This window comes from Urocitellus parryii, chromosome 3 (assembly GCF_045843805.1).
Source record: "Urocitellus parryii isolate mUroPar1 chromosome 3, mUroPar1.hap1, whole genome shotgun sequence".
Lineage (NCBI taxonomy): Eukaryota > Metazoa > Chordata > Mammalia > Rodentia > Sciuridae > Urocitellus > Urocitellus parryii.
Genome location: NC_135533.1, coordinates 512,766 through 799,614, shown reverse-complemented (window position 1 = coordinate 799,614; position 286,849 = coordinate 512,766). Strand labels below are relative to the sequence as shown.

The window sequence follows — 286,849 nt, the reverse complement described above, 5'->3', positions numbered from 1 at the left end:
AGAGAGAGAGAGAGAGACACGCCAGGGAGTGGACTTTTATTGGGGAACAAAAAATTCTGGGGAAAATCCCATCCAATGAAGGTTAAGGGGGGCAGCATCCCCAGGTCGGGGGCGACCAATGGGTCTTGGGGGCAGTGGCCAGACAGGCCTCTGCACGGACAAGCCCTGGACCTGGAGAAGGTGGGGAAAGCGCTGACACAGCCTTGTCCAAGCGCCTCTCGCCCAGCCAGGGAGGTGACCCAGATCACGTGGGAGGACGGCCTCCCACAGGCCTCACCCCATCTGCCAAGTTCTGCTTTAGCTGCCGATACTTCGGGGTCATGTCCAGACAATCTTGTGTTTTCTGCTAGTAGTTTCATTGGGGTCTTAAGTGGTTTAAGTCTTCAATCCGTTTGGAGTGGATTTCTGCCTACGGCGAGAGGCAGGGGCCATTTCTTTCTTCTGGTTTTCCCAGCATCAGGGATGGAAGGGACTTTTCCTTTCTCCAGTGTATGTTCTTGCTGCCTTTGTAAAAAAAAAAAAAAAAAGAAAGAAAGAAAGAAAAAAGAAAAAATCAGCTGGTTGTAGATACACAGATTTGCTTCCGGATTCTCTATCTTGTTCCGTTGGTCTCTGCCGGTTTTGTTTTGTTTTGGGGGGTGGACGGTACCAGGGATCGAACTCAGGGGCACTCGATCACTGAGCACATCCCCAGCCCTGTTTGGTATTTTATTTAGAGACAGGGTCTCACTGACTTGCTTAGCGCCTCTCTTTGGCTGAGCCCGACTTTGAACTTGCAATCCTCCTGCCTCAACCCCCCGAGCTGCTGGGGTGACAGGCGTGCGCCACTGCACCCGGCTCTGGGACTGTTTCTATGCCAACATCTGCAGTCTGGGCTGCTGTCACTTTGTGAAATGTCTCACGACCTGGTGTTCAGGATTTTGTTCAGTATTGCTTTGGCCATCTGGGGTCTCCTCTGCCCCCACGTGAGCTCCAGGAGTATGCTCCGATTTTCACGAAGATCGCCATGGGTATGCTGTAGGTCACATGAAGCTAGCTAGCTTGGGGTGGGGGCATTTTAACAATGTCAGTCCTAACCCCTACACACAGGAGCCTCGTCCATTTCTGCCATCAATGTCCTGCAATCTTCACTGAACCTCATTTAATTCCTTGGTTAACTTTATTCTTGGGAAACTTTTTGCAGCTTTTGTGAATACATTGTTTTCTTGATTTCTTTCTCAGCGTCTCCATTGTTGGTGCAGGGAAGAGCTGCTGTTTCACGTGGACGTTGAGCCCGCCATCTCACCGACTTCATGTCAGTGAAGCCGTCTCTGCCCAGGACCCACCTCCTCCTCTCCTACTTGGATGCCTCTGGGTCCCTCTTTGTTTACTTTCCTTGTCTTTCTCTGGATCTTCAGGGAGATGATCCGGCTGTGCCTGCCCGTCTGACTGGGCACACGCCCCTTAGGCCACACATGATGGTTTAGGTTGTTCTTTTAATCGCAGATGATGCCGAACCTCGTCAAAAGCCCCTTGTGCGTCTACTGAGCTGTGTTTTGTGGTCACTTGGCATGGCTGGTGCGGAGCCGTCCCGGGGATGACACGAGTGTGTGTGTGGTCACTGTTCTGTGCTGCTGGACGGGTGTGCTGGTGTTTTGTGGAGTTTCTGATCTGTGTTCCTCGGGGAAGAAAGGCCACTTCCACAGCCCAGGAGTCAGAGAGACCGCACTGCGCCTGAGCTGGGCGAGCACAGAGCCACCGCCTGGGGCACTCTCTCGCTTCTTCCCGCTCGGCTTTCCACACTCGGCACATTGGGGGTGACACCCTGCCGCTGGCCAGTGCTGCAGGCTTGTGCCCCGGGCTGCTCTCAGGAGGAGGTGGGCCCCAAGGAGGGGGCTCTGGGGAGGCAGTGGGTCCCTGGGCCCTGCCCTTGAAAGGGTACGGGGTGCGGGTCTCCTCTCTCTCTGCTTCCTGGCCATCATGAGTGGAAGGCTTTGTTCCAGCACATTCCCGCCATGATGTCCTGTGCCACCAGGGGCCCGAAGCCACTGGGCCAAGGACCATGGACTGAAACCTCTGAATCATGACGCAGAATAAACCCTTCCTCCTTTAAGTGGCTTTTCTCAGGTGTTCGTCAAAGGCACAGGAAGCTAACCCTTGCTGACCTCGGCCCTGGCCGTCGGCAGACTGCGTCCAGGAGGGCAGTAAGGCTCACTGCCAAGCAGCAGGACAGCCTTGGTGATGCTCTGAAGACCGTCAGCACTTCCAGCACTCGAGGCTGTCTGTAGGAGGAGGCCGACTGCAGGAGGAGGCCGTCTGCGGGAGGAGGCTGTCTGAGGGAGGAGCTGTCTGCGGGAGGAGGCCGTCTGCAGGAGGAGGCCATCTGTAGGAGGAGGCGTCTGCGGGAGGAGGCCGTCTGCAGGAGGAGGCGTCTGCAGGAGGAGCTGCCGGACGCAGCCACCTCTACCCATGAGTGTCCAGCCCACTCTGGCACTCAGCTCCCTCCAAGTGCAGACCAGGTCCTCAGAGGCCCCAGGCCCAGCCAGTCCCTGGGAAAGAGCTGAATGCTGCCCATGTGGTGGGCACTGGAGCTTTGGATTCCGTTCTCTCTCCCAGCCCCAGGCCTTGGAGAACCAGACAACACAACGTGCCTCCAGAGACGTCCCACCTGTGCCTGCCCCTAGGATGTCCCTGGGCCCCTCCCCCACTCACTGCTGCTGCATGGCTGCCCAGGTGCACCAGGGATCTGGTGTGACTCAATGCCCCAGCTGCACAGTCCCCAGGCTGGTCCCCTGGAGAGGTCAAGCCTGACCGAGCACAGCACGCAGCCCTGAGCTCCACAGCCTCTGGCCACACTCCTGTGGTCCTTGGAGGCGCAGCTCACAGAGCACAGAGCTGAGCACCAGCACAGGGCCCTGCCACGCCTCACGGCTGTCCCCAGGCTGGGACGCCACCAGGTCCCACGAGCAGGCTCTCTGAAGTGGCAGGTTCTGCTCTTAGCCTGGTAACACTCATGTCCAACTCTTGTCAGCCCAGCAAACAGGTGGCCCTGGCGTCCCCAGAACAGAGGAGCTGTCGCCACAGCGGGAAAGGCCGGGCTCCTGCAGCGCAGCCCACAGATGAACCAGCCAGTGCCTAAGCCTCGGCTCGGCCCCTGGGCCCCACATCAGCACCCGCCACTGCTCCACACACAGGTCCCTGTCCTCACCAACCCAAGACAACCTCAGCATGGTGGCCACTCCCTGGATGACCCCACACAAGCAGACACACAGACACACATGACAGAGACACAAAGATACGCAAAGAGACAGAGACACAAGTAGACACACAGGCCGAGCCCTGGCTCCGCCACTGTGGGACCACAGGTGGCTACTCAGCCTCTCTGGGCCGTCTCTCCTCACACAGCACACTGCTGTCGGGCGCCTAGAGGACACTGCCTTCGGAGCCCTTGAACAGCAGGCTGGAAGGAGGGTCTGAGCCTGCCCCTACCCAGCAGGTTGGTGTGGCTCTGCTGGCCCTGGGGACTGGTCCCACTGCGCAATTCTGGCCTGACTGGGGGCTGCTGTTCCAGCCGAGGCCAAGGCCTGGGGCTTGAAGCACGTGTCTTGGCTCTGCCTCTGGCCGTCAGGGTCCAGCCTCGGCTCTCTCCATAAGGATGAGGTGGGCAGGCGCGAGCCCTCTCCCACCATATCCAGAAGCAGGGGCTCCTGAGGAGGGAGGAGAGTGCCGACAGCACCCGAGGGCAAGCTGGGCCAGGTCTGCACCCAGGCCTGGGTGCCGATGGGTCCCCAGGACTCTGCTGAGGCTAGGCACCTCCACGGCCCCAGGACCAGCTACCTCCGGGCCCGCAGTTAGGCACTCAGGCAGGCCGCCCTCCCTGCAGCGTGTGACCACGGCCAGCAGGACCCGGGGACATGCCTCCAGGCAGTCACAAAATCGACTGGGTCACCCACCGCACCTGAGCTCTTGGGGGACAGGTGCCTGAATCTGCCTCCACAACACAAGTCGAGAGTGACAGCCATCGACACAGGGCTCTGTGCTCCAGGGAGCACAGCACCAGGGTGAGCACCACAGGTGCCCAAGGGACCTGGAGGCCCTCAGAATCCAGGGCAGACAGGACTCAGGACAGGACACCCCAGTTAGGGATGCCGGGAGGTGGGGCTGCTTCCATCACTCCAGAGCCAGGTGTGCCCCCAATGAAGAGTCGGCACCATGGGGACACACTGCAGCCCTGTCCTATGCACAGCCGCCTCGGGGACCAACAGGCCCAGGGCTGAAAGAAGCTGGCCCTGTGCCCAGAGCCTGGAGCGGGGCTCGGCCTGCTGCTGTCCACCCTGGCCAGCCCGCCACACCAGACGCTGCTGCCACAGAGCACAAGGGGACCTGAGCCTCCCTCATGTGGGGAAGACACAGGCCTCACACCTCCCTGGCTGGCCCCGGGCCAGGAGGCCTCTGCTCTAACCAGGAGACAAGGCCACCAGGGAGCAGCACCCCCCCTCTGCACCACCTCCCTCCTGGGACGGAGGCGGCTGCTCCTGGGCCACAGGTGGCCTCTGGGAGCCAAGCGGACGTTTAAATGTGCCAGCACCCCCTGGGGAAGGCACGGAAGGCACGGGGCTCCTGTCATTCAGGCAGCGAGTTCTAGAAGAGCAGCTGCATCCTGTTGGGTACCTTTGAGGCCCAGGTGGCTGCAGAGTGACAGTGGCACAGCAGTCAGAGCAGGGCCTGGGCTGGGCAGCGCAGACCCGGGTCCTGGGGCAGGCTCCATGGCTGCTCTGGGCCCTACACCCGGGACACAGAGTAAAACTGTGGACTACCCAGATGGGGCCCTTTGAAGGTGTGAGCAAGCTGACAGGACCGCAGCTGGCCCCACCACTCTGCCAGCCACCGTCCCTGGCCCAGGCAGGCACCTGGCCTCCGGGGGCTGGCCGAAGACCCCAGACCCGAGGGACGCCCTCCTTCCACAGGCCACTGGGGAACCAGCCAGGCCCCCACTGAGTGACCCTGCCACCCGCAGGGCTCACCAAGAAGGGCCTCTGGCACCACCAAGCGTCCAGCTACGGAGACGGTTGGCCCAGCCAACAGCACAGCCAGGCCCTGGTCCCCAGGGCATCCACCTGACGGAGCTGCCTGGGGGAGACAGCTGGGTGGGTCCTTCTCCAAAGAACCTATTCCCCTTCCTGGACCACAAGCGGCCCCTCAAGACCACCCTGCAGGCACCTGGGCTCCTCTACCTCAACCCTCTGCCAAACACATCCCTACAAAGAATAAGGACCCGTCCGGCCGAGACCCTGGCCCAGCAGGGTGGGTGGGTGGGTCCCACTGTGTCCCCCTTCTTTCTTGAGCCTTGTGCCCTCCAGAGCCACCTGGGTGGTGGGCACATGGATCTTCCTTCCTATGCCTGCACGAGACCCCACACAGCAGGGCCACTCCCACACGGGTGCTCCTGGCAGCCGGGGACGGGATGCTGTGCGCACCTGGGCACCAGGCCCTGTTCCCAGGCCTCAGGGTTTACCCACAGGTGGGCACCAGTAACTCTTCACCTCAAGTGATTCCAGGTCAGGGGTGTTCGGCCAAGAAGAGGACAAAAGAGGCATTCTCACAGAGCTCGGTGGGTCACTAACGCTTCCTGTGCAGAGACCTGAGCCAGAGGGCAGAGGCTGATGATCTCGGGAACCCGCATTCAGATGTGTGGGGGGCAAGATGACCAGGAGGAGGGCGCCCACCTCCTCAGGCTCGATGCTACACCAGAGATTGCACACCTGGCTCACTAGTTCCTTGGGTCACCCAGGACATGCCCCCTACACGGCCTGACCTCAGGACTCTCTGGGGGAACCTCAGGTAACGCTGGACATGCCTGAGCTCAGGGCTCTCTAGGGGAAGCCTCAGGTCACCAGGACACACCCCCTACCCTGCCTGAGCTCAGGACTCTCTAGGGGAACCCTCAGGTCACCAGGACACACTCCTACCCTGCCTGAGCTCAGGGCTCTCTAGGGGAACCCTCAGGTCACCAGGACACACCACCTACCCTGCCTGAGCTCAGGGCTCTCTAGGGGAAGCCTCAGGTCACCAGGACACACCCCCTACACGGCCTGACCTCAGGACTCTCTGGGGAACCTTCAGGTCACCAGGACACACCCCCTACCCTGCCTGAGCTCAGGGCTCTCTAGGGGAACCTCAGGTCACCAGGACACACCCCCTACCCTGCCTGAGCTCAGGGCTCTCTAGGGGAACCTCAGGTCACCAGGACACACCCCTACCCTGCCTGAGCTCAGGGCTCTCTAGGGGAACCCTCAGGTCACCAGGACACACCCCTACCCTGCCTGAGCTCAGGGCTCTCTAGGGGAACCTCAGGTCACCAGGACACACCCCCTACCCTGCCTGAGCTCAGGGCTCTCTAGGGGAACCTCAGGTCACCAGGACACACCCCCTACCCTGCCTGAACTCAGGGCTCTCTAGGGGAACCTCAGGTCACCAGGACACACCACCTACCCTGCCTGAGCTCAGGGCTCTCTAGGGGAACCCTCAGGTCACCAGGACACACCCCTACCCTGCCTGAGCTCAGGGCTCTCTAGGGGAACCCTCAGGTCACCAGGACACACCCCTACCCTGCCTGAGCTCAGGGCTCTCTAGGGGAACCCTCAGGTCACCAGGACACACCCCCTACCCTGCCTGAGCTCAGGGCTCTCTAGGGGAACCCTCAGGTCACCAGGACACACCCCTACCCTGCCTGAGCTCAGGGCTCTCTAGGGGAACCCTCAGGTCACCAGGACATACCCCCTACCCTGCCTGAGCTCAGGGCTCTCTAGGGGAACCCTCAGGTCACCAGGACACACCCCCTACCCTGCCTGAGCTCAGGACTCTCTAGGGGAAGCCTCAGGTCACCAGGACACACCCCTACCCTGCCTGAGCTCAGGGCTCTCTAGGGGAACCCTCAGGTCACCAGGACACACCCCTACCCTGCCTGAGCTCAGGGCTCTCTAGGGGAACCTCAGGTCACCAGGACACACCCCCTACCCTGCCTGAGCTCAGGGCTCTCTAGGGGAACCTCAGGTCACCAGGACACACCCCCTACCCTGCCTGAGCTCAGGGCTCTCTAGGGGAACCCTCAGGTCACCAGGACACACCCCCTACCCTGCCTGAGCTCAGGACTCTCTAGGGGAACCCTCAGGTCACCAGGACACACCCCCTACCCTGCCTGAGCTCAGGGCTCTCTAGGGGAAGCCTCAGGTCACCAGGACACACCCCTACCCTGCCTGAGCTCAGGGCTCTCTAGGGGAACCCTCAGGTCACCAGGACACACCCCCTACCCTGCCTGAGCTCAGGGCTCTCTAGGGGAACCCTCAGGTCACCAGGACACACCCCTACCCTGCCTGAGCTCAGGGCTCTCTAGGGGAACCCTCAGGTCACCAGGACACACCCCTACCCTGCCTGAGCTCAGGGCTCTCTAGGGGAACCCTCAGGTCACCAGGACACACCCCTACCCTGCCTGAGCTCAGGGCTCTCTAGGGGAAGCCTCAGGTCACCAGGACACACCCCTACCCTGCCTGAGCTCAGGACTCTCTAGGGGAAGCCTCAGGTCACCAGGACACACCCCTACCCTGCCTGAGCTCAGGGCTCTCTAGGGGAACCCTCAGGTCACCAGGACACACCCCTACCCTGCCTGAGCTCAGGGCTCTCTAGGGGAACCCTCAGGTCACCAGGACACACCCCTACCCTGCCTGAGCTCAGGGCTCTCTAGGGGAACCCTCAGGTCACCAGGACACACCCCTACCCTGTCTGAGCTCAGGGCTCTCTAGGGGAACCCTCAGGTCACCAGGACACACCACCTACCCTGCCTGAGCTCAGGGCTCTCTACGGGAAGCCTCAGGTCACCAGGACACACCACCTACCCTGCCTGAGCTCAGGGCTCTCTAGGGGAACCCTCAGGTCACCAGGACACACCCCCTACCCTGCCTGAGCTCAGGACTCTCTAGGGGAACCCTCAGGTCACCAGGACACACCCCTACCCTGCCTGAGTTCAGGGCTCTCTAGGGGAACCCTCAGGTCACCAGGACACACCCCTACCCTGCCTGAGCTCAGGACTCTCTAGGGGAACCCTCAAGTCACCAGGACACACCCCTACCCTGCCTGAGCTCAGGGCTCTCTAGGGGAACCCTCAGGTCACCAGGACACACCCCTACCCTGCCTGAGCTCAGGACTCTCTAGGGGAACCCTCAGGTCACCAGGACACAACCCCTACCCTGCCTGAGCTCAGGGCTCTCTAGGGGAACCCTCAGGTCACCAGGACACACCCCTACCCTGCCTGAGCTCAGGGCTCTCTAGGGGAGACCCTCAGGTCACCAGGACACACCCCCTACCCTGCCTGAGCTCAGGGCTCTCTAGGGGAAGCCTCAGGTCACCAGGACACACCCCCTACCCTGCCTGAGCTCAGGGCTCTCTAGGGGAACCCTCAGGTCACCAGGACACACCCCTACCCTGCCTGAGCTCAGGGCTCTCTAGGGGAAGCCTCAGGTCACCAGGACACACCCCTACCCTGCCTGAGCTCAGGGCTCTCTAGGGGAACCCTCAGGTCACCAGGACACACCCCTACCCTGCCTGAGCTCAGGGCTCTCTAGGGGAACCCTCAGGTCACCAGGACACACCCCTACCCTGCCTGAGCTCAGGGCTCTCTAGGGGAACCCTCAGGTCACCAGGACACACCCCTACCCTGCCTGAGCTCAGGGCTCTCTAGGGGAACCCTCAGGTCACCAGGACACACCCCTACCCTGCCTGAGCTCAGGGTTCTCTAGGGGAACCCTCAGGTCACCAGGACACACCCCTACCCTGCCTGAGCTCAGGGCTCTCTAGGGGAGACCCTCAGGTCACCAGGACACACCCCTACCCTGCCTGAGCTCAGGGCTCTCTAGGGGAACCCTCAGGTCACCAGGACACACCCCCTACCCTGCCTGAGCTCAGGGCTCTCTAGGGGAACCCTCAGGTCACCAGGACACACCCCTACCCTGCCTGAGCTCAGGACTCTCTAGGGGAAGCCTCAGGTCACCAGGACACACCCCTACCCTGCCTGAGCTCAGGGCTCTCTAGGGGAACCCTCAGGTCACCAGGACACACCCCCTACCCTGCCTGAGCTCAGGGCTCTCTAGGGGAAGCCTCAGGTCACCAGGACACACCCCTACCCTGCCTGAGCTCAGGGCTCTCTAGGGGAACCTCAGGTCACCAGGACACACCCCCTACCCTGCCTGAGCTCAGGGCTCTCTAGGGGAACCTCAGGTCACCAGGACACACCCCTACCCTGCCTGAGCTCAGGGCTCTCTAGGGGAACCCTCAGGTCACCAGGACACACCACCTACCCTGCCTGAGCTCAGGGCTCTCTAGGGGAACCCTCAGGTCACCAGGACACACCACCTACCCTGCCTGAGCTCAGGGCTCTCTAGGGGAACCTCAGGTCACCAGGACACACCCCTACCCTGCCTGAGCTCAGGGCTCTCTAGGGGAACCCTCAGGTCACCAGGACACACCCCCTACCCTGCCTGAGCTCAGGGCTCTCTAGGGGAACCCTCAGGTCACCAGGACACACCCCTACCCTGCCTGAGCTCAGGGCTCTCTAGGGGAACCCTCAGGTCACCAGGACACACCCCCTACCCTGCCTGAGCTCAGGGCTCTCTAGGGGAACCCTCAGGTCACCAGGACACACCCCCTACCCTGCCTGAGCTCAGGGCTCTCTAGGGGAACCTCAGGTCACCAGGACACACCCCTACCCTGCCTGAGCTCAGGGCTCTCTAGGGGAACCCTCAGGTCACCAGGACACACCCCCTACCCTGCCTGAGCTCAGGGCTCTCTAGGGGAACCCTCAGGTCACCAGGACACACCCCTACCCTGCCTGAGCTCAGGGCTCTCTAGGGGAACCCTCAGGTCACCAGGACACACCCCCTACCCTGCCTGAGCTCAGGGCTCTCTAGGGGAACCCTCAGGTCACCAGGACACACCCCCTACCCTGCCTGAGCTCAGGGCTCTCTAGGGGAACCCTCAGGTCACCAGGACACACCCCTACCCTGCCTGAGCTCAGGGCTCTCTAGGGGAACCCTCAGGTCACCAGGACACACCCCTACCCTGCCTGAGCTCAGGGCTCTCTAGGGGAACCCTCAGGTCACCAGGACACACCCCCTACCCTGCCTGAGCTCAGGGCTCTCTAGGGGAACCCTCAGGTCACCAGGACACACCCCCTACCCTGCCTGAGCTCAGGGCTCTCTAGGGGAACCCTCAGGTCACCAGGACACACCCCCTACCCTGCCTGAGCTCAGGGCTCTCTAGGGGAACCCTCAGGTCATCAGGACACACCCCCTACCCTGCCTGAGCTCAGGGCTCTCTAGGGGAAGCCTCAGGTCACCAGGACACACCCCCTACCCTGCCTGAGCTCAGGGCTCTCTAGGGGAAGCCTCAGGTCACCAGGACACACCCCCTACACGGCCTGAGCTCAGGGCTCTCTAGGGGAGACCCTCTCAGAGTGGAAATCAAACTTGCAATTGCTCCTGAAGTGTATCTGACCTGCCAAGTAAGTGAGGGGCAGCTTTGGGCACCCCCTGCTGGGCGAAGCCTGGCACTAGGTGCCTGGGGGTCGTGCTGTGCTCTGTGTGTGTCTGGGCAGATGCCTAATTCTCCTCTGAAGCTCGTCCTGTCAAGAAGGCTCAGGACCCACACAGTGAATCCCTGGGCGCACAGCAGGTGTCTGCTAGCACAGTGAAGGGCGGGGCTGGGAACAGGAGTGCTGGTTCCTATCTCACCAAAGTCCAAAACCCTGCAAACTGTCGGCATCTCTGAAACCCAGAAGCTTGAGCACATCAGGGATCAGGATGACCAGGGATCAGGCTGGACCCTTCTCTAGTCGCAGAAGCCAGGACATTTCAGGCTAACAACGCTGATTAATGATCTGGGTACTTTCAAAATGAGAAATTGGGGACCCTGTGGCCATAGAGAAGCCAGTGGTCCCAGAGCCCAGGGACAAGGACCTGCCTGGGAGGCAGGCCCGTCGGTCCTGGGGGCAGTGCTGCTCTGCTGGGTCAGGACCCCAGCAGCTGCCCCTCTTCTCCCTGAATGCAGGTTGCATCTTAAGAAAAGACCAAATGGTCTTCCACCGGCCAGGTGGGGTGACGTCTCCTCCTTCTCTCCAAGCCACCTGGAGCTTCTCTGGCTGCAGGTCAGCTCCAGCCATGATTCAGGTCTGGCTATTAAGCATGGCCCCAGCCGGCACTCTGGCAGCCCTGGGGCCTGGTCAGGAATGCAGAAGTCGGTCTGCGCTGCCTCCGAAACCAGGCTGCCACAGCAGGGCTGGGTGACGACACACTGAGCAACAGGGATCCCCAGGCAAGCAGGATCCTCCACAGAGGCAGTGGCCCTGGGGGGCACCAGGCAGACCCTGACTAGGGCCACGCTCACCTGAACCCCAACATTCAGGTGGAGCTGCAGGTCCTCCTCCTACCAGGCAAGTGGACCACCACCACGTCCCGATTCCCAGAGGAGGGACATGTGTCCTGGAGAACGGAGGCCACCAAGGGAAGGCTCAGCTCAGAAACGCAGACTGCTGGCTCCTACCACACTGTCCACTCAGGCTTCTTCTTACCACTTATATACAAGAAATCTGTGTGACTCTCATTAAGTCACATCCCTTTGGCTCAAGGGTCTCATGCTCTTTGAAGGGCTGATGTGAAGCAGACTCCAAATGGGTGATGACCATTAATCATTCTCATCATGACAACATAATTCGGCCTGCATGCTAGTCGGATGTGACTATGTTTATTTTGTTTGTTTATTTGTTTACTTATTAGTACTGGGAATTGAACCCAAGGGCACTTTACCATCCAGCTGCATGCTCAGTCCTCTATATTATTGTGAGACACGGTCTGGCTATGTAAATGAGGCTGGCCTTGAACTTGTGACCTTCCTGCCTCAGCCTCCCAATTCACTGGGATTACAGGCATGCACCACCACACACAGCTGATGCGACCATTTTAAAATATGCTCATATAAAAATATAAGTGATCTTACTATTCAAAACATGATAGTAATAATGCTTTTGCAAAAATCTCAGTCAATTCATCTGAAACTTAAATTCTCTAAAGTACTATTATTTTGTAATATTTTTTTAATTGTAGAGGGATACAATATCTTTATTTCATTTGTTTTTATGTGGTGCTGAGAAGCAAACCCAATGCCTCCTACATGCGAGGCAAGCGCTCCACCACTGAGCCTCAATCCCAGCCCAGTAATATTATTTTTAATAACAGCATTTCCTCCCGACTGGCCACCAACCCCCACATTCCCTGGGAAACCTGGAGATTCCAGGAGTAATGGATCATAGTCACTAAAACCAGGACTTCCCCAGCACCCAGGTCGTCTTTCCAAGGCTTGGTGGGCCTCCCCAGAAGCTCAGGTAATCCTCTCCAAGGAAGGAGGCACTGGGTGTGCAGCTCGTGGTATAAATTCAGAGACTGAAGGCGAAGTCCTTCACTGTGTTGGATTTCTAATATAAGTGCACACTGCGAAGATCATGTGACCGGAGTGAGCAGCCCCTCTGCGGGTCACACTGCCCCACATAGCTCCTTCACTGAATTCTGCTTGTGACATTCGCCCACACTCCCCACATCTTCAGAAATGACCTAAGTCTCACTGGCTGGAGTCCTTTTCCATTCGGTGAAAAATCCCAGTTCTCGTCACCTTAATTCCTAATTTCACATCGGCTATTTCATGAACCAAGCACCAGACAGATGATGAAGTGGTGGGGGATCTAGGAGGTGGGGATGCAGTGAGAAGATGGTGGGAGTCACAGAGGGAACAGGAGGCTGCTGGGAGGTGAGGGAGCTAGGTGAGCATGCTGGGATGTGAATGAGCTAGGAGGTGAGCATGCTGGGAGGTGAAGGAGCTAGGAGGTGAGCAAGCTGGGAGGTGAGGGAGCTAGGAGGTGAGCATGCTGGGAGGAAAAGGAGCTAGGAGGTGAGCATGCTGGGAGGTGAAGGAGCTAGGAAGTCAGGACACAGATGCCAGGGTGAGTGAGGATGCAAGGTGCACTGGGAAGATGCAGGGGGGTGAGCATGCTGGGGGGTGAGCATACAGGGGATGAGGATGCTGGGAGGTGAGCATGCTGGGGGTGAGGATGCTGGGAGGTGAGGATGCGGGGAGAGGATGCTGGGAGGTGAGGATGCAGGGAGGTGAGGATGCTGGGAGGTGAGCATGCTGGGAGGTGAGGATGCAGGGAGGTGAGGATGCAGGGGAGAGGATTCTAGGAGGTGAGATAATGCTGGGAGGTGAACATCCTGGGAGGTGAGATGTTGACAGCCACAGCCTAGTCGGAATGGCCCTGGCTATACCTCTACCTCTTTTAAACAATTTTGCTCATCATTTGGCATTACTCACATAACAGGAATTCCATACAATCCACAGGGACAAGGCATAGTTGAAAGAGCTCATCAAACTATTAAAATGTACTTATTAAAGAAAAAGAGGGAATTGGGAAGGGGTATATATTCCCCAAAGATAAACTTAAAATAACCCTTTTTACTCTAAACTTTTAAAATTTGGATTCATCAGGGCTTAGTGCTGCAGAAAGGCATATGTGTCCAAAAAATGTACATAAGCCCAAGGTAATTTGGAAGGATATTTTAACAGGACAATGGAAAGGTCCTGACCCAGTGATTGCCTGGAGTCGGGGGTCTGTTTGTGTGTTTCCACAGGGAGAACAGCAACTGATTTGGATTCCAGAGAGACTAACTAAAGTGATTTCTACAGACCAAAAAGAAGATGACTTGGCTCAAATCCATAACAGCTGATATCCTTACATCTGCGACAGTGGTTCTCCCACACCTGGAGGCTAATGAATAAGGAACACCATTAAAGCCTATTTCAAATGTAAAAAACCTTGGGGCTTGCTTGTGGGAATACCTTCAGACCCATATGCAAGTTACAGGAAGAAGAATGGGATATCAAAAGAAGACTCAAACCCAGGTGGTAACCAGGATGCCTTTTTCAATATCTATTTTATTATTGCCTTTCCCACATCATAAAGTTCTATTTTATTTTTTGAGCTCATACAGACCTGGGTTAATGTTTTGCTGATCAGTTCTATTTTTTGACTGTGGAGTTTTTAAACATTGCAATGGAGATTTCACCTGTGAAAAGCTACAAGGCCTTTACTATTATGTGTTGTATGTTATGTGTGCACACTTGTGTTTTGTGTTGAATGTCTGTATGTGCGTATGTCCATAGATCATATATGAGGAGCGCTCATGAAAAAATTGATGCAAATTTTTTTTATTATTCACGTGATTTAAATGGTTTAATTTAAATTGGGTAAACAGCTGTTGAGGATTGTTTTAATATGTGAACAAAAAAGGAGGTTAACAGATCTGTTTGTTTACTTTCACCTTTCCTTTTCATTATATCTAATTCTATTCAGGATACTAAATTGTTTAGAAAATTGCCTTCTTTTAATGCCTGCTGGAATGTTACATAATTTTTTTTTAGCCATCATTGCCAGAATTCCTATCTTCATCCCAGTGCCGGTGAAGACAAAGATAAAACCAAACTACAGCTTCTGCGATAGCTATCACAACAAACTGTATAAACTGATGCATCAATGAATAATAACTCAACAAGTGATGCTCAATCAAGGAGTCGATTTACTTTGGGAGGAAATGGACATATTGACAGATTCCTCTGCTTTGAACTGCCTGCAGAACTTGCCTGGACTCTGTATCACTTGTATGCATTGTGAACTATCTGTTGGTGCAGCGAATTGTGGTAGTGCTGGAGTGTCTTTGCTGATGGTGTCATCGGTGGTACAATTTTTCCAAAGGAGCCGTCAATTGGCTTGGTGTCATGGCATTTTGTATCCTCCTCCCTTCTGCTTGTGATGGTCGTTCAGCTAAAATTTGGGGCCAACAGAGGTGAGGCAAAGAACCTCACCCCCCCACACTGGTGCAAAGGCCAAATTTGGGGGCCAACAGAGGTGAGGCAAAGAACCTCACCCCCCGACTTGTGCAAAGGCCTATCCACAGGTGTGGCTGTATGCTGGACCGGTAGTCAATGACGGGTAAGATCCAATTACAATGGTACCAACCTAAGACAGGAGGCTGACGCCCTGAGGTCAGCTCATCCGAAGACGGGTAAGGACCATATGTAGTATTGGACAACCTAAGGCAGGCACAGTCCCTAAGCCACATGCTTGGTGTTTAATTAAACAGAAGGGGGGAGATGCTGAGAGCCACAAGCCAGTCAGAATGGCCCCTGGCATTTTGCCAGAAGGAGTGGTTGAGAGGTGACCCCAGCAAGCCATTAAGATGATGGTAATTAAGTTAATCTGTGTATAATTGCTGACTGGATGATGCTGGATTGAAACAGGCTGTGTATTCAGTTGTGTATGGACCCCTGCTGTCGGGCAATAGGGTGGCTCCAGAATAGGGCGATACTTTTGAGTTCCCATTGAGTTCCGGTTGAGTGGGATTCAAGGAGTTCCTGTTTGAACCTACAAGTGCCTGTGGGCCGCTGCGGCAGTGAGAGCCTGCTGGGAGTGATACTGGGGACCAGGAGGTGGAGGGAGGGTGTTGAGAGGCTGCCACGCTTCTCCAGGGAGGCCAGGATCCACCGCTGCAGCACTAACTGTCCTTTTGGAGCTGAATCAGGGTCTCCTCAGTGCTCAGTGTGTCCCTAGTCCTCTTATCTTTTCTTTTTGAGTCTTGCTAAGTTGCTGAGGGTCTCACTCACCTGCCAAGGCTGGGCCTGAACTAGCGATCCTCCTGTGTGCCACCACGCCACCCCACAGTGCCTCTCAACCCCAAGTCTGCTCAGACCCTACTCCCTTACGTCACCTGGGGTTTGAGAATCTCAACTTGGGCCTATTTCAGACAAGGCAGGGAGTTTCAGGGGGTCTCGTGGAAGCAGACACTTGCCCCTGAGAGCTCCCAGAGCTCCCAGTGTTGTCGGTGGGCACCTCGGCAATGCTCCCATGGACCCCAGCCCCTCTGCCTCGTCCACCTGGGCAGCGTGAGGCCGGTCCACCTGCACACTGGCTGACGCCAGTCACCGAGCAGCCTCCAGTCACACGGAAGGTTGACCGCTGTTCTGGGCTGCCGTGAAGTCCCACCCCACACAGACAAAGCCCAGCCCCTCGCCAACCTCATCGCAGCTCCATCCATCCACAGGCTGAGCAGGTTCTGGTGTCAGGCCCCCAGGTGATGTGCAAGTCCTTCCCTTTGGAAGCCAGGTCAGACCTGCAGATCCCTCCCCAAACCAGCCTTTTCCGGACACATCCTAGAAGCCAGGCGGTGTCTAGGACACTGCACTTGAAACAGGCCAGCCCGGGGGGACAGGCTGCCTGGGACAGGATGGAGAGCTCCCTCTTCCCCTCCCGCACACTTCCAGGAGGATGAGGAGTCGTGAAGCCAGCCCCTCTGGCCTCTGGCCTCTGGGCCTCAGCTCCACGAGCCCATCTTAAGTTTCTTACGAAAGTGATTATTCTTTCACTCCTCACTTTGAAGTCTGAAATGAGAATTCACTTCTTTGGAGTTTGTATCAGCACATTTTTAAAAGGTGGTGGAGTCGGGAGCAGTGGCATGCGCCTGTAGTCCCAGCGACTCCAGAGACTGATTCGGGAGAATCTCTCTGGGCCCAGGAGTTCCCGATGGCACCAGAGTGATACCCAGTCTCACAGAAGAGTCAGTGGGAGCCTACAGCATTTCCAGGAGTTTCCACCAGCACACAGAGGAGGAATCCATTCCTGCAGCAGGGAGGGCTAGACCTTTCAAAAACCATCCGCCCACGACCACACTCCTCAGCAGGCACCAGGTAAGACCTCAGAGACTCGCAGCCCGGCCCCAGGGCCAAGGGCATTTTAAAGTTTGATTGACATTTGACTGGGGGGTCTGGCTAAGTTGCTGTGGTCTCTCTTCTTGCTGTTGGGCTGGCGTGAACTTGTGCTCCTCCTGCCTCCGCCAGAGGAAGGCCGCAGCAGAGGTACCTGCAGGTTCTGACTCCTCAGGGAGACAGTGGACAGGAGCAACTGCCCGCAGCCCTGTGAGCACACCCTGTGGAGCTGCAGAAGGTGCTGCCGGCACACAGAGCCCTTCTGGGACCTGCACCCGACAGGAGCCACCCTGGCCCCACCCTGGGTCATCCACTGGGGAAGAGAGGAGATCCTGAAGGTGGCAGCATGTTCCAGAACCACCTGCACCTCAGGCTTCCTACCTGAAACGGGGAGCAGGGGAGCAGGGCTGGGAGCTGCCCTGCCTGGGGGAGCAGGCACCCGGCTGATCTGTCCCTCCAGGGCCGCCTCAGTCTGCCTGGCAGCTACAAGCTCACCCAGAGGAGGTGTGTCCTGTGTTTCCTGGACACAGACGGCATTTCGGGGGGTCAGGGAGAAACAGCTGGTGACACCCTCCTAGCCACCTCTCTGGATGAGTTGGCACCAAGCAACCACCACCCGTGGAGGGGCATCGCCCCTGCTTCCTGGCATTTGGCAGCAAAGACAAACAGAGCCCAACCTCAAAGTCCAGCTCTGAGACCCGTGAGTCACCACTTATCAAGGCGGCCAGGGAGCTTAGGGGCCTCGCCCTGTTCACTTCCCGCCCAGCCCAGACGTCTCAAGCTGCCTTGGCAGAGTGGTCAGGAGAGAAAAAGTGCCCTTCCTTGAGCACACTGTGCCCACACTGTTTCCAGGCAGCAGGAAACTGGGCTATTTTCTGTTTCTCGAGTGTTCTGGCCTTCTGTCAACCAAGATTAGAAAAAATAGTCCAGCTGGGTCTACATTTATGAAGGTCACTTTAGAGTAACATGGGAACAGCTGCCAGGCGCTCTCCTGTGGAGCCGAGGGCCATGTGCCACCAGTTCCGCTGTTTGCTTTCTCTGGGAAACAGAACGTCTTGTCAGAGAAGATAAGGGAGGCCCGGTCGGCTGAGGCACACTGGCCGGCACCTCCTGCTGCATCCCACGACACCCTCTCTGCTCACTTCTTAAGTTCTTCTCTGCCCTCCACACACAGAGGCCCCTCAAACCAGTGCTGTCTGCTCACACACAGGCAGGTCTCGAGTGCCCCCAAAGTCAGGGAGTTATTTTTAGTTTGGGCCACACTGAGTTATAAGCGCCTTTTCTTTAGGAATTTGAAATTCCAAGCAGATGCTCCACAGGCAGTGGTAGCGGACCCTCATAACAAGACCCTGCATCACCACACTCTGGCCCAGCCCCCTGGTCGCTCCACATTCCTTTCTTTCAAAACTGCAGAGAAAAGTGGATGAATGACGGCATTCACCAATTAGGTGACAATACCCCATGAACACAGAACAGAATGGCCCAGAGAGCAGAGCCATCGTCACACTAAACAGTCCACAACCACAGTCGTGCTGGACGCCTGCCCTCCATCCACCTTCCCCTGTTCTTCACACGGAGCAGGGGACCCAGAAATCCTGCACACGCGTGACCACAGAAGTCCCTGGTAGGTGTGCTGGCAGGGAGCCCAGGCCACATGGAGGAAAACCGGAAGAGCCTGGTGCAGTGGTAGCACCCGCCTCCTCAGGGCACCAGGGAATGAGGACTTGGACAAGCAGGTTGGAACGGCTCCCTGTGGAAGAGGACGGGCCGACAGAGCGCACAGCGAGGCTCAGCACACAAGGAAGCCACTCACAGCCTCTTCTCACTCCTCCTGTCCCTTCCCAGGCTGACACAATTCCCTGCCACCTCTGGACACAGGAAACAGCCATTCCCCCGGCCCCGCTCAGGGCATCTGGCTTCCAGGCTGAGCCCAGGCTGAGCTCTTCTCCACACACCCCAGTCCTGCCCAGAAGCACCAGGCCCAGGGCCAAGGGAGCCCAGGACCACAGGCAGAGGGCAAGGCTGCAGGCCGGGGGAGGGGCAGGCTGCTCATGGCCACGCCAGCACACAGCCCAGAGCTCCGACCCCAGCAGGCAGAGACACTGCTGTGGGAGGAAGGAACCTGTGGTTTAAAAATAAACAATCACAAAGCCAGCAGCTCTGCTCTTGCCTGCTCTGCTCTCAAGCTCTGCGTGGGCTCACTGGTGAATGGAAAGCATGTGTGGACACAGGGAGGACAAAACAAAGGGCCACAGAACAGGCACTGTCCTCCCAGCCAGGTGCCTCGGGAGGCTGAAAGCTGACTCTCCAGGAACATCTTCATGCAGGCTGCTCTGTCTCTGCAAAAGAAATCTGTGTTTCTCTAGGGAAAGGGGTAGGATCTTCATATGCCTGTCCCTTCAACTCGGAGGCCACCTGATTAGGATCACAGACCAGCTCCATGAAATGCAGGATGGCCCTTTATATCCAGGGAGAATCTGGACAAGAGGAAGTCCTGAAGTCCCAGAGAAAGGTGGCGGTGGGGTGTCAGGGGAGCAGAGGAACCCCAGGATGTGAGTGCACGAAGAGAGGACAGTCCTGCCTGGCACAGCAGTGCGGCCTTGGCAAGCTGCACCAGGTCATGAAAAAGGGGTGACCAGGGGCTGGGGTTGTGGCTCAGCATAGAGCATTGGCCTAACATGTGCAAGGCCACTGGGTTCGATCCTCAGCACGACATAAAAATAAATAAATTAAATAAAGTTTAAACTGGGGGGGGGGGTCATGCCACAGCCCCCACTGTCCAGCCCTGACTCATCAGTTCAGTCTCACAGACCTTAACCATCAGAGAGGCTGCAAAACAGCAGGCGTAGGCCAGGAAGGTGAAGCAATTAGGGGTCCTCTGAGGCCAGAAGGTGGGGTGGGTGGGGAACAGTACCCCAGGGTGCTGCTCACAGCCTTTCTGAAGGCAGCACTCTGTAGGGTGGCTCAAGGCACTGAGGATAAACGCAGATGGGGCTCCTGGTCCCTCAGGAGCTCCTCCACTGTGCAAAGAAGAGCCCCTGGCTCAGGCCAGGGCTTCCACACAGGAGCAATGGTCCCAGTCTTGGTGGCATCTGCCTCAGTTCTCCCCTTCAGGGCTGTCGGATGCGACAGAGCAGAGGTGGGCTCTCCAGCCGCCTGTCCTGGAGCTTCAACCTGAGGCCAGGTCTTCACAGCTAAAGAGGCCACAGGGACGTGGCTGGCCGGGTTTAAGGCTGCCGTGTAATCTTCAACTGTGTCATTATTTGGAACATGAGGTTGGCGTGACCATGACCAACCAAGGTCCGGACAGCAGAGAAAAACACACAGCAGTGGCTACCTTTTGCGGGTGGATGTGCTCCGCCATGTCTGGAGAGGCATCCCAAGAATCCTGCAGCACCCGAGCAGGTGCTGAGGGTCAGCCCTGGGGGAGGGAGGCAGAAGCCTACTGCCAGAGCTGTTTCCAATTATGGGGAATATGGTGGCTGCATCTGAGCCCTGGAGAGCTTGGAACAATCCTGAGGAAGTCCGGGCCCTTCTATTGTCCCACATAAAGATTGTCCCAACATCAGTCACACCACCCCAAGCTGGAGGAAAGGGAAATGTCCCCACAGCACCCAGTATTTCCAGGTGAGCTCTAGTCCTGCTGATCCCACTGTGCTTGCCCACGACCACACTGGGGCCCTGGGCAGCCGTCCAGCACAGCTGGCCACTTTCCCTCCGCCTGGGCTTGGTCTCTGGCTCTCTGCTCCCCTCAGCCACTTCCTCCTTCTGGGTTGTGGTTGGATATGATGGTCTGACAATTACAAGGGAAAAGAGGTCTGTGCAGGACAGCCCTGGCTTATCCTGTGAGGGTGGCCTTCCTGGGACTCAGTAGGATGGGCCCGGGTCAGGTGGTCCTGGATCTCCCTGACCTGCCACTGACAGCCACCAGCATGTGGAGACTGGCAGCTGGGCAAGCATGAAGTGAGACAGCCATCAACCCCGTCCAGTAAGAGGCAACCCCAGCGAGGAGGCCTGGGACAGAGACCGAATGTGAGGGACTGGAACCTACTAGCCCTCAGGACTCTGCCGTGGTGAACAGGAGCCTCCTAACTGTGAAGGAGGCCAACTGGTCATGATGTGAGACCAGAAAAGGCCGGGGGACAAGGGAGCTGCGGCTAGTGGCCAGCCCGTGCCCTGGGAGACCCCTGCCACTTCAGGCTGCGGTTTTTGTGTGCCTGGGCTTGGATGGCTGGAGCAGTCCTGGAGAGCAGGTGGGCCCAGAGTGGGAAGAAGGAGCGGGGGTCCCCAGGGAGCTCAGAGGGGGGCGGGGCTGGGCTCCGACCCCTCTCGGCAGGACTTGTGACTGCGCACTCGCCTCCAACACGAACGGACGCGGACGCGACTGTTGTAATCCACTAGTGTAGTAATTCCGGCCTCAAGGCCGCCTGCAAACATGGGCTTTACCGCAAATCTCCTTAACAAGATCCCCGGGAGGGAGGCGCCCTGAGGGAAGGACTTGGGTCCGCCCTCGCCCCCTGTCGCCTTCCCTGCTCCTTCCGCGTGTCAGGGAAGGAAAATGTCCCTGGGATCTCAGCGCGCTGACGGAAGATTCGCGTGGAAGGCGGAACGGCGCGGTGGCTGGAGAGGCCAGGGGCACCGCGAAGGCCCGCCGCGCAGGCCCGCGTCCACGCGGCACGGGGCCCTGCTGGCAGCACGCGCGGCGCGGGCGACGGAGGCGCGGACGGCGGGGGTGCCCACGCCCGCAGCCGAGCGCGCGGGCCAGCGGGCGTCCTCACGGGCCTCGCGGGGCGGACCGCGTGGCGGGGCCGCGGGGAGGAGGTCCCGAGGCCGCCGGAGCAGGAAACTGAGGCCGGGGCGCGAGACCCGCATCGCGGGTGAGGACAGGGACGCGCACGGCCAGCCACCGCGCTCGCGGCCCTGGGCCCGGGGGACGCGCGCAGGCGGCCGGCGACTCCCGCACCTCGTCGCGCCCGGGCCCCGCTCTCCGTGGGCTCCGCCCCGCCCCCCCAGGCGCCCCTGCCCACTACCCCTCCCCCACTCACCGAGGCGCCCCGGGAGCTGCCGGCCGCGGGGGACGGGCGCGGGGGCGGCGGGCAGGGTGCGCAGCAGCAGCAGCAGCAGCAGCAGCGGGAGCGGCGGCCCCATCCCCGCAGCCAGTCGGGCGCTTAGTCCATGGCAGCGCGGAAGCGGGACCGAGCGAGGCGGCGACCGAGCCAGGCGGCGCCCGCTCCTCTCTCCGCGCTCCTGCGGCGGCGCGGGCCGCGCTTCAGCACCGGACAGCGCCGCCGGCCCCGCCCCGGCCCCGCCCACGCCCGCCGGCCCCGCCCACGCCGGCCAGGACACGCCCCCGACCCCCGAGCTCGGTGGGCGCCTGCTGACGGTCTGGGGCCCCGCCAGGCGCTCTGGCTGTCCCCCGCCCCGGCGCCTGGAGCCCCCGGAGGCTGGACCAGGCCGTCGCCTCCTCCCCGCCTGCAGCGTCGGGCCCGCACCCTCTGCCAGGCCCTTGCCCCCCAATCCCGGCTTGTTCTGCCTACCCGGCCAGTCCCTGCGGACTCTCACTCACCGCCCCGGTGCTCCCTCATCGTACCCCAACCCAACTTCTACCAGGCACCCTGCCCTGTGGCCTCTGTTCCCACCTGCGGCGATCCCCGCCCCTCGCCGGCCTGTGGTGTCGGGGGTCACTCTACCCAGTTCACAGATGCGGTGGCGCAGGGGGTGGGGTTGAGAAACTGATGTCCTACTTTTAATTTAGTTTGGTTTAAGTTTTACTGGCGAAGTTAACTGTGGCTGCGTCCAGGGTCTGCAAGCTTAGACCCAATGAGGGCCTCACCTAAAGGCAGACCGTGACCACGGAACTGCACTCACACAGAGGAAAACGGCGCGAAGGTTCTGGGATGCAGGTGGGGCTCCAGGATGGGATCCTCAAGAGCGTGCCCAGGGTGGCCATGGTGAGTGCCCTGAGCCCCCCTGTCCTCCACAGCCCTGCCCACCACTGGGACCTGGTACACCTCCTTCTCGGGAGATATCTACCTTCGAAAAGACCCAAGACAGGTGGGTCTCAGGGGGTGGCGCTTCGGGCATCCTAAGAGGGCCGGGGGAGTGTTAGGGTGAGGGACCATGCGTGTGCACACATGGGCAGGATGGGGGGCACCGACCTCACATTCTACCCCAGGGCCATCCCCTTCCCCACCCAGTCCCTGAGTCCCTGAGGGGCACCCTCAACTTCCCGGTCTGGCTGCTGAATACTGCCAGATTCTCCTCCCTGTAGGCTCTTGCCGGCGTCCAGGGACAGCAGGGAGTGACATCTCAGCCCTTCCCAGGGACAGCCTAGATCTGGAGGGGCCTGCTGACCCTGGGGTCACCTCCTTGATGGCCACACCCTCCCTTCTCAAACAGCCCTCATCTCCCTGCTCCAAGTCTTTGGTTCCTCCTCCTCTGTCTCCCTCAGACCCTGTGCCCAGTGTGGGGGCCGCCTTCACACCCAGGCCTCAGGGCCACCTCCCCAGAGCGAGCCCCTGCCCCAGACACAGTGCTGAGTCCTGCCCTGTGGCTGCACTGGTGATCACCATGGTGCACCGACCTCACTGACTGGGAGGCTCGGTCAGCGTGGCTTGGGCTAGAGGCTTCCCCTCCTACTGTCTTCAGTAGCTGGGCTGCGTCAGCACAGTTCTGTCACCCCATGGCCAGTGAGACCCCTGGAGAAGACCATCAGTGAGGCGACTCGGCCACAGACTGAGAAAGGCTGGATGGTCTCACCTCAGCTGGGCTAGAGTACACAGCCCCTGTGGGCAGAGGCCTCACCCCAAAAATGGGCTCAGGGCTTCAAGAGGCCCATGGGGACAGTGTCGGGGAGGCTGGGTAGAGAGGCCCCATCAGATGCCTGGGGTGGGCGGATAGGTCCCTGAGGTCCTGAGAGCCATCTCATAAAGTGGGTGGCAGGCACAGTAGGAAAAGAGATCCGCAGGTGGGAGCAGAAGATGAGGTGCTGCACGGCATGATGCAGAGGAGCCTGTGGAGAGGACAGATGCATTTTATGGCTGAAGAACCCTCCATCAGCTGCCTCTGGGGCAGAGGAAGGGGCCAAGCCCTCCACAGAAGCACAGCTTCCACAGGACCAACGCCCCTCAGCACCTGTGGGAACTCAGCAGGTCTCCTCTGTTGGCATTTACAGGGGTCACTCCAGCCTACCTCCTGGAGGACTGTTCATGGGGCCAGGGTGCCTCTGGTGCCGGAGCCCCAGCCCTGTCTCTTATTTGCAAGGTCCAGGCTCCTATCGTTTGCCCCGTCATCGTTTGACTGCCTAGTAGTTCCCTGCACACGGTCCTGTCTCATGCGAGGGGCCCTGAATTTCAGCACTCCAACTATTCAAGAAAGTATTGGAGGAAAAACACCCCAAGAAACAGGAAAGGGAAAAGCCAGAGGCACAGGAGGGATCACAAAAATGATCCGTGTCAAAAGCACAGGAGGAAACAGAAGTGAGAAGCAGGTCACCTGTACTGCCCACCCTGCCTCTTCACGGCACCCGGCCCTGCTCAGGTGTGCATCCACACAGGGGTACGAACGTGCGCGACTGCTGTTCACAGGTGTATTTACAGGTGTGTGTCTCTGATGTGTGCAGCATCGAACCCGTCCTTGTTCCTGGAGCCTTTGAGACCAGGAGGCCTCTAGCGTGCGTGCTTGGGCTTTGTGCCTCCTGCTTCTAAGATGATCTAACCCTTCTTGGCACCCATGCAGACACCCAGGTCGTGTCCCACAGCATGCCAGCTCTCCAACACACCCCCATCTTGGTCCCCGGCCGAGGAGTCCCATGCTGGGGTCCTGTCTCTGTCCTGCTGAACTCTTGGCCAGTCTGAGGGTTTTCCTGCACTCAGTAGTGCCCTGGGTTACATCAGAGTCTGCCAGAACAACTAGGATGTTTCCTGAAGACCAGGAGGTATTCAAGATGGGGCTCAGAGCCTCTGCCTTCCATCTAACAAAATACAAAAATAGTGCCCTGCAGAGGACTGCGGAGACGGAGTGGAAGCCCTGGTGCCGAGGAGACTCAGTCCACACCACCGAATCCCAGCTGCACGTCGGGTCCTGCCTCACCAGACAGCTCCGCTGAAGGGCGACTTCTCCAGGTGGAAGACCAGGGCCTGTCCTCAGCTGGAAATGCTCATGGCAACAGCTTGGCAAGCTGGGCAGCTCTGGACAAGGAGTGTCCACATGCTGTTTGTAAGCAAAGATGGACATGTGCTAATGAATGTGCTGTTACTCATTTCAGATGGACATTTTGGCCCTCACTAAATGACAAAATAGTTCTGGTCCAGTGTGATGAAGTTTGGACTAAGATTTAACAGTTAAAACTATGAGTCACCTGGTGGGGAGTGGGCATCAGCCTCTAGAGGGGCAGGAGCCAGCCATTCTGACCCTGCCAGAGAACTGCTGCTGAGCTCAAGAGCTGCCAGGAAGGCCCCGCCACCCTGAGGTCCTGTCCCGTGGTGGACTTTGCCTCCCCTCCCTACTGTGTAGACGACCCTGCTCAGAGTAGCACTGCCTCCAGAGAGGGATCCCAAGGTGGGGAGGAGGAGGGTGCACCCCCCAATGCTGCGCCTAGATCCCAAAGCTCTGACAATTGGGCTTGCTGTGTCCCACTCAGAACTCCGAGTTAGTAGCCTTTTGCCCGTCAGCAGACAGTGAGAAGCAGAGTCAGGAATCTGGATTGTCCATCTTGAGTGGTAGTGGTGATGGTGGCAGTAACGGACATGATGGAAATAAATGGTGGTGGAGGTAGAGACTGGTGGAGGTGGAAGTGGCCTAGAGGTAGTGATGGTGGAGGGAGGATGAGGTAGAAATGGTTTGGTAGAGGTGGTAGTAGGGGTACAAGTGCTGTTGGTGATGGCAGTAGTGAAGGTGTAAGTGTTGGTGTTATTGGTAGAATAGGTATTGGTGGTGGAGTTCCTAGTGCTGTTGGTATTGGTGGTGGTGGTGGATGCCACAGTCTGGCTGGGCACAATTCACCAGCCACTTATCAAGCAGAAACGAACTTTATTTTTAGAACACACACACGTGGCACCACACAACTCCTCAGGAATTCCCTCAGAACCCAACTGCCACCACCGGCTTCCCACAAGCCTCTCAACCCCCCACTCCTCCTGCTCTTGAGGCCGATTGGCTGGGTCGCATGGGCGGAGCCAAAAGAGTCCCCCAATGAGCAGCTCCGTGGTCTGAAAGGGCGGGGAAACAGCCCAATGAGCATCACCGCAGAGGAGCCAATCAGCTGGCAGCTGGAAGTTTGCTGGGGCCACGGTGAGCCAATCAGCTGGAAGTTTGCTGGGGTCACTTCTGCTGTGGCTCTCAACAGGTGGAGGTGAAATGTTTGTGGTGGTGCAGGTGTTGGTGATGGAGGTGGAATGTTGTTGTTGTTGGTGGTGGTGGTGGTGGTGCAGCTATTGGTGGTGAAGGTGTTGGTGAAGGAGGTGGAATGGTGGTGGTGGTGGTGCAGGTGGTGGTGGTGGAGGTGGTGCAGGTATTGGTGATGAAGATGAAATGTTGGTGGTGGTGCAGGTGTTGGTCATGGAGGTGTAATGGTGGAGGTGGAATGGTGGAGGTGGAATGGTGGAGGTGGAATGGTGGTGGTGGTGGTGGTGCAGGTGGTGGTGGTGGTGGTGCAGGTGGTGGTGGTGGTGCAGGTGGTGGTGGTGGAGGTGGTGCAGGTATTGGTGATGAAGATGAAATGTTGTTGGTGGTGGTGCAGGTGTTGGTCATGGAGGTGTAATGGTGGAGGTGTAATGGTGGAGGTGTAATGGTGGAGGTGGAATGGTGGAGGTGGAATGGTGGAGGTGGAATGGTGGTGGTGGTGGTGGTGGTGCAGGTGGTGGTGGTGGTGGTGCAGGTGGTGGTGGTGCAGGTGGTGGTGGTGGTGCAGGTGGTGATGGTGGAGGTGGTGCAGGTATTGGTGATGAAGATGAAATGTTGTTGTTGGTGGTGCAGGTGTTGGTCATGGAGGTGGAATGGTGGAGGTGGAATGGTGGAGGTGGAATGGTGGAGGTGGAATGGTGGTGGTGGTGGTGGTGCAGGTGGTGGTGGTGGTGGTGCAGGTGGTGGTGGTGGTGCAGGTGGTGGTGGTGGAGGTGGTGCAGGTATTGGTGATGAAGATGAAATGTTGTTGTTGGTGGTGCAGGTGTTGGTCATGGAGGTGTAATGGTGGAGGTGTAATGGTGGAGGTGGAATGGTGGAGGTGGAATGGTGGAGGTGGAATGGTGGTGGTGGTGGTGGTGCAGGTGGTGGTGGTGGTGGTGCAGGTGGTGATGGTGGAGGTGGTGCAGGTATTGGTGATGAAGATGAAATGTTGTTGGTGGTGGTGCAGGTGTTGGTCATGGAGGTGTAATGGTGGAGGTGTAATGGTGGAGGTGTAATGGTGGAGGTGGAATGGTGGAGGTGGAATGGTGGTGGTGGTGGTGGTGCAGGTGGTGGTGGTGGTGCAGGTGGTGATGGTGGAGGTGGTGCAGGTATTGGTGATGAAGATGAAATGTTGTTGTTGGTGGTGCAGGTGTTGGTCATGGAGGTGGAATGGTGGAGGTGGAATGGTGGTGGTGGTGGTGGTGCAGGTGGTGGTGGTGGTGGTGCAGGTGGTGGTGGTGGAGGTGGAATGTTGGTGGAGTGGTGCAGGTGTTGGTCATGGGTTCCTTGGCCTCCATAAGGTCCTTGGTGCCAGAGGCCTTTCTGTCACCAATGCGGAGAAGGCTGGAGACTGTGCGAGAGGATGGGCCTCCGTGAGTGGTGGTGAGAATCCCTCCCAAGCTTGGAGCACTGTCTGGGTGGCGAGGCAGTGGCTCTGTGCCCCCTGCAGAGGAGGAGCCCAGGCCGGGAGACTTACACCGTCGTCTTCCAGGGTCCTCAGCGGCACGTGTGGAATCTGTCCAAACACCAGTCTCACTCCAGCAGTGTCACACCAAGCGTCTGCCCTCCCCCAATTCGCCCTTCCTTGACTCTGCTAGACACCTCCAGCCTGGCACGCCTGGCATGGCGGGGGCCTGAAATCCTTCCACTCCGGAGGCTGAGCCCAGAGGGGCTGAGCCCACGAGTTCCAGGCCAGCTGAAGCAACACGAGGAGACTGCACCCCGTAGACCAGGAGGACAACTGCAAAAGCTCCTGCTGACGCCCTGCTGGCAGGCCCAGCTCCGCCAGCGCCCAGGCCACACCAAGAGGTTTGGCTCCTCACGTCTGCTGAGGGAAATGTCAAGTGAGAGAAGCCCCAAGGCCACCTGGTAGTGTGACCTGCCTACACCCTCCTTGGCCCCAGGCCACACTCTCCTACAGATTGGTCAGGAATCTGCTGCCAAAAGGTCTTCACATTCTGAATGAGCAAGTGATCAGCCCTCAATCTGACTAAGCTACAGAGTCTGGGAGCCCTCACCACCAGCCAACGACCAGGCCAGCCTGCTGCCTCCTAGACCCCAGGGCAACCTGGGCTAGAGGGAGGATCTGGCCTGCCAAGTACCAAGCTTTCCTCCAGACCTGGGCCACCAGCTTGCTGCCCAGGCTCTGCTCAGCTACGTGCAGCCTGATTGGTGACCGGGGTACCAGCTCCTATCTCTTTGGCCACTTTCAGTTAGTTACTGCTAGTGTTGTGGCAGGGATTTCAGAACAAGACTTTCCACACACAAAGGGGGGGGGGCTTCCTTGTGCTTCCTTCCTGCAGTGAGAGAGGCTGGTGCACAAGTCACCTTCAGCACAAGTGTCAGGAAGGACCCAGCAAGGCAAAGTTGAGCCCAGTGGAGAGACCAGCATCTCTCTGCCCCTGTGGAACAGAGCCTGGACACACCGTAGCAGGCCCTGTGGGCTCAGATGACAGGCACTGCAGGGCCAAGCCAGCAGGGGTTTGCATCTGCCACAGACCCCAGGAACTCACCACTGGTTGGGAGAATCAGGGAACTTTGGGATGGAATAGAGAAAATTCCAAATCCCGTTTGAAGGTCACGCTATTCTCTGTTTTCACTTTAAAACACAGACACCCTCCTCAAGCCATTCTGGCGCCCAGGGGTCTGTCAGTGATCAGCAGTCGGTCGGTCGGTGTGTGCTACACAGCTACTGGGCAGAGGAGGCCTAGAGCCCCCTGAAAGGGCGGAGCGGGGCTGGCTGTGCCTCCTCGACAGGGCCTGGGCGTAAGATGAGCTTCACAGATCCCAGTGGCTCTTCACAGACTCCAGGGTCACAGAAACATTCTCAGGAGACTGGGGTCGTAAAAGGCCACAGTACAAACTTGAAGAGGTGCCCAGAGCCTGAAGATGGAAAAGCTTGAGTTTTTACCCCCCTGGACCCAGGTCCATCAGACACGCATTTGTTCATAATGATTCCCAAAAAAGCATTCTAACATTTAAAGGCTGCTGGGCACCAACTCAGCCTTCCAGGAACTGTGAATCGCAAGGACAGGCAGAGGCAGTGGGGTCCCAAGAGGGCAGGCCGGGGCAGCAGGCTGGGGCCTGTAACACAGCCAGACGCAGCAGCCCCCGGAGGGTGTGCGGGGCAACCTGAAGCCTAACCTGCCCAGGTTGTCAGTTCACAAGGAATCAGCAGACCAGCGGACGTCAATCACAGGCCCACATGGGAGTAAGCCAAATGTAGAAGGAGCACAATGCTACAAGAGGAAAACCAGGGGCTTCAGCCATTCATGCAGGAGGGGAGAAGTGCTACCTGTCAAGAGGGTGTCAGGACACAGGAGTCCAGATGAAGCAAGCCAATCACAGAAATGCATTTTGAGACAGGGAAATTTTAACAGACCGGCGTTAGATATTAAGAAACGTACCCTCTAACACAAGTTTGAAAATAAACGTATCAACTCACAGAATCAAATTTGATAGAATTATTTTAGCTTTATGTTTTTAAGAATTTGTTTCCACTCACGCATCATCATTACACATACTCGTGGGTCCTTCTGCCAGCCTGTGGGACTCCTGGCAGAAGCCGCTCTGTCTCCCCTGGCACCTCCTTTCTGCCTCTGCCCTGGCCCACTCACTCTGGGTCCTGGCTGCTGTCATCGTGGCTGGTTAAGGACCAGTGCTCTGTGCGCAGACCCAGGGGCAGGTGCCATGGGGCAGTCGCCTGGACAGTTCGGGAAGCGGCTCGCCCTCCTCCCTCCGTCCCTCAGCTGTCCTGTTTTCTAAAACACCCTGGTCTATGAGAGAAGGGGAGCCTGGGGCTGCTGCACTCTTCTCTGCACTTCCCTGTAGGTTTAAAAATCAAAGTTGCTTTATACAAAAAGCACTGAAACGGAGGGGACTGTTCCCAGGAACGAAGGGTGATTCTCGGGAGGTCAAGGGCTGATTGAGTCTTAACTCTCAGAAATCCCTCCGCTGCTCGCTGCAGAAACCAGACGACAGCACAAGTGTCTGAGGCCAGCGCCATGCCAGGCCGAGGTGGGCGGAGGTCTGTGGCCTCCAGCATGGCTCCCTGCCCAGCAGAGGGACACCCAGGGGCAGGCAGGTGTGCAGGCCCCATCTGAAGGGCTTTCCTAGACGTTCTTTGACTCAGATCTCAGAGGCCTTGCCCGCCTGGGTAGAGGGAGGCTGGACCTGCAGAGGGTTCTGGTCTACACATTACCAACCCAAACAAAACTAGGAGAGGAAACGAAGGCTCTCTCAATTATGAAACTGTCCCTCTGACCCACACGGAACCCACGTGGAGCAGCCTTCGGGGGCGACAAGCCAAGCTGCCATCCTGTGCGTCAAGGGAGATGAAGACTGGCCACTGGATGTGAGGTCAGAATTTACCCGGGAGCCAGGACCTCAAGGTCGAAGCAGAGGCACAGTGGGGTCGGGTGAGGAGCGCAGACCCCAGCCCGGGGGGTGGTGTGACTCCACCTGTGTGGAGCTCAGCACCCGTGCAGGGCTGTGCTCCGAAGCACGCAGCACCCACACGGGGAAGAGCACCCAGAGACAAGCAGTCACCCTGAGGAGCAGCCACAGGACACCGCAGGCCCGAGGCTGTGGCAAGAGTGCGAGCCTCATGGCTCCACTCACCTGACCCACAGACAGGACACAGGGGTCAGTCACCTGACCAAGGAGAAGGGGGTGGGAGGGGAGCAGGGCCTGGGAGTTCTGAGAGGGTGGGTGGGACGCCTGAGTCCCGTGGCAGAGGAAGGTTTATGGTGGGGCGGCCTCTGGCTCTGGCCTGGGCGGCCAGCACAAACAACTCACCTCATCCCAAGCCAGACAGAGGAAGAGGTAGGGGCTGGGGTCCCAGGCCCTTGCAAAAGCACGTGCCAATGACCTAAGGACCTCCCGCTGGGCCCCACCTTTTGAGGATTCTGCCTCTGCTGAGTGCACACCTGTGATCCCAGTGACTTGGGAGGCTGAGTCAGGAGGATCACAAGTTTGAGGCTAGCCTCTGCAACTTAGTGAGACTCAGTTGCAAAAATAAAAGATTAAAGGGGTTAGGGATGCAGCTTCGTGGTAGAGCACCCTGGGCTCAATCTATAGTAACCCCTCAGAAGACGACTCCACCCCCCCAACAGTTCCTCCCTGGGTCCACTCAAGACTCGAGCCACCGCGGCCTCGGCTGCATGGTGGGATGACATCAGGACGTATCCGCACACAGGGTTGATCAAGCCCCTATCCTGATGGGCTGGACCAGTGGCCTCCTGAGTGTGAGGTCCAGTAGTCAGCCCACAGCAGGCGGGTGGTGTGGTGTTCCTCGGGTTCCTCTGCAGGGGCGGAGGTGAGCTGAGGAGCCGGGTGTGCTGCTGTCCCTTCCACTCCTCCTTGAGTGTGCTGCTGTGCCAGACTTACGCCTGGTGGGCCCAGGGGAGTGTCGGAGGCCTCTACAGTGACCCTGGTCTCCACAGTCCCTGGAACCCAGATGGTGCTTCACACACTCATGGAGACCAGAATGTCAACGTCAGCTCAGACCCTGGCTCAAGTCTCAAGACTTGGTGCCACCTCTCCCAGTGCCCAGTGATGTGTGGACACGGAGGGGACATGCACTCTTACTTCCCTGGAGGACCAGGCCTTTGGTCACTGACAGCCTCAGGTCTATCTGGGTAAAGGACTATGAACTTTTTGGGGCCACTTTCCTAAGCCCACTGACAATCTGCCCTTGACTTCCTCTAATGACCCCCACTGACCCATCCTTGTTGCCCATCTACTCTGGACACCATGTTCCATGGCTGTCTGTGGGAATTCCCCTGGCTGCCCCTCTGATCAGGCCATTATTATGGCCAGGGCATCCACCTCTGGAGCTCCCTCACCACCACTTGGTCCTGCAATCCATGGCCATCAGAGCCCAGCTCAGTGAGGGTCTCCCGTTGCCAGCCAGGTCTGGGGTCTCAGTGGAGCCCAGCCCAGGGCACACCTGGTCAATGTGGTGATTCGTCTTCAGAGACACGGCTCTCCCCAGGCTCCAGAGAGCTGGCCAGGTGGTGTGTCCTGCAGCTGAGCACCTGGTCACGGATGCGCACTTAGAAGCAGGTTCCCCTCCCACCTCTGTGGCTCACATCTGTGCCTACAGCTTCGCTTGGTTAAATGTTGAAATCAAAGTACTTAGAACATGTGTGAAGTGAAGTCAAGGCTCAGAGGTCTCCTTCTCGCTTAGGACAGAGTTTTTTTTAAAAAAAAACTTTAGTTGTGGATGGACACAATACTTTTATTTATGTACTTATTTACTTATTTATTGACTTTATTTATTTTTATGTGGTGCTAAGGATTGAACCCAGGGCCCCCACGTGTGAGGTGAGCACTCTACCGCTGAGCCACAACCCGGTGCCCCTCACATGTAGGCAGGCGCTCTGCCACTGAGCCACAGCCACTGAGCCACAACCCAGTGCCCCTCACATGTAGGCAGGCGCTCTGCCGCTGAGCCACCACCCAGTGCCCCTCACATGTAGGCAGGCGCTCTGCCGCTGAGCCACCACCCAGTGCCCCTCACATGTAGGCAGGCGCTCTACCACTGACCCACAACCCAGTGCCCCTCACATGTAGGCAGGCGCTCTACCACTGAGCCACAACCCAGTGCCCCTCACATGTAGGCAGGCGCTCTACCACTGACCCACAACCCAGTGCCCCTCACATGTAGGCAGGCGCTCTACCACTGAGCCACAACCCAGTGCCCCTCACATGTAGGCAGGCGCTCTACCACTGAGCCACAACCCAGTGCCCCTCACATGTAGGCAGGCGCTCTACCACTGAGCCACAACCCAGTGCCCCTCACATGTAGGCAGGCGCTCTACCACTGAGCCACAACCCAGTGCCCCTCACATGTAGGCCGGCGCTCTACCACTGACCCACAACCCAGTGCCCCTCACATGTAGGCAGGCGCTCTACCACTGAGCCACAACCCAGTGCCCCTCACATGTAGGCAGGCGCTCTACCACTGAGCCACAACCCAGTGCCCCTCACATGTAGGCAGGCGCTCTGCCGCTGAGCCACAACCCAGTGCCCCTCACATTTAGGCAGGTGCTCTACCGCTGAGCCACAACCCAGTGCCCCTCACATGTAGGCAGGCGCTCTACCACTGAGCCACAACCCAGTGCCCCTCACATGTAGGCAGGCGCTCTACCACTGAGCCACAACCCAGTGCCCCTCACATGTAGGCAGGCGCTCTACCACTGAGCCACAACCCAGTGCCCCTCACATGTAGGCAGGCGCTCTACCACTGAGCCACAACCCAGTGCCCCTCACATGTAGGCCGGCGCTCTACCACTGACCCACAACCCAGTGCCCCTCACATGTAGGCAGGCGCTCTACCACTGAGCCACAACCCAGTGCCCCTCACATGTAGGCAGGCGCTCTACCACTGAGCCACAACCCAGTGCCCCTCACATGTAGGCAGGCGCTCTGCCACTGAGCCACAACCCAGTGCCCCTCACATGTAGGCAGGCGCTCTGCCGCTGAGCCATCACCCAGTGCCCCTCACATGTAGGCAGGCGCTCTGCCGCTGAGCCACCACCCAGTGCCCCTCACATGTAGGCAGGCGCTCTACCACTGACCCACAACCCAGTGCCCCTCACATGTAGGCAGGCGCTCTACCACTGAGCCACAACCCAGTGCCCCTCACATGTAGGCAGGCGCTCTACCACTGACCCACAACCCAGTGCCCCTCACATGTAGGCAGGCGCTCTACCACTGAGCCACAACCCAGTGCCCCTCACATGTAGGCAGGCGCTCTACCACTGAGCCACAACCCAGTGCCCCTCACATGTAGGCAGGCGCTCTGCCGCTGAGCCACAACCCAGTGCCCCTCACATTTAGGCAGGTGCTCTACCACTGAGCCACAACCCAGTGCCCCTCACATGTAGGCAGGTGCTCTACCACTGAGCCACAACCCAGTGCCCCTCACATGTAGGCAGGCGCTCTACCACTGAGCCACAACCCAGTGCCCCTCACATGTAGGCAGGCGCTCTACCACTGAGCCACAACCCAGTGCCCCTCACATGTAGGCAGGCGCTCTACCACTGAGCCACAACCCAGTGCCCCTCACATGTAGGCCGGCGCTCTACCACTGACCCACAACCCAGTGCCCCTCACATGTAGGCAGGCGCTCTACCACTGAGCCACAACCCAGTGCCCCTCACATGTAGGCAGGCGCTCTACCACTGAGCCACAACCCAGTGCCCCTCACATGTAGGCAGGCGCTCTGCCACTGAGCCACAACCCAGTGCCCCTCACATGTAGGCAGGCGCTCTGCCGCTGAGCCATCACCCAGTGCCCCTCACATGTAGGCAGGCGCTCTGCCGCTGAGCCACCACCCAGTGCCCCTCACATGTAGGCAGGCGCTCTACCACTGACCCACAACCCAGTGCCCCTCACATGTAGGCAGGCGCTCTACCACTGAGCCACAACCCAGTGCCCCTCACATGTAGGCAGGCGCTCTACCACTGACCCACAACCCAGTGCCCCTCACATGTAGGCAGGTGCTCTACCACTGAGCCACAACCCAGTGCCCCTCACATGTAGGCAGGCGCTCTGCCGCTGAGCCACCACCCAGTGCCCCTCACATGTAGGCAGGCGCTCTACCACTGAGCCACAACCCAGTGCCCCTCACATGTAGGCAGGCGCTCTACCACTGAGCCACAACCCAGTGCCCCTCACATGTAGGCAGGCGCTCTACCACTGAGCCACAACCCAGTGCCCCTCACATGTAGGCGCTCTACCACTGAGCCACAACCCAGTGCCCCTCACATGTAGGCAGGTGCTCTGCCGCTGAGCCACCACCCAGTGCCCCTCACATGTAGGCAGGCGCTCTGCCACTGAGCCACAACCCAGTGCCCCTCACATGTAGGCAGGCGCTCTGCCGCTGAGCCACCACCCAGTGCCCCTCACATGTAGGCAGGCGCTCTACCGCTGAGCCACCACCCAGTGCCCCTCACATGTAGGCAGGCGCTCTACCACTGAGCCACAACCCAGTGCCCCTCACATGTAGGCAGGTGCTCTGCCGCTGAGCCACCACCCAGTGCCCCTCACATGTAGGCAGGCGCTCTGCCGCTGAGCCACAACCCAGTGCCCCTCACATGTAGGCAGGCGCTCTACCACTGAGCCACCACCCAGTGCCCCTCACATGTAGGCAGGCGCTCTGCCACTGAGCCACAACCCAGTGCCCCTCACATGTAGGCAGGTGCTCTGCCGCTGAGCCACCACCCAGTGCCCCTCACATGTAGGCAGGCGCTCTGCCGCTGAGCCACAACCCAGTGCCCCTCACATGTAGGCGCTCTACCACTGAGCCACCACCCAGTGCCCCTCACATGTAGGCAGGCGCTCTACCACTGAGCCACAACCCAGTGCCCCTCACATGTAGGCAGGCGCTCTGCCGCTGAGCCACCACCCAGTGCCCCTCACATGTAGGCAGGCGCTCTACCACTGAGCCACCACCCAGTGCCCCTCACATGTAGGCAGGCGCTCTACCACTGAGCCACCACCCAGTGCCCCTCACATGTAGGCAGGCGCTCTACCACTGAGCCACAACCCAGTGCCCCTCACATGTAGGCAGGCGCTCTACCACTGACCCACAACCCAGTGCCCCTCACATGTAGGCAGGTGCTCTGCCGCTGAGCCACCACCCAGTGCCCCTCACATGTAGGCAGGCGCTCTGCCGCTGAGCCATCACCCAGTGCCCCTCACATGTAGGCAGGCGCTCTGCCGCTGAGCCACCACCCAGTGCCCCTCACATGTAGGCAGGCGCTCTGCCGCTGAGCCACCACCCAGTGCCCCTCACATGTAGGCAGGCGCTCTACCGCTGAGCCACAACCCAGTGCCCCTCACATGTAGGCAGGCGCTCTACCACTGAGCCACAACCCAGTGCCCCTCACATGTAGGCAGGCGCTCTACCACTGACCCACAACCCAGTGCCCCTCACATGTAGGCAGGCGCTCTACCACTGAGCCACAACCCAGTGCCCCTCACATGTAGGCAGGCGCTCTACCACTGAGCCACAACCCAGTGCCCCTCACATGTAGGCAGGCGCTCTGCCGCTGAGCCACCACCCGGTGCCCCTCACATGAAGGCAGGCGCTCTACCACTGAGCCACAACCCAGTGCCCCTCACATGTAGGCAGGCGCTCTACCACTGAGCCACAACCCAGTGCCCCTCACATGTAGGCAGGCGCTCTACCACTGAGCCACAACCCAGTGCCCCTCACATGTAGGCAGGTGCTCTACCACTGAGCCACCACCCGGTGCCCCTCACATGTAGGCAGGCGCTCTGCCACTGAGCCACAACCCAGTGCCCCTCACATGTAGGCAGGCGCTCTACCACTGAGCCACAACCCAGTGCCCCTCACATGTAGGCAGGCGCTCTACCACTGAGCCACAACCCAGTGCCCCTCACATGTAGGCAGGCGCTCTACCACTGAGCCACAACCCAGTGCCCCTCACATGTAGGCAGGCGCTCTACCACTGAGCCACAACCCAGTGCCCCTCACATGTAGGCAGGCGCTCTACCACTGAGCCACAACCCAGTGCCCCTCACATGTAGGCAGGCGCTCTACCACTGAGCCACAACCCAGTGCCCCTCACATGTAGGCAGGCGCTCTACCACTGAGCCACAACCCAGTGCCCCTCACATGTAGGCAGGTGCTCTACCACTGAGCCACAACCCAGTGCCCCTCACATGTAGGCAGGCGCTCTACCACTGAGCCACAACCCAGTGCCCCTCACATGTAGGCAGGCGCTCTGCCACTGAGCCACAACCCAGTGCCCCTCACATGTAGGCAGGCGCTCTACCACTGAGCCACAACCCAGTGCCCCTCACATGTAGGCAGGCGCTCTACCACTGAGCCACAACCCAGTGCCCCTCACATGTAGGCAGGCGCTCTACCACTGAGCCACAACCCAGTGCCCCTCACATGTAGGCAGGCGCTCTACCACTGAGCCACAACCCAGTGCCCCTCACATGTAGGCAGGCGCTCTACCACTGAGCCACAACCCAGTGCCCCTCACATGTAGGCAGGCGCTCTACCACTGAGCCACAACCCAGTGCCCCTCACATGTAGGCAGGCGCTCTGCCGCTGAGCCACCACCCAGTGCCCCTCACATGTAGGCAGGCGCTCTACCACTGAGCCACAACCCAGTGCCCCTCACATGTAGGCAGGTGCTCTACCACTGAGCCACAACCCAGTGCCCCTCACATGTAGGCAGGCGCTCTGCCACTGAGCCACAACCCAGTGCCCCTCACATGTAGGCCGGCGCTCTACCACTGAGCCACCACCCAGTGCCCCTCACATGTAGGCAGGCGCTCTGCCACTGAGCCACAACCCAGTGCCCCTCACATGTAGGCAGGCGCTCTACCACTGAGCCACCACCCAGTGCCCCTCACATGTAGGCAGGCGCTCTACCACTGAGCCACCACCCAGTGCCCCTCACATGTAGGCAGGCGCTCTACCACTGAGCCACAACCCAGTGCCCCTCACATGTAGGCAGGCGCTCTGCCGCTGAGCCACAACCCGGTGCCCCTCACATGTAGGCAGGCGCTCTACCACTGAGCCACAACCCAGTGCCCCTCACATGTAGGCCGGCGCTCTACCACTGAGCCACCACCCAGTGCCCCTCACATGTAGGCAGGCGCTCTACCACTGAGCCACAACCCAGTGCCCCTCACATGTAGGCAGGCGCTCTACCACTGAGCCACAACCCAGTGCCCCTCACATGTAGGCAGGCGCTCTGCCGCTGAGCCACAACCCGGTGCCCCTCACATGTAGGCAGGCGCTCTACCACTGAGCCACAACCCAGTGCCCCTCACATGTAGGCAGGCGCTCTACCACTGAGCCACAACCCGGTGCCCCTCACATGTAGGCAGGCGCTCTACCACTGAGCCACAACCCAGTGCCCCTCACATGTAGGCTGGCGCTCTACCACTGAGCCACAACCCAGTGCCCCTCACATGTAGGCAGGCGCTCTACCACTGAGCCACAACCCAGTGCCCCTCACATGTAGGCCGGCGCTCTACCACTGAGCCACAACCCAGTGCCCCTCACATGTAGGCAGGCGCTCTACCACTGAGCCACAACCCAGTGCCCCTCACATGTAGGCAGGCGCTCTACCACTGAGCCACAACCCAGTGCCCCTCACATGTAGGCAGGTGCTCTACCACTGACCCACAACCCAGTGCCCCTCACATGTAGGCAGGCGCTCTGCCACTGAGCCACAACCCAGTGCCCCTCACATGTAGGCAGGCGCTCTGCCGCTGAGCCACCACCCAGTGCCCCTCACATGTAGGCAGGCGCTCTACCACTGAGCCACCACCCAGTGCCCCTCACATGTAGGCAGGCGCTCTACCACTGAGCCACAACCCAGTGCCCCTCACATGTAGGCAGGCGCTCTACCACTGAGCCACCACCCAGTGCCCCTCACATGTAGGCAGGCGCTCTGCCGCTGAGCCACCACCCAGTGCCCCTCACATGTAGGCAGGCGCTCTACCACTGAGCCACAACCCAGTGCCCCTCACATGTAGGCAGGCGCTCTACCACTGAGCCACCACCCAGTGCCCCTCACATGTAGGCAGGTGCTCTACCACTGAGCCACAACCCAGTGCCCCTCACATGTAGGCAGGCGCTCTGCCGCTGAGCCACAACCCAGTGCCCCTCACATGTAGGCAGGCGCTCTACCACTGAGCCACCACCCAGTGCCCCTCACATGTAGGCAGGCGCTCTGCCGCTGAGCCACCACCCAGTGCCCCTCACATGTAGGCAGGCGCTCTACCACTGAGCCACCACCCAGTGCCCCTCACATGTAGGCAGGCGCTCTGCCGCTGAGCCACCACCCAGTGCCCCTCACATGTAGGCAGGCGCTCTGCCGCTGAGCCACAACCCGGTGCCCCTCACATGTAGGCAGGCGCTCTGCCAGCCTTGGGACAGATTTCTGTCAGTGCCTTTGCAAAGCGTACCCTACCCATCGCCCCATGACAGTGTGCTGGGTTGGGTCTGCCTTGTGTCACCAACACAGTATTGTCATGTGTGTGCACAAGTAGGGTTCCCGTCTTCTCCTTCTCTGTGGCTGACAGGGGACCGCACTCGGGTGACAGAGCAGGGACACAGGCTCACTAAGCTCTGGGCCCTGGGGCTGGGGAATCAGTCTGGCACTGGCATCTGCTTGGCCTCTGAGGCTGGAGCTGTGTGGTCACCTGCGCTGGGCATCCATGGTCAGCCAGAGCCAGGGAGCTGCTGGTCTTTCTTGCTCCCCTCATGGACCAGCAGCGTGGCCACGGGCCAGCCCCAGGGTCTGCTCAGCCCCACCTGGTTGTTGTGTGAGTCCGGGGAGCGGAGCACGTTTCCCACACGGAGCTCTGGGCACCTGAGGACCACGTGGTACGATCATACTGCTGCTCTAGGACCCGCTTGTCCTAAAAGCCACGCCCCTGGAAAGACTCCAACCCAGAGCTGACTCTGGTCACAGGCACAGGCTGTCTGGCCCACTGGGCTCCGGAAGGGAGTGAGCTTCCCCATGGCTTCTGCAAACACTGCCACCCTGAGCACCCCGTTCTCGGCGCCCTGTGCCTGTTGGTAAGAACTCCTCTAGGGCAGATACGTAGGGAGAGTTTATGAAGGATTGAGGCCCAGTGAAACCTGAACTATGTTTTTTTTTCACAAAATTATATGATTTAACCCATAGAAATTAAACCAAGATAAAACAAAATCCTGAGTGCTCTGAAATTTTTACCTAAGATTTAAGCCTGTTTAGCCTCTTCCCACAAGGAAAGCACCGCCTCAGGCCACTCAGCCAAGCATCAGGAGATCAAAGGGTCTCATGAAATCCCTTGAAAGCTCGGGAGGCAAAGACAGAACCCTTCTCAAATTATTTCCTGAGGCTATTCTTTTTTTTAAGCTTTTTTTTCTTCTTCCTTTTTTATACCTTTATTTTATTCATTTATTTGTATGTGGTGTCTCAGCTGAGCCACATGAGGCTATTCTTCATGCAGAATCAGACAAGGGAAACACAGGAAACAAAGGTACACACGGTCTTCCATGAACAGATGCAAACACCTGAAGAATCACAACCCAATTCACTAATTTATAGAAAAGATTACCCTTCATCATTAAGGTGTTTTTTTATTATGCATTTTTTAGTTGTAGTTGGACATAATATGTTTATTTTATTTATTTTTATGTGGTTCTGAAGATCGAACCCAGGGCCTCGTACACGCTAGGTGGGTGCTCTACTGCTGAGCCATAACCCAAGGCCCTTTAAGTTGGTTTTATCTCAGGAAAATAAGGATCTCTTTAGTAACCGAGAATAATTATATTGATAAAGTAAAAAATGATTATCATGCCTCCATATGTAAGCAACTGGCTCAATAAAACTTGCAGTCGTGTGTGTTAGGGCTCTTATACAGCCAGGAGAGGGCTCTAACCCAACAGCACAGCGCACACAGACTTGGCAATGTGAAACCTTCCCTGAGATGAAGAGCACCCATAATCCCACGGGAGGCTGAGGCCAGCCTGAGCAACCAAGTGAGACCCTGTCTCAAAATAAAAAGGACTGGAGATGTGGCTCAGTGATAGAGCACCCCTGGGTTTGATCCTCAGTAAATGCCCCCCACCCAGAGGGACAATCACACCGCCACACTTCTATTAAAAGCCACTCACATGGATTAACTAAGTTCTTAACCAATGCAAGAAGACAAAAAGGCAAAAAATGTTGCTTTCAGAATTTTTTACTTAAAACTGACATTTATATGTCGATAGGTACCCAGACAACCCAAGTCCAGGGACAGAATATTCTTAGTGAAGGTTACATGGGCAGCATCATACCACAGACCTGAAATCGGGTGTGTCCCTTCTCACTGCAGTGGGGCCCAGAGGGTCCCAATCAAGTCCTGAAGAAGGTGGATGTTGTGGCTTAGATATGAAGTGTCCCACAAGAGGTCATGTGTGAGACCAGGCAGGAACAGACAGAGGTGAAGCGACTAGATTGTGAGGGTTATGACCTAATCAGCAGGTTAATCACTGATAGGGAAACACTGGGCGGTAGCTACAGGCAGGTAAGGTGTGATTGGAGGAAGAAGGAGTGAGGTCTATGCCATCCCTGGTTAGCAGACTCTTTCTGCTCCCTAGCTGCCACGTCTTGAGTCAACTTCCTCCACCACACCTTTCTGCCATGATGTTGTGTGGAGTGCCAATCACTTGGCTCTGAAGCCATGAGCCAAAATAAACTGTTCCTCCTCTCCATTATCTTCCTAGGTCTTTTGGTCACAGTGATTCAAAAGCTGACTAAAATACAAAAGGAGTGAGGTGGCTCAGCAGTAGAGCACTCACCTAGCACATGCAAGGCTCTGGGTTCAATCCTCAACACCACATAAAAATAAATAAACAAAATAAAGGTAAATATTTTAAAAAATACAAAAGGGTACTAAGAAGTGGGGTCATCACTATTATGGTCACTGCTGTTCTGACCACGTGGTTCAGAAGCCTTTGGAGTTGGTTTGTGGAAGGAAGAAGTTTGAAGAGTTCAGAGACTGCAAACTGGAACAGCTTTAGAATGTTGTCTGTGAAGCTTAGTGGGAGATTCCAGTGGGAGACCAGAAGACCAGAATGCCAGTAGGACTGTGGACAGTACAGACTGGGCTCCTGAGGTTTCAGAGAAGGAGGGCTCTATTGGAAGTAATACTAGAAGCCATTTCATGCATGTTCTGGCAAAGAAATTGTCTACGTTTTGCAGATGCCCTGAGAATTTGTGAAGCTGAATTTAAAGGTGAGGGACTAATTAATCTGGCAAAGGAAATCCCAAGGCAGCACAGCATTCATGTGGTGGAATAAGTATCACAGGCAGCTTTTAACCAGGTTTACTGTGATAATCAGGAGGAGAAAGCAGAGCAGAAATATTTGAAAAACTTGCAGGTTGGCCAGAAAAGTACAAGTAAAACTGGGACTAAGGAAGTTGTGGATGTTAAGAGGTCAGTCACTAAAGATTTGGCAAGACCACACCTGTCTTAGGATCAAGGGTGTAAAGTAAAAATTCCCTTGAAAAGAAACCAGTGGTGCACCCTGTTTGAATGGGGGGGGGGTGCTAGGAAATTGTTTCATAGCTAAGAGCTACGGAGTCAGCTGCCCCCGGATTAAACCTCTGAAACCATGAGCCAAAATAAACTTGTCTACATTGTTCTTGTCACATCTTTTGATCAATGAAAAACCTGACTAAAGCAGTGGTGCCACAGACACCTGACAAGTGTGGAGGGGGCACCCACACTGCCTCCATGTATGCGCACCCCTCAATCTGCAGGAGGTGGCACAGCAGTGAGGACAGCCCACCCTCCAGTACAGGAGATCTAAGACATCACATCTGGGAGGGTGATGTCAGGAGATGCAGACAGGGTCCTCACCATCTGCCCTATAAACCCACGAGGGGCCCCAGCTCACAGACGACCCACAGGGAGCCCAGCCACAGCTCTGCTGAGCAGGAGGTCCAGTCTCAGGGACAGCAGGGTGGTTTGGCAAATGCTTTTTTTCCACCCCAGCAGAATAGAGGGGTTGGAACAGGGACAACAGCATTCCACCACAGTCTCACCTCAGGCTTGCTGGCCCCCATCTGCTCCATTGCAACTCAGCCCTTTCTGTCTCCTACCTTTGGCATCATGACTTTGACAACCAGGAGTGGCCATCTTGAAGAGCTGAGATCATGATCTGGGGTTCATCCTGTCGGTGAGAATTTTAGGGGTGCTGAGGTCTGTGTAAGACCTGGACATTGTCCCCAGGGAAAGGACGCCTCTTGCGACACTTCCAGGAAAACCACCCCTGGCTGGCACGGGTTCTGGAAGCAGACCATCCTTCACACAGGCCCATGAAAGGCTGCCCACCTGAGCAGGACCAGAGCAGGCAATGCTTGCAGATGGGCCAGGACACTGGGCCCCAAGAGCAACATCAGAGGGACTGGGGGGCAGGGGCAGGACTCAGATATCCAGGGCACAGGGTGAGGCCACAGCATGGGATGGCCACCCATGGGCTACAGGATCCGATGGAGATGGATGGGCCATAGCTTTTGATAGCTGCCTTCAGGCTGTGGACCCTGTTATAGCCTCTAGTCAGCTGGGACTAGGTAAAAATACAGATGCTTGTCCACAGTACCAGGGACCAGTTGTGCCCCCCAGGTCACAAGTGGAGTCCTCACCTTCTAGACCTCCTGGAAACGGGGTCCTTTACCCAAGTAACCTGGTTAAAGTGAGGCCATCGGGGTGGTCCTGATCCAGAACAGCTGGAGTCCTGGTGCATGATTTAGACCCAGAGAGGGAGAATGTCTGCAAGGAGGGAGACCAAGACTGGTTGATGCTTCCACAAGCCCAGGACACCAGGAACTCCCGGCTTCCGGGAGCTGGGGGAGGCCAGACCGTCTCCCTCTCAGCCCTGTCAACTCCTTGATCCTGGACTGCCAGCCTGCAGGGCTATGAGACAACAGCTCTGCTGTCTGCCACGCCAGTCGGCGGCTCCTACTCACAGCAGCCTTGGGAAACTGAGGCGTCAGGTAGGGGTGGGAGTGGGAGACTCCTCCCCTCCAGTCCTGGTTCTGCACCACAGGGCATCGGGAACACTCCCAAGGTGGCTGTGGGGCATTTGTACCTGTGCAGCTGGAGCAACGGTCATCTGTCCTCATCACCGGCCACCAAGATACAAAAGACCTGGGGGAGAAGGGAGAGAGGATGCGGAACCAGCAGATGAGGCTGTGGGATGCAGGAGCTCATCCCTGTTGGGTGAGGCTGGGGCACCGGGGTGGTGGTCAGGGTGCAAGCTGGTGTACTGGTCTCCTTCCTCTCCCACACAGAGCCAGCTCTACTGCGCTTTCATGTCCACTTGGGTCTGGTACCTTGTCCCAAGGCTGAGGCAACGGTGGCTGCAGGCCAGCGGAGGGTCAACCCTGCCCCAGGGAGGCATGCTGGCAGCAGGGCTCCGGAGCTACTGGGGCTCCAGCACTCCTCTCCCCTCTCCTGCCCTCACCTGCTGGCTCCCTGCTCCCTCAGCACCCCACTCACCACCACCACCCACCTTCCTGCCAGCACAGGAACCTGCTGCTCCCTGGCCTGTCCCTCATTGCTGCCTGCCCATGCCACACCACAAACGCGCACGTGAGCACACAGACATACATGTGTCCTCACTGGTGGTGGGGAGGAGTCCCTGACTGCAGGCCTGGGAGGCAGGGTCTGAGCTGCCGCTTCCCTCCTGTGGCCAGCGACCAATCTGTTAGCAGCACACCACCAGCACACGGCTCAGGAGGAAGTCTGTGTCCTTCAGGTTCAGATCCAGGGCACAGAAAGGCTGGGCTCTGAGCCCAGGCTCCAGCTGGCAGACTCCAACCTGCAGGAGCCTCCTGGCAGGAGGACACAGCACAGAGCAGCAGCTCAGGACACGGCAGCTGGGGAGCAGAAAGCTCACCCAGGACAAGATCCATGCCCTGCAGGCCACCCCAGTGGCCCACCTCCTCCAGCCACACCCCACCTGACAGCCACATCAGTGGACCACTCCTGTGATGAGGTCACAGCTCTCCTACTCTAGCCACTGCACCTTGGAACGCTCTTGGTTGGCTCACACACGACCTTTGGGGGACACCTGGTACCCAAACCCCAACAAGGACCTGGAGTGGAGGGAGCAGTGCCCCCTCTCAGAGCCTTCACCAGGACTGCTCCCCTGCGAGCCCTGCGACAGGCGGTAGAGGAGCAGACACGTCTGTGGCAGCTGCAGCACAGAAGGTCCTTCTGGATTCTGCCTGAAGGCGGAGGATGGAGCACCCGCGCTGCTGCGCCACAGCCCAGCACGACCAGCCTGCTGCTTACACCGCAAAGCCACGAGAACCACGATGGGTGAGGAAGAGGGCTGTGTCGACACCCAGGGAAGCCAACGCCACGCGTACCACAGAGAAAACAGCTCTGCCAAGGTCCTGTGGGCAGGCACTGACAGCCCCCCTGCTCTGAACGCAGCAGACAAAGAAGTTGGGCAGAAAGCCCCCGAGCATACAGGGTGCTGTCGCACCAGCTGGGGTGATGAGGAACCCACGGGCAGGCAAGGGCAGCAGGCACGCCCACCAGGCTCAGGGCCAGCCAACAGCACCCCCTCCAGAGCACCGGGTCCACTCCCCCTGCAGAAGCCCGCCCTGAGGCCAGAGGCAGTGGCACGGCTGCTCCATAGGCATGGGGAGCCCCGCCAGGACGGGGTGCAGCCTTCACTGCACTCAGGCCTCTCCAGGAACAGGAGAGGTGTCCATCTTCCAGGGAAGGAATGCTGCACAGCCCAGAGTGCTCGTGTTCTGAGAGCCTGTGTCCTGAGCATGACCTCAGCTCGCCTGCCCGGGAGTGCCTGGTCTTTCAGCACCCTAGAAAGGGGACTCGGTGCACTTAAGTTTCCTGCTGAACCAAAACATGGACGACTGGGCTGGGGTTGTAGAGTCCTTGCTCACATGTGAGGCCCTGGGTTCCATTCTCAGCACTGCGCATAAATAAATGAATAAAATAAAGGCTCATCAGGCTGGAGTTGTGGCTCATAGGTGGAGTGCTTACCTAGCACGTGTGAGGCTCTGGGTTTGATCCTCAGCACCACATATGAAAAAAGATATTGTGTCCACCTATAATTAAAAAGTAAATATAAAAAAACAAAAGTCCATCAACAACTAAAAAAATATTTTAAAAAGCTATGGGTGACTTGCTGTTGTTACAGTTATTCACGGTGTTTTGCAGAGGGCTTCTGAGAAACTGGAGGTGGAGTTGAAGGAGAGTACGGCTTGACCCGGGTGACTTTCAAGTGCCACTTAGCAGACACACCTGGTAAACCGAACCCATTCTGTGTGGCTAAAAGACCAGTGCTGTCGATGTTGTCACTGTCCTTTGCTCAAATGGGCTTCTGCTTGCTTATCAGTGGCAATTCGCTGAGGAGGGGATTGCCCACACCCCCACATTCATTCCTCCCTTTCCAGAAGAAATGACCTCCCCGTGTGGCTCCCCAGCCACCTGGCCGCACAGTGGCCTTCAAGCCCCACTGAGCTGCTGCGCGGGTGGGGGCCTTGCAGGGAGCCTGTCATGCTGGCACAGGGTCAGCGCCTAGTCCAGACAGAGTGCCCCCACTGGTCACACTGGTGGCCTGGCCCAGGGAAGGGTGGATGCCCACTCGATACGCGCCTCACTGCTGAGACCCCAGCACCCCTCCACCTCCCGCTTTCCATGAGCTGTGAGAAGACGGACCAGGGCAGCAGCCCTGAATGCCTGACAGGGCTGGTCAGCCCTTGTGCAGACCAGCAGCCATGGCCAGTTGCCCTGTGGACACCAGGATGGGCACTCTGGGGCAGTAGCCCTCCTGCCCGCTCCCTGCTGGACACTGGGGGCGTGGCCGCCACAGAGGCCGCAGCTTGGGCAGCACCACCTGCCAGCAGAAGCAGGGAAGCTCTTGGCTGCCTCTCTGGTTTTGCCCTTGGGTGCATGCCTTCCGTGAGGAAGACCCCATTTGCCAGCCCCCTCCCTGTGTGACACGCACCTGGTGGTGATGATGTTCTCCAGCCCTCCTCTCCATGTGGTATGCACCTAGTAGTGGTGACATTCTCCAGCCCTTGGGAGACTTTCTGTGTGGAGTGGGTTGTGATGGATAGAGCTCTGCTGCTGTGTTGTGAAGATGGTGTACCTTTCAGCCACACTTGTGCTCATGTTGCTTAAGCCTCATAGCTTCAGGCTGGGAATGGAGTCCAGCTGAGGACAGACCCCTGTGACTGCCCCCTGGCACCGGCTGTTTTAATCAGCCCCTCAGACCTGCCCCCCCACCTCACCTGCTTTCCCCACTGCAGCACTAGTCATTGCTGCCCTGCAGGTGCCCCAGCATCTCCTGGTCTCCTGCAGCCTTGTAGGGCTCTGGCTCCACCCCACAGCGTCAGCTAGCTGTCTGGCTGCCCGGTTAGTGATCTAGAAGTTCAGGTGCCTGTGCTCTGGCGGACTCGGTGCGCCTGCTGTTCCTTTGCCTTCTTTGAGAGGACAGTAGCTGTTGATGGCCAGTTCCCAGGTCTGCTAACTCAAAGCCTTGCCAAAAGACATGCTCTGATTCTGTGTACTGTCCTGTGTCAGCCGAGGTGGTTGGTTGGGTGACTCTGGTGTAGGCACTATGTGGGACAAGGGGAAAGTGTTGGATTCCCTCTTTATTACCAACAGTGACCACCTTTTACCTTTTACAAGCAACTAGTGAGGGGTTTTGTTTGTTCGTTTTGGTACTGGGAATTGGACTCAGGGTGCTTAACCACCGAGCCATATCCCGAGCCCTTTTTAAAAATTTTTTGAGACAGTCTCATCGAGTTGCCTTGACCTTGTGATCCTCCTGTCTCAGCCTCCCCTACCCTAAGTCATTGAGGTTAGGGTGTGCACTACCACACCCAGCCACAGTTCCTGGCCACAGGGGCTGGGTCAGGTTGGGTCCTGAGTCCTCAGGTATGCAAGCAGGCTCTGGGGCCCTGCTGTCTGCAGTGGCACGTGGCTTCAGGCTCCTCCTGCACCCCTCCTGCCCTGGCCCTCTAGTCAGCCATCCTCCCAGGACTGGGGTGTTTGAGTAGAGTGTGGCCTGGGGGTATCATGCTGGCAGTGGTCCTCGATTGTCGGCAAGGCCTGTGGGCACCCAGGACCATGTAAGGAGGTGGGAGTACACATGTAAGGAGGTGGGCTATGTGGTAATCATGTAGCACGCGTGTGTGTGCGTGTGTGTGTGTAGGGTAAATGTGAGTCTGTCTCCTTAGTGTGTGTGTGTGCATGTGTGTTCATATGTGTGTGTAGGGTAAATGTGAGTCTGTCTCCTTAGTGTGTGTGCATGCGTGTTCATATGTGTGTGTAGGGTAAATGTGAGTCTGTCTCCTTAGTGTGTGTGTGTGCATGCGTGTTCATATGTGTGTGGAGGGTAAACGTGAGTCTCTCTTTCCCATCCAGGGCTTCAGCTTCTTTAACATTAACATTCAGGGTGAATTTGGATCTGATGGACCTTTTAGGATATCAAATAAAGGTCCCAACTCACCTGTTGGTATACCTAGATAAGGCCTTATCCAATTTATGTCTCCTAATAACTTTTGAAAGTGGTTAAGTGATTTGAGTTGATCTACTCTTATTTGAATTTTTGGTGGACAGACCATGGTTGAGGATAATAGAACTCCTAAATAATTAATTGGAAAATTTAATTGTACTTTATCTATTCGTATCTCTAGATTATAATTTTTTAATAAGTTTGTAAGTGTGGCATAACATCCTAGCAATGTGTTTTTATCTTTGTGTGCTAATAATACATCGTTCACATAGTGAAATGTTTGTAGTTCAGGATTTTGATTTCTAAGTGGCTGGATTGCTTTGTTAACATAAATTTGACACATAGTTGGGCTGTTAGCCATCCTTTGAGGGAATATTTTCCATTCATATCTCTGATGGGGACCTTCATGATTCAGTGTTGGGATAGTAAATGCAAAATATGGACTATCCTCAGGATGAATTGGAATTGAAAAAAAAACAATCTTTAATATCTATAACTAAAACATACCAGGTTTTTGGCAAAGCAGACAGTTGGGGAATCCCTGATTGAGCAGGTCCCATAATAACCATCTCGTTATTAATGGCTCTTAAATCTTGCAATAATCTCCATTTACCAGATTTCTTTTTGATGACAAAAATGGGAGTATTATGGGGAGATACAGAAGGTTGTATATGTCCTTCCGCTAATTGTTGTTTGACCAGGTCATGGGCTGCTTGTATCTTTTCTTTAGTCAGGGGCCACTGAGGAACCCATACTGGTCTTTCTGATTTCCAAGTAATTTTTATTGTCTCAGTGGCCCTTTCTGAAAATCCAACCCATGCCTGTCTGTTCCTTGTTCTATTTGTACTGGTGCTGATATACCTTGTTCTTGTTCTCCTAATCTTTTTTCTTTCCTAAAACCTTGTCTAGCCATAATAGTGGGTGCATTTGGATTGATGATATTTGTTAATGTCAAACCTAATTGATCTAGGACATTTTGTCCCCATAAATTTACGGGAAGATGATCCAATACATATGGCTGGATAGTTCCTTCACATCCTTCAGGATCCTTCCAATCTAATACCATTGCACTTCTATGGGGATTAGTTGCCACTCCTAGGCCTCAAAGCGTTTGAGTGGCTTGTTGTAACGGCCAGTGTTTTGGCCATTCTTGACGAGAGATGATGCTAAGGTCTGCACCTGTATCCAGTAGCCCATTAAATTCATGTCCTTGAATATTTAGTTTAGCATGGGGCAAGAGTCTAAATTTAAAGAAAGCATAGCCCAATCTACACCTGTGGAGCCTAATCCCCTGGAACCTCTTTCTATAATACGGCTGGAAAATTTATCATGCAGGCTGGGTATTTGCCGCAGGCTGCCCGGGCCGGGTCGAGCGAGCTGGCTGAGCCCCGTTCCTGCCGCTCGCCGATCACTGCCTGCAGCACCCCTGCTGAGCGATCCCCTGCTGAGCTATCAGTGCACGCCGGCTTGCAATCTTACAGCCCGGTTGGGCACAAAAACACAAGCCAGTCAAACTGAGACAAAGTTTTATTTAGAGAGAGGCCATGTGCGTCCCCTAACAAGTGGGTCCACACGTGTGCGTTCTACCTGAGCCGGGGGGGTTTCCCCTTCCCCCGGAACACCCTCCTACCATCCTTTCCCAACCAATGGGAACTCTCCCATTACAAGAGTGACATGAGTAACCTGAGTCCTGAAAATGGGCCCAGCTGGACAGCATGAGTCCAAATACCATATGAATGTGAATTGCTGGCTGGCAGTCAATAAAATCCAAAGGTGCCTGTATCAATATTTTTGCTGTGGCTCCTAACATCTGCCCCCTACTGTTTAAATAAACAACAGGCAAATGTGGCTAGGGACCGTGCCTGTTAGGTATGTCCAATTCACATATGGTTCTTACCCGTCATGGGAAAACTGACCTTATTGCGTCAGTCTCCTGGCTTAGGTTGATACCACTGTAACCGAATCATACCCGTCACTGACTACCGGTCCAGTATATAGCCATACCTGTGTAATAGGCCTATGCACCAGTGGGGGGGTGAGGTTCTTGCCTCACCTCTGTTGGCCCCCAAATTTAACCTTGGTGCCAGTGGGGGGGTGAGGTTCTTGCCTCACCTCTGTTGGCCCCCAAAATCAGACCATCACTAGCAGAAGGGAGAAAGACGCAGAATTGCCACGACACCAAGCCAATTGACGGCTCCTTTGGAAACACTGGTGACACATCGGCTAAGATATTTAGCACTACCAGTTCGCTGTATCAACAAATAGAGCACAATGCATACAGGTGATACATAGTCCAGGCAAGTTGTGTAAGCAGTTCAAAGTGGAGGAGTCTATCAATATGTCCATTTCCTCCCAAGGTAAATTAAGTCTTTGATTGAGCAGTTCAAATTGGAGGAGTCTATCAATATGTCCATTTCCTCCCAAAGTAAATTAAGTCCTTGATTGAGCAGTCTTATTGAGTTATTTTGATTGATGTATCAATTTATACAGTTTATAGTGATAGCTATCATAAAAGTTGTAGTTTGGTCTTAGTCTTCACCGGCACTGGGATGGAGATGGGAATTATGGCCATGTTGCTAAAGAGACATTATCCTGAACAGAATTATGAAATATAATGAAAAGGAAAGGTGAAAGTAAACAAACATATCTGTTAACCACCTTTAAAAACAAAATTTAATAACAGCTGTTTACCTAAAGTAAATTAAACCATATAAGTCACGTGACTAAATTTTTTTTTTTTTTTTTTGAATACTTGTATCTATATATACATGAGCGCTCCTTATAAATGAAATATGGACATACACACATACAGACATACAACACAAAACAGCATACATAACATAGAACATATAAGACAATAGTAAATAAAGGCCTTGTAGCTATAGCTAGGTGAAATCTCCATTGCAATGTTTAAAAACTTTACAGTTAAAAAAAAATAGATAAATAAATAAATAAAACACAGTCAAAAAAATAAAACTGATCAGAAAAACACTAACCTAGGTTTGTATGAGCTTAAAAAAATAAGGTAAAATAAAATAAAATAAAATAAAACTTTATGATGTGGGAAAAATGCAAATAATAAAATAGATATTGAAAAAGGCACCATGGTAAATCACTGTCGCAGATGCAAGAATAGCCAGGCTGGAACTCTGGATATCAGCTGTTATGGATTTGAGTCAAATCATCTTCTTTTTCTGTAGAAATTGTTTTAGTTAATCTCTCTGGAATCCAAATTGGTTGCTGTTCCTCCTGTGGAAAAACACAGACAGAGCCCCGACTCCAGACTATTACTGGGTCCGGACCTTTCCATTGTCCTGTTAGAATATCTTTCCAAAGTACCTTAGGCTTATGTACATTTTTCGGATACATATGTCTTTCCGCAGCACTAAGTCCTGATGAATCCAAATTTAGAAAGTTTAGAGTAAAAAGGGTTATTTTAAGTTTATCTTTGGGGGATATATACCCCTTACTAATTCCCTCCCTTTGCTTTAATAAGTACATTTTTATAGTTTGATGAGCTCTTTCAACTATGCCTTGTCCCTGTGGGTTGTATGGGATTCCTGTTATATGAGTAATGCCAAATGATGAGCAAAATTGTTTAAAAGACTTGGAGATGTAACCAGGACCGTTATCGGTTTTTAACTGTTTAGGAACACCCACAGTGGCAAAATTTTGTAAGCAATGAGCTATAACATCTTTAGTTTTTTCTCCGGGATGAAGGGAGCCCATCAAAAATCCAGAAGAAGTATCAACTGTAACATGTAAATATTTTAATTTTCCAAATTCTGGCAAGTGTGTGACGTCCATCTGCCAAATATGGTTAGGTATCAGTCCTCTAGGATTGACTCCAAGATTAACTTGTGGCAAAAATGTCACACAATTTTGACATTGTTTTATTATATGTCTGGCTTGTTCTTTAGTTATTTTAAAACGTTTTTGTAAAGTATTAGCATTGACATGGAACCTTTTATGAAAATTTATAGCTTCTTCTATTGTGGAGAAAATATGTATGTCATGTGTAGATTTATCTGCTAGTTCATTACCCAAACTAAGGGCTCCAGGCAATCCTGTATGTGCTCTGATATGTCCTATAAAGAATGGATCCTTTCTATCCCAGATTAGACTCTGTATAGCAGAAAACAAAGAGAAAACAGTAGAGGAAGGAGAAATCCTACCAGCATCTTCAAGAGATATGATAGCATTAACTACATACTGACTATCAGAAAATAAATTAAATGTAGAATCTTTGAACATCATAAAAGCTTGCAATACTGCATTGAGCTCTACCTTTTGAGCTGATTGTTTGGGTACTAAAAATGTAAAAGTTTGATCAGGAGTAACTACTGCTGCTGTACCATTATTTGACCCATCAGTGAATATATTTGGAGCATTTATGATAGGGGTTTTTCTTGTCATTTTTGGAAAAACTACAGGATGCTTAGACCAAAAGGACAACAAAGGATTAGATGGCAAGTGATTATCAAATGCAACACTAGATTTACACATGATTATTGCCCAAGTATTTAACTCATTAGCTAACTCATCAATTTGATCCATAGTATATGGAGTAATAATTTTATTGGGAGAAATCCCAAACACTCCTTTTGCTGCTTTTATTCCTTTGAGTATTAATTGCCCTACAGCTTCAGGATATCTAGTAAGAATAGTATTAGGAGAATAAGATAAATGTATCCATAATAATGGACCTTCTTGCCAAAATACCCCTGTAGGAATATTTTTTGTCGGTAATACAATAAATAATAAAGGCAAACTTATATCAATTCTATCCAAATGCATATTTTCCATATATGTTTCAATGATTTTTAATGTCTTTCTAGCTTCAGGCGTTAACATGCGGGGTGAATTTGGATCTGATGGACCTTTTAAAATATCAAATAAAGGTCCTAATTCTCCTGTTGGTATGCCTAGATAAGGCCTTATCCAATTTATATCTCCCAATAACTTTTGAAAGTCATTAAGTGATTTGAGTTGATCTACTCGTATTTGAATTTTTGGTGGACGGACCATGGTTGAGGATAATAGAACTCCTAAATAATTAATTGGAAGATTTAATTGTACTTTATCTATTGCTATCTCTAGATTATAATTTTTTAATAAGTTTGTAAGCGTGGCATAACATTCTAGCAATGTGTTTTTATCTTTATGTGCCATTAACACATCATCCATATAGTGAAATATCTGTAGTTCAGGGTTTTGAATTCTAAGTGGCTGGATTGCTTTATCAACATAAATTTGGCACAAAGTTGGGCTGTTAGCCATCCCTTGAGGGAGTACTTTCCATTCATATCTCTGATCAGGACCTTCATGATTCAGTGCAGGGATAGTAAATGCAAAATGTGGACTATCCTCGGGGTGAATTGGAATTGAGAAGAAACAATCCTTAATATCTATAGCTAGAACATGCCACGTTTTTGGTAAAGCAGACAGTTGGGGAATCCCTGATTGAGCAGGTCCCATAATAACCACCTCATTATTAATGGCTCTTAAATCTTGTAATAATCTCCATTTACCAGATTTCTTTTTAATAACAAAAATGGGAGTATTATGGGGAGATACGGAAGGTTGTATATGTCCTTCCGCTAATTGCTGTTTGACCAGATCATGGGCTACTTGTATCTTTTCTTTAGTTAGGGGCCACTGAGGAACCCACACTGGTCTTTCTGATTTCCAAGTAATTTTGATTGTCTCAGTGGCCCTTTTTGAAAACCCAATCCATGTTTATCTATCTCTTGATCTACTTGAATTGGTGCTGTTATATCTTGTTCTTGATCTCTTAATCTCTTTTCTTTTCTAAAGCCTTGTTTTGCCCTAGTAGTGGGCGCGTTAGGATTGACGTTATTTGTTAATGTCAATCCTAATTGATCTAGGACGTCTCGTCCCCATAAATTTATGGGGAGATGGTCCAATACATAGGGCTGTATAGTTCCTTCACATCCTTCAGGATCCCTCCAATCTAATACCATTGCACTTCTATGGGGATTAGTTGCCACTCCTAGGCCTCTAAGCGTTTGGGTCGCTTGCTGTAATGGCCAATGCTTAGGCCATTCCTGGCGAGATATGATGCTGAGGTCAGCGCCTGTGTCCAGCAGTCCATTAAAATCATGCCCTTGAATATTTAATTTTAGCATAGGGCGAGAATCTAAATTTAAAGATAGCATAGCCCAATCTACACCTGTGGAGCCTAATCCCTTGGAACCTCTTTCTACATTACAACTGGAAAATTTATCATGTAGGCTTGGTATTATTAATAGCTGTGCTATTCTATCTCCTGATGAAATTACTGATATACCTCTTGGAGAACTAGCTATGATTTTTATTTCACCCTCATAATCGGGATCAATTACCCCAGGACTTATCATAAGTCCTTTAAGTGTAGAAGAACTGCGTCCTAATAATAAGCCTACTGTTCCCTGGGGAAGAGGTCCTTTTACTCCTGTGGGAATGATTTGAACTCCCATCTCTGGAGTTAATACTGCTCTGGCAGAGGCACAGATGTCCAACCCTGCGCTCCCTCTAGTCTGTCTGATGAGGGATCTGATGGATAATGCGTCCTGGGCACCACCTTGATGGTGCTGCTGGGTTCCTCCATTGCCCCGTATATTTGTGGTTTTGGGCCCCGGGGCATTGGGCCCTCCAATTCGTTTTTTGACAACGGGGCCTGATGCCTTTCTCCACGATATCGTGGGTAGACACTTGGTCTTTGTCCATTTTTTGATAACGGAATACCCTCTATGGTGGTTTGAGAATGGCATTCATTAGCCCAATGTCTCCCTCTATGGCATCGTGGGCAAATACCCGGGATTCTACTCTTTTGATACCTAGCTTTGTTAAACCCTCCTCCTATGGGGCAATTTCTTTTAAAATGCCCTTCTTGATTGCAATTATAGCATGTTTTTGGCTTGGTATTTAAAGCCTGTTTTACTTCAGCTGCCATGACTTGTCCTTGTTCATTAATGTCTCTACATAATTTAATATATGTGTTTAAATCTTCCTGTTTCCACGGTCTAATGACCTCTTTGCAGCAACGATTTGCTTGATCGTAAGCCAGCTGTTTTATAAATGGCATTGCCTGTTCTGTATTTTCAAATGTCTCAGAGGCTGCTTCAATAAGTCTAGCTACAAAGTCAGCGTAGGGCTCATTAACTCCTTGTATTATCTTAGATAGTTGACCTTGAAAATCCCCTTGTCCCTTTAAAGTTTTCCATGCCTTAATTGCATTTATAGCGACTTGAGCGTATACGCCAGGATCATATCTGAGCTGTTGCATCTGTTCTTGAAATTCTTCTTTTCCCAGTAACATTTTCAGGCCTCGTTCAGGGTAACCTGCTTCTGCATTTTGCCTAGCTGTCTCCTTGCAAAATTCCTCATTGGCAATTTTCCATAATAAATACTGTCCTCTATTTAGCACAGAATTACACACGTTAGCCCAATCTGCTGGTGTTAAGTTCCAGCCGGTAATAGATTCGACCATACTGACTGTGAAGGGAGCGGCCGGGCCGTAGGCTGCTACAGCTTCCTTTAATTGTTTTATTATTTTGAAATCTAAGGCACGGTAAACTCGTTCTTTTTCTTCTCCCTGCTCAACTACAGGGCATGCTAGTTTTTGGGGTCCCGCCTCAGGATTCCGTTCATCATCTATGGAGGCAGGTAAAGCTGTTGGTTGAACTATGCCCTCTGGTGGTGGAACGGAGTTAGTAGCAGCCTCCCTATCTGACGACCGTTTTTTCCCTGAGCTTGCCTTGTTCAAATTTTCTTCTATCTGACTAGCTTGAGAGACCTTTTGTTTTGCTTGACCTAATATGTTTTCTGCCATGGCCTGGACCTCTAACAATTTACTTAACAGTTTTTCGGTTTGTTTTTTACTAGATTCTAATCTACTATAAAGGTAACGTAACCCAATAAGATAGGATAGAAGAAAGCCAAAACAGAATGAAACAGAAACGGAGAGGAGGAAAATGATTATGTCAATTTTCTCTCTCTCAGGGCCGAATAACTTCAAACCTTGAGTCAGCCATTTATTCCAACTCGTCTGGAAAAATTGTAAGGCTAGAGAGCCTGAAATAAGAGCAGAATAAATCAAAACAGAAATACCCATTCTGTCGCCTTTCCTTAGGGGCGAGTGATATTACTCACCTTTAAGTTTTGGGCGTTCCCAGTACAGGGCCACCAAAATGCCGCAGGCTGCCCGGGCCGGGTCGAGCGAGCTGGCTGAGCCCCGTTCCTGCCGCTCACCGATCACTGCCTGCAGCACCCCTGCTGAGCGATCCCCTGCTGAGCTATCAGTGCACGCCGGCTTGCAATCTTACAGCCCGGTTGGGCACAAAAACACAAGCCAGTCAAACTGAGACAAAGTTTTATTTAGAGAGAGGCCATGTGCGTCCCCTAACAAGTGGGTCCACACGTGTGCGTTCTACCTGAGCCGGGGGGGTTTCCCCTTCCCCCGGAACACCCTCCTACCATCCTTTCCCAACCAATGGGAACTCTCCCATTACAAGAGTGACATGAGTAACCTGAGTCCTGAAAATGGGCCCAGCTGGACAGCATGAGTCCAAATACCATATGAATGTGAATTGCTGGCTGGCAGTCAATAAAATCCAAAGGTGCCTGTATCAATATTTTTGCTGTGGCTCCTAACAGGTATTATTAATAACTGTGCTATTCTATCTCTTGGTGAAATTTTGGGAAGAGGTCCTTTTACCCCTGTGGGAATGATTTGAACTCCCATCTCTGGCGGAGGCACAGATGTCCAACCCTGCGCTCCCTCTGGTTTGTCTGATGAGGGATCTGATGGACAATGTGTCCTGGGCACTACCCTGATGGTGTTGCTGGGTTCCTCCAGTGCCCTGCATATTTGTGGTCATGGGCCCCGGAGCATTGGGCCCCCCATCCATTTTTTGGCAATGGAACCCGATGCTTTTTTCCAGGATATCATGGGTAAACACCTGGTCCTTGTCCATTTTTTGATAACGGAGCACCCTCTATGGTGGTTTGAGAACAGCATTCATTAGCCCAATGTCTCCCTCTATGGCATCGTGGGCAAATACCCGGTATTTTACCCCTTTGATCATATCCAGTTTGGTTAAACCCTCCTCCTGTGGGACAACTCCTTCTAAAATGTCTTCCCCTTGACTAAGCAAACAAGATTGTACCAACGTCCGTAACAGTAATGTGCCAACTAGCAGAGTTCCTGGGCTTTCCTTTTCTATCCTTTTTAAATCTTCACCATGATGGTTCCATTGTGATAATATTTAATAACCCCTCTTTAATGAACCATGGACTACACCTTTGTATCGTCTTAACGTATGCCCTAACTGTTCTTGATTTTACTGAGATGCCTCCTTCCTCTAGCAATTTACTTAACACCCTTTCAGTTTGGTTTTTACTAATTTTTAATTCCATATTTCTGCTATAAAAATAGCGCAACCCAATAAGATAACACAAAACAAAAGCAAGACAAAACAAAAATGGAACAAATAATCATTGTATCAGTTTTTCTATTTTCTTGACATGTATATTTGTGGTCCATCTCTATCTCTTCCTCAGGGGCAAAAAACTTCAAACCTTGAGCCAACCATTTTCCCCAGTTTGCCTGAGAAAGTTCTAGGGACAGGCAGCTTGAAACAAAAGCAAAACAAATCAAAACAAGAATACATTGTTTTTTGAAATGGTCACCCATTCTCTCGCCCTGCCCTCAGGGGTGAGCAATTTCACTTACCCCCAAGCTTCAGGCATTAGGTGTCCCCCAAATGCTGCAGTCTGGCTGGGCACAAAGTAACGGAGTCGCCAGGAGGCACTTGTAGGTTCAAACAGGAACTCCTTTATTGCCTGAACTTGCATGCCACCCACAAGGCCCTTCCAAGAACACCACACACCAAGGGAACTCCCTCCCCTGGAACTTCCTCCGCCCTCCACTGGGCTCCCTAAGAACTCAATGGGGGAACTCGGAACTCTGAGAGAACTCAATGGGAATTCAAAGGGAACTCCCAGAGAACTCAATGGGAACTCAAAGGGCCCATATAAAAACTGAATACACAGCCTGTTTCAATCCAGCATCATCCAGTCACAGCAATCATACACAGCTTAACTTAGTTATCATCATCTTAATGGCTCACTGGCTTCACCTCTCAACCACTCCTTCTGGTAAAATGCCAGGCGCCATTCCGACTTGGCTGTGGCTCTCAACAACTAAAGTCTCCAAACAAAAGACAAAAATATGTGGTGAGTGCTTTATTATTCATGGTTTACAAGCTATATCATATATAAAAAAATCATTTTTAAAACAACCAGGTTGGCTGGAAAGTGTCCTTTTCCCCTCTGCACCATGAACTGTGGCACCATGAACACCTGAGTCCTTTGTATTAAACATACCCTTGTGGAGGTCTTGGGCAAACCTGGAGGACTTCTGAGGTCTCGCTCACTCCCCAAGCCCCATCGTCAATGTGAGAAACTTGGAGAAAGGCCCACGCACTGTTTCACTTTCTGAGTCCTTCTCCCTACTGGACGTGTCCAAAGAGGTGGTGGCCTGGTCATGAGTTAAGAAGCTCCCCCAAGGTCCTCATTGACGATTCGTAGAGAAATCTGAAACACAAAGACTGACTCAGCTACAGAAAAAAAAAGGCCAGATTATCCAAGTGTACATTTCCAAAGGAACACAACCAGGGCGCACCTGAGGGTGTGGCAGGGCCATCGCAAGTGCAGGTCGGGAGTCCCGCCCGGGCCAGCCCCACACGGGAGCCCTGGCAATGGTGCCTGTGTGCACCCACTCAGGTCAGCCCTCGGAAGCTTCCTCAGGACCTCCTCTCAGCCGCACCTCAGATCCACGGCACAGGGAGAAGCACACGAGGTTGTTCTGGCCCATTCTCCCCTGCTGCACAGAGGAGGCTCCGGCCCTGCTCTGCAGCGGGACAGTCCCTGCCAGCTCTGACGCCTGGAGGCCTCTGGGCACCTGGCCCTGCCTGTCCAGCCAGGGGGCGAGAACTCACTGCGCTTCCTCCCAGGCTCTGCTCCCACTCCTAAGGGCCTGTTCCCATCAAGATTCCTGCCTGAGGCTGGCACCTTGCCTCTGCTCCTACAACTGAGCATACCCCTGCAAGCAGGAGGCTCAGCCCCAGGGCTTCACCAGCTGGTACCTCCTGGACAGCTCTGCTGGGCACAGCAGCCTCCCCTTCACCCCAGATAACACCGCAGCTACACTGAACCTCCTGAGTCTGCAGACGCTGTTTCCTGATCTTGTGCCCACCGCTGAGATGATGCCCTTCTGCCTGATGCAGCCTTGAAGCCTGTCCAGCCATCTGACCAGGTGAAGCACAACGGCCACTTTGAATGTTCTCAAGGTCGTGCTATGAGCCAGGCGAGCTGTACTCTGAAGTGCTGGGCTCAGTCAGCACACCCAGGTCACACCACCTTGCAGTCACACAAGGCTGCCGTGCACACACCTGCACCCGAACCTCAAGACAGATCCAGAGAGCTCTCTGCAGAGTCTGCCTGGAGCTTAGTAAGTCTGTCCAGCCACTCAGAGGTACATGTGCTTTCTACATGGACCCACACAGATTTAGGGGAAGAAAACAGACTTGTCCAGGTCCTCTGTCCCTCAAGACCCCCTCCCTCGGCACTGGGTCCTGTGTGCCAGGCAGCACCGAGACAACTGGCCTGGACCTCATGGAGAGGGCCTCTGTAGTACGATGTGGCAGCAGCTCTGGCTGAGCTCCTGGGGCTGCTGTGGGCCTTTTGCTGGCCCACCACCAAATGAGGTGCCCCAAGTGGGGCCAGAAATGATGGGCACAGGGCCCAAGGATGCCACACACACACACAGGGCTGGGGGCACCTGCCCCTGCAGGGATGCCAGGAGCCCAGCTCCTCAGGAGCGGGAGGACCTCACAGGACCAACCACTGCCCTAGGCGGTCTTGCTTCCTCCAGGTCTCCTGCCAAGCCCTGGGCCTGGGGAGAACAGTGCTCCAGCTCTGCCCCTCCTGCCAATCTGGAGCTGGAGCTGAGACAGAAGGGGCAGAGTCATAGCCACCCAGCATCTAGACTCCAATCCTTAAAACACTGCCGTCTCCTCAGGGAGCATGAGCGCGTGAACCCTGAAGAGGAGAGACATGAGGCTGTCTTGGCAGACTGCCTACGCACCTCAGCATGGCTCCACTGGCCCACACCCATGCCAGCCACAAGGCTGGCACACTCCCTGGCCACTCAGGACGGGCAGGGCTCAGTGGAGAGGGTCCTGGGGCCAAACTGGATGCCAGGCGGATGCTGGGAGCCCCACAGCAGGCCACCCCTTTGCTCTGCTGCTGCTTGAGGACTGGGTCAGTGCACTGTGAGGACCCAAGAAGCAATGACAACTGCGGAACAAGAGGAAGAGAACTTGGGGCTTTACAGCTAAAGGGACAGCAGCAGAACCTTAGGCCACCAAGCCTAGTGGGCTGTGGATCTTCTTGTGCATAAGATGTGAGAACCGGGAGGTGAGTTCACTAGGCTCTGAGCCTGTGAAGTGCAGGACCCAGGCTCAGCATCTGTGAAGTGGCCAAGGCAGCACCCTGTGGTCACCAAGGACCCATGCACTGAGCAAAGAGCAGGATGAAGGACATCATCATCCCTCAAGAGGGGCCTGTGTGTAAGCGACAGGGGTGTGCTCTAAGGAAGCCACAGAAAGGCCCTGCCCAGGAGCACGTGGAGGAGTGCTGAGACCAGAAAGCATGACGGCTGCTCTCCTCCAGCCCTGCTCAGCCACTGCACCCCAGGCCACCCTCACTGCCCCCAGAGCAGACCCACGTGGCTCCCACTGTGCCAGCAGCACGACCTCAGTGGGAAGACTTGGGAGATCACCCAGCCTTCAGAAAGGCTCACACGGCTGTGACCTCCAAGTACAAGGTGTTGTCTTCACACTAGTGATGGTAAAATAGCTCCTTGGCACACACAAGTTCTTCCCCCTGAGGAGACGCATCCAACCTAGCTCTGCGCTGGGTGAGGCAGCGAAGGCACGGTAAGAAGCCGTTTTTATTCAGCACCCCAACCTGCCAACCAATACCAACCCCGCTGGGGGGAAAGCTGATTCCTCACTTCTGAATCGAGGCCCACTGTATAGACACCCCCTGGAACAAGGTTCCTGGAGCCTTGGAGATGGCAGCTGGCCAAGGTTCTCAGGTCCAACACTAAACCAGGTCACTCAGAAACACACTCTGAATGTGACATCTCAACTGCTTCCGCCCCTTGGATGAATGCTTTGCTTCAACCATTTTTTAGACTGATTTTCCTCAGCGCTGGCTCTGCTGGGTCGCTGCTGGCACAGGGGTGGGACCCAGCAATGCAGAGCACTGGCTCCCCGCTACTGAGAGGACTGCCCAGAGTGCGAGGCTTGGCGGGAACAGCTCACCGCACCACATGGGCAGCACACAGGCTGTCCACAGCCAGCTCTGCTCTCAGGGCCTCTAGCTCCTCAGGCCCTGCTCCTAAGAGACACTGGTGAAGGGGCAATGAGGCTTTGCAGCAGGAGCCCAAGTCCACTTCCCCTCAGCAGTAAAAACATGTGACACCCAAAACGGTGTCCTCACTAATGGCATTTTAAAATACAGATGAGTTAATACTCCTACAGCTGTAATTGTGGTCACCCTGTTGAGTTGTGTGTCTGATACACACTTTTTATGCTGCACGTGTTTTCTGATGCACAAAAGCTCCAGCCATCTCAAAATAAGGTCATTATCTTTGAGAGTTCATGCTCAGAATCAGAGCACTCTGCAGAGGGCAGAAGGTGCTGCTGTTAAATCACCCCACAGAGCAGTGTGCTGAGGCTGCACCCGCCCTGGGTGACTCCATGGTGTGTAGAATAGAGGCTCTCAGCTGCGCCTGACCCTTAGTAATCCCATGATTCACAGAACAGCAGTTCTCAGACGGCATCCGCCCTGAGTGATCCCATTTTTTAAAGCTGCTGTTTGCCTTGAACTACTACATTTTGAGTACCAGAGCCAAGTGTAACGACTCCATACCTGGTTTGTACAGTAAACAGGTAATACCTGCCCAGCACCACCATCAGGCATAACTTAATCAATAACTTTCATGTGCTGACTTATCAAACTAAATCCCGAGTACCTGGACATGTGGCCAACCAAACCTCACCAGATGCAGCCGCCTTACCTTAGGCCCATAAAAGGAAAAGCCTGCAAGACTGTCCACAGTGACACCCTGACCCTGTCACCTGGGACTAGTCATGAGTCTTGCCCAGGAAAATGGCCACAGGCATGAATCTCCCATGTCCAGTCCCACTGGGCTTCAGCAGAGAGCAGTTTTTCCTGCCCTTGAAGGTTATGCATGGCCCACTCAAGCTAACACTGCCTTCCGTGGGGACCCTCTGCCTTGACGACTCTGCAGAACTGCTTGGCTAAGACCCTCACCAGACCACCCACAGTGGCTCTGTGACTCTGCCTTCAAGCCTCTGCCTGTGCTCCTGGCTCAGCATCCTGTGACCTTTTCTTCTCTTTCTTCGTCTATGTATGCCATCGTGAGAAGTCTCCTTTGTGACTTGAGAGTTAGAGATGTTAGAAGTGAAGGCTGTAATAGAAGAACGCGTCACCTGCTGGTCACCGTCGGCCGAGCATTCGGTGAACTGCCACTGCTAGGTGGTGCAGCCTGTGACGTGATGGTTCCCAGTGAATCCCAACATTGTGGAAAGACAGACACGTTGGGGGTGGGTGTTGATGGCATCACCACAGCATGATGGTGTGTGTTCATCACACTGTCCACATAGAAACCTTGAAAACTCGGGAGTACAGAGAACAAATACTGAAAAGAAAAAAGCAAAAAAACCCAGCGAAACATCTAAAAGCATGGGACAAGCAGTGAAGGTCCTACACATGCACAACAGGAGCTCCAAAAGGAAAAGCAGATGGAAAGGAAAGTGTGAAGCAATGACAACCTAGAGTTCCCACATCAGTGCCAGACATCAGGCGCAGCCCAGGGAGCCCAGAGGCCACTGCACAGGACAAACACTAACATCACATGGGGGCAAACCATGTTCAATGTCCAAAAAGTCAGAGAAAATCCTGAAAGACAGGGAAAATACCTCCTGTACTGAGAAGCAAAGCTCAGAATTTCACCTGATAAGCACAGTTAGAGGAGGAAGCGTTTACTTCAGAGGTCTCAGTTCAGAGAGCCACCCCCATGTCCAGGGCTGAGATGAGGCAGCACATCACGGTGGGTGTGCTGGAGGAAAGAAGCTGGAGGAAGCAGAGGGGAGCTCCGCCCAACCAAGACAAAACAAATACCAAAGGCACAGACCACCTCCTCCAGCACCCCCCACCTGTCCACCGTCACCACCCAATCAATCCCTGTCAGGGGACTGATGACCGATGAGGTCAGACTCACAGCCCACTCATGCCATCACTCCTCTCAGCCCCAGGAAGGCAGCCAGCTGCCTATGGACTGAGACCTCTGAAGCTCTGAGCCCCCAGAAAAAACCTTCCTCCTCTAATTGTCAGGTCTTTTGGTCACAGCATTGAAAAAGCTGACTAAAACACAGTCTGATTTCAAAATGGGCTAAAGATCTCAACAGACACTTTATCAAAGAAGTAATTCAGAGGGCAAATAAGTGAATGAAAAGAAGTACCACACCATGAGTTCAGAGAAATACACATTAAAACAAGATACCACTTCACACCTAATAAAATGTCCCCAATCTGGAGTGCTGGCCACACCAAAGGCCAGCAAGGACGTGGAGCGGCAGGAACTGTCTTCCATGTGAACCACTGCTTATAGACCTGACCACACTCTGTGACCCAGCAACAGTCTCCCTTGGTCTGTACCCACAGGAGTAAATAGTCACACAAAACCTGCGTGCAGCTGTGTTTGTGATTCCCACACCTGGAAGTAGCCCAGCTGTCTCAGCAGGCATGGAGGACAGCCCCCTGCCCACGTGATGGGACTAAGGGTACCCAGAGGACTGGCGAGGCGTTCCTTTCTGGGTGTGATTGGAAGAGTGTATCCGGAGGACTGGAGCTCCTAAACTGGTGTGTCCAGAAGTAAGAACCATGTGCCTGACGAACAGATAGACACATCTGCTCTTTCCTCTGGGGCTGACACCTTTCTCTTGACCCAGATTCTCTGGCCTTGGCAGTTACACTGTTACCCCCTAGTTCTCAGTCCTGTGGACGGGGCCTGAGCCTTCCCTGGCTCTCCAGCTGGCACACAGCCTAGGGAGGGACTGCTGAGCCCTCGTAACGGTGGAACCAATCCCAAGATGCTGCTGTCCTCTTACACATCTAGGTATAAACTCTGCAGATTCAGAGGGAAGGAGGATCAACAGGTGGCACATACAGGAATTCAGGGCAGGGGAACCACTCTCTGTGCAGTCCTGCAGTGAAGGGTATAGGTCCTCTTACGTTTGTTCAAACTTCAGAAGGTTCAAAACCAAGAGCGAGCTCTAATGTGCACCACGGAGCTTGGGTGATACTGATGTGTCTGACAAGTGTGCCCCAGGTATGGGTTGCCAATAGTGGGAAGGTGCATTATGTTGGGGGCATGGGCATATGGAAAACCACAACACTTTCTCTTCCATCTTGCTATGGACCTCAACTTCGTTCAAAATTTTCTGGTGTTGTTGGGAATCAAATCCAGGGCCTCTGCCACAGAGCAATATCCCAGCCCTACAAAATTAAGTCTTAGAATAAAACCCATTGATTCTAACATTGCAAGAATTGTTATTAGCAGATTTACTAATAGCCAGCCCTCTGTGTCTGTGGGCTGCACATGCATACACACAAGCAATCACAGATTGAAAATATTTTTAAAACACTGGTCTTCACTGAACATGTGCACACTTTTTTCCTTGTTGTTATTCCCCAAACCATGCAGTGTGTCAACGATTCACACAGTGTTGACATGGCACGGGGCATTAGTGACCTAGAGATGATCACAGGGGCAGCAGGAGAGGCACGGATGACCCAGCAGTTTCTCCCCTTGAGTCCTGGAACAGTCCCTGAGAATACTGAGGGCATCATCTCTCCCCTTTGTTCCTGAAGTACCCATCTCTTCCCTTCCTCTGCTGTCAGTGCAGTGGGGCTTCTTTTCACTGGGGTGGAAAAGGGACTCTAGGCTGTAGACAACAGAGGTGAGGTTCTAGGGACAGGACAGTCCTGGAGACGGAAGGAGACCCAACAAAGTGAGGCTGTGTGGCTCACGGCATGCTGCCATGAGCGAGTGACTCAAAGCCACCTTGCTCCTGGCATGTGGCAGTCTGCGTGGCTTCACTGGACTGACTGCACGCAGCATCACCCACACACCTGAATATCATGGTGTTAGCCTGTGATGTGTGTTCAGAGTAGAATGTCACATAAATACCATATAAAACTGCTGACTGTCTAAGCCTTTAACAATTGAGAAAAGCAAAAAGATTTCTTAAAAATCTGAAGTGAGTTTCAAAGAAACCAGGCCTTGCTACTACATTCTGAGAATTCCCAGTTGAGCCAACAGGGTCCCATTTCACTGACAGTGATTAAAACCAGGGTCCACGGGACAGAAATGGATCTCATGACCTCCAGGCAACTCAGTTCTCAAACATATTTGTAAGGCCAATTTCTAGAAAGTGAGCATCCAGGTGATTGTGACTATGAAACATGTCATGAAAGCTACTTTGGACGTCCACTTATAAATTCAGGGTTTTTGAAAGCCTTTCTCCAAAGGGAGCAGCCGACCTGGAGTGGAGTTTGTCACCCTGGTACGTGTAAAGCAAGGACAGCCTGCTCCAGAGCCTCAGCAAGAGCAAGCAACACTGTCCTCCCAGAGGAGGGGAGCAGCTCCTCAGAGGCTCAGGAAGGGCCGTGCCACCCAGCATGGCGATTTCGGGAAGAGGCACGGTGCTCAGGAAATGCCCCGCTGCAGAGTGTGGCGAGCCAGCAAAAGCAATGTCTACCTGGACAGCTTCTGAGCTAACGCCCTTCTCTTTCCAGAGCAGAAAGTGCCAAGTGACCATTCTTCCCTGCGACACACGAAGTGCCTCCCCCTTCCTCCACAGCCTCCGGGGGGCTGCTGGTCTTGAGCACGGCGCCCACTCACCTCTCTAGGCTGTCCTCTTCCAGGGTGACCTCCATGAAGGCCTTCAGCTTCCTGTGCACAGTGGCTGCAGTCTCCTTCACTTTGGAACTTCTGTGTTTACCTGTGACAAGAACATAGTGGGAGAGGGGAGGGAGACGCAGTGTCACCACAGAGGCACAGAATGCTCTGCACATGCAGCCACTCCCATGTGCCCTTCCAGTCAACCCACCCCGGGATGCTGTTAAGGTCCAGCGTGTGCTCGTGGAAGCTAAAGCTCTCTGCCACACACCAAACAGAAGGGGCAATGGGCACATTTCAGAGCTCTCCCCCAGTTTCAGCCTGGTGCACACTCAGCACCCCAGGCTTCATCCTCACAGCTCCTTGTGGGCGCTGCCCCTCATGCTGTGCACTGAAACTCAGGGGTCCCTTAGAGAAGCTCATGGACCTTCAATGTGGCACCTCCCTGGTGTTGTGGATTTTAACTCGGGGCGGAGGGTGGGGGGAAGTTCCTCTTAGACAAGTCTTTTCTGTGCCTAATCAAGTCCAACAAAGTTAAAAAATAGTACATATTGGGCTGGGATTGTGGCTCAGCAGTAGAGAGCTCGCTTAGCAGGGGCGGGACACGGGTTCGATTCTTAGCACCACATAAAAAAATAAAGGCATTGTGCTGTGTCCATCTACAAAAATAATAAAATAAAGAAAATTCTCTCTCTTTAAAAAAAAAAAAAAAAAAGTACATATGGAGCTTCCCTAATCTGGAAGTCTATAATCTGAAAGACCCTTAAATCTAAAACTTTTTGACTCTTCCATGATAGTCTTCTAAAAGTTTCAGATTTTGAACCATTTTGAACTTTGACTTTTTTCAAATTAGAGATCCTCACCCAGGATAGTCTATGCAAATATTTAACAATCTGGAAAACTTCCAAATCCGAAAGACTGCTGGTACTTGGCATTTGGGATAAAGGTAGTCCACCTGTATTATAAATCTATAGACACACATCACATTCAGGCTCTTGGGGACAGCCTGTTTCAACAGAAGACTTCTCCACCTACAGCAAACTAAACTTAAAAAGCTCTGCCAACAGCTGAGACGCTGAAAGGTAGACCACCCCAGTGATGGTGCTGTGACTGTAGGTCACAGGCAGCTTACTGCTGCCAATTACTCTTCCATGGCTGTTTCTACTTGTTGGGATATGAAAGAGGCAGAGTACCAACATGAACATCATTAACAAATTACATTTTTCATTTCTGGGGGGAGCAGATTGGGAGACGGGCAGTCTTGTTATATTGCCTATATACTCTTACTCAAACTCTTAGTATTGAGTAATCATCCTGTGTCAGCCCCGCAAGCAGCTGAGACCACAAGCCCGTGCCACCATGCCCAGGCAGCACATCAAGAGAAATTCAATTCTAAGGCAGGAAGGAATGCTGGAAGGCACCCAATGTGCAACGTGGAAGGTGGACAGGAACTGCAGTGCAGAAGGGACCACAAGCTCCTGCACAGGCAGGCAGGCTGGCTACGAGGTCAGGCCCACCTAATGGGGAGCCAGCAAGGAGCAGAGCGCCCAAGCATACCTGCCAATGGCTCAGGCACACCCAGCAATGTTCCCGATGGAGGAGAGAAAAGGTAACTAACCCACCTTTGTTGATCACCAAAATAAGATGCAGAACAGCTGTGAGGCACACAATGCCTTCAATGTCTCCAGAAATCACACACGCCTTCAACTCGTCCAGAAATGACCTATAAAATTAACAAGCATCTCGCTTACTCGACAGGACGTGCTGATAACTACCAGAACAATAAACAGGAGGTTCATCAATAACCACACCACCTTTTGCAAGGTGGGAAACTAGCTGAGCTCTTCCCATACACTGTCAGGCATTGAAACCAGGTGTCCTTGCTGGAGAGAGCACAGCACTGGCGGGTTAAGAGAGTCTACACATGACTCAAAGCTGTTGAAAAAGGTGCTCTGGGTTTTCAGGGCATTCAGGGCACGCACCTGCCATGAGGGCCTAAGGTGTCTGCCATCTATAGAACCATTCCCTCCGCACCGCCAGTGCTCTGTGCCACCCAGACCCCAAGATTTCAGCTGTGGATTCCCCACATGGGCTGGGGAAAAGGGTCACAGCTACACATGGACAAAAGCTACCCTGACGTTTAACCCAGTAAGGTGTCTGAAAGCACGTGTGCAGGGAGCTGTACTAGACGACCTCATGTTTCCTCCTCAACTAAAGGCTACTTATGCTCGCATGACCAGACAAAGGAGGTGAACATGCGGTACAGGAGAATAGGGGTTTTCTTTATGTAAGTTTCTTATGAACATTTTTGATCACTGAAATGGGGGGAAAAAATCCATGGAAAGTTTTCGTTGCAGAAGAAAATGCACCTTTCCAAATGTAAGAGTGATGGGAAGAGCAGGAGCTGTCAGAGGAGGCACAGCCGGGCAAGCCTCAGACCCGAAGAGAGGACAGTTACCTGACCACTTCCGGAGACTTCATTACTATTCCTATCAGGCATCTTGAAAACGGAGGAAGGTCAGAAAGGCACTCTGGTATTGTGAGCTCTTCCAAATCTGAAATCTAGAAAAAGTTTCAAGTCAGTAGGTTATAAACTGAGGCTGGGGTGAGGCTTATTTTACATTTCTCTGAGCTTTCCACTACACCTGAGAAAGCACTCCAGAAACTCGAAAGAATGACTTTCAGTAACTATCAAAATGTCCACAATAAATATGAACAGTCCATTATTGTGCATCAGGGAGTCTTAGTGAGTCAGAGATAGAAAAAAAGAAAAAAGGTCTTCTGTGCTGGATGCGGTGGCACATGCCTATAATCCCAGCACTGAGAGGGAGGCTGAGGCAGGAGGATCATGAGTTCAAAGACAGGCCCGGCAATTTAGCAAGGCCCTAAACAACTTAGCACAAGATCCTGTCTCTAAATAAAACTTATAAAAAGGGCTGGGGATGTGACTCAGTGGTTAAGCCCATATGGGTTCAATCCCTTTTGTTTTGGGGTCATATGCTATGAATATTGTGGATTTATGCGAAGTCTTAACTCCCTCCTTCTCAGAGCAGATCAGGCTCTCCCCTGGCTGGCTCCATTTCCTGGTGAGTCTGTGTTGTGCCAGGCGGGGCAGGCTCTGCCTAGTCAAAGGAAAAGCATGCTCCACAGCCTGCAGGGCAGAGTCCTTCAACAGCGCCTTTACCATCAGCCACGAGGTTACACAGGTGCCTCCCTGGTGAATGAAAACCACCTGCACACAGCTCTAGGGAAGGCTGTATCCCAAACTGCTCTGCAGGGCTCGAATATTAATCTGGATGGTGAAGTCAGCCACTGTGATATGTGTAACGATACTATTTATCATTAGAATGCTTTACATCTTGAGCTGTGTTGCAAGGGCTTTTCTGATACTGTTAGACAAAAGATTGTTAATTATGGGTCAAGATTCTTAGCCCATATAGAAGTACAAATAGGACCACAGCAGGAGGGTGGAAGGGTTCTACTGGTAAGAGCACTGCTAAATCCCCAGCAGGGACCTGGCACGGGTGGCTGTGGAAGGCAGACCCTGATGACTGCACCTTGCATATGGAAACGTCTAGAGAAATGACTCAAAAGTACACAAAGAATAATGTGAAGTCAACAGAGAAGATACTAGAGTAGCAACACCTGATTCATCAAAAAAGAGCAAGAAGAGAAAATCTGAGAAAGCCATAGGGCAGATGGGACCAGAGGGAACAAATGGTGAGATGATCAGCTTAATCCCAGTGTGTGCCCAGTAAGGAAGCCCCCAAGCACAAGGGAGGGGGACAGCTGAGTGGAGCACGGCCAGTACTTTCAGCTGGGCCTGCTCAGCTGCACTGCTGGAGCCTGCAGAGCAGGCGCAGGGCCAGCTTTGCCAAGGTCAGCAGCAGGCCCACACTTGGCCTCATCTTCCTGTCACTAAGGCAGACAACCTCCCGTCCCACTGTAAGGAGGCCCTCATTCTATTTCATGCTTTAGAATTTAGGGAACACCTTAGGCAGCTGATATTCTCACAGTCACGCACTGCACAAGACCTTCCAGCCACCCAGGGACTGCACCCTGCCAATGTCCCCTCAGACTATGCCATCTGGCACACGCACGGTGGAGCTCTAGAGCGCATCCCCACTGGCAGGCAGACTCCAGGAAGTGGCACATGTGTGTGTAAACCCAACTCTCCCAGTAGGAATCCCGTCAGAGCCCACCTTTCTGGGCTGAGACCCTGCTGTTAACTCCCAAGTCCTCTTACATCACTACCCACCTCCTCGTGGTCTCTTTGTCAACTGCCACCCTGATTACATAGCTCTTCAACCAAATCGGCTAATAATTTTTGTATTAATGATAATCACCTTCTATTCATTCACAGCTACTATGAGGAAAATAAGATAGTCTGTAGGAATGAATGAATTATCAATTTATCCTATCAGAAATTCAAATTTCCTTTGCTTAGAAATTTAAAAAAAAATGATTAATAATACAGCAGGTAGAGACACAAGCTGTTCTACACAAACACAGCCCGGTCCTCCTGCATTCTGCTCACCCCCGACTATTCAGGCTTTAGGAAAGAATGTTTTTTGTTTTGTTTTGTTTTGTATTTTTATTACCGGGGATTGAACTCAGGGGCACTCGACCACTGAGCCACATCCCGAGCCCTATTTTGGATTTTATTTAGAGACAGGTTCTCACTGAGTTGCTTAAGGCCTCACTTTTTGCTGAGCCTGGCTGTGAGCTTACAATCTTCCTGCCTCAGCCTCCTGAGCCGCTGGAATTAAGAAGCATGTGTCACCCCACCTGGCTAAGAAAGAATCTTAACAGAGATGGACCCATTCGGACCTCTGAGGTGTGACCAGCAGCTGTGTTCAAGGCGAGCCAACCCATAAAGGCTGTGTTTGAAAACTCAAAACTGTGCTGCTGGTAGAAGCAGCGTTGTGGACAGTCAAGAAGACGCACCACCGTTTCAGGATCCAAATACTTTACCTTCCGCAGCCGGTGACTCATCTCAACCACAGGCGCAGCAATCAGAGTGGAGAGCACGCCGCGGTGGACAGGAGTGTCCTGGTGCCAGGACTGCACGGTGGTTATGAATGCATGAAGAGGGGTCTGGACAGAGTAAAGGAGCTGCAAGGAGAGAGAGGCTGTCCTCAGTGGAGCTGCAACCAAGGTTACCTAGGACAGGCAGACCCTGAAATGAGGATTCCCACCGTCCACCCCTGGTGCCAGCGCCAGGAAGCTTGCTTCCCTGCCGTCAGAGCCCACTGGGCTCCCTTCTGTGGCCGACTCGAGGCTCCAAGCATCACAGCAAAACAGACGTGACCAAAGCCCACTGGAAACCACCATTTGACATTCCCTCACCAAGAGCAAACGAAAACTTTTGAAGACAGACGAGTCAACAGTAGTCAGGGAAAGAGGGAGAGAGGGAGGAGGAAAGAAGAAAGAACCATAGGGAGAAACATCGATGACATTAAAATAAGACATCAACTCTAAGACAACGTGTTCTGAATGAGGCCACTCAACTAACATCAAGAGCTGACAGGAACACGAGGTCTTGGCATAAATTACTTCACACAAACAGATCACAGACACCAAGACACAAACATTTGAAATGAATTCAAGTACAAACTAGAATAGGACAAATATGGCAAACAATCTTCAGTTTTACCCATCAGCTAAGGATAGAATTGAAATCTTTAGTATTTTAAGAATGGTTAAATAGAAAAAGAATGGCTCTCCAATAACAACACGAACTTGTCCAGGAACCGGCACTGCATTATCTTTAGGAGTAAAACAAATATGGTATATGGGTTTTGTATGAGTTCCTTCCTCAATAATCCCGCATCACTTCAATTAATGCAAATTTCTTCCAGGCAAGGTGTCTACTCATTCTACACATCATCAAAAATTAGCATTTTTCAAAAGCCTATTCTAATCCCCTCAACTACAATGCCCCAATAAAAAAAAATGTGTCGGGGTGGGTGTCGTCTATTCTATCTGGATATTTCTAGCAGCAACCGTTGCTGGGAGGCTGGGGCGATCTGTTTTGCTTCCTGCTAGAGCCCTCGGTGGAGAGTGTCTGAGTGGGCCCTGCAGCACAGACGCTGGCCCAGCCCTGCAGCAGATGCATGGGTGAGGGCTGGGCCCCCAGACCTGTCGCTGGGTCTCCACAAGCCCAGCCCAGGGACCCAAGAACACCTCACCCACAGCACAGCCCACCACGAGGGTGCCAGTACCTGGAGGCCTTCTTCTGGTTGCTCCCTGAAGCTCCGTGCAATAGATTCCAGCATTTTCTGAAACACTTTCTGGACTGTATCATACAACACTGTAATGACCTCATCTGGATCTGGTTTCTGAATCCAGGAACTTCCTGTCACCTCTTTCAGAATGCCAAGAAGCAGTGAGCCATAAAAAAATCCATTCTCTGGAAAGAAAAGAAGAAGAATCAGTTACATGATACACAAGCCCGATGAAATCTCTTAACATGCATATCTGGAGGTAGATCAAAGGAGCATATAACTCCATGTTGATCAGAGTAATCTAAATGCTTAACCTAAACTAAAATAGAAAAGCTTTGTCTGATTTAGGTGTGAAACCCAATGCCCTCAGCCACTGAGCTGTGTGAACACAAGGCAACGTGGCAGTGAGGCTCCTCCCACACCCTGTGACTTCTCCCAGCTAAGAGTGAAGTCGACATTCAGCTTCAACAAGCACCCCACAGCGATGGTTCTGTGGTTAACACTCGGCAGTAGCATATTTATTCTCTTTCTTTTCCAGGTTTCTCCTCACTGGGCTGCATTAATTTGGTAAAATTTACTCCTGTGTAAACCTGATTATATTATACTATTCATCCTTGAAACCCTGAATTTTCATCTTTGTTTTGTACACTGAACTATAAAAGCAGAGCCAGCTCCTGTGAGCTTTGTGGGTGAATGGGACACACCATCCAGATGCAGGCTGGGCCTCATCTGTGTGGACACAAGGCCATGTTGTAAGGTGCTGTCCTAGAGTCCACCCTGTACTTAAAATATACCCCATTAGGAAGCATAGGAACTGTGAGGGCATGCCTGCTAGAGGTGAGCAGGAGGGTCGGACATGGCAACTGACCCGGAGGCAGCAGTCTTACTGCACTTCCATAAAGGGGTCATAGGCTTATGGGCACATCATGCTCCCAAGGCCACATGTGTGCCAACAAGCAGCTGAGGGTCAGCTGATACTTGTGTGACTTTGTGCTGGTGGTGCTAGGCCAGAAAGGGCAAAATGACCCAAGTCATGCCGTCAATTGTACACAACACTGGCGCCTGACTTGACCCACAAGGGGCAGCAGCTATACTAAGTGCTGGGCTGGGAAGCCTGGCTACCTGGCTCTCCAGGGCTTTCCATCCCCTCCAGCCCCACCCTGCAACCTCACCCAAAGACCAGAGCCTCATCATTCGGTGCATCTCACTTCCCCTTACCTTTCCACTCCCTTGCAATGACCTGCTCTAGACACCATCTCTACCTTGCTGTACCTGCGTTTCTGTGCCCAGGGAACAGTCCTAACCCTAGGCAATCTTAGACATCACCCTGTTGACCCTCAACTTCCAGTAACAAAACTTCTCCTGTGAGACCAGCAGGGAGACAAGGACGCGGGCCTGCAAGCAGCACGACAGAGCAGAGGCATGGGAAGTTCTGCCTCAGACCTCCGGATCCACCTGCGAAAGGAGATCTGGTGCCAGCTCCAGGCCTGAGGTTCACAGCTCAGCCAGGATCAGCAGCAGATGTGGATCTCTAAGCCCACAGCAGAGATCTTCAAGGAGCTGCACTCGGATGCAAAGAAGGTGCAAGGACACACTCCTCACAGCTCCTAGTGTGGAAACGCCCTCAGTGGGCCAGGTGAAGGGGCACTGTGCTCTGCAGACCACAGGCCCACAAACCAGAGGACCTGTCCTCTGACATCCCCCTCTGCCTGGGTCGTCTCTGTGATGCCGGCAAAAACATCCAGAAACTCTAATTCAGAACCCTGTTATCTTCAAGCATATGTGCCTCATAAACCTAGAACAGAAGAGCACTGATCAGGCCACCTGGCCGCCTGCAGACATGCAGGATACACAGCAAGGAAGGACATGGCAGGTGCTGGCCTGAGGCCTCTGCAGGTGACAGAGTTCTCAGCACACTGCTAGGCAGCCTGAACCTGAGCGTCTTGGCTCCGAGGGCTCTCCCAGAAGCTGATCTCTTTAGGATGCCCCTGGTCTGTAAATCAACAAGTACTTGCTCACAGGGAGGGCAGCAAGCCATAGCACCAGCCTGGCCTGAGCCCCCCTGCCCCCGCCTCAGATCCCGCTCCACCAACCTCCTTCACCTCTGCACTCAAGATAGTCTCCCACGGACCTAACCTTCCTTTTCACCTGTGATGGTGCTTTTCACCAGGAGACGTTCTCCTGTGAATCCTGCGGCTTTGGTTCCTGACTCTGCAGAGCGGCCATGCTTCTGAGGCACACACATGCGCTAGTGGGGGCACCTGGATGCCTGTGGCTGGCTTCAGCTATGTCCCAGGAAGACCCCTTCTTTGGTCCATGTCAGTGTGGAGAGTACCATAATCAACATCAACATAAATAACTTCTTAAATTACAATGGTTTCTTGACTAGGACTCTCTCAGGTTAGGAAAAGGTCCAGCCAACTCTAGACTGCAGGTCTACCAGGCTGACCTGCCAAGCAGGACTCCAGGCCCATTTGTGACAGCTGCAGGAGAATGGCTGCACAGGGCACCCCATCTGGGAACGCTGGTTACTGGAATGTGTGGGCACGAAGTTCACAGCTACGGTCAAGTCTGGACCTTATTTTGAGGAAAAAGACATCATCATGTAATGAAGCTGGAGACCAGGACTCTACTCAGCTCCTCGGGAAAAAAAGACATTATAAACACTAGAAGTAGTCCTTAGAGGAAAATTATTCGTAAATGATAAGTTTAAAAAATCAATCATTCTGACTGTTCAATCATTGAACTCAAGTACAGAACATAGAGCTTAAGAAAAAAAGCCACTGACCACAAACAATACTGGCTCTGCTTTAGGTGTGGGCTTTACCTCTGGGAATTCTGAACCAACTCGAGGGCCTGGACCACGTCCCAGCTCCAGGACCACCCAAGCACCAACTCCAGCAGCAGCAGAACGAAACAGGAGGAGACCCTCTCCTGTTGTAGGGCTGCATGACCAACGGGCTCCCCTCCAAGCGGCTGCAGTGTGCCCAATGCAGCTTGTCACAGGGAAGGGTTCTCAGCCTCACCCAGCAAGTCCAGGCCTACATAAATGTCGCCTTCAAATGCTGAGGCTTCCTGGGTCTCAACAGTTGACCCCACGGAGGCAATGGGGCTGGAGGCTGGCTGGGGCTGGGAGTAGGGTTTAGGGGTCACAGCACAAGAGTACTCTTCCTAGCCAGAGACAACAATCAGAAGGTGGAGGGACATGGCAACAACCCCAGATACCAGGCCCTCCAGGGCACATCACATGCTACCATGCTTCCCATACCATACCAAGCACATACCATGCTTCCTACCATTCTCTGACAGACTCCAAGACTCTGGTGGCCAGGACTGCAATGGCTCAGGTGGCTGCCCTCTCACCGCCTCACTGAGCACATGAAACTGAGTACCTAGCAGCAGCAAACAGGGTGCCATGTGGCCAGCTGCCATGGGCCACCTATACTACCTATCCTTGGTCCTGGGGGGCATTACACAACAACTCCCAGCTCACCCCACACCAGCAGCACAAAGCCAGATCCTAGCCACCCGGGGCTCTTCTGCCACATTCCCTACACAGGAAATAAGAAGGGGAGTAGGGATGGGTTGGGGCGCAGCAGTAGAGCGCTTGCCTAGCACGCAAGAGGCCCTGAGTTCAATCCTCAGAACCACATTAATAAAAATAAATACGTAAAATAAAGATATTGCATCCAACTACAACTAATAAATAAATAAAAATATTAAAAAAAAAAAAAAAAAAAGAAGGGTAGTCTGCCCGGCTGTGAGGCAGAAAGCAGGAGCGGCAGAGACTGGAGCAGTGTGTCTGGCACCAAAAGCACCTGTGCACGTCCTGGCTGCATCAGCCAATGAACCCTTCTTTTGGTATAAGCTGGTGGCACCTTTATTTATTGTCACTTGAAAGCCAGAATCCTAGCCCACAAAGCACAAGAGGGACGGGCAGGGGACTAGTTATGTTGCCATAAATAGTCCTTAGAGGATGGAATATACTGTGCCTGTCTGCATGATTCCAAGACTCCGCTGTAAAAGCTGTATCTGGAACTGGGGGTCTCCGAGCCCAACCAGGACGACGTCTTTACAAACAGTCAGGTAGGTCTGTAAGAGACAGATAAGGTTCACCAGCAGAGCTGTTAAAGAGGACCAACCAGGCTCGACAGAACTTCTCCTATGTGATGGACCACTTCTCATAAGCCGACCCAAAGATGTTTCTAAAGGAATCTCTGTGAGGATACATTCTCATTTCTATTGCATTAAGTAATCTAGAGACATATCCCATGCAATGTGTGAAGCTGCATTCATATTACACAGCCTGGACTCTGCACAAAGGAAAACCCCAGATACTTAAGTGCCACTGTGCACACTTACAAGGACCCAGGCCATGGTCTGCAATGACACATGAAGCAGGGAACACAGCTGTGCACAGAGCACACGGTTGGAGATGGCGCCACGTGCCCAGATGGCTCACCTGGATGATCTGCTGGTAGACAACCCTCTGAAGCTTCAGATGCTCTTCCTCTTGATCTTGAATTAAAGGCAAAACTTTGCTTTCTAGCCAAAACCCAGTGTCTTCCAGGATGGACAGATGAACTCTCCCTTCTGAGCAGAACTGTGCAACACAAAACAGCAAGGTGGGTGGTAAAGAAAGCGCCTCTGAAGGGAGCTGCTCGCACCAATGGGCTGGGGCCACGCACCTTGACCTGCAGGTGAATGCTCAGCCGGCAGTGCAGACTGAAGGCTCGCAGGGCAGCTGCTTGGCTGAAGTGAGGGGGCTTCCCACCTGGCGACCGCAGAAGTGATTCCAGATCTACCTGCAATGTCACAACCTCAGTGCCACATTCCGATTACCACGTCCCCATATCGTCCTAAGGCAAGTACCATCAGGATGCACAGGGGAACTAGAGGTACCCAGCTCTGGTGAAGCTGACCTCTGCTGTCTCTGTCCCTGAACATGAACAGCTGAGTGGGCCCGAGAAGCACACAGCTGGCCCAGCAGGACAGGTCCACAGGGTGTGCACAGAGCCCCATGTGCCCTGCCCCACCGGGTGCCTGGCTCTGCTAAACTACCACATGGGATAAGAGCAGGGACAGGTGCTATTCACTGCTACAGGAGTAGCCAAGCCAGCCAGGAGGGAGGAAACAGGTCCACGGGGCGCTGAGGACATGAGGAATTCACACACTGCCCAAGGTTCCTAGAAAAACCAAGGACTTCAAGGGAGCCAGTGTTTCCTCCAAGTCTTCCTGGGACTGGCATGCTGAGCAGGGATGACTCACCCACCAAGCCCGGGGCCCCCAAAACCTGGGCAGAAACGCAGGCTTCGAGCAGGTAGAAGGCTCTGTTAGCTCCCCTGCTGTCTCCATGTCCTTGTGGACTATCTTTCTTCATTTCTTTCAACTCAAAAAATACTACTGCACCATCAATAGGAAAACTTTACATTTTACCTGTCACGGCTACCACCATTCAAAATCACTCAGCTTTCAAGGAGAATGTTACCTTTGACATCTCAAGTGCTTTCAAAAGATGGTTAAGTTTCTTCCAGGGCATAGAGAGCAAGCACTCCCTATTCTTTGGATGGGTCAGCAAATACTCCAAGTAAACCAAGGCCAGCTCAGGTTTCGCTGGGCGTGTGTCATGGATTTGCACTTTGCGTTTGGATGCTGGATGACTCTGAAGGGGAACAGAGGCGTTAAGTGGAGAATCACAGCTCAAGCCCCTAAACAGCTGTCTGCACTGGCCTGGCTCCAGAGGCCTGACACGCACCTGGGTCTGGGGCCGCTCCCTGGGCAGCCAGTCATCGATGAGCTCCAGGATGTGCCCCGCCTGCCCCCACGAGCAGAGGCAGTCCAGCAGGGTGCAGTAGCTCCGATCTGCTGTGCCCTCCTCCTGGCTCCTCAAGGTGGAGACCACACTGCAGCTGGGAACGCCAGGTTCAGAGAGCAAGTCAGTACCCTGACCACAGTCCTCCTCTAAGTAGCTCTGTGTATTCTGGGCTCACAACACATCTCAACCCAGAAGGTCAGTGATGGCGGTGAGCTGGATCTCGAGCTCTGTACCTGAACACGAGTGTCACCACCCCAGGTGCTACAGCGCCCAGACTCCCGAGGACAGTCCTGGTACTCGCCCTCATCTCTCCAGGGCCCACCCACACAGGGAGGGGCCACAGCACGGTGGCCGACTGAAGCCAGTGACCCGGCACAGTGGTCCATACCTGAACGGAGGGACAGCAGAGGCTGGCAGGAAGGACATCAGCATAAACAAAGGGATCTTGCAGCAATCATCCTAACAGCACAGGAAGGAAAACAAACCAACAGTTGACTGACACCAGGACGTCTCAGAGGCGTGGGCCCAGGATGCCTAACGGCCCATCTCCAGAGCTGCCAGTGAGCACTGCAGCAGTCCTTCACCATACCAAGTAATCCCACTGGCCAGGAGGGAGAAGAGACCTCCTAAATCAAGTAGCCTGCAAGTGACACAGCTCCAGGACTCTGTAAATACACAGGCTCCAACTAGGCCCCGCAGGCAGGCCAGTAGCCAGAAGGGAAGAAAGTCCCTGCTGCAGTCCCGTGTTCATGCCTTAATTTTAATTCTGTAAATTTTATTTGTTCTTTTTAGTTACACATTAGAGTGCAGAAACGGATTCCACTCTTGTGGTTGTACATGACGTGGAGTCTCACTGTGGTGTGTCCATACACATACAAAGGAAAGTCATGTGAGATTCGTCCCATGGTCTTCCCCATACCCACGCTCTCCTTCACTCCCCTCTGTCTGCTGTGATGTGTTAACATAGGCTCGCTTCATGCATTTCAACATACTATGCGTACATGGAGTATAACTAATTTCTCATTAGGATCCATTTTTGTGGTTGTACACGATGTGGAGTTTCATGGCTTGTGTATTCATATAGGAACACAGAGAAGTTATGTCCCATTTATTCTACTGTTTTTCCTATACCACCCCCCACCCTTCCCTTCATTCCCCTTTATCTAATTCAAAGAACGTCTATTCCCCAGCTCCTTATTGTATGTCAGCATCTACATATCAGAGAGAATACCTGGCCTCTGTTTTTTGGGGATTGGCTTATTTCACTTAGCATAATAGTCTCCAGTTCCATTCATTTATAGGCAAAAGCCATAATTTCATTCTTCTTTATGGCTGAATAATATTCCATTATGCATATATACCACATTTTCATTATCTACTCTTCTGTTGAAGGGTACCTAGCTAGATTGGTTCCATAGTGGGTGCATCATTGTAGTATGTTGATTTAAGTCCTTTGGGTATATACTGAGGAGTGGGATAACTGAGTCAAAGGCTGGTTCCATTCCAAGTTTTCTGAGCCATCTCCATACTCCTTTCCAGAATGGTACACCAGTCTGCAGTCCCACCAGCAATGTATGAGTGAACGTTTTTCCCAACATCCTCACCAACATTCACTGTCTTTTGTATTCTTGATTGTTGCCATTCCGACTGGAGTGAGATGAAATCTTAGTGTACTTTTTTTTTTTTAATTTTTAATATTTTATTTTTTAGTTCTCGGTGGACACAACATCTTTGTTGGTATGTGGTGCTGAGGATCCAACCTGGGCCGCACGCATGCCAGGCAAGCGCGCTACCGCTTGAGCCACATCCCCAGCCCCCTTAGTGTACTTTTAATTTGCATTTTTCTAATTGCTAGAGAAATTGAAACTTTTTTTCATATATTTGTTGAATGATCATAGTTCTTCTGTGAAGTATCTATTCCTTTGCCCATTGATTGATTGAGTTATTTAGAGGTTTTTTTTTTTTGTTGTTGTTGTTTTTTGGTGTTTCTTGAGTTCTTTATATATCTTGGAGATTAATGCTCTGAAGTGCAGGTGGCAAAGATTTTCTCCCATCCTGTAGGTTCTCTTCACATTCTTGGTTTGTTTCTTTTGCTGCTTAGAAGCTTTTTAATTTGACACCATCCCAAATATGGATTCTTGATTTTTACTTCTTTTGCTTTAGGAGTCTTATTGAGGAAGTCGATTCCTAAGCCGACATGATAGAGAGCTGGGCCTACGTTTTCTTCTAGTAGGCATAGGATCTCTGGTCGAATGCCTAGGTCCTTGATCCACTTTGAGTTCCGTTTTGTGGAGGGTGAGAGATGGGGGTTCAACTTCATTCTGCTGCCTATGGATTTCCAGTTTTCCCAGCATCATTTGTTGAAGAGGCTGTCTTTTCTCAGTGTATGTTTATAGCACCTTTGTCTAGCATGAGATAACAGTGTTTGTGTGGGTTTGTCTCTGTGCCTTCTACTCTGTTCCATTGGTCTCCATGTCTGTTTTGGTGTCAATGCCATGCTGTTTTTGTTACTGTAGCTCTGTAGTATAACTTAAGTTCTGGTATTGTGATGCCTCCTGCTTTTCTCACTAAGGATTGCTTTGGCTATTCTGGACCTGTTATTTTTCCAAACAAATTTCGTGACTGCTTTTTCTATTTCTATAAAGAATGTCATTGGAATTTTAATAGGAATTGCATTGAATCTGAATACTTTTCGTAGCATGGCCATTTTGACAATATTAATTCTACCTATCCAAGAACATGGGAAGTCATTTCATCTTCTAAGGTCTTCTTCAATTTCTTTCTTTAGTGCTTTGTAGTTTTCATTGTAGAAGTCTTTTACCTCTTTTGTTAGATTGATTCCAAAGTGTTTTGGGGTTTTTTTGAGGCTATTATGAATGAAATAGTTTCCCAAATTTCTCTTTCAGATGATTCATTATTGGTATATGTGAGTGCAATTTATTAATTAGTGTCAATTTTATATCCTGCTATTGCTGGATTAATTTATGAGTTCTATAAGTTTTCCGGTAGGTTTTTAGGTCTTCTAAATATAAAATCATGTCATTGGCAAATAGGGATGGCTTGAACTCTTCTTTTCCTATTCTAATCCCTTTAATTTCTTTCTTTTGCCTAATTGCTCTGGCTAGGGTTTCAAGGACTATATTGAACAAAAGAACATGGTAGTGAAAGAGGGTATCCCTGTCTTGTTCCAGTTTTTAGAGAGAATGCTTTCAGTTTTTCTCTGTTTAGAATGATGTGGCCTTGGGTTTTAACATATATAGATGTTGGGGTATGATCCTACTACCCCTAGTTTTTCTAGTATTTCAAACATGAATATACGCTATGTTGTATATGAACATGAATATTATATACTGAACATGAATGGATGCTGTATTGTCACCAGGCACCCATCAGATCCCACAGACACACCGGAACCAGAACCAGAAGGAACAAAATTCCATGCTGTCATTTCCTTTAAAAACAATAATAGAGCTGGGCTTGTGGATTAATGGTAGGCACTCACCTAGCACGTTCGGGGCCCTGGGTTTGAGCCTCAGCACACATAAAAATAAACAAATAAAATAAAGGTATTGTGTCCAACTACAACTAAAAAATAAATGTTAAAAAAAAAAAACAGTACCAGCCAGGCATGTGGCACATGCCTGTAGTCCCAGCAGCTTGGGAGGCTGAGGCAGGAAGACCTTGAGTTCAAAGCCAGCCTCAGCAAAAAGAGAGGTGTGAAGTCACTCAGTCAGATCCTGTCTCTATAAATAGAATAAGAGAAAGGCTGGGGATGTGACTCAGTGGTCACACGCTCCTGGTTTCAATCCTCAGAACCAAAAAAAACCAAACTGATGAGCTGAGTGCAGTGGTGCACCTGTGATCCCAGATACTAGGGGGACTAGGGCAGGAGGAGTCCAAGTTCCAGGCCAGTCTCAGCAACTCAGCTAGACTCTGTTTCAAAATAAAAGTAAAAAGGACAGGGAATATAGCTCAGAAGTAGAGGACCCCTGGGTTAAGCCACAGTATAATCAATCAAAGCAATACTCATAAAAGGAAAAAAACTAACTGTACACTTGGAATCCTGAACTCTCAGAAGAGGAAGACTACTGGGAAATTCTACAAAATGAACCAGAATATCCTTAGAAAACAGTGAAGATTGCCAGGCACTCACAGCTTCGGAGCTCTGAAGCCAGTCTAAGCCTAATCAGAGCACACAACCCAACAGCAGGCAGACACTGTACCAGGCCTCCTGGGGCAGCGGCACCCAGTACTGTGGTGTGCTCGTGGACAGCAGCTTCATTAGAGCTAGCATTACTGCAACAGTAGACAGAGCAGATCTTGACTGTTCAGATCCCATTGAGAACACACCTGCAGCCAAGATCTTGGCTGGGAGAACAAGAAAATAGTGGATCCTAAAGGGACAAGAAGAACTTTTCCTGAAAATATACGTGAAACAAAAACATGAGAGAAGTTGGGTCCTGATGTGTTGTGTCTTGCCATTCAGCCACAGTGACCCACCCTCCCCTGACTCCCAGGAAGGGATATCTTCTTTTTTTGGTAGTACTGGGGATCAATCCAAGGGCCTCCCACATGTGACACTGGTTTCTCAGTGTCACATGTGGGTAACATAATTGAGTTTTTAGACAACTAAGATGACTTGCCTTTGTGGTAGGCCATCTTCATTTCAGAAGCAGAAAAGCTTAGAAACTTGATAGTCCTAGAAACAAGACTCATAAAAACTACACAGCCCCCAGTTGCACATAGTCAGCAGTAAAGCCAAGAATGACGTTTAAGCAGAAAAGGGTGGTTCATAAGACCTGGGACCTTTCTATATTTAAACTATGCTTTCTATATGATTGGGCAAAAAAATGTTTTTACCTCTTAGATATTTTAAAGTTTGGTTTTGAAATCTGAACTTTGTGCTGGGCTGGGGATGTAACTCTGTGGTAGAGCACTTGTCTAGTACGCATGAGGCTTTAGGTTTGATCCCCATTGCTTCAAGAAAGAAAAGAGGCTGTTTCTTCCTCTGGAGTTGGCTTACAATCTCCCTTGAATATGCATCTACTTTCCTAAATAAACCTCTCTTTAAGAAAAAGAAAATAGGGCTATGGATGTGGCTCAAGCGGTAGCGTGTTTGCCTGGCGTGCACAGGGCACTGGGTTCGATCCTCAGCACCACATAAAAATTATTAAATAAAGATGTCGTGTCCACTGAAAACTAAAAAAAAAAAATAAATATTAAAAAACTCACTCTCTCAAAAAAAAAAAAAAAAAAAAAAAAAAAAGAAAAGAAAAATATAAACTTTCTTCAGAGTGCCAAGAAACAAAAATTCCTTTCATCCCAACAGAAATCACACACATGAAGAGCATGGTGCTTGTAGGGGCTGGGCCGGGGGATGTCAGCCAGAGGACATGAGTTCCAGTTAGACAAGAGGAGTCAACTCAAAGGTCTACAGCAGCACCCGGGACCACAGTTCATACAATGTATTATACGGTAGTCTCAGAAAGCCCTAGTAGCAAATGTTTACATGTTTTTGCCACAAAAAGCAGCTGGTATGTGGGTAACACACATGTTAAGGCGCCAGATTCACCCACTGCACGAGGCACACATTTCCAAACACCACGTGGACACCATGAATGCCCTGGGTACGAGCGTGGCCAGGACTTACCTTAAATACCTTCAGGTACTCAGGAAGCACAGAGGCGAACTTGTTGACAGTATAGACCTTGGCCTCTTTATTGTTTTCCAGACTTTTATGGATGCTCTTCCAGAGAATCACAATGATTTCTAGTAAACCTGCCATGGATGCAACATCGTTCACCGACAGCATTTTATCCAGAACCTAAGACACAAATACTGTTATTGTGACAGCATCTGACAGCAGGTGTTACAAGCCAAGAGCACTGTCCTCAAAAGACATCTCAGATTTACAGGCCAGCTACTCTGAAATCTCAACAGAACTGGACTGTCTATTTTCGAATCTCTACTAGGGAGGTCAATTTCTTCAAATGCCACCCCCAAAATAAGTTCTCAATAAACCGCATTTAACTTCCTTTAAAGAAACAGTTTATGAGGCTGTGGCTATGGCTCAGTGGCAGGGTGCTTGCCTCCCACACGTGAGGCACTGGGTTCGATACTCAGCACCACATAAAAATAAATAAACAAAATAAAGATATTAAAAAAAAAAAAAAAAGAAACAGTTTACATGAGTTAAAACTCTTTTAAAACCAAAGGACGCTACTTGTCAACACAAACCCCGAAGCGAATGAAGGAGTGACAGGCTGTGAGCATGCCACTGGCCCTGCCTGGGCCCTACCGGATGCAGCACCACAGCCACCTTCCTAGGCGGCCCACAGTCCTAAACTGGAGGGACACGTGCTCGCCACCTCCAGCCACCAAGTCAGGGCTCCCTGGTCTACTCTGACATGAAGCTTCCTGACCTCGAACTGGTACGTGTGGGACCACACCCCTGCATGCTCACAGTGACCCACACGCACTCTGACCAATCCCCTCCGGCCACGGTACAGGCACCCTGCCTGCCGGCCCTTGTTGCCGCACACACATGGCCGCCAGCAGACACACACTGGTGAGGTCCACCAGCGATCCCTGTAGGAGGCCTGTGCAAGACAGTCTGACAATCTGTTAAGTGACCAATGCAGCAATTTCCTTGAAGGAAACTGCCTTGAGATGACAAGAAAGAGTCAGATCAGGTTTGGGTTTATTCGGCTGGTTAGTTGTTTGTTTTGTGCTGGGGACTGAACCCAGGGAGTGCTTTATTACTAAGCCACATCCCCAGCCCTTTTAATTTTTCATTTTGAGACAGGGTCTTGCTAAATTGTTGAGACTGTCTCAAACTTGCAATCCTCCCCTCACTCAGCCTTCCTGTCCTGAGATTACAGGCCTGTGCCACCATGCCCAGTCTAGTATTTTTTTTTTTTTTTTGCTAACTACATAAGGATGGGACAAGGGAAAAATTAAATTTGATTAATAACAGTACATAGAAGAGGTAAATGTGGTTTCTACACAAAATTAGAATGCTTTGAAATGCATTCCAGTCAATTTTAAAAGCAAAGAAACCACTAACGGCTTATCAGAAGAATGATACAAGTAAGATTGACAAAATTTTCATTCTGCAAGGGGAGTGAGGGGAGAGGAGGGTCTGTGGGGATGGGAAGGATGGTGGAATGAGACAGACGTTATCACCCTATATACATGTATGATTGCACTACTGGAGTGACTCTGCACCATGTACACCCAGAGGAAGGAGAAGTTGTGCTCCATTTGTGCACAATGTGTCAAATGCATTCTACTATAAAATAAATAAATTTCTACAGAAATTTCTTTCTGCATTTAACTCTCCTTTTTCCTGTTCCAACTCCGTAGAGAGGGGACAAATTTATGACCCAGAGCACTGAGGTTCGTGACAGGTAGGTACCACCAACGTAAGTCTAAAAACATAAATAGGAACATTTATTTTAAAACAAACCAAAGCAGCCCATGACCTAGCACAGCAGCCTTGCTGTTTATTTTCTGCTATCACCATCACCTCCGCTTTGAGAACATCACTTGAGAAACATGCTCAACAATAAGTTTAGCAGAGGACATCTTTGGTTTTTAGGGGACAGCAATTGGAAAGCCTTAAAAGTTCACTTCATAAATGCCTGCTCTTGACCACAGGTATTCTTGGAATAACAATTTCTAGCAGACAAACTACATGTTTTTCCCACAGGCACCATGGAATAGTTTCTAAACCCTTGTCTTTGCTGGCGACGTGGAACCTGACCTGAGGATACAACACGCACATCCTCAATGATGACCAGCTACTGGACTGGGGTAAAGAACCCCTCAGCATGGACAGAGTGAGAATCTTTTGATCACCACACTATGAGATGTGCATTCTCTTTTGCAAAAGTATCTCTATTCCTGGTGCGAGCAAGCAGGTGTCCCCTGGGGGCCATTCCTCCACACCTGGCTGCTCTTTTCCCCTCGGTGCACATCGGGGTTCTGCAGACTGAGCAGCTGGAAACCCCTGAGCTGGCACCTCCAGCTGACTCCAGAGCGCCACCTCCCTGGCAAAGCCCCAGCAAAGAGGGAGCCACAAAGGCACTTGAACTCCTCCCCGAAGCGTGAGCATGATCCCCGAGGAAGTCACCATGTGAGAATGACAGCGGCACTGATCTGTGTGCCTTCTCCCTCCACCACACTTTTATTTTCCTGGGCTTTTTTCAGCAAAGAGAAAAGGAAATGTCTGGTGGCCTGCCAGGGCACAAGGGGTGGGTATGTTGGGACAGGCTGGTGAAACAGCCTCCCCAGAGAGGAGGCAGAGCTGCACCTACCTGCCTTGCCCTTCCTTGTGGGCTCAGAGGGCAGCACCCGAGAGGGGCCCTCAGCCCAGCACCTGACCACACAGGGACACACAGGCACAGCACCTCGGTACAGGTATCTTGAAATTTCCCTCCAGGGTCAGCGCCCTAATCCAGCTGGGTACTATAATTACCTCAAATTTTACTTTAAATGTCCACAGCTCAAGAACTGGCGTGTGAGCTGCAGTAGTAAAAGTGTGCCCACTTCTGGCTGCTGCTTCCTTCTGCTAAAACAGGGCACTCTGGATTTCTAATAGCAGCTAAAAATTCCCTTTGACAAATTATACTTCCTACATAAAGCTCATACCCAGAAATCGAGCCCCAGGACATTTCTGGCAGAATCCTATGTGAATGGCTGTGTCCGACACTACCGCCCACCCAGTGTGAACTTGGGGACACCAGAATCCAGCCCATCTGAGCTATATCCAGGTGGGATCAAAACACATAGTGAGGCAAAGGACACTGGCACGAGGTGCTGCAACAGGGAAGTTTCTTCTGCTTTACACCCACCCTCACTCCACCACAAACTGCAAAGGATACCCAGAGGGTCTTTCAAACACAGCACTCGATCTTCCAAAGTAATTTGCTTATCAGTACTAAAGAAATAAATGGAAAATAAAAATATCCCTAACACAACAGCCCAGGGAGAAGACACCCGAGGCAGGAGGTTGGGGTGCCACTCACACTCACGTTCTCCTTCTCCCGCTCCTCAGGGTCCTCCTGCTGTTCCCGCAGTGCCCTCTGGACGCAGGCGTTTAAACAGTGGCGAATAACATGGATCAGCTTGGCTAAAACGTTTACAATAATCAACAATCAACATGTTTCTCCTACAAAATCAATCTTCTAATCAGAACTATAATCCCAAACAGTGAAAAGCTTTGAGACAAGTCATCACAACACACGCCAGCGTGAAGCTGCCAGAGGGGCCAGCCCTCACGTGGTGGGCAGGAGCATGGGGGGTGGGACTCCAACCTATGTTGGTGCAGGCGGTGTGTTCGTGGGCGTGCTGGTAGAACCTCCTAGCAGCCGCGTGGTTCATCTGCACCAGCGTGACGCAGCGCTCACACCAGACCTCCTCTGGCTGGTTCACGGGCAGGAAGGAGTTGAAGACGAGGCTCACCAGGCGCCGGGACACAGGCCGCGAGTCCATTTGCAGACGAACCAGAATGTGCTCCATGGGGCATATTTTCCAGAACTATGAAGAGCACAGGGGCAGAAGGAAGCATCAATCACTCCAGTGACCTTGGAAACTGCTTCAGGGAGATTTCCAGAACAAAACCAAAGAGACTAATTCTGCATTCAAGAACATTCATTTCAAATGACTGTACTAGAATCTGTGATTCCTGTGAAGAAAAGATCAGTCTACCTCTTAAGAAGACCAGTATATAAGATGCCCAAGTCCAAGGCTGTGGAGAAGGTTAGTCACCATTACCCACCACCACGGTTTTTCTACAGTAAACTCTCAAATTACAGACATAGTTTCCAATCAAGCCATTTTTAAATTTCCTAAAACCTAACCCTTTGGCCCATTAAATGTGAATAGTAAATTTTAAAAACACATTTAACAATTTGAGAGGGATGCAGTACTTCTGTCTTAGCAGCCTGGGCATGGCTCCTGAACAGCCCAGGGCTGCCTGGTTGATCCTTCAGCAAGGCTCCTCCAATACCAGAGCCCCCTTCCTCACATCCTCCACCACGCCCTCCTCTAGCCACCTCAAAAGCCAGGCAAGTACAATACTCAGAACTGACCATATAGTCCTCATACTGAAAAGCACTCGAGTCACCTTCAGAAAACACCAAGCTTCTGAGCAAGAGATCCAAGACAAGAGAGGACTATCACAGAACGGGAGGGAAACGGATCTTAAGGCAGGATGTTCAAGCCTGTCCCAGCACACTTCCTCACCTGCACACAGGGACCTGGACCAGGCTTTTCCTCAGGAGCCTGGGTCTCAGGACCATCTCCTTGGTATTTTCCACAGATCCTTCTCATCACTATTTGAGTATGTCACATTGTTCTGACATAACAGATGCACACACAAGCTCACCTGAGTTCTGTCTCCGGGCGGGGGGGGGGGGGGGGGGGGCGCGAACGACGTGGGACTGGCAGGTGCTCTAGCTCCAGCCCCCTCCAGCTGCCTAGCGTCCTCCTGCACCAGAATTGTCATCAATGCCACTACTAATTCCATGGCCATTGGACACCACCTGGTTCTGGGGAGACAGGACATGGCTCCGTGCTTCAGGCACCACTAGGAGGAGCACTCAGTCCCCTGTGGACCAGAACCTTCAGCTAACTGAGGCCACAAGCCTGCCTGAAGCACTGGGGGTCTCAGGGGAGTCAGGCTGGTACACTCAGGGTGCAGGAAACAGGGACAAGTGCCAGGCCTTGTTCCGACTACCTGGGCAACATCTCTGAAATCTGCTTCACACATGAGCCCCTTTCTGCATGTCCCAGCGTGAACTGTCCAAATGGGCAACTCTGGACAGCACCAGCAGGCCTGCATGTGTGGCTGCTACCACAGCAGATGTGTCCCAGCGGCCACTGGCCTCGGGTTCACCTGCTGTCATTTCACAGAACTCACTTTACAGAGTGGTCAAGCACAAGCCCCAGGGGCTGTTCTGTCACACTGTCACCACTACCCCATACACAGAACAGAGGTTTGTGACAGGCTCTGACCAGCATTTGCAAGCACAGGGGCCTCTCCTGACCGCCAGCTCAGCCTGGGGACAGCCCACCACAGCTAACACAGGATGGAAAGCCACACACAGAATACGCTCAGAGGGTCAGCCTGTCCATTACTGAAGTACACAACTTTTCTCCTGCCCACACTCCCACTAGCACTAGCATGAGTGCCAAAGCACAGCCTCACAGAGCTCAGCACTGAAGCCCGCACAACGCTTCCTTCCCCTACATGCAGGACCCCTGCGCCTCACACCTTCCAGGAGTATCTCATAGGCAGGCGGCTGCATGCACCAGTCCCCATGTTATACAGCTGGCCACACATTAGATACTTCAATGCTCTTCCTTTTTACTTATAAACCTTAAGTTATTTCCACACAAGTCCCACAAATGTCCCTCCTTGTCCTTTTGTGCCAAACAGCATCATTCCCCACGTGAACACACAAGTCTGAATCGCTGACCCAAGACCAACAGACCTGTCAGGTGTTTCTCAATGCCATGTCATAACAGCATAATTTAAGTGTCTGTGACCTGCTGGGAGGAGGGACAGAGTTCATGATGTCACCAAGTAACAGCTGAGTCCAAAACACCCAACGTCCTCAGCAAGGACTGAAGGGCCCAGAACTAGTAGCGGACGATGGTGCCAGCAGCATGTGCTACGGCCCAGTGCACACTTGTTACACTTGTTACAAGCCTCCCTTGGTGGAAGGAGAGGGTTCACGGTCAACCTCCCCAAGGAAGGTGTCAAGTATCTAAATATTACTCCAGATACTGCAACAAACACACCCAATGCACAATGAACAGTCACATAAGAGGTGTTTATATATCAATGTTTTCAAAGAAGAAACATACTGGCATTTCCAGAATCTTCAATGAAAATCACAAAAAGTCTTGGAACAGCTATTGGTCAAAAGCAGCAGTTACCACCTTTGTCAATACTAAAGCACCTGAAATTAAAATTGCTTTGTCTTTTTCCAGGCCCAGTGGCACACACCTCTGGAGGCCGAGGTAAGGGGATCACAAGGTTAAAGCCAGGCTCAGCAACTTAGTGAGGCCCTAAGCATTATAGCAAGACCCTGTTTCAAAATAAAAAATATTTATAAAAAGGGGTGGGCTACAGCTCAGTGGTTAAGCATCCCTTGGGTTCAATCCCCAGTACAAAACAAAAAAGCTCTTTCTTTCTTTTGGGTGGAAACAAATGCCCCTTTCTTCCCTGTGGTAACAGGAACTCAAGCTGCCCACCTTTGCAGCTCGCACAGCTTTGATCTTCAGCAGCAGCTCCACGAATGCCACTCTCACTTTCTCCGAGTTGTCATGAAGACTGTACCTGAGTGCCGGCAAAAGCTGTTCTAATAGTGGGTGGCTCAGTTTGTTATCCAGAATTATCGGCAGACACTACACAAAGGGGAAAGAGAGAGCTCAACATCAGAACATGCCAAGACAAGTTTGTTTAGGAGGACGCTCAGCTCCACCCTTACCCAATGCACGGGAAAATAAACACGTAGGGCAAATCACATTTTCCTGGAAGTGCCATCCACAAGCACTCAACGAGCTAGCATTGCTTGACAACTGGGGGCCAGCCATCACTGCTCCATGCCACAAGACTGATCTGGTGACAGAAGAGACCAGAGTACCCTCTGCCCAACCCTGTAGGACCTTAATTGGAAGATTCAGAGCAGATTGGCAAACACGGCTGTGTCTAAAGCCGGGTCTTTAACAGTCAATAAACTTTGCATCCTGACTCAATGTCCACCTGAGTAACTAGTATGCCTGTATGGCTAACCTGGACATTCAGACCCCAGGAGAAGAGGTGAGGACTCAGTATAGGTCAGAGGAGGTGCCAGCTTGGAGCCGAGGTCCCACATTCCCAAACTCATCATCTACTTCCTCCAATTATTAGGAAAAGGGACACTTCTGCAAGTTCTTGAAGTTTTATTTTAATGAGTCATGTTGTTTTAAATTTCAAGGACATGTGGTTTCTAAAGCATCACGTCTAAGCACTTGATTCACTGGGCTGCAGGGCACCTCTGGACACCACTAGAGGCTCCGTGCAGCTCTGCAGTCGTGCCTCCCTGCCTCCCACCTGTCCTAGGGGTTCCCTGTTTTCTGTCTCCATCTCGAACCCAGCACCCACACTGTCCCCCACACATGAGACCCATCTGCCCAAAGCAGTTTGCTGTAACTTGTGGGAGTTTTGTCAGAAGCCAGGATTTGCCAGACTGCGGTCAGAAGGACAGAACTGAGGTGACTGAGCCAGGGCACACTGCTTGAATCACAGCAGCAGGAGAAAGCAATCTCAGAGAAGTGCAGAGTGCAGGGGATGAGGAAGAACAGCAGGCAGGTAGGCATTTGAGCAGATGGTGCTGCCATTGCAAAGAAAAGAAGGAATGAGGGAGAGAGAGATGACCCTGCGGGGTAGCAGAGACTCAGAAAAGGTGGTCAGATTCAGTGGTGCTGGGGGTGGGTAGAGTTGCACCATTTGCCACAAAGACCTTAGGAATGAAGTGCCCTAGCTTCCAGGGCAGCACATTTGGGGATGGCTGGACCCTGAAGAAAACACCTCCTTCCAGATCTGTCAGCCTGTGCTTGTCTGAGTCTATGTGGCTGAGTCACATTCTTCAAGACCATGCCATCTAAGAGCTGTATGCTGGCCACGGTGGAACTTCCAGACACTGTCCACTGAGTGAGGCCCCTCAGACTGAAGGGCAAGCCATGTGGAAACCACATAGCCCAGCACTGGCAGCTGTAAGGAAAAGGAGGCAAGGGTTGTGACAGTGAGCAGAACAAAGGACTGTTCCGGGGTTGAAGCTGGCTGAGATCAGAGAAACAAGAGCAAAAGTAAGCTTGGCTAGAGGTGCTCCACTGGCCAAAGACCAGTGCACACTGCAGAGGGGATTTGGAAGCAGTAAGGAAAAGGAAAGTGAGGAACACTCTTCTGACAGTGAAAGGCTGGTGCCAACCACGGGCCACACAGCAGGCGGCTTGCCAAGAGGCCTGCAGGGGAAGAGGCAAGTCCTGCACCTGGTGCAACCCAGGGAAGACCTGCTTTCCTTCAGGTTTCAGCAAGTACCAGGGAGGAAGGGTGCCCAAAGCAAGGACACAAGGAAGCAACAGGCAAGCAGGTCACAGAGCAGTGCCCACAGGCACGGCAGTCTGATGCCAAGTGGGAGAGGAGACAGTCGAAGGCAGTGGAGGAAAGTGAGATCACTCAGCTCCTGAGTCAGCTCCAAGAATGTGTCATCATGGCCTGAGCCCCTGCCCCAGGCCCAATACTACATCATTGCTCTTCTGTTGTCACCAAAGTCATGGAAGCAGAGAAATCAATGACCACCATAGGATCTGACATCCATGTCAGTTTCTGCAAACCCAGGTGACTTGGTCCAGGTTGATTAGGAAATAAAATGTGCCTATGCTTGTCAAGTTTAAACTAGTGTTGGGCTGGTGACAGGTGGGTGTATAAACCATTATTCAAGTTAATCCCAATACATGCTGAGCAGATTCTGTGCAAGGCGGAGTACAATCCCTCTCTAAGGACTTCTAAATACTTATCTGTGAAGATGGCAGACTCACAAAGTGGGCAGAGGAGTAGCTTCATATGGCTCAGGGGCTAGATCAGCAGAGTACAGAAACACCAAGGCCAGGCCCAGTGAAGGGGCTCCTGGTGCCTCCAGGGTGGAGGGCACAGGGCCAGGTCACACAGCCATCAGCACAGGCCACGAGCTCTAAGCCGAGGTCCTGCTGTCCTCTCCCTTGCACCTGCAGACCCTGTTCTCAGCCACGACACAGGCATCTTCCCAAGACACTCCCCAAAGACAAAAAAGAATGAATTCAAGAGTACTGGGGAGTGCGCCCCATACAGTGAACACCAGGATCTTATTGGGCAGTCATTTTCTGTAGAAAACACTTTAGTTTCTTTATAATTGTACTTTACACATACAAAGTATCAACAGCTCTCTCTATGGAGCCCAATAATGGGTATATTTTTGTCTTTTTCCTTCTCCGTATTTTGCTACTATTCTACAATATCTAAACATCACCATATAATTTTAAAAATCTTACCTTAAAGACAGAACAACGAACATCAGCTGAGCTGGTATCAAATGCCAATTCCCCAGTTATTTTCTTCAGGAGATCGATAAGGATGGTTGGGGGCATCATTTCCCAGTACTGGGAAGTTATTTTACAAACACCAAGGATCCCTGTGGAACGGACCATCGGATAAGGATCTTCTAAAAGGCTCTGTAAGTAGGAAGGGAAAAAGGCTTAAAAATCTTAAATCAGTTCCCTTTGTGTTGACATTTGCTTTATACACTAGCATTTGGGGAATCTATAACTTAATAATAGACATTTAAAGTTATAGAAACATTGGTCACACTGTCTTCAAGGGAATTAGTTCCAGGACCACCCTCTAAGGATGCTGAAGTACAGATGCTCAACTCCCTTAAATAAAGATGCAAAACAAAAACTGATACACCTTGCCATGCACCTTACTGCTGGATTACTTGTGATGCTAAAACAACGTGTGTTGTTTAGGACACAGTGACTACAACACCTTACAGATAAAACACATTTTCTCCCAATATCTTCAACCCACACTTGGCTGATCAGATGCAGAGGCCCCACCCCAGTGGTGCTTCTGATGTGGAGCACTCAAGAACAGCTCGGAAGCATGTGCAGCTCATTTGCTCCCTGCACACAGGGCCTTGTTCACAGTGGGTCTTGAGCACCAGCTCCACCATTCAGAGCTCCACACACCATCAGATGTGGCCAGAGTTCATACAGATACTACCCATGTAGTCCACTCTCTTGAATTCCAAAATGCTATAATGCAGAGCCCAGAAAAAAACAATGCTTCAATCCACATAGGAATGGCCAAGCAAGCAGCAGGGCCAGGACTGAGGCGAAGCTGTCTGCACTTTGCTCCCCACTCTGCCTGCTGAGGTGTTCCAAACCCTTACATGTGGTCAGGAATAGGAGTGACCATCCTGTAGGGCCAAGCAGTCAAAGTACACAAAACAATGCAGCAGCACTGTGAGTGGGAAGGGGCAGCTGACACACCCCAGAGCAGGGCATCCAGTGTGTGCAGCAGAAGTGGCTCAAAGCTCTGCACCCGAGTTACCAGAGCAACTGCCAAGAGCTACCAAGCCCAGCTGTGGTCTGCCCAGCAACATCTGCCCACAGACTTCCAAAGGAACCTTTCTGAACACATGAGTGGATAAGCCGAGCACAACACGCTGAAGACTGCTTATTTCCAGGGTTCCTGCCAGATCCTAGCTGTACTACCAGTTCAACTTTCCACAGGTGAAGTTCCTCATAAATCAGAAACCAACGAAGGAGCACTCAGGAGTACCATGGGTAACATCCGGGTGGTGACTACTCTTCCCGTCATTTTGCTACTAACCAGAACAAAAAGAACATAACACATCAGGAACCTGCAAAGGTGAGGGGACCAGAACCAGCACTCTCCAGCCACGGAAGACAGGCAGCCCCTGCCAGAATGCACCTCCCTGGAAGCACAGCAGTGTCTGCATGCTTCCCCTGATTTCAGGCTGGCACACCAAGCCACCCCAAGAGATGAAGACAGAGAAGACCAACAGCTCATCAGAAGTCACAGCCAGCAAGTGGGAGGTATGCCCGTCTCCACCAGGGGACCAGGGGCACCACGTATGATGGTCACACTAAGGGGGGAAAGAAAAACGGAATGTTCCAATGGACTGACAGAAGAAAGGGACGGCAGGTCTCGGTCTCAGTTTTCAAGGAGGCCGGGAGAACGGGCCCTTCCCTGAAGCAGGGGCAGGCCCTTAGGCTCCTGCCAGCAGCAGCAGTGCCCCACATGCACAGAGCTGGAGCGCAGAGGCAGCCTGACCACATGGGATACGTACATACAGTTCTTCAAACTGTTTCTGAATTTCACTATCCATTTCCATGGTGTGGAAGTTTGGGTCTCTAACAGGAAACGCTTCAATAAACAGCAGTGCAGCATTTGATCGCACTTCTGAGTTTCTGGCCTGTAATAATAAGAGAAGAGTAGTTCAGAATCCCAGAAAAGCACACAAAGCCTTCAGTCTGATGTTCTCAAATGAATACTTCTATTACCTTAACAGAAACCTATTTACAAGTTGAAGACAATTATTGCATTGAAAATGACCAAACTGGCCTAAGGGTAGCTCAGTGGAGCTCTAGGCCCAGGAAGCTCAACATGCCTACAGGGATGAACAGACTACGCAGACCGAACTTGGTAGGACATCCTGAAATCAAGCCAAACTCGATGTCCACAGACATAAAAGATTATCTTCTTCACATCAAAGCCCATCTTATGCCAGGTGACACCAGCAAGGTTCATGGAGACTTGTGTGTCCGTGAGGATGCTCAGGAAGTCTCTGCCTCTTGCCCTGTTGTGGGCACGAGGACACGGGGGTGGAGTGGAGGATGAAGAATGGGCAGCCCACCCAGCCTCAGTGGTGTTCACACATGTCCCCAGTCTCATTCCCGACTTGCTACTTCAAAACAACTGTGTACTCAGCACTGAACTAATCTACCTTTCCAATTAAGTGCATCCAAAAAATGGTTTTGCTAAAGATTTGATCAGAAGGCTGAGAGGCGAGTTCAAGGCCAGTGTGGGCAAGTTAGTGAGACCTTGTCTCAAAATAAACAGTAAGAAAGGCTGGAGATAGGGCTCAGAGGCAGAGTACCCCTGGGCTCAATCCCCAGTGCTGCAAAAACAAGCAAGAAGAAAGAAAAGATTCTGAGAGCTAGGCACAGTGGGTGCGTGCCTGATCCCAGCCACTCAGGAGGCTGAGTAAAGAGGACTGCTGGAGCCCAGGGTAACAGATCAGGACTTCATCTTAAAAAAAGAAAGAATTTTGTTCCAAAATTCCAGAAAACACAGGTCGCAGCCTTACTCTTACCACCAAGTCCACTATGAATGATGGGTTCCAATCAGAGCCCACCCGGCCCCGCTCCACGTGCACACCTTCAGCCCCCTCCACAGGATGGGCTTGTACAGCCTGTACAGCATCTCCTCCACACCCTGCCGCGCCTTCTGACGGTGGAAGTAACTCAGCACCTGCAGGCCAGGACCAGGGAAGGGAGGAAAAAAAGGGTGCTGCTGATTTCAAGAATTCGAAAGGTGACAAGTGACTCTTTTCTTTCTGTGGACCACGTTATCAACTCTGGTATTAATGATGTGCCCACTTCACAGACTTTTAAACAGCAGTGATATATAATTCATTCCATGAAACCCAACCTCTCACAGCACAGGGTTCTGTCTCAGTAACAGCACAGCTCTGCTGTCCTCATACAACCCTCATGACAGGAACACAACTGCCAGGCACCAAACATCCACATCCCAAGGAACCCCACCAATCGACGTGTGAAAGCGTAACTGGATTCTTAAGTTTAGCCAACAATGACCTGAGGACAAAAAGGATGGGACAGATCTCAACCCTGTGTCCACAGTCCATGTGACAAGGACCTCGCTCACCTCCCGCACTCTGGCATGCACTGGAGACCTCCTGGGCAGGTGGATGCCATGGAACATGAAGTCCTGGATGCAGTCACTCTCGATGGCCTGCAACGACCAACACAGGGCCTGGCACTTGGCACATGGACAGCATGCCTCCTGTCCTCATCAGAGAAAACCTTTATTCTAAGTCCCTAATTCTGACAGTGCCTTCAGTTTCCACAAACCAAGGAGAAGGTTCAGCTGCTATCCTGCCTGACAAAGCATGGAGTCTGTGCCACACAGCAGGGCAGGCTTCTACCTACCACTCAAGGCCACTAATGACAGACTGAGGGGCGAGGGCACACAGACCTGGAGTCCCCTACCCTATGACATCGCTGACATGAATGATCTCTGCAAACCTGAGCCTCACAGAACTGAAGAGGAACTACCTCTACAGTGGAGGCCAGGACTCCAAATAGACTGAAATAAGAACTCTCGGGGCTCATGGTGAGAAGGGCTGGGCAGCAGAGGGTGTGGGAACCTCCTCAGCAGACCTCAGGTGAAGCCAAAGAGAAAAGACTGGCAACAGGAGCCCAAGACCTCAGCGGACGGTCTGGTCCATTACCCTGCATTGTGGTCCCTCCACCCATTATTCCAAGGTTTTAAGGGAGGACGAGAGGAGGCTGTGCTATCAACTGGCTTCTTCTTGGCCATCTTAAAAAATATCTCCTTCTCCGGAAGCCACCAATAGGTCTCCACATCACTGAACATGAAACAGGAACCTGTGGGACCTATGATAAAACCTGAGCCACTACACTGCTTGGGAAGCCAGCAACGCTGCAAGGCCTGAACCCAACCAGCCACAGAGCACAGGCACTCCACACCACGAGACGAGTGGCCTAGCCTCCCACAGGCCAGCGCAGACCAGGGCGCCACGTGGGGCTGGGACGCAGCTCAGTGGGAGAGCCCTTGCCTAGCATGCGTGAGGCCCTGGGTTCCAATCTAGTGCCACAAAAAAGGGAAACAACCAAGCAGAAACAGTCTTCAAGAAGTGATTTACAAGGAAACAACATGTTGGTAACTTTTTGGATCCTGACTCAAAAGATTTTAAAAGACACTTTGAGACAAGTAGAAAAATTTAATATGGTTGATTAATTTAAAAACTACCAAGAATTTATTGTTAGTTTTTTAGGTTTTTTAGGCATAAACACACTTTTTAGAGATACACATTGAATTTTGTAGAAATGAAACATCAAATCTGGAATTTGCTTTAAAAACTTAAAGGGAGTGCCAGGCATGTGGCACATGTCTATAATCCCAGTGGCTTGGGAGGCTGAGGCAAGAGGATCGTGACTTCAAAGCCAGCCTCAGCAACTTACTAAGCTCCCAAGCAACTCAGGGAGTCCTTGTCTCTAAATAAAAAATAAGCAAAGGGCTGGGGATGTGGCTCAGTGGTTAAGAGCCCCAAAATAAAACAACAAAAAACTTCAAGGGAGAAAAGAATAGGAAGTAGGGCTGAGAAATGCACATTTTGGAGATAATTTTGTACAAGTCTAGTCAATTCTTTTCTTAAAACACTACTAGAGAAAATGGGGCAGAACACTCTAAAGACAAACACTGTTTCCTGAGAACAAGTTTTATGCAGTAATAAAACAATGCAAAGGAAAAAAAGTACAACAATTCTGGTTCTGCCCCCAAAATTTATTCTAAAACTTTTAAAAGTTGTCTGCAAGGGAATCTAATGGAAACTTATGTTCTAGAAGCAATGTCAATTGACATGTGGCAAGAGAAGCAAGTGTTGGGCATAAGAGTGTGGCCGCAGAGGCTGGGGTTGTGGCTCAGTGGTAGTGCACTTGCTTAGCATGCATGAGGCACTAGGTTCGATCCCCAGCACCACATACAAATAAATAAAATAAAGGTCCATCAACCACTTAAAAATATTTTTTAAAAAAGAGTGTGGCCGCACGCCCATTGGCCATGGCCAGCTCGCCAGAGCAGCAGGATGCTTAGCGCTTCCTCGAGAACCCAGCCTGAGGACAGCATGAGGGAAAACAGACGGCGCTCAATGTTCCACTGCAATTCTGAATTCCATGCCATGTCTGCATAACCCAAGGGTCACAGCTGCTAACGGCTAACATTCTCAAAACAATGCAACAGGAGGAGGTATCTGAGGGTCCTGAAAAGTGCTAAGCACAGAAACAGGACGCAAGCCACCACACAGCTTTATGCTTTGTAGGGGCCACATTAAAAACGGAAAAAAAAAAAAAAAAAACACAGTAAAAGTAAATAATATATTTTGTTTGTTAGTATTATTCTGACAGTATCTTTTATTGTTATTTTTAAAGATGTTTTGTTTATGCATAGTTTGGAATACTTTTATATTTTAATTCATAACATATTCTAACATTATTTTTTATATTAAAATATATTTATTAATGTTTTCTACATCCAAACCACTACCGTTTCAACATAAAATCAATATTTTTAGAAAGGGCTGGTGAGATATTTTGAAATCTGGAGTGTATCTTGCACTTTCAGCACTCCGCGATTAGGACAGGCCACATTCCTGGCCCCAAACCCATGACTAGACACTCCAGGTCTCAAGCTGTGGAACAAGGGGCCAGACCTTGATTCCACTCAAGCTGCACTCCAGCAAGTGACACTAGGCCACAGCTGCCCTTGCATGAAGTGCACCAGCAAGTCACTCACCCATCAAGGTCCTCCAACCTCCCCTTCTTAGCACCAACCAGGGTTAAACATCCCTCCTTGGTGACTCTCAGTAACCAGAGTACAATCAACATCTGATGTAAATACCTCCAATATGTTCCCTGAAGCCTTCTTCCAAGCTCTGAAATAAACTTCTGCAATGTGTACCATCAAATACCTTTTGAAAAAAAAAATGAAAATTTTATTAGTACAAGTTTAAAAAATTATATTATTGGCATATATCATTTCAGGGACCCTCCTACCTCAGGGGAGAGGAGACTTTGCCTAACTAGAGCTCTCAAATCATCTGCAGAGATGTCACCTACCTGAAGCAGAAAGTAGAAAATGGCAAGTCTGGGGAAGGAAGGTGAGTGGTAGACTCCTCTCCTCAGTAGAAGGTACCCCTTTACTGAGAGCTTGACCATTTTCTGAGACCATGAGAACATAAGCCCAGAAACAAGTCTAAGGTCAAAAGTTTAAGTATTAGAAATGTTTATGTGGAATCATTCTGAACTTTCCAGACTATTAATTCCTCACCTATAGGAAGCCTCATGATACCAGAATTGACTTCAGAGTCACAGAAGTTTAGAAACCTATTAGTTCAACCCAACATTCTACAAACGTAGAACACCCGAGATCAGAACCCAAGCCAAACTTGGACCCGACACGGCTGCCTGACACTGGGACACTATATCCAATGCCCACCTAGAAAACATCGTGAGGAGGGACCTGCAACACATGTGGCCCTGTCCCTGACAGCTGCTGGGAAGAGGGTGGTGCTGGTACAGCACCCTCCACCAGGACCTCTGGTGCTTGCTCAGCTACCCCCAGCCCACATTTAACTGGAAGGTGAAGTGGACATTCAAAATATTTTCAGATGTACTAGTGACCTGAGCTTTACTGTGAGTTTTTGTGGCCAAGATCTAACTGGCATCTAATCTGACTATTTAAAGAACTATCACAAGTTAAATCTTAATTTCAACGGTCACTATTGAAAGATTTATGACCTATAGAGGGTAAAAAAAAAATACTACTGAGTGATACAACAATAAATAATAAGTAATGAAAGACACAACTTCTAAGGCTTTCATATATTACATTAACTATTAAAGGTCAGGAAAAATGGAATCTTTCAAAATCAGATTAAGATAGCATAAAATTTTAATTACCTTTAATACTTACTTTTGTAATCCCTGTAACTGGTTTTTAATGGTTCCATGGATCATTTTAATGAAGTTTATATTCCAATTGAAGAGAGAACTAAGAAATCTTCGTCCCTACAAATAAAAAAATGTATAGCATTCAAATTGTATTTAAATAAAAACTTCCAATAATGATTCTACTAAAGCTAGCTGTTTCTAAACAGGAAGTGCAGCTGTAACTTGGATGTATGCGCAGGAATGGAGTCGGGAAGGCTGCAGGTGGTGGCTCTCGTCCGCAGAAGCCTGTGCTACCCTGGAGCTGCAGAGTCTCCTGCCCTGGGATGGAGTAGAGGCTACCCTGAGTGCCTCTGTTCTGGCAGAACCATACAGACCCAAAGCAGGGGTACATAAACATTTCATTCTGGCTCCACTGTGGATAGGAGGTCCAGAATCAAAGAATGAGCCAAGCATGGTGACATAGGCCTGTAATACCAGTGACTCAGGAGACCGAGACAGGAGGATCACAAGTTAGAGGCCAGCCTCAGCAACTTACTGACACACTGTCTGGGGGGAAAAAAAAGAGCTGGGGATGTGGCTCAATGGTGAAGTGTCCCCTGGGTTCAATCTCCAGTACCAAGAAAATAAATAAATTAAATAAAATGCCTAAAATGGAACTGAGTAACAGTTTACTTAAACTGTGATAAATGAAAACACTTGAGCCAGTCTGGGGGCTGACACACCTGCAATCCCAGCAACTCAGGAGGCTGGGGCTGGAAGATCCCAAGTTCAAGGCCAGCCTTAGCAGCTTCGATAGGCCACAGACAACTTAGCAAAATTCTGTCTCAAAATAAAAAATAAAAAGAGCTAGGAATATAGCTCAGTGGTGGAGCACCTGAGGTTCTATTCCCAGTACCAAAAAAAGAAATTAGACTCAGTAGATAAGAGGTTAAGTGTTTGCAAGGTGAGAATTTTCATACATACTGAGCCTGATGACATTAATTATACCGTGTAAGATTAATTTATGTGCATGCTACTAGACTACAGCTGCACTATGAGCTAAGAGTACAAATTTGCACTCTGCGAGACACATCACACTGCCCTTCAACTTACCAGTGACCATACCACAGTCTCTGCTGCTCACCAGCACCACTACAGGCAGCATGGCCTGAAGAAACAGCAGGCTAACTGGAAGGAGGCCAGTAGGGTGGTGTGGCTCAGTGGCAAAGCACTTGCTCAGCATGACAGAGGCCCTCAGTCCAAGCCCCAGTGCACACAAAACCAAACCAAACCAAACCATGTTAAAAACAGCAGTATCCAATAGGAGTAGACAGCATGGAGGGCAGGGCTGCTACAGCTCAGTGACCCAAAGCTCACCTGGCATGTGCAGGCCCCAATCCCCAGAAGAGTTGTGGCTCAAAATGACTGGAAGTGAGCTGACTTAATCAGTGACTGATTAGGAAACAGCATAGGTGTTCTACACTCACAGGAGCACAAAATTTAAAAGGCGATGTGTGTGTGTGTGTGGGGGGGGGGTGCACAACAAACCTAAGCCTATGCCACACACCTGCACACAGGTGTGGGATGAACAGGTACAATTCAACTGCTCACGTGAGTTGATGTAAATAAACAGATTGGCATGACTCCCCATTTTTTGTTTGTTTTTTTTTTTTTGGTACCGAGGATTGAACTCAGGGGCACTGGACCACTGAGCCACATCCCCAGCCTGTTTTGTATTTTATTTAGAGACAGGTTCTCACTGAGTTGCTTAGTGCCTCACCAATGCTGAGGCTGGCTTTGAACTTGTGATCCTCCTGCTTCAGCCTCCTGAGCCACTGGGATTACAGATGTATACCACTATGCCCGGCTGTGACTACCCTTATAACTTCTTTACTCTTCCAAACCTCCTAACAATCCTGGCAATGAGGGTGTAGGATGTGTCTGGAGTCCCTCCAGTAGCAACAGTGTCACACAGCAACCACAGACAACCCAAGCTGAGACCCTCCCTGCACGCTCACTCACGGGCAACTGCACTGGCTGCTTCCCTAGCATGGCCTCATCTGTTCCTCGCAGGGAGGCTGTGACAGGGCTGCTCTGATCCTGGTGAACACTGAGGCCCAGTTATCTGACTAAGGTCCCGGCCCACCAGGCAAACAAACAGGGATGAGGACACACACTCTCAGAGGCTGCACACCCAGCAAACCTGTCATCCCAACAACAGCTGTGGGACCTGGAGCAGGCAACTGTTTCAGAGGAGGAGGATGCCCTGTCACCATCTGTCAGGCTACCAAAAACCCAAACAGGCTATGTCAGAGCAGCTTCGGACACAGCAAGGGCACACAGTCCACACTAAACGCACACCACAGAGCCATTCCAGTTTTTAATTCTCTGGTAGCCACATTAATAAAAGGAAATTGATTTTAATAGTATTTTATATAAAGCAATGTACCCACGGGGCTGGGGATATAGCTCAGTTTGTAGAGTGCTTACCTTGGGTTCAATCCCCAGCACCACAAAAAAAAAAAAAAAAGAAAGAAAAAAAAAAAAGGAAAACAATGTACCCAAAACATTTTTTCATGTAAGTCCTCACATTCACATGCATCTTACATCTAAGGCACATTTCGATTTGCACTGGCCAAGTTCCTGATGCTCAGTTGCCTTGTGTGAGCAGCCTCAGGACAAGTAGGGCAGCAGGCCTCAAGCCTCCCTTGGAATTACTGGATGGGTGAGAAAGGGACATGGAGAACCCTACGAGGACAGTCCTAAGCACATGCTGGTTACGGCGGGAACAAGGCACTGGGTGCAGCTCAGTGGCAGGGAACTAGCCAGAACGCGGGAGGCCTAGGTCCAAGCCCCAGCACTGTGGCAGAAAAAGCATTGGCTGGGAGTATGGATCAGTGCAAGACCGTGAGCTCAGCATGTATGAGGCCATGCATTCATCCCCAAACCCCCAAAGAATCTGGGCAGAAGTCAGACCTCGTCCACAGGAACAAACTTTCTCAGACTCATTCCCCCTGCCCCAGTTTTTGTAGTTGTAGATGAACAGAATGCCTTTATTTTTATTTGCTTATTTTTTTAATGTGGTGCTAAGGATCGAACCTAGTGCCTCACACATTAGGCAAGTGCTCTGCCACTGAGCTACAGCCCCAACCCTCCAAGCCCTACTTTTAACCCTCTTAATTTAAAATGCAATTTATGCCCCCCAGGATTCACAGAGACTCCTGTTATCATCTGACCAAGTGACAAACTAAGCAAGGACTTGTAAAGTATTTGCTTTGACACTGTCCTGCAGGAAACACAACGTGTGGTGCTTATGGAGGTCTCAATGGTTGAGCCTGCTCTCCCTGAGAACCAAGACTACGCAACAGCAGCCACATAAAGTGGGAAGAACATCTACTGGGAGGTAGCCAAAGAGACCAAAGCAGAAAAACCCACTTACCTCTTCTTTCTTGACATAATTAACATTTATGAAACACTCAAGCAGCATATCTTTGATTCCTCTACTTTCCTCCAAATTGTAATCAAAGCAGTATAGAGCTTGATGAACACGCCAGAGCCGACATATGTCTGCACCCTAGGAACAACAAGGGAAAGAAGAATGTTATACTTGTTTTTTGGTTGTTTTAATGAATGATAAGGTCTTATTTCAAAGTATACTTTATGTCACAAATAAGAATTATAGATGAATCATCAAAAAGTAGGAAATAGTGACAAGTGAAAACAAATCTTAAAAATTTGTGAATCCCCCTTGGAGCTCTAAAGAACTTTGTTTATTTTAGCATTAGGGATAGAACCCAGGGGTGCTCTACCACTAAGCCACATCCTCTGCCCTTTTTAGTTTTTGAGACAGGGTCTTGCTAATTTGCTTAGCATCTTGCTAAGTTGCAGAGGCTGGCCTTGAAGCTGTGATTTTCCTGCCTCAGCATCCTGAGTTGCTGGGGTTATAGACATGTGCCACTATGTCCAGCCCTAGAGAACATTTTTGTAAAATAGGCAAAAGCAATCAGAAATCAGTGCTATTCACAAGGATGAGGATGTTGTCCCCTTAGGCCAGTGCAGCAGCTGTTACCCATATCTGCCAACTAAGCTCCTGCAATGTAACAGTGCAACTAGGGAACCAAATTCTTCATTTTTTTACATTAAATTGAAAAACTCTCAAGTGGTCAGTGGCTACTTAAAAATGGAGTATTGATTTAAAAGCTAAGTGGCACAGAAAGTGGATTTCAAAAAGACAAATCAGTGATGGCATAAATTCTCATGAAAAAAAAAAAGGTTTCTCAGTTAATCCCTTGTCCAGCAGGGAAAATGACTGAGCTGAGGTACAGCCGAAAGGCTTTCTATTCTAATACTCACTGCTCTTGGATGGGGTCTAGACACAGAAGCCCAGATATGGTTGGTGGGAACTCAATAGGTACAAGCTTTTAGAAAACCCTCAAAAGCCATCAAGTTAGGCAGAGGTGCATATCTGAAATCCCAGCTACTTGGGAGGCTGAGGCAGGAAGATGGCAAGTTCAAGACTAGCCTGGGCAACTTAGGAAGACCCTGTCTCAAAATTAAATTTTTTATAAAGGGCTAGTCATGCAGCTTAGTGGTAAGAGTAATTGCCTAGTAAGCTTGAGGCCTCAGGTTCCATCCCAAACACCCCAACAAAAGAAAAAACCTCAAGTTCATATCCTATAGAATCCATCCTAAGGAAGGAGATATTAGAAGTGGGTCAGTAAGAACTACCCTTGAGCCAGGCATGGTGGAGGATGCCTGTAATCCCAGCTACTCAGGAGGCTGAAGCAGGAAGATCACATGTTTGAGGCCGGCCTCTGCAACTTAGGAAGATGTTAAGCAACTTTAGTAAAACTCTGTCTCAAAAATGTAGGAAAAAAAAAAGAACTGGGCATGTGGCTCAGTGGTGAAGCACCCCAATCCCCAGTACCAAAAACAAGAACTCTCGTTGGTGTCCTAAAATAACAATGAGTACCTTGGGTGGTGGAATTATGCATGATTTTTATTTCATTTGCCCAATTTGCTAAAATGTACATATGTATTATTATGTGGAGATCCAACTGTTGATTTTCTAGGACAATTATTCATTTTCTAGATTTCTGGACTGGATAGCCAGGATGAAAGCCTGAGAAACAGTCCAAGTGAAGTCGGCTTTCAGAGGCACTGTCTCCCCCTGGGCCCAGCCATGTAAAACAAACTCAACCACCCACAAGCACACCTGGATCTCAAATGCTCCTGACCCACCCGCCCCTTCAGGTGAGGGCTGTGTCTGCCCCTCAGCACTACACACACACAAGCACCTCTCTCTGCAGCCCAGCCCGTCTCTCATTCTCCTGCAAACAGTAGCAGTGGAAGCTAGCCCTCTCTTCTCCCACTCTCTTCCGACCTGAATTGGTATGAGGCAATATAGGTGGACCAGCTGCCTCCCCACTGAAGTCACAAGAGAGAAGCCACACCCCAGAAAACAGAGGAGGAAGCCTGGCTTTCAATCTGCATGGAGCTGCCACACCCACCCTTGACCTCTACACATCTGAGGCGGTGAAGAATCCCTACATGGGGAGGCCTCCTTAGCAGGCCTCTGGCAGCCACACAGCCCCTTTAAGTGAAGTATGCACTAAGAATGCAAACACACTGTTTTAGTCTCCAGACTCCTCCTCAGCAGCATGATAAAGGCAGTCTTCCCCAAGTCCTCCTTGGCAGGCAGGCCCTTCTCCCACCAGGTGACACACAGATCCTGAATGGAGCTCTGGAGTTTTCCTTCAGATTCAGGTAGTGCATATAAAATGCCTAGGACAGAGCACAGTGGTTTCTCCATTAGTGAGCCAATTGTCACCTCAGTTTTAACAGTAAACAGAATTGACTCTCTGTACCAAGAATCATTGTTAAACAAAAAATGTTAACTTAAGTTTAACTTGCCAAAGATTCATGAACATCATTTGTAGAATGTGAATGTTTAATAAAAAACTGATCTACTACTATTATAAAGACAGACACAAACCAGGTGTGGTCATGGTAATTCCAGTGACTCAGGAGGATTAGGCAGGAGGATTCCAAGTTTGAAGTCAGCCTCAGCAACTAAGTAAGATCCTGTCTCAAAATAAAAATGCCTAGGAGTATAATTCAGTGGTAAAGTGCTTCTGGGTTCAATCCACATACCAAAACTAAAAAATGAAATCAAAAAATCTGGAATGGTTATATAAACAGAAAAACTCAATAATATTAACTGTGTTCACACTTATCCATAGATTTCTGAATGCCATTATACAAATGTAAAATTCTGAAATTGACTGGGAACACAGCAATAACTACAAGGTTAGCATTAATCATTTTATCAGTTATTTAAAGTCAGGGGCAGTGGCACAGGCTTGAAATCTCAGCAACCTGGGAGCATAGGCAGAGACATCACAAATTTGAGTTAGGCTAAGCAATTTACCAACACCCTGTATCAAAATAAAAAATAACAGGGGCTGGGGATATAGCTCAGATGGCAGAGTGCAGATGGCAGAGTGCTTGCCTTGTACACACAAGGCCCTGGGTTCGATCCCCAGCACCAAATAAATAAGTAAATAAAAAGAATTAGGGATGTAGCTCAGTGATACATTGTCTTGGGTTTGATCCCCAGTATCAAACAAACAAAAATAAAGTTATCTGGAGACTGCACAAATAAACTGGTACTAAAATTCACGCAGCATTTGGAAACTATTTTTATATTAATTTGGGTTGACTTTTTGAGATACTGTACTTCAAGAATACAGAGTAACACCACATACTAAGGACATACACAAATCTAAGTGATGGCAAGAAAGAGGTCTGACCAGACAATCTGTGACATGAAAACACACTAATCTAGTGACAGATAAGGGTTCTTGGAAATGGTCCTAAAAAAAAAAATCAATCCTGAAGATAACACTGCTTTTAAAATATACTCTATTGTTATATATATCAAAAAAGAACAAAGAAAAAAATGAAAACATTGCTTTTACATATTTTATATGTGTAAAGTAACTTTATGTAAATATTTCACAACTATATTTTTCATTAATCCAGACTAAGGCCTCCTAATAGCTCTTGCCTTATAGTCCAGCTAAAACCTGGTAAGCATCCTGGGAGTCTGCAATATCTCCTCAGATCATGCTCATGGCAGATTTAAAAAATAAAAATTAATGCCACAGGGGCAGGGGTTGTGGCTCACTGGTAGAGCTCTTGCCTGGCATGTGTGAGGCACTGTGTTCAATCCCCGGCACCACATAAAAATAAACAAATAAAATAATAAAAGTTTTATGTCCATCTACAACTAAAAAAATATTTAAAAAAAAAATCAATGCCACAAATCCTTGGTGACAAATGATACTTATCTGACAGTAACACAAGCTGACAAATTTATAATCAGACACTGTCCTTCAAATAAGCTCTTGGTCACTAGTCCAGTGAGTCAAGACTGACATTCTTGACTCGATAACAGCAATTAGCTATTCAAAACTGTTCCTCTTCACCACTGAAACACCTTCACAGAGCCAAGACTGTAAGCTGCTCAGCACTTATAGGACACTCCTTTTCTGAGTGTAAGCTTTGCCATTAAGCCATTTTGCTTCCACAATGCTGAAACAGAAGGCCACTCACACTAGAGGCGCTTACCGTTTAAGATGATAGCACATTCCAAGAGGGCCTCGTAGTTCTCACTCTCATTGATCACTGGCACAGAAGCCAGAATCACAGATGTGATTGCCTGAATTATCTCTATGCTTTTTTTCTATATGAAAAAAAAAAAAAATCAAAGCATGAGTGTATCAAATCAACTTAAAGTTCATGTTTAAAAGAAACTTGAGGGCTAGGGATATAGATCAGTTGTTAAAGTGTTTGCCTTGCATGCTCGAGGCCCTGGGTTCAATCCCAGCACCACAAAATAAATAAATAAGTAAAAGAAACTTGAGGGGCTGTGGTTGTGGCTCAGTGGTACAGGACTTGCCTAGCATGTGTGAGGCACTGGGTTCAATTCTCAGCACTACATCTAAATAAATAAAGAAAATAAAGGTCCCTCAACAACTAAAAAAATATATATTATAAAAAAGAAGAAGAAAAAGAAACTTGATACTAAATTACTAAAAGCAAGCCACTTCTGGCTTATTTTGATGACTGAACTGAAGCAGAGTAAGTCAGCTGTCCTAGGGCTGTGGATGGAATTCAGTGGTAGAGTGCTCACCTGGCACGTGTGAGGCCCTGAGTTTGATACCCAACAGTTGAAAATCCTAAAACAGCAATGGCAAGTGCGAGACAGCAGGCTGGGACGTAGGCAAAACTACAAACAGAACTGACTTCTAGAGTTCTTGGCTTCTAGGCTGGGGATGCCCCCAACAGCAGAGTGCTTGCTTACTATGCACAAGGTCCTGGGCTCAACACCCAGAACCACAGCTGGGCATGGTAGTGCACATGGGTAATCCCAGCAACTCAGGAGGCTGAGTCAGGAGGATTACAAATTCAAAGCCAGTCTCAGCAACTTAGTGAGGCACTTAACAACTCAGTGAGACCCTGTCTCTAAATGAAAATTGGGCTAGGGATATGGCTCAATGTTTGAGTGTCCTTGAGTTCAATCCCCATTCCCCCCGCCCATCAAAAAAAAAAAAAAAAAATCAGTAATGCACAATAAATACTGTATTTTTTTAATACCCCTTCAAAGGAGTAATTTTTTATTTTTAAAAGATAGCGTACCGGGGCTAGGGCTATAGCTCAGTGGTAGCACACTTGCCTGGCATGTGTAAGGCACTGGATTCAATTCTTAGCACTGCATATAAATAAATAAAATAAAGGTCTATCAACAACTAAAAAAAAAATAGAGAACATACCACTTTTGGACCATGATCTGTCTCCATACTATCTTGACACTGGACATCCACTAATTGCCACCCATCCACTGGGCTTTCCAACAACATTTCTGTTAGCAGATTCTTCAATCTTTGCCATAATTCTTCTTTCTGTTTCCTTGATAATTCATCTAGCAACTCATTTAAGCTGAAAGGGTCAGAGGCATCCTTCTGTAAAATAAACACAAAAAATAAAAAGTTAGCTGTATACTCTTCAAAATGTCATCAAAAGAAAAGTTGTTAACTTAGTTACAAAAGCATGGTCACACTGGGGCTGAGGTTGTGGCTCAGTGGTAGAGCGCTTGTCTCACATGCCTGAGGCCCTGGGTTCGATCCTTAGCACCACATACAAATAAATAGATAAATAAAAATTAAAGATATTGTGTCCATCTACAACTAAAAAAAAAAAAAAAAAAAAGCGTAGTCACAGTCTTCAGTCTTCAGAAGCCTAAAAGGAGAAAAGTATAGGTACTATCAATTAGAATGGAGTGAATTCTTCCTCTTGTTCTTTCCTAGGATCTAATCTTTAGAGTTTAAATTTCACCCACTTAGCAAAACCTTCCCCTCAAATGTTCACCAACTCCAGACCTATAATTAGGTCATTAAAGAATGCTAAACAATAACGACCTCATGCAGAATGATTCTACTTTCAGTTTCTGATGTCCAACCTCATGTGGACCCTCAAAATCATCTTCTACTCCTCCTTAGACAGTGATCTCTCCTTTAGCCAATGGGACCCTTTCAGATTTCCCCAACTATCCCCTGGACCCATTTCCTCTCACTCCGGGCAGAAGTCCCCACCTACTCTTGAATAGCGCAAATATACATCATTGTCAAAAAGATACAGAATTGAGGCAGGCACAGATCTATCACTGCAGCGACTTGGGAGGCTGATACAAGAGGACTGGCAAATTCAAGGCTAGTCAAGGCAACTTAGCAAGATCCTGTCTCAAAATAAAAAATTTTTAAAGGGCTAGGCATGTAGCTCAGGGGTAGAGCAGTTATCCAACATGTGTGAGGCTCCAAGTTCAACCCCCAGAACCATGAAAAAAGAAAGAACTACAGAGTCCAGTTAAAGGGACTTACTGCAGCCACTCTGGGACAATCTGAGGACCAATATGGTGACATTGCCTACCAAGTCAGAATCAACAGTGTACTATTACTTATACCAACTTAATAACAAATAATAACAAACCTTACATTAGTAGCAATGGCACGCTGCAGAGTGCAGGTGAACAGTAATGAAACATGCACAACTTTACCACCATTATCACAAAGACTCAGCAAGGTTTTCAAAGGTTGCAGAAATGAGCAGGCAGGAAGTCTGCTGAGAAGCAGGTCATCTGTAGCGCCAACATATCCCCAAAGGCTGCTGATGCTTAAGAAGGGAAAACAGCAGCCCCAGTGCAGACTAATGGACACCAGCAACCCACACTGGACTGATGCATGCTCTGGTTCTGACAGTGCTGCTGAAATGGTGCAGAAACTGGATCTGCTCAGACATCAGACAAACAGAGGGAAGGGTTTTCTCAAGAGCCACAGAGAGGCACTCTTAAACCCTCAGTGCTATGGAAAGAACAGGAAGGTGGAGAGACACCCAAAGAGTATGTCAGCTAAAGAAAACACATGACTCTGGACTGGGCCTGGTTCAGGAAGGACTGCAGAGAAGGACACTACTAAGACAATAGTGGAACTATGAATATGTACTGCACAAAAAGGTATTACTGGAGTGTTAAATTTCAGATTTTGAAGATTCTTTTCTGTGTGTATTTGTGGTGCTGAAGATAGAACCCAGGGCTTCATGTATGCTAGGCAAGGGTTCTTCCACTAAGCTAGCCCCTACACTGTTATTTTATTTTGACAGGGGCTCACAAAGTTACTGAGGCTGGCCTTGAACTTGTGATCCTCTTGCCTCCGCCTCCTTAGCAGCTGGAATTACAGGTGTGCCCCACTGCACCCAGCTTGAGGATCTTAATGTGGTTATAAAATGGAATACTTTAAAAATATATATACTTAAATTTGGGGGTAAGGAGGTCTACAGCTGACTCAGTGTTTTCAAACCATGTGTGAACACAAGGCTGAGGACAGGTGGCAATGCAGCCACTGGGAGGTCTCAGTGTGCTTGGAACCATTCTTGCCACGTCTCTTCAACTTTGCAGTTATTTTAAGAGGAAAGAGAAGGGAGGAAACAGGGGCCTTCCTCCCTCCTGATCCTGTAGGGAAGGGTCAACCTGTGTCCCTGGGCAACATGCTCCCGGCTCCACCTGGGACAAGGCCCCTGCGCAGGAGCTTTGTATTTCTTGTGAGCCTCATCACCTTCACTACTTGTGTGGAGGTGCATCTGAATCTGAACCTCATGAGTTAGGGCCCACCTCACAGCTCCACCAATCGTTCCTACCAAGGTCCACAATACCCAAAGCCACTTTCCAGTCCTCACTAGGCAAGCCCTGGCACCCTACACTAATACCCTCTCCTTACCTATCCCCCTCTGTATGGGTGCTCCAGAGGAAGCGGCCCTTTTCCCACTTACAAGGTTCTATAGGACCTAAACTGGCTACAGTTCCATCTTCACCCTGTGCCTTCCTCCTTCCCAAGTGTACCTTGCCTCTCCATTACTACAAATCTCTAGGGTCCCTTCAGACCTCTGTCAGATGTCACCTCCTAGAGGCCTTCTCTAATCACCAAGCCCTCCTGCCCTTCCCTGCTTTGTAAATTTACATACTTAGCTTCTCTCCTTCTGCAACTGAAATATCAACTCCATTCAGGCAGAACCTCTGCTTTGCATGCACCATAGCTCCAACTCCCAGAGCAGTGCCTGGCACACAGAAGCACTTGACAACTCCGTTGAAGGACTGAATCCCCACCAATCTGGTGGCATACACCTGTAATCATAGCTACTTGGAAGGCTGAGACAGGAGAACCGCCAAGTTTGAGGCCAGCCTGGACCACTTATAAGACCCTGTCTCGAGATAAAAAGTAAAAAACAGGGTTGGGTATGTAGTTCAGTGGTAGAGCATCCCTAGGTTCAATTTGCTGTATCAAAAAAAAAAAAAAATGACTCCTCAGTGCTGTATCCTCCCTGTCAGAGAGTCTCCAAAGAGGACAAAACACAGGGAACAGTCAGTTTTCCATAACACGTTTGGAAATTTATTCCAATGCTATCTATGTGTTAGGGAACTATTTGAGAAAAAATGTGAGAAATTTTATGAGCAAGAAACACCTGGTAAATGCAGAAAAGTGTACCTTGCTCAGTGGAGCCACCAGGATCACGCAAAACACACACCTTGGGTACCTGGCAGCCAAGTCCATCACATCTGCCTCTCCGCATAAGTACCCCATTCACTCACAGGTCCCTCCACTTCACCACCCCATCCCCGGCCACACTGCTTGTCCCTCAGGCTAGCAGTGTCTTTGTTTCTCTCTTCTCTTGTTCTCTTCCCGCACACAGGAGGGGCAGGTATGTCATGCAAGCGTAGGCACCCACTTCCACTTATAAATTCCAATATTTGTTAAGGTAAAATGTCACACTTAGTGTAGTACTTATGTTTCTTAGTGACTTAACATGCATAAAACTGCCATTTTAGCAGGTTCCAGTATTGTGGGGGAGAGGTACCAGGAGCACCCGACCACTGAGCCACATCCCCAGCCCTATTTTGTATTTTATTTAGACAGGGTCTCACTGAATTGCTTAGGGCCTCACTGTTACTGAGGCTGGCTTTTTTTTTTTTTAGTTGTAGATGGATACAATACCTTTATTTATCTTTATGTGGTGCTGACAATTGAACCCAGTGACTCACATTGCTAGGCGAGCACTCTACCGCTGAGGCATAACCCCAGCCCCGAGACTGGCTTTGAACTTGTAATCCTCCTGCCTCAGCCTCCCAAGCTGCTGGGATTATAGGCATGTGCCATACCAACTTTGCAGAATGCAATGATTGTCAGCAACGCACGTGTAAATACATAGCAGAACTAACTGTCCTTGGAGAGGTCACCTCAAATTGACTTATGTCAATACTACCTTTCTTTTTTTGCACTGGGAATTGAACCCATGGGTGCTCTGCCCCTGAGCTACATACCCAACCCTGTTTTTTATTTTTTTCTCAAGACGGGGTCCCACTAAGTTGCTGAGGCTGGCCTTGAACTTGCAATTCTATCTCAGCCTCCCAAGTCTCTGGGATTAAGGAATGTGCCACTGTGCCTGGAAAGTCCTTTCTTTAGTTCTTATCAGATTAAATATGGGAAATTGTCCTTGTTACACAAAATGGTATTTCAACACTGAATTTGATGAAACCAAGCAACACATAACCTTACATATACCACTTTTATTTTTTTAACTATGAGCTACACAGGTACTTATTGTTAATAAAGCCGATTAATTATAAACTAAAACTAACACTTCATTAGTATGAGGCATAATTCAGAAGTCCACTGAGATGCCACTGGCTGCTAAGCAACACTGCACATGCTCATAGCAACAGGGGCCACTGGAGGAAAGGCACCTTGGAACACCTGTCATCAGGAAGCCACTGATGTGCTCCCAAGAGCCACTTTTACCTTTTGATTTAAATTGATGTTAACATGTATCATCAGTTCAGCTAACTGTGGTTTTAGGAACATTGGGGTATGCTGTTTGCAACAACAGTCTTTTGGACTTTAAATACACGTGTTGCACTCCTAATACAAAACACACAAACGTCTATTGCCAAAGCCAAGAGGGCCTCCCCTTCCCTTCCACTCCTTACACCTGCACTCTGGCCCTGCAGAACCTCTCCAGGTTCAAACTGCCTTCTCCAGTCCTAAGGGATCCCTCCGTTCGACTGATCCTCTAACTGGTTAACTTCTGTTTATCTTCTATACTTAGCTCAGCCTTTTGAATCTAAAAAATTTGCTATCTTATTTAAAATAGTGGTTGTTTCCTAAGGATGATATAAATGTATCTCATTTAGGGACATAATAATTTTGGAACTTTATATTAACCCTTAACATCACAATAAAGCCAAACCACTTACGTCAAGTTGAACAAACTGCAAAAACTCTCCAACCAGCTCCTTAGACACTGCTTGTACAAACGTCTCACGCTTTTCCATGACGGATGAAACTGTTCAAATGGCATTTGTTTTGTAACCCTAATGGAAAATAAAAGCATACCAGAACTTACATTTGCAAATGTATCTTTTCCAACAAGATTTAATTTGGTATTAAATTCCTGTACCACCTACGGTAGATAGTTTCTAAGAATACAAAATGCATAATAATCTGAAAAATGTTTTCTTCTCTGAGGATATTATCAACATAATATCAATAATGTCATTATCAGTTGTTAATGAAGTTATCAACTAAGGAAAGAACAAATTCAAATGGCCCAAAGAAGCTCACCTCCTATCCCTTTCAGGGTTGAGAAGCCAGCTCAGGTAGATCTGAGTTAACTCAACAGCAGAACAGGTTGGTCCCCAATGATGAATTCTGAAGATTCTTCCTTTCTAAAGGGTCATTTTCCCAACAGGAGGATCCTACCTACAGTCTCTTATTATTCAGCATGAGCTTGTTATTCCAAGTGAGGACCAGGTGGCTCTGGGGACACCTGGAAACTTGTTTAGATGTGCATTAGGCATGCCCAACCTCAGCGCCCTCCTCCCTGCCCCTGTGGATTAGAGCTCAGAGGGACTCCCTGCACCCTCCTTCCTGCATATGGTTCCCCAATCAATCCTATTTACATTTACACCACTGCTAGCCACGCCCTACTCTAAATATGTCACCTAAAGATGAAGTAACAGCAAATGATGGAACATATTTGCAACAGAACCCCTCACTTTAGGAATGACAGGAAGATCAGTAAAGGAGGAGAGAATGGGAAAAGGAGGAGGGAAGGGAAAGGGGGAAAATGGGGATGTAAATCAAATTGCTTGTATGTATTGTTTTGTCAAAATGAACCTAAATACTATGTACAATTATAATGCTCTAATAAGAAAGCCATAAAAATTTAAAACATAACTTGCATTGCTATAAATAGTGCAATATGAAAATTACTTGTGATACTTTTGAGAATAGGAAGTCATCTTAACATAATCCTAGTTTTTAATTTCATCTTTTTTTTTTTTTTTTTAGTTTGTAGTTGAACACAATATCTTTATTTGTTTATTTTTATGTGGTGCTGGAGATTGAACCCAGGGCCTCGCCCATGCTAGGTGAGCACTCTACCGCTGAGCCACAACCCTGCCTTAGGTTTTAATTTCTAAAGTGAACAAACAAAAGTAGAATACAACCTCAGTCTGATGAGTCCCCACATATGTAAACCTACATACAGCTATCTAATCCCTCAACTCAAGTGGTTGAATGATGGGCAAAAACTCCTACAGACCAAGAAACTGAAGAGGGAACAGAGACTGGCCAGCAACAAGCTTGAAGAATAATAATGGTTAGCACCAATTCACCGCTTTAGAAAACTAAACAATCCAATAAGATACAGTAAGCACATGGAGTCACATGCCCCAGACAGGCAGATCTGAGACCCTCCCCTTTGACCTGATTCTTGTCACTTTTTCCAGTTCCAGGGCAGGGTCCTATTTGAGTCAGACCCAGATCCAGAGCTGGGTCCTTGCTAGGTCAGTCCCAGGTTCAGGGACAGATCTTCCCTAGATCATCCCAGGTCCAGAGTCCTGTCTGGATCAGTTCAGTATCCTACCTGAGTGAGTCCTGGGTCTAGTGTAGGGACTCTCTGGTCAGTCCTGGCTTCAAGGCTGGAGTCCTGCCTGATTCAGCAAGCCCAGGGTCTTTGGTCAGTCCGAGGTCCAATGTTGGGATCCTATATGGCTCAGCCCTAGGACTAGAGTAGAGTATCTCTAGTCAGTCCCCTTGTCCAGAGCTGGGGTCCTGCCTAAGTCAGTCTTGGGCCCAGGCTGGGGTACCTCTAGTTGGTCCCCAGTCCAGGGCTGGGGTCCTGAGTCAGTCCTGGTTCCAGGGTGGGGTTTCTCTGGTCAGTCCTGGGTCCAGGGGTAGTATCTCATCTGAGTCAGTCCTGGGTCCAGGGCTGGGATACCTCTAGTCAGTCCCCAGTCCAGGGCTGGGCCTGTCTGAGTCAGTCCTGGGTCTAGGGTGAGGCTTCTCTGGTTAGTCCTCTGTCGAGGGCTAGGATCCTGTCCGAGACAGTCTCCTGTCCAGGGTTGGGGTGCTATCTGAGTCAGTCCTGAGTCCAGGGTGGGATTTCTCTGGTCAGTCCTGGGTCCAGGGCTGGGGTCCTTCCGAGTCAGTCCTGAATACAGGGTGGGTATTCTCTGGTCAGTCCTGGGTCCAGGGCTGGGGTCCCGTCGGAGTCAGCCCCCGGTCCTGGGCTGGGTGCCGTCTGGTCAGGCTCAGGTCCAGGGCCGGTTCCGCTTCCCGGTGTGGTCGGGGTCTCCGCGGCTACTCGCCCGCGGCCCGTCCGCCCCCGCACCCCAAGTGCCAATCGCGGCCCCGGGCAGAGGGCTGAGGCAACCCGCCCGCGTGGCGCTGCTTGCTCGCCCGCCCGCCTGGGACCGGGCCGTGGACCCACTCGGCTACTCGCCCGGTGCTCACCTCGCGCCAGACCCGCCGATTCCCGCGCTCGGACCAGATTTAAACACACCCGCCGGCGCCCTAGCGCGCCCGCCCTCCTGCGCGTCATCTAAGGGTGCTCTCGCGAGAGCTGCGGCGGAGACCTGTGGTACCACCCACACTTCCGCGCGCGCAGGCTCTCTGGCCCCGCCTCCTGGGCGTGGCCTCGGGCCGCCGAGCTCGGGCCGGGTCTCGAGGCCATAGGGCGCACCCGGCCGGCCTCCGCGGCCTGTGCGTGCGCTGACGTCACCGCGCTGGTACGTGTCCTGCCGTCTCCTCGTCGGAGGACGTGGAGGAGGCGGATGGGGGCAAGAAGAAGGGAAGGAAGAGGAGGAGGAAAAGCGGGATGTAGGAGAAGGGAGGAGGAGTTAGAGAAGAGAAGGGGCAGGAAGGGAAGAAAGGAGTTGAGGAGGGGCGGGAAGTGGAGGGGGGAGGGGCGGGAAGAGGCCTGGGAGGTTGGGGAGGGGAGGAGTTGGAGAGGAGAGGGGCCGGAAGTGGAGGGGGGAGGGGCGGGAAGAGGCCTGGGAGGATGGGGAGGGGAGGAGTTGGAGAGGAGAGGGGCCGGGATGGGCGGGAAGAGGGGTGGGAGGATGGGGAGGGGAGGAGTTGGAGAGGAGAGGGGCCGGAAGTGGAGGGGGGAGGGGCGGGAAGAGGCCTGGGAGGTTGGGGAGGGGAGGAGTTGGAGAGGAGAGGGGCCGGAAGTGGAGGGGGGAGGGGCGGGAAGAGGCCTGGGAGGATGGGGAGGGGAGGAGTTGGAGAGGAGAGGGGCGGGAAGTGGAGGGGGGAGGGGCGGGAAGAGGCCTGGGAGGTTGGGGAGGGGAGGAGTTGGAGAGGAGAGGGGCGGGAAGAGGAGGGGGGAGGGGCGGGAAGAGGCCTGGGAGGATGGGGAGGGGAGGAGTTGGAGAGGAGAGGGGCCGGGAGGGGCGGGAAGAGGGGTGGGAGGATGGGGAGGGGAGGAGTTGGAGAGGAGAGGGGCCGGGAGGGGCGGGAAGAGGGGTGGGAGGATGGGGAGGGGAGGAGTTGGAGAGGAGAGGGGCGGGAAGTGGAGGGGGGAGGGGCGGGAAGAGGCCTGGGAGGATGGGGAGGGGAGGAGTTGGAGAGGAGAGGGGCGGGAAGAGGGGTGGGAGGATGGGGAGGGGAGGAGTTGAGACGGGGAGGGGCGGGAAGAGGGGTGGGAGGATGGGGAGGGGAGGAGTTGGAGAGGAGAGGGGCCGGGAGGGGCGGGAAGAGGGGTGGGAGGATGGGGAGGGGAGGAGCTGGAGAGGAGAGGGGCCGGGAGGGGCGGGAAGAGGGGTGGGAGGATGGGGAGGGGAGGAGTTGGAGAGGAGAGGGGCGGGAAGTGGAGGGGGGAGGGGCGGGAAGAGGCCTGGGAGGATGGGGAGGGGAGGAGTTGGAGAGGAGAGGGGCCGGAAGAGGAAGGAGGGAGGGGCGGGAAGAGGCCTGGGAGGATGGGGAGGGGAGGAGTTGGAGAGGAGAGGGGCCGGAAGAGGAAGGAGGGAGGGGCGGGAAGAGGCCTGGGAGGATGGGGAGGGGAGGAGTTGGAGAGGAGAGGGGCCGGAAGAGGAAGGAGGGAGGGGCGGGAAGAGGGGTGGGAGGATGGGGAGGGGAGGAGTTGGAGAGAAGAGGGGCGGGAAGTGGAGGGGGGAGGGGCGGGAAGAGGCCTGGGAGGATGGGGAGGGGAGGAGTTGGAGAGGAGAGGGGCCGGAAGAGGAAGGAGGGAGGGGAGGGAAGAGGCCTGGGAGGATGGGGAGGGGAGGAGTTGAGACGGGGAGGGGCGGGAAGAGGGGTGGGAGGATGGGGAGGGGAGGAGTTGAGACGAGGAGAGGGGCAGGGAGAGGGAGGAAAAGGTAGGAGGAAGAACCTGAGAGAAAGGGAGGATGAAAAGGAAGAGGATGAGTGAGGAGGGGAGGAAGGGGAAATTATGGCTGAGCAAGTGCAAGGGGGACCCACAGGTGCGTTAGGAACCCATACCCCCAAGAGGCTCTATGATGTCTGTCAGTTCTTTGCACAATATTTTACTTAAATAACATCTTTCTGCCTGTCGTTGATTCCTTTTATTTAGTTTTTGTCAGCTAAAAACTTGATCGGTTTTTCCAACTTTTGTTTAAAGCAGAGCCTTAGAAACCACTGGACTTCCCAGATGTTTTACCCAGACACTTGGGGTCATTCCCTTTTCCTGTTTCTAGGAAATTTACCAAAAACCACTACCCAGGTACATTTGTGATGTCTGTTGCTCTTCGTTTGAAGGCATATTTGCCAATACAGTTTTTTAAAGTTAAAAACTCACTACTGGGTATAAATGTTTTTGTCAGACCTTGTACAACTACAGATTGAAATCACTAAATTTATAGGATATGTTCTAAATAACCCACTTGTTGAATGCAGACCTCACTGTCAAGCCAGTCAGCCAAATTACAGTTAACCCTGTCCAAAAAAAGATCTAGAAGAATATGAACCATTGAAAAATAGCACACTGCTATGGATTTTTAGGGTTTGGCTGTGGTGCACCCCTCCCTGCAAAAAAAAAAAAAAAAAAAAACCTGTGGCCATGCAGGAATGCTCAAAGGTGAAATGATTAGATTATGAGAGCTGTAACCTGATCAGTGGGTTAATCCAAGTGATAGAGTAATCATTTGAATGGCCTAACCTGGTGTTAACTAAGGCAGGTGGGCTTGGCTAGAGGAAGTAGGTCTCTAGGGGATGTGCCTTGGGGATTATATATCTTGTTCCTCTGCTTCCTTGTTGCCTGTCCTAAGCTGCTTTCCTTCCCCACACCCTTCTGCCATGATGTTCTGTCTCACCTTGGGCCCAGAGCTGTGGAGTTGGCTGACCATAGACTGAACCTCTGAAACCATTAGCCCAGATAAACTTCTCCCTCTAAATTGTTTTTGTTAGGTATTTTGGTCACAGAGAGCAAAGCTGACTGTTATGTTTGGATGTGAGGTATCCCCCAAAAGTTCACATGTGAGACAGTGCAAGAACAAAGTTGAGAGGAGAAATGATTGGTTGAAAGAGTCTTAACCCAATCAGTGACTTAATCCTCTGATAGGGATTAACTGAGTGGTAACTGAAGTAGTAGGGTGTGGCTGGAGGAGGTGGGAATTGGGGTGTGGCTTGGCGTGTATATTTGTGTCTGGCCAATGGAGTCTCTCTCTGCTTTTTGATCATCATGTGAGATGATTCCCTCTGCCACACTCTTCTACCATGATGTTCGGCCTCACCTAGAACACTGAGGAATGGATCTGGCCTTTTATGAACGAAGATCTCAGAAATTGTAAGCCCCCAAGTAAACCTTTCCTCCTTTACAGTTGTTCTGGTTGGGTCCTTTAGTCACAGCAGCGAAAAAGCTGACTAAAACACTAACACAGGTTTGAGTGTGTCCCCTGTAGGAATCTGTGTTGCAATGTGACATTGTTGGGAAGAGGCCTATGAAAGGTGACCAGGCCTGGAGGGCACCTCCCTACTGGGCAGGATAAGGTACCCTTACAAGAGGTCATCAGGGAGTCTGCCCCTTTGCCATTTTGCTCTCTGTCATGTGAGGAGAAGTATCCTCTTGCAAGTGGGACCCTTACCAGACAGGGAGCCTGCTGGTGCCTTGAGCTTGCACTTCTCAGTCCCAGAAGGGGAAGAAATAAATTTTAGTTTTTCGTAAATCACTCAGTCTCAGCTTGGTGTGGTGGTGCACTTCTGTAATCCAAATTACTTGGGAGGCTGAAGAGGGAGGATCACAAGTTTGAAGCCAGCCAGCTTCAACCACTTAAGCCCTGTCTCAAAATAAAAAGGATCGGGGATATAGCTCAGTGGCAGAGCACCAGTGAGGTCCATCCCCAATGCTTCCCCCCATTTTATTTTAATAATGGACAAATTACAGAGTCAGGAATTGTATTGTAGCACAAAACACTAAGACAAGATGGTGCATCTTTTCAGATCCCCCTCCCTCCTGTTGGTGGAGGGGAGCCTGCCGCCCAGTAGACCACAGCCCCCATTTGCTGTAGTGACAGGCGAGTGCAGCCACTGCTGCAGCATGGGTCAGCGCCTCAGGCAGGGCCTGTCTTCCCAGGTTTTCTGCTTCCTTCCCAGGAAGTAGAGAGGGAGCCCCAGAAGCCAGCCTGCCCCCTCCAGAGCATGTCCTCCCAGCCCACCTCCTCTCCTGCTCCACCTTCCTGCTTCTGCACTCCTCCCCAGCTCCTAAAGCCTCACACCACGTGCACTGCAAGCAGCCACCTGCCTTACCTGCCCTGTGAGGACAGCCCACTCCTGGGCCACACTTTCTCATGCCCTAAGTGTCTGGGCAGGCCTTTGTTTTCGGCACTGGAGCCTAAAGGTCTTGATGAGACTGAAGTGGAACTGCCACCAGAGGAGCCAGTCCTGCCCAGAGAAACAATGTGAGCAAAATGCAGCTGGGTATTATGTAACTCAATACATCAAAAATATCACTTAAACAAGTAGTATAAAATGATGGGTGGACTACTAGGAAGTTGATGTAGCAAGGCATGGCCAGCCAGAGGAGAGAAGGAGACCCCAGGTGTGCCACACTGGGGATTTGAATCACAGCGGGGAGTGGGCAGGGATGGGGCAGCTGCCTGAGCAAGTGACCACAGTGTGCAAGACCTTTGCAGCAACAGGGGCTGTGTCTGGGGCTGCTCCTGCCACACGCCTGCCTCAGCCAGAGAAAGGCTTTGTGAGAGTCACCATGTTCCAGCAGACTCCAGACAGGAGGTGTTGGCCCTGAGTCCACACAACCACAGGCACACAAATGTTTACAGCAGCTTTATTCATATTGCCCAAACTTGGAAGCTACCAGGAGACCTTTCAGTGAGTGAATGTCATTCAGCACTAAAAAGAAATGGGCTAATAAGCTAGGGAAAGACAGAGGAAATGTAAATGCGCATTGGTAGGTCACAGAATCCAGTCTGGAAGCATGCATACCATCTGACAGCAAAGCCCAGTGTGGCCAGGGGCGGAGGACAAGAACAGGGGAGCACAGAGGATCCTAGTACAGTGGTGCTGCTCGGCACCTGCCTCCCAGGCTGCCCAATGCAAGCATGGCCTCTGATGGGATGTGTCGATGTAGGTGCTGGCTTCTTCAGCCAGAAGATCTTCTCGCAGCAGATGCTGGCTATGGAGGCTGTGCGTGTGTGGGAGCAGGATGCATGTGATCTCTGCTCCTTGTCCTCAGTTTTGCCAAGAGCTGAGAACTGCTCCAAAATTACATTTGACATTGTTTATACTTACACGTGAGAAATCCTGCCCCCAACAAGGAGAGATGTGGATGATTACTAAATCCACACAGATTACAAAAGCTGACCAGGATCAAGTCACAACAAAGGCTCCAGCTTCCCTACCAACTGGCCTTGTCAGGCCAGCCCTGAGGAGGCAGGGGCAGACAGGTCCCGAGCAACTCAGGGAACACAGTTGCAAGGTTAGTGACAATGTGTAAATCCAGATCGCAATCAAAGAATGTGTCAAAATTGGGAGATGCAGCTAAAGCAATATGTAGGGTTAAATTACAGCCTTGGGGCTAGGGTTGTGGCTCCATAGAGCACTTGCCTAGCATGCGTGAGGCACTGGGTTCTATCCTCGGCACCACAATAAATAAATAAACAAACAAATAAATAAATGGCATTGTGTCTACATACAACTAAAAATATTTTCTAAAAAATTAAGTAAATCTAATTTTTTAAAAGAAAGATGGCAAATAAGTTGTTGTTCAACTCAAGAGGTACAAGAGGAAAAACAGATCTAAAGTCGATAGAAAGGGAGGTAAGAATGGAGTTGAATATGACAAACAGAGGAAACAACCATTAATAAAATAGAGAGTTCCTTACAAAGCTAATATGTGGCTTTGTAGCTAGAAAAGGGGAAATGGAACGTTATCAAGAAGCATCTGCAGGGGCTGGGGATGTGGCTCAAGCGGTAGCGCGCTCGCCTGGCATGCGTCCCGCCCGGGTTCGATCCTCAGCACCACATACCAACAAAGATGTTGTGTCCGCCAAGAACTAAAAAATAAATATTAAAAAAATTCTCTCTCTCTCTCTCTCTCTCTCTCTCTCTCTCTCTCTCTCTTTAAAAAGAAGAAGCATCTGCACCTACAGTGGGAACATTCAATACATAGGAGATATTCCCAGAAAATTCAAAAAACTGACAAAATTGATAATTCTCTTCAAGATCCATTTGATAAACATTGGACAGCACAAATTTTAAAAATTCAAAAATTTAAAAAGAATGGGTGTTCAGAATCTCCCTACTCCAAAGGCACAAGGCGAGGCACACTGACGCCCGGGCCCCACCAGATTCCCAAGACAGATGATCACTGTCCCACCAAGCTGTTTCAGAGAGCCCACCTGGGACCGCATCTCCAGGGTTCTGCCTCACTGTGCCCAGGACAGATGCCTCCCTGAGGACCACTGTCTTGAAGAGCCAAACACCCCCATGCCCGCTCACAAATGTCACACACACCAGATGTGCACACACCTATGCATGTGTGCATGTACACTCCTACACAAGTACACACCCCAGAGCACGTGTGTACCTGATCTGGAGGACAGGCCTCCTCACTGCCGTGCTCACTGCCTGGTATGCAGCAGGTACGTGTTTCCAACACTGCCACGTGAGGGGAGCACTGGGCAGCATTTTGTGTATCTAGTGTGTGTTGTCCATGTACGTTGTGTAGTACATGTGCTATGTGTGACTTGTGTTTTGTGTAGTCTACATTTTGTGTTATGTGCATATTATGTAATGTGGAGTGTTGTGGTATACCAAGTGTGTGCTGGCAGGTGTGGCATTATGTCTGTTCTTTTGAGCGTGTGTTGTATGTATTGCTGTGTTGTGTGTGTTGCACACTGTGTGCTGTGCTGTGTCTGCTAGTGTGGCATCTGTGTACTGGGTATGACTTGTGTACTGTGTGTTGTATGAGTATGGCAGTGTGTTGTATATATTGTATGCTGTATGTTGTGTATCGAGTATGTGTGCTGTGTAATTTTGTGCGAGTGTGGTCACAGTTCTCGGGAGACTCTGAACTTGGCTCTCCTGCACTGCAGGATGGCGGGAGCCGAGTGAGCACCTGCCTAGGGACAGCCCTGGCACTGCTGCCTGGCCTGTGGATCCTCAGTGGAGCTGCTGGGGAGGAGGTTAATTCTGGGGGAGGAGAAACCAAGCTGCGGGTCTTGGGAGGAGGCAGGCCTCTGGGCAGAAGTCCTTCCTGCCGGCCTGGTGTCCTGGGCAGGGATGGGGTGCGCTGGTATGGGTGTGGCACAGGGATGGGTGGACACTGTGCCACAGGCTGGTCTTAGGGCTTCTGGGGTGTAGACGTGGCCACTTCTGGCCAGGGTTGGTCCCAATCATTGCACCCCAGACTTCAGTCTCACCTTGTTAAGACACCGCCTGCCCCTCACAAACATGACGTCCGCGCAGAAGCCAGAGGGAGCAGGAGCCACTGACTCCACTTCCACAAAGCTGAGAATGGGATCCAGACACTGGATCGAGCTCCCCCTGGAGGGCCAGGGCACAGGCAGGGACCTGGAGTGCTGGTGTCCCCAGCTTCACCGTGGGGTGGGACAATGAAGGCAGGAGATTTGTGCTGGGATGAGTGGAATAGCCACCAAGAGCACTGGCTCGCTGCATGGTGCACTGTGCAGATGGAGCCACCACGGAGGAACCAGGTGACAGCTCTGACCTCAGGGGGTGGGCAGGAGAGGCACTGGTTCTTGGACATGTGGCCAGGGGCAGGGAAACCAGAGGGTCACTGTGGGGAAGGGGAACAGAGCACAAAGGAAAGAACAGCACTGCTGGCGGGTGAGGCCGAGGCTGCTTGTCCTCGCCTGAGAGGTCCCAGGCTGGGTGCCAGCCCAGGAAGGGTCTCATTTTGCCCTGGGCACTTCCTTTTGGATAAGCAGGGCAGCTATCACACTTTACTGACAGGCACCAGGAGGTGCAGAGAATGACGGCCTGCTCCAGGTCTCACGCGGCAGCCTTGAGGTTTGGACGTGACATGACTCTGCATGTCATGCTTTATGACACTGGACCCCGCCCCCCACCCTCCAGACTACAGCAGACACCATGGAGAGTGCTTCAAGACCATAAATACATGCAAAGACAATGAAGTGAGAGGCACCCTTCAATATTTCTTACAGGGCATGCTGGCCAGTAATAAATTATTTTTATAAAAAAAAATCTGGCCTGGTGTGGTGGTGCATGCTTATAATCCCAGCTACTTGGGAGGCTGAGACAGGAGGATTGCAAGTTCCAGGCCAGCCTGGGCAACTTAGCAAGGCTGCCTCAAAATGATTAAAAAAAAAAGAGGCTGGGAGAGTAGCTCAGAGGTAGAGCACTTTCCTGCAGGCACCAGGTCCTGGTTCCATCACCACCCATGGGTCTGACAGCGCCTTCGTCTTGCTGTCGGGTGAGACGTCCTCCTGGACTCTGCTCCTGGTGGACCCATGGCGACTGACCCGGAAGCAGCCTTCTCGTCCTCAGGGCTGGTAGGAGCCTTCCCTCATAGCTTGACGAGGTGTGCCCAGACAAGGCTCTTTCTAAAGTCTACACTACTTAGAGCTCCTTGAGTTTTCTTAGTGGGTAAAGTTTTCTATCAAATGTGGTTTTGTTCATTATTTCTATTTTTTCTATCTTAAACTTTTTTGGGGTAATTTTTTGTAATCTGGATTTTTGATTTCAACCTTTTGCTCAGTGCTCCTGAAGTATTTCTCCTGGTGCTGCTCTCCTGGCTCCCTCCTCAGACTCCCCTGGGAGTTGGTGCCTGCTCTTTCCTCTGCAGGCTGTGGCTTTGGGCTCCTCAGACACATTATCTCGTGGACTGGTCCTTCTGTCCGTCCAGTGTCTGTTAAGCTCCACTGAAATTCATGTTCTACTTACTGAATCTGAGCCCCAGGAGGTTTCCTGCTGTGCCCGCCTTTGTTGACATGGCTTTGTGAGGCACCCTTCTGACCACCCTTCCAGTTCTTCAGCACAGCACCCTGGATTCCTTTTTTTTTTTTTTAATATTTTTTTTTAGATGTAGATGGACTCAGTGCCTTTTCTTTATTTCTATGTGGTGCTGGGGATCAAACCCAGTGCCTCAGGCACACTAGGCAAGCGCTCTACCCCTGAGCCACAACCCCAATCCCCCCACCTTTAAAAATTTTTTTCCTAGTTATAGATGGACACAATACCTTTATTTTATTTATTCTTATGTGGTGCCGGGGAAGCACCCTGGATTCCTTGGGTGACACAGTTGATCTAGTGTTCTGCTCAAGTCCAACGTCTGGACTTCCTTAGGAGAGTCCCTCCTGCCTTTCTCCCCTCGTGGCTATCTGTGTTTCACTATTTCCTCGCAGGTCTCCTTTAAAGTGTCCATCAGTCTCTTGTTGGTCCCAGTGGTCTCTGGACTCAGGCAGCTGCAGTGTTAATTGCCACTGAGTGGTTCCTTTTTTTTAATTGTTGGACTATGATTATACACAGCCACCGTTTGTTGTGTTTTCGGTGGTGCTGGGGACTGAACCAGGGCCTTGTGGACATGAGGCAAGCACCAACTGAGCTATGTCCCCAGCCCCCAAAGCTACTGTTTCTGACAAACACTCTGGAGAGAGTTTTCCCAGGACCCAGACAGTTTACATAGTAAAAATTCTTTGGAGATGGGACTTTCTGGAGAGCAATAGATCCATTCCTCCCTCCTTCGGTGGCTGCTGGTTTTCACTGATGTGCAGCTTTTTCCATGATATTTTCTAGTAGCCATTAATATTAGCATATAAGACCCACAGACTTGTTTGTACATTTCTTCACTGACCTCTTTATTATTGTTAAATCCAAGAGTTTTCAGATTATTTTCTTGGGTTTTTCAGGCAGACAATCTTGGATCTGAAAGCGACTCTCCCTCATAACAAAAATTTAAAGATAATCTATTCATTTTTAAATCGAATTACCCAAGAGTTCAGAAAACACACGCACGCACACACGCACGCAGACAGACTTCCTGGCTATCTCCCACTTTTTTGCCTCAGCTGTTCCTTTTGGTTTCAACAGTAGCACTGTGCTCACCAGTACATTTCTGTTCCTTTTGGTTTCAACAGTAGCACTATGCTTACCAGTACATTTCTTTCATCCTTACTGAAGGCTGTCAATAGGTTTCTATCTTTCTTTGAATCAAAACTTGTTAAGACAAATGAATGTTATGTTCGGTCTGCCAAACTGTGTACAGCATTTATTCAACAGATATCTGGTGCACTGACTCTGTGCCAAGAATGGCCATGAGGAAAGGATTTCAATGACACTCAAGTGATCCCTGCCCTTGGGAGCTTCCCGCAGGAGAGTCTGCAGTAAACCTCAGGCAGCCGAGTCTGCAACAGGAAGCCGCTTGAGAAGGGAACGGCGATGATCAGGCGCCCTGCGGAACCACAAACTGTCCTTAAGCTGGGAGCTGAAGGGCAGTGAAGCCAGCAGGCCAGTCCCATTCAGGGAGTGTGCCTGGCAGTGGGGGCAGGTGAACTCAGGGGAGGGACCGCCGAGGAAACCGGCTGGGACAGTGGCAGGCCCCAGAGCCCTGTAGTGCTCTGGGTTGTTACTGTGAAGAGCAATGGAGAACAGCAGAGTGGAGGGTTTTGAAAGATCCCTCTGACGGTTGGTGGCAAAGGGAGGGGGAGAGGAGGGGAAAAGGCTGAACCCAGGAGTTGTCAAGAGGAAGGGCTGGGTTTGGGCTGGGGACACTCTAAAGCTGGGGTTCAAGGACTAGACATCTGCCACAGGAGAGAGCAGCGACAGGTGCTGTCCAGACGGACAGCAGGAGACAACACGAGTATCCAGGCAGACGGATGCCACGAGGCAGGTGGACCAACTGGCCTTGAGCTCAGAAGGAAGGTCTGAGTGGTGACAAAGACAGTGTTGAGCATGTGGGGCTCCGTGGCTGAGCCCCTGTCTGGCATATCTAAGGCTCTGGGTCTGATGCCCACAACACAGGAAGAGAGGGAGAGAGAGAGAAAGGCATTATCAAGACGGCAGATGAGCAGTGAGTAAAGAAGCAAACTTACATTCTGAGAAGCGAAGAGAAGACTACCAAGTACCCCTCAGGCCATCCAGTTCTGTGGTCAGGACAGACACCCCAGCACTCCCAAGAGCACTCCAACACCCTTAGCGGCTTCTGTCTCCTGACCGCTTGGTGCTCTGGTTAGAAAGTTCACTCAGGGTCTGCTTTTCCTGCTCGTGACTGCCCTTCAGAAGAGCTGCTTTCCAAACTGAGTCAAATAAACTAGGCAGAGGGGAATCAAACTAGACGGGAATAGGAGGACCAATACCCAGTGATCTGAAAATCAAATCCACGGGGAAGTGAATTCACACGTGTCGGGACTTATTTTCCAAGTTATTTGGTACCGCAGTAACAATTTCATTTCAAAAGACAAAGGAAAAACAAGTCACAAGTGAGATAATGTAAAAGCTTTATTGAATAAATACATGCACTGTCATGTGAAGCTGGTTAAGCAAAAAGGACTTCCTATGGTTTGACAGGCCCTCGCCACCCTCCACCGGGGCAGACCATCCGGCTGGAGCAGAATTCTGCAGCAACCAGAGAATGAACCCACAGCTGCCAGGTCTAGGAGCACTGGCCTTCAGGTCTGGGGCAGGACTGACCTCTCCTCAGAGTGCAGACATAAACTGTGTAAACCACCTCCAAGGCGCTCCTGTTTCAGGCTGGCACTTGTAAACAACACCTTCCCACTTTAAGGCAGGGCATGGGCAAACCACGGGCACAAGCCAAAGGAACTGCACTTCAAATTTCATCTGAGCTAATTCTCCTCCATTGGTTTGGCTTTCCGTAGTCAAATCAATTGTTAGAAACCCAGAGCTAACATTCTGAGGACAACCCAGGTGCCTCCCCGGTCAGACCCTGGGTGTGGAGCCCGCCTTCCCCACGTGCTGTGACAGAGCTGTCAGGGAGACACACACTGCCTGAGGTCTTCCCTTGCCCTTCTCCTGCGCTGGGCACGAAACCCACATGTGGGTAAGCTCTGCACTATAGCCCGGCCCCTTCCTTCCCAGAGGTCTCAGGACCTGCCGGTGGGGACCTCATACCGAAACCCTGGGTAACAGCTCTCCCCACTCACGGCAGCAGAGGGCAGCGTGTCCTGCTGCCCACCTGGCCTCCTCCAGGCTCTCTGCCCTTCACTGCATTCATTTTGCCTAGCTGCTTAAATAAAGCATTTTATTCTATTAAGTGAAGCAATTAAAAGTGCAAAGCCCAGATGTGTAGGACGTTGGTGAAAATTCTGATGCATCTTCCCCTTCACACAGTGGAATAGAAGCCTTCAGTAGACCAAATTTTTCAACAATTAAAAAAAAAATCTTCAAAAAAAACACCTAAATACCAAGAAACAACTAGATATTAATAAGATTTTACTGCTCTCTGGCTACTAAAATACAATTAAATGTTCTGTGTACATATAGGTCACGTGTGTGTGACACATGAACTTCTTCCCAGGACAGTCCTGGTAAGAACTGGGGTGACTGACAGGCTTCAGGGGAAAGTGTCAGCAGACAGGAGGCAGTGGGACTGTACTGGTCCTACGGTGAAAGGCAACGTGAGCCAAAGCTACAGACTCCACTACAAATTCACCGTGGAGAAAAATGTGAGCCATACACGGAAAGAAACTCATGTGGTGGACAGGAGGAGCAGTAACAGTCGGCGTCAGCCACAGGCACTTTGGGATGTCTGGTCGAGCGAGCTCCCGGCCCAGGAAGCACACTGCACACTCTCCCACTGGCACGAGGAGCTCTGCGCGTTCCCACAGCCAGGGCAGCCCTCTCTCCTCCCGTCCTGCCGCCTGGGACAGATGAGCAGCCGCTCTGCACGGTGCACCCTTGGCAGGCCTGCATGACTCACACCACCACAGCCAAGCCTGGGACCAGGCTTGGGAACACGAGAGTCTACAACGTGCTCTGATCACCTAAACAGAAAGGAAGCCCGAATAAGGACTGCACGACAACACCCCATTACTCAGGTCAGCACTGGCACAAAGGGAGGAGCCCCAGGCAGCGCTGGGCCGCACGGCCTCAGCGCGGGCAGTGGGAGAGCTCCCTGGGTCCTGTGGGGCCCTGTGTTCTGGCAGAGTGGCAAAGCTGGGCTCTGCTTCACGTGAACAGGCCAGTCATCAGGCTTTTTCAGTCATCAGCTCCCCACCTGACCCAATGTCCCTCACAACCAGCCTCCATCACCATCTGGGGACCATGACACACAGGGGAAGCCTCACTTTCAGGAAAGCCTCAGGTGTCCATCTTTGCACTGCTGCATGAACCAGCTGCAATAAGCAATTAAACAGACGTCTGTGGACTGCCACAGCTCTCTCCACCTTTTCTGTCACTCGGGCACACAGCACTTCTCCTTACAAGCCCTTCTCTTGACTGCTCAATAGTACATCTTTGTATTTATGAAAACATTGACATTCTGAATACTTTCTTTTATCATTTATAATGGATAATTATCATTTATAATAAAGATACTTGATAATCTTTCTAAATTTTCTTTTTAAAAAGAAACACGACAAAATAGGTCACTGTGAACTTTCTGCTGCAAAGATGAAAATGATTATTTGTCACAAGAATTTAACAAGTTTTAGAAGAAAATATGTATTTCTTTGATCCACTTTCTTCTGAATCCAAGCCAGCATGTAAAGATTATAAAAAATAGAGTCTATTTACACAGCACAGGGCACCTCAGAGGTGGACGAACAAGGCCTGGCCCAGAGGGTCAGCGCTCCCTGGGCAGCAACGCCAGCCCTGCTGCTCGTGGCAGGCCGGGCGAAGCACAGAAGGAACCCAGTACATTCAACGACCATATTGGCCACGTTTGCCTAAAATGTCGACAGTTTTATAAAATCATCAAGGTAGGCATAACTAAGTACATGAAATTATAAAAATAGCATTGGTACGTCTGCAGGAAGGTACGATTGGACAGAGGCAGCAGGCCCCAGGTCACCCTCGTGTCCATGGGGCTACGTAACCAGCTGTGGTCTCACGCCATCCTCGGTGAGGTCGTACCTGGGGAGCACAGAGGCAGGGCACACAGGTCAGGCCCCAGCCAGCACCCAGGACTGCGCCCACTCCACCAGCTCCACCCGGCTGTGGGGGAAGGCCACTCACCACTGGGTCCAGCCCTTGGTGAGCTCTTCAGATGCCAAAGCAACTAGCACCTGTGGGCGAGAAGTGTCTGTGAGCATGGCAGAGAAAGTCCTGCATGCAAGGGCTCCTTCCCGCAGCCAGAAGAGCTGACCGAAGGGGCCTGGCCAGTGTGCCATCAACAGCGTCGTACCTAATGTGGGCTCCCTGTGCTGCACCACCAGTGGTGTCTGCAGTCCAGAGCTCCCTTCCCTAACTTCACCTTCACGTGTACTGGTGGAGAATACGGAACCACATGCAGAAACTAATGTGACCAGGGACAAAGATGGCAAGGAGTTCCGAGATGAAGCCACCACTGGTTGGAAGAGGGACTGTGCAATCAGTTGAGAAGGTGGAGCTGTACAGAACATTTCATTTGTGTTTTTTTTTTTTCATTTTTATTTTGTTTTGAGGTCCTGGAGATTGAACCCAGGGCCTCACACATGCTAGGCAAGTGCTCTGCCTCTGAGCTAATCTCCAGCCATGTTTTCTTTCAGTGTGGTACTGAACAAAAATTTAAAAACTTGAGAACCAACTTTTCTTTAACTGAAGGTTCCTGGTATGACTAATAATCCCATAATTTGAAACTGTAAAGACAATGAGAACAACTTAAAATGCCTTGGAGTGCACTCTATCCTGTGCAGCCCTTCATAGCTGGGGTGTGGTCTCAGACCTGCCCGGGGTGGGGCCTGAGGACCACCAGGCACAGCAACACGCCAGGCTCTGGACACTTACTTTGCCAAGAAGTCCCTTATCTTTGGACAGGAAGCCGCCACTGTTTTTCACTGCCACGTCCAGGGTTCTCCTCTGCACCTCAGGGAGTGACACGCTGAAGTCAAAGCTGAGGGGACACAGGGCCTTACCAACTTTCTCCACACTTCTGTGTGTTTCAGTTAAAATGGCATTTCTGTTTATAAGATCATTCCAAACATTATGCTTCTTTTGTCTTGTAAAATGGGGTTCTCCTATTGGTGCATACCTGACAGCTTCCAACAGTTTAGATCCAGTTCCTGGTATGGAGACAGTGAGCAAGCTGCACCTTTCTTGTGAGCCCACAGATACTGGTACCACCCAGCTTTACTGTTTCCAAACCACCACCAACAGACCCCGAGGCAGGGCCCAACCTAATCATCCTACATGGGTCCTGAGATGCTCTCAGGAAGTCACCTAGCAAGACCCCACACAAGCAGATTACAGCCTGTCAGGTCAGATCACTGCAGGTTTGCAAACATGCGATAATATTATTCAATAATTTTTAAGAAATTGTTTTGGAAAATATAGTTGTTTTCATAAAAATGTTGTTTTTTAAGATGTTATGAGCTTATTACGTTACTATAAAACAATTGCAAAACATGTGGCTTCAAGTCTTCAGTAAGTACCCACAGGCACTGCCCACCATGATGGACCTTCTTCAGGTCTTCAGTAGGTATCCACAGTCACTGCCCACCATAATGAATTTTCTTCAGGGCCTTCAGAAGACCTTTGTTCAGTCCCTAGTCTCCCTACTGGGTGCCTGTGACCTGCGCCTACTGTGCTCAGCATCCAGGTTTCTGCAGGAAACTCCGAATGCTGTGTGCTTATCATAATGGTGCACCCAGGAGAGGTGGGGGTCGAGGCCACACCTCTGCCTTGTGGCCCCTGGCTGTGCAAGCCCTCTCTCATTCCCGCACCTCTGCTCTCTCTTCCCTCCTGAGCTCAGGCTCTATCGTACCTCTGATCGAACACTGGGTTTAATGTCTTCTTGGACACGTGGGTTTTTCTCCTCCCTGACCTCCTCTTGTCTGGCAGTAAATACAGGCGGACGTATGGATCAGAGCCATCTTCTGAGAAGGCAATCAGATTTCTTTTAACACAAACCAAAAAAGACAGGACATCAGAATCGAGGGAAAGAAGAACACCATCACATCCACATTCACTTTTTCCAGTTGTGGGCTCAGTTTGCCTGAAGTAACAAGGACACATCAAGCAGAGCTCCAGGGGTCTGCCTTGCCCACCTTTGCCTGCTGGCCTCTTGCCCCAGCTTCTGTCAGTGGCTTTGCCGGAGGCGACCTTGCCTCTGTGTCCTAGGTCCAGGGTCGGGGGACATTCTGCGTCCCTGCTGTGCTTCTACATATCTTGACATAATACTCCCACTGCTTTACCCACATGAGGAAACGGGAGTTAGCCTCACGGTCAAGCCACCAGACCCTTGTCGGCACAACCCTGAGGGGACCCCTCCCAGTGGCCCCTCTGGCTTTCCTGGTTGGGGACTTGGCTCCACTGCAGACCTTCCCAGGACCTTCTCCAGGAAGCCCTGAGAGGCAGGGTGCCTGCAGACCCGCTCCACAGCCTTTGCTGTTCTGCCTCCCCTGTTCTCTCAGTAGCAAGGACATACCAGGGGCTCTGTGATTACTGAGCCAAACTCCATGCTCCTCACATAATCTTATTTCTAAATGTTACCAATTCTGTCTGTCTAAACTATTACCAACACAGACAAAAATCACATAAAAGGAAAATAATTAGTAATCCCATGCCATCATCCTTATTAAATTAAGTGACACTGTCAACCCCCTTGCACTTCCTCACTTGGTGCATGGGGTCGGGGACAGGTTACATGACCCTCGCCTGCTGTGGGGAAGGAACCAAGCAGTGTTGGGCCCATGGCCGCTGTCTGAAAGAGCTGCACCACACCTGTTGTGAATCACACCTTCGCTGGTTCTTTTGAATTAATACTACTCCTGGAAATTAGTGCAAAAAGTTGTTCAATAAAACCGTTCACTATGGTATGTAATGCAGACATGTCCAACCTCCAGGAACGTCACAAAGTACAGCAGAGCAAGTTCAGAGGTCACTGTAACATTGTGAGCATGACCAGAGTGCAACAGAGATGCTTATGAAACAATGTTGAGAACAGAAAAGGGATGCCTACTAGGACTGCAGCAACAGTGAACGGCAAGCCTGCGATCTCACTACTGGGAGGCCGAGGCAGGAGGACTCAAGTTCAGGCCAGCCTTAGTAACTTAGCGAGACCCTGCCTCAAAATAAAAATAAACGGGGCCGGAGCAGTGGCTCAGTGGTAGAGCACTTGCCTGGTGTGTATGATCCTCAGCACCACATATAAATAAATAAATAAAAGATCCACTGACAAGTATATTTTAAAAATAAATAAACAAGCAAATAAACAAATACATAGCCTGGGCGTGCAGCTCAGTGATAGAACATCCTGAGTTCAAATCCCAGTACCAAAAACAAAAGCAAAGCCCACGAAGGTGGCATGCCTGTGTGTGAGCGAGTGTGTGCGCGGCTGCTGGCATGTTCTGCTGGGGGCAGAATTTTTGGTACTTTTCTCAGAAGGGTCCGTGTGGCTGCATTTTGTTTTGTTTACTCATTCAAACAGCTTATTCTAGGTTGCAAAATTTTGCTGTCAGACTTGGGGTGAACGTTTATTTCTTCCAACACCTCTGTGTTCCCATTTCTCCGTATTCCAGCAACCTAAAAAACTTGTCTTCCAGTTTGCTCAGACTTCTTTTGAGGGAGGGAACAATACGTCTTTTCTCAGCTCTCCCCACACCCACACCACATTCACAGAAGCGAGCATGCAGTGTGTGGCCCAGGCTGCTCCCATCTGGGTGACATGCACCTTGCTGGCAAGCCCTCAGGCTCCACACGGCGTGGAGGGGCAGAAGGGCTGCCAGGTCCACCTCTCTCTGCGGGCAGGTGGGCCTGCCTGCTGCCTCACCTGCAGGAGTGCACCACCACGATGAGCTTGTTCCTCTGGGAGCTGTGCCGGATGGTCAGCTGGATCTGCCCCAGCGGAGACTGCCCCAGGGTCGTCCCACTGTGGGAAGCAGAGCAGAAAGTCACTAGGAGAGCTGTCACTCAAGGGCACTGAGCACAGGCAGGAGAGCTCACCCTCAGGGGCCACCCGCACACGCACAGCCAGCAAGTGCTACTTTACCAGAAGGTTCTTTACACTTACTCAAAGCTAACAGTTTTCAGGTGAGAGCCCACAGTAACCAGGAGACAAACTCCTCTCCCTGTTGAAACACTGGTTGTGTCTTGGTGGGACACAGGCCCTGCCTTCCTTCCCCTCAAGGCCTCTGCTCCAGGTGGGAAGAGACTCCTATCACAGCCACTGCTCCTGCTCAGGGTCGCAGGGGTGGTCAGCTACTCCCCACCGTCATCTAAGAAAAGGTGGCTCCTGGCTTAAAACTCGGTTTCCTTCAGAAAGAGAGCAGGAAGAGTGATTTCTTTTTCCCAAAATAATGGACATGAGAAAGTGCCCAGGAGAAAGTGAGCATGGGCCAAACACAGCCTCACAGATGTAGATTGGCGGACACTGGTGCCTGGTGAGCTCCAGAACCACCGGGGAACAAGCACCTTCCACCTCTGCCTCCCTTCTGTTTTCCCACTACTCAACACCCCTCTCACAATAACAGGAGAAACAATTTCAAAGGTCAGTCCTACTTCTTCCACTTAGGGGAAATGTTAATGTCTGAAGCTTTGATGACTGGTCTGTTTTTCTCCTTTCTGAAGACACCATCAGCAACATCTATGAATCAAGGGGGTTAATACAGTATCCAAAGATAGACACACAGGGACTGGACAGCAGGCATGGGATGCTGACCACACACAGAAGAGCAGTACCTTTGTGTGTTTGTGTGTGTGTGTGTGTGTGTGTGAGAGAGAGAGAGGGGGGGGGAGTGCGCCAGCAAGTGGGAGCACGGTTTTGAAATTTTTAAATTTTGAGACAGAATCTAAGTTGCTGGGCCTGGCCTCAAACTTGTGATCCTCCTGCCTCAGGCTTCCCAGTCACTGGGATAATAGGTAAGTACCACGGGGCCTGGTGACCTGTTCAGTATTTTTGTACCGGGGATTGGACCCAGCAGGGCTGTACCACTGATCTATATTCAGCCCTTTTGTAAATTTTAAGACAGGAGCTAAAGTTGCTGAGGCTGGCCTTGAACTTGTGAGCCCAAGTCCCTGGGACTGCAGACATGTAGCGCAACACCCAGCTAGACAACCTGTTCTTTTACAGTAAAGATAAGCCTTCTGAGCTGGGCACAGTGGCACATGCCTGTAATCCCAGTGGCTCAGGAGGCTGTGGCAGGAAGATTCTGAGTTCAAAACCAGCCTCAGCAAAAGTGAGGTGATAAGTAAATAAAATACAAAATAGGGTTGAGGATGTGGCTCAGTGGTTGAGTGCCTGAGTTCAACCTCTGGTGCCAAAAAAATAAATAAATAAATATAAAAGCCTTTTGCCAAACCTTCCCACTCACCACCCACTAAGTCTCTAAGGTATCTTTTGAGTCTGTCTTCCTGGGATGGGGGGTGGTGCAATAGCTTCATGGCTCTAAGCCTCTTTCCTTTCCCATTTAGAGAACCTCTTACTCTGCCACCTCCTAATCCTTAAATGGTCCTAGAAAAAAATGACAGGTTCTCTTTTTTTAAAAATATCTTTTTTTTTAAGTTGTAGATGGAAACAATACCTTTATTTTATTTATTTTTATGTGGTGCTGAGGATTGAACTCAGTGCCTCACATGTGCTAGGCAATTGCTCCCCCACTGAGCTACACCCCCAGCCCCCCCCCCTTTTTTGAGACAAGGTCTCACTAAATTCCTGAGGCTGGTCTCCAACTTGCCATCCTCCTGCCTTAGCCTCCAAGTCACTGGGATTACAGATGCCTGTCCACACACCCAGCTTGGCAGGCTTTATTTTGAAAGTCAGACACAGTGGGCAAAACGGCAACACCACCTGAAGTTGTTCCAGTGAATTTAAGAAGGCATCTCCCGCCCTGCTGGGTGTGGGACATAAACTCTGTCTGCCTACCCCCCGTGACATGTTGGGTGGGTGCCGAGCTTGATGAACAATCACCCGGGCGCCAGGTATGTGGCACAGTGAGAGCCAGGCAGTGGACATTTACTTTTCGAGCTGTCGCAGCCTTTGCCGCAGCTCCTGGGTGGCGATAGGCAGCGATATGTCTGAGGCTATGCTGGGGGTGGGCTCCTTGACAGATATGTGGCTCGGAGAGGCCAGGAGGCTGGAGGAGCTTCTGCCCAGGTCACGCTGGGCCACAGGGCTGGCCTCAGGGGGCTGGGTCTTCTCTTCTACACCAGGTCTATCACCTGCCCCAGTGACTGGTGTAGACGGGGCCGTGCTGCTCCTGCTGGTGCCTGGAGATGCAGACACCTGAGATTTGACAGGTATTTTCCTCCCTTCTTTGGACACAGAGGGTCGTTTCACTTGAGCTGAATGTTGGTGGTCTGGAGGCCGCTCCTGCTTTTCGAGATGGAGTACCTAAAGGTGGACATAAACAAACACTGAAATCAATGACACTGGTAACCTCTTGGCACTTGGCTGGCTTCAGATGCACTCCTCCACAGATATTTCTTTAAAACCAGCTCAAAATGTTAAAAAAAAAATCTAATCTTTTCTGTTTGGTTATTCAATTATTAAAGTAATACCATATCACAGAAAGTTTAGAAAAGCAAAGTTTAATCAAAACATCACTTGTACAAAACAAACACCAGGTCTGTGTCTTCTCCAGGCTCCCCCACTTGCACTCTTTCCTACTCAACTGTCGACTGTGTCTCACACAGAGCCCACTGAACCTGCCCCGACAGGAGATGAAGGCCCTCATCTGCACGGATAGACTGAACCAGGAAGCCCAGAGAGAGAAACACCCTCCGAACCCTGCTACCTAGCAGGAGCATCCCAGACATGGCACAGAAAGAGAAGGGCAGCCACACCGTTTCTCCTGGGACCTGGGGCTGGCACGTCCCACTGAGCAGTCTCCTCCACCTTGGGGTTATTGAGATGGCTGGAGGATTTTTCCTGCTCTCATGAAATAAAGCTACAGCAAAGGTCTTTATTCCTATGGCCTCCCTGAAATTTTCCCCCGTTTTTTGTAGTTGAACTCAGGGCCTCACGGGTGTTAGGCAACCTCTATCACTGAGCTATATCCCCACCCCTCCCACATTTTGCATTATTATCAAAAGTCAGGTTTCAGGTTCAAAGAGTCCTGGAATTCATGGCATGGGGCTACTGCAGTTCTTCCTGAAAAGGCTATACCAATGCCCAGTGTCTTGGCCAGGTGCAAGGAAACCATTTCTTCTGGACCCTCTACAGACGAAGTCTGTTTTAAAAGCTGGCTCTTGGGGCAGGGGAATAGCTCAGTGGTAGAGTGTGAGAACCTGTGTTCAATCCCCAGTGCCAAAAAAAAAAAAAAAAAAAAAAAAGAAAGAAAAATTGACTTTTCAATTTGTATATTCTTATTACTAAGTTTTGGCATTTCCCCAAATATTTACTGGTTTTATTTTCAAATCTGCCCTATTGCTGGGTTTAAATTCTCTCTCCTGAATAATTCTGAAAATTCGGCCTCAGGAGAGAATTCTGTCAATGCAGAGGCAGCACCTTCTGGACCACAGGGTAAAAACGGCTGGTAGACTCGGCAGAGCACTGTGTGATCCGGGCCGGCCTCACCATCTGCTGCAGCTGTCCTGGGAGTGAGCCCAGTGGGCTCCTAGGACCAAACGAGGGGTCCACTGACCTCAAGCAGCACCTCTGTGGGACCCTGGCCCCGCCTGCCCTGCATCCAGGGCAGCATTTGCCTCGCTGACCAGGACGGGCGAGGCGCTGCCAGCAGATGGCCTCCTCCCACACACCATCTATCACCAAAGGCGGCACGTACCCGGAGGGCGATCTTCATCTTTAAAGTGCTGTTTGGGCCTGAGTTGCTGAGCTGGAACCGCTGGTTAATGGTCATGTCGTCGCTCGTGAGCAGCTGACTGAGCGGGATCCTCAGACCGCCCAGAGAACACTGGTGCTGCTCGTCTTTGACCTGCAGGTTACAGGGCACAACACTGAACCTGGAGGGGAAGGCACAGAAACTACAGAGAGCCCACAGAGTTTAGAAAACACATTAAACAAAGCCCAGACATGTTTGAGCCATATTCTTTCAAGTGATGTCTCCATTTAGAGGCATGGGCTGCAGGAAGGCAAGGTCCTCAGCCCCTGTGAGAAGGCCGATGCGCACGCGCAATGAGGTGTGAGGTCTTCACTGGTGACACTTGGTTGTGCAGTAAATGCACCTCTAGGTTCCTTTCAAGTCTTCCCTATTCAAAGTCTACATGGTTGGTTTGAAAACTGACAATATCTGCTTTAAAGGCCTGGTCATCTGCCGGCCATGGTGGTGCAGCCTACGATCTCAGCCCCTCAGGAGGGTAAGACAGGAGGATCGCAAGTTCAAGGTCAGCCTGGGCAATTTAGTGAGACCTTGTCTTAAAATAAAAAGGACTGAGGGTTGGGGCTGGGGTTGTGGCTCAGTGGTAGAGTCTTTGTTTAGCATGTGCGAGGCATTGGGTTCAATTCTCAGCACCACATATGAATATATGAATAAAATAAAGATCCATCAACAAAACAAAAAAAAGAAGGACTGAAGGCGTAGCTCAGTGTTAGACTGTTCCTGGGTTCAATTCATAGTTATGTGAAAAACAAACTACAAATCTCCAAGCAGAACAAAAAACCTGCTGAACAAATAGTACAATCATCTATTAAAAAATAACCTATGGGAGCTGGGGATGTGGCTCAAGCGGTAGCGCGCTCGCCTGGCATGCGTGCGGCCCGGGTTCGATCCTCAGCACCACATACAAAGACGTTGTGTCTGCTGGAAACTAAAAAATAAATAAATAAAATATTAAATTTCTCTCTCTCTCTAAAAAAAAAAAAACCTATGACCTTTCTCTGATGTTGTAAATGAAAATTAACTTGACATAGACCTAGATGTGAAGTTAGAAATACGACCTCCAGGAGAAGGCAGAGGAGAAACACTTAGAAACAAGGGTGTGGCAATCTTTATTTCTTTATAGGACACGAAGAGCATGAACCAAAAAGAAAAAGGTGAAAAAAATGAACATCAGCAAATTTTGAAGATTCTGCTTTTGCAAAGTCTTTGTTACCAAATGTAAAATCAAGCAAACAGATTGAGAGAAAATATCCACACGACATGTATCCATCAAGGACCTGTTTCCAGAATTCAGCATTAAGAAGACAAGTAACAACAATAAAAGGGCAAAGGAAGTGAGCAGACGTGATGTTACCGTAGAGACACAGAGCCCAGGAACACAGCATGAGGCTCATGCTGCAACGGCCACCCCACACCATTGCAAAGCAGCAGGCCCTTGCCCTGGTCCCTGGGCTCCAAGACCCGTGGGCACCAGAAACCTTAGGCACCACATGTTTTCCTATGCATACACACCTGTGATAAAGTTTAACTGACATATTAGGCACAACAAGAGATGAACAACAATAAAAAATAAAGTAGAACAATCTTTAACAATATGTATAATAAATTATAAGTTATGTGAATGGGTCTCTCACACTTTCAAGATAACTTAACGTGATATATGCATGCTCCCTACTTTATTTTTGGTACTGGGTAGTGAACCTGGGGTGCTCCACCACTAGAGCTATACCCCTACCCCTTTTTAAAAAATTTTAAAATTTTTCAAAAAAATTTAAAGGATCTCATTAAATCTAAGTTGCCCAGCTGGCCTTGAACTTGTGATTCTCCTGCCTCAGCCTCCCAGGATGCTAGGATTTCAGATGTGGCTACACGGCACAGGACTCTCCCTTCGTGATTATGTGGCCTGTGGTTTGGACCAAGGCTGACCATGACTGACTGAAATCACAGAAGTGACCATGATGAGGGGCCTGCTTTACCTCTACCCACTAACCATGGAGCCTTGGCAGCATGTGCAGAAAGAGCACCTGCTGCACACTGCCAGTGGGGACATGAAAGGCACCACCACTATGAAACGTGACTTGGCAGCACTCTAGGAAGGTACATGTGCATCGACCCTCCTACTCCTCAGTACATACCCAACAGCAACAAAGGCATAGGTCCTCACAAAGACTCGCATGCAAAGACTCAGAGCAGATTCATTCGTAATAGGTCTTGGCAGGAAAGGATCCAAACTTTTAACACCCTTGTACTGGACAAGCCAATAGGGATGCTTCCATCCCATGGAATATTACTTATGGAATACTACACCTATCAGTAACAACACAGCAAACCCCAAAATCATTACACAAAACAACAAAACAAAAAGAATGCACTGTGTAACTCTATTCACACAATTCTATAAAATCTAAGCAAGTTACAGTGAGGCCCCAGAAGGCAGATCTGCTTGTGTGTGTATGTGTGTGTGTGTGTGTGTGTGTGTGTGTGTGTGTGTGCGCGCGCACACGCACGCGCGCATCTGACCTGAGTTACAGAGCACCAGGGAGCTTTTCCTGCGGATGGGTACTACAGTCCTTATCTTGATTGTGGTGATGTGTCCATGGGTCTGTATACATCTTCATCTACACCTGCATATTATAACTCATCCAACAGCACAATTTAAATATGTGTAACTTATTGTCAATTCCATTTCAACACATCAGTTAAAAAGTTGCAAACAAAATACCTCAACTTCAAGGTCTTGGCGCTTGGGATTGTGAATGAAGAAGGTGAAGTTCTCCTCCCATACGGGCTCACTGGTTTTGTACCGAATCTGGAAGAAATATATCAATATCAGCTCTGCAATACATTCTGTGGAAAAGGGATCCCAATGTTGTGCTTACTGATTTAATGTGTTCAGAAGCATAGGACGACTTTAATATAATCCTAAGACATATACTAATAGTGCATGTACCATTATATTATTAAGCATAAACAGTATTAAGAACATAGAGGATGGTCCAGAGCTTTCTGAATATGTCAGGAAAATCAGCTGTTTCTAACCTGACCAGTCTGCTCAGTGACCGCGACTTCATCAGCTCAGTGGTACTACACAGAGGTCCACTTAGGGTTTTTTTTTGTGTGCGTGTGTACCAGGGATTGAACCCAAGGGTGCTCAACCACTGAGTGACATCACCAGCCCTTTTTTTTAAATTTTTATTTTGAGAGAGGGTTTCACTAGGTTGCTTACAGCCTCACTAAGTTGCTGAGGCTGGCCTCAAACCTGCCATCCTCCTGTCTCAACCACCACAGGAGCTAGGATTGAAGGTGTACACCACCACACCTGGCAGCAACACCTTCTTTCAATTCTTGAACCTAACTTTATTGGCTTAATTTTAAGAACTATTGGTTATGTTTAAATATTAATAGTGCTCAAAAGAAACTTGGGGAATTTATTCTACGCATACCCATGAAACATCTGTATGGTAATTTTTAATATTATCTTAAAAAGACAAACCACATATTTTTTATTGAATTAAGTAGCTGATTATTTACAAAGTGAATGTTCTAAGGGAAAAAGGGTGCAGGACACCCAGGATGCCTTAGGCGCACAGTGGCGTAGTGACCCCAGAGGCAGCCTGGAGGAGCAGCCCACATGAGGACTTACCTTACTCTCCTGAGCCTTGTGGCCGACGGACATTTGGACAAGAGGATTTGGGTTGCTGTTCATTTTCTTCCCTGACTATCCAAAAACAAAAAGAAACAGACAAAATAAATAGACATAGATTTTGAAACAGGCCTACTAAACATGAAATTTTTGGCTGATGTTGAGAGCCACTTCTACTCATCTCTGACGTTTCAGATAGAAGGAATACACGGGGAAGTTAGCCACAAAACAATTGCTAAGCACACCCTGGGCCATGACTGCTCCAACCACAAAGTGAACTAAAACACTGACATTCATGTACAACTCTTTTTTTGTTGTTGTTTTTGAGATAGGATTTTTTTTTTTTTTTTTTTTTGGTGATGCCCAAGCCCAAGCAATCCTCCTGCCTCAGCTTCCTGAGCTGCTGGGATGTGGGTGCATGCCACTACACCAGCTGCACCTAATTTTTACATGTTAAAAGTTTTTTTTTTTTTAATTTTTAAAGCAAGCTTCTTTGTGAAAATTAAATTTTTAAAAATATTAATTTAATTTAGTTGTAGTTAGATCCAATACCTTTATTTTATTCGTTTTTATGTGGTGCTGAGGATTAAATCCAGGGCCTCACACGCACTAAGCGCACACTCTACCGCTGAGCTACAACCCCAGCCCCGAAATTTAAATTAAAAAAAAAAAATCTTTAATCACTGTTGTCGTGTATTTAAAAAAAATAATAAAATCAATAAAAAAGAAAAAAATCTTTAATGTTAACTACAGTTCTCAAAAGTTGATAACACAAATATTTAAAGTGCAATGAATGGAAACCAAAAAACATGAGAAAAGACAAATGTAAAAGAATGGTACTTCAGAACACCCCTGGTTGGAGTGAGAGAATGCCATGGAGAGGCACAGCTTCACGTTTTTAACTGAGCATGCTCCGTTCAAATACACACAGCTGTCAGACATCAACTCTTGCTTACCAGGTGCTAAGGAATTTTGACTAGGAGAACAAATGTCAGCTTAGAACCATTAAATTCAGCAGATATAAATATAATGGGAAAATTCAGGAAAGAAAAAAAATGGCAAGCACATTAGCACAGACAATTGATAAAGGAAAACATAGTAAGACAAGAGGTATGTGTTCTGAGGTTTATTTTCAACTTAGCCCCACAGGGAGATGCTATTAAGATTTGTTAGTGGAAATTAACTAGAAGGTCACAAAAGTGCTTTTAGTTTAGTAATTCTGAGTCAATCCTCAACACTGCAGCCATGAGAAACAGGTATCAAAATCATAATTGTTGGAAATAATATTCCTAGCCAAGATCCGCTGTGATAATCTATTTTCTGGTTCATCTTTCTGATGTGCATGCATTCAGAAAAATGAAATAAACACTGTGAAAAATAAATGTCCAAGGCCACAGAAGACCGTGGTGGAGGACAATGACTCAGCTGCTCAGCTGTTTCTCCTTCCACTACAGACCCCAGGAGCCAGCTCTACACTCATCCTCTGTGACCAGCTCTCCCTTCCATAGCTCCCCGGCAGCTGGGCACAGAAAGGCAACTGGTTCTGGCCCCAAGGAGGGTGAGTCTTTGCCAGCCCCCCCCCCCCCCCCCCGCAAGAGGTGGGAGCCAGGAACGAAGGTCCTGAGTGAGCCATCACTGCGTTAGGTCCTTAACACAGAAGCTGAGCCGATTCTTAACTGATACCAATTCTTCCTCACTGAAATAGGCCATCCATTCAAGTATCTTACAATTTTAAGACACACTTCCCCCTTCCCTTTCTAAGGTCTCTGAAAACAGAATGAGACTCGCCATTACTAGCTTTGCATGCCTGCTCTTGGGCAGTCTGCAGCAGTAAGGCAGCTGGCACTGCTCTGGCCACGTTACTGTGCTTCCATCTTCCTTTCGGAGATGCACGTGAGTGACAGACAGTAAAAATCTGTCTAACCTAAATCTAAAAAATTTTATAAGTATAAAACAAACACTATCAAAACACAACTGGCATTTTGTAATCTCCCTTAGTGGTACATAAAATAGCAGTGGATCTTTTTTTTTTGGTACAGGGGACTGAACCCAGGAGTGCTCAACTACTGAGCCACACTGCCAATCCTTTTAATTTTGTCACAGGGTCTTGCTAAGTTGCTTAGGGCCTAAGTTGCTAAGACTGGCTTTGAGCTTGTGATCCTCCTGCCTCAGCCTCCCAAACCTCTGGGATTACAGATGTGCACCCCTGCACCCTCCCAGCAGCAGTGTTATCTAAAGATGGATGGTTAGGTTATGTGAAAAAAAAGTTAAATCACTTACTAACTTTTAGACCATGACACTATATTCAAAATACATTAGCATAATTCAAAGTCACAAACTGAATGAAATATGAGCTGCTGAGTCAGACTGCCTCGAGTTTCAATCTCAGTTCTGCCTCCTGACCCTTGAAACCTTGTTTCCATGACTATCACATGGGCACAATGCTATCTTCAGAAACTTGGTGGAAGGCTTTATTAAATGGGTTAATGTGATAACAGGATAATGATAATACATCTATTTCTACCTGAGGATCTCTCATATGCCCTGTGTTAACCTCCTCAGCAAGCCAAAGGAGAAGATACACTTACACCCCAAGTACAGCAGAGTGAAGCCCACACCCCTGACTCTAAGCCCACCTTGCTGAGCACTGCACTGCTGGCCAATGGCCTTCCTCAGCAGAGCACAGGAGAGCAGTGCTGACCCCAGCTCCCCAGCGGCCTGTGGGGACAGGCTTCACCACGTGCTGACGGCACACACAGGCTGCTCTCACCACCCATGTGTCCCTCTTCAGTGTAGGTCAACAGACATGAAGAAGCAGATTTTTGCCTGTGTCCTGCTGCAAGCTCACTCATTTTTCTGAAGGAAACAACCATTCCTGTTTCTTTGGGAATTTTCTTAAAAGAATGATTTCTAAAATTTCCCCACTCCAAATATGTAAGCCTAAAATGTTCAGAGAAATTAGAGAGAAAAAACCCAAAACAATATAAGTCATAGAAACGTGCTAACAATTTAGCTGCAGACACACGCTACCATGTCTTAGCAGTGGAGCTTAGTTTCCAATATACCTCGTTTAATGAATTCAAAGCTCTTGGAAAGATCTATCACCCAGACCCGCAGCACCAAAGCCGTGAGGCTTTGAGAGACCCTACTCAACATATTGGAAGAGGCGATTTCTTAAAAACATATTTACAATTCGCAAGGCGTGTCTTTAAATCACAGTCTAACATTTGGTTGAGATTTTTAAGTAGAACTTCTAAATTACCATTTTCAAAAATTCAAATCCAAATGAAACACAGATGTTTAAACTGCCCTAGAGGGAGCTGCTCCAGGCCAGGAGGAAAGACACTGTGTCATATTGGAGCTTTATAAAATTACCTTCCCAGTTGCTGTGTTTCCACCTACCACTTCTCAGATAACAGCAGGCTCTCTTCCACAGGATGACCAACCATGGGCTGGCAGGGAGGCAGCCTGCCACGCCTCTCGAGCTCAAGTATCATCTCTTTCAATATGCCTCGTTACTTACGCTGCACCCTCGAGGGAACACTTGGTTTACCTTTAGCGCTCTCTGAACGGCAGCCTTCTTCAAGACACCAGGGTTAAAGTCTAATGGATTATTCTTTCAGGTCAGAAGAAAATGAATACACCAAGGGTTAATAAAACGTGCAATGAGGAGCTTATGGAAGGTTAATGACACGAACATCTAGGAGAGTAAACACAAACTTAAGCAAAACCCCCAACCATAGGATTCTTTATGCCCAAGATTTCACCTTAGAGGCTTTCAAAATATATTTCAAGTCCTCCACAATCCTTTATTCTCCTAACACCTGTCCTTTGGGACTTGAAAAATTCAAGAGAGATTTTTAGGTAGGGTTCTGTTTGTTATCATCTGCCTGAGTAAACTCTTAAAATCTTGAGCACTAAGTACACAATGATGGGCCATGCTGCACAAACCTCTCGAGCCTGGGAGCCCTGGCCCTCGAGGGTAAGGACTGATGACTCCAGATTTCAGAGACTTTTCCTGATGCTCACACTGGGCAAATGTAGCTGAGACAAATGTGATCATTATTCCAACATGCATCAGTTACAGGGCAACAAGGAGAGCCGCTGTGATGTGGGGCCAGGGGTGCAGGAGGAGCTGTGTGGAATTGTGGAAAGCTGCAGTCCTGGATGTGAGAGAGACCAAGTCACTGAAATGCTTTGGGAAGGTGTCCAGGCCTAAGGCTTAGGAGTCAGGCATCACTCCCCCTGGGTCTCCCCATCAACTGAGGCAGCAGCAGCAACTGGACTTTTTGTTTAAAGGAGAGCCAAGAAAAGCACCCTCGCCAGGGTCTGAGCAGTGGTGGCTATTATGCTGCACCGTTGTATTCAGGGCAGGCACTGTAGAAATACCACCTGTCTCAGATACACTCCACAGGTGGAATCATGAGCCCATAACCCTGCTGAAGCGATAGCTCTGCTACTCCCAATCCTGTGGTAATCTCGGTCATTATGTCCTCTGTGCTGTCTCATCTCCAATCTGTAAAACATCATCAACAGTCTAGGGGCTAGATGAGGTGTGCGTGTAGGGCCCCTCCTGCCCTGCTTGGCTCCTAGCAAGTGCTCAATAACACAAGCTACGGTGTACGCTTGACTCCTGAATGCTGGCCACCACGGTCAGAGCTCAAGTGCAGCACATGATGGAGAGGAAGAGCAGGGCATGTTCTAGAAGCTTCCATGAGGGCGAGGTTGTGCCAGCGTGCAGGAAAGCTGCTGCTTTCAGTTCCGGGTGGGGAGTGGGGTGAAATGGCTGAGGAGGGAAGGCAGGCAGCAGGGGCCGCCTGGAGCTTTACTAGTTCCCATGGCAGCCTGTCGGAGAAGACCCAGAGAGCAGACCTGGCATCACGCTGGACACCAGCAGGTGACAAAGTGTTCCCATTTGCATCATGGAATAGCCTGTGGTGCATATATCCTAACAGAACAGCACAGTTGTCATGTGGGGGAACCTGACTGAGAACCCAGCAATGTCAGAGGCGAAATACTAAAAAACAATGTAAAAAACCTGGCTCATCTCCTTTTTGCAGAAGCAGGCAGCTGTAGAATGGGAAAAGCAATTTGGAAAAGCTGCTGGAGACAGAATCCACACAGCACAGCTACTTGGTCATCACTAAGAAACGCCAGAAGCAAAGGACTGCTTCTGAAACAACAAGAGCACGTGCCACTGGCCTCCTGGCCGTGAACAGGGGAGCGTGGACAGAGCTGGGAGGGCCACAGTATCCACCTATGGGTGCGACTCAGGCTTTTGGCTTTCCTCATCTGTAAAATGGGGGCCAAATATCTGTCCTTTAGGTATTGTCCTGCAACCTTCTCTTTTTTTTTTAATATTTATTTTTTTAGCTATAGGTGGACACAATATCTTTATTTTTTATTTTTATGTGGTGCTGAGGATGGAACCTGGTGCCTCACGCATGGTATGCGAGCGAAGCTGAGGATGCATGTGGAAAGGCTCTGGAAACAGAAATTCCGTCTCCGGAGAACACAAAGCACTGTCACTGTAAGATTCAGGGGCAAACGGACTCTGGGACCCTGCCAGCCACAGAGTTCAGTCTGACGGGCGACTCTCTAGACTAACAGGTCAGTAGTGGTTTTCTGTGCCCCTAGCAAGTGAGACCGGATCCCAACTAAGAGTACCTACCCAGAACGCACCCAGTGAAGGTCCCACCCATGTGGCATGGTAACAGACGTAATGAGACCAAGACAAAAAGTGCATAGTTATCCACTCTAAGAAAGCCTTCGAATTCCTTAAAAGGATCTGAACAGTGACCTCAAAGTGGTTTTCTTCTCCCTGAGGGAGAAGGCCTGACCGTGAGGGCACTGCCTGTCCTCACGTGACCACGCCTTGGTGACTGAGCATGGACTAGAGGGATGGACTGGAAGAAAGGATGCTCTAACACTGCTGTGTTTGGTCAGGAGGAAAAGGCAGATAGAAGAAAGGTTGGGAAAGGGAACAAGAAGATATTTACATCTCACATGGAGATGAACTACAAAACAATTTTCACATCGTGGCTTCATTTCTTCGTCATGGGAATTTTTATTTTTTTGCAGGCCAGCAGCAATCGAGGCATCTCAGTTTAGTTCATCTCCCGTCAGATGCACTTGCCAATGTTAAAGCAGTGTTACGTTTTACAAAACCAGCACAGAGTGAATACACAGAAACTGAAATCATGCAGGAAAATGACGACAGCATGCCCCGTCATTCCACACGAGCAGACTCCACAGAAGGTCCAGGCCACACTCCGGCAGAACTCAATCAACAAAGGAAAGGACCTGGAGGACTCACAAATAGTGCTCTATAGACTGAGGTAGTATTCTCACAAAACACTAGTCCCGACGCTCGCCTCTCTTTTAAGTAGCCACACCCAAAGTTTCCCTCGAAGACACTCTTAAGAAAGTGCAGACGGGAGGAAAAAGCAAAGAACGGTGGATTGTGGTCAATGAGCGCACCAGAAGCACAGGAAAACAGTGCCAAGGCAGAGCCAAAGGATCCCAGCTCATGGGGACCCCAGGGAAGGTCCCCACCCTCACTGTACCCTAGGGTAGCGCGTGGCGGGGATCCTGTGCCTCTGACGGCCACAGCACACTTCATGCACAAATTGCCCAGCTAACAGAAAATCAGTACATCACTTTTCTTTTTTCGTTTTTTGCTTGTATGACATGATTGAAATTTCAATTTAATGTGACAAAACACATCAGTTCTATAGATGGGCCTAAGCCTTTCTTGCCAGTTCACCCACCCTATGCTCTATATTCTAAAATATAAAACAAATTCACTTTCACCAGGCATTATAAGTCATTGTAACATTAAGACATTTTATAATAAACATCATTGGTTAAAATGAGAACGTTCTGTATGAGAAACTCTGAAGAAGGGTTAAATGATAATGCAGTAACGTTTCCCAAAGTGAAATTATAACAGATAAAGCCTCAGATTTAGATAGAAAGATTGGCAAAGAGATTAAGGTAAATTCTTCTTCTAAGAAAAATGTAAGAAATCAAGAAGGTAAAATCAGTCAAGAAAGCTTCACTGAAAGAAAGTGCATGATAGACTGAATGAAACGCGTGTGGTGAAGTCCTCGTGTGAAACAGACTTGCGCAGTCCGCTTCTTGTCTGCAGACTGCTACTCACTAAAGCACTCACGTGAGGGGACGCACTGACCATGCGGGGAGAAGTGAGCGATGGCCAGTCCTGGGGCCACCTCAGTACCTGCTAGCAGTGTTCTTTCTTTCAACAAAACTGGTCATTGATACAATTAAATAGAGAATGACTGCCTGGTGAGCAAGCATGTGGGCACTTGAAAAAATACCAAATGGTGTGGCGTTCACAATGACAATGACACTACCCTGAATGGGGGGCTGAAGTCTGGCAGTGTTCCTACCTGGTCTGGTCAACAGAATCATCTCTCCCAGGTTACCATCATCCCTACAGACCTGTATTGTGTGTTTCATTCTTCCTTAGGACAAAACAATTCTGATGTAAATACGCATGTGCTTTTCGCTGCAGAACAGTGTCTGTTTGGCAGCAGATTACTCAGACACTGTTCATCTCTACCCATTCTGTTGGAAGCTTCCTGGATACCTCCGGGTGCAGCAGCCTTTGCACTGTTGTGCCACAGCTAGGACAAGATTGGAGTCTGTGATCACAGAGGCTTCATTTTATCCCCATTCCAAATAAAGGCGATTTCTACCTTTAGGCAGTGAAGTTTCACTGATTGGAGGTGAATCTAGACATGCAAAGCAAGCATTAACTTATGCTCTCTGTTCTTGCTCCTCTGCACTGCTGTGAAATCAAATTCAGCTAGACAAGACCAGATGCCACACCGTGGGTAAACAAAGAAGTCATTTCCAAGCTAGAACTGCTATCAGGAAAAAAAGCACCCACATGAACAAGCACTGCTATATTTACCGGAAGGTTCCGTGCTGAGTCCAAATACAAGATCAGCAGTGCAGAAGAAAGGCCATCATTGGCTTGGTCTTTGTCAGCTCTGATGTCCATCAGGACCTAGGGGAGGAAAAGGCCTTAGTGTGTGTCCACGAGACTAGAGACTCTTCCTATCTGTATATGTCAATTATGCATAAGACAACCACAAAAGTGAGAAATTAACAATATGTGCAACAGACTGAAAATGTACAATACGTGTCTTTTAAACAAGACTGCTATCCCCACACACACCAATCAAATGAAGCACTCGGTGATGTGTGGCCCTCCAAATCCCCGTCCTGTAGTAAGCATACCATTTCAAGATATATAAAACAGGTGTATAACTTGTAACGTCCACTATAAAAAAAATCCCATTTTCTTTGATTTATCTCTGATACTACTGTAGACACATACAGCACAATAATAAAAATTACTGGTATAATTTTTTTTAGTTGAGGAGCAACACCATCTGGAGAAACTGATCTCACTGCACAGTACCTTGTCAAGGTTCACGGCGTCAGGCACAAGAGTGAGCCACTCCAGCTTCAAGTGCAGCTTCCCTCTGGGAACCTCGTCCAGAGTGAACCACTGCAGAGAGAGAGTTCAAGTCCAGTCAGGCTCTACTGAACCAGAGACCCATGTCCAGCCCTGCCTCCGCAAGCACTGCTGCCGCTCCCAGTGCCCAACCAAGCTGACGTACCGAACCTCGTGTTCCAAGATGATGGCCAGGAACATGAGATCATCAGCCCCTCCCTAGGAAAGCCGCCAAGCAGCACTACCACCACTCCCATGCACACAGGATTCGTGCACTAGGAAGTCCTGCATGTAACTCACAGGGAGTTCAGAGGCCAAGAGACAGCCAGCGTGGGTTCCCAAGCACTGAACACTGGCATCAAACACTGGCTTAAAAACCACAAAATGGTCCATTAAAGAGGGTCCCTAAATAGTGAGTGATAAAAAGCCCAAGGCTCTGTTCTGTTTGTCTTGTGCAATTGTGGGCAGGTGGCTGCTCTGGAAGCAGCAGGATCTCGACGCCAGTCTGGCTGGTTAGAGCTCGCTTGCTTAAATCTGACTATCTTTTAGAAGCCTCTCTCTATTTTTCCTCTTTGATGTTTTATTCTGATACCAATATCCCTGTTTGAAATAATATTTTCTTTTTCTTAATTTTTTTTTGTTATAGATGGACACAATACCTTTATTTTGTTTATATTTTTATGTGGGGCTGAGGATCGAATCCAGAGCCCCATACATGTGAGGCAAGCGCTCTACCACTTAGCCCAACCCCAGCCCTTGAAATAACATTTTCTTGCTCTAAATTCAAATGGTATTTACAGCTCTCTTTTATAATCTGACTGCATGGTGCGATTTCTGCCATTAACTACAGATACCATGACAACTCCCCTTATTGGTGGCTCCTCAGACTCTGCCCTAACCCTGTAGTATGCCACAGTTTGCCTGCCACAGAGTCAGCTTTATGTTTTTTTGTCCATAAGAATTTCTAGCATGTGGCAGGTACTCTATGCAAACCATCTGATTTGATATTCCTTTTTCTTTTTTGGTGGCAGAGACAGGGGATTGAACTCAGGGGCATTCAATCACTGAGCTACATCCCTAATCCTATTTTGTATTTTATTTAGAGATAGGGTCTCACTGAGTTGCTTAGTGCCTTGCTTTTGCTAAGGCTGGCTTTGAACTTGTGATCCTCTTGCCTCAGCCTGCTAAGTCACTGGGATTACAGGCATGTGGCACCTTGCCTGGCTAAATTTATTTCTTTTTAGCTTGTTATTTTAAAAGGTCTATATTCTTTCGTTGTTTTTTTATTCTTTTAGTTATTTTCTTTTTATGTTTTTTATTTTGTTATTTTTTAAGGGCCTGCATTCTTAATTCTTATGAAGTAAATGCTGTCCTTACAGGATCAGCCAGGATTCCTGCACTGACAGTTGGGCAACAGCATGGTTCTCCCTATCTCTGACACACAGTAGGTGCTCAGGCAATGCTTATTAAATATACCAAACTCAGAGAAAACTTACTTCATCTAAAAGGCGCTCCTTCTCAACTTCAATAAGATCAATCATAAGACTATAGGAATAACAACACAAAAGTTTAGAACACAAAAACACAGCTCTTACAAATGAAGTAATCTTAAGCACCTGTCTATGAAAAAGTACTCTAAAACACAACACAGGTGATCGGGAAGCAGGCCCCTTTCCCACAGGCATCCTCCAGCTTCTGTCCGAGTGTCAAGAGGAGCAAGGACAAGAGTAGGGTTTGCACTTCTGTGAGATCATAGGCAGAGGTCAGAGCTGTCAAGAACCAGGCCCCCTCGGTGCAGCATGCACGCCAGTCCTCGTGTTCTACACGCTCTGCTGGGTACCGCCAAACATCACTGTGCACAGCACTTGGCACGTACTGAATCAGGACTGGCTTTCTGTGCATGCGTGCACTAGGCCCACCTGACTTGGGGTCCCACGGAAGCCTCTGGCCAGCCTGTGTGAGAAGAAGCCTGCTCTACAGCAGAGAGTGCCCCACCCCACAGGGCCAGCAGCAACGGTGAAGGGACGAGGTGCTGGCGCTTCCTCCTGGAGGGCCCTCCTCTTTGCCCCTGTCCCTGGCAGCAGGCTCCTTGCTGAGCTCCCTGTTCTGCCTGGACTGCTCTGGTTGGCCTCTGCAGGCTTGTGGTTTCTGCAGCCAGGGCATGCCACTCAGGGCTGCTCTGGATGAGGCTCAAATCTCTGCAGTGCCATCTATCTATTCCTGCATCTTTTTTTCTGTCATGATAAATTAAATAATAAAGCTCAGGCAGAAGTCTACTTTTTAAAGTTTGTTTTCCCAAGCTATGTAAATTTTCAATTTTAAACCAATTATTATTACCGTAATATATATCATTTTAAATAAACAGTATTATCATCATTATTCTCTTGTGGTACAGGCGATTGAAAGGGCCTCAAGCCTGCTAGGAAAGTACTCCACCACTGAGCTATATCCCCACAAGTCAATATTTATTTTCCCAGTGTAGGAACAATGCAACTTACTATATCCCAGTAAACTGAAATAGCTGCTTTCCGCACAGGGGCAGGCTCTGCAGGTGACTACTGAGTCTCCTGGCTTGCTCCATTCTAATTGGCGGTTCAAGTACCCCTGGGTGGTCACTGTGACAGACAGCTAGAGCTAGTGGCTTGTCTTCTCTTCAGTGTGACTTTTTAGAAATTAAAGTGTCTTAAGAAATGAAATGTGAAACAAAAGTTGTATCAAGTAAGTAGGTTCAAAGCTCCTATGTGTGAGGTGACTGAGAGCGGAGTGCCCACACTGTCCCCACAGCCAGGAGGCCTTCTTCACCTTCCCAAGAAGTCATCCTTGTCTGGGTCTTCATCAAAGAGCTCAATTTCCAGTTCTTGTCCGGGGTGTTCGTAGACCAAAGCCTGGAAGATTGACGGTTAGCAGCTATTGCATTTTTACTAATATCGTCTTCTATCGAGTACGATGGTCATGGCAAATATTGCCATTAACTATTCTCTAGCAACAAACAGTTTTTACCTTCAGCTTGATGACTGGGCCATTTGAAATGCTTGCCAATGTAGTGACAGCCTACTATACCTACCTAGAGTTGACTGCATGACTTCTCAAAGCTCAAGTATATTCCTTCCTAGAACAACATCACAGGATGTCACCCTAAGACTGTCTAAGGTCTGGGACAGGGCAATGATGCAGGACCCACTGCCCAAGCCCTGAAACGGCTCCGTGCCAATGCTGCCCTTGAAAACCACCAGCTGTCCACTCACCTCACAGAGTGAGATACAGGGGGACCAAGCACCAAGAACGGGAGGAGGGAGAGGTGAAACCCCTGTGCTCTGGAGAACAATCCATGATCTGATCTAGCATTCCTGGAATTTACATGGGGAGAACTGGGCAGGCGAAACAGAAATCCATGCCATCCTTGCCCAGTGCCTCTGGCGCTCGCAGCCCTGCGCAGCCTGTCTCCTACAGTGCCGCTGGGGTGCCTGCCCTGCGTGGCTTGTCCCATACAGTGCTGCCACCCTGCGCAGCTTGGCCTGCCCAGGTAAAACACCAGGGTGCCACGCAGCGGGTGGGATTACAATCACATGGCTCTCCTTCACTGACATGTAAAGATGTCCAGATGTATTAAATGCAAAGTCTGCAATACAACATAATGTCTTTTTTGTGTTTGTGTTAAAAACAACACATAATGTTTCTTACTTAGAAAAAGACAAACTATTCACATTATGAAAAATATTTTTGCCAATTATTCATGATGATATCATTATATAATTAAGGTTTAAAAACCTATGTGTTCACATGGCAAGAACATTATGAGGAAGGGAGAGAGGGTACAATGCTTTTAAAGAAAGGGAAATTAATACAAAGAAGTGAAACAATGGTCTCAATTGGCCATGCCTCTGCACAGCAGACCTGGAGCAGACCCCCAACGCCCTTGCTCAGCACCCAGGGCACCAGCCTTACCTCATACACCTCATTCCACTTCGGACTCAGGTTCTCTTTGATGACCTTGCTTTGGAAGATTTGGTTGCCCACTCGGATAATTCCATAGGGATCTGACTTTCCCTTGACAAGGCCCTTAAGATAAGTATCTTTCCCCTGAAGATCCTGAGCTTCAATGAAATGTATCCTTAGGACACCCTGAAAAGAAGTCCAGGCCATCTTCATCATTCACTGGTTCACTTATGGAGAACTGGAGGCAGCTGCGTGCCTGACCCTGCCCTAAGAACTGCCGAGGCAGCAAAACGAAGACCTTCTTCCCATTGGCATATATCCCAGCAGAGGCAGCGGAGATGGGGCAGGTCACAAAACAAGGGCTGAGAAAAGGTGACAGTTGCTGGGCTTGTGGCACACACCTATCATCCCAGCTATGGGGGGTTAGGGCAGGAGGGTCTCAAGTTCAAGGCCTCAGCAACTTAGCCAGGCCCTTTCTCAAAATAAAACAGGGCCAGCGATGTGGCTCAGGGGTGGGACACTAGCCCCGCATGTGTGAGACCCTGGGGTTGATCCCCGTACTGAGGTGGAGGTTGGTGGGCGAGAGCACAGGAGTGGAGCTGTCTAGAAGGGAGAATGGACACACCTCAGACACAGGAGAGACGGAGCCAAAGACACCTGTAGAGAGCTCCCTGGCAAAGAGACCCTGAGTAGAGGTCCTGGGGCTCACAGGCCTGTGTAAGCTGCCAGCAAGCTTGGGTCTGGTCTTAAGAAAGCAAGGATGAACACAACAGGAAACATCAGCCCTGGATATAGCCATGACACCCAGTTTGTTTTTTTAACAGGGGATTGAACCCAGGGGTGCTTAACCACTGAACCATATCCCAACCCCTTTTAAAATATTTTATTTAGAGACAGGGTCTCACTAAGTTGCTGAGGCTGGCTCTGAACTCACAACCCTTCTGCCTCGGCCTCCTGCGCGCTGGGATTACAGGCGTGCACAGTTTTAGAAGGGTATGAAGTGCTGTTATAAAACCTGCTTTATAGAGGACAACATTGGAACTTTGAAATACGCATTACCCATCAACTTCAATACAGTATTTTTTTCTCAAATGTTGTTTGACTGAAAAGAAAACATTTACTCATGTTTCTCTCAAAGCAAACAAAGGTGGTAAAGTTTAGCAGGGTAGCATTCTGGCACCCAACTCTTAACAGAATCAGAGGCAGTACCCCAACTGGACTGGCACAGGAAGACAAGCGCTCTGTGGACACACAGTGAGATGTTTTTTTCTCATGCTTGCCTAAGGCTAACGCCTGAAAGATCTGGCTCTTAGGCCCTGTGGGGTGAAGGGCAGCAAGATCCAGGTAGGATTGGGGCTTGCTGCACTCAGGGCACAGAAGGCCCACGCAGCCGAGGAGCATGACAATTTCCACCTGCATCTCCAGAGGGGACACTCCTCTCCACCTTAGTGTCACATCACATCCGTCAAACGCCAACGGCACGACTCCTCTGGGTGACTCTTAAACACAAGAGTGCTCAAGAAGGCCTGATGATCTATGGACTGCTGCTAACATCTAATTTAACCAAAAATGGAGAAGGTGTGGACAGCTGTCTCCAGCTCAGGAGACAGGTGAGAACCACACATTCTTGAAACAGCACCCACCTGCCTCCTGTTTCAGTGAAAGTGGCCTGACACGTGTCGGTGCTGGGCCTTACTGCACCACAGCAGTTGTCTCCCTTACAACTGGAGGCTACAGTCCAGACAGAGTCAGGAGGTGGCACCTGGCCCAAGGGGCTGGCACACTCAGGAACACCATACCCTCAGGACCAGTGGGGTTCCACACTCAGGCAAAGGGGCTCACAACCTCTGTGTGAAAGCATGAAGGGGACGCTGACGTCTGGGACACAGCCCTGTGGGCCCCGTTACCCCATCTTACAGCTGCAGGAACTGAGGCCCAACTGTCCAAGTCACACATCCACAAAACAATGTGCCACTCAGTTCAAGAATCTGCTCATCCAATTTTGTCCAAGTGAGCTGTTTCATAAGCTCCTCTTTTACCACATCACTCATCAGGTGACGCCAAGCTAACCATTTCCCAGTGTCCCAGAGAAAGCTGATACACATCTTCATATCAAAATCCTCATCCTCTCAAGTCACTGTGCTTGTGGCTGAGAGCTATTACAAACAAATGTGACGGATGCCTGCGGTGGTGACCAGGTTGTCTGCTGCCCCTGGCAGTCCTGAGAACTTGCACACCCTCTGCACTGTGGAGGGAAGGGACTGAGGTCCAGAGCTGCCCTGGAGTCTCTGACAGACTCCAGGCCTGACGCGCAGCAGCACCTCTCTTCGGAGTGTGGTTGGACAGCTGTTGCTATGTCAAGACCCATGTGGTGGGTCACAAGACCCACCTATCTGAAAAGGCCGCCCACCACGTGTCTGAAACGCAGGAGGCTATGGCACACTTACCTTTGGTATAGGAAACCGCAGCTGGGCTATCTGAACTTCGCTGACAAGAGGAACAGTAATTCGATTGGGAAGCACCAAGTAGTTTGATATTATATCCAAAATGATAGTATCAGATAAGCCACTGTTATTTAGGAGGTAAAAAGAAAAAACAATCAGATATGTCAACACTTGCTATCAACTTTAACAAATGTCACCACCAACACAAGGTGGTGTCTGCTCACAGGGCAGGAGCAGGCTTGCTTCTCCAACATAACATCTAAAGCCAGCACTCAGGGCGTCGGCTGGGCTGCTGCATGTAACCAGGAGCGAGAACTTATTCTTAGATTACAAATAAATTCTAGCTACCCTTCATAATTTCTAAATAACCTTCCAGGTACTTCTACCCGGCTTCGTCAAAGATTTAATACCTAACTAAAGTATTTCTCTAAATTTCTATTAACATATACATTAACCGGCTCCATGTTTGTGTACATATTGAATTTCTCCCAAAGTATAAGGGTTTCATTGCTCTCTTCATACAACTAACAATTCTGAACTTCTATATACCGCTGCACAGCAAACTCGGTAACAAGAATATAATTGTTTAGAATAAAGGAACAAACATACTGTGTGTGTGCGCACATGCATGTGTGTGGCACGTGGGACTGAACCCAGGGGTGCTGTACCACAGAGCTACACCAACAACCCATTTTAATTTATATTTTGAGACAGCCTCACTGAAATGCTGAGGCTGGCCAAACTTGAGATCCTCCTGCCTCAGGCCCCGAACAGACTTGGAGGGCTCAAGCTCGGGGCGCTGAACACAGGCTGTCTAAGGAGGTACTGGATGGTCCTGGGTGCTCTGGAACCTACGGTGTTCTTACGTAGAAACCACTTGTGTTCACACCGGAAGAGTCCCTGGGTAAGGGGTTTTGGAGCACCCCCTTGCTGCTGTGCTGGTGAGGGAGAGAGAAGCAGAAGGGTGCCGGCCGCCAGAGTAGGATGGTGAGTGAGGAAGTTAGGGCAGGGTCAGAACAAAGGAGCAGGCAGAGGGTCTTCTGAGGAGGTCAACTTCCCACAAGCGGGGGACCCAATCAGACAGACATGTCTGTACTAGTGCTCCTAAGAAATAGAAAACTAAAACAGATGTGCAGACATGGGGGGCACGTATCAATAACAGTGAGAAGCATGTGGACGACAGGAGATACGCAGAAGACCAGAGACCACAGAAGGACAGGTCAAACCCCTCCACCAGACGACTGGCTCTGGAGCCCCTCCTCTCCGGAGAAGTCCGTCTGTGGCCTGTGCAGTAAACCCGTTGACTGCTGTCTCTATCCTGCTCTTTAGTTCTCTGCTGAATGGAGTCAATCAACCCAGCACCCCTGGATGGTAACACCTGTGCAGTTCACGCCGCACTGCCACACCTGCCCTGGTGTCCAGGAGCCAGTGGCCACTGGCCAGCACTCCACAGACCCTGCTCCTCCCACAACTCCCAGCGCCTTCCTGGATCCTGGTGCACAGGCTGCTCCTGGCTTCCTCGCCGCCCCCGAGGCAGCAGCGGTTGGTCTGGGAGGCACCGCTCCCCATCCTGTCCTGGAGCACTGCTGCTGCCTGCCAGCCCTCACTCGCCTCTCTACCTTCCACCTTCCTCCTGGCAGGGTGCTGCGGCAGGGGTGGCCACGCACGGTGGCCACGGAAGTATTGCGGTACCACTCCCTCCATGGTGCGTGGCTTCCTTTCTGCATCCTGAGTGCAGTGCTGGCTGCCTGGCTGGCTCCTGGCTCACACGCCTCCCCAGAGCTCATCCTGTCAGACGCAGTGCTGAACACTCACCTTTTTAGAAAACACCTATAACATAGGCTTGCTGTAGCTCTGATTCACTTGATAGTAGTGCTGAGGATCGAACCCAGTGCCTTATGTGCAAGGCGAGTGCTCTACCACTGAGCCCACCCCAGCCTAAAATAAGTGTATATCTTTTTAAAAATATTTTTAGTTGTAAGTGAACATCTTTATTTTATTTATTTAGATGTAGTGCTGAGGATCAAACCCAGTGCCTCACACATGCTGGAAAAGCGCTCTACCACTGAGCTACAGCTCTAGCTCAATAAATGTCTATCTTAATATGATTCTACATACAGAGAAGATTATATAGGAATACTTCATAGAATATATACATAAGATCTATACATAAACTAATGGCTAGAAGCATATTAAATAAAATGAAGCTAGATGTGTACGTTCATTGTGTGCATATGTGATCTGAGACTGGCTACAGTCTTGCCAGAGCCTGCACGCCTTGGATGTCACCCTTCAGGTGGTAAGATGGTGTGAATTAGAGGCAACAATCAATAAGTCCACCTTTACTTCAGGGCAGACTGACGTATACACAGTTGTTGCACTCACAACACTGAAGGGAAGCAAAGCAAAAGGAGACTTTCTTTTGTCCTTTTTGCAATACTAGGGATGGAGCCCAGGGAACTCTACACTGAGCCACACTCCCACCCTTTTCATTTTGAAAGGGGGTCTCACTAAGGTGCGAGGCTAGCCTGGAACATGAGACCCTCCCGCCTCAGCCTCCCGAGGGGCTGGGACTGCAGGCATGTACCGTCACACCTAACTAGAATAAACCTTTCTAAACTAGCCTGAAGAGATGCTTCTTGTTTCCGCCTAGCTACCCCGTGTCCATTCCCCTGCTTCCACTGAAGGATATCCCATTCACTAGGGTTTTCCCAAGCAACTAACCCATTTCTTAGCCTCCTTTAGGGGTACACAGAATCATAGAAATTGTGGACACATCTGCTAACCCTGGGACCTTTTCTGGAACTAGTGAGAAGGGTTCTTTTTTTTTTTTTTTTTTTTTTTTTTTGTACTGGGGATTGAACTCAAGTGGGGCACTTGACCACGGAGCCACATCCCCAGCCCCACTTTGTATTTTATTTAGAGACAGGGTCTCCTGAGTTGCTTAGCACCTCACTTTTGCTGAGGCTGGCTTTGAACTTGCAATCCTCCGGCCTCAGCCTCCAGAGCCGCTGGGATTGCAGGCGTGCGCCACCGCGCCTGGTCAAAGGGTTCATTTTTTGACAGAGGCTGCTGTCTACCGAGCAGAGGCTGGCAGCAGCTGTGGAAGGCAGGATCCTGAATGCCGAAAAGCAGGAGGGACTCACAATCTGCCTGACATCCCTCCAAGAATGCTCTGTGAGTGGGGAAACACCAGTGGAAGGTGAAGCTCCCTGAGAGCGTGATGAGTGCGTTGACAACGCTGTACTTTCACAGGTTGCTGTCTGGTGGTGGCTGACAGGCTGAGGGCCTGTCCATCACCCCCAAGTTACCCGGGGCAGGGTGGTGGGGGTACTGTGTGCAGCTGTGGCACACGTCTTTCATGGTCTCAGATGCTTCTGAAATTTAGTTTTGGTACTGGGAACTGAACCCAAGGGAGCTTTACCACTGAGCCGCATCTCCAGCCCTTTTTGAGATAGGCTCTCACTAAGTTTCCCAGGTTGGCCCTGATCCTCCGACTTAGCCTCCTGAGTAGTTGGGATCATGGGTGTGCGCCACCTCTAATGGCTCTCAGATACTTTTTTTTTTAGTTGTTGATGGACCTTTATTTATCTTTATGTGGTGCTGAGAATGGAACCCAGTGCCTCATACATGCTAGGCAAGTGCTCTACCACTGAGCCCCAACCCTCTCAGATGCTTTTTAAGGGGCATTTTTTCTTGTTTTTCAGATACTAAATTGTTACAGATTAATGAAGGGATTTCTAATGATATGATACAGAAATTTCACACCTAGGTTCCATTGTGGACCCAATCCTTTCAAGGAGGAAGGACAAGGGCAGCCACAGTTTGGAAAGAACATAAAAAGGGACAGAAAGGGTCAGTTTTGAAGCAGATTCATTTTCTCAAGTTTTCTCTATTATTTATGGAAAAATAGTAAAACTCAAGTTAAGAATTAATTTTACAGAACATTAAAAGGCTGCTACTTTTCTGAAATGCCACAACTGGGACAATGCCTCAGGACAAACCAGAAAGCCAAGGGGGCCGAGGCTCCATGGAGCACACTCCTGAGCCTGGGGGGGCTGGGAGGGCAGTGCTCCCCGGCTCCCACTGCTCCTCCAGGAGCCGGCGGCAGCCACAACCCACCTGGGAGGCCCGCTTTCAGACACTGAGAGACCAGGCCTCACCTACCAGCCAACTGCGACAGGACGCACACAGGACTTACTTCAATCCAGGGATGTCCAGGAGGTTGGTCAGTCCTGTCCAGTTAATCTCTAACAGCTGTTTAAAGAAAGGGGGGCAAAAACGTTAAGTATCCAACTGCTTCCAGCCGTATAATCCAATGCACACAGCTCGCGTCTGTCACCTCCCCAGGGCTCACCCCGGGGTGCGTCAAGGACATGCTTCCTCCCTGTGTGTGCAGATCTGCCTTTGGCTTTGCTTTGCGACACTGCCGTGGTCTTCTCTAGAAGAACTATATAATGATGTGTTTGCCCATCCTCTTACAGACAGGCACTCCCAACATTTGAAATTTCTCTTCTACTACAAGTAATGATTTAGTGAATGTCTTTCTACACACATTTTCTCATATACATATGCAGACTAGCATTAAAAAAGTGAGATCTGAAGCTAAAAATTTATGTTCGTTTTCATAAATGAACCTGACCTCCAAAAATACTGCTTCCAATTTACATTGCCAACAAAAATGTGTGAAAATGTCTTTCACATACCTGTACCAAAAACAGATGTTACATGTATAATAAACAAGAATATATAATTTTAAAAAAAGATATTAAAAAGCAGCCCAAATGATGGTACTTTATTACTGCTTTAATTTGCGTTTCAAATTAAATACATCCACCCACTTGTGTGACACTGGTCATCCACCATCTCAGAAAGGAACTCCTCTAGTTAGCCAAGATCCCATTAAGTGGACGTGGACTAGTTAAAACCACTGACTGGAAAAACTATTTTTCCTATCAAATGGAATCACGCAGTAAATCATGCAGTAAAACTACTTGTGTGTTGTACTCATGGAGGAAAATGCTAGGTGAGCTGTATGCTCTCCGGGGCGTTCACAGCCAGGGAAACAAAACTCTTCAAATTTGCCCTGGAAGTCAGTGGTTACACACAAATATGAATTGAGAGTCAAGATTCTGTTGGATAGACTAAACTAAGGGGAAAAAAGCATCAATTAAAAACTATAATTTTTTTTTCAGCATAGAAGTGATACATGAAACCTGGGAAGAAAATAAGAAAAATAACAGGTAGTTAATCTTGCATATGGAGTTGAGTATCAGGCCCAGAGGAGATGGCCACCAGGGGGCAACACCACCAGGAGCCTGCCTAAGATCTACAGAGCTTCCAGAAGGAGGGACCAGGCCTTGGAAAAGGGCCGATTCCAGGGCTGGGCAACCCTCTGACCACCAGAAGGACTGCTGTGAGCATGGCATATGCCACAACCAGAGAGACACGCTATGTGAGGGCTGGACAGTTACAGTCTGGGCAGACTGAGAAGCACTGTGACGTTTCAGAACTGAGGAAGGAGAGGGTGCTCCCCAGTGTTACCACCCCCGACCTCTAAAAGTACGTGCACACGAGGCAGCTGCAGATTGATGAGGACGCTGCGACAGGGTTTTATTGTGGGTTTCGAAGGCCCTTTCTCTTGACCACAGAATGCTCAGAGGTGCAGTGTGGAATCTTTGCATTTGACTCAAGTTCAAATGTGAGCACTTTATGTGGTGCTCTCACAGAAGATGCCTGCGTCACGGCTGCAGCATCTGCAGAGCCGAGATGGGGAGCCAGAGAGCCCCAGGACAGGGCCGCCCTGCTGAGGGGAGGTGGTAAGCTTCTGCAGGAGAGCCAGCGACACCACCATGGGAAGTCCACAGCGGCACGGCACGCAGTGAAGAGCGCCTCTTACAGACACCTCCCCTCCAAGTGCTGCGACCACGCGTCACTGCGCGGCCACCTTGGAGACTGCAGTCCTAACCTGCTTAGAGCAGTATGACACTCACGTTTTGGGAAACAGAATTAACAATCCTATTAATAGCACTGTTAAGTAGTCATCTTTTAAGGAGAAGAATATAATGCAGAATACTTGAGAGCTGTGTTGTAATGAGACTTTATTATGTTTCCAAGTGGCCTCATGGTATTTTTGGACCTGTTAAATACTTGAGTGAGACAAGGGCTGGCTTTAGAACTAAAGACAGTGTGAAGCTAATTTTAGTTGGTGTTTTGGACCTGCTAAAATACTCAGGTGAAATAGAGACTGGCCTAAACTAAGAAGGCTGAACCGCCACATAAATTGCATTCTGGATAAAAATGCAAAAAAAGGACAAATGTAACTTGTCACAAATTGTCAAAGACAAAAACATGTATGAAGTGAATAAACAACAACAAAGAAATCTGCTCCCAGTCCTGTTCCCCAAGATTCACATGCTTCATGCTCTTACCGCACGCAGCAATCCCAAACACATGCCCACAACCAGTTTTGATATCTTGCTTGTTTGATCAAGATTATAACCCAGAACCCAAGAATTAACTCTAGTTATAGTGACTCATCAGCTTTTCCTCCAGATGTACCCTGCTGCAGATCAGTGGAGAATACAAGACATGCCCCAGGCTGATGCTGGAAACTTAACTATGTCCTGTACAATTGTGCTGTAGAGAAATCCTTGTAGCCAGCACGGTGGTGCTGAGGCTGAGGCAGGAGGATGGCTTGGGCCCAGGAGCTCAGGGCCAGCTGAGCAACATAGTGAGACCCTGCCTCTTAAACCAAACACAGAACAGAACAAAAGAAAACCCAGTATAAAGTGTGTTCTGGCTGGCCTCTAATTGTTTTGTTTAAAAAAGTATGCTTCTTGGGCTGGGGTTGTGGCTCAGCGGTAGAGCGTTCGACTAGCACGTGCGAGGCTCTGGGTTAGATCCTCAGCACCACATAAAAATGAATGGATAAAATAAAGGTATTGTGTCCAATTACTTCTAAAAAAAATAAATGTTTTTTAAAAAAAGTATGCTTCTGTTTTAACTGATGGAAACGATGTTCATCTGCCTATGAGTAGCCTGCTATTTCATGAAGATTTTAAAATTATGATATGACACTAAAATAAACATTTTCTAGTATTTTAAATACTAAAAACTGCTCCTAGCTGAAAAGTAAAATCTCCACAAATGGGCACTAGCTGTACTTGTGGGAACCAAAAACCAACTCTATGAAGACGATGGAGAATTCAGAAAGATGTCTTTCTGCCACAGAAGCAAGGGCAAAGGGCATCAAAACTAGGGGAAAATTATAATGTTTTTCAAAGAGCATGAAAGCATTACACAAGAGCTTAAAGGTTTATTGGAATAAGTCAAAAAAGGAAGCAAAACAGATATACATTTTAAAGTTATATGTATAAAACTGGCTTAAAAAGTAGGTTCAAATTTAGGATTTGTCATGGAACTGAGAACGATCAAATCTGAGTTTTATAGATAAGAAAACTGAGACCCAGAGGAAGTGATTTCACTTGTAACCCTTTACTCCACAGCTGCGCGACAGCAGGACAGCAGGGTCTCCCCACGGGACCCACGTTTTTAAAGGATGGCCTCTGCTCTAAGGCAGCCCTGCTCTGCATGGCCTCCCTGTCCTCCAGTTGCTCCATAAGGGACCACCCTGGCCACACCTGCTCCTGAGCATCGCCAGCTTGGCTTGGATGAAGTTTATTCATGCTTCTTCCTCTCACATGAGCCTCCCTGAAATGACTGAGATGCACCTGAGTGCTGCTGAAGTTCACAGAAACAAACCTTCAAGGAGGCAGGGGCAGGATCCGAGGGAGGGCAGGACTGAGCTGGGTTCTGAGAAGACTCTGAATGCAAGAAGGCAGGCCCTGGGAAAGGAAAGGTCCCCATACTCAAGACACTGAGCAGTACATGGCTTGCCCCTGGGCACAGGAGCTGGGAGCAGGGGAACCCGGCTCTGGAGATCAGTGGGGGAGACTGGGCAAGCCTGTGGGTGAGGATGAGTGTGAAGATGAGTGAGAGGACAAATGTGTGAGGCCCAGTGTGTGGTGGGTGAGGTCAAGGATGAGAGTGAGAGCATGTATGCACAGAGCTCAACAGCTCCCCTTGGAAGTCAGACAGGACACAGAAGAGCTGGGAGCGGCCTGACCCAGGCAGTGCTCTGGGAAGTGCCTCGCAAAAGCAGGCCAGAAGCTGCCCCTGCGGCCTCTACAGGGCTCCAAGATTCCTGAGGGAAAACGCAGCCAGTGCTTCTGGATGACTAAGAGCTCTGTTTCAGAGATTGAGCAGGGAGTGGAAATGTGTTTCCAAGCACAGAAGTTATCTCTGGGCGCTGGTGGCTCTTCCGTGAGAAGCAGAACACGAGCGGCAGCTGGAAAAGCACACCAGGTTTCACTTGAACAGCGAGACACATCACGCGTTTCATGAACAGCAGAGGCCCTTCCCTACTGCTAGGGGATGCACTGTCTGACAGGGCAGTCCCACTGCTGGTTCTGAGCACGAGTGGCCCTTGGGAGGTCAACGCAGGCCAGGCACCCAGGAATCTGTTAAGAATACAAACTGACGGCTCTATTCTTCTCTAGAGGGGTTTTCTCCCAGTGTTTTTGATTCAGTGATTTGGGTTGGAGTTGAAGTTCAAGAATGCTTTCCTTATGTTTTAAAGTCCCAGATGTCCAGCTCTCACCTGGAGTATGGAACAGTGAAACAAGTACCACTCTTGATGGCACGGGAGAGCTGAGCATGGAAGAGGACAAGGCCCCTACTGGGCAGTGAGATGAGTCCAGCTAGACCCTAAAGAAAGACCAAAGGCCAAACATGGGTGAGCCAGAGACCCACAGACACTGGGCATGCATGCCGGAAGCCACCTGCACTTCTGCAGGAGAGTGGTCAGGAAGGGGAGCACTGCAGAAAGGCACAAAGAAAGCCCCGTCCTCCCTCCACCTTAAAGGACAGAGGCCACTGGGGGAAGGAAGCACAGGTGAGGTCCCAAAGCGAGGTCCCTTGGGGGTGTGGCAGGAGAGTCTCAGTACCACAAGACCCACCACAGACAAAGGACACATGGAGGAGGGGCAGCTGCTGAGAGAGCTCACCCCAAGGCCCAGTATAGACAAGGACCACAAGGGGTAGGACAAGGCTGTCAAAATAATGAAAGAGTTCAAATCACAGTTCCGTGAAACTTATCAGAATAAATGTCCCCAGAGTTTTCGAGTCCCTTAAGGTGTGGTCTGAGTCTGGATGTGTCTGCAGCTGGCCTGCCGGCAGCAGGGGTGAGCTCCTCAAGCTTCGTCCACCCCCTCGTCCCCCCTCCCCAGGCCTGGTCCAGTGTGAGAGCGGAAGGAGGGAGGCTCGGAGCCTCCGGGGGGTGCAGTGGCATGATTCTGGCAGGGGCTAGAGAACCAAAGTTGGTCTCGGAGGGAGGAGTGGAGCAAAAGCTTGGCAGCTGCCACCTGCGTGATTCCTGGTTCCAGGTTGTCCTGGGACTCGCCTGCAGCCCTCATGTGAGGCTCACGAGACAACAACATATGCTACTGTTATTTGTAATTAAGTTCATCTCCTCTGCTGCCCCATTCAAAATACTTAAATTTCTCGAATCTTAGTCTAATAGGACTCAAGTTCTTCTCACACTAACTCTAAAAGGAGGATATCATTTCCATTTGCCAGATAAAGAAATAAATTTGTGGCTCAAAAGACATCAGCAGCAGCCCCTCCCTCCTGGATGGAAGGAGTCCTGAAAGATGCACACATCCAGAGCAAGCCCTGCCAGGGACCTCGGTTCACCTCAGCTTCAGGGCACTTCTGGGTTAACACCCTTGAGAATGCACACCTGAGGCACATCAGAAGGTTCCCTGGGACAACAGCCAAGGTAACAGGCACCATTTTGGTTCTTATGAGTTGTTTTTTGCAGTGCCCCAGCACGTGCTAAGCAGAACTTGGTCACTGAACCTCAGCCCTTATCAGAACACTGGCTCATGTTTTCCTTCTTTCCAATCACCATAACTCACCTCTAGTGTTCAGGAGCTAGAATGTGAAATCTGAGTGTAGCAAAATGTTTAATGTCTTAAAAATCTAAAGACTCACTATGTGCCAGGCATTGTCCATTTTATATGAACTGACCTTTAATTCTCACATTTAATCATGCTGTCACCCCCATGTTACAGACAGGGAAACTGAGGCTCCGAGAAATGAAATGAGCTATTCAAAGCACACAGCAGGAAGAGAAAGAACCAGGAGTGGAACCAAGTGGTAGGAAGCCTGCTACATTAAACTGTCTTCCCCTGACCCCAAAAGCCTATCGCTTCAGTAAGTGTGGGGTTTTCCCACAAATTCCATATTTTCAAAACTAATGTGAGCAAATCAACAAGCAGAAAAATGTGTAAGTTTCACATGAATCTCCGGCACTTACTTCCAAATCAGACAGACAGTAAAAAATAATAAAACTAAAAGTCCTTCTACTGCATTTTTTACCAGGGTGAGGGAGAACTACTTGGCAGCTAGCAATAAATCCATTCTCATATTTTCCAGCTAAAAGTAACTAAAAAAATTTCCTTCCCTCTGAGGCATGTTTGGTGACTTTACTCACCATATAAGGAGATGGGAGATTCTGCACTTTCAGTCTCATCCCTTGGGCAAAAAAATATAATTTGGAGGTTAATACTGTAAAGTTATTTTAAAGTAAATTAATCTGTAGAAGATCCAAACTAAGTAAGAGCACTGCTAAATTTTGAAGAAGACTAAAATATTTGGATTTTGTTACATTCCAGGAAAAAAAAAAAAAAAGACTTTTTGGTAAATTGTGAAGAATGCCCTCAGCCGAGGAGGAGTAAATTTAAACTCTTCAGCAATGTGCTAAAGAGTCCCCTCCCCCAATGGCACTGAGGATCAAACCTAGCACTTCACGCATGCTAGGCAAGCACTCTACCACTAAGACACCCCCAGCCCCTATTCTCTCTTTTCCTCTCACTTCAAGAGACAGGTTCTCTCTGTGTTGTCTAGGCCAGCCTTGAACTCCTAGCCTCAACTGATCCTCCCTCCTGCCTCAGGAACTACAGCCATGTGCTACAGTGCCTAAGATTAACTTTTCACAGTCATTAGGAAAGTCAGTTTCTTATACATACTGGCTTTAAAATAACTGATATGTGAAAAAACAAGAATTTTATTTATTTTTCATTCATTCATTTATTTTTGTGCTGGGGGATTGAACTGAGGGCCTCAAGTATGCTAGGTGAATACCCTACCACTGAGCTATATCCCAGATTAAAATATGAATTTGAAATTTTTTATGGATTTCTTCATTTCCCAAAATTTTAAACAAGTAAAATTTGATACAGACTCTAGAAGCTTTAAAATTTTACATGTTCTATAGGCTTAAAATGCATTTAAAATAAGTCCATGATTTAAGCAATGAGTCAATGAGAACAAAAATGTTAGTGGTTACAGAAAGCGAAGACACAATTCTGTCTTTCCACAGAAAAAGTACAACCTGCGGGGCTGGGGTTGTGGCTCAGTGGCAGAGTGCTCGCCTAGTACATGCGAGGCCCTGGGTTAGATTCTCAGCACCATATAAAAATAAATAAATAAAACAAAGGTATTGTGTCCATGTACAACTAAAAAAATTTTTTAAAAAGTACAACCTGCACTACACTTAGTTTGACTTAGATAAACCCATATTTTAAAAACAATAGAGCACATCTATATTCCCAGCAGCTCAGGAGTCCGAGGCAGGAGGACTGAAAGTTCAAAGCCAGCCTCAGCAACTTAGTGAGAGCCTCAGCAACTTAGTAAGGCCCTAAGTAACTTAGTGAGACCCTGTCTCAAAATAAAATGTAAATAAAGTGCTGGGGATGTGGCACAGTGATTAAGCACCCCTAGGTTCAATCCCTAGTGCCAAGAACAAAACAAAACGATAATTATGTTGTTTGAATCAGCCTATATGAATTAGCATTCCTGCTTTAAACTACAATGCTATTAAAGGCACCTTCCCAGAGGACTCTCAGGACTCCCTGGAGTGGCAGACCTAGAAGAAGCTGTTCACTTGCAGACATCTGCTGAGCTATATGGAGACAGCTGCCCTTGCTTTCAGAATTACCTACAATGGCCTAAAATGGTACTCTGTCCCATGAAGGGACATGTGGAAATTTTCTGGAAATAAGTGAGTGTGGGAGAGGGGAATTGAAACCAACATTCTGGGTGGAAGGAAAAAGTTGAGGGAGGAGCCAGGTGCGGTGGTGCATGCCAGCAACTCAGGAGGCTGAGGCAGGAGGACTACAAGTTCAAGGCCAGCCTCAGCAACTTAGTGAGACCCTGTCTCAAAAACATAAAAGGGGCTAGGGATGAGGCTCTGTGGCTGAGCACCCCTGGGTTCAATCCCTGGCACCAAAAAAAAAAAAAAAAGAAAGAAAGAAAGAAAAGGGAGGAAGCAATGGAAGAGGGAGCTGACAATTTTCCTGGTGTCATTCATTCCCTGTGGCTGGAACAGCAGTGGAAATGAGGCTGAGAGAGAAATTCCTCCGTGTCACTGTGGTCTTGTCTGTAAGGGTAGGGCAACTCCCAGTGGTCAATTTGCATCTAATAGGAGTGCACACTGAGACAGTGCCAGTCAGAGGCTGCGGTGCTCAGAGAAGGAGGGACTCTGTCTGGTAGAAGCAATAGTTGTGTTGTCATGTGTTTTGTTAATAGTAAGTGATAAATACTGCCTGTTTACATATCTAACATTACGAGATGGTAACATGATAGCTTATCCAAGTCAAGAAAAGTATTTCATTTTAAAACACAGTACACAATACTATGCCTAGTTGATCAAATGTACCCCCCAAAGGGAAGGAACACATCCAGTAGATAGCAGCACTTGTCTCGGGAGGGAGCAGAGAGGGGTCTCAGGTAAGACACTGTATGAAGTGTTGCAAACATGGTTCTCTATGGCTAGTCCAGATCTACATGCAGGCTCCAGCTCTCAGTAGCTGTATGACCTGGACAAACAGACCTCTCAATCCCACTTCCTGATTTGGAGGCATGAGGGTTAAAAGAGCAAGACTCTATCACTTACCCTCAGTGACAGGCACTAAATAAAATGGTTGCTAAACCTACACTTTTTAAAAAGTTTGTGTTTTCAAATTTTCTACAACAATCATTTTCATAATCACAAAGGAACATTGCTTATCAAGAGATGAAGTCCTCAGTGAAGGCACAAAGAGTATGAAAAAACTCACAGGACACCTGCATCAGAAAGGGAAACGAGTAAGTTACAGATAGAATTTTGTCCTTCACTTTACCTATTCTTCTGTAGGTCCATAAACATAGCACAAGTGTTGACTTACTGGTTTTCTGAGGAAGAAGATGGACAGAGCTCCAACCAAAGGCATGTCTCCAATCAGAGGCTCCAGGATCACCCTCATCGTTCCGTGGATCTAAACGCAAACAGGAAACCAGAATGTGTAAGAGAAGGTAGCTCTGCAGGGCCACCAGGGACTTTCAAGCATCTGACTTCCTGGGTCACTCTACGATCACAAACACACACTCACTTTAAAAACTTTCTGAGCTAGGACAAACTTAATTTTCTTTTTGAATACAGATTAGAGAATTTTATAAATGAAATTTTAAAAAAGGTACCTGTATACTTTTCACACCAGCTCTACAAAAATATCGTTTGATCTCCAAATCGATCTCACAATTTCCTACAAAACTAGCAAAGAAAAAAATCTGCATTACATAAAGCGAGTGAAATTAACTGTTTTTTAAATCACCATAGAACCTCAAGGTTTACAGCCAGAATATTACAACAGTAAAGCAACCAAAATCAGACTGAAGGTGAAAACTGGACAGTGTGACCCGAGTTATGCACTTTGCTGCTCTAGGTCACAGGCACAGCTGTTACCAGACCTAATCCTGCTACAGCACCAGGGAGGGTTGCCATTCGCACACCTGTCATACATAAACACTCAACTAAAGTAAGTGTCCATTTCCAAAGATAAAATGTGAACTACAAGTGCAACTCCTGGATCACTGGGTGAAATGTAGTTCTTACTTGTCATACAAATCCTGTTTGCTTAAAACATAAAAAGGTTTTGATTTCATTTCATCACTAGGAAATTCTATACCCCTTCTCTCCAGTCATGAACATGCTCTGGTTCCGGTGCTCCATGGCTCTGTGACGCCATAGATTAGACACCATAGGTCTGTTCAGGGCTTACCTTTACAGTGATCAACAAATGTGAACCCACTATGACACTGATTGCAAAGTGTGCTGTTTTCAATAAGAACATGATAAGCCAAATACGTATTGCACAGGGCAGGGCAGGACTGGAGCCGATGCTTGGCCTTTGCAGCAGGGCATCACATTCCTGCTTAGGCACTCTTATGGAATTTGACGAGCACGGTCCAGGAGTGCCGAGCCAGATGTGGAGAACAATAACAAAAGGGATCAGGGATGAAATTTTTCTAAGACTCATTTCCTAGTGTTAAAGCCCAAACCTACAGATTCTTCTCAATGAGAATACTTCCTAGTTGGTGAACTCACCAATAGCCTGTTACAAAAATCATCACAAAACTTTACCTTTCTTCACCTAAGACTTTGTCCTTTTATTTCCTAATGCTTTTCCATTTCTCTTTCCCCATCCCCACTACCAATGTAGTTAATAACTTTGTATGGAACTCAAAAAAAAGGAGAACGCATATGCTGCTATGGCTGCATCTTCAAATGACATCCACTAACTGATTTACTCAAATGTTTATTCAGTAAACTCACTTGGGCTAAGGGACCTGAACAAAAGAACAAAGTTTCCACCATCCTGAAGCTCATCATCAGCCCGTGGACAGGCATTCTAGAGAAGGACCTCCCTGAAACACAAGTGGGCCTCCAGGAAGCTTGTCATTGGCCCTGTGGACAGGTCTTCTGGCCACAGCCTCATGAAGATACAATGGCCCTTCTCTTATTCCACTGATAACAATGTTTTTTGCACAAATGTCAAACATTTTTAAAGGTGCAGGTTTTCTCATATTAAAGATATTCTATGGGGCTGGGGATGTGGCTCAAGCGGTAGCGCGCTCGCCTGGCATGCGTGAGGCCCGGGTTCGATCCTCAGCACCACATACAAACAAAGACATTCTATGTCCTTTTCTAAATTAAAGGTAATTGGTACCTACTCTATTCAGTTATTGTATGATTGTAACTTAGTTTGAAAACTCATAAATGACATATAATGATCCTTAATCAAGGATCATTTTAGGACAGACCACTCTGAACTGCTACAACCGCTCAGCTGTCCTGCGTCTGCAGTGTCTGGCACTCACCATGCACAGCAGGCATCTGTCTGTGAGCACTTGTCACAGTCTGAATCTGAAATGCCCCCAAAGGCCCATGGGCTGTAGGCTCAGGCCTTGGCCCTGGCCTTACCGGGAGGTGGCAGACCTTCTAAGGGGTGGGGCCTAGTGGAAGGAGGTCAATTCGCTGGGGGCATGCCCTCCAAGGGGATGCTGGGACCCTTCCCTCTCTCTTCATTTCGCAGCAGTCGCAGTGAGCAGTATCCTTTCCCATTGCTCCGGATGGGACTTGTTTCTCATCACAGGCCCAAAGGAAACAGGCCAAGTGACCCTGGACTAAAACCATGAGCCAAAATAAATTTATCCCTTATAAATAGTTTATCTCAGATATCTGTCAAGAGTGACAACAAGCTGCCAGCCAGGCCACACCGGAATGCAGGAAGCCATAAGCACATTCAATAAGAACCAAGACAAGAGGCATGCGCGCTGGTCAGCTTCTTGTCACACTGACCAAAATACCTGACAAGAGCAACTCAGAGGAGGGAAAGTCTATTTGGGGCTGGTGATTTCAGAGCTTTCAGTCCAAGGTTAGACAACTTCATTGCTGAGCCCAAGGTAAAGTAGAGCATCCTGGCAAAAAAGCATGGCTGAGGAAGGCAGCTCAGAACATGCAGCCAAGAAGCAGAAGGAGAAAGGGAGGAGCCAGGGGGACAAGATACAATCCCAAGGCCACGTCCCCAGGGACCCCCCTCCTCCAACCACACCCACCTGCCCATAGCCAACACCTGGTATTTCTCTATTCAGATTAGGATGGACTGAGTAATCAGGGCACAGCTCTCGTGATCTACTCATCTCGCCTCCGGCCATTCCAACACCGAAGCTCTTAGGGACACCTCACATCCAAACCATTAACACAAGGAAATCCGCCTTTTTTATTCTAGGCATGGTACCTAGCAGACCCTCAGATTTGTTTTTTGTTTGTTTTGCAACTTAAAAAATTGTATTAAAATACACATAATATGGGCTGGGGTTGTGGCTCAGCGGTAGAGCACTTGCCTAGCATGTGTGAGGCACTGGGTTCAATCCTAGGCATCGCATAAAAACAAATAAATAAAATAAAGGTAGTGTTCATCTACAACTAAAAAAAAAAAATTTAAATATACATAAAATGTATCATTGCAACTATTCTGTGTATAGATCAGTGGCATTAAAAACATCCGTAAGGGGGCTGGGGATGTGGCTCAAGCAGTAGCGCGCTTGCCTGGCATGTGTGCGGCCCAGGTTTGATCCTCAGCACCATACAAAAAAAACAAAGATGTTGTGTCCGCCGAAAACTAAAAAATAAATATTAAAAAAGTTCTCTCTTTAAAAAAAAAAAATCCGTAAGGCCATGCAAACATCACCACCATCCATCTCCAGAACCCTCTATTCTTGCAAAGAGTGAAGCTTTGTACCCAGTAACACTAACTCCCTATTCCTCATCCTCTAGTCCCTGGTTGCCCGCCATTCTACTTTGCTTCCCAGAGTTTGTTTGCTCTAGATTACTTAAGTAAGTAGCACTGTACTGTAGTTGTCCTTTAGCACTGGGCTTACCTCACTAACATGATGACCTCGGTGCTCTTCCACGTTGCAACACGGGCCAGGATTCCCTTCTTTTCTAAGGCTGGGTAACTTGTATACACCATATTTTGTATATGCATTCATCCTTTCCTGGACATCTGAGCTGCTTCTATCTATTAGCTATTATAAATACATTTGTGTGTCACTTAACAATAGGGATACATTCTGAGAGACTCATCAGCAGGGGATTCCATCATTGTGTTAATGTCACAGAGGACACTTACGCAAATCTAAATGGCTACCCTGTCACTGAGCAAAGTCACCTATGCGACCACCATTGTACAATTGGTCTACCATTGATGGAAGTGTAGTTATGCAGCACATTCACTATAATAAACAAAGGTGTTCAAGTATCTGTCTAGTCTCTGCCTTCAATTCTTTCGGGTTTATCCCCGATAAGATCTGAGTGTGTTCTCCAAAAGTTCATGAGTTAAAACCTTAGTTCCAGCGTTGGGAGGTGAGGCCAAGTGACAGGCATCTAGGTCATGAGAGCCACTCTCACACGTGACTGGGCGACTCCTGGTTTGGGTCTGAGGCGTTCTGGCTGTGTCGGAGCTTTCCCGGCCCTCTCCTGATGAGAGAACCCGTCCGTGTGGGGGTGTGACTGACCACTGACCCTGGGGGCCAATCAGTGACCCTGAGATTGGAGTGCGGCCCCCCTCCACCTTCATTGGATGGAATTCTCCCCTGAATTTCTTGTTCCCCAATAAAAGGCTACTCCCTGGCATGCTCGCTCTCTCTCTCCTGCTAGCCCTGAGTAATCCTCGCTGCCCTACAGGTGGTTCGAGGTGGGAGCCAGAGAGGGGAGCCGTCTCGGACCTGGTCATAGAAAAAGGTAACTGAGTCTGTGTGTTTTATTTCGATCTCGCTAGCTAACTTTTATGCCAAGAACCTCATTAATGAAACCATTGCGCTGGTCGCATGGTGGAATCCTGAGAACTGGACTGATTTTACATATTGAATCACCCTTGCATTCTGAGATTAAACCTTACTTGTTCACAGTATGTAATATGCTGCTGAATTTGGTTTGCTAGTAATCTGTTGAGGATTTTTACATCAATATTCATAAGAGATACTGACTGGTCTGCAGTTTTCTTACAATGTTTCAATACCTTTTATTTAACACATTTTATAAATGGTATTTATCTAGGATATTTAGTCAAATTCAATAAACAACAGGTAAAAAATGTGTTCACTATATTCTTCACCTTGTGGATACAGCTAAGTGACATTATCCATCACTAACCATGACACAAGTACAACACAAATAAAAAAACTTACCTAATCTGAAGGTCCAGAATAATCTGCCTTTTGTCTACATTTTCAGTATACACCTTAACACCATTGACCCTAAGGGGCTGAAACAAAAAGCAGCTTATTTTAAAATACAGAGAGTTAAAAAAAAAAAAAAAGTCAAACATTGAATGTAGCACAGAGGTGATGAGAACCAGCCTTAGCACCAGACTGAAGGGACTCTGATTCTGCTCTCACAACACACTGGCTAGCTGCTAGACTCTAAGCAAACTATCTAACCCCATTCCTCAGTTTTCTCCCCTATAAGAAGGACTGCGTACATGGCCCGTTGTGCAGTAAGCACTCAGTAAAAAATGGCATCACTGCTGTTCTGGGCACATGTGATTTTTGTACTCTTCCCAGACCCTCACTGTCTCTTTCAATTTAATTTGATCCTTTCCCTGTACTCCATCCTGACTACATTGTGTGAAACATAATTTCACTTTATTTTTTCTGTATGATTGGCAATGCTTCATTTCTGAAGATTTTCACAAAAATGAGGCTTCTGAGTGAATCAAAAGACAAAGTGTAAGTGTACTATCAACACCCAGTATATGAAACAGGTAAATGAATGCAAACACAAAAGGCAGATGATCGGTATTTCAAGGGTTCAGGTATAACATCATCACATCAAAGCCTTTCTCCATTTGTAAATCTGGATCCCTGAAGAAAGCCCTTGAGCATTAACGCTGACAGTGAGAGCTCCCCTTCAGAGGACTGCTGCTTACTGGAGTCTGAAGGCCTTGAAGTCTGGCCTCTGGAGGAGCCGCACAACTACACTTAGGCTTCACCCAAGAGTCCATGCCTCTCCTACCACCCCTGGCTCCAGAGTGTCCCCTCCACACTAGGTGTTGTGGCTTGGCTATGAGGTTCCCCCAGAAGGTTCTGTGGGAGTGCAGGAATGCTGGGAGGCTAAATGACTGGACTGGGAGGGCTGTGACCTAATCAGGTCATCCTAGTTCGAATGGACTGCTGGGTGGTAACTGTAGGCAGGTGGGATGCTAGGGGTGTGCCATGGACAGGCTCCTCTTCCCAGTGACCACTTTCGCTCTCTGGCCCTCTCTCGGCTTCCCGGCAGCCTGCCCCTATGATGTGCTGCCTCACCTAGGACCCAGAACAATGGAGTGAGCTGTCTACGGACTGAGACCTCCAAAACCATGGGTCCCAAATAAGCTTTCCCTTCTCTAAGTTGTTCTTGTTGGGTATTTTGGTCACAGTGTCTCAAAATTTGACTAAAACAGAAATCGGTACTGAGAAGTTGGGTTGTAACTGTGACTAACCTGACTGTTGGTTCAGAAGTCTTTCAAGCTGAAGGAATTTTGAAGTTTAGAGATGTAAACCAGAAAATTTTAGAATGTTGGAAATGCAGCTTAATGGGTGGCTCTGGTGGGACCCCAGGACAGAATACCTATTGAGTGCAGACTGTACTTATGAGGTTTCAGAAGAATTGAAGACTCTTTGGGGAATTCGCCTAGAGGCCACTTGTATTGTATTCTGGCAGAGAACTTGTCTACATTTTGCCCATTTTTTTTTTAAGAGAGAGAGAGAGAGAGAGAGAGAAAGAGAGAGAGAGAGAGAGAGAGAGAGAGAGAGAGAGAGATTTTTTTAATATTTATTTTTTAGTTTTCAGTGGACACATCTTTATTTTATTTTTATGTGGTGCTGAGGATCAAACCCAGTACCTCACGTGTGTGAGGCAAGCACTCTACTGCTGAGCTATAGCCCCAGCCCCTGAACTAAAGATTTATTTAATAGAGGAAATTTCAAAGCAGTACAGTATTCATTTGTGGCATTTGCAGACATGTTTTAGCCAGATTTACTATGAGAATCAGGAGTAGAAAGCAAGGCTAAAGGATTTTAAAAACAAGCAATTTGATCAGAAGAATGTTTATAAAACTGGGGACAAGAAATAGATTACAATTTCTAAATTGCACAGAAGAGGGCTGAGGATGTGGCTCAAGCAGTAGCGCGCTCACCTGGCATGCGTGCGGCCCGGGTTCAATCCTCAGCACCACATATAAACAAAGATGTGTCTGCAGATAACTAAAAAATAAATATTAAAAAATTCTCTCTCTCTCTCTCTAAAAAAAAAAAAATTAAATAAATAAATAAATAAATAAATTGCACAGAAGAGAGGAGGAAGAGGAAAAAAATGCCCTTAGGACACCTCAGGAATTTGTAAGACCAACCCTACCCATTGCAGGCTAAAGGGTCCAGAAAGAAAAATTCCCTTGAGAAGAGATAGTGGGAGCACCCTGCTAACACAGGGGGTCTAGGAAGTTGCTTCACCATGATGAACCTTGCAGGCACTTAGAGGTTACTGCACTCATAATTCCAGGGTCCAGGTATTGCACTAGCTGGCAGACCTCTGCATCATCCACATGGTGCTGGTTCTGCAGGAATGCAGCATGCTAGAGCTGAGGAAACCAGGAGGCTCCCATGCCTATTTCAAAGACAGGCCTGGGAGCCAGGCAAATAGTAGCAGAGTCTGAGTCCTGAATGAAGCTGTGCAAGTGAAGGTGGAATGGAGACCCTAGAAATTAAAGATGCCAGTAATGTGCATTGTCTGCTGAGAAAGGCTGCTGGCCATGCAGAGAGCAAGGCTGAGGAGACGTGTGCTGCACCCAGCATGGCCAAGGGCCAGGCTGCCAGGCTTCTGTAGAACGTATCTCCCTGCCCTATGTCCTATGCTGTACAGAGTCACAAGCAGAATTAGGAAATCTGTTTGCCCAGCTGGGTTTCAATCTTAGTTTGGGCTCACCCATTATTTCTATGCCCCATTCCCTAGTCCTTTGGAATGAGAATGTTCACTCCGTACCACTCTATATTGGATATATATATATATATATATATATATAACTTGCTATTGATTTTTACAGGGGTGCACAGCCAAGAGTTTGCCTTGGGTCTCAGAAGAGACTTGGGATCTACCCTGGGGGGTGCTTTTTCCTTGAGGTCTCCCTCTGTTTTCTGACACTGCAATAAGCTTCACCCTTCCTCCATGATGTGCTGCCTCATGTTGGGCCCAGAGGGATGGAGTTGGTTATCTATGGACTGGAGATCTCTAAAATCATGAGCCTCCAAAAAACTTTCCCTCCTCTAAGTTGTTCTTGTCAGGTATTTCGGCCACAATGATGCAAAAGCTCACTTAAAAACAAGACAAGACACGTGGACACTGAGGAACCACTCAGAAACCCGATCAGCCCACTCTGTGGGAAATGAAAATGGGTTACCTACAACGTCCCTTACTTAAGGATGCGCAGTAGACCACACATGCCCTTCCCAAGCCTAAGTGCCATCTTGGGGAAGCATTAAGAAGAACCCAACTCCAGATGACTGAGAGTGACCTCACATGAGAAAGCTCCACAAATGGGTTCCATTCACGCTCTGGAGTTCTGGCAGGGTCAGCAAGGGTTAGTGGCCACTTAAGAAATGTTATGGGGTAGACAGTAATATGAAAGCCACCTTAAGTGACCTCCCTTTCTCTCCTGTGACCCTTCCCCTAGGTCTCCAGTGACCTGTCCTCCTCGACTGTCACTCTTCCGTAGGTGTTCTTTAACCATCACTCTATTGCTTCATTCTTCTCCAAGGATCTTATTAGTTGGCATCAAAACTAAAGCATGTGTAACAGAACATGAATATCATTAATAATAAACGCAGCGGAGGTTAGACTTCTAAATCTCCATAAACACTGCATTCTTTCCAGTAGGGGACAGTAGTAAACTTGGTCTGTAAGCTGCAGTGATCTTTGTCCTATTTTTTGTACAGTCTGTAGCTAAGAATGGTTCTCACCATTTTAAAGGATTTTAAAAAGAAAAAGAGAAGAAAACGCCATGAAGAGCTTGAATATGTACCATCCAGATAGTCACAGAAAGGCTTGTGACGCTTCTTCCCAGCACTTTAACTTGTATCCATGTTTTCCCTAACTGCTACTATCAGTTTAGCTCATGGAAGTAAAGCAGCACTACCCACACAGGGTCACCCAGGCAGCCTGTGCAGATACTGGGACACCTGAACAGGGCAGCTGTGCATCCTAGTGGACATCGGAAAGCTAAGGGAAGAAGCCATCCTAGCCTGGGCTGGGCGTGGCCCTGCGCTGCAGACACTGCATATGGAATGACCACAGGGTTCCATATGCAGTGAGCATCCTCCACAAGCATGAACCAGATGTGATGGGTGAAAGTAACTTTCAACCAGTAGAGATAGGATGGACACCGACACAGCCCTGAGGTGACATGTGCAGCACCCGCTAGACACTCCCTAGGCCCTATCTGTTACAGCCCTGAGCCACACCACAGGATGACACCTGAGCGCTGTCTATGCACTGAAGTGTGTGAACTATGTATGGGTTTAAAAGTATAACCAGACTCCAGTTCTTATTAGGCATATAAAACAATGTTACCTTGAATTGTTGGTAATTCTTATAAAAACTGACTTAAGGCTGAGGCAGGAGGATGGCAAGTTCTGGGTCAGCCTCAACAACCCAGCAAGACCCTGTCTCGGAACAAAAAGTAACAAGGACTGGGATGTACCTCAGTGGTACAACATCCTTAACCAATCCCCAGTACTAAAATTAAAAACAAGCAAACAAACAAAAAATTGGAAACTTGAATGTGGCAGCTCACACCTTCAATCCCAACTACTCTGGAGGCTTCAGAGGCAGGAGATCACAAGTTTGGGGCAACCTGGGTATCTTAGTTAGACTGTGTCTCAAAATACAATAAAAAGGTCTGGAGGTTTAGCCCAGTGGTAGAGTGTTTGCCTAGTATGTGCAAGGTCCTAGGTTGAACTTCTGTACAGCAAAACAAAAACAAAAAAAAAAGAAAGAAAGAAACTTGCCATGCCCAAGTTATTTAAATTCAATCCTGAGCTTTCATTAGAGGTGGCATCAGCAACCAGCAGCTCTCCTTTCTTCTTGGTAATGAACATGATCCTGCCATCTAGCAGGTATCCTTAGCTGTTGCTCTTAACATCTTGAGAGGGATAAGATAAATACATAAAACTTGTTGTCAATTACTGGACCTTTCGTGTGAATTCACATGTTGAACTCTAAAATGTCAGACTGTACATCTAAAAGGCAGTTCTGCCAGAAGAATGTGGGGCAGAAAGACACATTATGGAAGACAAAGCGAGAGTCAGAGAGAAAGTACCCAATGGAGGCTGAGCTGGTGGAGAAGCGCAGCGAGCATGTGGGCAATGTGGGGACTGCCCTGGGCAGAAGGCACCCTGTGGGTGTGGGTCCTGGGTGGCACTGTGACACACAGGCTGGCTCTTGGTGGACAGTTCCTTCTGGAATATGTGGAGTGGTTAATGATGTCTTGTTCTGACAGTAATCCTACCGTGTGCACAATAAGACACCAAGAAGCAGCTGACCTGCTGGCCCACATCCACCTTGGTGAAGCTGAAGGTGCTGAGGTGGGTATTGGCTCCCCGCACAGCTGGCTCTATGGTTTCTCGAAAAAGTTTCTCTACAAATTGGCAAATAAAAGGCCACATGTGCTTTACAGTCTGGAAGGAGAAAGAACTCATGTTAACAATCACTGTGATACACAAGTGCCTGAGCTATCCTGAAAAATTATAATCCTGTAGCTTGCCAGAATCTGGTTTTAAAAATTAAAAGGGGGAAATGCTTTTCTTGTTATATAAATCAACACTTTATAATTTAAACTTCAAAAACTTATGATGATAAAATACTAATTAACCACTGTGTTGTAGGAACAAGCTCTATAATAGTCTGTTGTCAGCACATCTGATGACTGATTTCAACTCACTGCTGGATACCTTAACTGCTTAGATTCTAGTGAGTGCCTGGGACTTTGTTTAAGGACAGACTACCAGGGCTACAGGGGTTACTATCTAGGTGAGTGTTCACACACAGCCCCAGAGATACACAAAGTACAAGATAAAGATCTGGCTCAAAGTCTACTAATCCTAAAACATATCTTAAAAGCATATTATACATTGCGAGGTTTCTTGGGAATTATTTCCCTTCTTATAATAACATTTCCTGAATTTGTGCTTGTGATTATCATACAGTAGACTCAATGCTCTACATTCAGAAAGGGAGACACAGGCCAGTTAGTGATGCAATGTGAGCCCCAAGTCTTCTCGGTTAGCGGTAAGCCTTGACTCAGGAGGAAGGCAGCAGACCCAGTTCTCTGGGGAGCGAGAGCCTCCCACTGCAGTTTAAATGAGCTCTAGTCATGCCAACATCCAAATTCCCAAATACGGAAAGATGGTCTCTCATCCTCTAATTCCCACTGATATCTGGTATTTGGAATATTCTAATCTTACCTTATTTAGCCATTCTGCTCTTTCAGTGTCTGGAAAATGAACCTAAGAGAAAAAGATACAGAGACGTGACTGACTGGCTCCGGCCCACTGTGGATGAACACCCTGCAGGCTATCTTGTCTTCTCACAGTGTCCCGTGTTTACAAGAGGCTTCTCTACACAGTCTGCTCCAAAGCTTGGAGGAGGAAAGCTGGAAGGTGTGGCCCCTGGCTCACCATTTCAGAACTTGAAGGCAGAAAAGCCAAGAGCCAACAAATGCCACCAGAACCTTCTCTGCCTCCCACTGTCCAGAGAGATGTTTGTTCCTGGTGTCTGAAACATCACAGAACACACAAAAACAATCTCTTCTTTGAAAGGATCATCATTAGCACTGCCATCTTCATGTTCTAGAAATCTAGACTCGGAGCCTTCAGACCCACCTCTTCCTTCTGTTGTCCCCTTTCAGTTCTACCAGCCAGATGCCCTTCTTCAAGAGCTCATCTCCACCTGGTCTCCCACCCCCTCCCAAGTGTGCATTATCATTCTCCAGGGTTAGACCTGTGTACTAGAAGTGTTTGCAAAGGCAAAAATAAGCTTACTTAGAAAAAAAGCAGAAAAAAATTTTTTCCTGCTGTTGGAGCTAAATAAAGCATCCTTACAGCAGAAGGGTAGCTCTGTTTTGGCCACAGACATAGAGTTTTCAAAGAAGGAAGAGCACACAGGCCACACCAATGCTGTGATAGCACTTTGGTTTAGAGGTACAGTAGACCCCAGGCAAGTCTGTATTGGTGACTGAGGGGAGAAAGGTCTGGATGTCCAAAGCTTTCCTAAGCTACAAAGCACTTTAGCCAATTAAAGCTCTGACCTTGTGCTGCAGCAGAGGAAGCTGGACTAGGCGGAGAAGCTGGGCAGGGAATATTCTCATGGCAGGTAGGGGGATTTCCAAGAAGGGGTCTTGAGATCCAACTCCACCTCTCACCTTTGAGTACAAACAACTGAGGGTGCCACCCAGCAGAAGGCAAGCCTTGGTCCCACAGAGGCCTAACTAAGGCACTACTCCAGCCCACCAGCCCCTGGAGGCCCTGGCACTTTTAGGAGAGCCAGCAGCGGCAGCAGGCTTGGCAGTGCTCTGGCTCCTTCCTGTCCACACGCCTGAGCAGGCCCTATTCCTTCACACCACTCGGCATGACGTACTGACTGTACTTGAACCACGAGCCGAGCTGGAGGGCTTCTAGATTAAGTTAGCTTGAGTCCATTCTGACAGCAAAAACCAAAGGGGTAGCAACCTTCCAGAATCAGAGAATGGCTTAGAAGTCAGGAAAGAAACTGCTAGAGATGATCACTGGACTTTAGGGGATAAGTTTCTGTCAGTTTTGAAAGGTGAATTTTGACCCAGGTGGAACCAGTTTTCCCCAGGGAACTGGGAAAGTCAGGGATTTCAGTGAGGAAAGTTGGAGAGTTGCTAGACCCATCGAATGAAGTCGCAAAATTAATTATGTGCAATTCATTTGCAATGGGTAATCTGCCATTTCTTTCCATGGCTGTAGAGTAGCTCAACACTCTAAAAGTCAGATCGGGAATGGGATGTATGGTTGACACACAGGGATAAGCTAAGCATTAAAGCGGATACTCAGCTATGGTCTCTCCCAATTTGCTGTGAGGCTGTCTCCCTTTCTGACCCTTCTCTCCAAATCTAACCCAACACTGGAGGCAAGAGAAGGAATAAAAGGCAGACACTGTGTACCCTGTGTGCTGACAGCCAGACTTTATTACTGATGTGCTCCTTCTGAATTCAAGAGTGAACACCAAAGGACATCTCTGCAGGTGTCCACCCAAGTGTCTGACTGTCCCAACTTCACTGAATTTAGCTACAAGAAACATTGTTCTGTTAACAAGAATCTCATTCCACCTATTCAAGACCTCAAGCTCCTACTTATTTATCAAACAGTTAAACTTTCTCAGCTTGATATTCAAAGAAAGCTGGAATCACGTTTTCTTTGGTTCACCTTCAAAAACCTGCCTTTTTGTTTTGTTTTGTTTAATTTTTTATTTGTTTTATTAGTTATACGTGACAGTACAATGACCTTGACATATCATACATTTGAATCAGATGGGATACAATTTCTCATTTTTCTGAGTGTACAGGTTGCAGAATCATACTGGTCATACAGTCACGCAGATACACACAGTAATAATAGGTAGAGAGAAGTGATGGGAGGGGAGGGGAAGGGGGGAAAGGAAGGACAGTAGAAAAACCTGCCTTTTATCTCACTCCTGCCAAGCCAAACAAAACAGCCATGACTTCAAAGAACTGTGCTCTTTTTTGTTTACTTCTTATCTTCCCTACTTCCTCCTCCTGCCAGCCCCTCCTGAAGAGCTGGTGCTGGACAATGAACCACACACGAAGTCCAAGGGCTCCTCCACCTACAACACCTCCAGTTTCACACTCTCCCCACAAGCCTTAAATGCTCCTCAGCTGGACAGGGCCAACTCCTGCACCCTGCCTCTTAGTCCGCCCCTTAAAGTTACGGAGCTTCTATCTTCTCAGCATCAGAGTATTCTTACTTATACACCAACTGTGACTGGTTCATCAGCTGAGCCAATAAACAATAGTCCTGATATTTTCCAGGCAGTACACTATATCAAATCCACAATTTAAACACATCAAACAAACTTCCACTTTCTAACAAAGCCTTTAAAAAATTATGAGAAATGACTGTCTGGTAATAGAAGATATAGCCAGATTTTCCAACCAATCAAAATTGATGAAAAGGGGCCAAGTATTCTTAAAATACTGTTAGCATACATATGTATATATAAAAACATTTTATAAGTCACACATTTCTATAAATGCAGACGTTTGTGAGAATATAAACCAAGACAGTCACAAGGAGAATGAAGATTTATCTTCCACTTTATGCATTTCCTTAGTTTTGAGATTCCTTATGAGAAATGTAAATTACTTTTCTAATTATTACTGTAACTTAGGATTGAACATAAGAAAATGTTCTAATACAGAAGTACTATTTTTATAAAGTAATTAAAACTGTGTAAAAATGGAATTTTCATAAATTAAATAATATTTTAACAATACTGTGAGAGAATGATAATTGGAAATAGGATTGTATTACACACAAATAATCCATTCCAAATTTGATTTTAATGAAAATTTTTGGTATATTAAGTTTTAAAGGGAAAATACAACCATGCTGACCAAACTCTTTATGATTGAACATGGAAAAATGACTCCCACCAGTGTTCCAGAATGAAAGTGCTCTTCTCCTGAGTGCAATGGTTCACACCTATAATCCCAGCAATTTGGGAGGCTGAGACTGCAGAATTCCAAGTTCAAACCCAGCCTCAGCAACTCAGTGAAGCCCCCTCTCAAAAAAAAACCAAACAGAAACAAAACAAAAAAAATGAACGAGAGCTGTGGCTCAGTGGTAAGATTAATCCCCATATTAAAAAAAAAAAAAGTAATCTGCTTTTCCAAAACCATTCACTAAGCTCACTGACACTTCTCAGGTGGATCTGCCAGTGTGCTAGTGAATTCCTACTCCTGTCATTCTTTTAAAAAAAAAAAAATATATATATATATATATATAGTTGTTGTTGTTGTTGTTGTAGTAGGTGGACACAATACCTTTATTTTATTTTTATGTGGTGCTGAGGATCGAATCCAGTGGCTCACGCATGGTAGGCAAGCGCTCTACCTGTGAGCCACAATCCCAGCCCCTCCTGTCATTCTTAAGCGCCAGGTTGACATCTAAAGCTGAACATTCACCAGTGCCAGGGGCCAGGGCAATTATACTTAAGTAAGTACAGCATCTTTACACACAACCACACACAAGGACAAGAACAATCTGACACCTGGGAACTCTGATTTCAGTCACGGGCCATTCCTTCTGAAGAAAGCATGCATGGAGCACTTATAGACCAGCTCCAGCCCTAGGGAACGAGGAGGGGCTAGCATGGAGAGGGGAGAATAATGCGGGGCCTTCTGGATTCAAGAAAAAGACTACAGGAATATATTTGGCTAAAACCCTTGTAGATGAGGTGATAAAAGAACCTTTGTTTCTGAATTAATCAGTGAGCTGGGTCCCTGACACAGAACTCCTAAATTGTTGGAATTTCCTGGGTGACGGGGCATCTTTTGCTTCAATCAGGTGGTTCTAGAGGGCTCCTGGACAGCCTCCAGAGGGGGCTAGTTGTATTAAAGGGTTCTAGCCTCTGGCTAACAGCCTCTCCTCCCACTTCTGGGGAGGGGACAGGGTTAATGGTAGCTGACCATCAAAGGCTAAATGACTGAACCAGCCTGTGGCTTTTTATTGATCCTGTACCAAAATGCAAAAGGATGGAGTTGGGAGAAGTTCCAAGTTGTTGCACACACGGAGTGTGGTGTGGGACATATCTGAAGAGGGCACAGAAGCTCTGGTCCTCTTCCCCTGACCCTGACCCATGTTATTTCTTTATCCAGCTGGTTTTCTATATTCTTTTTTGGTGTTCATATAAATAAATACATGTTTCCTTGAGACTGTGAGCTAATGTAGAAAATTAATCAAACTCCTGGAAGGGGTTGTGGGAGCCCTGATTTATAAGCGGCTGGAAGGAGCACAGGTGACAACCTATTCCGTGCAACTGACATCTGAAGGGGAACAAACTTGCAGGACAGTCCTTAACCTTGGGGTCTGACATTAATTCTAGGCACATAGTGTCAAAATCAAATTGAACTATAGGACGCCCAGCTACTGTTGGCTGTTGCTTGGTGTGATGGCCTCTACCCAGCCCCCTAGCACCACCATATTTTGGTGATCACAGGTGAAGTGTTAACCATGAGAACAAAAGAGTGTGATTTTTTTTTTCTCCTATCACTTAAACAAGGCAAAGAAGAGAGAAGATTCTAAGCCACTGGGGATGGAGAGGGGAGGGGAGGAAGCTACAGTGCATCCTGACCATGTAAGGCACAATGTGTGAGGTCAGAATCTGAAGGGACACTCTATAGAGGCCAATCTACCTGGAACCAGCAGAGAATTCCGTGCATAAGAACGCAGCCTGCATTGTTAGAACACACAAAGGATGGGTTTGAACACCAGGCAGCTCCTTGTAGAAGCATTCCAAGCACTCAATAGTTCTCGGGATTTTAATTTATAAATGGTTGTTTCAAAGTGCCAAAGAAAATGAGAGAATATATCATATTTGAAGAAAGTAAATCTTAACAAATTTCAAATTCTGTTCACTAGATAAAAAAAATCTGCTTGTTGCTAATACATATTCATGAACATTTGCTTGTTTCACAAAGCAGAATTTAAAGTAGTAAAGACATCATAGAGAAAGATCGGGACACCAGAATAACAGAAAACATGTTCCCAAATCATATAAGAATGCATGAACATGTATCATTTAGTTTCAAATCTTATCCTCCAACTAAAAAAGTAGAAGTACTCAAATCTCTTTTAAGTTCCAACTGTAAAACAAGCTTTTATGTTTGTTATTTGTATTACCTCTATGAAGCAGAAGTAGTCATTATAATGTTACTCAAGTTTCTATTTTTGAGTCAACACCACCCAAAAATTTCTTTTCAGATGTTATCTTTAAAAAGAACAAAGATTCCTCAGTAGTGCAAAATAATACAAATAAGAAATTAAATAAAAAGAACAAAAGCCTATTTTAGGTCCTAATAAGCTGTTGATACTCATTTTACTTAGAAAATTAAACCAAATACACAAAGACAGACTGCTTAACTATGCCAGGAACTGAACATCCAGTTCCGTGCTCCGTGCACACGAGAACCCTTTGATCATCAGTGCCTCTACCTAGTAGATGAGCAGCAGATAAGGAGGGATCCGGACTTGGGGGACTCTGAAGTCCTTCCGGTTACATCCTGCTGAAGTATTAAGGATGAAACGAACTTACAAACTGGTCAAAAATTCTAATTTAGTATTTTTTCCATTTCTGAGCATTAAAAATATAATTTGGAATAACATGTAAAGTTGAAGTTAAATAAAGGAACGGCTTTCTTCAAACAATGCTCCCCTTGAAGACCAACATTAACAATCAGCACTTTTGCAGAGTTTTTCCACTCAAAAATGCCATACTTCAAGCAGACACGAGCAGTACACCACAAACAGCACAGCAGGGAGGGAGGGCTGTCAAACCCTGCCAGTACCAAGGGGCCAAAGCATGCCGCACAAAGTCATCCTGTCCACTTCTCTTTACAAGAAAAATCTAGGGTCCCTTTAGATAGGTAACATCAGGGAAGCGCAAAGAGATACCAAACTAATTCTACTGTTCCTGAAGCTGTTAGGTCGGTGGTGGCAACTTGGTGGCCACTTAGAATAAAGCAGCCCACACGGGAAAGGAACATCAATCAGATGCCAGTGGAAACGCCTGTCAATCAGCCAGATCTCCTAACTAATGCCTGTCAATCAGCAGGACCCCTGGCCAATCCTGGAGTTCAGCCAATTCCCCTGACCAACTCCAAGGGGGCAAGGGACCCTAAAAACACCTTTTCCTGTCCCAAGCCCTTCCCTTCCTGCTGTAAGCCCCATAAAAGTTCAGTCCGGTCGAGCTTCCCCGCGGTTTCTCCTCAGACCCTTCCCCTGTCCCCTCTGTGGGTCTGATCGAGTTCCTCCCGGGAGTGATGTCTCAATAAGGCCTCGTTCAGTGGCCCTTTTAAATCTGCCTCCTTTGGTCGCTGCCCGCCTCGCCTGATCTGACAGAAGCATCACTGATTTAATACCTTTAAGAAAAACTTAAAAGATAAAGGGATACATTGATCATTTTAAAATAAAATTTACTAGTTCATGTTCTTCCTTGTTCCAAGGATTTGAGCTTTGCCCCACTCTAAATACCTTTAGACAATATCTTGAAACAAAACAAGCCCCACAAGATTCTTACTTGCAACAATGTTGCAGAGGAAGAATTTTCTCACCACCTGGGACCACACTGGAGGAGCTAAAGAAGGACCCCAGGCTTCAGGCACAGCACTGCTGATATGCCCTGGGGCAGGGAGGTGGGGAGGCTCTGAAAGACAGGATCGGGAAGTACTGGTCATCTGAACACACCAACCTTCCTATACCACTGTGCAGTTCTACAAATGTCTACAAACTGCAAAAACTGAAACAGGGAGTTTTGTTTTCTTGTCTAAAACCAACAGTTTCAAAAATAGGATAGATGAGGCAACAGGAACATCACCATAAGTCCTATGAAAACATTAGATAACTGTTCTCCATTAGTTATATCACAAGAGAGAGTCATTCTGTAGGAGATGGGAGCAATCGATGCTCACAGTGCTGGAAAGCACACTGCAGGTTCACTTAGTAGGCCTGCATTCAAAGAATTCAATCCGGACAGACACTAACTAAAGGTCTGTAAATGTTTAAATTGCTTAATACTGTTTAGTCTCCATACAAATTAGTCTTAAAATCTGAATAAATGGGGGAAAGCCTTGCAGAAAGTTGAAATTTCCTACAGAGTGTTGGTTCATAACACAAAGCAACCAAAAGGCGTCCAAGGTTCCAGTGTCATAGAACATCTTCCTGGAGAGCCTAGGATTTAGAAACTCGTGTTACTGAGAGGCCAGCACAGATTTGTGACCTCCCATCTTTTCACATTCAAACTTCTTTACCAATTTCCCAGCCTGACTGTCTCTCCTCAAGGCCCTCGATTTCAGTCTGCCCCTCTCCATCTTCTTGAGAGCCAAGTCAGTATTCATGGTAAGCAGAAACAGGCACAAGAAATCTTAATGTGAAAGGTATTTTTCCTAAGATACTGGGATTTTTTTCCAAACAGCTGCTTCTGTATAGAAAAAGTATTCAACATTAAAAGGCTATGAAGAAGTGTGTTTCTCTGAAAATATGTGAATCCTGGAACTCATACTGTCAGTGTCTGAAAAGCTACTGTCCATGCTAAAAATGAAGTGTATAAAGGAGCTGTTTTACATATTTATAGTCTACATAAAAAGCAGGCGGTTGTTCACATAGTAAATAAAGCAACTGATCTGCCAGAAAACCCATAAGGCCACACTCTTCTTAATGGTTCTGTCGGCTTTATGTGGATGTTGGTCACTGCTCCAGTGTAATCTGACTCACCAAATACAAGGTTGCCTGCCTCCTGACAAGAAACATTTTCAAAATACTCTGCTAGGAGAAATTACCCTCGGAAATGTGAAAAAGCACTAACACACTGATGTCCTTCCCTGAGACCACAGGTAGTGACCACCGTCACTCCCTCTTCTCCCACAAATCACCTGTGACTTTCCAACTGACAGCTGGAACAAGGGAGGGCTGCTGACAAAGGAATACTGGCCGAGCCACAGGGCGAGCCACCGCTTGAGACTCTGCTCCTGGCTGACAGAGGAACAGTGGCAGCAGACAGGTCAGCGTCCGGGCACTTTTGTCTACAAAGTGCTTGCTGAAGAGTGTCTATCTTCAATAATTTGTTCCTATTTCTTTGTTATATGAATGACCATTATGTATTCTTGTAGATCAGGAAAGAGTAAAGGAAAAATTTAAAAACTAGGTCAATCCCAGTACACCTTGTATAACAAAGCTATCTAAATTTTATTTGAAAACCAATTCTTTTTTGTGTTATTGTTACTGGGGATTGAACCCAGGGGTACTCTATCACTAAGCTATGTACCCAGCCCCTTTTATTTTTAGCTTTTTTGGTACCAGAGATCGAACCCAGGGGCACTTTAAGCACTGAGTTACATCCCCAATCCTTCTTATTTTTATTTTGAAGGATGGTCTCATTCAGTTGCTTAGGGCCTCACTATGTTGCTGAGTGGCCTCTAACTTGCAATCCTCTTGCCTCAGCCTCCCAAATAGCTGGAATTACAGGCATGTACCACCACATCTGACCCAATTCTTATTTCTAATTTGCTAAGAGAATGCACATTGAATTTAGTGTTACATCTGACATACACTATGCATTCATCCATTTATCGTGGAGAGGGGGCTTAAATTTCAATGCATGTATGGAATGGAAGACAGGACTAATATTAAATGCAGAGTCAAAACAGGAATACCTCATAACCCAGAGTCAGGAGCACAGCAAGACAGCTCTTCAAAAATACTGAGAGTTACTTAATGACATTTTCCAAAAAGTTAAAGTATACTCTGACAAAATTCAGGTCCTCAGACACCCTTCTGCCACTGCTAACAGAAAGAAAAGTCAAACGAGCAGATTATTGATAATCTTGATATAAATTGAGGTTTGGGCATGAGTTACAGCAATCTCACAAATTAAAATGAGTCCAAGAGGAGGAAGCCTGTGTTCTTTCTCATCTTCTTCATTTAAACGTGTCAGATAATCTGGTTGGTGTTTATCTTATTTCAAATCACAAACTGCTATCAAACACATGCTTGTGTTTTGACTGGAATGGCCTGGGAGGACTGCGGCTGGAGTTCACTGCACCTCTGCCTCTCTGGAATCAATTTAGACCTGTTTAACCTGCGCGCGCACACACACATACAACACTGAGACTGTGAAGGCAGTTACACAAGTGGCAGGAATGTCCAACATCTGTGTGGCTTCAGAAGTCACATCAGGCTACAGTTTTACTCTAAAGGTTTTGTTCTCAAGAAGTAGGTTCATATTATTTCCTGAGGGATTAATGTCACCCTCTCAGATAGCAAATATCTCAAGAGTTGTGAGAATAAAGTCAGGAACTGGCCACTCTAAGCCTATTGTTTCCAATCTTTTTAATCCTTTCTTTGAATACAAAGAAACAGTAGGTAATCTGACTCAAGGACTTTACACTTTTACACTAGGACTTTTTTTCTGATTATAACCATTTATCTTTTCTGGGTGTTTAATATCAAGATCACATTATCTATCCCCATAATGGCTGTTTGCCGCACTTATTATTAACTGTGATGTCAATATGGAAATTTTAAAAAAGCCTACAATTTTGGTATTACATTCATAATACAGAGAGAATAGCAAGGTTTACTCTATCATTTGCTGTTTTCCATGTAAGATACTGAATGACAGGAAACCTCAGGAGGAAAATTATATAATTTTGTATGTCTCCTGATAAAATTCCCGAGTTTCTTCACTTCTTCTTGGAAAGTCTATTAATGTATCCATAATGAGATCATAAGTCATGGTGATAAAAAAAAAATAGGTACTTGGTGTTTATCCTGGTTCCTGACACAGAGCTCCCAAGTCCCTTGGAATTTTGGGGTGACAGAAGCTCCTCTTGTTCTAATCAGGAGACTCTTGGTGGGTCTGTGGACAGTCTCAGGAGGGGGCTGCCCACTAGAACCACCAAGGCAGGACCAGAGGTTACGATGTCCAGCTCTTCCCTACCCTCCAGTGGTCAGCGCTGCACTGCAAACTGAAACCTGCATGGAAACACCTAGATGACGGGTTCAGGGAACTCCCCAGTGGGTGAACACAGGGGTGATGGGGTGCGGGGTGCCCAGAGAGGGCTAGGAAGTTCCGCACCACACCCCAACACCTGTCCTCATGGGTCTCTTCCGCCTGGTGTTCCTGCCTCGCCTTCTTTGTGATAAACTGGGGAGGGTAATAAAGTGCTTCCCTCAGTTCCAGAAATTACCAAACTTGAGGGGGTTGGTGGAACTCTGAATTTGAGGTGGGCTAGGAAGAAGTGTGGGTAGTCTGGGCAGCCCATTTGCAGCTGGCTTTGGAAGTGGGGGCAGTGCTGGGGGCCAAGCCCTTCACCTGTGGATCTGACGTAACCCGGTTGGTGTCGGCCACACCAGCCAGTGTCCACAGAGTAAGTGGAGTTGTTTTTGGGTGAAAAAAAAAACCCTGCACCTGTGGTGTCAGAGGTGTTCTGGGCTCAGAATCATCCCCAAGGATTTTAAAAAATATAATTATAGGGGCTGGGGATGTGGCTCAAGCGTAAGTGCGCTCGCCTGGCATGCGTGCGGCCCGGGTTCGATCCTCAGCACCACATACAAACAAAGATGTTGTGTCCGCAGAAAATAAAAAATAAAAAAATTCTTATATATATATATATATATATATATATATATATAAATAATTATAGAAGTTGTAAAAGCATAGAAATGCCCTTTATGCTGTCCACCCAGTTTCCTCCAGGGCTTATCTTACACGATCACACTAACACCATAGAACCAGAGGATGGACATTGGCGCCTGCCCTCCACCACATGGCCCTGTGTCATGGCCATCACAGTCGAGACACAGACCTGCCCCACTGCCCCCCCAGAGCACACTGCCACTTACTGCCCCCACCATCCCACATAGCCACCACTTCGAGCTCCCTCTCTACAACGCTGGCATTTTAAGAGCAGTGTGTAAGTGGCTGACTTCTTGGCCCACCCAGAGCCTCTGAGGTCTGTCAGTTTGCCCCGTTCCTGTCCCCTTTAAATGCCAAGTGGTATTTTGCGGTGTAGTTGTAACACTTTGTTTGACCATTTGCCTACTGAAGGGCATCCTGATGGTTTTGTTTTTGACTATTACACATACACAACGCCTACGTATGTAAAGGTTTTTGTGCACATGGTATATTTCACTTCTCCAAAAAAATGTCCAGGAGTATGACTGCTGAACCACATACTGAGGGTGTGTTCCACAAAACTACTTTCCAGAGTGTCTATACCATTTTGTGTCCCCTCCAGCAGTATTATGATAGATGGTTTATTGTCACTATCTTATTATATTTTATGAAGTGAGAATTCATTTTAGAATCTTAAAAAATTCTAAAATATACATTTAACATTAGACATTTGAAGTGTATAACTGAGTGGTATTAAACATATTCTCTGTTGTGCAACTGTTACCATGATCCATCTGCAGAACTACCCCCCCATAAATAAATAAATAAATAAATAGTCCTTTTTACTGTAGTTCATTTATTTTAATCAGATATTTCCCAAAACAATGGAACCAAGTAAGTAACTTCAGAGGCCCAGAAGTAAAAGAGGAACCTAATTCAGAGCTCACAGACCTTTCTCAAGAGGAATTTATCAAACTCTTAAGTTACCTCTGAATAGCAAAAATAGAGCTTTAGGCACACTTCTTGTACTGAGACACCACAATCAGACTCCGCCATGGGCTGGGGACTCAGGAGCCGGTGCCGATTGGTAACTAGACAGACACAGGTGGCAGAAGCTCACTGGGCTGAGGCAGCCTGCTCCCACTCTGCCTCTCAGAGTTGCAGAACATCCTTCAGAGCAGGAGGGCGACTGTTCGCACTCACTTCTCTGAGATTGCCGACTTCTCCACCATGCAAACACTCCTGCCACAGCCAATTTCAAGCTGTCGAACAATCTCACTGAATGCAGAATTGGGAAGAAACGCACAAAATCATCTGAAAGTGGTGTTAGTCATTAGGGAAATGGATATCAGAACCACCATGAGATGCCACTTCACTAGAATAGATACATTAAAAAAAAAAGTTGGCAGGGATGTGGAGGAACCAGCACCTGTATATGTTGCTAGTAAGAAAGTAAAACGGTGCAGATGTTGTGGGGAACAGTTTGGCGTTCGTTCCTCAAAGTGCAAACCCTGGTGTACACCTGAGAACTGGAAAGAGGTGTGCAAACAAAAATGTGGACACCGATTTTTATAGCAGCACCATTCAAATAGCCAAAAGATGGAAGCAGCCCAAATAGCCACCCATGAATGAATGGACAAACTGGTATACCAGAAAATGGGATATTATTCAGTCTTCAAAATAAATTAATTACTAATTCATGCTTTTGTGATAAGCTTAAAAAATATGCTAAGTGAAATAGGCCAGAAACAAAAGTCACATATTACATGAAATATCCGGAATAGGGAACATCCCAAGAGGCAGAAAGTAGGTGAGTGGCAGGTACTCAATATCTGAAAACAGTCATGTGCCCCACCCTAGTCCTGCTCCTGCAAACTGCCCTTCTTGGCTTCAGCACAGGCAGTCTTCCGGCACTTTCTGCCACTCCTCTCCTCCTTCCTGGCCTCCCACCGCTGTTCCAGGGAGGGTGGGCACCCCTTCCTTCCTCTGGTCATCTGGTATTACTCCACCTCTGTCTTGCCAAACCCCCTTTCTAAAACTTTGCTTCACACACAAAGCCACTCACTCCCTTATTTCTCCTAGTATAAAATCTCAACTGAAATTATCAAGAAAAGCAACACTTCATATTACCTATTGGATATATTCTAAGATCTTCATATATGTGGGAAAACATACCTAGAAATTGTATTGTCATTTTTGTATCAGATTATAAATCAATTTTTTGGTTTTAAAATCCTAGTACTTAGATACTTAGATATTTTATATAATCACATGCTAGGCATTTAAGTATTTATAGTAGAATTGAAACAAATCAATAATCTGAATAGGCAATTCACTTCTAATATGTCCATTAATGGGTACGCTATAATTGACATAGTGGGTGTACAAAGGCCTAGTAAAATGAGTAATTAATAATTCACTGTTTCAACAGCTTGCCTAGGTTAATTGAGCACAAACCATATGCAAAAGCACTATGCTAGATGCTATAGTAGATATAATTATTAAAGATTAAACTAAAAGCTTTAATAAATATATAAACAAAGTTTTATAAGAGAAGTGAGAGTATCACTCAGATTAATAATTTTAGCAGTTTGATAGTTGGTGTTCCAATGGGAGCTGCATAATTCCAATCCAGAGTGCAAGGTGCTCTCCAGCCTAAGACTCACAGCATGAAGCCGGCTGGGCTGGGCGTGTTCTTTTCTCACACCAATGATTTACTTCCCACAGATCTATGTTACTCTGGGAAACCTAAATCACATCAATTCCTCAGATGTAAACAGAAGGAAGCAACTCCATATTTAACACAAGCTAAAATTAAACTATATTGCACCTGACCCAGAAATAGGATGTGCGTTTTCAAATCCTATGTTAGTCACTGACCAATACTTACACAAGGATGGAAAAGAAAACCAGACTAAACTGTAGGATACAAAGCATTCACATATAGTTTCAACTCTTATCCACTGCTTCAGGGTGGAAGCTGGATGTGGGGAGGGAGGGATTACCATGTCCTGGGCAGTACTTGTTGGAAGGAAGCAGAAGACAGAAAAACTGGCCCAAAGCAAGGATGCAGGGTCCTTGGAAATATTTTAGGGATATGCAGGCAAAAGGAGAAAAGAAAGTGAAATTGTAAGGCATGCTTTTAAGTGTTAAAATAACAAAGCCTTTTGGTAGATAAATTCTTAGCAACAACACAAAACAACAGTGAAACAGAAACAGAAAAATTCCAAGGTTCAACTGCTCCACTCCAATCCAGCAGGGCAGGAAGGGGGCCAAGAAAACACTGTGGCCGGAAAAGTGACTCAGGCCCAGCACTGAGAGGGCTCAGGGACATCAGGCACAGCAGCCTCAGGTGGCTGCCCAGGGCAACGCCTGTCTATTCACCGGCATCCAGGGTTTCACCTCCCTCTTCCCATTCCAGCCTTACAAGCAGACACCACCTTCCTGATGAGGAAGGCAGGTCAACAGGTGCCTGACCCAGCCAAGGGCACAGTTAGGTTGGTGGAGCGCCCTCAGAGGGTCTGCCTGAATTGTGTGGCCTCTATAGTGTGCTTTCACAATTAGAAACACAGCCAAAAGACACTGATGTTGGCCACAGGGGCAGCTGCATTCACAGAAGGACAAGACCATCCAGCAAGTCTCAGACATCTCAAAGCAGCCATCACTTTATTGTGCTAAAACCACTACTTCAATCAAGAACATTCCTGTTAACAGATTTTAATATCCCACACAGAAGAGGAAAAGCAACCCAACCTCACTGGAGTAGGAATGCCTTTCCCCTAAAGGTCATTTCCACAAGAAGAGATGTGGATAAACTTATGAAGACTTTTAACATCTTACCATTCAAAAACAAACACTGTCTTCTACAATTAAGACTTTTCTTAAAAATTATCATTCTACTCTAATGATTCAAAATAGTTCATGTAGCCTCTAGATACAGAGCTACCAAATAGCTCAATATGAATCTGTAGCTTAAAAACATCAAATTAAATAATATCTCATATGCTATTTTTATCACTTCTCACCATGTATCTCACAATCTTTTTCTTCTTGGTACCAGGGATTGAACACCCAGGTGCGCTTAACCACTGAGCCACACCCCCAGTCCTTTTTATGTTTTATTTAGAGACAGGGTCTAGTTAAGTTGCTGAGGCTGGCTTTGAACTTATGATACTCCTGCCTCAGCCTCCTTAGCCACTGGGATTACAGGCGTGCGCCACTGTGCCCAGTCATCTAATCTTTTTTTCAATTGTGTCCATCAGATGTCATTTAAATGAAGGATGATATTTCCATAAAATAAATAATTGCAATAATCACAGTCATTTCTGAATAATGAGATAATGTTCCATGAAGAAAGGAAGACACTAACATACATATACATACACTGTACAAACATTTCAAAGTTTAAGGAAATCTAACAACTTGTTACTAGTAGTTGGATTCCAGGCATTCTTCTCACATCAGAAAATCATGTTTTTAAAACCTTTCTAGACACAACATAACGTAATACATATATCACAGTGCATTCATTAAAAGTAAAGGATCCTCACTATATGATTAAGCAAATTAAAAAAAAAAAAAACCCTTCAAGTTCAATTTCCATGACAACTTTACAATTAAAAAGGAAGCCTCCTGAACACCACCGTGTTAGTTTTTACTCTGGCCACTGGGGTCCTCACTAAAGCTCTTGTGTAGTCACCAGGTGCTGGGCAGGACACAGAAGACAGAGAAGCTGCACTGCTACTTTCACCAGATCACTCTACTGAGATCCGCTAAAAAGATACCTCACTGAACCCCAGATCCAGTAGAAATGACCATAAACTGCCAATCAGAAAAATAAGTAAAGGTGGCATGGCACAGAATCAGACCTGAGGGGCTAAGAATGTAGCTCAGCAACACCCTGGGTTTGATCCCCAGCACCGCACAAACAAAAGAAGAAAAAGAAAAGACGATGACCCATATGCACAATTAGATCACCAAACAAATTTTAATTCTCAAGAAACCATTTGTTTTAAAATAGACTGATTTAAAGAGCTGAGCTATTACCTTAGTAAATGCACAAAATGCCCTAAGTGCTTGCTTTTGCAGCACATACACTAAAATTGGAATGATACAGGGATGTGTGTGGCCCTTGTGCAAGGATGACATGCAAATTTGTGAAGCATTCCATATTTTTCAGCACATTATAACAATACATGCATACCCATGCTTACAGCAGCATGATTCACAAAAGCCAAACCATGGAACCAGCTTGAGAGTCTGTCAAAGGATGAATGGACAAAGAAAAGGTGGTGTATACACACACAATGGAGTTTTCCTGAGCCATAAAGAAAAATGAAATTATGTCATCTGCAGGAAAATGGATAGACCTTGAAAACATTATGTTAAGCGAAATAAGCCAAACTCAGAAGGTCAAGTGTTTTGTCTCCTATGTGGAATGGAAGCTAGAGAGGAAAAAGGCAAAGAAAGGTGTGGGGGAATCTCATGAAAATTCAAAGGAATATCAGTAGAATAGTGCAAATGACCTGGGGAGGGAAAAGGAGAGGGAAAGGGGAAATACTGGGGAAGGATAATTGGCCAAGTTGTTTGTTATATCACGTGCATGAATACTTAATAATAAAATTCCACCATTGTGTATAATTAAAATGCACCAATAAAGAAAATGTTTAAGAAATTTAAAGGTGTCCCAAATAGCACATTCTTTAAAAAATGAACAAACTACTTCACCAACTGAGAGACCTAATAAAGGTTCCTTATGATTTTTCCACCATATTTAGGTATGAGTCCAGAAAATATTAATGTTCTAAACCAGATTTTACTAAACAAATGATTTCCAGTAGAATCAATCAGTACAAACTGAAAAATTCCCAATATCTCCATTCATTTATAATTTTTTACCAACAACCATCATGAGTAAGTGTGGTATGGGTATTTTTTACATACTTTCCCTAGATTAAAGAAAAATGACTTATGTATTACTTAAAAAAAAAAAGCTGGGGGCAATGATGTACACCTGTAATCCCAGCAGCTCAGGAGCCTGAGGTAGGAGGCAAGTTCAAAGCCAGGTTCAGCAATTCAGCAAGGCCCTAAGCAACTTGGTGAGACAGTCTCAAAATAAAAAATAAAAATGGGCTAGGGATGTGGCTTTGAGGTTAAGCACCCCTGGGTTCAATCCCTGGTATTAAAAAAAAAAAAAAAGGAAAAGGAAAAAGCAGGGAGTAGAACAGAGATAATATCAAAGGATACAAAATTTCAGTTAGTAGGAGTACTGCTCAAGAGTTCTACTGTGCAACATAAAAACTATGATTGATAACAATGTTATATATTCTTGATAATGGCTAAGTGATCTTAAAAGCGCTCTCAAAAAATAAGTATGTAAGGAAATGCATGTTAATCAATTTAGTCATTTGCAAAGTATACATACTTTTAAAAATATACAAGAATACGGGCTGGGGTTGAGGCTCAGCGGTAGAGTGCTCGCCTAGCACGCGCAGGGCCCTGGGTTTGATCCTCAGCACCACATAAAAATAAATGAATGGAATAAAGGTATTGTGTCCAACTACAACTAAAAAAAAAAAAAAAAAAGACAAATATAAAAAAATCATTTTTAAAAAAGTACAAGGATATGTATAATTTTGTTAATAAAAGTAAAAATAATTTTAAAAAAAGGACCCAAATTACCACTGCACAATATTGACTTTAAAATTGGGGCTAGGGCTGGGGATATAGCTCAGTTGGTAAAGTGCTTGCCTTGCAGGTACAAGGCTCTGGAATCACCAGCACCACAAAAAAATAAAATACAATAAATAAAATAAAATTGGGGTTATATACAGATTTGTTTGTTGCCACCTAATTAACTTTCTAAAATTTACCGCCTTGTCTTCCTCATACTTGTGTCAGGCGCTGAGCACCATGCCTGGGGCACAGCACAGGATCACAGAAGACTGCCTTAGCGAATGAGTGCATCTGCAGACACTCGTCTTTAAGTTCTCAGAGAATGCTGGCCCAGTGAATGACTGAACCCACAGACACTCACTTTCAATCCATACACATAAATAAGGTTAGTTCCTTAGAATGTGATCTATTCAAGTAAAAATTCACCGAAATAAATAGTTTGCTTTAAAAAGTTGTAGGACTTTTAAAATAGCTAAGAAAAGTAAATGAAGAAATATCGATGATGGGAAAAGACATGAGAAAACATCTATAAATAAAACAAGTTTATGGAAATGCCATCCATGCAGTAGATGATCATGGGCACAGTAACTGTTTCCGTAAGAACTATGCCCCACCCAGCTCTAAAGAACACCAGGTGACTCAGTGTTGAAGGCACAATAAGATCACTGAGAGTTCACTGAGGGCTATCTACTGGAGGAGGAGGGCAAGGTACTTTCAGGACCAAGACGCACAGGAAGGACACATCCTGCAGAAATCCTCTCCTATGGTGGCTAAAGCAAGAGGAGAACCACATTGCACTACCAGTAGTTCTCCTTTTCTGATCTGACAAATGCTTAGATTTAAATACATTACTTTTTCCCTCTCCTGCCATGTCCAAACACTGTGTCTAAGCAACTTGGGAGTGGTTACACTTAGGTACTAGTCTCTGCTAACTGGGAGAACTGCCCTGGGAGCCCACGTCTGATACCTAATAGCCTGGATTCAGCGGGAGCACTTCTCTCCTCTTCCTAAGAGCCTGGGTGGGGTACAGCGGGAGCACCTCTACCCTATTTCTAAGAGCCTAGGTGGGATCCAGTGGGAGCGCTTTCCTCCTTCTCCCAGAGAGCCTGAGTGGGGTCCAGTGGGAGTATTGCTAGGCCAGCTGCAGCTCAGTTCCACCGTCTACTGTGAAGGAGTTACTACTTCCAGAGTTCCCTTCTGAGAAGACCCAGAAACCCACCTTTGAACTGCCCTCCTGCACACTGCCGCTTTACTGGGCTCTGGAACTTCTGACCCATGGAACATGGCATGATTATTTTGCTGTTCCCTATGAATTCCATACACATATATTTATGCACCACTTACCATTAAACCCTCCCCATCCTTTCTTTGAGCCCCATGACACTCTGGGGCAATCACCACAGGCCTTCTGAGTTTACCACATCTACCCTGAAAAGAGTATGGAGTAAACAGGATAACCTCTTATGCTTCGTGAAAACAGTACTCTGAATAGCTAAGCTATAGAATCAACCTAGGTGCCCTTTAATAGATGAAGGGATAAAGAAAATGTAGTACATATACACATGGAATATTACTCAGCCATAAGGAAGAATGAAATTATAGAGACTATCATACCAAGAGAAATAAGTCAATCCCCCAAAGCCAACATTGTCTAAAATGTAAATATCCCTAACTTTAAACTTAAGCTAAAATTGTATAAGTAAAAACCACTTCGCACCGATCGCCTTTTCACTCTTTCCCTCACTTATTTTGGCAGGGCTGGGGATCAAACTCAGAGCCTTATGGCACACTAGGCAAGCACTCTACCCCTTAATTACATTCCCAGCCCCACTCTTAGTTTTAAAAGAAATTCAATGTCTCTATTTCTTAACAGTGCTATCGAGATATAATTTACATATTATTCAAGTCACTCATTTTAACTATACAACTCAATGGTTTTTAGTATATTCACAATATCTATTTCAAGAATAAATGCTGTGACCAATGCAGAAATCATGAAAATTCACAGAAAATGCCACAGATTCATTAGGCCAAATGATAACACTAAATTACGAGGCCATTTTCCATAACTCTTTCTTCATAGGACTTATAAATTATATAACTGTATGTATATCTTAATGCAAGTTTATATAAATTATATTTGATCTGTTTTCCCATCTTCAAATTTATAATGAGAATAATATTAATCTGAACTAGAAATATTACTAAAACCACAGCATAATCAGAGCATACAGGCCAGTGGACACATATATCTTAAATTAAATTTAAAAAAAAATTTTTAAGATGTTGATGGACCTTTATTTTATTCATTTATTTACATGAAGTGCTGAGAATCGAACCCAGTGTCTCAAACAAGCTGGCAAGCACTCTACTACTGAGCCACAACCCTAGACCTAAATATATTTTAAATTTAAACAAAAACCAGGTATTTACTGCTTTAATATGTTCTAACTCAAACATATAGGTACATAACACAAAACAATGAAACTGTCAAGGTCCTTTCCTCCTTGCATCAAGGCCACAAAATGGGTGTGAACAAGAAACTCAGCAGCATCTACACCCTATTCACAGTTCCTCTGGGATGTAAGGGCAAAAGTAGGGCTCCATTAAAAAAAAAAAAAAACAAACAAGTTCTGATTCCTCAATAAGCTATGCCAATTATTTTGTTATAAGTCTTCATAAAAAATTATGGAAGTATTAAGTAAATGATTAGAACTGACAAAAAAGCAAACGTCTGCCCTTTCCTTACATGGGACCACAGCGCATTCTTTTTCATTTTGTTCTTAGACTATACATATTAAATTTTGACCAGAGTTACATTTTCCAGAACTTCCCAGAAGAACAATGGGAAAAAAAGCTGTCCCCAAAGAAAGTTTGTACATAACAGCACAGAAGAACATATCCAAGGAAGCTAACTCTGCTTTAATTCTATAATCCAAGTATTCAAGTAATAAAAGAGCAGTTGTTGGAACAGTTAAGTAATACTGCATGTGACAGATTTGGGCTTCCATATACTTGCAGCTATATCACCATTAAGATGTTGATGGATCTTTATTTTATTCATTTATTTACATGAAGTGCAAGAAAGTCACACCTATCCTACCAAGTTCTAATAAATAAATAAAAACGGCTGGGGCTGGGGCTCAGTGGCAGTGTGTTTGCCTAGCACATGTAAGGCACTGGGTTCGATCCTCAGCACCACATAAAAGATAAAAACATAAAGGTACTGAGTCCATTTATAACTAAAAATATTTTTAAGAAATAGCAATGGAAAATTGTCCTTATTTTTATTTATCTCTATAAAAACTCAAGAATATTCTTTGCCCAGAGTCTAATTTTCTGGGGCTCCATTACACAGGGTAGACACAAAAAGCTCCATTTTCAATCCATCAAGCCTGCCAGGCCTTTTCCCTACTTTTGGAAAAATAATACAAAAATGAATAATAACTGTCTATATAAAAGCTGTAGGACCAAATCTTTACAGCAATATCACATTAAGTAAGAGCCATTTTTCATGCCCTAATAGTCTCAACTCAGGAACAGTTATATATTTTTAAAAAGTATTAATATTCTTTAAGGATGTCATTGCAATATCCAGCGAAAATTTTTACTTTGCTAAATAAAAAGAAGACTGTCAGTGATGTACCCAAGGATGAAAATAGGAAGTCAGTTCCATATTAGTTCATGTTTTCCACGCTTCCACTTCACTATGAATCAGTCATCAATGACCCTAGAAAACACATTCCATCTTTGGGGTATACAAATAAATCTGATTCAATGCAAAATACCAGTCCAAAGTTCAGAAAGCCTAAGAAGCCAGAGTAAAAATCAAAGTCATAACTTTTCTTAGGCTTCCATCATTGAATTGCTCCTTGATCCCTGTGGCAGAACTTCAGGCATGCTTCCAGGTCATGCAACCCCCTGATATCTCCATCCAAAAACCTCTCAAAAGCCCTGGATATGATCACTGTCAAGTTTCATGAGAATCCTTAAAAGCAATCTAGTGGGGGCGGGGGCTGTAGTTCAGTGACAGAGTTTTGCCTAGCATGTGTGTGAGGCACTGGGTTCGATCCTTAGCACTGTATAAAAATAAAAACAAACACAAATAAAGCATTCTTTTATTTTGATTTGTATATTGTCAATATACAACTACAAAAAAAAAGCAATCAAGGCAAGTGTAAATATGTACATGTGTAATAGGAACTCAAATACAAATTTGGAATAAACAAGTGAAAAATTCTGGAGAAAATATAAATTCTTTGAGGTGAACATTATGGTTCATCAGTTTAAGTCACACAGATGAAAAACCCAAGAAAAGAATCTTTAGGTAATCATGTTTTTCATTTCACAAAAATTAGTTTTTTTCAATGTGGTAGCAATTTACTTAATTTACTAAGTGAAAACAGCCTGTTTCACAAAGCTTTTTTTTTTAAAATGATATATTAGTCAATTAATCGCTTGCTCAATAACCAGGCATTTCTGAATGTTATCACCATCCTTTTCCTGTTAATTTCAGCATTATTTATGATGATGATTTGGTAACTTATCTACTACTTTGTTTTTAACTACTTTTCTAACAGGATGTAACTTAGATTCGACAGATACAAAGTGCTGGCTTCAGTGGATGTGGCTCTGCCAGCGGTACACTGGCAGCAGCAGTGAAAACTGGAAAATCTGCGAGCCAGCTGCTTAGCAGGCTTCAGGCCCTGGGTTTTTTGATCTTGAGTACCACCAGAAGGGTGGGGGGGAGCCAATGACACAAGACACAAGATGTCACTTTAAAGTCCTTTTGCATTTCTGAAGTGTACCCTTTCTTGGTTTTTCTCAGGTTGGTTACTCTAACTTCCTGTTTTCTACAGGTCTCTAATGTTTTCCTGCTACTAGCTAAAACCTGTACCACAGTAGTTATTTTGATTTTTCCAAAATACATATCTCATAAATCTACAATGTACTGTCTAGATTTTAAGTTCCCAAAATCTCTGTTCTTATTCTAATTGCTATCTTTTTTTTTTTTTTTTTTTTCTGTGAGGTGCTGGGGTTTGAACCTAGGGCCTTGTGCATGGAGGCAAGCAGTCTGCCAACTGAGCTATATCCCCAGTCCTTTATTCCAATTGCTATCTGTCATCATGAAATGTTATCCGTGGTGTCCCTCTTGATCTTGGACACTCCTGCCTTCTGGTTTTTGTCTGTCGGTCATTCGTGTCTGAAGTTGCAGGCCTTACCATCGCAAGTGTCAACTAGCTGGAAAACAAAGCCCCCTCCAAGCCCTTCCTCCACCAAGAGAAAATGACCCTTCTGAAACTCACTGCTGGCTACTGTCTCACTATGCCAACTCATGGCTAAGAAAGAGAGGAGGAGAGAAAGAGGATGCCAACTCGATTAAATGCAATACTCCATATTATGTAGAAAACTGCTTGAGGTAAATAACTGTCAATCTCATTATTTAATTCTTCCAAAATTTCCTGCCACTCATTCATTCCCCCTGGATTCAGGATGATCCTACACAAAAGTGCTCCGTTTCACAACAGGGTACTTGCAGAAAGAAAAAAAGCAAGCGTTTCAATCTTTCTGACATCAGAACCTTTCGGGGGACACTTACTGCTCTTCAACTGTTTTAGAAACTACCCAAAACCACCGTCTTATGGATAGAAGAAAACATTAAGTTCTCTTCCCACTGGCTGTCACATTTTTCAAATCCCAGGAAAGGAAACTCCGCGCGCGAGGAACGCGCGGCCTGCGGGCCCACGCGCCGCGCCTGCCACCTGCGCAGCCCGCGGCCGGGGACGCGGTGGCGGCGAGGCCAGGCCATCGGACCCGGGCGCGGACTCGGCCAGGTGGAACCTGCCCCTGGCTCGCACAGGTGCGCCGGGGCTGCGGACCCGGCTCGGCGGGACCCGGCTCTGCGGGACCCGGGCGGTCGGCACTCACCCAGGCCGGCAGGTCGCAGGCGCGCACCCCCAGGCGCACGACGCGCTCCTCGTCCTCCAGCAGCGCCAGCGCGCGGCACAGGCGGCTGGCCTTGAGGCCGCGGCTCCGGCGGCACCAGGCGAGCAGCCCGAGCGCCAGCAGCACCCAGCTGAAGCTCAGCCCCAGGTAGCCGAGCGCGTACACCGGCAGCAGCAGCGCGAAGCTGCGCGCCAGCTGCGCCAGCAGCCCAGGCACGTCCACGCTCAGCGAGCCGCCGGGGGGCTCCGGCGCCGGGCGGTCCCCGGACTGGCGGGCGCCGGCCTCCGGGGCCTGCTCCCCGGCGCCGCTCATGGCCAGCCGCGCTGCGCTGTCCTCTGGGACGAGGAGGGCGCGGCGCTCCCGCGGAAGCCGCGCCACTCGAGCCCGCGAGCCAGCGACTCTCTGAGGGGACCGCCCGCCCCGCCGGGGAAGGGGTCTGACGCTCGACGTCACCACGCCGGTCCGGTCCCGCCCCCGCGCCAGCGCCCCTCCGAGGGGTCGGGCGGAGCCGCCCGAGGCTGGGCGGTGCGTGGCGTCATCTCGCCAGGCCGGCCCCGCCCCGCCCCCTCGGAAGGATCGGCCGAACCGCCGGAGGACGGGCGGCGCTGACGTCATCCCGCCGAAGCGGTCCCGCCCCCGCGCCAGCGCCCCTCGGGGATCGGCCGAACCGCCGGAGGACGGGCGGCGCTGACGTCATCGCGCCGGGCGGGGCGGGCTCCGCGGAGGGGTGCGGCCGAGGCGGGGCGTGGGTGGGGTGGGGCCCGCGCAGGGCGCCGGGGTCCTGGCTCCGGGCGGGCGGGGCGGCCCCGCAGCGCCCCGTCGGCCGTTCGCGGTCCAGGAGAGCAGCTGGCAGTGGTGCTGCAGTCGGTGGAGGACGTTCCCCAGGAACGCCTCAGTCGTGGGCAGCGGAAGGGAGCCGGGCAGGCGCGGGGGGCAGGGGCACCGCTGCGCGCGTGAGGTTGGGCATCTCGGCGGGGGCGGTGGAACCCGCCGCCAAGCGCCGGCTCGGCCCGACCTGGCCAGGGCAGCGAGCCTGGAGCCGGAGGAAAGCGAGTTTCCTTTCTTCGCTCTTCACGGTGCCAGATTATGGCATGTAAATGGCACATCGGTAAAAGGATGAGTCTCAGCCCCTTTTCCTGTGCTGCAGGTTAATGCTCTTAAGGCCGCCTTTTATTCCTGATCGTTTTGGTTTGGGTACTGGGGATTGAACCCAGGCCACTCTACCCCTGAGTTGCACCCCCACCACTTGTATTTTTTATTTTGAGACAGGGTCTTACTAAATTGCCCAGGCTGACCCCCAACTTGTGATCTTTTGGCCTCAGCCTCCTGAGTCGCTAAGGATTACCAGCATTCACTCCCATATCGGGCTCCAGATTACTAATACATCAAAGTGAGTGATTTCTTCATTAACACAGGAGGGAGAGGAGCCTTTTTTCTGTGGTCTTTGCTCTAAAGCCGTATATTTGCATCCTGTAAAGTTGTATGAACATAAACCACAGGGAATACAATCACTCACATACTGTCTGCTAGGCCTAGGGACCCGATGGGTAAAACAGATTGAAGAAAAATGCCAGCACCAGGAGCCAGTCAGCCTCCTTTGTAACCCCCACTGAGCTGTTTACTCTGTATATCCTATCTCCTGTAACCTCTTCCTGTTCCTGCTATCCTTCTGGGATAGTTCCCCGAGAAAAGCACTGCCTCTTAAAGTGTGTCATGCGTGATCCAGTGCACAACCGTGAAATTTCAGCCTTTCTAGTTTCAAAAAGTAGTGCTACTTCTAAAATATGATCCTTACAATTTTGAGATCTCCTTCCCTCAAAATGTTTCATCATAGAGGGTAGAGCATTTAACCACAATTTAAAAAAAAAAAAACTGTGTTGGCGCTCAGAAAATGATAAGTAGTCTTTTAACTAGCCTTAGGACTGTCTCTATCAGACTTCCTATCCTCCTGTGTCATACTCCTCTTTCTCCCTCCCAAGACAAGCCATAGAAACTAGAATTTCTCTTTCCCAGGACAAGTCATAGGAACTAGAACATCTTTTCCCTCCAAACAGCCATAAAGCCTGAAAAGGTTTATCTTCCACTGGTTTTCTATTTTGGAACTTGCCAGAAAGAAATTCTCTGACCTACTGTGTCTGATAAAGAGATCAGAAGACCCCCAATTTCAGAAGGGGGTTCTTCCCTATATTTGAGGAAGGAACTGCACACAGAGAGGCCAAGAAGAATCTGGACAGGACAGGCTGGGTTCCCCCCTTAGATCTTTACCATTACCTCACACCCCTTTGGTCCAATCACATTCCTACATGGCTGTCCATGCTTTGTTGAATTGAAACATAAAAAACAGCTCACACTGGGTCTTTGGGTCTTCATTCTGAAAGTTCCTGCTATGACCAAGTAAATGAGTAATCCTTTTCTTCTGTTACCCTGTGTAGGGTTTTTGGTGTAGGGTTTTTGGCTATGGCTCTTTATGATGGGCTGGAAATCAACTACTCCCTTTTCAGTCCCCATATCCCACACCACAGAGACAACCGTCCCTGTGTTTCTGTGATGCACCTTGTGTGATAGACCAAATGTTCACATAGTGAACATCCTTTGCCTAAGCTTTTCTGAACAAGTTTCTGTGCTTTGTAAACATCTCTTGATTAGTATTCCTTTAATCCTGCCTTCCTAAAAAGATGTAGAAACCTTCTATTCTGGCAAAGAGGAGGCAGTGGTTAACAAGGTGGGAGATAATCAGGCTATGGGCAGAGGGTCAGTCAGCCTGGTTATACTTGCAAATAAATAGAATGATGAAAGCCAGACTTCTTGCTACTGGAGAAGATACTTACAAACATGGATGGCTGGGCATGGTGACTCACTCCTTTTATATCATCTACTCAGGAGGCTGAGACAGTAGGATTGCAAGTTTGAGATCAGCCTCAGCAATTTTAGCAAGATCTATCTCAAAGCAAAAACAGCTGGGCAGGGCTGGGGTTGGCTCAGTGGTAGAGTGCTCACCTAGCATGCACGGGGAATTGGTTCGATCCTCAGCACCACATAAATGTAATAAAGATATTGTATCCACCTAAAACTTAAGAATAAAAAAAAAAACAGCTGGGCATGGTGGCACACACCTGTAATCCCAGTGGCTCGGGAGACTGAGGCAGGAGGGATGCAAGTTCAAAGCCAGCCTCAGTAACTTAAGTAGGCCCTTTCTCAAAATAATAAGATGGGTTAGGGATATGACTCAGAAGTTTGATACTGGGTTCAATCCCCAGTACCTAATAAATAAATAAATATAATGAAAATGGCTGGGAATGTAGCTCAGTGGTAAAGAGCTCCTGGGTTCAATCCGTAGTACCACAAGAGACATAACAAAAACCAAAAAACTCAAAAACAACAAGAAAACCCCCAAAACTTAGAAAGGAGGAAGACTACAAAGAACTATGTGGGAATGGATTGAAATTGGAGGTATTAGTAAACTTATGTTTTTGATGCATATGTACAGATAGACATAAAAATAGTCGTATGCCTGTACTTGTGCACATGTGAGTGTAGGTGTATGTGCATATGAACACAGGTGCACTTCCTGATTCTGCCAGATGAGGGTCTGGAAGCAACACTACCCCAGTGCCAAGGAGCACAACCTGCTCTCATCAGGGTTATCACCTACTCAGCTGATGGAACTACACATTACCAGTGGGAGACAGGTTGGAATTTTGAATCCTGATATGTGTTGACATTTCTAGAACACTTCTAGCAGGAATCATGACCTGAGGGAACATCAAATAGCCAATATAAAAGCCCTCCTATTTTGTTTAAAACAGTTCCAGATTATAAGAGACCAAAGGCACACAGTCCATGCAATGGATGTTCCTGATGAAGCTTGAAGGGAGTCTGTGGACTGTGTCAATATTGGATTCCTCTTTGGGAGGACTGTGTGGTGAGGACCTGCTTCACTTGAAGTATCTGGGACTGCTGTGGTCCCATTAAGTTCCTCCCCATTCTGTGGTTGGAACTTAATGGGCAGTATGATAAGAGGTGATTATAATCCCGTCTGGTGGCCCACTCCTATAATCCCAGCATCTCAGGAAGCTGAGACAGGAGGATTCCAAGTTTGAGGCCAGCCTCAGAAAGGGCTGGGAATGTAGTGTCCCTGGGTTCAATCCCCTGTACCAAAACAAAGAAACAAAACCAAAATACCATTGGCAAAACAACAAAATGTAGCTACTAGAAAATATGTAAGCACATGGGACTCACCTTCTATTTCATTTGACAGTGCTGTTATAGATACAACAATTACTGAACACTTCCCAACTATTCTCGTTTGCACATTTGTCTTCCCCCACAAAATGTTCTTTCTCAGTGAATCTTCCTGGTTAATTATTTATGCTTCAAGATCTAACTGAAATGAAGCCTTTCCTAACGTTATTCTCTTCTTCCAGGCAGAATCACTGCATTTTTTTTTCCAGTGTTGGGGACTGAATCTGGGACTTGATGATCACTGCATTTTATGAGTAGCTCTTACACTTTCACATCATTTAATAGTTGTTTGCATATTTCTGTCTTAACAATTATTAGTTGCTAGAGGTCCAGATAGTGTTATATTTAACTATGTCTAGCAGTCCAGATAGTGTTGTATTTAGCTATGACTAGCACTCTCTTGATTGCCAGGTCAAGTAGCTTAGTCATCATTTAGTGAATAAATAAAGATAGAAGAAATATTATGTTGTAATCAATTGGCAAATGAGCTATTCAAAAAATAATTGTTTTAGGTTTCTCTATAGGCCTAGATTGATTTATTCTGCAGATATAACTGATTGTGTAAGAAAGAGGAAATAGCATTTGCAGAGGTCTGTAGATTGGTGCACTTTAACAACTCCAAGTTACTCTGGTGATGAAAGAGTGCGGTAAAGGCAGGGAGTGACACAAGATTTACAGTTTAGATAGCTTTTTCTGCAATGGAGGAGGGGTTGCTAGGGACTGGAGTGGAGAGAAATGAACACATTCATATTCAAGAGATACTTAGGAGGTAGTTTGACAACAGTATGATTGGGGTTGTCATTTCTGTAGCAGGCGGCTGTATTTCCATTCACTCTCATATTCAAGAAACAGCGTGACGCTGGTGAGCGCTCAGGTCGGCTTTGCTGGGGCAGGCTCTGCAGAAGCAGCTTCACCTACGTCTTTTTTGCTGCCTTCCTCTCCAGTGTAAGGACCAGCGGAAGGGGAAGGCAGGCTCAGCCCAAGTGCGGAAGGCGTGCTTTGCCTTAACATCGCCTCCCGGAGAGGCGGGAGCTGCCGACTTTGTGCCTACCGTGGTCGTAGACTGGTTCCTAACTAGGACTGGAAAACAGCGTGCACAGAAAATCCCCAGCTGCAAAACCGCGGCGCTGGCACAACAGTCCTGCTGCGAGGCAGCCTGTGTCCAAGCCTTATTTAAGCTTGCCGAGTATTTGCTCGTTTCTCCCGCCTTTGCGCTGTAGAAAGTCTCTTTCTCAATAACCCCTTCCCGAACACTTGATTCCCATCTTAAGGATATACTATTGACATGGCATTGAGCCCAGCGGCGCTGTACCACTGAACCTCATCCCCAACAGTTTCTATTTTGAATCAGGGTCTAAATTGCGTAGGGCCTCGCTAATTTGCTGAGGCTGGCCTCGATCCTACGCTGCTTCTGCCTCAGCCTTCCCATTCGCTGGAATTACGGTGTGCGCGCCCCTGACCGGCTGGTAGGGGCAAAGCCTTATTCATATGTCAAGTTCTTTAGTGATCTCTCGCTCTGTCTCCATAGAAGGCCTCACCAAGTGACAAGGGGACGCCGCGCTTCAGTCCAGAAGAGAACGCCGCTCAGGCCCTGGATACCGCCCTCTCTGGACTCTAGGAGTCCAGAAGGCGAAGGCTTACTGGAAGCCGCGGGCCGGTTAGCGACCAATCAACCTGCAGGGGATGAGGCGGGGACACGCAGGCGCACTGGGAGCGGCCGCGGTGCACGCTGGGCAGCGGTCGCTGGTCCCTGGGCGGCCCGGCTGGCCGGTTGCTAGGAGTCGGGGACGCCCGCCCGCCGAGAGCTGCAGCTCAGCAGGCCTGGTTTGGGCTGAAAAGAGCGGGCGCCAGCCGGCTGGTCTCCCCCGGGTCGCCCGCGCCTGCCTAGGGCCTAGGATACCGCGGTGCTCGGGTCTACAAGGAGTGATGGAACCTGGGAAGGTCGGTACGCGGCTCGTCCTGGCTAGGCGAGAAGGCGCGTCCCTCACTGCGGCCGTGGGCCCGCCCGCGCCCACTCCTTCGACGGAGTCTGAACGACTGGGACCCGCGGAGCCATCGGAGACCCCCGCCCAACTCTCCTAGCAGCGTTTCTCTCCTGGCTGCATCCCGGGAGCTAGGAGTGGGCGTGAGGGGTGGGCCGAGAGGCGGTATCCACGACGTGAGGGCGGGGCGAAGGGCGGTATCCAGGGTGTGGGGGCGGTACTCTGGGCGTGAGGGCGGGGAAAGAGGCGGTGTCTAGGGAGGGAAGGCAGGGGAGGGGCGGTACTCAGGGCCTGAGGGCGGGAAAGAGGCGGTGTCTAGGGAGGGAAGGCAGGGGAGGGGCGGTACCCAGGGCGTGAGGGCGGGGAAAGGGGCGGTGTCTAGGGAGGGAAGGCAGGGGAGGGGCGGTACCCAGGGGGTGAGGGCGGGAAAGGGGCGGTGTCTAGGGCCTGAGGGCGGGGAGAAGGGCGGTGTCTAGAGAGGGAAGGCAGGGGAGGGGCGGTGTCTAGGGAGGGAAGGCAGGGGAGGGGCGGTATCCAGGGCCTGAGGGCGGGAAAGGGGCGGTGTCTAGGGAGGGAAGGCAGGGGAGGGGCGGTACCCAGGGGGTGAGGGCGGGGAAAGGGGCGGTGTCTAGGGAGGGAGGGCAGGGGAGGGGCGGTACCCAGGGCTTGAGGGCGGGGAAAGGGGCGGTGTCTAGGGAGGGCAGGCAGGGGAGGGGCGGTACCCAGGGCGTGAGGGCGGGAAAGGGGCGGTGTCTAGGGAGGGAAGGCAGGGGAGGGGCGGTACCCAGGGCCTGAGGGCGGGAAAGGGGCGGTGTCTAGGGAGGGAAGGCAGGGGAGGGGCGGTACCCAGGGCCTGAGGGCGGGGAGAGGGCGGTGTCTAGGGAGGGAAGGGGGGGAGGGCGGTACCCAGGGGCCTGAGGGCGGGGAGAGGGCGGTGTCTAGGGCCTGAGGGCCGGGAGAGGGCGGTGTCTAGGGGGGGAAGAAGGGAGGTGTCTAGGGCCTGAGGGCGGGGAGAGGGGCGGTGTCTAGGGAGGGAAGGCGGGGGGGGGGGGGGGTGGAGAAGGCGGTACTCAGGGGCCTGAGGGCGGGGAGAGGGGCGGTGTCTATGGCCTGAGGGCGGGGAGAGGGGAGGTGTCTAGGGCGTGAGGGCGGGGAGAGGGGCCGTGTCTAGGGAGGGAAGGCGTGGGGGGGGTTGGAGAAGGCGGTACTCAGGGGCCTGAGGGCGGGGAGAGGGCGGTGTCTAGGGAGGGAAGGCAGGGTGGGTTAGGGTTAGGGTTAGGGTTAGGGTTAGGGTTAGGGTTAGGCTTCTATATTTACTTGAATGATTCTGGGATGGTTACTTATCCTGCTATATTTTCCTAGTTTGTAAAGTGGGCACAATAATAGCCATATCACAGAGTGTTTATAGTGACTTAATGAGATATTACATGTAAGAGTGCTTACAACACTGCCATTTTATTAACAAATCTCAGTAAACGTAGCTAGTGTTATTGGGTTATTCTTGCTATCTATGAGTACCCACTAAAAGATGAGAAGTTTAGTTTTCCTATATTTCCTCTTACCTTCTCTCTTAGTTTTTCTATTGTTTTCCTATAATAATGTTAAATAATTTATGTTGTATTAATTCTAGGTAGTGTCTTTTAACTTTCCTCTAAGTAAGTTAGGAAGATAAGTCCTAAATTACCCTCCATTTCTCCTTAAACAAAACAATATCCTGACTTTTACATCTTTATAACATTCCCTTTACGTTTCCATAAATTATTATGTAACTTTTCTGTGACTTGTTTATAGGTTGATGCATGATTATGTTAGTAGAATTCACTGCAGACCCAAACAGTGTGACAGGACCAGTAGAGAAGATACAGTCCTGGAGCCCTATACACCTTATCAAAGAAAACCCACAGGGTCAAATAGATATTCAGAATTTTCTTACATTTAACTAATGTACTGCAATGTAATTCACTTCATATTTGGACTATATGTTTCTTAAATGACCCTTTGATTTTCCATTAGTTTTTCTCTCTCTCTCTCTCTCTCTCTCTTTGTGTGTGTGTGTGTGTGTGTGTGTGTGTGTGTGTGTGTGTTGCCCAGGCTGACTTTGAACTCCTGGGCTCTAGAAATCCTCCTGCTTCAGCCTCCCGAGTAGCTGGGACTATAGGCATGTGCCAGCTTCCATTAGTTTCTAGTTGCCTTCTTTTTGACAAAAAATAACATATATTATTTGTGGGATTAAAACTTATCACTGCGACTTTAAGCTTATTTTTTAAATTTATTGCAGTGCTGGGGATTGAATCCAGGCCTTGCACATGCTAGGCAAGTACTTTAACACTGAGCATCACCCCATGTCCTCCTAAGCTTATTTCAGTCATAGTAACTGAAATTCAATTGGTAAGCTGGAAGTCATAGAATAAAAGAAAAAAAAATCTTTTCCTAAAGCTTGCTGACTTTCTGTTCTCATTGGGATTTATTGTTTCTTGTATGTGTTGGGTAGACCTGGGTTGATATCACTGTTTCTTGAATCCAGTGTCTTCCTCTATTTTGAAATCCTCCCTTTTCAGGGATTGGTAGGAAGAAAACTGTAAGAATGATTTATTGGGGCTGGGGATGTGGCTCAGTGGTAGAGTGCTTGCCTAGCATGCATGAGGCCTTGGGTTCCAACTCTAGCACTCACAAAAACAAAAAACAAACACCCCCCAAAACAACAAAATGATTATCTTTGTTATACTAATATGCATATTTAGGCCAGCATAGAATTCTAGGACCAAAATAATTTCCCAGAATTTTGAAGCGTTATACTTTTATCTTCTAGCAACTAGTTTGTTTTGTCGACTAAATATCTTTGCAAGGAACATTTCCTTTTTCTCCAGATGATTAGGATCTTTAATATTCTGAAATTACATGTCAGTTTGTCTACTGTAGGTATTTTTTTATCCATTTTGTGTTTCCTTGAGGTTTATTCTGATGCATATTTAATGAACATTTTTAAATTAGTAAAAGCAACAGACCCCAGGGCTGGGTAGTTCCTGGCAGCTAAGGAATTACTATATTCGATTCTCAGTTGCATTAAGGAATTGAGCTCCCTGGTCACTGGAACCTAATTGCATAGTTCTTTTTTATTTTTAAATTTAATTAATTAATTGATTGATTTTTGTGATGCTGGAATTGAACCAAGGTGCCCTACCACTGAGCTACGTCTAGCCTTCTTTGGGGGGGGGGTATAAGCAATTGAACCTAGGGGTGCTTAACCACTGAGCCACATCCTGAGCCCTTTTATGTTTTATTTAATTTGAGACAGAGTCTCCCTGAGTTGCTTAGGACCTCACTAAGTTGCCGAGGCTGGCTTTGAACTTGTGATCCTCCTGCCTCAACCTCCTGAATTCTGAGATCATAGATGTGTGCCATTGCACCCAGCTAAGCAACCTATTCTTCTGCAATAGTATATTTATTGGTTGATAGCAGAGGGCATTTTAACATATCCAATTAAACATCCAGAAGAAGAGAACATAGGGTCTGGAAGGGTCCCCAGCACAGGAACTTCTGTTCCTACAGAGCTGGGGTGTGCCACTGTCCCAGGTAAATGACTTTTGTTCAGCTTCCTGTGAGCCTGCAGGTGTCCACTGTCCAGAAGCTCCCTAAGCCCTCACCTTTGGCTTTTTTCCCTTAAATTGTAGATGGACTCAATACCTTATTTTATTCATTTTTTACTGTGGTGCTGAGGATCGAACCCTGACTTCTTCCACATGCGGGGTGAGCGCTCTCCCGCTGAGCCCCAGCCCCAGCCGACCTTTGGTTTCTTATCAGGACTCCATGGCATAGTGTTACTGAGGCATGGACACCGGGTATATAGAACACTGAATGAGAAGGGTTGTCTGGTGTCAGGAGAGGAGACCCAGCCAGGCCTTCTGTCCACATTCCTCTTGGCCTCTCTGTGCAGCTTTTTCTCTTCCATTATTGGACAAGTAGATCAAGCGTTGCTTGCAGTACAAAGGCAGGGAAGATGAGATAGTTTTTAGCTTCCTGTGACCTGCCTCAGAGAAGAAGGAGCAGGTGAAAGGAGAGCCGCAGAAGCCGGAGAAAGACGGCTGCTCGAGCCTGCACTCTCCGGAAGCGTCTGAGGTGCTTCAGGAACCAAGGAGAAAAGGCCGAGAATATGCATATCATCCCAGTGATTTGGGAAAGAATAACTAGGATTGTGGGAGTGCTGAGCTGGGAACCATGGACCCAAACCAACTAACCGACCCACAGAATGTCACCATAGTTTAAACAGTGACTTATGGAAATAATGTGAGTTTACCTGCAAAGTGACACGTCCTGAGCTACAAGAACTGGCGGGAGGAAGTGAAAGCCTGAGGACAGTGCGTTTCACTCCAGGCCCTGTGTCCATGAGCGCTGAGGCCACACTGCCCTCACCGCCACGGCGCACCCAGCAGGATCTCTGGCCTTGGCGCACACCTGGACTGATTCTGCCTGGCTGTGCCTGAGAGGCTGCTGTCTCAGCCCAGAGCTGGCTGGCATGTCCACTGGCAGCCCGACTATTTGTCCAAGGTCATTCTCCTGGGAGGTGACGCCAGCCAGGGTCCTTCTGATGGAAGCGTTGTGAGGAGAACTCCTGGGAAGCCCTGTGTTGATAGAGGGGAGCCTGGTCAGTCAGCCCACCTGCTCTGAGGGCAGATGAGGAGGTTTTAACGTTGCTGAGGTCTTGTTGCACAGTTCTCTGGAGCTCTGTTATAAACAGGTTCTGGACAAGCTGGTTGATTATGAAGTCAAACTGTGCGCATGGGTGTGTCTGTTTAGAGAGAAAGGTTGATTGTGTGTATAAAGTAGTTTTGTGTGTATATAAGTTGTGTGTAGAGAGGTTTTTTTGTGTGCATAGTGAGGTTTTTTGTGTGTATGTGTAGAGGTGTTTGTAGAGAGGTTTTGTGTTTTGTAGAGAGGTTGTATGTATATATGTGTATAGAGAGGTTGTGTGTTTATACGTGTGTAGAGGTTGTGTGTATGTAGAGAGGTTTTGAGTGTGAAGAGGGTGTGTGTTCTGTAGAGGTTTTATGTATGTGTATAGAGAGGTTGTGTGTGTAGCAGTTACATGTGTAGATTATGTAGAGATTGTGTGTGTGTGTAGAGGATGTATGTGTGTAGAAAGTTATGTGAATGTGTAGAGATGGTATATGTAGAGGTTGTGTGTATAGAAAGATTATGTAAAGGTTGTGTGTGTTAGAGGTTTGTGTGTATAGAGGTTGTGTGTGTGTTGAGGTTTTGTTTGTGTGGAGAAGTTGTGTGTGTGTGTGTGTATAGGGCTTTTGTGCATATAAAGAGGTTGTGTGTGTGTGGAGAGATGGTGTGTAGAGGTTGTGTGTATAGAGAGATTGAGTAGAGGTGTGTGTATAAAGAGGTTGTGTATGTGTAGGTTGTGTGTGTGTAGAGATTGTGTGGAGAGAGGTGTGTGTGTACAGAGAGGTGTGTGTGTACAGAGAGATGGTATGTAGAGATTGTGTGTGTGGAGGTAGTGTGTGTGTATGAAGAGGTTGTATATGTGCATAGAGGTTGTGTGTAGAGAGACTGTGTAGAGTTTGTGTGTGTAGTGTGTGTAGTTGTATATGTGGAGATGTTTGTGTATAAAGAGGTTGTGTGTAGAGATTGTGTGTGCCTAAAGAGGTTGTGTGTGTAGAGAGGTTGTGTGTGTGTACAAAGAGGCCATGTATGCAGAGGTTGTGTGTGTGTATAAAGAGGTTGTGTGTATAGAGGGGTGTGTGTGTGTAGAGGTGTGTGTGTGTGGAGGTTGTGTGTGTGTGTGGGCAGGTCTCTTGCACTGGGAGGTGCCGCCTGGGGTGACCGCTCCCCTTCCTTTTCTCTGCCAGGTGCACATGACACTTAATGATAGATGTAAACCCCTCAAAGTCTGATTCTCGGATTTCCTTCACCTCAGTTATATGGTTTGCTGGCAAGAAGGTTCTGCTGTTGGGCTCTCCTGAAGTGCTTTTTCCCGGGGTCAGGGTTTATTCCTTTTGTGGGAAAATGTTGTTCTTCTGTTCCTTACTTGGTGGACTGGGGAGTAGCTCCACAGCAGGTCCCTTTGCCTACATGTGTGAGACCCTGGGTTTGATCCTCCAAAGTCTCTTATTTGGTGAGTTAATTTTAAGCGCACCTGCTCCATAGGGCAGGGCCTGAAATGCAGGTCGAGTTGGTCTTTAAACAATCTCTGCAGAGCAGGAGATGCACACAACATGATTGCAGCCAGTGTGCAGATTCAGGGAGTGTGTGTGGCACATGGGGATGTGAGCTACTGGGAGGAGGGAAGCCTTGTGTCATCCTATAACCTAACAATCTAAAAAGAAGCAAGAGAAAACCTTCCGGGCTAAGCAGACTGTTCACTTGATTTTCAAGGGCCCCAAAGCCAGCCAGTCCAGTGCCATCTGTGAGCAAGTAGCTAGTGTTTGGGGTGAAAACTCCAGCTGCTGGTTGGCGCTCTCCTGCCCAAGCAGAGCAGTCTCCCCATGAGCTCTAAGGGGGCCCCCAGGTTCCTGGGCCTTTGGCTTTCTGCCATTCCCGGGGTGGGACAAACTGACTGGGAGCTGTCCTGCACCCTCTGTCTTAAGAGCAAGAGCTCCCCCTTCTCCTGTGGGCATGGCACTTAGCTCTTGTTGGAAAATACAAACAATATAGTTTAAACCCACAAAGTATCTGATCAGCATTCAACTGCCATTATAACTTTTTCTTTAATTTTGTAATGTGTAATGATTTTTGAAGTAGCCAAAAGAATACATTCTAAAATAATTCTATGGGTAATTTTAGATAGTTAATAACTTTTTAAAATTTATATTTCTATCTTTTATTTCAGTAGGTTGATGAGTGTTTTTCTCGAAAATGAGAATTAATTACCACTGATTTAAATAGTGTCATGAAAAAGCTGCTCACTAGAACACATAAAATTAGTAATTTGGAACTTTAAAAAGTCTAACTTTATACTTTTCTTTTTAGAGAAGAACCAAAGATGATACTTGGAAATCAGATGACCTCAGAAAACACCTTTGGGTAATATATTTTAAGGATTCAAGTTGGGCCATGTGCTGTGGTGGTACACGCCTGTAATCCCAGCCTTTCAGAAGGCTGAGGCAGGAGGATCGTGAGTTCAAAGCCAGCCTCAGCAAAAGTGAGGCACTAAGCAACTCAGTGAGACCCTGTCTCTAAATAAAATACAATCCCCGGTACCCCCCTGCGGGGGGAAAAAAAAAAAAAAGATTCAAACTAGGATCCATATGGAGCCTTTATGGGTTTTTTGGACACTCTTGCCTGACTCACAGCACCATACAACTCTGGTTGTATGTGGCTCATTTCAGAGGCATTTTTGACTCAAAGTGGAAGCATGTGGTTAATGCCTTTGGAACTGCATTGGGACAGTCCAGGCTGTGGGCTGCCTGTCCTGCTTTTCAGTCCAGCTGACATCTGCACACTCGGACCATCCTGGGCCAGGCACTCAGTGTGCTCCAATGTGTGGTTCTCAGTGCACAGGGCCACCGTGGTGAGGTGGACTGGAGTGCAGGTGAGATTGGGTCCTGCTATGAGTTGTGCAGTGAAGGTGTGGCTCTGCCTACAGTACAGATGCTTAAAAGGCAGCTCTATCACCTCTTCCTAATCCATGTTGTGTGCCAGCTTTGATTTGCTAACAGACACCAAAGTGTCTGACATGTGGTTTCTAGTCAGCAGTTACAAAACGAAAATAAGTGGGGATCCAGGAGCTTAGTGTTCTGAGTACCCCGCCTCAGTCTTGCTGGAATCAGAAGCAGTTGATTTTTATATTTTATATTTTAGTTGTAGTTAGACACAATATCCTTATGTTATTTATTTATTTTTATATGGTGCTGAGGATCGAACCCAGAGCCTTGCATGGGCCAGGCGAGCGCTCTACAGCTGAGCTACAACCCCAGCCCCTGAATCCAGTGTTTTTTAAGGGACTCTGATATGAGTATGATTCTCACATTCAAATACTAGGTTAATGGAGGGCTCAGTGGCATACCGCTTGCCTGGCATGCGAGAGGCCCTGGGCTCCAGCCAGGACAGGGGAAGCAAAGTCAATGGAAGTGTGCTTTCCTGGTCAAGATGTCCTTCTCTCTCTCGCTTTAGGCGGCACGATCAGGCAGTCCCAAGGAGGAGAAGAAACACAGAGAAAGGAAGCTGCACAAGGAGTCCGAAGTGGAGCTCTCTGAACACAGGGAGCACAAGTACAGGGACCCCGACTCAGACCCTCGGCACCGGGGAAGGACGACTGGGGGAGACCCTCACCCCTCCAAGGAGAGTCCTCGTGGGGAGAGAGACCGAGAAAAACTCCGAGAGAGGAGGAGAGACACAAAAGACCGGGAGAAAGAAAAGTCGAAAGAGAAATGTCGAGAACAAGACACAGAGAAGCCTCACGGCCGAGGAAAAGACAGAGAAAAGGAAAGAGACAGGAGAGCTAGGAAGGAAGAGCTGAGGCCGACGGCTGCGCACCACAACCTCCTGGGCCGAGAGGCTCGGGACCGGCCCCTGGAGAAGGCGGAGAGGAAGATGCGCTCAGGTGCGTCCTGGGTGCTGGGTGGAAGGGGGTGGGGGAGGGGGGGGTTGGCTGGACAGTTCCTGTGCATTGAATCCAGAGGTGCTCTAGCACTGAGCCACGTCCCCAGCTATTTTTCGATTTTGAGACAAGGTCTTGCCAAGTTGCTTAGGGCCTTCCTAAGTTGCTGAAGCTGGCCTTGAATCTGCAGTCCTCCTGCCTCACCTCCCTAGTTGTTGGGATTACAGATGTACACCACCAAGCCCAGCTGCATTTTCCTCTTTAGATATTGTTCATTTTTCATTTTGTTTTCTCTTCTAGTTTGCACATGTTTTAGCTTTGAACTTTAAGTTACAGGCTCCTATTGTGTGTGAGAGAGACTTTGATTTTTCTTATGCTCATTCAGTCAGTGAAGGAACAGTTAACTTTCTCTTATTTTCTAGAGTTATATTATTGAAATATATTTTAATTATCCCTTTGTGGATAAAAGGTATTTTTATCAAAAGCTCTTTGATAGAAGTATTCCTCAAACATGTCAGTCTTATTTTAAACAGTATCCAAATGCTACTTGTCTGAGTTTGTTGGAGTTCTAATTAAGGGTGCATACTTTCCCTCCCAAGTGGAAGTTTCTTTGCTATTTTTTGGTTGTGCAGATAGTCTTTGCTTTTTATCAAAATTCACTTGAGTCAACTGACATGCAACAGGAGCACATCAGAGAGTGGACAAAGGCTTTCGCCTGGCTGTGCCAGAGCTACAGAGCCAGGACGCTGTCCACTGTGTTGGTCATGTGTCATTCCTGCACAGGGCAGCTGTTTGTAGTGGGGCCTTCTGGAATACGGATGTGGTGTGGGCGTTTCTGGGCGTCATACATGGGCATTCTGTGGTGTGTGTGCCCTGGTGTGTGTGGTGGGTTAGTTGGGTTGCACTAGTAGCTAGTTTACTGCTCAATACTTCCTTTAAACATTTGGTGTTCTTGATGTTTTCTTTAGGAATGTCTCTCGTTCTCAACAGTGGCTTTTTGCCATTAACTTTGGTGGCTTTTCCTTTCCACACAGCATTGAAGAGAATTGTGCTGAGAAGACCAGTTGTGCAGCTAGACTCCTCACAGTTCCTCTGGTCTCCTTTCTAGGCCCGTCTCCTCATTTCCTTCTCCTCTGTGTCTCCCTCTGGGCAGTGTGGCCCGCTTCCCAGTCACCTTTCTCTGGCACTGAGGGATTCAGGCTCGTGGTTTAAGCTCTTGTTTGTTCCTGATGTCCAGGTTTCAGCCCAGGTAGGCCGCTCCTCACATCCCAGACTTGTGAGTCTGTCTGGGCTGTGCTGTGCAGGAGGACTAGACTACGGGTCCCTCCTCTAGAACCTGCTCCACCTTTCCAGTGGATGGCAGTGCTTTCTCCTGGGCCTCAGGTCAGAACACCTGGGGATCTTCTGACTCCACACTTTTCCTTTCAGTCTCTGGGGGAGTCCTGTGGGCTCTGCCTTCGCGGTGTGCCGGAGTCTGACCTGCATGCCTGTGTTGCAGACTTCCTGGAGAAGGACCAGTGCTCTGCAGACATTTAGTGCATGAGCTTTGCCTCAATCTCTGAAAGTTTGATTTTCCCCTTACCTTTTAAAGTGTGGGTTTTAAAAATTTTTACTTTTTATTAACATGTATTAATTGTACACATGAACAGGACTCAGTGTGCTTTTTGAACATGTATGTACAGTGTGCTGAAGTGTTGATTTTCTTAATTACAAGCTCAGTGACTTTGTGCACACTCAGAAGTGAAGCCTGGTTTTCCTTGGTGCATCAGGCATCCCCAGAAACTGGGTGCCTGGTGGAGTCCTTCCCACCCCTCCTGCAACTTCTCTCTGGGTCATGCTGGGCCCTAGCTGAACCCCCCCTCACTTGATGACTGGTACTTTAGCCTCTTGCTGGGGCAGGGCTGCACCTGGCAATCTTAGCTGTTCTGGGCCCTCCTGCCTCCTTTCTCCTCTCTCCTCTCAGTGGTGGTGGTAGTGGGGGGACAAAAGGCTATGGGGCCATGCTCTCTCCTCAGCAGATGCCAAGGGCAGGGGTGTCCTTGGAGCTTCACAGGTGGCTAAGACGACTGGCTTGGTGGGCTGATTTTCCTTCTCTGACTAGGTTCTTCTTTGCCAGGAAACCCTGGAGATGTCATGTGCTGGGCTGTTGCCCCTCTAGAATATCAGGGAAACTAGGTGCTGCCAGGTGCTCAGTAACCAACTGGAGAGGGCAGCGTTCTGCCTGCCTCTCAGATTGTGATTTCAAGTTTAGAACTAGGACTCGCCATTGTGGGGTTTGGGGAATGTGCTGGAGAGGAGGAAGGTCTGGAGTACATGCTGATGAAGGTGTCCTGTGCAGTGGAGCCTGTGGTGTGGTGCTGCGTCTTCTGATATGCTGAAGGTGGGGAAAATTAAAGATGGGTTTTGTTTTTTAGTAAGCAAAGTAAGAATTGAAGAAAAAGAAAGGCGAGATGAAGACTCTGAAAGAGGAAATGAAGACAGAGAAAGAAGATACCGAGAAAGAAAGGTACACAGGGCCCCCGAGAAAGGACCCCCTGGTGCTCCAGCGGAGGCCTGGAGCCTGACTTAGAGGCACCCGTGAGAGTCCCTGTCAGGCCGAGGCCAGCCAGCTGCTGATCCCAAGGGCAGCTCCCGGTGTTTATTACGTTTAGAAGACACAGATAAATAACGAGAAAACAAAACCCGTCTACTCCCCACCCAGAGATAATTATGATAATGTTTAAATATGTATCTGACCAGTTTGTACACATGAATGCATAGGTAATATGTAAACTTTTTTCTTAAGTTAGATTTTTACTGTTTTATAGATCATTTGAACCTGACATATCTTGGGTGTTTTCTTAAGTCATCGAATTTCTGATATTTTAATGGACACGTTTTAATGATACAGATGCATCTGTTCTGCTATTTTTGGACATGGAGATTGCTTCTGAATTTTTTTGTTGTTAAGACATCAGGGGGTGAACTTTTTACATTTATTCATAATTATTTTCTTATGGTTAATTTCTGGAAATGAAGGTGTTGGATCAAAGTAAATGTAAACCCCATTTTCTTTACACAAAAGTCATGATTATTTGTATCACCACAGTGCAGTTCCCCCATGTCCTGGGCAGCAACGGGCCTCATCATTTTTTTTTTAATATTTATTTTTTAGTTTTAGGTGAATACAATATCTTTATTTTGGTGCTAAGGATCGAACCCAGTGCCTCACGGGTGCTAAGCAAGCACTCTACCACTTAAGCCACAACCCCAGCGCCTGGGCATCATCATTTTTAATCTTTGTTAATTTGATTCAGAAGAAATTGAATTTCTGAAGATTTTCTTTTTTTAAATATATATATATGTGTGTGTGTGTGTGTGTGTGTGTGTGTATATAAATCAAGATGTTGTGTCCATCTACAACTATATATAGTTGTAGATGGACACAACATCTTTTTTTTTTTTTTAAATATTTATTTATTTTTAGTATTTGGCGGACACAACATCTTTGTATGTGGTGCTGAGGATCGAACCCGGGCCGCATGCATGCCAGGCGAGCGTGCTACTGCTTGAGCCACATCCCCAGCCCCGGACACAACATCTTGATTTTACTTATTTATCTCTATGTGGTGCTGAGAATCAAACCCAGTGCCTCACGCATACAAGGCAAGCACTCTACCACTGAGCTACATCCCCAACCCTGAACATTTTCCTTTTAAAAAAAAAAAGTTTTATTTTTAATTGGCACCTAGTAGTTGTGCATATTTATAGGGTGCAGTGTGACCTTGTAACACACGTACAGTGTGTAATGATCATTGCAGCTCATTGGCGTATCCATCCCCTCAGACTTTGATTGCTTTTTTGCATTAGGGACATTGGAAACCCCCTGTACTGGCTGTTTTGAAATACTCAATTAGCTGCTGTCAGCAGCAAGTGCCCTTCTGTGCATGGAGCAGAAGTCTTCCTGTATCCCACTGCACCCTCTGGGAGTCTTGAAAAGAGTTTACTGCCCTGTTGGCAAGTTACACCTGTTGCCCTTGTTACTTTCTTGTGGCATGGCTAACTTTAAAAGTCTAATGTGCCAGTCCTCTGTGTTGCTGTTGGTTGTCTAGAATTGATTGACCTGTGGGATCTTTATTTTTATAAGTCAGTGCAGATCAGGAAGTAGGCAGGTCTGCCCTCTTGCTGCTGCAGCACCCAGCCCTTCCCTGACTCCAGCTTCTGTGAGTACCACGTCAATCTTTAGTTCCCGTTGAGTTTGTTCTGGTGAATGAATGGTGACAGTGATCTAACCTGTCTACTGAGGAGCTGGCCACACACCTGCCTTTCTTATCTTGGCCAAGGCCAGTGGGGTGGACCAGAGTCTGGGAGAACAGAGCAAAGGAGAAGAAAGAGACTGTTGGGTCCCCAGGAGGGGTGAGGGACTGTAGGGAATCACAGGGTGAGGAGGGATCCTGGATGGAGAGTCCAGAGGCCCCTGCTTGGGGTGAGGCTGGGGACATGTGTGCTGTGGGGTCTGTAGGTCTGTGGACGGTGCCCCAGAATGGAGTCTGAGCCAAAGGCTGGGTCATAATAACCTGGTACACATTCTGGTGAGTGTCATCCATATTTCCTGGGCACCCACGGTGGCTTTGGGGACCTGGGAATGACTGCAGGATGGCCCCATTTTCAAGACTCTTCGTCTGGTTGCACCATTAGTGAGGGATGTGGCCCTGCACTGAAGAGAGGAAGCATCCTGCCGTGGTGCTCGCTGAGGTGCTCCTGGGTGGCACAGAGGCTGTCTGGGAGGGGCCATAGGGCCTAGATTCTGAGTGCTGCTTTGCTTTGCTGATTGTGTCACTGAGATCTTTAACTTATAGAAATAAAAGGTTGACTTTGGTTGACATTTTTGGAGATTCTTGTCCCTGATTGACTGGTCCTATTGTCTTGGGTCTGTGGCAAGGCAGAGCATCAAGTGGGAGCACAGAATGGACTAAGCCCACTCGCCACAGACCAGGGAATAGAGAGAGAGGAAGAGACTGGGGTCCCAGAGCCTCTACTGGGAGAATGCTCCAGTGAACCAAGGACTTCCCCAGGCCCCTTCTTCTAAATGTCCACAGCACCTCCCAGTAGCGCCACCTGGAGACCAAGCCCTAACACAGAAGCCTGTGGGCACATTTAGCACCCAAGCCATCATACTAGGGAGGTATGTCAGGGTGAGGACAGTGGACCTCTGCACCTCTGTGACCTGTGGGTTCAGAGGCCAGCAGTGTGGAGTCGTGGAGCATTTTCTTTCTAGAGGTGGCAGATTGTCCTGGGGAGATACCTGCTGTGATGAGTGGTGATGGAGCAGAGGGGCAATGGTGGCTCTGAGTTCCCCGCTGTTCACCTTGGTGTAAAGGCAGGGCCACTGTCCTCGCTCATGTGCGTCTCCCTGTTGCGCTTCACAGTTGCAGTATGGGGACAGCAAAGACAACCCTCTCAAGTACTGGCTTTATAAGGAGGATGGTGAAAGAAGACACAGGAAGCCACGGGAAGCAGATCGAGAGAGGAAACACCGAGAAAAAAGCAGCACACGGGAGAAAAGAGAAAGACATTCAAAAGAAAAGAGCAACGCGTTCTCTGACAAAGAAGGGGAAGAAAGACATAAAGAAAAACGACACAAAGAAGCCTTTCATTTTGACGAGAGGCACCGAAGCAGTATGGATAAAAAAGAGAGACTGTGGAAAGAAGAGCACAGGAAAAGGGAGTCCAAGGTATGATCTTGTGCTCTGTGGGATCCCCGGTTGTCCGAGTCCGTGTGAGTGGCGGCTCTGGAGGAAGTCGGACGTGTCACGGGGTGCCTGAGAGTGGGCTTGGAGAAGGGTGGCTGATTGTGTACTGCTCTGTCTTGCCTTTTAGGAATCATGAATGCCAGTCTTTCGATTATGGTATCAGAATACTTTGGCCAGATTTGGAAATCTATTGTGAAAGTTTAAATTTAACATTCAAAAGGAAGCTGGCAGCTGGGTATGGTGGTGTACCCTGTGATCCCAACCATTGGGAGGCCAAGGAAGGAGAGTCACAGGTTCAAGGCCAGCCTCAGCAACTTGGTGAGGCCCTAGGCAATTTAGCAAGAAGACCCTATCTCAAAATAAAAAACAAAAAGGGCTGGGGATGTGGCTTAATGACTAAGCACCCCTGGGTTCAATTCCAGCCCCAAAAACAGCAAAAAAGAAGTGAATAATTATGAAGCAGTTATTGTCAACTAGAATCGGAGGTATAAATCTGCTGAAAAACAAAACAGATGAAACTATAAAACAAGCACTGGATTCCTTCCATGTATGAGTACTTCATCTCTGCAGTTGCTCAGTGTTTCCTTAGACGCACCTTGGTTTCACCTGTTCTTACGTGTGTGCTTTGTGAGCTCTCTTTCTGCAGAGTCTGAAGCTCATGTGATTTATTTGTCATGTTTCTTTTTTTTTTTTTTTTAGTTGTAGGTGGACACAATACCTTTATCTTATCTATTTATATGTGGTGCTGAGGATTGAACCCAGTGCCCCATATATGCTAGGTGAGCAAGCGTTCTACTGCTGAGCCCCAAGCCCACCCCTTAATTGTCATGTTTCTTGGTGTGCTTCCTTGAGAGTAGAGATGGCATCTGGTCAGGTGGCCCAGGTGGCATGGAGCCTGGGGAACATCCCAACCTTCTCAGCCACGGTGGGGTAGCTGAGGGCCTGGATTGGAACCAGGAGCATCTGAGCTGGGATGCATTTGTGGTAGGGATGGGCTTCAGCTGGTCAGCCCTCTGTACTGCTGTGTCATGGGTCAGTCCCCGGCCTTCGTTGCCCTCACCAGAGGCCTTCCGCAGCTGAGCGAGCTCCACAGCCCTCCTTGTGGATCAGAACACTGGTCCTGCTCCCCATGCTCTGAGAGAGCACTGTTTACACTGTGTGGTGCCTAAAGCCCATACCTTCCCTACACCTGCCCCGCTGTCGCCCCTCTAAGCCCCTTGCCGGAAAGCCAGGTGGGGCAGCTGTGGAGGCATAGCCTCGGGATAGCTTGCAAGTCTGTGTTTAAAGTCTCTTTCCCTGGATCACAACTTTTATTGTTCCCCTGACATTTTATTATGAATGTATTTATATATACAGCAAAGCTGACAGAATCTGACAGAGAATGCCCACATACCCATGTTAGATTCCTGCACGGACTTTGTTTTTTGAACTTGCCTGTTGTTCATGCCCTAGGTCATAATAAGTTATTTGAAATGACTGCTTGGCTGATGTGTATTTAATTCTGCCCCAGAAACACCTTTCCAGATATGTCTTAATACATGTATTTGGCTTTTATAAAGGTGGGTGCAGAAGTGGTCCATTAGGAACATTATTCTGCATTTTTATTAAATCACTGTCTTTAAAAGTAGTTCCAGTTGGGCTTGGTGGTGCACGCCTGTAAACCCAGCATCTTAGGAGGCTGAGGCAGGAGGGTTGCAAGTTCAAAGCCAGCCTCAGCAACTTAATGAAAGCCCTAAGCAACTTAGTGAGGCCCCTGTCTCAAAATAAAAAATAAAAGGGGCTGGGGATGTGGCTCAGTGGTTAAGTGCTTCTGGGTTCAATCCCTGGTACCAAAAAAAAAAAAAAAAAAAAAAAATCCCTAAAAAACAACAACAACAAAAAAACTAGATCCAGATGTTTCTGATGACTGACAAACTTCCTTTTTTAGACTGTAGTAGAGTTGCTGCTGTGTGACGGGCCTTGTTCTAGGCACTGAGATTACAGCTGTGAACCGTAATGTGGTGGTGAGGATTGAACCCAGTGCTCTGTTCTCTAGTTAGAGAACCTGTGGGATGAGCACATGTACAGTTTGACATCAGGGGTGGTACTGAGCATTTATAGTTAGTGTTTTTCTTACTCAGGAGATGCTTTTCAACCTTGTTTCTGTTAGAGTAGTATTTCGTGTCCTGCGGGCATTCTGAGTAACTGTATCTGGATAACAGATATAAATCAGAACTGTTCCCAAGAGTGTGTGTTCTCCTTGGTCACTGCTCACTTCCTCTCGATGACGGTGTTTTTCAGTGCTGGGAATTGGACCCAAGGCATGTGCGGTATCACGGAGCTTCATACATGCCATCCATTTTTTTCTGAAATGTTTATTTTGAGACAGGGTTCTCTAATTTGCCTAAACTGGCCTTGAACTTGTGATTCTCCTGCAAGGACTCCCAACTAGTAGGGATTACAGGCGGGCCCCACCACACCTCGCCCTGTATAATTTTTTGTCCATTATTTTAATTAAATCATGCGTCTTTTATCATAAACATTATACAGTTATCGATTAGAGATGCGGTGTGGTTAAGCTGATGAATGTAGCAAGCGTTTTCCTAAAGTCATCAGCCAGGGGCCTCTTCTCTGGGACCCCGTCTGCTGTGCTTTTATTCTTTTGAAGGTCAGATCATGCTCCTTTCTGCTCGTGGTAGTAGCGGCTTTGACCATCCGTTGTAAGTTTCTGTTTCTAGTCCAGAACTACAGAGCCCGAGTCCTGAGGGACCCGGTGGCCAGGCCACAGGAGTGGGACAGTGAATTGCTGAGCCCTGTCCAGCTCTGCCTGTGAGGCCACCAGGGTCAGCAGTGTGGTCCTCCTCTGGGTGTCACAGGAGTGGAGGTAGTGGAGGTTGAAGCACCTGCCCTCACTGGCCTTGGGACCTGTCACCTGGCCCCAGGTGCAGTACTGGCTGGCAGGAGTCCAGGTCAGGACCCTCTAGCACTGCTCCTGTCTGTCCACCCCCAGGCTTAATTGTTCTAATCCAGTGGGTCAGTTTCCTCCCCTTCCTCCTGCTGTCTGCCCAGCTGCAGGTCACGCCGTGTTCCTCTTGAGCTCTACACATCGCATTCTTTTCCCTGCCTCTGTTCCGTAGACTATGACAGACTGTTCTGTTAAATGTGTAATTATATTATCATTAAATTTTTTTTAATACTTATTTTTTAGTTGTAGCTAGACACAATATCTTTATTTTATGTGTTGCTGAGGATCGAACCCAGGCCCTCGTACATGGTAGGCGAGGGCTCTACCTCTGAGCCACAGCCTCAGCCCTTATATTATTAATAATTTTAGAAATATTTTTAAATACAGAAAAGCATAAAAAAATACGAATTACCCTGTTTGGTGTGTGAGCCCTTAACCGCCTGTTCCTGAGCATGGATGGGCTGCAGTCACGCGGCTCCTTTCTCTTTGTTGTGGGAAATACTTAATACAGGAATGTATGTTTTTTCATATTCCCTCTTCCCTCTTCTCCTGCCACCCCCTGGCCTGGGTTCTCTATTCTGCTGATCTCCCTTTGATTATTCATGAGATTCCTCTTCTTTTCCTTTTTCCTCTCTAGCTTCCACATATGAGAGAAGACATATGACCCGTGACCTTCTCAGTTTGGCTTATTTTGCTTAACGTGATGTTCCCATCCGTTTTCCTGCAGATGACGTGACTTAGTTTTCTTATGGCTGAGTCAAACTCCACTGTGTGTGTACACCACATTTTCCTTATCCATCTGTTGATGGACACCTCGGCTGGTTCCGTGGTTTGGCTTTTGTGAATTGTGCTGCCATAAACATTGGTATGCCTGTGTCACTGGAGTATGACTTTAATTCTTTAGGCTAAACACTGGGGAATGGGTTGAGGTGGGTCAGATGGTGCTCCCATGCCTGGTCTTTTGAAGAACCTCCACACTGATTTCCATAGTGGCCGTACTAATTTACAGTCCCACAACAGTGGAAAAGTGATCCCTTTCCCCCACATCCTCTTCCCATTTATTGTCTAATGTGGGGTGCCGTCTACGACCCGTGCAGACAGCTAACCAAAGTCACCTGAGGAAAATTCCCAAGGCATCAGAATAAAACCCAGACACCCAGTTTACCTTTAAATCAAGCTCCAGGTGGGCTCCTCTGCCCTCGGCCTCAAGCTCCCCAAATGGGAGAGTGAGGGATCACACGAGAGGCTGGCGAGAGAGAGAGCCTGAGCACGTTCTGAGTGGACTTTTATCAGGGGACTCTAAATTCTTAGAAATTTCCATCCAATGAAGGTGAAGCGGGGCAGGGGCACAAGGACAGGTGAGAGAGTTTTCTTAGAGGTAGAACTGATAGGGTCCTTGGGGATATGGGAAGGCACACCCATGCACAGAGACACAGTGGCTCAACCCTAAACTGGGGCTACCATCTGGCTACCTAGGCAACCAGATCACAGAGGGACCGACGAAGCCACACCAATCAGAAGAGGAGACAAACGCAGCCACGTGCTAGTTTGGCCTCCCACCATGGGGATAGTTAGTAATCATCTAAAGGGGATGCAGTGTAGCTCAGTGATGGAGCACTTGTCTGGCACACAGGAGACCCTGGGTTCAATCCTCAGCATTGCAAACAGAACAAAACCAAGAAGGGAATAGCCTGGGGGCTGGGGGCTGGGGGCTGTGGTGTATCTGTGATCCCAGCTACTGGGGAGCCTGAGGCAGTAGGATCCCAACTTCAAGTTCAACCTAGGCAACTTAATGAAACTCTTTCTAAAAAAAAAAAATGTAAAGTAACTGGAGATGTAGCTCAGTAGTACAGCACGCCTGGGTTGAGTCATCAGTACTGCAAAATAAAAACCCAAACCCAAACCGTCTGATGTTCCGTCTGTGGTCAGAAGCTCATCTGTTCAACAAGGAGCCTAATACTGAATCCTAAGGTCATGAACATACTTGCTATTATGAATTATTCTGTGATGAGCAAGTTGAAATCTCACTACAGTCTTTGGTTGCTTTCCAGTTTAAGTGTAAGTGCTGCTGAAGCAAGCACTCTTTGACTATTTTCTGAGAGAGTTTTCTTAGAGGTAGAACTGATAGGTCCAAGCAAGCCTGGTGTTGTTGACTCTTTTGAAGCTTTTGTACAGGTTGCCTGTGCTTCCCAAGGACCATTCCCAGGACTCTTGCCTGCCTTCACTCCAGGGGCGCACTTCCGCCTGCTGCCTCCTCCTGCGTGTTGCGCTTCAGACGAGGCGCATGTAGCTCGACATTTCTCTTTCCAAAAATCCACTGTGTATATTGATTTATAATCTTAGAGTTTCAGTTTTATTTCAAAATATTCATTTAATTCGAGAGAAGGTTGCTTAGATATTTGTGTGTGCTGTGCTGGGGATTGAACGGAGGACCTTGTGCAGGCTAGGCAGATGCTCTACCACTGCGCCACACCCCTTCCCTTCACAAAAAATTTCATTCTGTGGGTAGTGGATCTGTGGAATAGGCATAGTCTAATTGCTTCAGAATTTGCAGTTTTAAGTAGTGTGAGGAACTTGCCAGGCGCCATCTTGACTTGTTTACAGACTCTAACAAATTGGTACATACTATGTTACTTATGTGAAATGGTTGGCTTTCTCACTTTCTCTTGCTGAGGTGATGTATAATCGCCTTGTTCAATACATTAGTTTTCTAATTTAATCAAAATAGCTAGTAAACTGTCATTTTTAAATAAGTTCCAAGGAGGGTTTGAGTGTGTGCTTGTGTTATGGGGGTGGTCACACGCCATGCACGGTGACGTGCCTCTTAATGGGTGTGCACTCTTCCTCTCTTGACAGAATGGTGAACCCAGAAGCCGAGGAACAAGTCTGAGAAGAGATGGGACTGGCAACCAGTAAGGAGATGTATATTGACTGTTAAGTGAGAAGCAGTTCTCATGGAATGCATTTTTCTTATTAGATTTAATTACACCTGGTAAATTGGAATAAATCATAGTTAAACTTTATTTTCTCTAGATTTAACCCCTCCAATCATATTTTAGGCATACTAAAGGAGCTTGGACATAACTTGCTATAGTCATATTTTGATTTTTAAGTATTTACTCATATAAATTTTTTTTCTTTATTCTTTTTCCGTGTTGGGGATGGAACTGAGGAGTGCTTTACCACTGAACTGTACCCTCAGTCCCTTTTTTTTAAAAAATATAATTTAGTTGTCAATGGATCTTTTATGTTATTTATATGTGATGCTGGGGATCGAACTTAGGGCCTCACATATGCCAGGCAAATGCTCTACCACTGAGCCACTACTCCAGCCCCCCTCCATCTTTTTGCATTTTTTGTTTTGAGGCAAGTCTTTCTAAGTTGCCCATCCTGGCGTGAAACTTTGCAATCCTCCCGCCTCAGCCTCCCAAGTCTCTGGGATTACTGGCATGCACCACCACACCCAGCTGCTCATACAAGTTTAAAGAATTGATATCCATTCTGGGGAGAACAGTTTACTTGGGAGGTTGTTGGTATGCGAGGGGTGGTGCCTCCTCTGCCTGAATTGAAAGCACCCACAGATGGGCAGTTCAATTCCTTTCTAGGTGCCAGCAAGCCTGGTGTGGCAGCAGGTAGTCCCCGCCCCGGTATTTGCAGCTTGTGAGCATACAGTGTGGTGCTTCCAGCCTGTAGACACCAGGCTCTGCTCATGGGCCTGCCAGCCTGCACTGGCAGTGAACTAGGGGGCCAGGGCCTGGAGCTTACATGTAGATTCATTTTGTATATCAGCCTTAGATTATTTCATTTGGTTATTTCCTTTCATTTCATCTTGCTGGGGATCAAACCCAGGACCTCACAAGACTGAGCAAGACCCAGCTGCCCCTGAGCTCTAGATTGTCACTGATTCTTGGTGACAGCCATATTTTGTAGTTCTTTTTTCATGCTATGCGAAAACTCAGGTGTCTTTCCCATGTTTTTATAAGCTTGAAAAAGCTAGCACTTAAACCCAGGGAGTCAAGAGTCCCACTTTTAGACTCACATCTGCTAGAGGGCATGAGGGACTGTGCTGTACTCTGATCTGTTAACTCAAGTCTTGTGTTGAGTTGGTGTGAATCTACATTGTAAAAACTGAGAATCAGTTTAAAATTTGATTCATTTTAGGCCCTGGCTAACATTGTAAAACATTATTAAAAATTAGGCATGCCTGTCATCCCAGCAGCCTGGAAGGCTGAGGCAGGAGGATTGCAAGTTCAAAGCCAGCCTCAGTAACTTAGTGAGGCCCCAAGCAACTTAGCAACACCTTGTCTCAAAATAAACATAAAAAGGAAAGGGCTGGTGATCTGACTCGGTGGGTAAATATACCTGGGTTCAATCCCCCATACCCCCTCCCCCCAAAAAAGGAAAATATTTTATTATAAACATTTAATGTGGAAATATAAATATTGTTATATTAAACATAAAATAATTTTCAGGATTGACTGAAAATTATAGAAAATTTCAAGATTTGTAAAGGATATAAATTTGCATACACAAGTTTGTTAAAATGCCGAGATTCTGCATCTACTGAGGTGTTTTCTACCTTGAGCTTCTGCTGACATAGTAAAATGTGAGAGGATGGGAGCGTGCATGGTGCCCGCCCACAGCTCTTCGCGTCACGCCCGGTGGTGCCTGGGCCTTCATGGTCTGGGCGTCCTCCTCTCACAGCCTGTTTGACAATGTTGCGCTTTCTTTCCAGGCATTCGGAGAGCGCAGCGAGGAGCAGTGGAAGGGAGAGGGATTCGCGGGGGAAGGTAAGACCCTCAGCACCACAGGGTGGGTGCTCAGGTCAGCGGCTGTCCACGTGTGGTTCCCCAGATGCGGGAAGCAGCAGCCCACGAGTGGGAGGGAACGGTGCGCAGGAGGGGCTGTGGGAGCGCTGTTTGGCTGCTGTGGCTACAGGACCCGGCCAGCACAGCGGTCCAGGAGGAAGGGTTTGTTTGGGGCTCGTGTTTCAGAGGTGTCAGTCCATGGACAGCGGCTCTGTGCCTCGGAACTCGAGGTGAGGCAGGCCAGCACAGTGGAGAGTGTGGCAGAGGGAGTCGCTCACATGGGGTCAGGAAGCAGAGGGGGAGTCTCTACCGCCAAGCCACACCTCCCAGGCCCCACTTCAGGCACCACCAGGAAATCCGTCAGGGACGGAGTCAGTCTCACAACCCAGCGGTTTCTCCTCTGAACCTTGGTGCGACGTCTCACGTGAGCTTTTGTCTCACATCCAAACCCTGACAGAGGCTCAGCGCCTCACCTTGAGTGACAGAGAGGACTTCGTCTGCATAGACCTGTAGTGCGTCCAACACACCCTGTGGGGTCGGGAGCCCCCGCCAGAGGCCATGGCTCAGACGGCACCTCAGGCACGTTCCGCCAGACCTGAGCGTGGCGCTGACTCGTGCCTGTCAGGCGTGGTGGGCCGGCAGCAAGGAAGGGAAGGCCCGAGGTGAGGGGTCGCGCAGTCCCATCCTGACGCCTGGTTGCTCACCGTGCCCTTTGTCGGGTCTCACCGTTCCTTTGGACAGCAGAGCAGGGATGCATGAGATTTAACGGGAAATGTGCACTTTCCCCTGCTGGCCTCCGCGGTCCTGGTGAGCTGTCTGGCTTGTGCCATGGGAGACGGTGACTGGGCACCAGAGCCTCGCTCATCCTGGGAGCAGGGAGGCCTGCGTGGCCCCCTGCAGGAGGAGGCAGTGCGAGCCTTGGGAGCACTGTGCTGCAGGAGACTGCAGGAGAGCAGGAGACCGACCGGCGGAGCTCAGCAGAGCATCGCCCTTGTGTGGTCCAGGCACCGTGGTGAGGCTCAGACGAGGGGCTGATAATTCTCAGAAATCGAGGTGAAGCAGGGCGGAGGGGGACGTGTGGGGAGATAGCCAGTGCCTCACTAGAGGGTCCTTCTTGCTGCCCAGGAGGAGGGTGTAAGCCACCAGAGAAGGTCAGTCAGAAACAATTAGTGAAGAACTAAAGACACAGAGTCAGACTTACAACTGTGAAGCAGAGCGCCTGATAGATCCACTCCACACAGGAGCTGGAGCTGGACCTTAAGAAATGGCTCCCATGGTCTATTTAAGGGGGTGCCTCAAAGGCAGGGGTGCCTTTCAGGGGTGGAGTCTTGCTTCCTGATGTCTTGCAGTCACCAGGTAGATTGGCATCTTAGCAGGTCACACCTGTCTCTGAGAGGCAGTGTGACTACAGCAGGTCACCCATCTCCGGTAGTTTGTGGGACCAGGCAGAGCTGAGTAGAGATTCACAGGTATTTGGGTGATCTTTCCCTGTGGGATGCCACGGGAAGTCCCCAAACACCAGAGGTTCCGATTCAAAGGCTGCAGTCGCAGTGTGGTCCACACAGCCCACAGGTGGCTCTCGACAGGAGGCTGCTACCCTCACACAGGGGAAGGGTTGATGCAGGGGGCTCCAGGCCCTGCCTAGAGCTCTGGGAGGCAAGGTGGAAGGAGCGCTGGGCCCAGGGACACCTGGATGGTGGCACATGCGTCATGGCCTTGTCCCCAGCATGGTTGAGGCTCTGGAGGAAGTGAGGGGTCTGTCCCAGACCCCACCTCTCCCTCGGGCCCTCGGACACAGTGGGCTTGGGCCCAGAGGAGAGGGTGGTGCCCCAGCTCTGGTTCCACACTCCTGTCAGTCAGCAGGTGCCGACGGAGGTGACAAGTGCAGTGTGAGTGTGGTGTGCCCAGAGGACCGTGTCTGTCTGTCGTGAGATCTAATGTTTTCAGAGCAACTTGAAGTTTACAGAGAGTTGCTTGTATTCCTGCCCCCATGCAAGCATAGCCTCCCCCACTGTGGCATCCCCTACCAGAAGGGTACCTCTGTCACACCAATGAGCCTGTGCTGACAGGTCACAGTCACTCGAGTCTGTGGTGTGCAGACTGTGGGGCTCAGTCTTGGTGCAGTGAAATAGGGGTCAGAGGGCTGGGGCTGGACCTCAGTGGTAGAGCACTTGCCTGACACCACATAAAAATAAATGAACAAAATACAGATACCATGCTCATCTACACTAAAAAAATATTAAAAAAAGAAAGAAATAGGGGTCAAACACACGACAACGTGTCCTTAGGAAGGCCCTGCTGTTCCACACACGCTCCCCTCCTTTTGTGTCCGGCCGTAGAGAACGTCCATCTTGTTGAAGTGGCTACTCCTCTCTCCACCCATAATTGCCACCGTCACCCGGTTTGCAGAGGTGGTTCGACTGTCTATTGGGAACCACGGGACTGTGGGACTGCGACCCAGATCTCCATCTTCCATTTACCTGTCTGCTCCATGTCCTGATGTCCTGCGAGGCCCAGAGCATGGGGGGACAGTGCCCTCCTGCTGGCCACCTCTCCTTTGGCCAGTTCCCCAGCTTTTAAAAATGTCTAGTCCCATATTGAGATGTCAACCACAGAACACTAGGCAGTCGGGTTGGAAGTAAGGATCTGTCTTCAAAATGCCCCCGACCGCTCCACGGCGGTAATGATCTCTGAATAAGTAGAGTCATCTGCCTGTATCTACAAAATATCTATGGTTTCTCATTCTTCTGGGTACACGTGATGTAGAGTCCACCAGTCGTGCAGTTATGTGTGTACATGGAGTAATGATGTCTGAGTCCATCTGTTATCCTCCGGTCCTCGTACCCCTCCTCTCCCCAACTCCCCATGACCTAATCTAAGGTAACTAGTCTTCCCTAGTGCTCTGCCCTATGTGAATCAGCATCTGCATATCCGAGAAAACATTCGGCCTTTGGCTTTTGGGGATTGGCTTATTTCACTTGGAATGATATTTTCCAGCTCCATCCATTTACCAGCAAATGCCATCATTTCATTCTTTGTGGCTGAGTAATATTCCATTGTGTGTGTGTGTGTGTGTGTGTGTCTATCACATTTTTTTTATCCACTCATCTGTTGAAGGACACCTCCGTGGTGGCTGAGTTTAGATATTGTACATTGAGCTGCTATGAACATTAATGTGGCTGCTGATTTCAATTCCTTTGGGTATATGCCAAGGAGTGGGGTAACTGAGTCAAATGGTGGTTCCGTTCCAAGTTTTCTGAGGTGTCTCCATAGCACTTCCATAATAGTCGCACCAGTTTTCCCACCATCTTGCTGGGATTTTGAATTTCACTGATTCTGTATGTGAAGTTGGAAGAACTGACATCTTGACAATATTGAGTCGTCATCGTCGTCACCTTTTTTTTTTTTTGTACTGGGGATTAAACCCAGGGGAGAGCACCAGTTTTCCCACCGGAGAGCTACATCCCGGTGTTTTTACGTTTTGGGACAAGGTCTAACTAAACTGCCCAGGCAGCTCAAGTTGGTGGTCCCCTCGCCTCAGCCTCCCCGGTTCTGGCGGCACAGCTGCCCTGCTGCAGCCTGACCAGACTGGCGGTCCTGCCACTGAGAACAAAGCTGGCTTCTTCTCAGTGGTGTCCCTTCTTCCTGCGCTTGTGCTGTGGAGTTAGCTAGGACCCCCGGGTGCCCGAGGGGTCAGGAGAAGGGTGTCTTGTTCCTGACTCTGAGGAGACTGGAGTTTCTCACCATTGAGAGTGACGTCAGCTGCCGAGGTTCTCCACCAAGGCCAGTCCTGTTCTGTCAGGTATTGTGGGTGCTTTTTCTGCATCTGTTGGGACATCATACAGTTTTCTCCCTTTTAATCTGTTGATGGAATGGAATGTATTGCTCTTTGAATGTTGATCCAGACAGGTCCTGGCCAGTCGTGGAGTGTGATTCTTTATACATCATCAGTTACACTTGGCACGGTTCTGTTGAGGATTTTGGCTCTGTCATACCGGGGTGGGTGTTGGTGCTAACGTATGTCTGGTTTGGTGTTACTGTCGGGTGGCCTCCGTGAATGAGCATGGCCGCTCCTCTGGAAGAGGTTGTGGGGAGTCATAGCATGTCTTCGTTGACGCAGGCCAGAGATCCTCTGGCCTCTAGCCCTAGCTGGGCCTGGTGCTCTGTGTTCCAGGAGGCCTCTGGCTGCTGAGTCAATTTCCTTCATGGACATGGGCTTATTCAGGTCATTTCTTTCTTCTGGTGTGAGTTTGGCGGCCTGTGTCCTTCAAGAGATCAGTCCATTTACCTACGTTATCATACTGTGCCCTAAATTGTTCATAGAGTTGGTTGGTCGTCCTTTAGTTATTTAAAAATTTTTTTTGGTGGTACAGAGGATTAAACTCAAGGCTTCACATATGCTAGGCACTAAGTACTCTTCCACTGAGCTTACATCCTCGGCTGTTTAAAAACATTTTTTTTTTTTTTTTGAGACAGCATCTTGCTATATTGCCCAGACTGGCCCTAAACTTGTGATCATCCTGCCTCAACTTCCCACGTTGCTGGAATTACAGTTGTATACCGTGGTGCCTGGCTCTTGGTCATCCTTTTGATGCCCACGGGAGCTGTAGTTATATCCTTTCTTTTGTTTGATTTTGGTCCTCTCTTTTCCCCTCATTATCTAGGCTAGAAGCTTATCAGTTTATCGATACTTAAAACAAAGAAACAGACAACATCTGGTTCCAAGAAATTCCTCATCAGTCTCTTAGTCTTAGGGGCATATATGGGCAGAGGGGCTCTCTGTGGATAACTAGCTGATCTCGTGGCGATTGCTGCGTGGCATCTTGCTGGGTGGCATGGTGACAGGCCACACTTGGACGGATAGGTGGCCTGAGGGAGCCCTTGGCCAGCTCTGTGAGCTCCAGGCCGCACCTGCCTGTCCTCTGAGAGTTCTGCCCCTCCCTGCACTCGCGGTCCCGGCCACCAGCTTGGGGCCTCCCTCGCTCCTGTGAGTCTGCTCTCTCCGTTGTCTGCACGTTGGTTATGGCAAGGGAACATCTCTCGCTCCCCAGGGTCCCCATAGAGCCCTGTGGTTTCTAGTCCTACCTCCAGGCCCCGGAGGGCACCCTCAGGCTCCCTGCCACCTCCGGGTGCACTTGTGGCTCCTCTGACCTGCTGCTGTAGGCGTGAGATGTTGTGGTGAGCCGTTTCTGTGTACTGTGGCCGCCATTACAAGATGGCGCTGGCTCCGCTGTAGTCTGTGACAAACAACTCCTTATCAGAATGAGTTGGCACGCTGTGACTTGGCACCCTATGAGAAAAGTCCACGTGGCAGTTGTGCATTGGGGCTTTATCTGCTTTATTAAGGCTGGGGCACATAGGAGTAGTAGTAGGAGTAGTAGTAGTAGGAGTAGTGGCAGTAGGAGTAATGGTAGTAGGAATAGTAATAATAAGAGTAGTGGTAGTAGGAGTAATAGTAGGAGTAGTAATAGTAGTAGTAGTAGTAGAGAGAGAAAAAAGCTAAAAGACATGTCAAAATAAAGGCCTGAATAAACTGCTGAAAGAAGATTCCTGAGTTGCGTCTTCCTTGCGGGCAAGGGGTCACGACAAGATGTCGAGAGCTGAACATGGATGTGGTGAGGTCAGCTTCCCTAGCAGGGTGCCCCTGAACTCCATGTCATCTAGAGGGACCCTTGAGGACAGTGCATGCCCTGTCGCAGGTGCAGGTGGGATGGAGAAGTAGGGCCAGCCCGAGAGATGCTGGGTCTCATAGTCAGGCAGGGTTGGGCCTACTCCTCTGTCTGTTCCTCACAGTGCAGGTGCGATTAGCACCGCTTAGTAGGGATGCATTTGGACACAGATAGCTGCACACTGAGGGTGTTTGCATAATGCAGTTTTCCTCATTAGAATTAGACGTGTCCGGGAAATGCTGTGTTTCCTAAGTTACACTTACACTAGCCATTTTCTTTTTTGGGTCATACCTATAAATTAACAAGTGCATATCTTTCTTTCTTCCTCTTGAAATTTTTCTTTGGATAGATCTTTTTTTGAATTTATTTTTAAATGGTGTATAAAACATAAAAATTGTTCATGTTAGTGGGGTATACACAATATTCAACATGTATGTACAGTGCATACTGTTTAGATCAGGTTAAACCTACCTGTCTCAAACATTTATCATTTTCTTTTGGTGAAAACTTTAAAAATTCTTTTCTCTAGCTTTGTGAAATGTACAGTATGTTATTGTTCTAGGTATATTCATTATAAGCATTCAAAGTCAGGTGCTGCTAGTCTTATAAATACTTACATATTTAAGTTGGCAGCATCAAATGCATCTCAGGAAGCGTGTATTTTCACTTGTTTGCAATGTTCAAGTTTGTGATTGAACGTTTTGTTTCATGTTTAATTTTCTCATGTCTAGGAAATTGATAGGGAAGACATGGAATTAGCAAATGCTGAGGCTGATGAATATTCAGTTGGTTTTGAAGATGATTTTGAAGTAAGTATAAAAGTTAAAATTTCTCTCAGCTTATGATTTGTTCTGAAAAATCACCTTCTGTGTAAAATTTCACATCCTTTCTGTCTTCTTACTACTCTTAGATGTCCATGTCTGCTAAAGTTTGACTTGGGTCGAGCTGTTCCCCATAAAAAGCTTGTTAACGCTTCTCCAGTGCTTAACAAAATGATGGGACTGAAGGGCTTTAAAGTCAGTCCACCCTTCAGTGCACTGTGACCAGACGTTTGTATGACTGTCCATGTACACTCACTTTCCCATCCTCGGGACAAATTCCTAAACACAGAGGGGCCAGTTATCTTCCCTTACATTGACAATGAATATAAAAATAAAATAAATCATAAAAGCGATTGCATTTGCAACAGCATCAGAAAGAATGAGACACCTGGGAATAAACTCACCCAAGAAGCTGTAGGACTGGCAAACTGAGAACTACAACAGCTTGTTAAGGGACCCAGGTGTGTGGAGGGAGCGTCCGGGTGGCAGGGGTGTGGCCCACTGCTGAGCAGTTCATCTTGGGGACAAGGGCAGTCGTCCGGACAGACTGATGATCTGATGACGTCAACATCAGTGAACGCTGAAGTCTTTCTCAGCTGTGATAAGGACTCTGCCTGTCTTAGGTTGTCACGCTTTGTTCCATGTGGGTGTTACTGGACTCTGTTGTCTTAAGGGTCCCAAACCGTTGTCCTTGTTTGTAGGACTATGAAGATGACTTTGAGGTTTGTGATGGAGACGATGACAGCAGCAACGAGCCTGAGTCAACAGAAAAACCGGAAGAACTTCCTTTAGCCCAAAAAAGGGAGATACAAGAAATTCAGAAAGCCATCTACGCAGAAAACGAGAGGCTCGGGGAGCTGTCCTCAGAGCTGCTGCGGAAGCAGGGGCTGGCGGAGGGCCCCAGGGACCCCAGCGCAGGTGTGTGAGTGGTGGCCGTGCGGGGCGCTGTCAGCCGCTGGCCCACCTCCAGGCCCTCCTTCCAGTGGTGGGCAGACACCCGGCACTGCAGTCGCACCACGGTTGTGCCCTGGCCCTTGGTACTTGGGGCCGCTCAGGCATGAACCACATGTGGCGAGGGTCTTTCTGTGAGAGGCTGTAGGCCCCACGGTGCTGGTACTAGGCAGGGCTGGCTGTGGTGGGTAGCTGTCCAGCAGCAGTGTGGCCTGTCCTCCGGCCTCCTGCTGGTCTGCCTGCAGTGCTCTCCCCTTCCTGGGGACGTTCTCCTCTGTTCCTGCAGTCGACGTCAGGGCTGTCACAGGAGGCCAGCACCAGAGCACCCCGAGGGCCAGGTGCAACTCGGGGGAGGCCGTGGGAAGCTGGCTCTGGCCAGGGGTTTTCTGTGTGAAATGAGGACTGTTTACCCTGGGCTCGTGGCCTCTGGATGTGAGAACAGGAGGGGGTCCCACTGTGTGGCCCAGGCTGGCCTGGAATGTGACATCCTCCCACCTCTGCCTCGTAGGAGCCGGGATGGCAGGTGCACCTCCTTGGCTCCCCACAGAGCTCAGAGCACTCATCCTGCAGCTGCAGTCACATGACCCTGGGTGTCACCCCACCTCTCTGTGCCTCGGTTTCCTGAAGGGCATCTGTAGTCAGGCCTTCTTCCAGGTCAGGCGGCCAACACGTGCACATGCTGGAGAGCACCAGCGCCCCACCAGCGCCAAGGAGTGTCAGTGCCGTGGGCCCGTGGTGCTGGCTCTCTGTCATGGTATACCCAGCTGTCGAGTGGTGTTGTCTTGTGTGGATACCCTGCGGCATCCTGCCGCTAGTGTGGCTGTAAACCCCAGGTGACTTTTTGCAGTGCACTCAGGTTCATTGTGGTGCTTGGGAGCTCACACATCTCCAGGAGGTAACCCAGCTCCTCTGTCTGTGGCCGAGGCGGAGCTCTGCATTGGGGTGTCTCCATTCTGTGAGGTACACTGTCTGCCACTTTCCTCATTTTCAGGACTGGTGGCCACTCCCAGGCGTGCATGTGCTTTGCCCTTGGCACACCACCTTCCCCAAACCCACTGCCCTCAGGGCCGTCCTGTGCAGCGGGCGTTCTGGCCGGGAGAGAACAGAGATGCAGTGTGTCACTTGTCATCATGAAGCTTGTTGTGACAGTGCGAGGACTGGCTCTGTGGTCTTCTGACCCCGTGGTGTGGCATCCTCTGAGCCACACCCTCTGTCTCAAAGGCCTCAAGGAAAATGAGAGAATGTGTGGTAAAGGACACTGAGAGTTTTGAAAACTAAGATAGCAAGACCTTTATTCTGTTCTTGATAAATGCAAACACATATCCAAGGGGAATAAAAGACTGATTAAGATACGTTTGCCATAAACATGTGAACATGAGCGTGGGAATAACTACACACAGGAGACCACAGGATCCCTTGAGGGAAGAGGCAGCTCACATCAGGAAGCGTGGTGGCTGGAGCTGCTCCTGCTGTGGACCTTTCTGCTCAGCCAGTCATTGGTTAGTCTAATCGTATCTTTGGAAACTTTTGAAAGTCTTCTAAGCTCATACCTACATTCTTCTTTGATTTGCACTTGTTTTTACCTGTTTTTTTTTTTTTTTTTTTTAAAGAGAGAGAGAGAGAGAGAATTTTTAATATTTATTTTTTAGTTCTCGGCAGACACAACATCTTTGTTGGTATGTGGTGCTGAGGATCGAACCCGGGCCCCACGCATGCCAGGCGAGCGTGCTACCGCTTGAGCCACATCCCCAGCCCACCTGTTTTTTAATTTATTTCCCATTTCCTTTAGTAGAGAGCAAGAGTCCCCCTCATTTGAGGGGATGCCTTTTGAGACCCTCATGGGTGCCTGAAGTCACAGATAGCACGGAACCCCATATGTAGTGCTTTTCCCCTATACGTACAGACCTATGATGAAGTTTGGTTTGCACATTAGGCACAGTAAGCGGTTGGCAGCATTAACAGTAACAGAACAACCGTTACGATACCCCGTGATAGAAGTTAAGTGGACATGTCTCTCAAAATACTGTCCTGTACTCACCCATCATCTCGTGATTAGCTGAAGTGAGTGACATTCCTTGACACAGCCCTGGGCCACATGGGTGTCAGGACTGTCGTCTGCTTTGGGTGACCGCAGATCCTTGAGCCCCGATGATGCCGATGGCCGGGGAGCTCCACGGTTGACAGTTCTTTTTGCCGAACCCTTTGGAGAGCGCTGTCGTGGGAAGTGGTGGCCTCTTTCCTTTTAACTCACTGAGCCATTGCTGTGGGGGTTGGTGACCACATGGCGACTTCAGTGCTGCGTTGCGTGGGAGGACATAGTTCACACTCTCTTCCTTGAGTGTCCTGCCGTGTAAAGCACTTTGGTGAGTTTGGGTGACGTCCATGCTGCTGGTTCTGCTCCGTTTCTTCCTCCTCTTCCTCTGTCCTTCCACGTCACTGCATGGTGGCAAATGCTTCTCCATCTCCTTGTCTTGCTGCATGAACAGTTCTCCTGACTTCGCAGCCGATCCCAGGAAGCCTTTTAAAACATCCTCCACTTCACTCCCTAAGTTCTTCCAGCGGAGTCTCCCAGCTCTGCCCCACATCCAGAGTAGGGTCTGCATCACTTGCCGGTCAGTGGTGGTCACACAGCAGGCACCAGGCCGGGTGACGTCCAGGTCAAGGGGCTGGAGCAGGTGGTGTCTGAGATGAAATAGAGCCTTGACCTTGTCATTTTCCCAGCAAACAGATTCAGGATGACCAGGTGCACTGTCTGTCATTGATAAGGCTTTAAATTCCAACCCTTCCTGTCCGAGTCAAAGGGCAGCAGCGTCTTCCTTGGCAGGCAGTCTCGCCTGCGGTTTCCATGCTTTCAGTCCAAACCTGTCCCTGAATCATCCCTCAGGTGCAGCGAGTGACTTGGTGCCCTTTGTTGCAGGGGACCCTTGCTGAAGGCTTCCCGGGCTTCAGGCTTCTGCTGCAGCTTGCTGCTGTCCTTGGAACATGTTCCTGCCTTCTACCCACAAGTATTTTAAACCTTTTCCATCTTAACTAGGCCCCTGGGATGCACTGTGGCTGGGACTTCTGCAGGTTGAGGTGTGACAGCAAAAGAAGCAGTACTCCTATTTCCTTCTTCACATTTTTGTGGACAGATTTGTTTTTCACCCAGATCTAACAACTTGGCCTGAGACTTGCTTTCCTAAAGTGGAGAAGAGTCTCCTTTTCACTTAAAGGGAGCACTTTAAAGCTTCTCTTTGGTATATCCAGATTGCCAGAACCACTACTCTTTTGCTTTTGGATCATTGTAAGTAAAATAAAGGTCACTTGAAGACAAGCACTGTGACACCAAGATAGTCCATCTGATAACAGACAGCCATTCAGTGATGCGAGGGTGGGTAGTGCATACAGTGTGGATACTGTGCCGAGGAATGCTTCGTGCCAGGCCAGACAGTGTGAGATTTCATCCTGCCACAGTGAGAATAACATATATTTTGAAATTTATGATTTACTTATTTTTGGAATTTTCTGTTTAATGTTTTCATACCATGGTTGACTGTGGGTAACTAAAACCTCAGAATGTAAAGGCACAATTAAGGGAGACTACTTTGTAATCTTCATTTATTATTATTTCAGAGTGGATGGGTGGGGTTGGGATAGAGGACTGTATCCTATATATACTCTTAAATATTTCTAAAACTCTTAATGTGATTAGTATATAGCATAGGTGACCAGTAAATTTTGCCTTGTCTGAAAGTTCTTTGTACAATAGGAAGGAATAGGCCTCTAGATGTCCACCTATGGGGCATTATCAGTGTGCTATCAGCATCCAGCAAAGAGCTTATCGAATAGATTGTTACGTGTGCTTCTGATTGTTTTACTCTTAATTTTTTCTTTTGCTTGAAGGAAATATTTCACTGTCACACAAATAACTTTTTCTTTTTTCTTGTGTAGATGTGAACAGTTCCCCGTCCAGAGCCCCCGTTTGTGGAATTTTTGTGGACTTTGCCACAGCCTCGCACCGTCAGAAGAGCCGGATTCAGGCCCTTAAGCAGAAGTAGGTGTGCGGGGAGACGGCGGGGGTGCTGAGGGGCTCCGGGGACTTTGCAAGCAGAGCTTCCAGTTTATTTTCGGTGTGCCTGTTTGGGTGTGGGGGTGATCTGCTCCACACTTCTGTGGTCTCTACTGGACCCTCAGCCTCCGCTTGCGGCTGTTAGAAGGGCCCTGGAGTTCACGGTCTACTCTGGCTGACGCAGAATCCCAGTCGCACATTTGTGGGCGTCAGGTCAGAATCCCGCTAAGCAGATGAGCCTGGTTTGTGTGGCCCTGCAACTTGACAAGGCCTCGCTCGCTCACCTGAAGGAAGCCTGAGAGTGCATGTTCTTTACCTCCACTTCCAGATGCGAGAGTGCTGCTCTCAGGAAACACGTGTTACAACTTGTTTTTATTTTTATTTTTTTGAATCCACGGGCATTTAACCACTGAGCTATGTCCCCAGCCCTTTTTTTAAAATATTTTCTTTAGCGACAGGATCTCACTGATTTGCTAAGTGCCTTGCTAAGTTGCCGAGGTTGGCTTTAAATGCATGGTCCTCCTTCCCAGCTGTTGGGATTACAGGTGTGTGCCACCACGCCCAGCCTGAGGCTGGCTTTGAACTTGCAGTTCTCCTGCCTCAGCCCCCCAAGCCACTGGGATCACAGACATATACCACTGCGCCCAGCTACAGTTTATTTTTATAAGGAACCACTAGGTGCTGTGCTCCTCAGGTGTCACCCCAAATCCAGATAAGAATTGAGGCTCAAGGTTAACAGCTATTGAATTGTAGAGCTGAGTTTTGAACCCAGAGCTGCCAGATATTGAAGTCCAACCTTGTAATTAATGTAAATTTGTGAATTTGGAAAATTTAGAAATTTATATTCTGAAGTCAAGTCTATTGTATTAAACCTAAATGGGACTGAAAATAATGAAAAAAATAATTTTTAAAAAAGCAGGTCTAAAATTTACGTCACTTGCTCAGTGCATGGCCTTAGTAACACTCAATAGCTATTTGCTGAGTGAACACATAAATCATTAATAAAATAGCAGCTTCACCACAGTTTTGTTGCCCTTATATTCTGAGCCCCACTGAAGCTCCTGCTGTGTGGCTAAGCTTTTTACAAAACCTGATTCAAGTTGCATATGGTTCAACACAGTTTTTCTAACTCATATGATCCAAACTATACAGTGTGTTGTTTGGACGCATATAAATATGAGATGAAATTTTATTTTGTAAAGTGAGAGGATGCAAGCTTGATGGTCAGCAGGGCAGTTGCTGTGCCTGGGCAGCTGTAGGCTGGTGCATGGCTGGGTCTGGGTACAGGTCCTGGGAGGTCACATATAACTTGATCCAGTCAGGAGAACAAAGCCACTGTAGGTGCTGACCACAGGGAGGATATGAAGGCAGCTGGTGGCAGGTGCAGCAAGCTGCATGGCTTAGCAGGGGACCAGAGGGACCAAGAGCCCAGCAGCTTCAGGAGGCCACACACCTAGATTCATGCACTTTTACTGGGTCATTCCAACAACCACTGAATACCTCAGCCTCGGCCTGGCAGGACAGAAGTCGGGCCCTTGCCAGTTTGCTGCAGCTAGCCATAGACCCCTTTCATCCTCCCTGCACCCCGATGTGTGTTCTCAGTTTAACTTTGTCTTATTTCCAATTTGTTTTAAAGGACACGAAGTACAAAACTACTTCGGCTTATCGACTTAGATTTCTCATTCACTTTTTCTCTCTTGGATCTACCACCAGTAAATGAATACGACATGTATATCAGAAACTTCGGGAAGAAAAATACCAAGCAGGTTAGTATAAGATGTCTTAAATAAGGGCCAAGGGCAAGGCCTTAACCAAGGCCACATGCAAGGCCAGTGCAGCCTTTGCATGATTGTTGTTTATGCCATGATATACTTATTTTTGACATAAACACAAGACATTTCTTTAATGAGTTTTTCATACTAATTTTTACGCCTTGCCCTAGTGAATTTTCTTGGACTTACTATATGTATGTCATGACTTCTCGAAAACAACTTCAGCCTCCTACTAAGTTGATTCCAGTTAGATCCAGAAATAGTCAGGGCTGGCAGGGTTTTGAAGGCAGACGTCCTGTCTTCCATGTACATGGGTACTATCAGTCTTCACCTGGTCTACTGGGCACCCTCATTACAGCAGCAAGGCCACAGTGTGGCCCTAGTAGCCGACAGCATGCATCCTGACTGGCAGCTCACTTACTCGGACCTTGAGCAGATTATCTGATTCTTCGCCTGTTCTCAACTAATCTCAAAGCGATTAGTAACACAACTGCCTTTATTGAAGCATGGTACCTTTTTGAAACACAAAAATTATGCTTGGTTTTGCAAAGCCAGAACATTTTGAAGTATGTGTGTAGGCAAGGAAGTAGTATTTTTAAAATGAAGGCACATTGTTGGACGTGACACTTTGGAAACACTGTTGAAAATCAAACCTATGTTTATCAAATGTCTTGGACACCAGCAGCCTTTGCATGATTGTTGTTTATGCCATGATATACTTATTTTTGACACAAACACAAGACTTATCATTATCTTTTAAAAATCTTGTCATTTTCATCAAATGAAAATTTGTTCTGAAATTGAGACCAAACATTAATTCCAACACACCTTTGTCTCTAAGGCATACATTCAGTATAATGAAGATAATGTTGACAGAGACGCTCAGACTGAAGACATAGAGACCAGGGATGTGTGGACCCAGCACCCAGGAGAAGGTGCCATCGTGTATGGAGGTAAAACTTTGTGATTGACTGTTGAATGTCCGCTGTCTTAACAATCTTTTTGTTTTATTTTTGCTTATTTTCTTTCTTTTTTGTTTTGAAACTTATTTCCTTTTTTGTTCCTTCTTATTATGTGTTTCTCTTTTGTATGGTTCTTAGTGTTAGACTATGGAAATACATAGTATTCTTTAAAAGAAATGGACTCAGTGAGGCAGTGACTGCATTGGAGCTGCTGACGGAGAAGGTTCAAACCTGAGCCTGTCTGGACCTGGGAAGGTGCAGTCCCGACCACTGCTCAGGACTGCACTGGGGGCACCCACTCCACCTGGGCGTGTCACGCCCTGCCCTTAGGATGTCACTCTTTAGGTGGTGTCTGCAGATATGTCCCTCAAGACAGACCAGAGGTCCCTGGAATAGAGGGCTCGTGCTGGGTGTGCAGCTGTTTACATGTGACATACATTATTGGTTGTTTTTCTTGAGGAATTTTCTCATATGGCAGGGAATCAAACTGCTCCCTTTCCCCAGGTAAACCCCATTAAGAAAATCATGCAGGTGAGTTTCCTTTGTCTTAAATGCTTGAGACCATAAGTGTTTCAGGTTTTAGATTTTGAATTAGGGATGTTCACACACTTAGATAGTAAATTAATTCTCTTTCATGACTTTTCTTGAGATATTTATGTAAGGTTGAATTTATAGACTTCCCATAAACAATATACAGTTATTTTTAGAAAAAATTACTAAACTATCTGCAGGATATAGTGCAAAGTTTTCTGACTTTTCTTCAGGATTCTTACTATTCACCTGTAACATCTTGACTCAAAAGATTTGTAGGTATGACCATGTTATAGTCAATTGTATTGATTTGCTGTCATCTGTTAGGTAGTAAAGAACGGGAATTCTGTGATGCTACAGTTGTACCCAAGATTGACACTCCAAGGTTATCCAGCTTTCTCCGGGCAGCATGTCAGGTATACTCTGTAGTACTTTCTATTCTATGTGCCAGTGCATAAAGTTGCATTAGAAACAAAGAAGCTACTGAAACCCTGGAGCTTTAATGGGTTAGATACATCAGAATCAGGTATTCATTTTCAGGTATTGTTTTCTAACAAAATATTAGTGTTACATTTATTAAACCAACATGCAAAATGATGCCCTGAAGGTATTATATACCACTAGTAGTACTACCTGTGTATTTGGATTCTGTATTTTAATAGTAGTTTCTTATATTTTAGAATAACTATAGACTAAGAATCAAAATATTAAGTTGGCAAAGCAAGCATAAATCTAGGCTATTTGAAGATAATACAACTCATAATATTTTAAAACTTACTTTCCTTAGGGTTAAAATATGTACCAAGGAAGGGAATAGTATTGTGAAGCTCTGCACATCACAGGTTACCTCAGGGACATTATCTGGTTCGACATATCCTTCTCATCTCCTTAAGCCCCCACCAACCTCATCAATAACAATCACCATCATCATAAATACCCCTCCATAAACTTTTCTATATAACTCACTCAAGAAAAGGATTTTCTAAAAAGTCATTAGGAATAATTTCTAAAAAATAAAATAAGAAGTCAATCTTCAAATTTTCTCAGTTGTTTCATAAATTTATTATGTGTGATCAGAATTTAAATCAGAGCAGAGCTAAAGAACATGACATTGCTGTTTTGATGACATCACATCCATGACTCCCAATGATTACTGAACACATGGTAGTTACTGCATCACAGCGTCACTGCTACTTGGGATGAGGGATTAACACTGATGAAGTTTGACAGAATCTTTTTGTTACAATCTAATTCTTGGTCAGTGTAAATGTCTTGGGATTAAAACCTAGCCCTTGTAAAGAGTGGGAGAGCGAGAAATGGGATGCATACAGAGTAAGAGGAAGAGGGTGGAAAGTCACCATATATCATGCCTGATCACACGTGGCTCCTTTAACACTAATCACCTGCAGCTAAAAACAGTTCTCTCATTTCTAAAGAGAAAACCTTGCAGGTCTTACCTTCTCCATTCCCCTCAGTATTCACTGAACCTTCAGCTTACTCTGCGGCCTTATGAAGAGTACTCGCCCAGCCTCCTTACCCATCTCCATTACTCTGGGTTCTCATGGAGCCTCCCTTCCCCTCTCCATTCCCCTGGGTTGTCATGGAGCCCCCTTCCCCTCTCCATTCCCCTGGATTCTCATGGAGCCCCCTTCCCCTCTCCATTCCCCTGGGTTCTCATGGAACCTCTCCTCCCCCTCTCCATTCCCCTGGGTTCTCATGGAGCCTCTCCTCCCCTCTCCATTCCCCTGGGTTCTCATGGATCCTCCCCTTCCCCTATCCATTCCCCTGGGTTCTCATGGAGCCTCCTTCCCCTCTCCATTCCCCTGGGTTCTCATGGAGACTCCTTCCCCTCTCCATTCCCCTGGGTTCTCATGGAGCTCCCTTCCCCTCTCCATTCCCCTGGGTTCTCATGGAGCCTCCCTTCCCCTCTCCATTCCTCTGGTTCTCATGGAGTCCCCTTCCCCTCTCCATTCCCCTGGGTTCTCATGGAGCCTCCCTTCCCCTCTCCATTCCCCTGGTTCTCATGGAGCCCCCTTCCCCTCTCCATTCCCCTGGGTTCTCATGGAGCCTCCCTTCCCCTCTCCATTCCCCTGGGTTCTCATGGAGCCTCCTTCCCCTCTCCATTCCCCTGGGTTCTCATGGAGGCTCCCTTCCCCTCTCCATTCCCCTGGGTTCTCATGGAGCCTCCCTTCCCCTCTCCATTCCCCTGGGTTCTCATGGAGCCCCCCTTCCCCTCTCCATTCCCTGGGTTCTCATGGAACCTCCCCTTCCTCTCTCCATTCCCCTGGTTCTCATGGAGCTCCCTTCCCCTCTCCATTCCCCTGGGTTCTCATGGAGCTCCCTTCCCCTCTCCATTCCCCTGGGTTCTCATGGAACCTCCCCTTCCCCTCTCCATTCCCCTAGGTTCTCATGGAACCTCCCTTCCCCTCTCCATTCCCCTGGGTTCTCATGGAGCCTCTCCTTCCCCTCTCCATTCCCCTGGTTCTCAATGAGCCTCCCTTCCCCTCTCCATTCCCCTGGGTTCTCATGGAGCCTCTCCTCCCCCTCTCCATTCCCCTGGGTTCTCATGGAGCCTCTCCTCCCCTCTCCATTCCCCTGGGTTCTCATGGAGCCTCTCCTCCCCTCTCCATTCCCCTGGGTTCTCATGGAGCTCCCTTCCCCTCTCCATTCCCCTGGGTTCTCATGGAGCCTCTCCTCCCCTCTCCATTCCCCTGGGTTCTCATGGAGCCTCTCCTCCCCCTCTCCATTCCCCTGGGTTCTCATGGAGCCTCTCCTCCCCTCTCCATTCCCCTGGGTTCTCATGGAGCCTCCTCCCCCTCTCCATTCCCCTGGGTTCTCATGGAGCCTCCTTCCCCTCTCCATTCCCCTGGGTTCTCATGGAGCCTCCCTTCCCCTCTCCATTCCCCTGGTTCTCATGGAGCCTCTCCTCCCCTCTCCATTCCCCTGGGTTCTCATGGAGCCTCCCTTCCCCTCTCCATTCCCCTGGGTTCTCATGGAGCCTCCTTCCCCTCTCCATTCCCCTGGGTTCTCATGGAGCCTCCTTCCCCTCTCCATTCCCTGGGTTCTCATGAAACCTCCCTTCCCCTCTCCATTCCCCTGGGTTCTCATGGAGCTCCCTTCCCCTCTCCATTCCCCTGGGTTCTCATGGAGCTCCCTTCCCCTCTCCATTCCCCTGGGTTCTCATGGAACCTCCCCTTCCCCTCTCCATTCCCCTGGGTTCTCATGGAACCTCCCTTCCCCTCTCCATTCCCCTGGGTTCTCATGGAGCCTCTCCTCCCCCTCTCCATTCCCCTGGGTTCTCATGGAGCCTCCTTCCCCTCTCCATTCCCCTGGGTTCTCATGGAGCCTCTCCTCCCCCTCTCCATTCCCCTGGGTTCTCATGGAGCCTCTCCTCCCCTCTCCATTCCCCTGGGTTCTCATGGAGCCTCTCCTCCCCTCTCCATTCCCCTGGGTTCTCATGGAGCTCCCTTCCCCTCTCCATTCCCCTGGGTTCTCATGGAGCCTCTCCTCCCCTCTCCATTCCCCTGGGTTCTCATGGAGCCTCTCCTCCCCCTCTCCATTCCCCTGGGTTCTCATGGAGCCTCTCCTCCCCTCTCCATTCCCCTGGGTTCTCATGGAGCCTCCTCCCCCTCTCCATTCCCCTGGGTTCTCATGGAGCCTCCTTCCCCTCTCCATTCCCCTGGGTTCTCATGGAGCCTCCCTTCCCCTCTCCATTCCCCTGGTTCTCATGGAGCCTCTCCTCCCCTCTCCATTCCCCTGGGTTCTCATGGAGCCTCTCCTCCCCCTCTCCATTCCCCTGGTTCTCAATGAGCCTCCCTTCCCCTCTCCCTTCCCCTGGTTCTCATGGAGCCTCCCTTCCCCTCTCCCTTCCCCTGGGTTCTCATGGAGCCTCTCCTCCCCTCTCCATTCCCCTGGGTTCTCATGGAGTCTCCCTTCCCCTCTCCATTCCCCTGGGTTCTCATGGAGCTCCCTTCCCCTCTCCATTCCCCTGGGTTCTCATGGAGCCCCCTTCCCCTCTCCATTCCCCTGGGTTCTCATGGAGCTCCCTTCCCCTCTCCATTCCCCTGGGTTCTCATGGAGCTCCCTTCCCCTCTCCATTCCCCTGGGTCTCATGGAGCTCCCTTCCCCTCTCCATTCCCCTGGGTTCTCATGGAGCCCCCTTCCCCTCTCCATTCCCCTGGGTTCTCATGGAGCCTCTCCTCCCCTCTCCATTCCCCTGGGTTCTCATGGAGCCTCCCTTCCCCTCTCCATTCCCCTGGGTTCTCATGGAGCCTCCTTCCCCTCTCCATTCCCCTGGGTTCTCATGGAGCCTCCCTTTCCCTCTCCATTCCCCTGGGTTCTCATGGAACCTTCCCTTCCCCTCTCCATTTCCCTGGGTTCTCATGGAGCCTCCTTCCCCTCTCCATTCCCCTGGGTTCTCATGGAGCCTCTCCTCCCCTCTGTATTCCTCTGGGTTCCTAAACCTCCCTGCCTTCCTATACATGGCAGTAGATTTTATTTTGAAATATCACACACACACACACACACACACACACACACACATATATATATATATATATATATATATATATATATATATATATATATATGGAATACATCTTTCCATTATTTTTTGTTCCTATAGTTCTTAGTGAAGGTTTCTTTTGCATCTCAATGCCAAGTTTTCTTCTTTGTCTTCTGATCTCTCAAATCCTTAGGGTTACCCATTCTTGTCATTTGCCATTATTTTGTGCTGATTTATCAACCCTTTGAAAAAGAGAGCCGTTGTTCTGTTGGTTCTTCAGTGTTTGTTGTTGAAGGGTATTTAAGATTTTGAGTTTTTTTTAATTCCATAATTTTGAGCAGTATATTTAGTGAAAAAACATATATGAAAAAAGTATAGCTTTTCCTTGGCATATGTATGTTTTGATATTTTTTCTTATTTGTGCTATTATGAAGAAAAAGCTATACATTTCTAAATTTTAATTTACTTTTATTTATTTAAATTTTTTGTACAGGGATTGAGCTCTGGAGCACTTTACCGCTGAGCCACCTTCCCAGCCTTATTTTCTATTTTATTCAGAGACAGGGTCTCACTGAGTTGCTTAGCACCTTATAGCTGCTAAGACTGGTTTTGAACTCATGATCCTCCTGCCTCAGTCTTCTAAGCTCCTGTCATTGCAGGCATGCACCACCACGCCTGTCTGTACATTAAAAAAAAATTTTTAAATTGTTTATTCATTTATTTATTTGTTGTGCTTAGAATCTAACCCATTGCCTCACTCACATTCCCCTGGGTTCTCATGGAACCCAGGGGAAATTCTGTACTAGGCAAGTTCTGTACCACTGAGCCACAACCACAGCCCTAAAATTTTTTTTGTGTGTGTCATCATGGAGCCAAGCATTTATTTACAGAAATGTTTAAGATGAAAAGTAATATTTTGAAAAGCTTGTATACTGTAAGCTTCTTACCATAATGACTGCTTCCCCATCTTTGCTAGGTGGTTGCTGTTTTGCTGGAAGAGGACCGTTTGGCTGGTGAGCCTGTCTGGAGCCTCAGGGCTGCAGATCACACCCTGAGCATTAGTGATAGCTCTTCTCAGGTGGACACTGGCCTGCCATTTCTTGAAAGTAAGGGGTCTTCAGTGAGTTTGTTTTTAGTCCAACCAGTAAACATTTATATTTATGGAATGATCTTTAGTTTTACTTCTATTTTAATGCAGTAGAATTTATTGTATATAGAGACAGATTCTATTTGTGCCACACTGAAAAGTGAATATTTAGGGTTTTTTTCCAAAATATGTATGTTAAATTTATGATTATCAATTTTTTTGCTGATCAAAGATAGCTTTTAGTAACTTAAATAATGAAATTATTTAAATGAATGAAAACTGAGATTGTCTATATTTGTTTTAATTCCAGAATCTATTCCTTCACTTACTCATTTTCTTTTGATTTCTCTGATGAAACAGTTAGAATAGCTTGAGGGTGTTGCATTGTTGACTTAGACACAGGTGTGAGACACTCATTGTGACCCAGAGATACTCATTTACATGTTTAAGGTAAGTCATGGCTATAGAAAGTAAATGCTAAACAAATGAATCCCAGACTAGCAAAGAAGTCATGTTGGGGGGCTGGGGATGTGGCTCAAAAGGGAGCCTGCTCATCTGGCATGTGGGCGGCCCTGGTACGATCCTCAGCACCACATACAAACAAAGATGTTGTGTCTGCTGAGAACTGAAAAATAAATATTAAAAAAAAAAGAAGAAGTCATGTTGGCATGTAATTAAATTATTTTAAATGAACTGAAATTGCAAAGACCGTATTTAAATTTCTTTAGCTAATAACATTTTACCTTTGAAAAAAGTGTCTAGGGAGGTACTCTTGGCAATTGTGGCCCAGGTTTGTGAGGAAAGTGCCTCAAAGTCGCTTCTCCTTAAGAGATCAGGCTGTGAGCATGCTCTCAGGCACGTGTGAGGCTGAGCATTTGGTGCTACTTGTTCTAGAAATGTCTTCTTTTCCGCCTGCTATTTGTAGGTTGTGTACATTCCTCTGTCCTTTAATGTTTGCGAAAATTACTTTAATTTAAATAAATCTTACTATTCCTTGAGAGCATTTTGTTTATCTTCTTTTTATTTTATTTATATATGACAATAGAATGCAATTCAATTCATATTACATAAATAGAGCACAATTTTTCATGTCTCTGGTTGTACACAAAGTAGAGTCACACCATTCGTGTCTTCATACATGTACTTAGGGTAATGATGTCCATTGCATTCCCTCTTCTTTCTTACCCCCATGCCCCCTCTCATCCCCCTCTCTCTCCTTTACCCTATCTAGAGCTCGGCTATTGCTCCCATTTTCCTGCCCCACCCCCACTATGAGTCAGCCTCTTTACATCAGAGAAAACATTTGGTTTTTTGGGATTGGCTAACTTCACTTAACATATTCTCCAAGTCCATCCATTTTCCTGCAAATGCCATGATTTTGTGTTCTTTTACTGCTAAGTAAAATTCCATTGTGTATATATGCCACATTTTTCTTTATTCATTCATCCACTGAAGGGCATCTAGGTTGGCTCCACACTTTAGCTATTGTGAATTGTGCTGCTATAATCATTGATGTCGCTGTGTCCCTGTGTATGCTGTTCTTAAGTCCTTTGGGTATAAACCGAGGGGAGGGATAGCTGGGTCAAATGGTTTTTGCGTTCTCCATTTTGTTTATCTTAAACAAAAAAGATCCTGTTAGAAAAATAGTAAATCTGTGTGCCTGTAGCATTAACAGCGCAGCAGCACACACAGAGAAGCAGAATAGTAAATCTGTGTGCTGCTGTCTGGAGCTGATGCAGAGCACAGTGACAGCAGAGAGGAAACCTGGCTCACACCTGTGCCTGGCATCTCTCATGACCACCAGTGTCAGCAGAGGTTTTCTGGTTTGCTAATTTTTGTGTTTTAGTGACATTAATATTGAGATAAAAGAAGGAAAATGAGATGGGGAAGAAGAATCTGACAGAGTGGTGGGTTGCTTCACCTTTGTGAACTTAGGATTTGGCTCATTTTCTCCCAGTCTGTGGTGAGATGCAGTGATTTCAGTCTCCGTGGAATCTGCTCACTGCTATCATCACTCCTAAAGCATGTGTCCCTGGGTGAGGGCTCGGTGTGTACAGTGTCCTAGGCACCATGACAGGTGGATTCAGCAGTGAGTGGGGCAAAAATGCTGCCCTCCTGGAACTTGGGTTTTGGTGTTGAGAGAGACTGCAGACTGCTAACCAAGGACTTGGGCTGTGTTAGAAAGGGAGGCCTTCCATGGAGAGGCCACAGACAGCTTCTGGAGAGGGGCCTCCCTGGTGAAGCCAGGTGAGGAGGCAGGCTGTAGGGAACGGAGGCCTGGGCCCGCAGAGCCAGGTGAGGTCACTGGAGTGGCAGAGTGCAGACCTCCTGCTGGCACTGAACCGCAGAACTCTCTATAGAATGGCGCACGTGTTTCCGAGAACCACCGTGGAAAATTGCCCATAAACCCACAGAGCTCATGGATGGAATCCCAGCACAACAAGCAAAAAAATATAGAGATGGTAGCAGGTTCTACACGTGTTAAATGGTTAAGAACAAAGCCATCAAGGCATTTTTTTTCTGGAGAAGGACCTGGAATTTTCTGTGGAGGGCCCAGGAGGGCTGTGCCCGCATGCCTGTGACAGGGTGGCCCAGGTCTGGATGTCGTGGGCTGTGGCATCCATGGGTGTGGGGTATGTATGCCTCGGTGGCCTGGCACAGTCCTCTGTGCTCCCCACCTCCCTCCCTGCAGTGCTGTTTGTCTGTGACTGAGTAGCTTTTACCTGACATCCTGCTCTCTCCCCTCTGTCAGCATCTTCTGCTGATTTGGGGGCACAGCAAACTCCAACAACACGGAAGCCTGGAATTGGTTCCATTTGCTATTATCCAGCAGCATCTGGAGCAGAGCTCAGCTCTACCTCACTGGAAGAGACAAGTCTGCTGTGTTCCTGGCAGGCTGTTTTAAGAGAACTGAGGTTCCTAAGGGTAATGTCCTCACAAGGGATCAGCGTAGCTCAATCCTGCGCCTCCTGCCCTGAGCTGCTGATTCCTGAGTGCAAGCTTGTGGCTGAGAAGAGGTGTGATGCCCTGGCTGCATGGCCAGCTGGAAGGTCACGTGCTCACCTTGGCTGTGGCCATTACCAGTGTGTGTTCAGTTTGTTTCTTCATTAGGTTGAAATTTATTTGAGGGTTCTGGGTGTTAATTTAACATGGATTCTAGCAAATTGCTAAGATGCAAACATACTTTTTTTATCTTTTCCCCCAGATCGAAAAGTATCCTGCTTGCATGCCTCTCGAGTACAAAGGCAGACCGTGGTCTCTGTCCATGATCTACCAGAAAAGGCCTCTGCCCAGCTGTTGGACTGCAGATACATCCTCTGTGTATGGGACATCTGGCAGCCTTCAGGGCCCCAGAAGGTCCTGATTTGTGAGTCTAAGGTATATGCAGGAGGAGAGGCGTGTTTGCTGGGGGTGCTGAGAAGAGGAGAGCCCACTGTCACTCCCATCTTGCACAGCTCCCCTCAGCCCTGCTGTGGGCCGGCAAGACACAGGGGTGTGTTTGCTTCAACTCCAGAAATTCTTAGTTCACAGGATCCACTCAGATTGAGAGTCCTAGGAGTCAGAGAGCAGGCTCTTGGCCAGTCGAGAACTTGGAAGTGAGTGTAGTTGTGGGCTTACTGGAAGCACTGGCCAACCTGGGCACGACACTGGACCCTAGGACTCCCTCCTTGGCTGGCGCTGTGGGGCATGTTGGAGGTTTCCTGTTTTCCTGAGGCTTCTTGAAGTAGCTTTGCACCCCTGTCACTTATTTGGGCACGCCCTCCTTCATGTGTTTATGCTCCTGATTACTGACAGTCCAGGGGAAGAGCTGCCCCTTCACATTCATATCCCTTTAATTAGGAAAATGTCCTACTTTTGTGTTCCTTGATTTCTCCCAAAGCCATAGGGAGGAGTAACTTTCACAGGTACCAGTTTTAGGGAATTGAATGTTAAAACTTTTTGCAACACAGGGTGTAGTTGAGGTGACTCGGGGTGGAATGGTCTGTTTTGAAGCCCAGTGAATTGCATTGAGAAGAAGTGACAGTCGAGCACCTCTCACGTGGCTATCATGTAGTCCCAAAGTCCTAGAGGGGGACTTTGTCCCTACTGTCCATTTGAGGAAACCAAGCATTCTATCTACGTTCACTAGGTCCTTCAGCTTCTCAGACACAGCCACCTGGGATGTCCCTCTGGGTCAAGTGAGCAGGTGCCAGTGTGGGACGAGCAGACCCGACTGCTGTGGGCCAGTCCCTTGCTGCCCAGGCGTCAGCCCCCGGGTTTTCCTTTCAGGTCACGTGTTGCTGCTTTAGCCCTCTGAAGGCATTTCTGCTGTTTGCTGGAACAGCACATGGCTCAGTGGTGGTGTGGGACCTAAGAGAAGACTCCAGGATTCACCGTTATGTTGAGCTGAGTGACTGCTGCTGGACCTTCAGGACAGCCACGTTTTCCACCGGTCAGTGTCATGTCTGCCAAGCTGGTGTCTCTGGAAAGCCACGTCAGAGCGGAGACTGAAGTTTTAAATTGATTGGCATTTATTCATTCAGATTATCCAGCAGCTGGGATCCCATCCATAGGCAAGGGAGGCATTCGATAAGTAGAAAAAAATATTTACTCAAGTAATCCTGATGCAGCAGCCAAGAATGATTGGAATCTTCCTTCATATTAAGTTTGTGGATTCCCTAAAATCCTCCACAAGATGGTTTGTGGTTTTAGGTTAGCTGAGGGTTCAATGGTGTGTGTGCGCCTGTGGCATGGTGGGTTAGTGCTGGCAGTGGGAAAGTGAGGGTAGTCTCCCCCTGGGGATGCCAGGCCAGAGCGGCCACCCTCCCAGGACGCCAGTCTCCTGTCACCCAGCCTGCCACCACCACAGCACTCTCCCCAGCCCCTTGTGTCTACCTGCTCGTTTGGTTGTCATGATAGCTGTGTTCCTGCTGCCCCGGAAGGTGACTGTGTGTGAGGCCACACTGACTACATGGGCGGCTGCCCCAGACCGCTGTCTGATCCAGTGCCACAGTGCCTCCCCGGAGGGGCCGGAGCCCTGCTGCCAGGGCTCAGCCCCCGGCTCTCAACTCACTCCTGCCGGTCTCTCTGGTCCCTGCCCTTCTCTCTTCACATTCAGAACCCTGCTGTGGTCCTCCCGGCCACTGATTTTGTTCTGTCCTGGCTCTGGGTTGTCCAGATGTCAAAACACTGGACTTGTGCAGTAGCCATGTGTGGAGACTCCTATGCTGCTGCGTGTTGCCGCTCACTGCTTTGCTGAAGGTGTCCCTTGTGTAGATGCTCCCCCGGAGCCACTCTGGACTTGTGGTTGACTCCAGGTGTTGGTGGTTGTGAGTAAGTGTGCCAGGAGCCTATCCGAGAGTGTCAGCCATTGTGCACTGCCACAGGGTGTGAGAGTTTCAGGCACTCTGCGTCCTCACCAGCACCTCACGGGAACTTTTGGGGCGGCTTCTGACAAACATGTCTCATGGTGATCTTCCCTTCCTTAATGGCTGGTGACATCGAGCACATGCCCACATTTATTCATCACCCTCAGTCTGTGTGGGTGACATCTGTTGAAGGTTTTTCCTTTTTTTTTTTTTTTATTGGGTTGTTTCCTTATTAAGGTTTTTTTTTTTCTTTTGTTCTGGAGATTAAACCTGGGGCCTTGCACAAGCTAAGCAAGTACCTGACCACTGAGCTGAATCCCAGACCTTTATGTCCTGAGTGTTTTCGTGTATTCTGGGTATAACTGGCAGGTTTTGTAAATACTTTCTCTCAATCTGGTTATCTTTTCTCATAACATTGTCTTAGAAGGACAGAAAACATTTTAAATTTGATGAAATTCAATCATCAATCTTTTTCTTTTATGATTTTATGTCTGGTGTCACATCTAACCAGTTTTTGCTTAGCTGCTTTGCCAACAGTGTCCCCTATGTTTTCTTCTAGAAGTTGTGTGATCCTAGATTTTATAGTTAAGTCTGTGCTCCACTTCTGCTAATCTGGGGCATGGTGAGGGGTGTTAGTTGGGGTCTGCTTTTTTTGCATATAAGAAATCTTTATTGGATAGGACCACGGTCGACATTCCCTCCCTCAGCCACCAGCACTCCTGGGCCACCACGTCCTCCCCAGAGACTGGATCCTGGTGTCCTGCCAGGGGCACAGTGGCACCTCCTCGTGAGGCTGGTGGGAGCCCTTTCCAGACATTTGTGTGACACCCATGCATCCTATTTGGCGAGGTGTCTGTTGAGGTCTTTTGTCCATTTTTTAAATTAGATTTTTAATATTTTTTCATTTATTCTAATCAGTTATACATGACAGCAGAATGTTCTTTGATTCATTGTACACAAATGGAGCACAATTTTTTACTTCTGGTTGTACACGAAGTAGGGTCCCATCATTTGTGTGATCACATATGTACCTAGAGTAATTATGTCCATCTCTCCTATCCCCATGCCCCCTCTCCTTCTCTCTCTCCCCTTTGCTCGATCCAAAGTTCCTCCACTCAACCCATGTCCCTCCCCATTGTGGATTAGCATCTACTTATCAGAGAAAACATTTGTCCTTTGGTTTTTTGGGATTGGCTTACTTCGCTTAGCATGATATTCTCTAACTCCATCCATTTACCTGCAAATGCCATAATTTTAGTCTCTTTTATTGGTGAATAATATTCCATTATGTATATATACCACAGTTTCTTTATCCACTCATCTATTGAAGGGCATCTAGGTTGGTTCCACAGTTTGGCTATTGTGAATTTTGCTGCTGTGAACATTGATGTGGCTGCATCACTGTAGTATGCTGTTTTTAAGTCTTTTGGGTATAGACCAAGGAGTGGGATAGCTGGGTCAAATGGTGGTTCCATTCCCAGTTTTCCAAGGAATCTCCATACTGCTTTCCAGATTGGCCGCACCAGTTTGCAGTCCCACCTCAATATATGAGTGTGCATTTCCTCCACAACCACATCAATACTTATTGTTGCTTGTATTCTTGGTAACTGCTATTTTGACTGGAGAGAGATGAAAGAGCAGTTTTAATTTGCATTTCTCTAATTACTAGAGATGTTGAACATTTTTTCAAATATTTGATTGATTTTATATCATCTTCTGAGAAGTGTCTGTTCCGCTCCTTAGCCCACTTATTGATTGGGTTGTTTGTATTTTTGGTGTTAAGTTTTTTGAGTTCTTATATATCCTATAGATTAGTGCTCTTACGTGCGTGTGGCAACAATTTGCTCCCACAATATAAGCTCTCTGTTCACCTGATTGATTGTTTCCTTTGCTGAGAAGAAGCTTTTTAGTTTGAATCCATCCCATTTATTGATTCTTGATTTTATATCTTGTGCTTTAGCAGTCTTGTTAAGGATGTTGGGGCCTAATCTGACATGGTAAAGATTTGGACCTACTTTTTCTTTAGATGTAGGGTCTCTGGTCTAATTCCCAGGTCCTTGATCCACTTTGAGTTGAGTTTTGTGCAGGGTGAGAGATAGGGGTTTAATTTCAATTTGCTGCCTATGGATTTCCAGTTTTCCCAGCACCATTTGTTGAAGAGGCTGTCTTTTCTCCAATGTATGTTTTGGCACCTTTGTCTAGTATGAGAGAACTGTATTTATGTGGGTTGTTCTCTGTGTCCTCTGTTCTGTACCATTGGTCAGGTATGTGTTTTGCAGATACTTTTCTCCATTTTGAGATTCATTTTCTTTCTCTTGACTAAGTAGCACTTTAAAAATTCTCATTTCCTAAATGCCTCCCATGACATTTTAATCCACATACATGCTGCCTTTCTGTTTATGTGCCATGTGTATCTCTGCTTGTGCATAGAAAAAGCAGTGGGGAGATCCTGCGGCTTTTGAGAGTGTTTTAATTTATAGGTACTTTGTGGGTTTTGATGGCATTGATATATACACATATATATGCACATATGCATATGTGTGACCATGGATGAATAGATATGTATGTATTTTAGACAGGGAAAAGAACACATAAAGTTTATTTACATGCCTCAGGCAAGGGAGTTATTAGGCTCCAAAATAAATCTTTTATAACTGCATTTTCTAACTCTTGGTGTTAATAACAAACCTTTGAATCTAGCACTATTTTCAAAACACTAGATCTCTGACCCATATGTAGTCCCTCAGTCTTGGTGGGGTTGATCCTCAGGTGTTCATGCCTCTGACACGAGGCCCCGTAGCGTTTGTGTATACCTGTGCACACGGCCCCTGGACTTGATACCACCTCCCGTGACTTGGTATGTAAGATAGTGCAAATACTACGTGACTAGCTGCTGTGCCCTGTGGGAGTCCTGGTAAGAAGGGCCCCTGTGGTCACTATGGTAAGGTTTCCCCCAGAGGATTTTCAGTCTGCATTGGTTGAATGCATGGGTGAAGGACCCCTGGGTTCAGAGGGCCACTGAATACAAAATAATGGTTTCATTTTATTTGCCATCTAACTATTGTCAGTGAAACCTGCAAAGTCTTAAATGAGCTCTTGGCAGTGAGGACTTCTCGTCCTCCTCAGGTGTTTCTAGAATCGTGTCTGTTTCCTAATGATGCTGCTTGGTCTGTCCTGGCCTCTGGCTGTCTTTGGGGGCCTGCGGCAAGAGCTGGGTGTTTCAGACCCAGAAGCACCTCCAACGTTGTCCTGTTTGACCTGCTTGTGTTTCTGCCATTTGATGCGGGTTCATTCCAGACGGAGTCCTCACCTCAGTGAGCCACCGAAGCCCTCTGCAGGCCCTGGAGGCCGTCTCCTCATCCGTCTGCCGGAAGCAGAGCTTGGTGCTCTCGCCCTTCTCTACCCAGGAAGGTTCGTGCCGCCCCTCAGCCCGCGAGAGCAGGGACCCACGGGCTGCCCGGGTTAAAGCTGCTGCTTTCTCTGTCTCTGGCTTCCTTAGAAACGTCGGGTTTGTCGTTCCACGTGGCCTCCCTGGATGACAGCGGGGTTCTCAATATGTGGGTGAGTTGCTGGCCCCAGGCCATGCCCACTGGCCAAACGGAAGGCTGGAGTAGAAAAAACCCCTGGATTGAGGGCACGGGCCTGGGAAAGAGAGGACACAATGCGGGGGGTGGGGGCAGGAGTGACCTGGGTTTGTAGTGGTGTGGGGAGGGGACTCAGGATCTTATACCCAGCAAGTCTAGGGCCTGGCTGGCCACTTGGTAGCCCCTCCTGCCGGCCTGTGGGAACATGGGATGAGAGCTGTGGGAGGGCGACATCAGGACTCATCCTGTAGGCCATGAGACCTGCTGAGCAAGTCCCTGAGGGCGGAGAGTGTAGCGAGCAGAAGGAAGGGGCCCATGGCATTAGGGGGTCAGTATGTCGGTCCTGGAGCTTGTTTTCTGGGGCATTATATTTTCAGGACCCTGTGCTCTCTTAATTAGAGCCATATTTTGCTTCAGTTGTTTCCTAATTGTAAAATATGTCATCTTCATTTTCATTATTTTATTTTAGGTGGTTGTTGAATTACCAAAGGCGGATATGGCAGGCTCGATAAGTGACTTAGGTAACTCTTAAATTAAAAAATCAACTTTAGTCAGTATTTGCTGAAACAATTAGAAGTCAAACATATCTCTACCTGCTTTGAAAATGTGTGATTAGCTACCTGAAAAATGAAGTTGTAGATTGTGCACCTTACTAGCTGTCGAGTGGGACCTCATAGCACTGACCAAATGCTTTCTCCTGTAGCTTGGTCAGTCCTGCCTGCAGCTGCCTATCGCTCTGCTCTGTGGGGTCAGTCGAGGACCTCTGTGTTCTGCGTTCAGGCATTGGGAGGGGCAGCAGAGTTCAGTCGGCCTCAGCTGGGAGCAGATGTGCCATCCATTGCCCGAGCCCTGGCCCACTTTGGGCTCTTCCTGTACAGTGCGGCCCTCCTGGACTCCCCAGGGCGTGGGGCAGAAGTGATGGGGGACAGTTGGCAGTTTGATGCCTTGTGGTGTGGTTCTAGATGCCAAGAGGGCTCAGAGGTCACAGAACACTTGGGTCCTGTGGTAGCTGTGGCCTAGCTGGACTGCCTCAGCCTCTTTCAGTGACATAGCCTCCCTTGTTTGTGTTGGGCTGTGTCCCTGGGTGGCTTTGGGAAGCAGTAGGAGTGATTTGGACTTTGTTCCTGCTCTTCAGAGTAAGGGAGGAGCTCTTGGCCTCACGGAGCAGATGTGGCTGCCCCTACAGACGGATGCCCTGCACCGTGGGGTTTCTGGGGGAAACAAGACCGCATTGCTTGCTGTGCGCCATCCCCCTGTGCTGACCTGTCTGGGTTCTGGTCTGTCAGGTCACGCTCACAACCTCGGCTCCTCAGAACACAGGAGCCCTGTGCGTCCTCTGCGTGTTCCTCGCCGTCAGCCCTCGTCCCTCCTGCTCAGCGTGCCTTGCTGTTGTCCCCGCTGGGCTGGCCTGCCTTTGGCCTGCTCTCCCAAGCACGAGGACCCTGTGGCTTGAGCCTGTTGAGGCAGGCCCTGCTGCTGATGGGCCCTGTGAAGCACTGCCTGCAGACACAGGCAGCTGGGAATAGCATTAGTTTGCCTAAAAACATTTGAGGCACATGTGAAATGTCATGCCGGGATCGAGGCATGTGCCTGTGCTGTGAAACACACCCTTCGTGTGTTCTACCTCTGCAGATCCCCAGCGGCCTCACCACTTTGCCCTCAGGAGGGAGGGTGCTCCCTGGCAGCAGAGTGCAGGGTGCCCAGCTGTCCTGAGGCCCTCCCACTGTGGCCTGTTGTGGACTGAAGCCATGTCTTTCTTTTATTCCTTTCTGAAATATGCTCTGCAGGTCCAGTCCCAGGTGCCAGGGAAACGGTGGGGAGGAGATTTGGGCTGTAGATGGGGACTAGGGTGTAATGCTAGGACACGGAGCTACCTGGACCAGGCTGGGTCAGAGAGGTGTCTCTGGAGAAGCGTGAGCCAGGACTCGTGGGCACACCTGCCGCAGAGGTGCCAGGCAGTTAGACCACATGATGGCAGCGTGCCAGGGCCCTGCCACCTCACAGCATCTTCATTTAGTTGCTTCCAGGCAATATTCTAGGCGATATTCTGCTCAGAATCGCATGGGTCTCTGTTCCTCTCGGGCAGTAATTTTAAAAAGGGAGGATGGTGTTGGGAGTAGCAAGGAGGCTAAGCCAGCTCATGTCTGAGGGTCAGTGTGGTGGCTGTGCGCACTTTGGAAAACAAGGGGAGGGAAAGCAGGATGGGGTCGGCCCTGGGAGTCCTCATGTTTGTTGTTCAAGGAGAGGAAGTTAGGAAACTGAGGAGCAGTGAGGGAGGCTGGAGGAGCTGGAGACCCCAGTTCCGTCAGTAGGTTCTGAACGGCCCTGGGGGACTTTGCAGACGGGGCTTGCTGCTGTGGGCTGAAGGGTGCTGCCCCTGCAGGCAGGAGGCTCCAGGGTCAGAGTCCCCTGTGACCCTCGGCAGGGCACGCGCACCTCACCTGTCGTTTGCATTGTGGCACTGTTTGAGAGGACGTTTAGGCAGTGAGCGTGGCTCCAGGTGACCAGGCGTACCCGTTCTGCCCGTCTTTTAGGTCTCATCCCTGGAGGGAGGATCAAGCTGGTGCACAGTGCCACGCTGCAGGTGGGCGACAGGTGAGACCGTGCGGCTTCACGCGAGGCACCCCCATCTCAGGAGACTCCTGCAGATGTTGCATGTGCAGCAGAGGCCTTGCTGGATTTTGTAGTGAAAGCATATTTTCTTACACTCTGTTTTTGTATGGAATTTTTTACTGTTTTTGCTTATGAAAGTAGTTAATTTATTAGTAACGAATCAATGTAATAAATATAACTTCCATGTATAGAGCTAATGTTTTTTTGATCAAAAAATGTTTTCTGTCATATAAATTGATGCTACTTCACTGTTTTTCATCTCTTCTAAGGCAGCCCTGAAGTTTAACTTAGATGAAGTTTCAGAAACCAGAAACAGTGATGGAAAGTGTTATTTAGAGACGTACATTTCTACTTTCAGTCACATAACTTAACATGACATACACTTCTTAGTGAATGCACAGCTATTATTGGTGGTACTTACATGTTCCATGTTGGTTGACTTCTCATGACTCAGGCCTAACTTTCAACATGCGAAAACCCTTGGAAAATCTTGGAGCTTTTGAGCACTCTTCACCTCACAGAACAGCTTTGGGTTGTCTTAATGAACTCCTACATGCTTAGCAGTTTTAAACCAACCTCAGTTGATTTGAACGCAGTTATGAAGGTGAATTACTTAGTTTGTAAAGTCATCAGATGCACTGCAGAGCCAGACGTCAGAACAGTGCCCTTGCTGGTCCTCTTTTAACCATTTCTTTCTCTGTGTGGCCCTTCTCACCTCATGCCATGCATTGCATTTATTTTGACTATAAATTTCTCTAAGACTTTATGTGCTCTTTGGAGGAAAGTAGCTAATGTATCTGATGACCTGTCCCACCACTCTTAGCAATGCCTTCTGGAGGTCCATGGGAAATAGTGGGACCTGCTGCAAGGAGGAGCCCTGACATGGAGCCTCCCTGGCCCAGGGCACTGAGCCCAGCAGCCTTCTAGAACCATAAGAGGTGTCCCTGGGAGCATGTGTCTCCTTGGTTGAAGTAGCTTCTGCAGCCATCTGCCCTCAGCACCCCTGCAAGCCTGCCACTGAAGAGGGTATCTGGGAGCCATTGCTTGTCCTCCATGGTTATAACAGAGTAGGAAGTGTCCTTCAGCATGAACAGACATGTGGAGGGCACAGGAGGGGACCTTGGAAGCTAGAGTGAATGTGACTTTGTGGAGGGTGATAACTGAGCTTGACCTTTGAAGAATGGAAGTTGGTGTGTTCTGGCTCCAGAGAATAGTGCATGGGAGGCCCCAAGATCCGAAGACGAATGCTGTGTTCAGAGCTGCCAGTGGATCTGATGCGGGGGACGGAGAGGAGTCAGTGGGCACCTTAGGGCATCTGCTTGCTCTGCTAGCAGGTTTAGGAGATAGGACACCACAGGGCTGGCCTAGCTTCCTTGTCATTTAGGATGATCAACCTGGCAACATTCTTAGTTTGGAACAGAGGAAGGGAGAGTAGAATTGGGGAGATGAGTGGGAGGCCCCTTAGAGGCTGAGGAAGGCAGAACTGAAGACCCGGGACTCACTGACGGTGCTCAGGAGGGAAGAGCCTCGCATGGCCCCCCTTCCTAAGGTGGGTTGGTGGTAGGGTGTGCTCCGAAGATGAGCAGCAGGAGGAGGAAGGGCTCTGTGGGGAAAGGCAGGCCTGGGCAGCGTGGGGTGCAGGGTGGGCAGTCTGAGCTGTGGAGTGTAGGGGGCCCAGAGGCAATGAGTACCACAGCAGGGCCACAGCTGGAGGCACGAGGTGGTGTCAGCCACAGGGCTGACATCTGTGGTCCTGCCATGATGTGTGAGGCGGAGCCGGAAAGGATCTGAGAGAAATCCAGACTCCTCACTTCTGACCAGGGCAGCAGCTGTGCATTAAGGGAAGAACCTCAACAAAACATCATAATTTTTAAAAAGAGGGCTGGAGTTGGGGCTCAGTGGCAGAGCACTTGCCTAGCGCATGTGAGGCCCTGGGTTCGATCCTCAGCACCACATAAATAATAATGAATAAATAAAATCAAGATGTTTAAAAAAATAAAATAAAGATATTGTGTCTATTTACAACTTAAAAAATCAAATAGAAGGAGAACCTCTAGATGCCAGGACCAGGAGGGAACCTAGTGTAGTAGCCTTTTGAGCTGACGTGTGACAGCCCCGAGTCCCATTACCAGGCTGAGCTGTCTTGGGCCTTCACTGTGCACTTAGGGCTTCAGCCTGAGGCAAGACCAGGCATGTCTTGGGCTGGCCTGAGTTGGGAGCCAGACTGGACCCTCTTTATAGCAACCTGCAACTCAGTGCCCCTTCAGTGTGACAGAAACGTGGAGAGCTTCACTGCAGCTGAGGGAAGACAGGAGCTTGGGAGAACTTAGACTCCATCCTGGGTGTGGGCATGAGAACCTCAAGGTGAGAAGGGACTGTCAAAGACAGAGGCACGACTGCCTGGGGGAAGGGCTACTTTTACAAACTGGGGCTCCCAGGGTTCCCATAAGCTGTATGCCAAAGATGAGTTCACAATCAAAAACGGAAAGAACTATAGGCATGAGGAAGTAGCCCACACAGTGCAGCACACAGAATCGATGGACCACCCAGAACCTTTAGAAATGAAACTGCTGTTCCTGTGCCTTTACATGACACACGGTTAAGCAGCATATTAGATAGAGCTGAAGAAAAAATTGGTGAACAAGATGATGGATCTCAAGAAATCACCAAGTGTCCGCGAACAGGAAGCCGAGTGGGCGAGACCACCGAGGAGGTGTGGCCTGGCCGGCTCATGTCAGGCAGTGTGCCATCTTGCTAGGGCAGTGTCGAGATGGTCAGTTATCCTTAGGGCTCCAAAACACCCCATCTTAATGTCCACTTTCTTTCCCCAGCCTTTCCCATCAAGGGCTTGAATTCTGGGGGCCCACACAAACACTGAGTGTCCGATTTCTGCCTTCAGATCCTAATCACTTTATTGTTGGCACAGATGTGGTGAGTAGTATCTTACATTTCATTCTACCACTCATCCCTCGCTCCCAAAGTTGCATAGTATATGGTTTATTTGAGATTAACTCACTGTTTGCTTTTATTATAATGTGGAATAATTTTTTCAAGCATACTGACTTTACCCAACCTTATACCTAAGTTTTCCTTGGCCACTCTTTATCTTATTACTAGGGTCTTATAAGCCACGGCACAAGACAAGACTTGAGAGTATCTCCCAAACTATTCCGACCTCAGCAATGTGGTATAAGACCAGTAAAAGTCAATGTGATTGATTTTTCACCATTTGGAGAAACAGTATTCTTGGTAAGAAAGTCTGTTTTTATTTATTTATTTATTAAAATATTATTTTAGTTGTAGATGGACATGATACCCTTATTTATTTATGTGGTGCTGGGGATCAAACTCAGGGCTTCACACATGCGAGGCAAGCGCTCTACCCCTGAGCCACAACCCCAACACAAGGAAGTCTCTTTTTATAGCACTTTTTTCCTTTTTAAAAACTTTTTAGTTATAGCTGGATGCGATACCCTTTTCTTATTTATTTATTTTTGTTTGGAGATCAAACCCAGTGCCTTATGTCTGCTAGGCAAGAGCTCTACCACTGAGCTACAGCCCCAGCCCAGCCTCAGGCAAGACTAGGGATGTCCTGGGCTTGCCTGAGTTGGGAGCCAGACCTGGAACCTCTCTTTTTTTTCAGTGGTATTATTTACCTGTTTGGGAAGCACAATACAGTGACCTATTGGAAAAACTCGAAAGGTCATCATTCATTGGGCTATAAATTAATTATGTGTTAGGTGTCAGTGATATAAAGTAGAGAAATATGATATTAATAACAAAGAAATTAAAATAAATTAGGTCAAAATCTGACTCTCTTAAGAAATACTATGTTCAATTGCAAACTATTTAGAGTTTAACAGAATACAAGCCCCTGCCAGCTCTCCATGTCACAGTCCTGAGAGCCTACCTGTGCTTTCTACCCATTCTTGTTAGATGGGCACCATCCCTCCCAGGGCTTGCTGCTGTGCCCGTCAACCCCATAGTCCCCACCTCGCCTGGGAAGGTCCACACCTCTTGGTGCCCTTGTGCAGAGTACTGTATACAGACCCCAGCGGCCACCTGGGATGCAGCTGCTCAGCCCCACCCACAGCCCTCCAGCCTCTGTAAAGGAGCCTGCTGTGTGGGTCCTGAGTCGGGAAGAAGGGGTGTGGCTCAGCAGCTGCTCAGGCCTCCCCCTCCCCCCTCCTTCCTCCCCCTTCCCCCTCCTTCCTCCCTCACTCTTCTCCCTCCCCCTCCCTCCTCCTCCCTCCTCCCCTTCCCTCTCCCTCCCTCCTCCTCCCTCCTCCCCCTCTCCTTCCCCCTCCCTCCCCCCTCTCCCTCCCTCCCCCTCCCCCCTCTCCCCTCCCCCTTCTGTGGACCTGTGCTGCTTATTTGGAATATAGGTTTTTAAGTTTGTTTGTTTATATTTCATTTTAGAACTCTACTCCCATTCTTGTTGCTTTTCTCTTCTTTCTCTTTTTTCTCTTTCTTTTACAGTATGTGAAGTATTAAATAGAGTAAAAAGTAATTAATCTTCTTCTTATAAATTTGATCTTTTATTAAACCAGTTTTCTTTTATAGGAATTTCGATCCGGGGGGAATATGTAACCATGTTATTGATGTCGTCATATGTCATTTTTTAAAAAGCGAGTTATTTACTTCCACAAAGCCAAACATATCAGCTTATGCTTGAACCAATGATAGTCCGCTCGCTCACGGCACCCGCCTGTTTGTGCCTGGCTGGAATGCCCTGGTGGGGAGGGTGCAGACTCCAGGCGGGCACTGACCTGCGTGGTGCGTGAGGGCTGAGCAGCTGTGAAACACAGTTAACTGCTCTGTCAGTGCTTGGGAGGCTCCCTGGCCCCGGGGTGGGTTAAAAGGGTGACACTGCCTTCCTGCCGCAGGCCGGCTGCTCCGATGGCAGCATCAGGCTGCACCAGCTCACCTCTGCACAGCCGCTGCTGCAGTGGGACCACAGCACGGGGGGCCGGGCCATCAGGGCACTGCAGTGGTCCCCCACGAGGCCCGCCGTGTTCCTGGTGCAGGATGACGCCTCGAGGATTTACGTGTGGGACCTTCTGCAGAGTGACCTGGGCCCCGTGGCCACGCAGCTCGTCTCCCCAGACAGGTGAGTGCCAAGCCCAGAAGCCGCCCCTGCCTTTCTGCTTATGTAACTTATTCACACAGGATGGCCACACTTTAAGGGTGTGACCGACTGTAGTGATGTATTCATAACTTAAAACACACTTCAGATATGGAGAACACTTGGTCTCTTAGAGCACTTTCAGGTTCACCGCCAGCCTGCCAGGAAGGCACAGAGCTCCTGTGGGCCTCTGCCCGCCAGCAGCCGCCCAGGTGACCCCCCAGTCCCCTTGCCTGGGGTTCAGCCTGCCTCGTCTGTCAGCCAGGGTCTTGGAGCAGCTGCCCCGGGGTCGTCACACAGTCAGCGCAGGTCGTCTGGGGGTTGGGAGACTCAGAGGGCAGTGTGGCCTGTCACAATCCCTGCAGAAGGGAAGCAGCAGCTTCCTGTGAGCGCTGAGCTAGTGAGCCATCTTAGGAACTCGGACGCCTGTGAGTGCTGCTGCTGGTCTCTAAGTAGGGATGCACGTGTGCTGGGTGACGCTGGCCCACCACCAGTCACCCTCCGCTCAGACCCCCAGGGTCCCTGTGTCCCACGGCCCGGGTGAAATCTATTTAGTGTGAATTTAAGATGTGCCTTGCAGTGATACTACTTTATTTATTTATTTTTTAATATCTCTATGTTTTTTTAGTTGTAGTTGGACGCGGTACCTTTATTTTATTTATTTTTATGTGGTGCTGAGGATCGAACTCAGGGCCTCACATGAGCTAGGCAAGTGCTCTGCCACTGAGCCAAAACCCCGCCCAGATACTACTTTTAAATAATTATTTGCCGTTGTTTTGTCTGTTTCAAAGCAGAGATATTTACAGAAGCTTTCATTGCCAAGGGTTCTCTCATGTGTTGAGAGCCACAACCAAGTCAAGATGGCGCCTGGCATTTTGCCAGAAGGAGTGGTTGAGGGGTAGCGCCAGCGAGCCATTAAGATGATGATAATTAAGCTGTGTATAATTATTAAGATAATGACTGATTGCTGTAACTGGATGATGCAGGATTGGGGCCAGCTGTGTATTCAGTTGTGTATATAAACCTCTGCTACTAAAATAAGGCTGCTCCTGCTACTTCGGGTGCCCGCTACTTTTGAGTTCTCGCGGAGTTCCCGTTGATTCTCGCGGAGTTCCCGTGGAGTTCTGGAGAGTTCCTGTTGGGTTCGGGCAATAAAGTAGTTCCTGTTTGAACCTACGAGTGGCTCGTGACCCCGGTTATTTGTGCCCAGCCAGGCTGCGGCACTCTTGACCTCAGTTTGTCTTTTCACCTGCGTTTTTTTCTTGAGATTTCACCTTTATTTTCAGTAACTTCTCTGTGATTGTTTGTGAGAATTGGGAGGAAGTACCACTGCTCTTTTGTAAAGGAATGAAGAGGATAAAAATGGTTAGAAGGAGATAACCGTTTGATAGAAGGTTAGGGATATGCTGATAAGATCTGAAAAAATTTTAAAAATTATATTTTCTTAGTTCACTTGCTAGGTATGTTGACATTATTCTGATTATTAAAAATTTGTCAGGTACCAGTGGGTGGTGCGCCTGTGGTTTCAACACTTGGAGGCTGAGGCAGGAGGATTGCTTGAGCCCAGGAGTTGGAGGCCAGCTGGGCAATGTGGTCCCCGTCTCAAAAACAAAAAGCAGAAACAAAAAAAGCACATCAAAACTTGGGACTGTGATTGACATATGAGTGCATAATGCTTCCTTGGTTTGTTACTCCAGGAAGTCCGTCAGTCACTTTTCATAAGCAAATACAGTATTTATTGGGCACCGACTCTGTGCCCAGTGCTGCTGTAGCGTAAAGCATATTGGGAGTGGCTTTCCTCTGGTGGCAGGACACTCAGCGGACGAGGAGTGAGGAGGCTGGGTGTGTAGGAACAGAGGCCAGGAAGGGTGAGGAGCCCTGTGAGAATGGAGGCCTGGGAAGCCAGGGAGGACAAGGAGCCACGTGGGCATACTCCTCCGTGGCTTCTGTTCCTGCACAGCTCTTCAGCCTCCCCAGCCTCTGTTCCCACATAGCTCCTGGTCCTCCCTGACCATTCTGCGAAGGTACTTCCATGGGGCTGGTCAGGGAACGCTCTCTTGGCATTCCCCTTACCACGCAGGAGGGTGTGCCTCAGTCACTGGTCCCGTCTCTGGCTGTGAGCCTAGTGACACTCTGGGAGGCCTCTGCACACCATCCAGGGGGTCTGGCATGCCCGGGCTTTTAGAGGCATCTGCCCTAGGGGCTCACAGGAAAGAGCTGGCCGCCAGGATGCATTTCCTCACTGTGCTGACAGCAGAACCTTCTGGAGTGGGACAGAACATGCTTTTCCGTGAGCTCCTGTTTAAATGTCTGGCAGCAACTTCCAAGTTAAAGAAGTAATCCTTGTGCTGAATTTTCTTTCTTCAGCTTTAAAGAACTGAACAGGAGGAGCTGAGTAGCTCTTACAGGGAAGGCACGTGGGTTGGGTCCGTGGAGTGCCTGACACTTCAGAGCTGGGCTGGCGGTGATGACCAGCCTCCTGTTTCCTGTAGCCCAGGAGCAGCTGGGCAGCCCATGCCTGGAGGATGGGCAGCTCCCGGATCCTCTGGCCAGCCCCAGCCCTGGAGCTGGTGGTGCTCTGTGGGGCGCCGAGGGTTGGACTCAGACTTTGGTCCTGGTTTTCTGTCTTGTGCTTTGCTCTGTCCAGCTTGCACATCTGAAGGACCTTTGAAAACATGGTCAGTGATGGTGCTGACCTGTGCTGATGCGTGTGTTTTAAATGTCATGGATTCATTCCCAGTGCTGGGCTTGAGCCCAGAGGCTCTGCCCCTGAGCTACATCTCTCGCCCTTCTTAATTTATTTTGAGACAGTCTCACCAGTCCGCCTTGATTGTCCTTGAACTGGTGATCCTCCTGACTCAGCCTCTCAAAATTGTTGGGATTACAGGCGTGTGCCACTGCACCCGGCCCTAAGTGGCTTTTAAAGAGCACCTGGAAATAGTTCATCCATGGACCACATGGTGTTGACCCTACAGTCCTGATGTCAGGGAGCCTCTGTGAAGGTGTCCACGCGGTCAGCTAGGTTTCCCTGTGTTTCTGGTGAGTTGATGGGCAGTGGTGTGGAAGTGTCGGCGTCACTGAGAGCTCCGGCTACTTTACTTTCCCTGGTCTGCTCCTTTTAAGGCTTAGTTTCCTGACCCCCAAATGCTATGGGTTTGCCTCAGGGGCCGGCAGTAGGGAGGGAGTGACCCTAAGAGGGCCACCCTCAGGCCATGGCTCCAAGGGCACAGGAGTCCTGGTGTGGCTCTGCTGTGCTTGGGTGGCGTGCGCCTGGGTGTTGGGTGTGTCTGGAGTGCAGCTCAAGGGTATGTGGGGTGTCCGTAGCAGGCAGAGCTGGTGGGCCACCAGACAGGACTGCCTGCCCCGGCTGCTGGCTCCGTCTGACTGCGGCGAGGCATCGGTCCTGACCTGCCGCCACTCGCGGATCCCACGTGTGTGGTCTGCACCACGCAGAGCCGGCATAGCCACCCAGATCCCTGCTCAGGAAGACAGGGAAGGTGCGCCAGGCACCTGCTGGGTGGGATGTGGCTCTGTCCTGGATGCCTCGGCTGTGACAGACATGCCCTGGATGCCGTTGGGACTCCTGGTCCAGTTTAGGCACAGTGAGCAGGTTCCCCAGGGTGGCCGGCACCCAGCCAGGTCTCATGGATGGAGAGGAGTGAAGTAGACAGAGGTGGGTCGAGAGAGCCCCCCAGAGGCACTGGGAGAGAGTGAGTCCAGCCAGTCCTGGGATAGCAGGGACCCAGGGAGACCATGTAGGAAGGACTGGGCACCTCCCACTGGTGACAGGGAGGAGTTTAAGTGGAAATGAGCGTCTCTGTCAGCTGCAGGGAGAAGATGAGATTTGAGATGGGCCCATCAAAAAACTGGTCAGCAGAGAGGAGGGCATGACCTTTGCGTGGGGACCGTGTGGAGGAGGGACATGCAAGAGCAGGATCAGGTCCAGCTTTCCCACTCGGGCACCTGCTGGTGGAGGGAACTGCTGTTTGCCTGGAGGACAGAGCTGACCCCCAGGCTGCGGGGCTCGGGGAAGCCGCCTGGCTGCAGGTGCAGATTTGTGAGCTTTGACATTTCACTAGTTGAGAATGAGGTGCTAGGGACCCCCAAACTGGGACTCCCACCTGTCTACAAAGGAGCAAACCCATATGGGGGGATTGGATCCTGTCAGCTCTGCCCATCTGCCCTCCCACGCTGGGCCCCATGCTGGCCTCCTGCCAGAGCCACGCCTGGGCAGCTTGGAGGCCCTGCTAGGGGCACTTGCCCCAGGAAGCCCTTCCCAGCTCCCAGGTGTACCCACAGCCAAGCCCCGGGCAGCTCTTTCTCAAAGGGTAAGTCACGCCTGCGTGGCAGGGGTGGGCCCACAGTTACCCTGGTCTGGCTTCTCATCTGACGTGGACGCTGCAGAAGGTGGCCACCATGGGAGACCCCGTGATCACTGCGGGTCCCCTGGTGGCCACCAGCTTCTCTGCTCACGTCCCCTCTCCCCCGCAGGGTGGTGACCATGACCGTCATGGGGGAGCCAGAGAAGGCCAGGGGCAGCTTCCAGGCCCTGGTGCTTGCCAGAGCCTCGGGCAAGGTGGACATCCAGTACCTGAAGAGGCAGTGGACGTGCCCGGAGGCAGACGAGCACAGCCGGCTGCGCCTGCTCCTGCAGGGAGCCCTGAGGAAGGAAGGTGGCCTGTCTGCCTGAGGGCGCCGTCCACGTTGAGGACCCATGACCCGACACTGGACCTTGGGCACTGTGTTCACTTGTGTTTGTGTACGTAGAACAAGCGTATTCCATACATGCTTTGTTTTACAGAGTGTTATTTCTGTATTCCCATTAAATAAGTCACTATTTTGGAAGAGAAACAAAAGAACATTTTATTGTACACTAAACTTCAAAGGAAATATCAAGTTAAGTCCAATATGCTCTTTTCTGAGAGTATTTCTAGTTATTTTTAGAATAATTGTAAAATATTATCACATTTATCACTAGATCTTAAACAGTCTACCATGAAAATTTATTGTAATGGACTATTTTCTTAGTTGTGCATAAAGTGATAAACACACATGTCTAAATTAAAAGGAACACCTTCACTGAGACGGCCTCTCTGGCTGACTTCCTGCAGCTTCTCTGGGCAGCATCGCTTGGCGTGATTTGTATGTCACCTGCAGAGCTGCGTCGTGCCTGGGTATTAAAGTGGTCTTTGTGGAGAAGCAGCACGTGTGAGCCCTCTGGGCCAGGTGCCCCTGGCGTGAGGTGGACGTGTGGGCCTGTGTCCTGGCGTGGGGTGGACGTGCTGTGGAGGGCTGAGGCAGCAGGCTGCCCTCTGCTCTGAGGCCTGCTGGGTGCTGGGAGCAGGTTTCAGCCTCAGATTCCGACTTGCCTGACGTGAGGGCGCAGCGCCTCGCTCTTCCTCTGCAGACCTCTTTTGCCCTGGGTAGAATTGGGCGCTCCCCACCGAGGCCACGCCATCCTACTCTCCTCCACGTGGCTCTTGTCACATGGGCGGTGTTTGCCTGGGCTTAGGCCTTTGGATTGATCAGTGAGTCCGCTCATGGAAGCGCGGGTGTCTTGTGGTGCTTCTGAGTCAGGTGCCCAGTCTCGGGTCCTGAGAATCACCTCTAGCGCCAAGCCACATGCTCGGTCGTGTCCTTTGCTTGAAGGAAGTCAAGAACGGAGCCCTCCTGACTTGCCAGTGGCTCCTTGGTTCTTCCTGAGGCCTCTCTAGGGCCCTTGCCTCCCTGCTGAGGAGCTCAGGTGGACTTCACGTCCCTCGCGGCCGTGCTGGGCAGCGGAGGCACGTGCAGGAGGCCTGCGGTTGGTTTCCTGAGCGCTCTCTTGCTAGGGGCAACTGGGAAGACCACCTTTGAGACTGCAGACATTTTGTGGCCCATGGCCACATGTGGGCCTGCGGACAGCATTGAGTGCCCTCTGCCCCATGGCTGGCCCCCTGATGGGGCATCGCCCATCCCTTGTTGCCCTGCAGGGCCTCCACTCCCCCTCAGAGCCCTGTGACAATGCTTTGTGAGCCATCCAGGAATGCAGAGGCCCCAGCAACTTGTCCCCAGCCACCTCTGCAGGAAGACAGCCCACAGTGTTTGTCCTCCACACCCCCATCTCAAAATAGGGCCTCTGGGCCTCAGGTCAGGTGGCAGTGCTATCTTCCCTGGTGATACCTTCCTTAGTGACACCTCTGGGCCACCCCCGGAAAGAAGGTGGTCTGACACAGGGTCGTGGCGCAGCCCCAGCTCATGAAAACAGCAGGGTGTTCCATAGCACCTCTGGCCTCGGCCTCCCCGGAGCTGCCCTCTAGCAAGCAGGTGTGGTGGGTGGGTCTCTGCAGGGCACCCCCAGGAGTCTCCTGGCTTCTCGTGCTGAGCCCACAGGAGCCGTGCATTTCCCTCCAGGGCAGATGTGGTCATCTGACTCTCCTCTCAGCTTCTTGGACGTCTTGGCTGTCTCAGCTTACTGAGTCTTCACCTTTCTTTCCAGAGGACTATCCCTCTCTCCCTCCCCTCACTGGCCCCAGGGCCTGTGCTGTGCCTGCAGCAGGTGCTGGATGGAGACACTCGAGCCTTTGTTCACACAGAGCTCATCCCCTGATGCCGAGGCTGTGGGTGGCACTGCGGATTGAACCCAGAGTCTCGTGCACGGGAGCCCTTTTTACAGTGGGGACAGGGTCCTGCTGAGTTCTCAGGCTGGCCTTGATTGCTGTCCTGCTCAGCCTCCTGCATGAATTTTAGTCCTGGAGCCAGACACTGGTTTCCCTCAGTGCTCCTCTGGCCCCTCCCCAGGTCCCTGTTTGTGAAGTTGCACTTGATTTAAACCTGGATTTCGGAGGGTGACTGACTGATTTTACCTGGTCAGGTCCAAATACACTCCGAGACCAATAATGATGATTAAGGAGATGGTCATTAAACCTCACTTGTGGGAACCTGCAGAAACACATGGAAGAGGGTTAACAACATACTATTCCTTCTAAATCTCCATCAAAATGCTCAGGAATATGCAAACAGGGGTCAAATTCTAAGACCAAAGACCAGTCCACAGTGCAGAAGTGATCTCTCCTAAGCAGAAGATGGACGTGCTGCTGGGAGAGCCCACACCTGGAGGAGGAGCGGCCGTGGCCCCAGTCCTCTCCTGCTGTTTCCTGATTGGTCTGTTGGGACATCTGAGGGACTGTCAGGCAGAAGACCCACGTGGCTCCCATCTGTGCTGGGAAAGCATCTACCTGATTGGTGTGTTGGGACACCTGAGGGACTGTCAGGCAGAAGACCCACGTGGCTCCCATCTGTGCTGGGAAAGCATCTACCTGGGTGGGAGGAGGCACGGACCTGCTGCCGGGTCTGAGAGGTGGCTCCTGAGGACAAGCTGACCACACAGACCCTGGAAGGAGCAGCCTGCAGCCACGGCCGGGGAGCAGGAGAGGAGAGTGGCGGGTCACAGAGCCTGGGAGAAATGACAACGTAAGAATCCAGGGGCTTCCCGGAAGCCAGGGGGTGGTTTCCTCCTTCTCCTCTGTGTCTGTCTCCAGGGGTCTCCTCGGTGGCAGCTTAGGTTCCCAGCCAGTGCTGGGCCATGGTCTTCCCTCTAGGGAACAGTGCTGCTCTGCTCCCTCCCAGGAGGACTCTGCTGGCCAGCTGGAAGAAACCGCAGCCCAGGTCCTGCCGGGCCCATGTGAATGTCGGGTGCAGTGCTGGAAAGCCAGCCACACGGGGGCAGCCACTGCTAGGGTGCCAGAGCCGTCACCACCAAGCCCAGGAGGAGTGAGCTCCGGCCGGGGCAGAAGTTCAAGCCAAGCCTGCCTGCAGGAAGCTCTTCCAAGAGGGTCGTTTTAAAAATACACCCACGATCAGTCTTGGTTCCAGGGGATGGGGGCTCCACATGTTTTTAAAACATTTATTTTCAAGTTTTAGATGGACATGATATCCTTATTTTACATTTACATGGTGCTGAGGATGGAACCCAGTGCCCCCTGCGTGCTAGGCGAGCGCTCGACCGCTGAGCCACCACCCCAGCCCCCTCCACATTTGATCTCTTATTTTTTTAAGGATTCATTTTTGATGGGTCTGACGTGAAATACCTGAAAATGCCCAGTGCTTGGTAGGGCCCCTCTCAGGGGAGCCCCACACCACAGTGCGGGGTTCTGAGGTCAGCTCGTGCTCTGGACAAAGCTGTAGGGGTCTGTGGTCCACCTGATGGGTGGTCACTGTGGCCAGACGGAGTGCAGACACCCTAGCACGGGGTTGCGGGAGGCCTCTGGCGAGTGGGCACGGCACAGCCTGAGAACCAGACGTCCTGGGGTTTCACCTTCGTCACTCAGAAGAGAATGTCCCCGAGTGAAAGGTCCTTTCTCTGACAGCAAGCGGCCATTTTGTTCCTATCTGAGGAGATTTTTGCTTTTATGCTTGTTAAAAACCATCCATCTCTAAGGACCTGAATCTGAGAAGGTGTCACCAGGGAGCAAAATTGCGACGTACGCAGTCGAGGGGAGAAATAAAGAATGTCCACGCGCTTCTGCCCCTTTCAGTGCTTTATTCACTCAAATCACTCCATACAATTTCACTCTCTAGGTTCTTTTTTTAAAATAACTTTATTTATTATTTGTATGTGGTGCTGAGGATCGAACCCAGGGCCTTACACGTGTGAGGCGAGCGTCTACCACTGAGCCACAACCCCAGCCCCACTCTATAGGTTCTTTATGATTATTATTATTTTTAGGTGGACACAATATCTTTATTTTACATTTATGTGGTGCTGAGAATCGAACCTATGCCTCACGCATGCTAGGTGAGCACGCTACCACTTGAGCCACTACCTATAGTCCCCTCTATAGGTTAATCAAGAAAATGACCATCCTTAATGCTGGGCACTGCAGTAGACACCATCAATTCACAGCAAGCAATTCTAGATTAATTAATTCACTGCAAACACACTTCATCATGACAGGCTCATGACAGACCTTCCCTCTGCAGGCTAAGTTCAAAAGTCTCAAGCCTTAGGCTTTATGTCCAGCAGATGCCCACCCACTCAGACTGCGGTGACCAGGTCCAGAACCAAGGCAGGCCTTTCCTGATGTGAGTGGACGACCGGTTGAGGAGGGGGTCGTAGGGAGAAGTTGGGGCTCTCACCAGGGTCTAGACGAGGCGGTAGGGTTTGAGAGAGGTGAGGATCACTCAGAGGACAGGATCGATGACAATGATGGGATGTCAGGTCCTCATCAGGCCTCCAGCTCCCGTGCACCCTTGTTTCACCTGGCTGAATCTCTGTTCGTTTGCTCTATCATTCATACTAAATTCGGGGATTTTTTTGACCCCCCATTTCAATCCTTATCAGCTACCACCGGGTTTCTCAGTGACGTCATTTACCCTGGGGACAGAAACATCTGGTCTGGTGTCTCCCCCCATCAGGCGAGGACCGCCCGCCAGGGGCTTCCTCTGTTGATCAGGGCGAGGGGCAGGGACTTGTCTGAGGCCACCCTGGGGGGCTCTGTGGGTGTGCCTGGGGAGATTGGAGTTTTAAAATGGAGTTGCTGAGGCTCAGGTCTAAGGCCATCCTCACAGAGGGGTAGCTCTGTGGTGTCCCAGTCTGAAGGGTGTGACTGGAGTGAGGCCATGGCAGCTGTCCCTGCTGTGGGAGAGGCGTGGCCTGTGTGGCCCACGTGTGGTCCCTGCTGTGGTCTCTGGAAGAAGCCCACAGACGGGCTCACTCCAGCCGACTCGGCCTCTTGACAGTCCAAGACGCCTCCCTGGTTCGACCTCAGGTTGCACTCACCACCTTAATCAGCCAGTGATGGCAGGAACTTCCCCAGCTTCGTGGAAAGTGCCATCTGCCAGGCACAAAGCCAGGTTGGGGGAGGACCTGGGATGGGGGCCCATGCCTGGCCTGACACACAGAGGGGTCTGTGCACGGGGTCTGCCGGGCGGGCTCCGCTGGGGACTCGCCCCTGGGAGCTGCAGGAGGTTGGTTCCTGCTGCCCAGGAGCACCCCCTGTCTGTGGTGGGGCTCTTTTTCCCAACCCTGTTCTTCTCAGCTCGGTGCTTACATTCCTGAGGCTGCACAGCAGCACGCCTGCGTGGATCAGAGAAACGTCTCCGCTGGTTACTTTTGAGCCTGGAGGACAGCACTCACGCTGACCAGGGCTGCAGCACAGGCCCAGCCTTCAGGACGGCCAGGGAGGGAGAGGCAGTCGAGACCGCAGGCCGTGCCCCTCAGGCGCCCATCAGGCTGGGCCCTCCCGGGGCACACCGTCCTGAAAGCTCCTGTCTGCACTTCTTTTTAGCCAGTGGTCACCTCTGCACAGGGTGGGGAGAGCTCCGGGAAAACACCCGTGGCCTGTGGCAAGCTGCCGTGCTTCCGAGAGGTCACGGGTGTTTGTGCCCTGGACGCCTCTTCTGAGTTCCTGCTGTGCTGGAGCGTGGCCAGCTCTGTGCCTCCCAGGAGCCTGGGAGCCCTACCCGCTTCTCATCCACACAGCCGACCCTGTGAAGATGATGTTCAGAGGTGAGCTGATTCCCACAACCGTGTGCATCCAGGGTCCTGTCCAGCACCTGGTGCACATCTGGTGTGACATTCAGGGCAAAACACAATCGGGAAGCACAGCTTTTCTGTTCTTCCCCTGCCAGATACAAGTGAACTAGTGTCTGCCTAATAGCTGTTGCTGTTTTAGGAGACTGAAAAAATAACCCCTTTCCCTCTTGTGCTGGTGTTTGGAATCAACTGCAGGAGAACATCGGGAGTGACAGGCACACTCCTTGTCCGGCTGGGGCTGTTGAAGCTGCTTGGAGAGTTGGCTGAGAGTCCTGAGCAGCCAGCTGCCCTGGGCAGTGCCCACCCCAGAGCAGGACCCTGTGCACAGCAGGGACACATGCCACCAGAGGGGATGGGCCCTGCCCGCCCCCTCCTCCTCTGAACTCACTGCCGTAACACTGTTAGTAATACTGGGAGCTGCAAGGTGATTGACTAGCTGGGAAGTAGCCGGGCAAGGCAGACTTCCCTTGTAAAGAGGGGCACCCTGCCCGGCCACATCCGGCAAGCAAGCACACTTGGGAAACATACTGCCCCCTGCTCTGCTCAATTTGCTAAATTTAAAATGGGGGTGGGCAAGGGAAAGGACTGTATTTAAAATGTCCATGATCGCTACAGGTGGGAGGCTCAAAATGGCTGTGATTGGATCTTGCGCCAAATTAAAGCTAAGTACTATATTCTTTAAAGGGACCACTGGACTTTCTCTTCTCACAAGGTCCTTCTAGGGAGGGCCCTGGAGGGAGGTACACCCTGCCAGCACCAGGTCCAGGTCAAAAGACATGGTCTGCTCGTTGCAGGATGCCCAGCACGTGTCGGGGAGGAGACTTTTCTGCCATGCACATGTATGTCACCCCATGCACATGCATGTCACACACATGTATGCTGACCCCATGCACATGCATGTTGCCCACACACATTTATGTCTACCCCCACACATATATGTCAACCTCATACATGTATGTCAACTTCATACACATCTACTTCACACACATGTACATCGACCGCATGCACATGTATGTCTACCTCACACACCTCTATGTCTACCTCACGCACATGCATGCCGACCTCAAAATATGTATGTCAACCTCATGCACATGTATGTCAACCCCCTACATGTATGTCTACCTCACACATGTATGTCAACCTCATACACACATGTCTACCTCGTGCACATCATGCCTACCTCACACCCATGTATGTTGACCTCATGCACATGTATGTCCACCCACACACATGTATGTCAACCTTATGCACATACTTAGAGCTTGATTCTCAACCCAGGCTGCAAATTCTTATCTTTTTAATTAAACAGCATTTACAAAATGCCTCCGCAGGCTCACCCGCCTGCGCCCGCTGAGATTGAGGCTGGGACGGTGTCTGTCCAGTCTTCAGGTAGTCATGATTGCACCGAGAACGGCTGACCTGTCCCCAGATGTCTGATCATAGCACTCTGCCGTCTGACATCCGCCCCAGCCTCCGCCCGGCCCGCCCTGCCCTCGCCGCCCATCTCTGGATCACAGTTTGCTCCTCTGAGATCTGGGAAGTAGAGGTGTGCGGTTGTGTGTGTGTGTGTGTGTGTGCACTCCTGATTTTTTTGGCTCTAGTGGGGACGTCCCTTTTGCCAATAAATCAGTTTCCTCCTCCTCTGTGTCCTCTTCCCTCCTCCTTACATGGGTAAGGTGTCCTCTCTGCTGGTCCACTCTCCCCTACACTGCCTCTTGGAGCAAACATAGCACCCCGGCCTGGCCCTCTTATCCCTTGGACAACCAAAGCAGATGGCCCCTTTTTGGTCCCTGGATCCCTCCGTTCTAAGGGGTCTCTTCCAGGCTTTCTTCTTGCTCCGATCCAATCCTGCTCTCTGCACCCCTTGCAAACCTCTACAGATTCTTCTAGCCCATCCAAAGGGCGCTCAACAGGTGACACAGTTCTCCTGCTTAATTTCTTGGCCTTAAAGGATATTGGGCCTCTCCACAAAAGGCCCAAATAGCCTGTATCTAGGGTTCTCTATCTCTCCAGGGGAAAAGGCCATGACAGTAGACAGAAAGCAGCTTATTGTGTCTATACCTACACCAAGACCAAAGGTGACTCTCCTTCTTGGGTTTGGCTGGGTACTTCAGGGCCTGGATTCCTAATTTCTCCCTCCTCGCCAGGCCGCTGTATAATCTAGCCAAGGGCCCCCAAGATGGACCCCTACCCTAGCGGTAGGGAAGCCCTTTACAAAAAGGCCCCTCTCTGGGCATCCGCCCTGCATCTCCCGACCTCTCCCGACCCTTCACCCTCTCTGTACGTGAGAATCAGGGAAAAGTCTGGGTGTTCTGGGTCAGGAATATGGCCCCACATTTGCACCAGTGGCCTCTCTATCCAAACAGCTTGACCCACCGTCAGGGGCTGGTCCCCATGCTTCAGAGCCCCAGCAGCAGCCCCTGACCTCCAGAAAGAAGCCTTGCTCGGCCGAGATATTCTCTCTCAATTCAGTACAACAATCTCATCTTTGGCTCCCTGCTAACCATCTCATCTCCTCACCATCCAAAGGATTTCCTCACAAGGGGCTACAGTCACTTCCTCCTTCCAGGGTTCTAAACCCCGCCTCCCTCCTCCCATCTTCTCCCTCACGAGATCCCGTCCACAAATGCCTGGAGGTATTAGAGACGACTTTACCCTGCCCTGCCACCATTTCTGAGGGACCCCTGCCCTCTTACCTCCTCTGGTTCTCAGGTGGTAGCTCCTTTATCTACGAAGGGGTTAAAGTGAGGGGTATGCTGTCGTTTCCCTCTCGTCCATCATAGAGGCAAACCTCTCCCACCCAATCCCACCAACTAACAAGCTGAACTCATAGCTGCCACAGGGCATGCGAGCTAGCGGAGGGAAAAACCCTCTCCCTATGTACAGATTCCAAATACGTCTTCCATATCCTGATCTCCACGCAGCCATTTGGAAGAAAGGGGGCTATGGACCACCAGAGGGACGGCAGTCATTAATTCCACACTTTTTTCTGGCCTACTAGGAGCCTCCAGCTGCCTTCCCAACTGGGAATAATCCATTGCCAGGTCCCAAACTGACTCCTCCCTTACTACTATAGGGAATTCCAAGGCCCATCAAGTGGCTCGATCAGCTGCCCCACAGAGCTTTACCTCCTCTCCGCTACTCTTCCTGACCCCCAGCAACTCTTCCAGTTCCTCACTCTCTATTCCATTCTAGTCCACAGAGTCTCACTACTTTCCTTCACTCCTTTTTTTCCACCCTTTCCCCACGCGATAAGACCCTCCTACAACAGATCACTTCCGCTTGTCAGATCTGCCAGAGAACCAATACCAATATCAAGACTGGCCCCTTCCTGACCCCAGTCTCTTTCAAAACCCTACCTCCTAACACCTAGTCAACTGTTTACTATTGCCCACCGGGGGAAAAGCCCCCTCTAAAACCAAAACGGGAGGGTCCTGCTCAGGTGACTATGTGCACTCCCTTGGCGGCCAAACTCAAGCTGTCTAACAACCAACTTACCCCGTGGATTCACATTTCCAGGCTTAAGCCCGGTGCTCCTACACCTTCATCAGAAGAGCCAATGATCGTCACCTGTCATTAGGTAGTCCTCTTGTCATCCCTCCCCACAAGATCCCCTCAAGCTCTGCCTCTCCCGTGTCTCTGTTGTTAGCCCAATACCTAATGCTCCCCCTCATTTCTGGCCCCTCTTGGGTCCTCTCTTTGCCCTATGTCTGGAGATTCAAAGTAAGTGACCCTAAGGGCCAGACCCCCTTCTCCTCTTTACAGACCCCCTACTTGCTTGGATCTGGCCAGTAGTGGGATCCTTATGTGTTGTCCTTCTGACAAACCACTTAGGTGTCCGGAGCATGGTGACCCCTGAATACGTGTGAGCTACCTTTATCATAAGAGAGCACTTTACCAGTTGCACTCTGGGCCTAAGGAGGAACATGTGTGTGTTGTTTGCCCTCCCAGTTTCCTAAGAATTCCAAGTATCAGTATTTAAAGTTGAGGTGTTTCACATAAAACCTGGAGAGCGCTGACTGCTCTCAAAGGGAAATCTGGTAACAATGGGCCACTGTCCTCCTTGGCCACCTTCGTTCAGAGTGTGGGAGAAGCTATTTTGAGAAAGGTAAAGAAAGAAGCAAGCTGGTACACCCAAGTAGGAGAAAGTTTGAAGAGCAGCCTTGAAGAGTGGAATGGAGGGTGTTAGGCGCAGGACAGGCTGGTCTGCAGGTCATGCCAAACAAAGTTAGCTGCAGGATGACCTGGCTTCTCAAACCCTCTGTCTGGTTCTTTATCACCTGTTTGCTTCAAGCCCAAATGCCCAAGCCCCTGCTCAAGGTTGAACACTCAACCCCCCTTGTGCCAACAAGGCAGCTTGCAGACCTAGAGACCCCATTGGATTTGGACTATAAAAACTCCCTGTGCCTATTCCTTCCCCCATCATAAAGATCATTCTGACTCAGGTGGGTAAAATTTCTAATCAAGCTTTTACCAGCTTCTTCTCAGGAATTACCAACTCCTGGCTACTGATGATACCTCCATTTGAGACCTATGCTGAATGGACTGACATCATCATGGATCTGTGGTGGCAAGGAACCTTCATTGATCTGGTTCCTGAAGTTATACCAGTCCTCTTACCCTCCTGTGGGGGCTCCCTACTTCCCTCCTGTTCTCCCATGATGCCCCATCTCAGCAGGAAGCAGCCAGAATGAGTTGATGCCCACTCTCATTTAATAACAAGAAGCGGGGAATGTTGGGAGTCACCCCAGCTCCAAAGACTAACCTCCCCATACCCCGAGAAGAGCCGTGCAATGGTGAGCCCTGCTGGCTCACATGATCCTTACCCACCAATCAGACTAGCCCTGCTGGCTCACATGATCCTTACCCACCAATCAGACTAGACTTGCTGGCTCACATGATCCTTACCCACCATCCAGAAAGCACCCCATGCCAATTGTCAAACCCTTCAACCATTAAACTGTCATAACTGTCAAACCACCCTCGGCTCTATAAATATGCAGAGCTGTTCCTCAAGAAACGGGCATTGTCTCCCACGGCAAGCCTTGATGGTTCTTTCAGCGGGGATGTGGGATTCACACCACAGGGATGGGCAAGGTGGCTAGTGACCCAGCAACTGGGCTGCCCAGGGCGGGGGCTCCTCTCATGCCTCTGAGTTGCTCAGTCGGTGCCCACTGACTGAGTCTCCTCTGCCGGGTGACCCTTCTCGCTCTGGTGTTGTGGCCCATGTTGTTAGATCACTGTCACCTTGCCAGTGCCCATGACTTGACCCACATTCCTGCAGAACACACACACACACACACACACACACACACACAGCAAGCCTGTTGTGCACAGCTCAGGAGCAGCAGGGAAGACTCCCAGGTGCCCTATCCAGAGGTGGGAGGCAGGGCTCGTGGTGGGGGCTTGCATGTGGCCAGGCAGAGAGGACTCCTGGGGAGGCAGGGCAGCCCAGGGCGTGTCCCATGGAGTTGCCCCAGGTGAGTGAGGTGCATGGTGTGCTGTAGCCTCTGTAGGACCCACAGCTCTGCCCCCACCATGAGCATCCAGGAGTCCCTGTTGTCTACCT

At 49.0% G+C, this 286,849-nt stretch overlaps 4 protein-coding genes and 1 non-coding gene across 8 annotated transcripts in view; 2 read left to right on the top strand and 3 right to left on the bottom strand.

The window, feature by feature from the left end:
- Ptprn2 (protein tyrosine phosphatase receptor type N2) overlaps positions 1–21,978 on the bottom strand; it is a 794,381-nt gene extending 772,403 nt beyond the window's left edge. The window contains exon 1 of the mRNA XM_077795880.1: positions 21,876–21,978. Within this exon, the coding sequence (XP_077652006.1) occupies positions 21,876–21,978 (103 nt within the window). The remainder of the gene's footprint in view (positions 1–21,875) is intronic.
- A 36,592-nt stretch (positions 21,979–58,570) lies between these two features.
- On the bottom strand, positions 58,571–117,485 carry Ncapg2 (non-SMC condensin II complex subunit G2). Its single transcript, XM_026380006.2, has 29 exons — positions 117,077–117,485; positions 116,208–116,348; positions 114,535–114,651; positions 109,508–109,696; positions 108,303–108,417; positions 106,300–106,454; positions 104,110–104,244; positions 100,714–100,808; positions 99,640–99,709; positions 96,865–96,951; positions 96,355–96,447; positions 95,264–95,389; positions 93,441–93,620; positions 90,624–90,776; positions 87,677–87,899; positions 87,389–87,492; positions 84,010–84,183; positions 78,748–78,818; positions 78,300–78,453; positions 78,033–78,206; positions 77,233–77,349; positions 77,007–77,147; positions 76,537–76,636; positions 72,542–72,729; positions 71,292–71,432; positions 68,776–68,879; positions 67,940–68,040; positions 66,321–66,420; positions 58,571–58,855 (listed from the first exon to the last, which is right to left on the bottom strand). Exons 3-29 carry the CDS (start codon positions 114,610–114,612, stop codon positions 58,804–58,806), a joined length of 3,420 nt encoding a protein of 1,139 aa, XP_026235791.1. The 5' UTR covers positions 114,613–114,651; positions 116,208–116,348; positions 117,077–117,485; the 3' UTR covers positions 58,571–58,803.
- An 11,015-nt stretch (positions 117,486–128,500) lies between these two features.
- On the bottom strand, positions 128,501–205,932 carry Esyt2 (extended synaptotagmin 2). Of its 4 annotated transcripts, XM_026380002.2 has the most exons (23): positions 205,479–205,931; positions 181,907–181,948; positions 180,986–181,120; positions 175,601–175,677; positions 171,050–171,122; positions 170,758–170,847; positions 161,667–161,722; positions 157,469–157,589; positions 155,031–155,207; positions 153,888–153,970; positions 152,582–152,630; positions 151,050–151,139; positions 150,537–150,632; positions 148,914–149,015; positions 142,598–142,672; positions 141,677–141,763; positions 138,901–139,050; positions 137,134–137,507; positions 134,949–135,047; positions 132,942–133,073; positions 131,966–132,071; positions 131,216–131,265; positions 128,501–131,113 (listed from the first exon to the last, which is right to left on the bottom strand). In XM_026380002.2, the coding sequence occupies exons 1-23, from the start codon at positions 205,806–205,808 to the stop codon at positions 131,068–131,070; spliced, it is 2,640 nt and encodes an 879-aa protein (XP_026235787.2). In that variant the 5' UTR covers positions 205,809–205,931; the 3' UTR covers positions 128,501–131,067. The 4 variants fall into 4 exon arrangements, with proteins under 4 accessions (XP_026235787.2, XP_026235790.2, XP_026235789.2 ...); XM_026380005.2 differs by lacking the exon at positions 155,031–155,207 and having other exon boundaries at positions 205,479–205,932; XM_026380004.2 differs by lacking the exon at positions 180,986–181,120.
- Positions 197,948–198,051, top strand: LOC113175694 (U6 spliceosomal RNA). Its single transcript, XR_003300000.1, has one exon. It is a non-coding gene; the product is annotated as a U6 spliceosomal RNA (small nuclear RNA).
- A 5,529-nt stretch (positions 205,933–211,461) lies between the features above and the next one.
- Positions 211,462–275,830, top strand: Dync2i1 (dynein 2 intermediate chain 1). Its single transcript, XM_026380009.2, has 24 exons — positions 211,462–211,679; positions 218,696–218,749; positions 219,839–220,268; positions 222,680–222,771; positions 225,674–225,979; positions 231,798–231,853; positions 233,677–233,731; positions 240,150–240,227; positions 240,941–241,157; positions 245,121–245,223; positions 246,875–247,004; positions 247,852–247,963; positions 248,831–248,919; positions 253,984–254,113; positions 257,300–257,472; positions 258,364–258,526; positions 262,740–262,853; positions 262,942–263,003; positions 263,496–263,547; positions 265,561–265,621; positions 268,471–268,570; positions 268,757–268,888; positions 270,526–270,749; positions 275,256–275,830. Exons 1-24 carry the CDS (start codon positions 211,665–211,667, stop codon positions 275,452–275,454), a joined length of 3,147 nt encoding a protein of 1,048 aa, XP_026235794.2. The 5' UTR covers positions 211,462–211,664; the 3' UTR covers positions 275,455–275,830.
- The last annotated feature ends 11,019 nt before the right edge of the window (positions 275,831–286,849 follow it).

Excerpts from the sequence above, each read along its gene's own strand:
- Ncapg2 (XM_026380006.2), bottom strand. The coding sequence starts at position 114,612 with ATGGAAAAGCGTGAGACGTTTGTACAAGCAGTGTCTAAGGAGCTGGTT. Across the intron at positions 96,952-99,639 it reads CTTCAGGGAACATATTGGAG|GCCATCGAGAGTGACTGCAT; the intron begins GTATTTACATCA and ends TGGTCGTTGCAG. Across the intron at positions 84,184-87,388 it reads GGGAGAAGGAGAACGTGAGT|GTTCTGGATAAAATGCTGTC; the intron begins GTGAGTGGCACC and ends TTTGTGTCTTAG.
- Esyt2 (XM_026380002.2), bottom strand. The coding sequence starts at position 205,808 with ATGAGCGGCGCCGGGGAGCAGGCCCCGGAGGCCGGCGCCCGCCAGTCC. Across the intron at positions 181,121-181,906 it reads GAGCAGAATGGCTAAATAAG|ACTGTAAAGCACATGTGGCC; the intron begins GTAAGATTAGAA and ends TTCTCCTTCCAG. Across the intron at positions 161,723-170,757 it reads TCTTCTTCCTCAGAAAACCA|CTGTTAGAGATTAACTGGAC; the intron begins GTAAGTCAACAC and ends TTCTTTAAACAG.
- Dync2i1 (XM_026380009.2), top strand. Across the intron at positions 245,224-246,874 it reads ATTCAGGCCCTTAAGCAGAA|GACACGAAGTACAAAACTAC; the intron begins GTAGGTGTGCGG and ends TTTGTTTTAAAG. Across the intron at positions 265,622-268,470 it reads ACGCTGCAGGTGGGCGACAG|CCTTTCCCATCAAGGGCTTG; the intron begins GTGAGACCGTGC and ends TTCTTTCCCCAG.